This window comes from Chamaea fasciata, unplaced genomic scaffold (genome assembly GCF_029207755.1).
Source record: "Chamaea fasciata isolate MVZ Bird 193981 ecotype frontalis unplaced genomic scaffold, bChaFas1.0.hap1 SCAF_17, whole genome shotgun sequence".
Taxonomy (NCBI): domain Eukaryota; kingdom Metazoa; phylum Chordata; class Aves; order Passeriformes; family Sylviidae; genus Chamaea; species Chamaea fasciata.
Genome location: NW_027094102.1, coordinates 5496152 through 5781522, shown reverse-complemented (window position 1 = coordinate 5781522; position 285371 = coordinate 5496152). Strand labels below are relative to the sequence as shown.

The 285371-nt window shown below is 44.8% G+C and overlaps 8 protein-coding genes across 12 annotated transcripts; 3 read left to right on the top strand and 5 right to left on the bottom strand.

Annotated features, from left to right (window-relative positions):
• Positions 1-82173: 82173 nt before the first annotated feature.
• On the top strand, positions 82174-86343 carry BHLHE23 (basic helix-loop-helix family member e23). Its single transcript, XM_066198848.1, has one exon. The coding sequence runs from the start codon at positions 82174-82176 to the stop codon at positions 82846-82848; it is 675 nt and encodes a 224-aa protein (XP_066054945.1). The 3' UTR covers positions 82849-86343.
• A 36790-nt stretch (positions 86344-123133) lies between these two features.
• SLC17A9 (solute carrier family 17 member 9) lies at positions 123134-143146 on the bottom strand. The gene is made up of 13 exons (XM_066198941.1): positions 143015-143146; positions 134500-134697; positions 133397-133536; positions 132661-132760; positions 131574-131704; positions 130671-130767; positions 129701-129797; positions 127143-127230; positions 126803-126837; positions 126137-126252; positions 125667-125722; positions 125121-125150; positions 123134-125013 (listed from the first exon to the last, which is right to left on the bottom strand). Exons 1-13 carry the CDS (start codon positions 143107-143109, stop codon positions 124850-124852), a joined length of 1347 nt encoding a protein of 448 aa, XP_066055038.1. The 5' UTR covers positions 143110-143146; the 3' UTR covers positions 123134-124849.
• A 3002-nt stretch (positions 143147-146148) lies between these two features.
• On the bottom strand, positions 146149-153648 carry GID8 (GID complex subunit 8 homolog). Of its 2 annotated transcripts, none has more exons than XM_066198818.1 (5): positions 153596-153648; positions 152293-152423; positions 150906-151102; positions 150209-150406; positions 146149-149869 (listed from the first exon to the last, which is right to left on the bottom strand). In XM_066198818.1, the coding sequence occupies exons 2-5, from the start codon at positions 152408-152410 to the stop codon at positions 149696-149698; spliced, it is 687 nt and encodes a 228-aa protein (XP_066054915.1). In that variant the 5' UTR covers positions 152411-152423; positions 153596-153648; the 3' UTR covers positions 146149-149695. The 2 variants fall into 2 exon arrangements, with proteins under 2 accessions (XP_066054915.1, XP_066054916.1); XM_066198819.1 differs by lacking the exon at positions 153596-153648 and adding an exon at positions 153067-153276.
• Positions 153649-156802: 3154 nt separating this feature from the next.
• Positions 156803-205251, top strand: DIDO1 (death inducer-obliterator 1). 3 transcript variants are annotated; one of them, XM_066198820.1, is made up of 17 exons: positions 156803-156892; positions 169188-169377; positions 170946-171050; positions 171362-172268; positions 172587-172905; positions 174856-175068; positions 175569-175794; positions 187959-188406; positions 189348-189507; positions 189925-190041; positions 190259-190363; positions 190815-190950; positions 191088-191634; positions 192447-192600; positions 193598-193687; positions 194331-194526; positions 200151-205251. In XM_066198820.1, exons 2-17 carry the CDS (start codon positions 169293-169295, stop codon positions 203525-203527), a joined length of 7185 nt encoding a protein of 2394 aa, XP_066054917.1. In that variant the 5' UTR covers positions 156803-156892; positions 169188-169292; the 3' UTR covers positions 203528-205251. The 3 variants fall into 3 exon arrangements, with proteins under 3 accessions (XP_066054917.1, XP_066054919.1, XP_066054918.1); XM_066198821.1 differs by lacking the exon at positions 156803-156892 and adding an exon at positions 157347-157486; XM_066198822.1 differs by lacking the exon at positions 200151-205251 and having other exon boundaries at positions 194331-196597.
• A 1988-nt stretch (positions 205252-207239) lies between these two features.
• Positions 207240-213044, top strand: TCFL5 (transcription factor like 5). Its single transcript, XM_066198971.1, is given in 7 exon segments — positions 207240-208194; positions 208876-209062; positions 209631-209790; positions 210495-210735; positions 211154-211295; positions 211933-212020; positions 212023-213044. Coding segments are annotated over 7 exon segments (1581 nt in total). The 5' UTR covers positions 207240-207460; the 3' UTR covers positions 212052-213044.
• On the bottom strand, positions 213038-246043 carry COL9A3 (collagen type IX alpha 3 chain). The gene is made up of 32 exons (XM_066198972.1): positions 245963-246043; positions 244747-244824; positions 240408-240443; positions 239757-239828; positions 239439-239492; positions 235667-235702; positions 235044-235067; positions 234499-234552; positions 234273-234326; positions 233532-233573; positions 231998-232054; positions 230658-230711; positions 230146-230199; positions 229967-230020; positions 229167-229220; positions 228240-228293; positions 227759-227812; positions 227418-227471; positions 226799-226852; positions 226026-226070; positions 225052-225105; positions 224636-224689; positions 222495-222548; positions 221517-221588; positions 218507-218542; positions 217166-217210; positions 216906-216938; positions 216377-216523; positions 215982-216036; positions 215109-215291; positions 214760-214837; positions 213038-214050 (listed from the first exon to the last, which is right to left on the bottom strand). The coding sequence occupies exons 1-32, from the start codon at positions 246026-246028 to the stop codon at positions 213875-213877; spliced, it is 2037 nt and encodes a 678-aa protein (XP_066055069.1). The 5' UTR covers positions 246029-246043; the 3' UTR covers positions 213038-213874.
• Positions 246044-247949: 1906 nt separating this feature from the next.
• Positions 247950-258464, bottom strand: OGFR (opioid growth factor receptor). 2 transcript variants are annotated; one of them, XM_066198757.1, is made up of 9 exons: positions 258191-258464; positions 256735-256788; positions 254854-254898; positions 254016-254078; positions 253633-253717; positions 253202-253280; positions 252684-252750; positions 252233-252381; positions 247950-251426 (listed from the first exon to the last, which is right to left on the bottom strand). In XM_066198757.1, the coding sequence occupies exons 1-9, from the start codon at positions 258392-258394 to the stop codon at positions 250046-250048; spliced, it is 2127 nt and encodes a 708-aa protein (XP_066054854.1). In that variant the 5' UTR covers positions 258395-258464; the 3' UTR covers positions 247950-250045. The 2 variants fall into 2 exon arrangements, with proteins under 2 accessions (XP_066054854.1, XP_066054855.1); XM_066198758.1 differs by lacking the exon at positions 256735-256788.
• An 804-nt stretch (positions 258465-259268) lies between these two features.
• Positions 259269-264135, bottom strand: MRGBP (MRG domain binding protein). The gene is made up of 5 exons (XM_066198970.1): positions 263919-264135; positions 262832-262953; positions 262201-262282; positions 261615-261692; positions 259269-260595 (listed from the first exon to the last, which is right to left on the bottom strand). Exons 1-5 carry the CDS (start codon positions 264133-264135, stop codon positions 260405-260407), a joined length of 690 nt encoding a protein of 229 aa, XP_066055067.1. The 3' UTR covers positions 259269-260404.
• Positions 264136-285371: the final 21236 nt, after the last annotated feature.

Below are 285371 nucleotides of genomic sequence, written 5' to 3'. Positions count from 1 at the left end.
TTGAAAGATGCTGCTTTATCTACTCAGTGTGTTTTAAAGGGAGAGCCACTGCTTTGGCTAAAAGCATTGTCAGCTGTGAGGCTCAGTGATTCAGCCCAAAGCCATTAACGTCCCCTTTGAGAGGCTGCACCAGGTAAAAATCCTGGAATTTCAGAGCTCTGAACAGCTGGCCAGGAAGGGCCACACCTCTGGACTGTGGAAACTTCTGGCCGTAAATGGCACAGGAGCCTCAATCCACTAGACTTCCATGTTGGTCCTCTTGAAAATTGCAGCTATTGTGTTTAAATTAATTATGCTATTTTCTGTTGGAATTGCAGAGTGCTGTGTGGTACTCTAGCCCAGCCCCAGAGCACATGAGGTGACTGGAGGCCCTGCTCTGAGCTTTTAGAAAGGCTGTAATCAGCATGGAAAGGAAAGACCAACTGTTGTTTGAAAATGTTAGCGCTAAAGGTCTCCTTTAAGTTGGTGTCTTTAGGAAAGCCTGTTTCTCTTACATAAATCAATGAACAAAAATGCTGCTTTTCTGCTTTTATTCTTTCCCTGCTGTGGGGATCTGTGCCTTTTGGAGGCTTTCAGAGGCGGGTTTGAGCCTGCCCTCCTACTCAGACCCCTTCCTCCCTCCATCCGAACCATTTCTCCAGCTTCCCCTTCTCGTGGATGCCACAATCCTTCCCCAAGCTCTGCTGCTGACCATCTCTCTCCCACCTCCTCCTCATTCCCACTTCATCCACACCCTGAGACACCCCACCAGTGAAAGATGTGGAATAGAGCCAAGCCAACCCCATGGGGAAAATAAATGGAGGTTGATCAATAACCTCTCTGTAAAAAAAGTGAGATGATGGGAAGTCCCTGTGCCTGAGCACACATTGTGTGGCCACCCCAGTGCTTGAGACTGTCACCACTGGTGTGACCCCAGCTTTATGTTTGTCCATTGAACTGTAACTGCCTTCAACACCACAGACAGACAGACAGACAGACAGACAGACAGCAGAGCAGACTGATGCTGCAGCTGCCCTAGAGGGTGTTCTCTCCATGCTGACTCCAGGGATTACAGCCTAAAAACCTCAGTCACAATCATGTTTATGGTAGGGCTTGGAGCTGGGTGAGCAAAGGTCTGTGAAGCGATGGGGTTACAGGTGTGTTTTCCTCTGCTTGTCCTTATTCTCTGAGTTCCAAAGCCAGGGGTTGGGTAGGGTCCATCAATGTTTTTTCCGATGTAGCAGAACTCTGTAAGTCCATCCCCCTGAAACATCCATCCCTTTCACTTTCCAGAGTGCACACAGATGCAGAGCATCCCCACCTCAGGGTCCACATCAGTGTTTGGGCTGAGCAAACCTCATTCATTTAGGAGGGTGTTGAGTGTTTATTTTTCTTTTTGACAATAGAAACCCTCTCCTCATGGGATTCATCTTCGAGAGCTCTTTTGTGTGGCTGTTGCCTCCCAGAGCTGCCGTCACGTTTTCCCTGTGCATGTGGGCCTGGTGGTGACCCCCATTCCCAGCCACACCTGGGCTTGCTGATGAGGTTCAGAATGCCTTAAAATAGGTTAATTTGTAGGAAAGTGACAGAAATAAATTGCTGGCACTTTTGTGTGCTGATAAGTTTAACCTTTTTTTTTCCCCCCGAGCAGTTAAATTGCCAATCATCCGGAAACACACTGGAGTTCACCCATTACATAAAGGAAGCTGTTAGTCTCATTTAAAACAATATTGACCTTTTTCCTGTCCTTTCCATTTTGACTAAATTACAGGGTACATTTTTTGAAATGTGGCTTTTGTCTGACTTTAACCAGGTGACCCTGATTTTCCCTCCATTTTTTTTTCTCACTTACAGCTTTCAACCTTTCCTTTCTATTTCTAACACAGTTCTTAGTTTAGCCACTGAAATTTTTAAATCCAGAGATATTAAAAAAAAACAGAGTTTGCATGATACATGTATTTTCCAGTTACAAAGAACTACTCCTGGAAACCAAGAAAGTTGAGCTAGTGCACCCTGAAATGCCTGGTGTGGGAGTAGCAGGGACCACTATGAAAATGATTACAAAGTGTGTCTGTTCCTCCAAAGTCAGATCAGTGAGTGTGTGTGAGCTTCTCTGTCTCACTCCAAATTAATTGCAGATGCACCATTACCAATAGATTGTCTTCTGAGAGCAAAAACATTCCTGCTAGCAACAAACTGGGGTTTTTTCCCTTGTTTTTCTCTTTAAATCAGGCTATGAGCACATGTGGCTCCTCGTAAAAACTGACATAACTCGTTCTGAGAGGGTTTTTTTCCTGCACAGAAACATGTTGTAGTTCATTTGGGGCCTTGGGCTGAGCCTCCCGATGGCGTCTTCTGAGGACATGGGAGCGAATACCAGAATACAAGAGTGTAGCTCAAATTGTTTTTCTTGTACCCCATCCCTCTGATAGCAGTGTGGCCTCACAGATATCTTCTGTTTCCTTCATTATTTCCTGAAGAAATCCAAAGAATTAAAGGCTCCCTGCTCCAACTTCCTTCCCAGTCAGTGCCCACTGGCCACTTGACATCAACAGCATTTCCATAGACAGAGCTGAAGCCTCAGCTGGGGTAAATCCCCGTATCTCCCTTGCTAGAGATGATGGAGGCTTACTTCCATCAGCTGAGGATCTGAACCATCCTCCTGTACATCCACGAATGTGCTTGTGGCATTTGTTTCTTGTATTAATTTTTCCTACATAAAGCCTAAAAATATTCCCATGTACGTTCTGCTGGCTCTCAGCTCACACGGAAATGTGTCTTGTAATACCAAACTGAAATTAATAGAGGCATTTTTGTAATTCAGACGTATGCTGGTTCTTTATATTATTTTTTCTGAATCACTGAGATGTGAGTTTTTTCCCCAGTTGCAGTTCCAGTGTTTTTTGCAGGAATCCTGACATGTAGGAAGCTTTAGGATTCCCTGGCAAGGAAGGGAAGCTTTTGTGCTTCCATTAAACTTAGAATATACAGGCCTCTCGTGTGGAGCATTTATCCCACGGGTTTGCTGCCACAACACTGAGAGGCCAAAGAGAACACATCTTCCAGATTTAACCCCATCTCTTCAATATTTGATTAATCTGAATCAGTGACATTGAAAATGGCTTGAAATATTTAATCATCCAAGAGACATTCAGAGACTAAAGTGCCTTTGAAATCGCCCTGCCAACAGAGAAAATAATTTCTTCAATTGCTTTCTGGTACAATGTTCAACCCATCTGGGAAAATATTTGGGTTGCATTGCTGGCATTTGATTGACTCTCCTGCCAACACCAAAATTTTAATGAGCTACAAAAGGACAAAATATTCCAACCACCATCTCTGTGTTTTGTGATGAGGCCTTGGGAGGAGGGGGAGATGCTCTGCACTCATTTGCAGGTGCGGCTGTGGCTGTGGTGCCTACGTGGGCTGCAGGCAAACAAGTTCCTGGGGTTAAGTAGAGTGTGCTCCTGCAGCCCAAACCCTCCTGCAGAGGACAGCAGCATTGCATCTTCCCTCTGGGCTGGCAGAGCTGTCAAGATACTGCCTTGCCAAAAGTTTGGGGATTTTATTTCATTCTAGTGATGCTGGTAGAACAATTTTTAATCTTTTGGTTCTCCTTTAGAGCGCAGGATCCAAAGATGCCTTTAGAAGCACACAATGCACTGATGTGCACACTGGACTTGCAGGAATGAAATCACCCTGCCTGCTGTACACAGCCTTGACACTGGTTTTACTCTGCATTGGTATGTGCCTCCGTGTAAAATTGCCCCGCACAATTATCCAATCTCATGGCAACTATTCAGTTTGCAAAGCAAAAATAATCATGTGATTACCCTGCAATTAGCTGATAGTTACTAATCAATTACATCTGCAGAGTTTGCCTTCCATTGAGGAGGTGTGTGGTGGTGGTTTATGGGTGACACTCTGTGCCTGCCCCGAGCACTTTCCCAGACTTCCAGCCTTGGTTTGCTCCATAGCTGAGCAGCTGCTGGGGCTGGAGGGAGGAAAATGGGACCGAACTCTCTGGGTTTAGTGGCAGGAGTCACACACCACAGCGTTGGCCAGATCTGGGTAGGGTGAGCACCACGTTATTCACACTGAATAGGTTGGCTGCAAAAATGTGTTTGAATGAAGCCTGAGTAAAGAAAGCAAACACATTCCCAAAACCTTTGGATATTCCCGTTGTCTTCCCCAGGCTTAGCACAGCCAGGGCTGCTTCATTCACTTCATCACCCTGCAGTAAAAATAAACACAAAGCAACGTACATCCCACAGTATTTATTTACCTTAATATTCCTGGAGGGATGAGCATTACAGCCTACACATGGGCAAAAAGGAAATTCTCATATGTCCTTTGGCAGTGCAGGTTTGCTCTTCCAGCGTGTGGCTGGAAACAAGGGATTGGAATACCTGTCACCTTCCCACCCAGCAACGCTGTCCAGGACTGGAATATTTGCAATTGGTGAAAAAAAAGAGGATTAGCAAATGCCTTTGCATGGCCACAAAAATCTGGCTGAGTCCTTCCTCTTCGGGCATGCACCCACACAAAACCCTCCCAGAACATCCCTGGCTGTAGCTGGAACAGTCATTCAGCCCATGGAAAAAGGGATGATTTTGCAATATAAGGAGCAGTGCTGGGAAAACTGAAGGGGGAAGTGAAGCTACTGGCAGGTTTGAAGAACAGTTTGATAAATATTTCTGCTGTGAAAGAAGGAAGTAAGACATGACAAGAATAGAGATGTGTCCGTAAGAAGTTAGACAGGAATTTAAGGGGAAGGCGGAAAAGCTTGAGCTTGATGCTGCTGGGGAAAAGCTTATTTTTGAGAGAGGAGGGAAAGAGTGAAAAAACTGTGAAAGAGAGAGAGGGATAAACCCTGAGGCCATAAATCAGGAAGAGCTATGCTCGAGGGAGCAAGGGGAAGGAGGCTTAAGGCCCTTTGGGCAGAAAGATGTGTAGTCGGGTGCAAAAACATGTCACCTGCCCAGCCAGTCGTGAAGCCTGGCACGACTGCACTGTGGTCCCACTGCCCTGATCCTGGGTGGCTGCTGCCAGCTCCAAGGACCACGGTCTAGCTGGGACAAGCTGGGAAGTGGGGCTGGATGCATGCACACCTGCACACTGCGGGCAGAACCCATCCTCCTCGCCAGCGCACCTCTCCCTCCCTCTCCATCACCCTAACCTCCTAATAAGAAAGATCCCGACAACACCATTAAAATGTCTTGCGTCGATTGCAGGTCCATTGTTCTCTAAAAGCTAATCCAGGCTCGTGTAAACACAATGGCCCCTTTTCCCCCAGCCTGACGTTTCATTTACACAAGAGCTCGAGCCGCCGCACCGGCGCAGCCGTCAAGCATTGATTGTGCTATTCAGCAGGATGGCTCAATAATTACAGCCCCGGATCTCCAAACCCCACCAAAGAGCAGGCTTACCACCGCTAGCCTTTGTTGCTAATTGTCCTTCAGGATACTTGAGATGAATTACTGTGGCTTACATTTTCCTGGTTTTCCTTTCCTTTTCTATTGGGTTAATATAAAGAGAAATCTTTCCACTTAGCGGGGCTGGACGGATCAGACAAGTGTAGCATTGACTGTTGACAGCACTTCATAAGAAAACCCACTGACTGCAAACTGTCTCATTGATATGTTCAACTTGACACACAGGATTGATTTTTGATTGTTTTACAAAGCTCTCCTGTGCATGTTTTCATTATCAAGGCTGGGCAGTTTTCATACCAACACTTGGAAAATCTTAGAGCTATTAATATAACTTGACATCATCTATACTGCATCTAAGTGTAACAAGTAACCCGACAAATTAAGCTTCTTTCACCAAAGCTCTCCAACCTGGACTGCAGCCCTGATTATTCTTTTCAGTTTGTTTTGTATGAGGGTGCATGAAACAGCAGCAACATTATTTCAGTTCAAAGTTTTTAATCCTACTTCTTGTGAAGACAGAATTAGGGCTGGAAGTTTTAAATTCAAGACAGTGAAGTGCAATCAGCACTGAATCCGTGCTTATTCCCAGCAACTTCACTGGGGACTGGATCAGCCTCCATGCAGACTGTGCTGGGCTGCAGCTCAGGAGGTGATGGCACACCCAGGGAAAGGACATGGTCAAACATTCCCCACACACATGGATTGGTGCCTGTCCTTCATTTATTAACTCTGGGGTCCCTAGCCATCCCTGCCCCGTGTCCCCAGACTCTGATCCACCCTTCCCCTTTCTCTTTCCCATCTTTCTCTGACTATGCTACTTCCTTTCAAGCCTCCCTGATCCTCCAGAAACCCCAGAAAGGAGCTGGGATGTTTCTTTCTGTTTCCCAGTCACTGCACCCCTGCTGATGGGAGTCTTTGTACAGCAGTGGCCTGGAGCCAATCCCCAACACCCCTGAAATTTGGGAGGAACTTCCCTCCCTCCTAGCAGAGATTGAAGCCGGGGTCATGTTGGAGTACCGTGATGCTGGGGATAGCAGGCCCACATAGGGAAGAAGCTCCTTCTGCCAGTCCTGTTTAGCAGTTACCCTTCAGAGAAAACCTGCCTGCACTGCCTTTGCCTTTTTTTAAATGCCATATGTAAAAAAGAGGCATGCACCTGTCTAAGCTGAGTTTTAGAAGCAGGAGCCCACAGTCCATATGCAGAATGCTGCTGGTTTTTCTCCCGTGTCCGTGTTATCCGTGTGTGCAGCCGGCGGGATCACACACTCGGAAGGTCAGCAGCACTCGCTGGCCAGGCAGCCTAGATTTCACAAGATTGTCCTTTTTTATTCTCCAGACAGAGGAAAAAAAAACCTCATTGTCCATCACTGCCCCCTCCCCTTCTTTTCCCCAGCAAGTGAGCATTTACTATTCCTCAGTGCTGCACATCGTTTCTCTGAGCCCGCAGTGCGATTACCTCAGTTTCCATCAGCTTGGTAGGGGCTGGGAATTTCCACTCCTGAACAAATGCCCATCTTGGTTTTCTTTTTATAAAAAAGCGAAGACCTAAATACTGCGTAAGCACTTTCCTGTGGCTGTGCACCCTCTTCATAACCCTTCCACTTGAACAAAGTGATTGTCTGAACTGAAATCGTTTCACTGAGATGATTAAATTAGTTCCTACATGTTGGAGATGTACAGAGGTCTTGACATTTATATTTGGGTATTAGAGTCTGACATTCAAATGTATTCCTGTTTGAAAACAGTGTAATTTAAAAAGTAGCATAAAATCCATTAATATAATAGAGAGAGATGGCGATGCTTTAATTTGTGTGGGGCTGTGCAAAATGATCATTTCCAGGGGCTGCAGCAAGGGCAGAGCTGTGCTGGCTGGGCTGGTGCAGGCAGCGGGGATGTGCTCCCCCAGGGCTCCCCAGACACACCAAGACCCCAAATATTACACCCATGGAATTCAGGATAAAATCAACCACGGGCTGTGATGCCTGTAACCACAGTGGGGTTGTTTTGACAGGATACAATCTGCTCTTTCTTCCTTGAAGCACACCTGTGGCTGGGATGTCAAATCAACAATGGGTTGTATCTCCAAAAGTGCAAAACAAGCAACTAATCCTGTCCTCAGGGGTCCCAGCAAGTGGAAAGTGATAACACCTATGCAGGCACTTTATCCCAAATTCATCCATCACCCCGATAAACAGAAACTGACCTGACATGAAGTTCTGTATTGTGTGATGGGGATGTTTAGGCTGTGGCTTGCCATTATTTAGGAACCAAAATTACACAGTTTTTAAGTCTTTGGCCCAAATGTACACTTATTTAACAAATTTATTAAAGACTCCAAATCCCAGTTGTTTATCATTTCTTGTATACCCAAGCAGAGTCTCTTTTACCTGGAAAAAAAAAATTAATACAAGCAGCATTGCCACGTTTCAATGTTATTTAGAATGAGTGAATGCAAATGGCATTATTCAATTTGCAGAAGCAGTTTCGTTCATGAGGTGACATTAACATCTGGTACCTAAAGGAAACATTCTTCACCAACTAAAAAAAAAAAAAAGTCTGATTGATAAAGTCCTGACAGCAAATCCCCCACTACGCCAGCAGCAAAGCAGCCCAGCAGTTTCATTCTTTCTGATCAAAACAAAACTCTGTGTTGGGATAATCATGGTTTTTTTCCCAGGATATTCCTCATATGCGGGGGGCGGGGGGGAAGAGAACTTAAAGGTCTGAGCTGGAGCGTGAGTACAGAAATGAGCGTGGCTGCGATTTTGTCTCATGTGCCTGCACATATTTATTATTCTCATCTGCAATATTGATGACCACGGACTGCTCTGGCTGCACATGCGTCTTCCTGCCCGTCCCCTGACTTGCGCAGCTGAAAAATGCTGGGATTTTTTTTTTTTATTATTGCTGTTTTCTCTTTCAGCAAGGAGCAAAATACCCCATGTTAATGCCAGTTTCTTTTCCTAAGTGAAAAAGAAAAAGGACAAAAATAATAAAAGCAGTATAGGAATCAGGGCAGGCCAGTGCCTTCAACAGCAGCCAGGGCTGAGGGTCATTGTTCTGGCGGTTGGGAGCAAGTCAGGAGAAGGGGAATATGTCCTAATTTCAGGATTTTATTATGCAGGAGCACCCTCATTTTAAAGCAACAGGATAAAACCATGTTCAGGATCAAGATCAGGCTTCAAAATCCTGAAAATTGCTCACACAGCTCGGATGGCAGGTATCTCTATTTTGGAAAAAAACAACTCATTAATGGGTAAAAATGAGCACAATTAGTGTGAATATACATTTGTATACACGAGTGCATGTATAAATACATAATACACCTTATTTACTATGCACACGCTGGGGTGTGTGTGTGTGAGTGTGTGTATGTATGATAAGAATAATGAGATATAGCAAAAATGAGGGGAAAATTATTCTGATCTTTTGTAACCCAACTCAGCTGGGTGAATTATCATTTTGAGCAGTCTGAAAACAGAAAACTAAGCATAGTAGATCATAGGGAGGCATATTTATAAAAAAAAAATTAAAGAATAAAATGCACAGAGACAGAATGCCATGTTTTGTTATGTCATTCCCTGCCTGCCTTTCTTCATGAGAGAGATTTCAAATTAAATTCAAAGACTCTACTTTTAAATAAACAATGAAAATTGAAAATAAGCTTCCTTGTTAAAATATATATCTGTATTTCCATTTCCTCCTTTTTTTTTTATAGTAATGCAGTACTCAGAAATTATACCAAAAAAAGAAAAATAAATATATAAAAGGAGGGCATTCGGTATTAGGATTCCAAACGGGATAGTACATCTTTAATGATACATATGATAATTAAAGAATACAATAAACACAATTAACATATGTTTTAAACAGTTTATTAGTGAAGCTTACCATAAAATCAGAATATATAGAGCTCCAGGGTTTGTTGGGATAACAGCTTCTAATCCTTAGAGTCATAAAATCCCTGGCTTGGAAGAAATGGGCATCTTTAAAATGATTGAATCAGCAGGCCTCGAGTGAAAACACACAAATTAGCAAACTCCAGCAGTTGGGCACCGCGCGAGGCTGCGACGCGCGGAGGTGAAGTCACCGCTGCCACTGCCCCGGCTGCTCTGATGGAGCTCAGCGGGGATGCGGGGATGCGGTGGACATCCAGGAGATAATGACTTTAACTCCTTCCAGACCAGGGATACCCAAAAAAAAAAAAAAAAAACCACCCCGAAAATAATAATGATAATAAATATCAAGAAATTCGCCTTTATTTTACAAGTAGCTGCCACGGGGAGAAAGGGAGGATGAATAAGTGATGGGGATAAAGGAGATCGCGGGCTCGCAAGGCGCAGGGGGGTGCTGGGTTTGGGCTGCCCTCCCTTCCCTCGCTCCCTCCCAGCTCTCAGCGTTCCTGCAAGGCAGAGCACAGGGTGACAACGGGGACAGAGGGTGGGTGGCCCCCACCCAGGGGGTGCGGGAGAGCTGTGACCCAGGGGAGTCACTGCAGGAACTGCTGGGAGTTTAAAACTTGAATAATTCATTTCCCCCAGTCTGGACAGGGCTCTGGCCACTCTCACACAGCAGACAAACAACACTCCTGGCAGCGACACTTTTTATCTCCTGTTCCTGCCTTTTTTATCCCTTCCAATGTCCATATTCGCCCTTTATGTCTTCTTTTCTTTCCTTCTGACTTCAGTTGGGTTGTTTTGGTTTTGTTGGGGGTTTTCTTCGTGCTAATGATTATCATATAAGCTCTTTACCTCAGTCTCCCTACTGTCGAGATAATTTCTTCCCTCCTTTGTTATTTGTTTGTTTGTTTGGAGGGGGCGAGGATGAGTTTAATCCTGCAGTTGGGAAATTTCAGGTTTCTTTCGAGCAGCAGGGAAGGCTCTGGATGAGAATCAGTGTAGGCTGAAACGAATGAAGCTCTGCAGAACTGGTTTTTTTGAAGAAAAAGGGGCAAATTGTCAAATTTATAATGACTCCTCATGAGTTGCGATGACTCCCCAGCTCTGCAGCAAAGGAGAATAGCAGTCAAGCAATGTTTGAACACATTCTTATGGGGAAATTGGAATGTTTGGATCCTGAAATTAGATCTGAAGACAGCCAAACATCATTAAAAGGGAGTTTCACTCAAATGAAGGCATTTCACATTTGCCCAGCTCCTGGTCTTATCTGCACCAGCTTTCCCAGCTGCATGGCAGAACTGGTGGGCACAGTGCTGCTCTGCATCAGAGAGCTGCCTGCTAATTTGGGTGGGAATGCTGAAAACCCATGGCAGGCATGGGGACAGCACATTGCTTTACATTTATCCCATGCCTGGGATTCAAGCAGATATTATTTTCCAAAACTTCTGCCGGGACCTCAAGTCCAGGAGGTGAAAGCACTGTTGTAGTAATTCCAATGCACCATGTAAGCCACAATTTGCCCCAGATATTTGTCTATTTGTCTGGTTTTGCCCCGTATCAGTCTAAAGACAAAAGGAACAAGCTGGAGGAGAAATGAAGGTCCAAAAAGATGAAGTGACTTTGCCAAGGTCAAACAGCAGGACGGTGGCAAAGGCAGGAATATAAACATGAATTATATTGTCACTCTGCTGGGGAAAAAGGTTGAAATGCAGCTCATTTTTTTGCTGTAGTTTAGACCCAGCTTGACGTATTTGACCTCTATTCAGCTGGCCAAGGTCCAGGGAAACAAATATGAAAAATAGGATTTTCTGTCTACTCTGGGGAAAGATATGAAAGTAAACTAAAGTGTCATGGGTTAACTCCACAGCACTGGAGTTTAAGCAAACCAAGGGCTGAGTCAAGGTCTGGTTAATTGGAGTTTCTATTGACTTCACTGGTTTTGAGTTATATTGAAAGGGATAAAGAAATTTGGCCCAGGGACTGGGGAGGAGGGGAGGGAAGGCAGCAGCAGCCATTTGTTGTTGTGGTGTTTCCCCACTGCCACTCCTGCGCTGATCACTGGTGGTGCTCCACACACACCAGACTCAGAGCACTGACAGGAGGTCCAGGCCCATACCCGAGGTTTAGCTCCATCTTCAGTTTACAGCAGAGGAATTCAGCATCCAGAGGAGCAATCACAGCAGACTGACAGGGAAGAGCAGAGAAAAAGCCCCTTGGGGTTTGGCTCAGCCTGTAAAACCCTCACTGGGTTTTACACCCTTGCCGGGAGGAAGGTTGTGCAAACCTCCAGCCCTGCCTCCTGCTCCTTCTGGGGAGGAGTTCATCACCTGGCAGGTGTAAGGATGTGTGCAACCCTCTGATCAAGGGCCGTAAAACTACTGGCCCACGAGTGTTGCATGATCTGTGTGCCAGACATGACTGGAGTGGAGCTGGTGGCGCTGGAGGGACCTGGCTCTGCTCCCCTGGGCCACTTGGCCACCCACATTCCCCGTCGTGGGCACTGGGGTAACACTGCCACACTCAGCCCCAGAACCTCCTCCAGGAACAGGCAGGGCAATGAATCTGGATCAAAATCAGATATAGAATTCAGTGTTGGCTGCCTCTCTCTGCTCTTGCCATTACAGAGAAAGCCATGACATTTTGTAAACCTTGAGAATTTAAGGGAAATATTTTAAATAAGGATGCGTGCACTGCTCTCTTTATCATCCAGGTGTAAGCACTAACCCACTTTATTTTTCTCAACCACGTGGTACAAGCATTTTTGCATTTTGAATGTAAGGTCAATTTAGCATATGCAGAATATTTTCCTGTTCACTCTCCATTAGCATTTTATATTTATTAGTGAGAAACTCAGAAATAGTGGATAGTGAATTCAGCTAAAAACCAATTCTTCACTGAATATTTAACTAAGACATGACTTTAAACTGTGTTAGTTATTTTTATAGGTATTCTAAAAATAATACCATAGGGTTTATTACCTAACCCATATCACACAGAATTTGACATTTGGATGTTGAGGGCTCATATGTATGTTAAAACAGTGAGAAAATATGCACAGAAAAATTTCAAGGCTTCTGTAAAATAAAAATAAAACCCCCAGAAATTTATTATGTGCCCCAACTGCACTGCAAATTGAAAAATTGACAGTGGTGGGCAGCCTGTACACCAACATTTATCAGCTTGGATCCTCTGCACAGACTCTTAGGATGCTCCATCACAGATTAATGTCTCTCAGCAAAGAACCTGCTATAAAAAAACAAGGCATGCGAGCTGATAAAATTAATGAAACAAATCATTGTTGTAAAGCATTTGGTGAGGTGTGAATTTGAAAACTAGTTTCCTAATATTTGTGAAATAAACAGAAATTAATATCCATTAATAGTATCATAATGATCTTAACTGAGAATGCTGAACTGTTGCCTGTTTTGTTCTTTTCAACTGCAGCATCTCGCTGCAACTGTTTTAGTGGCTGGGGAATAATCTGCTTGTGTATTCTGTAATGACACAAGAAATAAAACACAATAGGAGGAATAAAATCTGAATTCCCTTCTCAGCAAAGAGTAATTCCACAATCCATATATTTTTGGTAGCTTTCCTATATAAGGTACAGAGCTTTATTTCCTAGACCCATTTTCACTGTCACCTCGAGTCAGGCTCACAGGAGGAATTCTGCTTCATGCAGAAAACTTTACCCCAAATCTTACAATGGCATTGAGTGATCCTAAATTTCCTAAAGCCTTGGAGGGTGAGGGAGCTGCCATGGTGGCCTCCCCATGGGACAGTCCCTTCTCATGGCCTTTCCCACCAGGGATGGTGGGTTTCAGATCTTCGTATCTCTGTGCAGTGCTACCTTTCAAGCCAAGTAAAATGTGAAAAATGCAACATTTTCCATGAAAAATGGCTTATTTGTAGTACTGCAGATATCACAGTAGCTTGCTGGTGAAACTAGGCACTGTGTGGACTAAAGTCAAAGTATCAGTACCTCACATAGTGAAACCATGTAAAGAAAAAAAAGGATTTAATCTCTTAATCAGAGGAGCACTATGGCACAGGTTCACATCCCGATGGTTTTTACATTGCCATTTACCAGAGGCAAACAACGTGCTGCCAGGTGGTGCCAGTGGGTGAAGAGATGAGGGGATTCAGACACCCAGGAGACAGGACAGGCCCAGTCCATCGCTTTCTCAGTGCCAACATCACAGAGCAGAAGCTTTATCACGAGGAAGCCTCAGCAGCAAGATGGGAGAGTTTCAGCTTTGGCTTCCATGCTCTCCTCTGCAGTTTGCTTGGTCCCACGTTAGTGTTTGCACGCCTGCCCACACAGGGAGGGAACATATGTTTTGGATGGGATCCTCTCTTAGAAAATGTGTTTTTGAAGCAAAAACAAATGTTAAACATTCTCTTAGCTAATACCTCCTTTTAAAAGCCTTTCCTCATCTATCTCATGCAGACATGAGTTAGTGTCTGTCCACCACAACACCATTGATGGTTGTGCAAAGTGTCCACTGGGTCCACTCCAGAGGGTCTGGAACTTATGGGGATAACTGACTTTTCACCCCATCGGCTCAGCAACCTCGTTAATTTGGCCTCAGTCAAAATATTTCATCCAACCTGGGAAAAAAAAAACCCAACATGTTTTATCTCAATATTTCTCAAGCACTTCTATTACTGCTACCAAGATTTTTAGACGTCGTTTTGAGATAAAAACCCCTGAAACATTTCGTTTTGGAAGTGTGGAAGTGAAACTTTTTTTAGCCCCTCTTCCAGCCTGCCACGTTGCCATATTTACCACGGTGCTAACAGTTGTCAGAGATTATCTGGCTGAGTCACAGCTTTTATGGGCTCCACTCTGGTCCTAGAGACGCGAAGCAGCTCCTCTGCAGCCCAAGGTTTATGTTGGCATAAGCGAGATCAGAACTCGCCCTTCTGTTTACCATTTAGCTGAATCACCCCATCACAGACCAACTGTCATCTGTCACTCCATACTTTTAATGGTACATTGCACTGATGTTGTCTATTTTTTCCCCTTCCCTGTCACTCTGGTATGTGCTAATCTCTCCTTCCAGGCTTCTGTTGGATCTCTTAATGATGGTGCCACTGCAATTTAGGTTTTTTTAAATAATAAAAAAAAAAAAGGCAAGAGAGACTTTGGGGAGCTGGAGGCAGATTTGCCCTGTAACTCAGCCTGCAGACTAAACAGACCTTGGGCTTTTGGAAGTGCCTCCCAGGATGTGTTTTATCCATCCAGTCCCAGGCACGGCATTATCTGGAGAGCAGAGGACGTGCCCCCCCTCCACCACCAGAGCACGGCCGCAGCTCCCCGACGAAGTTCATCGCAGAGAATTAATTAATTTTAAAATTGCAATCTCTTCTTCTTGCCAGGGCCTCTCTGCAGCTCTGTGTTCCTACAGCCAACGGACCAGAAATCTTTTCCAAGTGCTTGGCTTCCTTGGGGCCCTGGTGGTGACAGAGTCTGGCTGCAGATTAACCCGTGTTGGTGACAAGGGACGCACGTGGCCCCAGCAGGCGCCTGGCGCAGTCTCGCGCTGCATCTCCACATGGGGAACTGCAACATGAATCACGGATCCTCTTGGTGTTGTGACAAACAAAACTGGGAGAGAAACGCCTTGCAAAAGGCAGTTTGGCTGTGGGAGGAACTGCCCACCCCGGGCAATAAAAAATATTTCCGTGGATTAAGTTTATTCCCCGTATTTTTTTTCCCCCAGAGGTGGGTGGGGGTGTGGAGGGGATTAAAGCTACAATAATATTATGAGTGTTTTCCATTTGTATATGATTAGGTTGGTCAGCTAAGAATTTTAGCCTGTTACTGTTATTGTTTTTGCAAACACCTAGAAAAAGATTCTGAGATTTTCTCGTGGCCTTTCCAAAATTACCCGTATGTATGCAGAACAAGCAGTAACACCGAGCAGTGAATTTAGTGTGAAGTAACATTGCAGGCAGTGCTTGTGAATATGAACCCTTTTGGGGGTCCCCACGTTTTTGTGTGGGCAAAGGTTTTTCTCCCTGCAAAATTCAAGTTAACAATTCACCATTCTAGGGAGTCCAAGTGCAAATTGTTTCACTGTTTTGATTGCTGAATGTCTGCGACATGGAGTGTGCAGAACTTGTGGAGGTCCATCTGGTAAGAGAAATAATACTGTGTCATTGCAAAATATGTGGCTGGGCGTGCATGTATTTCTCTGTGCTCCTTCTTTGTCATCATTCTTCGGTTTAATTTAAATACATGTTTCACTTCTCTCCATATTTCAGGTTTATTGCAGAGTATGAAAATCAGGAAGCTTTTTGTTCACTTCATACATCTCTTCCAACAAAGCCAGACATCTGAACCCAGCACAGACTCCAGAGTGATTATTGTTACACATGATCTATGGAGCAGATAAATTACAGCTTGATTTTTATAAGGTATATTGAGCCTGCAGGCTTCAGCAGAAACAAAAACAAAACAAAACTCAAAACCTTGGTTTAACTAGTAATTTGAGGAAATATGACAAACCTGACATGGAAGTCACAGAGCAAATAAATATACACATCCATCATTTTGTAAAATAATGCTTTCACTAGAGAGACCTCTGCTTGCTGCAGTCTGCAGTGTAAAATTTCTTCATGGTTTACTGGCCTCAGATCCTGCTACACAGAGAATCAAGTTAGCTGTAGTTGAAAGAAACAATTCTGTGTAAGAAAAACACTGTTGTGCAGTAAAATAGTGCACATATCAATCATGTGAGTGAAAACTAAGTTTGTTTTAGGATACATTATAATAGTCTTGGAATTATTAGAGGTGTTTTTTCTTTGCTTGCTAAAATGATTGGAGACCCTTTGCCTTTATTGTGAAATAATCTAGTTCCTAGAAATGAAATCACCCGGGGGTTATTGCAGGTAGAAAATCCTACTTCATACAAAATACAACAAAAGGCAGTTTCAGAGTCATCTTCTGAGCACAATAGTTTTGTTGGTGCATGGAAAGGAATAACACACACAATTCTCCCTTCAGGAACTGGCTTTTGGTACCAGCTCTTTTTTTATAGCTTGCCATTAGAGTGAAGGTTTTGTGCAAAACTAAAGAACACCATCAGTGCCCTTTGCATGAGATCTGCCTCTCAAACTGTCCCCTCCCTGCAGATTCAGGAACTGCAGTTATCCCTGAGTTGGAGTTCACAACACAGCAAAATGTTCCTGCTCAAAGAGGAGGCTGTAGTTTGGGCACTGATGGGGATGTCGCCTTTGACACCTGGGGGAGGGTTTTACTCAGAGTTTAGGGGTTAAATCCAACAATTTATGTCAAACTGCTTCTGGATAAAGCACAAAACCGAGCCAAAATACTCCATTCCTGAGCAAGTGTCTCCATCAAAGCCACAACTATTTTCATGCTCCATTCCTGCTCCAGCATGTCCTTAGGGTTTTCTCCATTTCCACGAATGCTTCTTGAAGAGGCAGGGTGGAGAGGAGCCGTGTCACCACCACACATAACCATGCAAAATGCAAAACACCCTCAGTCCTGAGGAGGAGATGCTGCCCCACGCAAAGATGTGGGTGTGGGGCCTCCCAGACAGCAAAAGACCTGGATCTCCAGGCTCTGTGCCCTGTCTCCACTTTCAGAGAAATTCCAGTGCCTGGAAGAGAGTGGAAGAGCCTTTGTGTGCAAGTTCCCAACGGGTCAGATGTACAAACCACAGACTGAGCAGCTTGGCCACACCAGAACTGCTGTAAATCTGAGGATACACAGAATTACTACTGTGGGTATCAGAGAGCTCTAACACCAAAGCTGGAGTGCCAAAAAGGGACGATCAATAGATCCAACAATTCTTCCAGGAGATCAGGAAGATCTGACCCATGGAGCCTGGCTGGGAAGTCTGCAGGAAAGTGTCTAAACTGGACCAGGAATCTGCATCTTCCACCCTTAACCACAAGATTGTCCTACATGCACGGCAAAGACAGTGGTCAGAAAAATAAGCCTAAGCTTGACCTCTACAGCAGCTGTTTTAGTTTGATCTTGTAGGTTTTGGTATCTAGGTATGCCCCTGTCTTGGTCTGATCCTGCAGCTCTTGGCCAGGCAAACCTTACTTGGATCATAGTTTATATGAAGGGCCCATCATCTACTTCACTGTGCCCTCCAAGCTGCATCCTGCAGTTCAAAAGCCAAGTGCACGTTCACTACTCTTAGCATTGCAAAGCCAAAACGACTGGTTTGTGCTTCATCCATAAAATTGCCACCTAAATATTCATTCTGGAATCATTACTCCAGGTGTTTGTCAAGGAAGATGTACAAAGCAGCCAGAACATGTTTAGCATTTCATGCACCAGGCTGAGCTGCAGGAGTGACAGGTTGAAAAATCTTGTTTAGTCTCATAGACTGAAACAGTTTAATATAGAAGTCACTGGTGGACTATAAATATGGAAAGCCAGTGTGCCACATTTTTATAGAATCCCCATTCTGCATGTCTTTTAAACATATTGAAACTTCAGAGAAGCTGTAGAAGTTCAACTCCCCGATATTTGCTTTGAACAACTGCAGTTCTTCAATGGAGGAACCTTCAGAAGCTCAAATGCCTGCACAAAATACACTTTATTTGAATGTGCACTTAGATTAACTGATCCCACAAAAGCCAACTCTGTTCATTTAGGCCAGGAATTACCCAATTTGCTCACATAATCTCAGAAATCACATGCTCATCTTTTCTTAAATATCAGACCTGTGGTGTGATTTACATGGTATGTGATCTTTTTTACTTAACCTCAAAGATATTAATCTTTATTAAAGGGGATGAGTGGCAAAGAGGGGGAAGAGAAGCTGGTGACAGATACTCTGACAGCGAGGAAAAGTCATTTATAAAGTGAACATCAGTAAACATTAGGAGTGACATATTGATATCAGCAGCCAGGAAATGGCTGGCCGAGCTAGGATGAGGTATTGCACCTTAAATTGTGGCAACCATATTTTTTTCCCAAGGTTGATCTTTTATATTTTTTAAAGGGAAATTTACTATTATGCCTCTTCCTTCCCCTATGGTAAAATGCCAGAAATTTGACTGAGATTTACCTAAAGTGACAGCGATGCCCCATTTTGTCCAAGAAAGATGATTGTTAAATGTCACATCTATCTACTCTCATGTGGATCACTTCTTTGACATGTTCATGTCTCAGCTTCCCAGCAGTTTGCAGCATGTTTCCTGGTGCTCTGAGGCAGTCTGAAAGCTTTGTGGTGAAAACCTGAGCTGGCCAAAGGCAGTTCATTAAAATAAATAAACAATGTGGTTGGGATTCGCTGCTCTCCATTCCAATGGTGTCAGGCCAGAAAAAGGCATAAAAAGCCCTCACACAACCAGACCAAGAGCGTATGCTTCTGGTCAGGCTGCCAGAAGGCCATGCTGGTGGGATGCTCTTGCCGTCTCAGCTGAAGTAGAACCACAGCAAAAAGGAAATATTGGTGTTTAAATACAGAAAATAACCTCATAGCATTCACTCTTCTGTTTATTTTTTAGGAAATCTGACAAAACGGCACACTCTGAAGCAGGGCAGAGTGTGGATTTTCTCACTTTGCTGTGGGACCCCACTTTGCTGAATTCCTGGAGGAGAGATGCAAAACCCAGCTGGATGTGAGGGAGCCATCAGCACAAGCTCCTGAGGTGGGGAGCCCATTTAAATCTGCTTTGCTGAGCCTCAGAAGTGACCCAAGCAAAGCAAAATGGAAAGGAGGCAGAAAGGCTTTTTGCACAAAATGTAACAGTAATCGTGAATAATTAATGGTTTCTACCTTCTTTGCCATTTTAGCTTGTCTTTCTTAGTACTTATTGCCTTCCAGCCCAGAAATGTGTCTGTAGATTAATTCATGCATGTTTTGCAGCAGCAAGTCAACAATTAAGGTGTGTGCTGGAGATGCAACCTCCCACCAGACCCAGCCTGATTCAGCAGCCTCCCAGCCAGAGCCAGGGAATGCTCTCACACAGATCCAAGCTCTGGGAGCCTCTCAGCAAGGCCAAGAGCTCTTTTCCCCATCCTCTTCTACAAATTTCTACCAGTGCTGTCCAAATACAGAAGTTAATAATCACAGAAAGGGATTATGATCTGAATGCAAGGACGTAAGGATGTGTCATGAGAAGGACACACCTTTGGTTTGTTCCAGCACCAGAGGTTCACAGATTGCCATATATTTATGAATTTTGAGGTTCAAATACTACAGTCATGAAATATAGTGAGAATATTTAGTCCTGGCTTATCCTGTTGACTGCCCTGTGCTATCAGTGCAGTCATACCCTCAGTCAAGGGTGTTTCGTCAGCCAGCCTAAGGGAGGTTTTGTAAAATTCCAAGTTTTTTTTCTCTCAGTCATTCCCTTTGATGCCCAGCTGCCAGCTCCCATGTGGGCACTCACCCCAGACACAGTTTAACACCCAGAAAACCTGCAGGAGCAGCAAAACCAGCTCAAAATGCATCCTATGTAATAAGCAGTGGTTTTTTGGAGGTTTTTTTTTTAGTGTATGCTGGAAGATTAAAGCCATTCCAAATGAAAGTAGAGTGTGTAACAGGGCACAAGATTTCTAAATAGGTGGCACATGTCAGCAGGCATTACAAGAGTGTCTTTAGGTGAGCCTTTGATATTGACTGCTGAGTACTTCAGTCAGAGAGATGCGACCAAGCGAGAGTTTCACTGCCTTGATTTGTTTTCCAGCTAAAATAAATCTGAGTAGAATAGACTTAAATTACCTGTGATTTTTCTGTCTTTAAAAGGACACATAAAAGCTCACGAGATCACTGCGTTCCCTGGGAAAAAAAAAAAAAAAAAAAAAAAAGGAATGGGAAAAAGAAACCAGGAAAACCATGAAAGATTCATTTTAATGGAATCCAGGTTTAGCTGTTTCATATTTAATAATGTTTAATATTTCATTTACTACTGGGGACTCACCTTTTTCAGAAGAATGTAAGATTCAAGGCACTATTCTGCATTAAGATTTTATGTCTGACTGTAGCAATATTATAAGGGTTGGCATTGGAGCTGCTCAAACCTTATGCAGAAAGCCTGGAAGCAACAAGGTTTCTTTCTTTTTTCCTACAGCCAAAATAGGAGCTGAAGCCCCAGAAAGTGGTGGGGTAGAGCAGTGAATCCTAGCAACAGGCGGGGAAAGAACTGTACGTTTCTTCACGTCCTCCAAGTGTTGGTGCCTTCTGGTGCATCATTGACAGGAAGAGACAGAGACCATGGAAAGGCCCTCCTTGCTGATGCATCAAGAAGGGGCACATTTTTTCCAGTGGGATGGGTGAGTTGTTGCAGTATGGGGGGAAAAACAAGCAAAGCAACACCCCACAGTCCATCCTGTTGTTGGTGTTGCACTTTCCTTCATCACAAGGCACTGCCTTTTGGTGCAGGGCTTTTTTTCAATTTTCTGTGCTCTTAGTCTTTTTTTAAGCCCTTCTCAGTGATAATGTGGGCTTTTCTTTTTATGTGAATTATGAAAATTTGCACTCAAAAGTGTGAGCATAGGGTTCTGCCAGAAAAATCCATCATTCTGTGGCCTGCAATGAAATCATGGGTGATAAAAGCTACCACCCATGTTCAGCAGAAAGGGAACTGAAACCAGAGCACTTTTCCTGGAAGAAGAGGCTCCTGTTAAATATGCAGCAGTCTTGTCTTGCCAATATTAAACTAGCTTTTCTTCCTAGAGAGCCTATCAATACAGTTTGACCTCTCTCTGTGGATGTTCTTCAGAGCCTGAAGCACTCAGATAATCTGAAACAGTTCCCCAGTGCCATCCTGGGAAGGTGGGTTTCAATCAAAAAAAAAAAAAGGTCATGGAGGCTGGGACAAAGAGCAAGATGGGATTCCAAACTCCTTGGTCCCAGCACTGTGCTCAGAAAGGCACCGTTTCCCAGCTGATGCCAGTTTGTCAGGGCTTGCCACAGTTTTGCCCTTGGGAGAAGCTTGCAGACTCTTAGGAGCTTTGCCTGGATGTAAACTGTGGGAAGAAGGGCGTGGAGAAGAGCTGGGGTTGTGTAACATGGCCTTTTCCTCCTGTTAAAAGAATAAATTTGTGGAAAGTAGCACTAGTGGGTTGTTGCCTTGGACTGGACCAGCTGCTGCAAAGATGAAGCACAGTCCCAGACAGAAGGTGGAAGATAAGGATTTGGCTCCCAGCTCTCACCAAAGCTGAAGAAGGGTCCTATAAGCTCTTGTGCCTTTTGGGACAAGTTCAAAATTCATCCTCATCCTGGAGCAGCTCCCTTCAAAATTTTCTAAAAGGATTTCCTGCCAGGAGAGAGGAAGTTTTTTTATTATTATTAGGGGTTGTTTTGCTCCCAGTTTCAGTCTCAGACCTCATTGAAGGGCTCTGGCATTTGCATAACTTCCCACGGAAACTGAATCAATGTTTGACATCATGGAACAGAATCTCAGGCGTGATTTAGCATTAGTAAGCCACCAGTCATCAGCACACTGTCATTCCCCTATAGCTGACATCTTAATAGAGTCAGCCTCATGCACACACATGTTCAGCAGCAGCAGATTCTTCTGCTCTGGCCATGCAGGAGCTTTTCTTTTAACATGGGCTCGCACATATGAACATCCAAAAGACACTGGTCCAATATGATCAATTTTCAGGGCTCCAAATGCATTTTCCCTTTAGGTAAGAAGGCAATTTTAAATCCTCTTAAATAATTGAAGATACTCCTGATACAATCAAAAGTCAAGCTCCCCAAGATGAAAATGTCTGGATGATGAATAAGTTAATGGAACTAAAATCCCAGTTGTGGCTGATTAGGGGACCAGGAGAGTTTATCAGAGATGGGAATGTACAAGTCCAGTCACAGCCTGACCTTGTAACGAATGAGAGCTGAAAAGCAATTAATTGAGAAATTATCAGGGAAAAGTGAAGTTGTATGGTTGGTTAGCTAAAGCAATATGTCAATGGGCCAGGGATTGATTTGCCTGGAATACCTCAAGGTCTCTGTTCTGATGATTCAGGACTTGAAGGAACTGGCCTGAGCCAAGCAATAAAAATAAAACAGGGTCAGGAGAGGGAGTCATCAGTCAGCACTGTGGATCATGTATTATTTAGCTGGTAGTTAAGGGAAATTATCAAAGAAGAGCAGACTTTAAACCCAAGTTTTTTTTCCCCATAGGAGGGGAAATGAAGGGAGGGAAACGAAAATGTCCGATTGTACCAACGCTCACTGTCCTCAGCTCAAACACTGAGCTTGGGAGAGGGAACAAGAGGTGACAGGGCTGAGCGTTCAGTTCTGACAGAGGGCATCATTTATTGCTGAGATATTTCCTTCCCTCCTGCTGCCAACAGACTGCACAGGACCTCTGCTCCAACCTCCACCAGGCACCAGGATCTGTCCCAGGCCATCAAACTAACAGTGAACTTCTGCCCACTTGAACCTTGATTATATCAGCTCATCCACACATCAGCTTCCTACATCCTACACATTTGGGAAAGTCTTGGTGGGACCACAACTTGTGCATGTTGATCTGAGCTGCAAAACGTGTCTGCAAACACAGTTCTGCTCCTTCAAAGATGAATATAAAACACCCTGAATCAGACTGTAGTACCCTGTAGCTCAGGAGAGCAGCAAAGCAAATGAAAACAGCAAAACAAATGATATATAAAGGCTTCTAGAAAGATCAGTGGGTTGGGTGAGAATAACTGTGTCTTGCCTTGTGACAATTTACTAAATAACGCTAAACTCTGTCTCTCCCTTGCGGAAGAAAGAAGAAAACTCCCACAGAACCAGCCAGTACGTGTTTTGTGGCAGGATCAGGGCCTCAGACACCACAAACTGTTCCTTTTCGGGATCAAGATCCTGAGATACTGCAGAAAAATTTTTGTTGGAAGACTGCAGCTGGCTTTCCCATCAAGACAAATGCTTCAAGTTCCATTTTTTTTATGGAAGGGCTTTCTAAATACTTCAGATTTGATATTGGGTCTTTTTTGTCATGTCCTCCACTAATCAAAATTAAAACAAAGCTATGATTTTAGCTTGTTATATTTCAATACGTAATGAATACAGGAAACTCCAATATTTCACTGCAAATAGCCATTGCTGATGTAAAAATAGGTTTCTAGAAGGAAATTCCAACAGCAACTGTGAGATAAAAGGAACAGCTTTATCCCACTGCCGATGGACATATCTGAGCACATTTCTGGGACTCACAGCATGTCACGTGTAATGCATTTTCCATTTGTCCTGACCTGAGAGCTTTGCATTCAAGGAGCAGATCTCCCAAGAGAATTCACCAGGAGGAATAATAACCAATGCACGAGCTTGGGCTGCTGGGCCAGCAGATCCATCCTGCAGTTGTCAGTGTGCTGAAATTCAGGGTGGCACAAATTTAGCCTCCTTTGGTTCATGACCAGAAGGACACAGCAGTATTTCCCCAGTCTATTTCATTGAAATGAAAAAGAAAGAATTCTTTTCAGGGATTGCATCATTCCCCTCCTCTGAGGCCAAGCTGCTGCACAATCTCAGCAAAGCATCTGGGAGTTCAGGAGGTGGTGGTGGAGGTGCTGGAATATCCCTGCACTAATCACCTATTACCACCTTATGATAATTATCAAAGCTGATTCCAAACAAATCCTCTTTGGAGCAGATCCTTGGCTGACCCTCTGCTCTGCAAAGTGCACAAGGTGCTACTCGTGCAAACAGAGCTACTCCCAGTAAAACCAGTGGAATTCCAAATGTGACCTCCGCTTGCATGGAGCAGTTAGCTGGGTATTATCACCGGGATGGAATAAAGGCATACTGTTCTGCTAGGAACCCGAAGATCTTTTATGCAGCATCCTGCTCCACAAAAGGTGTGCTGGACTGCACTCTGATCTCTCATAGCTAGAGGAAATTCAGAGATTTGGCCTCTTTTATATTCTTTATTTTTTCAATGGCACTCAAAGTCTTTCAGGATAAAGGCTGTGATGCTTTAAGATTGTCACAACGTGGAAGGGCAGGAAAATGCCCAGTCTGGAGTCTGACACAGTTTCCATTATAAATTAAATGAAGAAAGCCCAGCAAAGCTATGAAGCAGTTCACACCAGCAGTACTTTTGTGTAGTAGTACTGGTATGAACTTTCGTGTGCCTGAGCCCACCCAGGAGGGGGGAGATGGTCAGGTACTGCTGGCCCACATCCAGGACTCCAACGGAGTGTGATGTGTTCCCAGCTCTCCCATACATTTCCTACATAGGTTCAGCCAAACCATTCAGCTCCTTTTTTTCCTCCATGTCCTGTTAAATGTGGAATCATCCTATTTTCATTCCTAACCTCTGTCAAAGCCCTGATGGTGGGTGGATCACAGTCCCAGGCACACTGCAGGGGGGTGTCTGGGAGCTCTGGTGTATCTGCAACCCCCCCATACTTGCAACAGCAAATAAATTTATGTTTGTGATTCTCTGGGGAGAAGGAAGTCATTCAAGCAGTTAGGTCCAGACTTTGGAAATATTGAATACTGGCCTCAAAAAGAGCTTGGTATGACAAGCTTAGTTACATCTCTACATCCCCCATTTGGGTTGGTTGCTGTTGTTGCAAAGGGTTAACAGACACTGCAAAACATTTCTAGAATGAAGTGCTAAGATTTAGTGTACTGAATTAATTCTTAAATTAGAACAGGGGATTTGCACATGATTTCTAAGGGAAATTATCTTCTGGGTAAAATTAATACAGGAGATGTTTCAACATCTGGGATGGCATTATTATGAGCAATGATTACCCAGACTGCCAAAAGAAAGATCACAGCAAACTCTTTCTTTTCCCAACCAAAGTAAGCTCCTCACCCTGAAGGGAGGAGAATATTTGCAGAGCCTTGGCTTATTTGGAAATGCACAAGAGGATTCTACATGAGAAAAAGGCTGCGTGCTTTGCTGATGGATGGTTGGGAAACAGAACTGCAGACTGGGAAGGTTCTCTCTGCAGGTGGGCTCTGGGCACCCGGCTGCCTCCCTCCCCTCTGTGGTCCTCGTCAAAAATAGATGCCTAACGCAGTGGTACAGCTGTCCAGGTGCTAAATGTTGGGAGGTTAAAGAGGAAACCCGCCGGCAGATGTGACCTGGAAAAGCTCCAAAAGGGAGGTTGGTCCTTCCGCTCCTCACCCACAGACCACCAAAGTCATCCAAATACCTCATCCTCCTTCAGCCTTTAGAGGGACAGCTTTTCCCTGGCGAAATTTTAAATAGGCCAGAGAGTGAAGCCAAAGCAAGACCTCCATCAAAACAATCACACCCCAGGAGGAGCTCATAAATATTTATTTTCCTTCGGTGTATTTCATTTTGTCAGGAAAAGAGGAGGGCGCTTGAGTGGGAAAAGGAGACCAGTGGCACAGTGCTCCTTTCACAGGGAAAAACACCAATGTTTAATTTAAAAGGGCATAAATATGAGAGAAATGCCTCTTTACTCTCGTGTTAGTAGCTGGCTATTAAATTACATCACAAGTGCTACGTGTGGGACCAGGCGAGTGCATGGTTATTTCTGTCTCCTAAAAGAGAGTGCAAGTCTCAGCGTAATTACTCTGGATCCAAGTGTAATTACCAACTGATCTGCGGGAACATACACAGCAGTGACATCCATCCCAGGCAGCATTAGAGCCTGATGATAACACAGCATCATTAACACGGCTTAGCACTTCCCTCCGTGGCTGCAGGCCATGGTTTTCCCCGGAAAGGGCTGGCCGGGATCGCTCAGGAGTCACCTGAGATGCTGCCCCCGCCTGTGCAGGGGCTGGCAGCAAATCAGTGCAGACAACGGCAAACATGATACCCTAATCACGGGAAATTAGGCTGGGAGGCAGGGGGGTTTTTTCCAGGATGGATCCCCTTGTTTTGGTATTTCTGCAACCTGCCCCCTTTTTCCCCCCAAAGCCTGTGATAAGAGGGAGGGTGCTGAGTCCCCCTGGGGTCACCACTTTTTTTTTGGCTTTCTTCTGTTTTGTTCTGCTTTACTGTGACAGCATCGGGTTCAGATTTTGGAATATTTTCTCTGGAGTTCACACCTCATCTGTCTTCTTTTGGAAGACAGTGGGTATGAGGATTTTCTTTGCTTTATTCTTTATCTTCTTTTATATTTTTTTTCCCCAAGGCTGAAAGCATCACAGTAAACAACCTATTAATTCTGATGGTCTTGGAAGCTTTCTCTACACCTCCAAGAAGGTCAGAGAAATTATTCAGAAAGAGAAAAGGAGAGGAAAAAAATCCTCCTTTCTTTTCATAATTGCCTGTTTTGTTACCACACCATTTAGTGCTATGGTGTTGCAAAGACAATGCAACAATAGACCAGTGTAGAAATGAAGATGCACTAAAGAAAAATAAAGTGGATTTATTTTTTCAGGTTGGTGTTTTCAGGTACCTTTAGTTGTGTCCATTCTAGCTCATAAACAGAAACAAATGAAAAGATGATAAAACATAAATTGACATAACTTCCTGTTAGAAGTACAGAACCTAAGGTTATACAAATAAGCAAGAAAGCATCTTCCTGCTCCTGTGGGTTGCAATGTATTTGCTCCCAGCTCAGGGTCAGTGATGGTAAAGTGAGATTGACAGGGTAACTAACCCCTGCAGGAGGTTTTCCATTTTGGTCAGTCCTGCTAAGCCATGCTTGCTGCTTTGAATGAGCTCGGTTGCACAGAGAGATCTTATTTTTATCCTGATTCTGCTTATGTGTTGGTTTTATCTGAGCAGCTCGGCAGATGTCAGTGAGACACATTTTGTTTTGAGTTACATCAGCGTAAATCACAACTGATCCAGTGAACTCGGAGATATCCTCTTTGCAGTGAGAGCTGTGACATGAAGAGTTTGGCGCCACGGTATTGTGACAGCTTAAAGCCCCTCCATGAGGAAACAAAGTCAGGCTCAGCACTGTCCTGGAACACATTACAAAGCATGTTTGTTATTGCACAGAAGACAGCATTTGCCTTGGCTGTGAACAAGAAACCCAGATCTGTAACAGCTAAGATTTCATCTCTACCATTTATCCAATGAGCTTCCCAATCCTCTTGCACAGATACCCTGCTGCTAACATAGCAGTCAAGATCAGAGCACTTAATCAATCACTCACTGAGGACAAATATGCGTAATCTAAATTAGAACAAACCCAGGCATATTTTATATGACAGCCGTACAGATTTTTAAGAAAAAGCATTGGCAAGAAAATTGCATGAGAACAAAATTGTTTTGTGTTTATGCTTAAAGTGGTAGATTTCCTAAAAGCTTCTGTGGCATTAGGTAGCCTTGAATATACAAGGGCAAAATTCTGCCTTCACTGCTTTCAATTCTGAATTTTCATCAATAAACCAGGGATGCATTTGGTCCCCCTGGCTCTGAAGCAGAAATCCTGCTGCAGACCTCAGTATGATGTAGAGTCCTTCTTAAAAACCTTTCATATTTTATGATCGCTGTCGATTCTCTTATGATCAGCATTGGTTCAGGCTTTCATGAATCAAAAATCAGCTCGTGGTACGCATCTTAGAGCAACCTATTTGTCTGCAGGTAGCAAAGGAAAGTGGTACTTTGAAGAATAAACCCCTCTGCCTTCAGAACGAAGCTCAGGCTGCACAGGAGGCTGGAGCAACTTACAGCTTCTATTCAGGCTCCTCTCTGGGCATGCTGGGTGACCTTGTGTTCTCCCATTTTCCTCTGGGGGAGATATTATTTATCCCTGATAATAAAACACAGGATTCTTCAACTGCGACTCATGGTTTAATCTATTGTGTCAACTTACACAAGCTCCCTTGGAAAAAAAGAAAGATCAGAGGCAATAAAAGGAGTACAAAAATGAAGCATCTTTAACTGAAGCCACACAACTTTCATCTGAGGTCAGGCCCACGCTGCCCTGACTCTGCAGGGTGGGATCTCCAGAGAGGAGCATCCCAGAGATGGCCTTTGAGAGTAGGTGGCAGCTCTGGCACAGCCCACAGTGCCCATCAGGCTTGGAAAGCCTTCAGCTTTGGGTACAAACACAACAAGCAGCAGGAAGGCTGAGCCCAGCCTCTAACAGGGCAGTCAGCACTGCGTCCTGAAAGGAGGAATTCTTTAAAATATGCTGGAAGTATCTGGGCAAACATCCCTTCTCCGTGCACCTCTGCAGATTGGGCTCTAAAGAGTCGCTCTGTTGAGGTTCTGTCTCGGCTTCTCCAGAAGGAGCAAACAGTCCCACAGAATTTCACACATCACCAAACATCCCATGGAGACTGAATTTCAGTTTATTGCCGAATCTCGGGACATTTAAATATCCATTTCCTGCGTGGAAGCAGGCCTGATCCAGAGTGTAGCACTCATTTGCTCTCCTCTGGCTTGGTTTTGGAGGGACCTGTGAGATTTTCCAGAGACAACTGTCAAATTCTTCTCCCGGTCAGCTTGCTGAGGTGGGGCATTACCATCAGCACTGTTGGTACGGGCAGGTTTCATCAAATTTGTTAGGGAGATGTTGGTAAAAGCAATGACTTAATATTGCAATTAAAAGCAATGCTGAATACCTGTTCCCAGAAAAGTCTGGCAAAAGCAATACAGAGGATTTTGGAAAACTTTATCTTGGGTGTCCAAGTAGGGATTTGTATGCTCACTTGCTTGATTTCGTACCCAGAGGTCAATTATGGATTTTACTTGGATCTCTGCTTCACAGATCAGATCTGAATCTTCTTTCTGCTTAAGGACAAGACAGAGACTCTGCAGGTACCAGTGACCTGGAAGCAGGATTCCCACTTTCCACCATCCATGCAATTTCCAGAAATCACTTTGCATGGCATTTTGAACTTAGATGCTCAGTTAATTCCCCCACAGATCCCCATCAGAGTGCCTCACTGCATGGCCTGACTTTTTGTTTTTAACTTAACTTTATTTTTTTTTTAACTTCTCAAGTTTTGACTCCGTCACTTGTCTGTGAGGCTGCTGTGTGAAGGTGCATGAGGATGGACTGGAGCATCTAAACGGAGGCCCCCAAACAGGAGCATTTTTCCCTTAATCTTCCCCCACCACTGGGAATAATAATTCCTCACAGAGCTGTTGCACAGCTTGATTCATTAAGGCTTATGAAGTGCCTTTAGCTCCAGCACTGAAAGGCTCTGCGCAAGTTATTTTGGACTGCTCAGGTGTTAGGAGGAGAGGCATTGCAGAAGGAATACAAATAAATCAAGAGAAACTGCCCCTTCCTCCCATGCATCCCCTGCCCCGCACTGTTCTCCATCACTGTTGGTGTCAAACAGTTAATTTACAAGCCCAGCACTTTACAAAGCCCCTGGAGCACCAATTGTCCCTTTCTCATGCAACATCAGCTCCTCAGAACAGCCAGCTGAGTCTCCGGGGTCAGCCTGCTCCTGCCCTTCCCAAGGCAACTTCAGCCTCTCTCCGGAACCGCCTGGCTATTTATTTTTGGACGAGTCAGATCCAGCACCCCCTCCCCCGCAGCAGGATGCACTGGAATAAGCCCGGGGTGCAGGTGGCTGCTCTGAAATGTGCCATGTGCTTGGGCCAGGAGGGAACATTGGGATGGGGAAGGTGACCCAGATACCCCACCCAGCCCACCACCCACGAGGGCAACCCCACACAGCGCAGGGAGCGCTCAGCCCGGCAGGACAAACCGGGGGAGCCACGGGCAAAGGAACAGGCTGGTGGCTGGGGAAGGTGAAGGCGGTGGATCTTTCACATGGCTTTTCTTCCCCCTCCCTCTCTCCCTCTCTCCCTCTCTCCTTCACTCGGTCTCCCTCCCCTCCTCCAGTCTGTTGCACGGGAGCTGCCGGCCATGCTGTTCCAGTTCAGGGGCTCCTGCAACAGAAAAGATCAGCTGTTGGAGAACCCATGGAAAGCCCTGGGGGAGAGCCATGGCCGCAAGGTAATCAGCAGGCAAAGTTATTACCATTATGCTGCTAATTAATTCCCAGCTCATTACGTTTCCTGTGGCTAATTTGTACTCGCCGCTGATTTGATTAAACTCATCTCTATGCTAATAAATGTGTTTTCCATTTGTTTTAGCGACTGTAGGAAGAGAGCCCGGTATTTACATATTTTGACGTTTATCAAATAAAACGCGGCGCCTGAATTAATTCTGCTCTGATTTATAAGTCGAGGGGGGAGGAAGGGGAGCGAGGGGATGCTGAGGGTCAGGCGTGCAGCGCGTGTGTGCTTGGCTGAGCGAGCCGGGGGGGCTGTGCTGCTCCTCACTTTTCATCCTCCCCGGCCCCATCCTGCCCAGGGATGCTCCTGCAAGGCGGCCTCCACCTGCTCAGCTGCCCCCCTGGCATTAATTTCCCCTTCCCAGCTGAGTGTTGGGATGTGGGGCTTTGATTTGTAGGTACACCTCACGGTTCAGAGGCACCTCGTCAGGTGAGTTTCCCTTTGTCTTTCAGAAATTGCTCTAAATGAAGATTAGGTGTACACTGCAGCACCTCATTACAAGCAGTGACTGTGTTTCCCAGTCCTGTTCGTCAGGACTCGCTACAGTAATATCAGACAGCTTGAATTTCTAATCAGGGAGAGGAACAGACGCCTTGCCATGCACACAGATTTGTTTTAGGGATGTGTCCTACCCTCTCTACCTCAGTGACTTGCAGGGCAGAAAGCTGCCCTCCAATATCTGCCTTTTAAACCCAAGACTAACTCTTTAGGGCAGATCTTCAGCAAGTGAAACTCTGCTCAAAACACTCCTCCTGTTTTCCTGTAGTTAACTGCTGCAGTATCAGTCTCCTCTTCATTTGGGGTAAATCCTAACAGAAAAACACACTGAGAGTGTAAATCAGTGGGATTTGTGCTCTAACATCACGAAGGGTTTGTGAAATCCAGCCTTTCCTTTTCCCAGGAAAACTGGCAATGGTCAGCAAGCACATCCCCTCTCTCTCCATGTGTGTTCATATGTGACATCTTCTGTTGGTGCACAGACATCTGTGTAGCACGGGATGGAGGCCAGAGCCTCGCAGGAAGCGTGGACTGGGGAGGGCTGAGATGGGAGCAAGGCAGGGAAAGGTTCCTCCTCTGGGACTGGAAAAGGCACAGTGGCTCAACAGGGATGCCTGGCAATCCAGGGAGATCTAACCCATCCCAGTCTTGCTCGGTTTTGTCTGGAAAATTGGCTCAGCCCAAGAGGAATTTGTTTTCCCTCTGCATGCTCACTTCGGGCTGGATTCTCTGGTTCCTCTCCCAGGTTCTCACAGGTCACACCAGTGGCTCCGGGCCGTCCACAGCTTTCTTTCACACTCCCAGTAAAAGTTTCCCAGTAAGGAGGGGCCCCAACGACGCCACTTCTCTGGCAGTGAGACACCTTCCACCGCCGCTGCTTCACCCCAGGCCATCTGAAACAGCTCCATTGCTTAAGTAACAATTAACAGCCCTGTCTTTTGGGAGTGCTTCTGGAGCGCTGCGCGTCCCCTGCGCCGCAGCCTGCGCGCTCCCGCCGTGCAACCCGACCCGCGGGCGTCCCCCAGCTCCTGCCCACCCCTCATCCCGCCGCCTGCCAGGGTGGTGATGGGCTGCACCGTGCTGCCAGCCCACCCCGGCTCAGCCGGAGCCCTGCTGATGCCTCCTCTCCTCTGGCCGCACGGACACTCCCGTGATGCTGCTCAGGATGCACAGGATGGAGGCGTCCCACCGGCAATGCAGCACAGTTCCCTCACAGATCCAAGGGATCTGCCAGAGCGTGGCAGGAGGTCCCCGGGCTGTTTTTAAAGCAGGGTCCTCAAAGAGGAGCTGGCAGAGCCCTTGCTCCGTGCTCAGCTCTGGGCGTGCACCCACCGGGGCTGCCCGACCTGGAGCCCCGGCAGCTCTGCAGCATTGTCTCAGCATCTCTAGAACAACCAGCTAAGCCGTGCGGCCGTGGATTACTGGACGTTTCTCTCCCTACAAAACCTTTTAAGCCTTTGCAAAAGCGGGAAGTATTATGGACAAAAAACCCGCCTTGTTTCGCGTTAACAGCCTTTGCTTTTCCTGGCGAAGGTGGGACAATAGCCACACGCTGCATGGTATCAGTGTCACAAAGAACAGAACCAAAAGGCTTCAGCTCAGGACAAATAAAAGTAACATTGATTCCTTTTTATTTTTCCCTTTTTTTTTTTTTTTTTTTTTTTTCCAGCTGGTATCAATACATTAAACAACCACGCTGGAAAAGTGAAATTGATTCAAGGCCTTCAGTGCTCCCTGCCAAAAAAGCCTCCTGCAAGGATCTATTCTGTATTGAATTACAGTCTGGAAAAGTTCAATAGGTTATTGTACAAACAGAGAGCAAAAGCCCATCAACAATGGAGCCAAAGTGATTGTGCAGCTCCTTTGTGCTTGCCAGCCCCGCGCCCCTCACGAGCTCGGATGTTAAATCAGTTTAATTAAAATGGTGGGCTTCAAATGCCTCGCATTTTTTTAATGCATATCCCTGTAAAGACATGTAGGCTGAGGTTTAAAGCTGCCTGCCTGCACTGACAGCCCCTCCATCCCTTTCTTGGTCCTAAACTGCAGCGGATTTTTACAGCTGCTGAGCACTTTGGACAGATGCTGGGGCTGAGTAGGATTATCAGTCCCATCTGGAGCGGCTCTGGCTTTGAGCAGCACCCTCTGCCTCAGCCCCAAGCCGTGGTGTGTTCCCCTTTGCAGGCTGGGGCTGTGCTTTGGGCTCCCTCCGTGTGCAGGACTTGATTCTGGGACCCTCCAGCTCCAATGCTCCTCCGCCCAGAGGGACAGGGTGCTCCCCAGAAAGCAGCAGGGTGAGGTCCCTGATGCTGCAGCAGGTCTGTCACAGGTCTCACCACAGGGTCTCCTCCTCCAGGGAGGCGGGAGACACTCATGAGCTACATCAGGATTTCTAAATCCCCCTCTCCATCTCTAATTAAGATTCAAATTGAGTATAGAAATCATGTGTAAGTAAGATGCTAATTATTAAAGTCATTGATCTCCCAGACAATAAAGCAGCCTCGCTTCTCTGGCCCTGCCCATGTTTTGAGGCAGCTCTGAGCCCTCACCATCATAAATACCCAGGATATCTGGCATCCACATTGGAGAAGTGTGAAAATGATTAATTTTGTGGAGAGGTGAAGTCTCCATCTTGCTCTGAACAAAACCTCTACTCCAGCCCCAGAAAACCCTGGCAGCATGTCTGGCTCTCTTGATAGCTCAGCTCCCTGTCATGACCATTAAACTTTCATCCCCCACCTCACTGGACATCTGCTTATGCCCTTGTCCATCCTGCACCAGTGCATTTATTTTCTCATTGGAGTAAGTGGGATTTACTACTCAGTGTATTTAATGGGATTTACTGCTCAGTGCATTTAATGGCTTCTTGTTCCCAAACTGGACAACTTTCATGGTTGAATATCCTATCTAAGAGTTACTGGGGTTGGGGAAAGGTGCTCTTAGTTTGAAAAAAAAAGAAAGAAAGAATGGCTGGAAAATTACAGAGAGGGAAAATTCTATGGAAAGCAGAGCACAACCAGTATGGGGCCAGGCTGGAAAGCGGGGGGCAAAGCCACAGGGCTGGGAGGATGAAGGTGGCCAGTGCTTTAGTGGCCACAGGAAGGACAGACTCACAAAAAAGAAAAGGCTTGGGCTGCAGAAGAGAGGAATGCTAGCCTGGAAACAGAGTGCAGCACCACACTGCACCAAAACGCTGGAATTAACATCAAAGCAGTCCTGGAGCAAATGAGATTACGGTATGCATGTTAATGAGGCAGCAGCACTAATCAGCCAGGATGCCTCGCTGGGAGGGCTGCAGTGCCAACTTGTGATTTTTGTTGTCAGGCTGGACCCAGCTTCCATTTGGAGTGAAGATTTTGTTTGGTTTTAAAAGTATCAGTATTTTTGTGGGGTTTCAGGCAATCTCAGATTTGATTTGATTTCTTCAAGTAGATGTCTGGCCCTTCAGGGTACAGAGAAGAACTTGGAAATGGGATTGAAGTGGTCCCCAGGGCCAAACTGAAAACCACTCCAGAGCCAAGGAGCAGATGAAAGTTGCCCAAAATGCATTTTACTCTGCTTTAAAACATCATTATTTTTAAGCCAATCTCACCAGTTTGCAGGGTCGAGTGCACAGCTTTGCACACAAAAGGCAGTGTATTTTTGTGCCAGGCTTTCCTGAGGAACATGAAGCCACTCAAGATGTGAGGGGTCCAGTTCTGCTCACATCTGCAGTGGGTTTTTTCCCAGTGCCACAATGCTGATGTTACAGTTATACTTCCCCATTAAGCTCCAAAACTGGAGCTTTTTAATGTCAAGAGCCCTCAAAAAGGCACTTGCTTGGGATTATGTGGCTTCAGGCAAAAAGCTGTAAAAGGGGCAGCTCCTCACAAGGGGGGCTTAGCTGGGCTGGGGAAAAGGATGGCAGGAAAGTGGGAGTAAGGAGGGAATCCTGAGGAAGGAAGGAAAGAAAGAATTGAGATAAGGAAAGGCAGATAAGCTGCTCACAAGCATTAAAAGGGCAGGACCCAGAGCAGAGGACAGGCATGAACCCTGTCTCTGCTTGAAACCTGGGGTGCTCCCAGAGGCCAAGGAAACAGATTCATCCTAGTCAGGGAAGCTTTGGAGCAGGGTCAGGAAAGGGGAAGGCCTTCTGGGGCTTCTCATCTGTCTCTGTGGCAAAATAACCCCTTGGGAGCCAGAGGAACATAGAGAAACAGCCACATCAGGGCATGGGATTGCTGCAGTGTGTGCTGCAGAGCTGCAAACTGCTCCGAGGACCAGCCACAGCCTTCTCAAGGTCCATCTCAAGCCCTTTTTATGGAAAATGTCGTTCTGATAAACTCCTTCTACAAGGAAACCACTCTTGTTTTGATCTGTTTTTCAAACAGCCTTTCTTCTTGATTGGAGAAATTGGCTTAAATGAGTCTCTCTCCCCTTTCCTAAGCAAGGCTGCAATTCACTTCTGCTTCCTTCTCTTTTCACTGATAATCTCGTTTGCTGAAATTGTGAATAAAACAGAATTTGAGACATTTGAGTGTTTACAGAGCAGAACAACATGTTTTATGTCTGAGTTTGCCCTGCAAACGTGTCTCTTCTGCAGGTGGCTCTGAGCAAGGCACAACGGGGGCTGCCAGAAGAGCTGATCCTCAGTTCCCAGCTCTGAGAAAACATTTCTTTTTGCCTGCTGGAGAGCAATGATGTGCCTCAGCTCACAAAATCTTTCCCGCCTCGTTGCAGAGGTGCTGAAGGAATGGGGTCCCAGAGCTGCCTCTCCCCAGTACACAGATGTGGGCAGAGCAGTGGAGGAATGGGGGAGTAACCAAAGGGGCCTGGGAGGGTGCAGATGTACCTCCCTTCTGCCACAGATTGCCATGGCTGGGAAAAGAAGCTGTTCAGTAGCGCTTTCCATGCCAGGGAGATCATTAGCAAATTAATCATTTACTAATTAAACGGCATGATACCCATGTAAAGGGAGCGTGATTACCCTCTTCTATAAGTCAGGAAACTAAACGGCGTTTCTGATTTTAGACTAAATTTGCCCTTCTGGCAACCCCACAGTTTTCTCCATGGCCGAAGAAGGTTCTTTAGAGCACCCAGCTCTGCACCCTGACATGCACCTTGTCAGGACCAGCACTGCCTGGTGGCTGTTTCCTGTTGGAAACTGATGGAGGCTTGGCTGGTTTCATTCCACGGCCTTTCCATGTAGAGTGGATGCTGGAGGGTGAAAGGATCCGAGCAAGGAAATGGGGCTGCATCCTTGCTGGGCATCCCACAGGCTTGTTGAGTGCATACACACCCTTCACCACCCCTCTAGATGAAGATGAAAATCATCCAGAGTCAGGAGAAGTGACCATAATGACACTCAAAGTCTGATCTGCTTCTTTTCACTCTTCTGATTTTATTTGGATCATGTGTGTGAAATTAACCCCCTGCTTTATCCAAAATGAGGGCCCCTGGCAACAGGCTTAATCTGCAGCATTTGAGTACACATTTATTTAAAAAGTGAGGAGTGAAATTGGGAAGGCAGAGCAGTGGCAGTGCTGTTCATGAAACCCACAGAAGGACCTTTCTCATTGTGTACTGGAAGCCAGTTTGAAATGCAGAAAGAAAATTTATAATTTAGATGTCAAATTATTGCATTGCAGTGATGTTTGTCCTTGCTAAGATCTCTCCTGCCATCCCTACCACAGTGCCTTCCACTGAGGTGCTCACATATAGCAGAAACTCCCCAGAAATAAAGCCAAAATTTTCCTCCTCTCTTCACAATCTCGAGGGGTCCAGCTCACAGCGCTGACGCAGTGTGGCAGCCCAAGCCCTGTGCACCTCCACGGAGCTGTCACAGGTATTTACTTTTGCTAAGTGCAGCTCATTATTACTGCCTCCCCTGGAGCTGTAGTGCAATGGAAACTCATTCCCCACGGCCTTGCCCAGGAACTTTCAGAACAATGTATTTTGCAGTTTTCTTTACTTTGAGTCCGGTTTCCTCCACTCAATCAATTGTGGGTGTCACGCAGTGAAGTGTCCTGCCTGCTGCAGAGAGAAAAGCTGGACTTTGCTGGGTGGGTGTTTGCTTTGTGTTGTATACACAGAATAAAAATTAATTCAGGGGCAGCTAGGAGAAAATAAAAAAGCCCACTGAGGTTAGGAGCACAGAGATATAATGATCTGAAAACTAAAGCCTTGCTGACTCTAGCAAAGTAAGCAACATCTAAGGAGGCTCATTTCCCCATCATAACTCAATACAAATAAAGGGAATAAGGTAGATGGAAATGGAGTAAATTATTTCACTGCCTAGAGCGACAGATGAGCAAAACCAACTGGGCTGGCTTCTCCAGGCTTTCAACACTTCTGCATGCCTTGAAAGACACCACATTCAGCCACCTGCTATTGAACTTCATGGTGGCCAAACATCCAAAGGTTACAGCAGCTGGGCATCCCAGTATGGTTTCCCAGCTTGATTTCCTCAGCAGGATTTTGCAGGGATAAGGTAGCACAGGGGTGATGTCCAAGAGCCTCCTCATCCATTCATTGCCCCTGGGAAAATGAGGAAGCTTTATCCTTTGGGCACAGAAGCAAAATGCAATTTGTGTTGCTCAGAAGGGATTGGATTCGGGCTGTTGTTCCTTTCAGAGGCTCCTGCCCATGCCCAGTGCCTGTGCACACCCAGGTCAAGCCCCATTTTCCTAAGTCATAGCACATCTCTAATGCAAACACAAAGTGAAAGGATGCTGGAAAGCCACTGGCCTTTATGGTTTATTAAGCTCCTTGTGCAGGCATAATTTCAGACTTGGATGTTGTTTAGACTGGACCGTGTCACCTCTGTGTTACACCTCACAAAGCCCTGCAAGACACCACCCTGCCTGTAAAGGGATGGGAGAAGCACATGGAAAATCCCACTTTTGTTACTGAAAGACTCTGTGATTGTATTTTTTTTTTAATAACAGTCACATTTCTAAACAGCTCTTTATTAAACCGTCCAAACATATCATCTGCACTGGAGGATGTAAGGGCTGACACCAGACAAAACCATCAGGTTGCTCTGAGAAAATGCACTGGCTTGTCTTGACAATTTAGGACTCTGTGGATTACCCTGTTCATATTTGCTGTTGATTTTAAGACTGAAATTTGCAGTATGAAAACAGACATGTCCAAGAAAGCATTGCTCAGCTTAAACTTAAAAGGACAGAGATGCAAGATTACAGCAGAGAGATGCAGCTCCTGGCTCCCAGCCCTTTCTTAGGAACCAGCTTTCACTTTGCCTTGGGCTTTTGGTCTATCAGCATCTAATGAAAGATGACAGTGCAGGCTCCCTTAGGGGCTAACGTGGGCAATTTCAGCTCTGGCATTTTAATTTATCTGTAACCAGCAGTTTTCAAAAGGGTAGAGCTAAAAAAGAACTTGGCTTGGTCACACACACACAGACAAAAAAAAAAGGGGGTGTTGTGACATAAAATGCATGAGGAGGTTTGCTCGGGTTTAACTCCTTGGGCTCCCGCAAGACAGGGGCTGGAGCCTGGGGACACGGCTGTGTCCCCGGGCACTGTGGCTGCTTGCTGTTAACCCTATCCACCAGGAAACTGCTTTTCCTTTAGGTGAGGAGAACTCCTCCCTGGTTTATGGATGTTGGTTTTAATGCCGGGCACATCTACTATATTCCTGACAGTTAAGGTCTCGACTTTTCCCGTTTATTAATCCCCAAAGTTGCATTCAGGCACTATAATGGCAAAAGGTTAGGTTAGGATCAGCAGCAGCCATAAATCCAGGATTAAAGGCTGTGGGTTCGTCTCCCAGTCACCCCGCGGTGCCCGGGCGCTGCTGCGGGGGTCAGAGCCCGCCGTGGGCATGAGCACTCGCACACTCAGTTCATGTGTGCAGCCGGAGCGGAGAGGAGGAGCTCAGCCCCCCAGCCTGCCCTTCCCATGGCATTTTTCCTGCCGTGTTTCCAGAGCTCCCACGTGGCCGGCTGTGCAGAGCTCAGGGTTATCGTGGCAAGCTCGGTGCTGACGCAGCCGGGGCTGCGGAGCGGCTGCTGAGTGCGCCTGGCACGGCTTCACATCCGACCCTCATCAGGAGCTTTTGACTCCACCATTTATTTGTTCCCTGGCATGCTCCACACGCCCTCCAGGCAGCTGGCGAACCTCCGGGCTCCCGGTGCCATCAGCAAGGTCTGGAAGGATGGATCCAACCCAGCCCCCGCCTGACCTGCGCTAGGGCTGAAAAAAAAAAAAACCAAAAAACCAAAAACTTCTTCGGGATCAAACGGGTTAATTCTTTTATTTAATTAATTATTTGCTTTACTTCTTTCCAGGGAAGAATTTCACTTTGCCTTTTTTTTTTTTTCTTTTTTTTTTTTTTTTCTTTTTTTTCTTTTTTTCCTCCCTGCTGCCTCCAGAGGACCAGGCGATTCCAGGCACAGCTCTAGCAGATGGTTTTGGTGGTGGAAAGCACAAGGGGATCGCTCCCAGGAGCTGCTCAGGCAGTTAAGTCAAAAATGAACTGATGCGTGCAGCGTGCCACAGCCACAGCCTGGACAGCTCCCTGTGCTCTGCACAGGCAGCCTGTGCTGGCCCCGTTTATACTTCCAGCTTGCTCTGTGCGTGATCCAAAAGCTGCTGGAGCTGGGGAGCAGCCCTTTCCTGAGCTCCCTGAGGCAGCTGGAGTCAAAGCAGAGTGTGTGAACCCCAGTTCAGCCACCCCCTTTGTGATCCTGCCCACTGCTCCCTGACATCCCAGCACGTGCTGGGCAATGCAAACCTCGCCACGCCAGGGACCAGGAGATTATTTCTTTCTAATGTTTACATATTCTAATGTAAAACTCGCATTCACCTTATGCCCATGGCAAATATTGCCAAAGTTGTGGAATCAGGAAAGGAAATCTGTATTTTGTCAATATTAGCCCGATAAATAAAATTTGAGAACTAAATGCATTCTGTGCTTAGCAAATGAAAATTAATTTCTGATACATGAGAATTGGCTTTCTTAACAATATTTCCCTTGTTTTAGTGAGATAATCTTGAGCTATACTAGGAAATACAAACATTTTTCAGAAGAACTCTAATAATTTATAGGGAAGCACATCTGAATTAGCTCTAGCATTGCCCTGAGCTTTCCTACAGTCCATAGGTCTGGATCTCAGCTGTGCTCGTGGATCTGCTCCCTCTCTCTGATTAAACCCTCTCCCAGAAAGAGTTAAACACAAGAAACCAGAAATGATCCATAAATTAGGTCTGGCTATAGGTTCAAAATCATAAGTTATGGCCTATTGACCTCATACTCTGAGGGGAAATCAGAAGCATTTTTCTAAAGAGCCACCACTGGAGGAAGGGAGGTTTAATATATGGCACAGCAGAGCCCTGCTGCAAATAAATACAGCACTGCATAATTGCAGGGAAAATCAATAAATACCATGGTGGTTAAAATAAAGATATACATATTGAGGGTCCGGGTTTGTGGGGGTGAATGGTTGTTTCCCCAGAAGAAGAAGATTATTTTTTCTTTCCTGCATTAAAGCCTCTAAAAACAACAAAGGCAACAGCTCCTGTGCTGCCCCTTTTGCAAGGAGCAAGTTTGAGCTATTGTTTCCCTCGGTGCAGCTCCGTGGAGTCATCATTATTACCATAATTAATAAGTGCAGTTTGCTCATTTGAAAAATTCTAGCAACATTTGCTGCTCAGGCGTCGCGTCAGCGCCAGACACAAAAAATCGCTGTGACAACTCTTCTGCAAGTTCGGGTTTTATTGACGAGCACCACAAGGAGACGAAGCCCAGAGCAAGTCCCTTTTCACTTTAATATTTAAACCTCTTTTAAGAGGACGTCAATATTAACTCCCGTAATTGATGCTGACAGGTAACTGCCTGGCCATGAAAAAGGCAAGCGATAAAATTCAAAAAAAAACCCTGAATAATAACAACCAGGACTTGCTGGTCAGTGAAGGACACTGGGATGAAGGGACGAGGTCTCCTGCATCCCTGATGCAGCAGAGGAGACCTGGTAATTCACCCAGGAATGAACGGGACCCTTTGGGCTCAGCTGATTTTGTTTCCCCAGGTAAATCCCTGGATCTCTTGGATGAGAAACCCATCCTTGCTCAGCCTCCAGACCAGCCAATGCTTTTAATAAATAAATGCCAACTGTAGCTAGTTAACCTCAGGATTTCCAGCATTAAAGAGATTTCCCACAGGAGCCAGAGAGCACTAGAGAAATGGAAAAATGCAAAGTTCATGGGGAAAAGGACACAGCCCTTTGCAAATCCCCAGTGTGAGGGGGAAATACCCAGAAAGTGCCATGAGACAAGCTCCAAAAACAGTTATTTACTGGACATAGCTTCTTGATTTTCATTGATCTTATTCTTAGAAATGAGTACACTTTTTTTCTGTTTAAAATTTGTGTTAAAAGTAGTTAGAATTTGGACCAATGTGAAACCAAGTTTTAATGTAAAGTGCTTGATGACCTGAGTATTGTCTTTGCTCCATGTGCAATCCAACCAGAAGGAATGACAAAGTAGATCAATCTCTTCATTTATTTAAATGGAGATATCATTTTGCTGGTTTTCAGTTCTACAAATATGCAGATCACAGCATAAACCCAAAACTAGAGTGATAATGTTTTTATTAAAGCTGATAAAAGTATTTTCAATTTTGAATTTTTCTTAACTTTCTGAAATTGAAGGGAGGGAAAGCACTAAAATATCTTGTACACATTAAAAAAGAATGTTCACTACAGGGAAAAATATTTCATTAATACAAAATTGGGATATCTAAAATGAGAGGTTTAATTAAAAAAATTATTGGTGACAATATTGTCTGCATAGACAGAAATTGTCTGAATAAACCCAAGGCACTCCAGTTAAGCTGTTTTAAGTACTTCCACTCTCACATTCATTCTTAAACTAAAGCCAGAAAAATTCTTTCCCAGCACCCTTCTCACAGCAAACATCTCCTGCTCCACAGATATTTACCCAGGATGTCCCAGCCAGCCCTTTTCTGTATATCCTTGATGGGTTTTCTCTGTGTTTTGGGGTACTCCAGGCAGTTTTTCCTGCTTGCAGAGGAAGATGCACAGCAGAAGATTTGGGATTAAAGAGACAATAAAATGTCCCAACCACTGCCGTGCAGCAGAGAACAGGACATGGATTTAGTGCTAAGAACAGAACACAGGAGAGCTTTGTATCAATTAAAGCTGAGCAAAACCCACCAAGTGCTGGAGAAAATATAGTGGGGGGAAATCACTGTGGTGTTCCGAGTCTAAAAACAAAAATCAATGTTCCTATTGTTCCCTGCAAGGGTCTCACAAGAAGGGAAGAGCTGTGCCCAAGACTCTGGCCAGCTGCAAAATAAATGATTGGCAGTTAGATCCTTATCAAAAATGGGACTGGGAAGCTTTTGTTTAAAAGGCCCACTTGAAGCAAAGCTCTTCTGGCTGATGATCTGAAAGTGCTACTATTGTACATATATAGTATTTAAAAGAGAGATGACCATGGACATGAGCTAGCTGGCAGCAAATAAGTGTGCTTTAAATAATCATATTGATTTCTACGACAAGTGATATGAAGTTAAAGCTGTATTTGTGTGCAGATATAGGTGTGTGCACACATGTGTGTTAGCAGTTTCACGCCAAGGAAAGATGCTGCTGGTGAAAATTTGGTGAAAATGCCTCAGCTTCCTCTTAGAGTTTTGGGGTTTTTTCCATCCTGGCATCACAAATAAAATCTCCTCTGTATTGTACACTGCTGCTCTGTACAGTAATGCCTTTGTTACCACTATGGCTTTTACTTCAGCATCTGACTACAGTAATTGTTTTATACATTAACTATACTCCCTGATGGTTGCCCTATTATCTTTTTATTTTTTTCCCCCAAAATGGTGCCTGCAAATATTAGCAGCTTGATTACTCCTTTTATTACCAATTTCAACACTGTGTCAGGGTTGATTTGGGAAGTGGGGCAGTAGTGTTGGTGACGGTGGGGTTGGTTTTCTGTGGTGCTTTGGTGCTTCACAGCAGCTCCGAAGCCTTGAGGAGATCCGGATTCAATCTGAGTTGACAATCCATAGGGTGGAGACTCTTAGCTGCAGAGAAGCATTTGCATCCAGCTGCCATCAGGGGCCAAGGCCGGGCAAAAGAGATTTGTCAAAAATAAGTGTGGAAATGATGGATTAGGAAAGGGAGAGGGATGCACCAAACCACTGTGAGGCAGCACCAGGGCTCCTGTAAGCACCCTGTGTGTGTGAGTGTGCACAGGAAATAACAAGGGAGCTCAGGAAGGTGGCACCAAATTTGAGATGTCTGTGCACCAGTACCTTTTAGACATGAGCCATTTCCAGTGGGGAGTGGAAGGGATCAGGCCCTGGCAGGGGCAGGCGAGGTTTCTGCGGCACAAAGCTCTCCCCTGCCTTTGCGCATGCGTCGCCTCTGTCATCAAAAGGAAAATCAGAGCCTGATGCCAGTTATTAAATATCTTCATTATAAGGGCATTCCTTCCAGCTGACTTTCAATTTTGTTTTATCTAGGGGCCCTGTGTTAATAACTGCGTGCTAAGGACAAGTGTTCTTAAAAAACACTGACTATTGAAATCCTTATAAATAATATGCAGCTTCCTGCTTCTGATTGATAGATATATTGTACAGCCGAGCCACCATAAAGGCAATAAATACATGTACTGCTAAGGGTCATGAGTCTCAAAATTAAATCGAATGCAGAAATTGAGTCTTGACAGAATCTGAAGGGATAATGTCTTAGCTTCTCCAATTACGCAGTTCAACATTTGGATAAATCATATGAAAGTAAGTATTTAGCCCCATTTTTCATAATCACTATTAATGAGAACAAAATGGGAGCTGAGGGCAGAGGGAGAGAGTTCTGACAAGATAAATAGCATATGGGGTGTGTTGTCAGCCACAGAAAATCAAGGCTGTTTAAACCCCCTAAACAGCAGGAAGGAAAAATGCAGGGGGAGGGAAAAAAAAAAAGTAGGAAGAATAGTGGTCATGTGTTATTATCAGCAACAGTCTCTGTGTCAGGACTTTTGAGATCTGCCTTCTCAAACAGCACTTAGGGCACAGAAGTATCATCTAGAGCTCCCCAGGATGGTGTGAATGACTGATATCCAGAGCACACCATTTAAATATTGCCTGTTTGCACTCCGCAAGCAGCGCTTAAAACATCACTTAAAAATTCATTTAAAAACCCACAGATTTTTCCCCCTGACTGGGTCCTGTGGGTGCAGGACAGGTGGCTGTGTACGCCTTCAGTGGCCACCTCTTTGTGTCAGGGCAATGAAACCAGGAGAAATAGCTTTGCTTGCACAAGGTTTTCTCCAGCTTTCATGCCAGGACACGCACAGGATGTGCAGGGCTTAAAGCAAGGAGGGAAAGGTATAAATTCCATAGTCATTTTCTATCATCTTGTCTGTCTTTCCTGCTTTTCAAGTTGAAATCACTTTAAGCATCTGCGGCAAAATTATTCTTAGAGAGTCTCTCATTAAATTAGATGTCTCTGAATTGAATTCATTTCCACTCCATTTTGTCAGCTGCTAACGCAGCAAGAGCCAGATCCTGCTCAAATTGGCTTTGAGGTTTAGTCCCTCTTTTTTTTAGGGGGGTGAGGTTGGGGTTTCACACTTGTGCTGAGTTTTTTTCCCCATCCTGAATTCCTGCCCTGCATTTTGGATTCTCAGAGAGCATCCACTGCTCTTGCTCAGATGCTGCCTGTGGCTGAACCCTGATGTTACAAATCCTAATGACTCACTAGGAACCAAATTATATCCAAATATTCCTACAATACAAAGCACGAGGCCACTTTTTGTCACCGAATTAGAGCTACAATATCCCCACAAAAGTCCCCAGCAGTCTGTGCTCTGAGCCACACATCTGCATTCTGTGCTGCTCCTAAAATGGGAATTATGCTCTAAACCTCTGCTTTCAGCCATAAATATCCCAGCAATCCAGGGGCAAAGGGACTGTTTCGATATCTCATGCAACGTTAGCAGCTCACAGATTAAACACGCGGGGCCTGGGGGATTATCTCCTTGAATCAATATAAGGCAGGGAAGCAAACAAACAGCTGGCCGGGTTCCCCAAAATAAAAGCGTTTGATTGTGGCGAGCTTCAAAGCAACTGGTTGACACGAAATAGGTTGGGTGCCCTCCCCTGCTGTGCCCGAGGAGCAGAGGGTAGCAGGGAAATAAATAAACATCCAAAAATTACTGGTTGCTCCTCCCCCCGCCGACAAATCACCTCCCAAAGAAAAGCAGGGAAGCAAGGAAACGCGCCCCAGAACATATGGCGGAATCAAGCGCAGGATCCCCGTAGGTTTGGGTTGTACAAGTAAATATTAATCTGGGGGGGATACTGGGGGCTGAGATCAAAAGAGCTGCTCCCGTTTCTATAGGGGAAAAGCAGCGCTTTGATGTCACGGCGTCTTCCCTGCGCCACCTAATGAACTGAAATTGTGACACAGTGACATCCTGCGAGGTTTGAAAGCACTTAGCACAATGACACGTCTTTGGGGCTTGCTGCTCTCTTTTTTTCCAGCAGCCTCCCGTGCCAGGGGGAAGGGATCTGCCGGTGAGGGTGGAATAGAGGTGGAGGAGGCAGAGGGAGCTTTGGGGAGTGAGAGGTGAGCGCTTCTCCCTCAGCTGCACACGGGCAGAGCTGGAGGGGTTCACTGCAGGTCACACCTGGCCGGCAAGGTTGGGGTAGGGATGCAAACAGAGGGAAGCAGCTCGGCAGGCTGTGCTCAAGGCAGAGGGTGAGAGAGCCCAAAGCTCCCCACCATCCAGGGATGGCGGGACCAGAGTCATCCTCACCCCACACTTTGTTCCCTCTGCAGCCAGCTGGAGCCACAGCATCCTCAGGGGATGGTGGACGTGAAAAGAGTTTCAGGAAAATGCAGAGTCAGAGGAAGGATGAGCTCCTTGCCTGGGTCCCATGGAGGCAGAACCTCCTCTTGGTCACTTCAGGCCAAGAAAACACCTAGCAGGTAGAAAAAACAATCCCACACAGGCTTTCAGCCTGGGCTTGGTCAAACAAAGGCCCCGAATATTTCACCCAGGCTCCCAGAGAAAACCACTAGAACAAAACCATGTGCCCCCATCCCAAGGGGGGCAAGGGAGAGCAGGGAATACCCTGCATGGGATGGGCACAGCTGCCCAGACCCCTGTTCTGGATGGCATGTGCTCCTAGGGAGGAAACCAGACAGGATGAAAATAAAATAAATCCTGATAAACTGTGCAGCAAAACTCCCGGGGCAGGCAGAGAGGGAGGAAGGATGTGAAAGTGGGAAGAAGAGATGGCTCTGCTAAGGATGATTTTGTGTGGATCTCTTCCATCAGGAGGTGGTTGCCATGCCGTTGCTTGTGGAGTGTGGGGTGCTTTATTGATTTATTCAGCATCTCTTTATCCAACCTGTGGCTCCTGGCAAGGACACGGATCCCAGTATACCCTGGGCAACACCACCAGTCAGAGCTGCACACAGGGCTCAGCCAGCACAGGGTTAACTCCAGTTAATCCCAGGGATTTACTCCAGATTAACCCGGGGGTATTGAGAGCAGCATTTGGCCCTGTGTAAAAGGGTCGGGCCAGGATTTCAAGTGCAGAGGAAACCCCACAGCATCACCTGCCCAGACAGTCACAGAGCTGGGTAAGAGATCGCTGAGGCAAGTTAGGAAATGTAATAGAGCAAGAGAGAGCTGCTGAACCAGGCAGGGAAATGAAACTTAATTCAGTCGTCTGGTTTACTTATTTCATAGCCAGGAAATCCATCTATTCCTTGGACTTGTTTGTGCTGTGAAGGTTCTGTGTTGCCACAATGCAAGGAAGTGGTTAGAGAGAATCAAAAGGGTGATGCTGAGCTGCAACCTGCCTTAAAACGCTGCACCCACGAAGGGAGAATAAAACCAGGAATTAGGGAAAAGAGCTCCATGGCTTTTCTGAAGCCCAAGTGTGGTGTGATCACTCCTCACCAAGATGCTGGGATTAGGGAGGCATCAATGGGAATGACAACTTGATGGGTTTTAGCAAAGCATCATGACACTGTGACACCACCTTTCCAAAAAATGCCATATTTGGGTGTGTGCACATGGAAATCCATGTACAGAGACATCCACAGGCACAGCAGGGGAGCCTGTAATGACTCTGGGTGTCATTGGAACAGCGTGAGCATGGCGCTGAGCTGTCCCAGGGAGGGGGACAGAAATGCACCTGTGTGATTTCATCATTTCAGGGGTACTGAGAGGAGTTTGCAATAGGGGTCAAAGCATCCTGAGACCTCCCTGAACCACGGGGAAAAGGCAGGAGGGCTCCCAGCACACATCCACCCCTGCGGGAAACAGATTCTGCAGCAAGGGAAAGGATCAATCACATGTAGTTTCTTTTATAGGAAAAACTGCACAGAGCAGACTGGGGATGGATGCAGCTCCCATGTGCTGCATGTAGAAATACTCAATAATAATTATTATGATAATAATAATAACAACAGTGATAATACAGTGGGGAAAGGCTCATCTTGAGCAAATTATTGCAGCTTTGGTGTAGCCTTGGGGTGGGTGGCTCCACACAAGGCCAGGTCGTGGTGCTGTGGTGGCCAGGGCAGGGTGTCAGCACCCATGGGCAGCCCCAGGGGCCACCCATCACCCTCCTGCACCACTGTGGGGGGAAAACACCAAGATGGGAAGTGATAAATAACCTGTGTCTCGTGGAGGGATGTTTCTAACTGTAAATTAGAGCTTCACCAGCCTCCAGCAAGATGCCCCTTCCACAGCATGGCAGCTCTGATCTAGGATAGGTTTCCCTTCAGAAATGCCATTCCCCAAATCCCACTCAGACTCAGCTAAGCTGCATTTTTTTTTCCCAAATCAGCCCTATGCAGATTCCACCCTCTCCACTGGTTAACTCTTTCAGCACCAGCACACACTAAATAACATTAAGGGCTTCAGGGACTTTGTGGCTGTGAGAATCCTAAAATTTTAAGACATGACACAGCACCTTGGCAAGACTGTCTGGCAGTTTGATTTTAAAAAATGTCACAGAGGTCTGGATGCCTTATCAGCCGTTTTCCTCATCTTTTTGATATCGCAAGACTTCTTTGCATTAAAGAAGTGCTGTTTGTAGAGCATTAAGGGTGTTGTACCAGTCTGCATTAAGAATGTAGATGTTTACTGCAACTTCCCTCAGCTCATAGCCGTATTTCACTAATAAAGTGTGAGTTCACCAAAATCCAATTTACCCAGGAATATCTTTGAGTAACTCACAGTAATTTTATATTTGATTTGTACTGACAGCCATTTCTTTAGCTGGGCAGAGGGAAAGAGAAGGGGGACACTAATCCTTCTGTGAGCTTCCCATGATAGATACATCCGTGCCTAAATCAAGGCAGTGATGCTTGAGCTAAAAGTTCAAACTCAGGATGGAAGAGGAAGTTCAAAAACTATGAGAAGCAAGTTGCATCATCAGATCCTGCCAAGTCGGTGACTCAGGGTGGTTTTAGAAATCTTGAGCACAAATTAAGCATCCTGCTAGAGACATGAGTCCTGAATGGGAATCCTGGTCATAACCCCTGTTTTGCTGCATGGATAACACAGGAAAATACATCAGCCAGCCCCAAATGATGATCCTTCCACTGCCATGACCACGGTGTGCAGAGACACGGGGCTGATCCTGACGCGGGACAGAGCAATCCCTGCCCTGGCATGGCAGAGTGGGCCGTGCTGCAATGGAGTTGGCAGGAACCGGCTGGGCGATTCCTGGGCAGGGCAGCTGGGATGGGATGCTGGGTGCTGGGAAGGGGTGCAACTCTGGCATTAAAACAGGGTGTGCTGCACTCTGCCTGCATCCATCCCATCCCATCCCATTCCATCCCATCCCATACCATCCCATCTCTGTCTCTATCTCGTATCCATCCCACACCTATCCCATCCCTATCCTCCCCTCGTCCCATTCCTATCCCACACCCATCCCATTCCTACCCCGCATCCGTCCCATCCCTATGCCATCTCTATCCCGGCCCATCCCGTCCCCATCCCAACCCCCCGCCCCGATCCCATCCTATCCTGATCCCGATCCTATCCCGATCCCGATCCCGATCCCGATCCCGATCCCGTCCCGATCCCGATCCCGATCCCGATCCCGTCCCGATCCCGATCCCGATCCCGTCCCGATCCCGATCCCGATCCCGCCTCCGCCGCCCCGGGCAGGCCCGTGCAGGTGCTGCCCCCTGCCGGCGCCGAGCGCCCCTGCAGCCGCCGCGGTTGCCGCGGTAACGGCGCGGGCTGAGCGGCGGCTCGGGGGAACCGGGGGGATCGGGGGGGACAGAGGGGGACAGGGGCGGACCGGGGGGACCGGAGGGTTCCACCCCGGCTCCATGGGGCCGTCCCGCCGCCGGGGCTGGAGCACAGCCACCGGGGCAATCCCGAGGGGGCAGCGCCATCCTCGTCCCCGGTCCCGCTCCGCGTTACTCGGGAAGCGGCCGGGGCACGGAGCAGATTTCCATTCTGTGTTGGGTATTACCTTAACACCGGGCCGGGCCGGGGGCAATGCCGGCGGGCATGGAAATATCCCCGCTTCCGAACATCCCCTCTTCCAAACATGCCCTGCTTCCAAATATCCCCGCTCCCAACATCACCGCCTCCAAATTTCTTTGCTTCCAAATGCCATCACCGCTCCCACGTGCTCTACTCGCAGCTGCTGCTCTCCCCCTTCCCTCGAGCGGTTTTTCCAAGCCCAACAAATGCCCAGCCTGGGATTCCCCCTCCTGCCATGTCCCGGTCCTCACGGCGCGTTGGGAGGGCGGCGGGAATTGGCCCGTGGGCTCCGGCCGGTGCTGGTCCGTGCCCTCGCCCAAAGCGGGGTGCCCGCCACGGGCAGCCCCCCTCCCCTCCCCTCTCCTCCCCTCCCCTCCCCTCCCTGCTGCCTGATTAGGATTCGGGCCGCATGCAGGCGGAGGAGGGCTGAGCATCCCGGCGAGCGCCCGCCCCGAATCGCGGCCCGTGGCTGCGCTGCTGCGACCATCTGGATGGGGAACAACGGGCCGAGCACTGCCAGCATCTCTCCGCCAGCACAGCAGGGGGATGCAGAAACGCCGGGAAGAAGGAAGGAGGTTGGGATGCGTGGGATGGGAGCGGTGGTTCTAGTGAGGCCAAAGCCCCCACCCCCCAAATGCAGGTTCCTGCCCGGAGAAGGTTCCCTGCTCCCAACTCTCGCTGCACAGAAGCATCACGGTTTGTGAGGATTTCCTCCCCCCACAAATTAGTATCTTCCAGCTGTTTCCTTCCACATAAAATCTCTTCTATTTCTTCTCTTATTGCTTTATATAAACAAACATGAGAGCGGCTCGTTCTAAATAAAGTTATTTGTCTAAGTAAATTAATATATCATATTCTCTCCTGAAATATAGAGAGCTATTTGTCTCCAGAGAAATCATGTTGAGTGACATAGTATAACCCTATTCATTTGCATATGCAGATATGTCTAATTATTCAGCTTGCAATTAAAGGCTTGTGTGTCAGCAAATGAGACTAATTAGAATCATAGAATCATGGAATCGTTTAGGTTGGAAAAGCCCTCTAAGATCATCGAGTCCAACCATTCCCCCAGCAATGCCAAGCCCATCACTAAAGCATGGCCCCAAGTGCTACGTCGACAGGGCTTTTAAGCCCCCCCCCCCAGGGCTGGAGACTTCACCACTGCCCTGGGCAGCCTGTTCCAGGGCTGGACAACCCTTCCAGTGAAGCAATTTTCCTTCATAACCAATCTAAACCTACCCTTGTGCAACCTGAGGCCATTTTGTCTCATCCCATTGCTTCTCCCCTGGGAAAAGAGACCAACCCTCACCTGGCTACCACCTCCCTGAGGTAGTTGTAGAGAGCAAAAAGGTCTGACGTACAAGGAAGAGGAGGGGTAGCATGAAAGGAATGGTTAAATGATGCACTGTCCTCAGGATTTTTAGTGGCCCTGTCCCAGTTTCCCAGTTGCCTGGAGGAAGGCAGCGAGGCGCCTTCCACATGTATCAGAGTCACTTCTACACTGTGCAGAATGGTTGAAGGATGTGTCACATCTCCACAGTGTGACAACGGGGCCCTCCACCACATCAGCCCTGCTGCCTGCAGGACCTCTGCCCCTCCCTCTCATAATTGTTACTCATCCTGCTCAAAGTCAGCAGATGTGGATAAATCCTGGAAGGGTTTGAGTTAGAAACAAAACTATTTGTATCTGGAAACTGCTGAAACAAGACGTTTTGGGCTTTTCTTCAAAAATTCTGGCTAGATTTGTTAGATTATGGTTGGGAAGCAGTCCTCAAGTTGTTCATCAGATTGTTAATCACAGAATGATAAGAATAACATTTATCATGGTCACTCAGGGCAATGTTTTCACAGTATTTCACAAAGTTTTGCACTTTGCAAACCAAAATAAATGCATTTTCAGGTAACAAGTTCATTTTCAAAACTCTATTAGTTCTGGTGGAGCCACAGACAATTTTTCGTGGGTATAACACAGAGTTAAATGATCATATTTAAGCAAAGTAAAAATGATCACATTTTGATAATTTTCAAACCAATACATCAGGTGGACATTTCAGCCAGGTTTCACAATACAGGAACACAAACTGCACATCTTCCCATTTCTGATGACTGCCTTCCAATGACAGGAACTATTCTCTGGATGTGCCTTGTTTTAATTTGAAAATAAAATGGTAAAATGGAATTTAAAATGAAAGGAAGGGAAATGAAAGTATCATCAGTGCAAAACGGTGGCTTGTTCTGTTGTTTTTCTTTTGGTGAAAGGAAAAGGAGAAGAAAGAAAATTAATTTCTAGTTAATCCAAACAGCTTGGAAATTGTTATATTTATCTGTTGGGTGAGAAGAAAAACAGTGAAGGAAAAAAAATCTCTGTCCAGAAGCACCTTGCTGCAAACGTGTTTTATAATCATCATTCTGCCTTTTTTATCTGTTCTGACATTTCAAAGGTGAAAAAGCACCAGCACAAAATTGTAGGAGCACTTTATGGCTCCACAGATCTGGGTGTGAGACGTCAGGCTCTTCAGCTTTTCAAGAGACCCAAGATCCCTCTTGGGACCCCAAAGAAGAGCTGCATTTTCACAGAAACCCAAACTCATTTGCTCTTTCCGTGATGCTCACGGCATCTTTCAGAGTCTGGTGGCTCTGAGCACTTGGGAGCTTGGAATGTCCTCTTTGTTCTGTTCCTGCATTGCCCAGTTTTGTGGGACGTCATCCATCGCTAGGGCTCTTAATGCTTGTACATCAAAATCTGGCCTTTTCCCTCTTTAGCACATCACCTGCAAATTGAAATGATCAGGCCACAAACGGGGCTATTGGTCCCAACCTGGCTCCTGTTGCCTCCTGCACTGTGCATCTGCCTGGAGCACAGGGGGCTTAAATAATTTTTAGCATTTAGGGATCAGTGACAGGAGTAAATAAGCATTGTATAACCATCCCCAAAAAGCACAACAAAATAATAACGGAGAAATGAGGTTAAGTGAAACCATTTCAATAATGTTATAGGCCTGCTTTCAATCAATGAACGCTGGGAAATTCGATGTCTTCAGAGGCTGTGATTTCATTTGAGCTCCCTCCACTGCTGAACTCCTCCTCACAAAGCAATGAGTTAAAGACTTAGCAGCAGATTCATAATACATCAAAAATGTACTTTTTGTGTTTAATATTCACGGGAATGGTTGACTTTGCTGGGTTTGGTTATCTAGAGGAATAATAGTTTTCAGTGTCATTGAAGCATAGGATATAATTCCATTATCTTCTTTTTCTTTTTTTTTCCTTTTTTTTTTTGATAAAATAATCTGGAAGAAGTAGAGCAAAATGAGAGAAGAAATTATTCTACATACACTGTTAATTATGTATCCATCACATAAAATAGCAATAATAGCATAATAATTTTTCATTAAATAGAGCACAGGAATATTTGCGATCTCATACTGTCAAGTAAGAAATGGCTTTAAAAAACCCCCACTTATTCTATTTCAATAATGTTAACTAATTTTGGAGCAATTAACGCTAAATTTAGGTGCCTACTAAGTAGAAATTTGACAATTTGATGATTTGTGCTTTGCTCTATACACATTAAGCCCAAATTCAGTCCGTTTAACTTCACAGGCTTAAAAGTTAGGCACCTGCTCTAAATTAGGCACCTGGACCAGCAATATGGGACAGGGACCTTGGACCTGGGCTTTGCCACCAACCTGCTCTGTTTTCCAGCCCCCATAGGGCTGCAGAACAATTGCATCAGCATATTTTAAATGAATATGATTGAAGGAGGTGCCACCCTATTCTCCCTGCAGGGAACATCTGTTGAGCATTGATCTTAATTTCAGGTGGTTCGGGGTGGAAATGAACTGACTCCAAGAAATTGGCAGTATTTCATCTGGAATGCAAAGCTCCTGGTGCCTGGTGAGGTGTTTAGAGAGCAAGTTCAGAGAGCAGCATGCTGGAACATTTCCTTTAGTCTGCTTTTCCTGTTTCTGTGGAATACAATTGTTGATGATGCTCTCAGTTACAAAACCTGGCTGATAAACTGGGTAACTCCGAGGCACCTCAGTTTTTATCCTGTGTGAGTTTATCCCAAGTGTCTGTCAAGGAATGCCATGCTCCATGTAATGGGAAAATCCCTTTGCAGGCACTGAGGGTTTTCTCAGTCAAACAAAACCCAGCAGTGTGTTGGGTTTCAGCGAAGCGGACCCATCCTGCAAAGCACAGGACAAGGCTTGGTCCTTGCAGAGGTCCAGCATTAGAAAGGGAAATGATTGCTGGTGGGAAACACAGACCATTTGATATAAAGAGCATGAGAAGAAGGAAAGAAGCTGCTGCTGCTACTGCTGCAGCTTTAAATTAAAATGCTGCATCAGCCAGTCCCTGAGGACTTGATAGAAATCTAATTAGTCAGACAATCTGGCACCAAATGTCCTAATTTCCCCAATCCATGTGGGATTTGTGTATTCTCTTATTCACTGCAGTTCTAAATTTCAACCTGAGCCTTTCTAACCCCTCTCTTTTTTCAGCGCAGACATGGGACTCCAGAGAAGGTGATCCCTATCAAAACCTAATTGTTTTTCATAAACCTTTAATTAATTAGACCCAGGCTCATGAAAGACACTTAAAATATTAACAGTTTGTTTAGAGACAAGTGCTGGATGAGGTTTGCTGCAGCCTGGTATTTCAGCGAGAAACCCAAATGTAATTAATGTGGGTGGGCACGGGCTCCATGTGGGGTCCCAAACTGGGAGTCCAAACACAAAACACCCCGGGAGCAGCACAAGGAGCTGAGCTGGGCCATGGCCAGCAGGATGGAGGCAAAGTGGACCCTCTGCAGCCAAGGGTTCAGGGCAGGAGCAGCCCTGCAGTGGTGGATTTTAAGAAAAGCTCTGGAAAGGCACCAGAGTCCCCCCAGGGTGGCTGTAGAGGGCACAGTAAGGACAGCAGGCTCGGGAGGCAATTAACCCCGTCCTGGGGGACCACCAGCTCCTGGAGCAAGGTGCTGAGTGCCTCTGAATCCCCCTGGCACCTTTGGAGAGTGAGGATCGTGGCTCACACAGGATTAAGCCATTCGGGAGTAACAGATTTGATTTTTTTTTTCTATTTTTTTTTTCTCCAGAGCGGCTATGACCTGTCATGTCAAAGCTTTTTATTAAAGTCTCTTAATCCCCAGATTATCACCACAATAGTTTCACAGGCCCATTCCAGATAAGGCAGGCCCCATTGTGGAGATGCACATTGGAGGAGTTTTAATCTGCAAATTATTGGCATGCAAGACCATGAGGGGCTGCTTTGCTGCGTTGCCCGTTGCGTCAAGGGGAATTGAATATTTATAAAGACGACTTCAAATGGGCCATGCACTGTATTCCTCCCACATATGTGCAATCCTCATGTGGCAGAGGGGCCCTGCTGAAAGAGAAAAAACCTGCCGTGCCACCACGGCACACACATGGAAGCTGTGCAGGCTGCGTGGAGAGAGGGTGAGCAGGGCCAGGGGGAAGGGGCTGGTCCCCTCCTCCAAACACCCCATTTCAGCCACACTGGAGGCATGATTTGATTTTTAAGAGGGCAATAATGGAAGGGGAAAGGCAGAGTTGATGATGGAATCTCCATTTCTTTCTTGAGTACCAGGGGAGGACAGCAAACAGATAAAGTCTCTGACAGGGATCCTTCGCTGACACAAAATATGCCATGTGGAGAGAAGGCTTATGCTGTATACAAAACTAATTAGCAGTTACCTTCTAGATTAAAGAACAACTCAAGCATCTGTTTCCCTGAAGCATTTTTAAAAAAAGACATGGCCCTCTTTAAAATAGCCTGACAGATTTTAAAATGTCACCGTTTGGGTCTGGGGGCTCCCAGAGGAGTTGCTGGGGAGCCCAGGAGGGACCATCCCCCCTGTGAGGCATTCCCAGGCTGTCAGGGAGCTTCGGGGCAAAGCAGCAGGTCCCTTTCTTTTCCCTGGAGGTGTTTGTACAAACACCTTGCTGCATCTCACTGCGAGAGGCACCAAACAAAACATTAACATGGAAATTCTGTATAAACAGGAATCAATTGGGAGCACCACAAGCCTGAGTGTGGTGGGCTCAGTAAAAAGGAGAGCAAAGTCCCTGGCACTGAGCTGAACCTCTCCAGCTGCATGAGGGAGGCCGGTTTATACATACAGACATATCTACATATCTGCAATCTGCAAGATGAGCAGCACCTTCAGGTCTCCCAGCAAAGCTGCTCCTGCACAAGGTCAAATCCTGGCTACCACTCATAAAGACCCTCCTGAGACCCCAGCTCCGGGTCAGGCTGCAGCATCCATCAGGCAGCTCAGCCTCAGCCCTCAGCAGCAACCTGAGAGCCTCTCTGTCAGCAGATGGGGTGAGGATAGCCCAGGACAGGGCCTGGCTCTCTGTGCTTTATCTCCTGGTGCTCGCCAGGCAAGGATGTCACCGGTCACAGATCTGCAGACTTGGACTCAGCCCTGGCTCTGCCACAGCCTTCCCTTACGACCTTGGACCAGCTGCTTAGGTTTCCTCCATACCTGTTTCCCATCTGTTAGAAAATGACTGGGTATATTAAAGGGTTCCTGGGAAGATAAGTAAACTCTGAGGCCATTATTAGCTATTACACTGACAGGGCCCAAATGTTCCTATTTTCTGTAACAGCTCAAGAACTTAAGCAGGCACTAAAAGGCTCTGGGAAAATAAAGCTTTGCATTTCTGGGGTGCTCTCTCAAAGGAGGGTGGTGTGTCTCCCTCCAGAGCCAGCTCTCCATGCATTTTATGAAATTGCAATGCCCTTATTTTCCCTGACGGCCTTAGTTCCAGCCTGTGAAATGGCCTTTGGGTTGTGGAAGCCTTCCAAGGTGCTCAGTACTACCTGCAATGCCTTTATTAATCATAATGTGCAGGTGCCAGAGCCTCCAAAGGGAAGGAGAAGGGAGAGGCTGGGTAATTGATCTCTACACAAACCTAGCCGGAGCTGTTGCATTAGTCCAAAAAATTTGCTTTCTGGTTCCCAAAGTTCTTGGGAGTATAAAACAGGAGAGAAAGTTGTCTGTGAATCATCTGTCATCTCTTTTGGCTACAACCTTTTCATGACTCGTGGAAAAAAAATTATAAATAAAGTGTGGGGGTGGGGGAAGTGACTAATTGAGTGCAGTAATTAAACTCGGATCCCAGAAAAGCTGAGCATGATTTCTTCAGCCATCAGCACCCTGAGTGAGGGGTGGGAATGCCTCCAGGATTTGGCAGGACTTGGCTACTGTGGAGCAGCAGTGTAAAGAGCAGCAGCATCTGGCAGGGTGCAACAGGGGGTTTTCATGTGATGCAGCCAATGCAAAATGCTGGGCTTGGACATGCTCAGGCCTGGGCAGTGGAGCTGATGCAGGGAATTGGCTCCTCTTGTTGTCATGTTTGGAGGAAGCCAAAACAAAGGAGGGTTTAGTGCTGCAAGGAAATGAAAGGTGAGGAGTAACCCCAGCAGGGAAAGTCAGAGCACCTTGTGCTCACCTGGGCCACCAAACTTACAGACAAGGCCACCAGACGTGTGAATGCACCAAATTAAACTGGTACCCAGCCTGGAAAACTTCCACTCCAGCCAGAAATATTGGCAGGATGAAATGCCAGCATCAGTATTTCCCATGTGCCAAGCAGAGCCATTTGTCTCCAGTGGTTCCATCAGTAAAGGCGGCCGAAGACACACTGAGCACATTCCCTTTCAGAAATGTCCCCAAACTTGGTGACATTTGGAATCACACGAGGCAGCTGCACTGTGAGATAAAGTTAAATGATGTATTCAGTCACGGCTCAGTTCCGAAGGTTGCATCTTTCACGGGAGCCTGGCACCCAAACCCGTGCTGTGTTCTTTAAATGAGGAATTACTCTTCCTCCTGGTTCACACATAGTGATGAATACACTGGAAAGATGGCTGGATTTCTGCATGCTTTCTTTTCCTGACACATGGATCCCCCTGCCAACGCCACAGACCTAATTAGTGCTCCCTTATTTCTGTTCACCGGCGGAGAAGCATGTGGCACCTTTCCACAAGCCCAGAAAAGCTCTCTCGGCACAGACATGCACCATATTGCAATGGGTGGGATAGAAACTTGGTGGAACTGGCACTTCCACTGAGGTTTAATGTCATGGCAGCCAAAACAAGAGGGGCCAGCTTCCCAAACACAGCCTGGCACAGGAAGAGGGATGCAGTTCTGCAGTTCTGAATTTCCCATCCCTTACCCACCATGTCCCTGTCCCCTAAGAGCCACACGCTCTGCTTCTGGGTCAGTTGTTGAAACTGGATTTGTGTATTGTCCCGAAAAAAAAAAAAATCCAAGATCAGGGCTCGGTCATAAATGCAGATGTGATTTGTGCAGTTTAATATAATACAGCAAATGCAAGAACTGGCGGGAAGAAATGGCAGGGATAGGATGAACCCTGGAGGCACAGCTCTGAGAAATGAGAATTAGGAAACCCTTTAAACGAAACAGAAAGAGGGCAGAGGCATATCTGCCTTCAGTTCTCCTCCAAACAGAAAAAGGCACATCCCCTCCCAAACCTGGCCAGCCCTGCAGGTCAGAAATATTGTGTGAATATGCACTCGAGGTTATTGTTCTTCCCATGCTGGGGAGAGTTATTTGGAGTCTCCTGCTGGTGTTAAATTAAATTACCCATATAAATAGCACCGGAGGTGACGGACAATAAATCCCACTGCTTTGCAAGCAGGCTGCTGCAGTGGGCTGAAAGGTAGAGCTATTGTAACGTGCCCTAAAAGGCACCTATTTAAGTTACATCTCATCAGACTTCACCTGGTGTAAGTTACTTTACAGCCCTCCCCCTGCACTGATATCCGGCTCCTGCTGTACAAGAGCCAAGCCTTCCAAATGCCTAAGGAGTGAGGAGCAAAGTGCCTTAATTATTCTCACAGTGTTATTTCTGGCTTTCCACTCATTTTGCTAAAAATCTATTTGAGTGTTTCTACACTTAAATTTCTAATTATTATTATTTTAAAATAGTGCTTTTTATATATATATATATATATATAAGGCCTGCTTAAAAATTTCTCCTTTTTTTTTTGCCTTAAATATCCATCTTACTTTGCAAGGTTACTCCCTACTGCTCCTTTTCAAGATTAAAACAAGAAGTTAAAACAAGTGAGAGAATGAATTTTCCCCAGGGAAGCTAACAAAATTCATATCCCAGCAAGCAGCATCTCAGGGAGCAGTGATGCCAGACAGGTACAGGTGATGTAAAATGCTTGAAATTAGGAATATATGTAGTGTTCAAGAAACAACAACAGCAAAAGCTTTGGCAGTTTTGTGTTTAACAGGAGTATGGGTGTCATTACTGGATTGGTACCCAACAAATAAAAGCATAGATAGGATGAGAGGAAAATTGCAGGCTTATTTTTTTAAAAAACAGAATCTCTCCAAGCCAAATTAACCCCTGATGTAAACCCATCTACTGGTGCTACTGGGCAACCAGAGATAACCTGGCTCCTTTTCTTTGTTTTCCGCTTATTTTAGAGGAGTCAGCCTATTTTTATGCTGCTGGCCAAGAGAGAGAGTGAGAGGACTGATAGTCAATTCAAGGCTGTAAAGTGCTGCATTGCTGTGAAGTATTTAATTTAGATCCTTTTTGTGTTTCTGGGGATGTTGCCTGAGCTGTCTACAAGAAAAAAAGGTGAGGTGCAGCTCAGAAATTGCAGCAATGTAAAAATTTAGGAGAGTTAAAAAAAAAAGGACAAGAAAATGAAACAACAACAAAAACCTATCAGAGAGTGTGAAATTCACCTGGATCCCTCCTAAGGGGTTTGCACATTTGTGTGATTAGAGTCATATTTATAGGAAAATCTTGTCACTTCTCCTCACACTCGGCAGGGCTGAAAAACACATCACTGCTGCTCTTAGGTTTTGGAAGAAGCTGCTGGAAACAGGTGAATCTGTGCACAGGGAGCAAAGCCTGTGCTCCAGGAGGACCCTACCCACCTAAAGGGTCCTGAATAATGTGCAAGAGCAGGATTTCCTCCTGGTAACCTGTCAGAAACACAGGCTGTGATTAAAATTAACAAACAAGCAAAGAAAGGCTCCATTGAAACCTCACAATCTCAATGAAAGGACCTTGCTCAGTTGTCAACTTAAACATCTCCATGATCTCCAAAAGATTTATTGTAATTACTGTCATTTATTGTAATTATTGTATATTATTAAAATAGTGTAATTATAATTGCTGCAACCAGTGACATCCCAAGCTCTTTGTGTGCTGCCCAAGGAACACGTGGTCACAGGAATAAACAGGAGAGTGAAAGGAAGAACCAGAGGGAGTGGAAGAAGAGATAAAGAGGCAAAACAAAAGAGAAGAACCCAAGCCTGTGCTGCCAATCTTTCTGCTCATCTAAAGTGATATTTGATTCCTGAGCATATCATAACACAGCATTGATAGATCTATTTCTCTTGCAGGGCTGTCCAGTTTTATATATTTCAAGTTGCCAGTGTTGCACTGTGAAACCTCTCCCAGCCCATTTTCCCCAGGAGGAGCTCCTCAGGCAGAAATGAGGATATTTCTTTTTCTGGTTGTCACAGGGATGTGTTGGGCACCTAATATATATACATCTTAAAAAAAAAAGGCGTGCAGAAAGCAGCCAGAGCCCTGAACCAAAGATAAAAGCCTAAACAAATGCACTGAAGTGTGAGGTTAAATGGAGAGGGAAAAGCCATTAGGGACAGGAGAGCTTTGGAAAAGTGTAGAAATAATTCTTAAGGAGTGAGGGGTGGTGAAATATCTGAAAGACAGAGAAGTCATAAAAACATGGAGAGTTATTGTTGGAGCTCAAGACAATACAAAGAACTTCCCCCAGTGAGAACTGACTCTGGCAGAGATCTCTGGTCTGAAGTAGGATGGTATTTCTGACTGTAAACTCCTTTCATGGCCTGGCTGCCTGAACACAAACAGAAGCAACGTTGTCACCACAAAAATAATAAAACAGCAATCGTTTTGTTGGCTTGTCACATATTACAGCTAATTATTTAATTACTCCAATTTAAAATTTTACTAGATTTAGCATCAAAGCATAAAAATCTAGTGATTGCAGTGTCAGAAAGGAATAATATAATTAACGTATTTAGTAGTAACATATTAAACTGTTGATTGCACTGCATTAATCAGCAGAGATGATATGATCCATGGGAGCTCTATGGAACACAGGCCTGTGTGGGACTGGGCTGTCTTCCTTGCACCCCCATGGGGTGGGAGGTGCTGGTTGGAGGAGATTTTGGATTTTGAAAGGGAGGACACAGGCAGGCCCATTCCTGCTGCAAGGCTCTGTGCAGGCAATGGAGATGAGCTGGTGGCATCACCACACAGGCTGAGAACCCTGCTCCTTCCCCACAGCCAGGACCAAGGCAAAGGTGTCAAATATGGGGACACAGCAGACTGTGAAGGCTCTTTTCCCCAGGGATGTGCTGGAGGTGCCCTGAAGCTGCTCAGTTTTGCCCAGACCTGAGCCCAGCTTCACACTGTTCCTGCCACACAGACACATGGCTCAGATTGAAGCATTTCAATGGACCAAGGTCTGATTCCCAGGGTGATCCACAACACACCAAATTCAGAAGCAGATGGGGTGTCCTCTTGAGGCAAAGAATTTGTTTTTATAGTCACCTGCAGAACTGGTCACCCAGCAATTAGAAGCAGAGGAATTGTTTCTGCCTGACATGACCTAATGACTTTTCTTTTTCCCTCCATGGCTCCAGAGCCAGGCAGCCAACAGAGGGAGCAGGAATTCCTGAGCAGCACAATGCTCCTGGGCTCTGCCATCCCCGTGTCTGTGTGACTGCTGATCATGCTGGCACACAAACCAGGAGGCAGCAAAAGGTGCCAGCCTTGAGGAATAACGTGCTCTGAACTCCCTTCTCCTGCAACAGGACATGGAACAGCTCAACTCCTCAGAGGACCCTACTCCAAGCATGAGCAGTGATCTGAAAATAGGAAAATGAAGAAAGGCGCCAGTAAAGACAAGGCCAGTCTGGAAGGAAGGATGTGAAATAGCAAGAGAGGATAAGGGTTTACATTTTTGAGCTTATCTCTCTCCTACAAAATACTTCCCTGCTCAAAAAGGGGAAAGATAGTAAGTGAAGGAGATATCAGATGAAATATACAGACAAGACCAGATATGCATGTCTAATAATTACAAATGGCACCAATTCATTTTTTCCAATTAATTTCTGTCTGAAAAGAAAAACTCTGCATTCCCTTTTCTCCCTCAGCAAACACAGGGTTATGCTTGCCTTTCTTGGGAGATAAGTCACATTCTCCAGCACCACAGAAATCCATGCCCACTGAAGAAATCCCCCCTGCACCCATCCAGGTTGCAGACCCACTTTTCTCCCCATGCACTTTGCTCTCCAGCCACCCCTGGGACAGATAAATAAGTGTTTTTCTGTATAAAAAGTGTTTTTCTGTGGAGCTGGCTCTTTACCCCAGCTGAAAATGCCATTATCCTATATTTTTATATAAAACCTATAGATCTGTGTTTATATTCCCATCACAGTCAGGTTTGAACTTCCCAATGTGCTGCTTCTTAGGGCCAAGGTGTGTTGCTGAACAAAGTTTTCAGGGTTTCACAGCAGCAAGTGAAAGGTGCACGTGGGCAGCCGAAGGGCACATCAGGCTGATACAAACTGCCAAATTCCAGACTGCCCCAGCTGCCTGTGACTTCTCATCCACACAGAAATGAGGCATTGTTGCAAGACGAGCACAAACTGTATTTTTCAAATTAAAAGAAATAATTTACTTAGGGTAGGTGGTTTTTTTTTTCCTCTCCAAATAACAGAATTCGAATATATTATTTGAAAAATTACATTTTCTTTTTCCACCTCACTGCGTCCAATGATTGTGGTGTGATTATTAAACACTTCATAAATAATAATGTGACATTTTTAGATTGTGTGTCTGATTAAGCAGCCATTCTTCTCTCCCTGACTGTGGTCCTGGACAGCTGAGATTGCTGCAGACGCTGCAATCTTTGTGGCTCCTTCCCTGGGGATCAGGGATCAGAAGTCACCCCATAACCCAATTAAATCTGAGAGAATATGAGCTGATCACTTCGGGCCAGCTCCAAAACTCACAGCAATCCATGGGGCATCTTGGCATGATCCTCTGTAAGCAGCAGCTCTGACCCATGAACACAGCTCGATGCATTCTCCAGGGGGGATGCTTCACATAATGAGTCACTTTCTCTGCAGTGGGCAAGAATTTTACTCAATTAGGGTTTGGTATTAAGAAGCCTTCTCTAAGAGCAGGCAGTTCCAAATGAAGACAGAACTAAATCCAGGGAACTGAAATATAAGAGAAGACAAGTGTTATCTGCAAGCAAATAAGTGAACTTGAGAGATAAATACTCTCTCAATGAGGGATCAGAGTCCTTTGAGGATCGACGTGTTGCCTCTTCAAAAAGTTTACTGCCCCTTTTAAACAGTAAACAAAAATATTAGTAAAATTATCTATTAAATAAAAAGCCAGAATCCAGTGGCATTTATCCCCTGGTTATTCCAGTGCCAAGGATGCAGGTGTGCCTCTCAGAGCTGCCACACAGAGCAGCCCAGATGTCAGTGAAAGGGACCATCTCCTCACCCACATTCTCCCTTGCCTAGTATGGCATTTGGGCGAGTTAATCCCAGTCAGAAAACCCAAATGCTTCCTCTTTTTTCCTGAGCACAATCACCATTTCAGAAAAATGACCAAAGAAAGCATCCCCTCTCCATAAACCCTCCCAACCATCTGTCTGGATATTACTGACCTTTCACACTGTGCAGGCAGGAGGTGGAAAGGACGGGATAAGGAGTGTGATGGGGGGAGGGGGGGGGAGAGGTGTGGAAAAATGTCTTTGCTGTAACAATGACTTATTGCATTTGGATAATCTCTCTTCTTGTCCCGCTGCTAACATGGTAATCTCTCCCCACCTCCTGCATGTCAATAATGCAATAACCTGCTCCCCGCCTGCATCAATAACACAACAGCCGCTCGCCGCTTTCAGCAGCACTGATGAATTCTAGAATTGCAACAGCTCAGATGGTCCATGCGAGCTCGTCCCTGCCTCCCACCCTCATTACATTTTAATTTCACTTTAAAGACAGTTGCTATCAGCATTGTTTGGCTACAGCTTCTGTAAAACAAGCTCAGGCTGCGTGTGAACTGGGGAGGCTCCTTGGCTCGGCACAGGTGTCGGGGTGTTTTCTATCAGTGTGGTTTCTTTGTATGTTCTCCATTGAAAAATTTAGGCAAGATTTGCCAAAGGCTTAACTGGCCAACAGCTCAATGTATTCTCAGAAGAAGCTGCCCTAAACTCAGCACTTCTGAGAATCTGTTACTTATGCTCAGTGTGGCAGGTCAGATGCTCAGCTCACTGTCCCCATTGCAACCTCCAAATCTGTGCCAGTTACACTGACACCAGTCCACCAGCTATTGATTAAGCAGTGTTGGTTTAAAGCATAAACACACACAAGTGCTCTCCCCAGACATGTTAAGTAAATCGTGGTTTAAAAAAAAATTGATCTGATAACAACAGCTAAAAAATAGTTTAAGCCAATGTGACAGGATGGAAAAACTATCTGAAAGCATAATCAAGCATGCTTAATATCAGAGAGCATATGGCAAAAAGATCTGGTAAGAGAATCCTTAATACTACAGTGGGCTTCACACACTGATTAATATCACCTCCTCTGTACAGTCTAGCATGGATAGATTCAAACAGAAGCTGATAATTTTCAGAAATGCCGCTCCTCATGATGATGGAAGATGAGATTCGGTGAGTTACGTTGAGAATTATTGGCAAAGGTTAGGTGATTTCCCACTGGTGCTAGAGGGAAAACATTGCTTGCAAATTACCAGCATTTGTCAGTACTAATATCACATCCCCCAGCCACCTCAACTGTCAACATTAATAGGTGTCTTTACTGCAAAAAGGGGTGACAATAGTCAGGCTTGATCAGACCTTGCAATGAGAAGAGGAGCACGATATGGAGAATAAAGACATGGAAATGTGCTTGCAGTGGCTCCTGCCTCAGCTCCCGACATCCCACCTGTCGCTGTGTGGGTGGCACTGCTCACCACGCTCTGCCAATTATCACATTTGCTTCTCTGCTCGCTCTCTTCCCAGCTCTCCCTCATTTGCTGGGCAGATTTCACTGCGCCTCTTCCATCCTCTCTCTTTCCAATGACTGCTCGGCTTTCACCTAGCTGTCATTAGCCCAGTGTTTCTGTTCCCAAGGAGTAAATGCAAGATGCTTTTCCGAGAAAAAGAATGCAAGATGCGACGCTTTCTGAAAGGTTTCCTGGTGCCTAGGTAATGGCAGGCTTTGATTATTCTCCTGCCAGTCCCCTGTAGAGCCCTTGGGCACAGAGCATCCTGGATCCCATGGCAAGGAAGACACAGCTCCTCAGGGGGGAGGTGAGGGACAGGGGTCCTTACCAGGCTTCTGTTACCCACCCTCCCTCCCACCTGGGCACAGCAGCAACCCTGTCTATCCCTTGCAGTATCTTACCCCCTATTTAAACCTTGAAAGCTTCCCGGAGTCCTGGGAAGGCAAGGTTTGGATGACTAGGGAAGAGCCTAACACACTGCTGTACTTACCTGGCCTGTGAGTGCAGAGCTCCTCACATAAAACCAATACAGGCAGAGGTCTACACTCCTGGCAGGGTACTAATCATCACTGGTGCTCAGCAATTAATTAGTGTTGTGCTGAAGAGTTGCTAAGTAGTTTCCCTCCCTGTTTTCCCTCTGTACATGTCGTGGGAAAGGACCTGACAGCACTTGGAATTCAGCTCTGGTGACCTGTCTTTTTTTCAAGGAGGCAAAATAAGCTGTGGCTTCACTCCGTACATCTTCATCTTCCAGGCTGCTCAGCCCATGCAGCTGGGGACGGGGAGCAGCTTTGTCCCTGACTTAATGCACAGGCTGATGTGCAGTTTGGTGCCCCAGCCAAGGGCGGCACATAAAGCACAGACATCTGCTCTGCTGAGCCTTTCAGCACCAGAGGTAGCATTAATTTAGCTCAGCCACAACCAGAGATAAAAAATCATTTCCATTGGACTCCTCCTTCTGTCAAACCGAATAAAATGTAGTTCACTTCCTCACCTCGCCTGGCCCCGCGGTGATTAGCATTAGCAAAGGCAATCAGCCCGTGGCCACATCTCCACTCTGCATTAATGCAAAACGGGGGGAGGGCCTCGGCCACTATCAGCACAGAAAGAGAGCCTCACCTTCTAGTATGGTCGTTCCTCACAGGGCTGCCAGTGATAAAAGAAGCTGTCAAAGCAGACAGCCAGCCCAGCCCGGGCAGAGATGGGAGAATGCTGGTGGCTTCTCAGGGAAAGAGAAAGGAAAGCGCTCAGTAAACGCTGCACAAATCCGCAGGAGTTACCAGTCATGGAGTAACGAGGTGCTCCTTGTCACATAGAATCATAGAATTATAGACTGGCCTGGGCTGGAAGGAATCTTGAACAACATCTTGTTCCAACCCCTGCCATGGGAAGGGACAGCTTCCCGTACCCCAGGCTGCTCCAAGTCCTGTCCAACCTGGCTTTGAATACCTCCACAACTTCCCTGGACAACCTTTTCCAGCCTCTGCTCAGACAACTCTGAATGCAGGTGCAAATGCTGATTCTCCCAAAACCCTGCATCTGAAGGCCCAAACAACCACCAACAACAAAACTGCTTCTGTCTGAGGAAGGTTTGGTTCTTGGATTGTAAAAACCCCAGATGGCATCCCTGAGCAGTTAAAATATAAAGGGTGTCAGGTTTAATGCTAAATATCTCATTGTAACCCTGCCTGTGATCCCGGGGCTCTGCAGCACACACCACCCACACAAGCACACATCCAGATATTGTAAAAATTAATAGTCGAGTCTTTTACAGCCTCATTCACCCTCTGTAAAATGGGTGAGGGGACACAAGGTTGGCTGCCCTTGGGACTGGACTGTCAGTGTCCCCATGCAGCAGTTTGGCTTGAAAAACTGCCCACAGAATCTCAACCCACACTTAGAAGAGGTTTTTTTTCCTTAAAACTACTTTCTGTGATCCAAGGAGTTGTTGTTTTAAGGCAGTTGAATTCATTATTCTTCTCAGATAACATTAAATGCTCAAGAGCATTTTTTTTCATTTCTTTCCCTACACTCTCCTCTTTGGCAAATAGGACTCTCACGTCCCTTCTGATCACTAATAACATGGGCTTTCATACCCTCCTGGAACAAGTGAAATTTCTTTGACGTCTTAACTTTGCACAAATAGATTTTAATGAGGGAATATCACCTTGCCTTGAGCTAACTCTCTTCCTTTGCTCTTCCAAGGCTTTTGTAGTCATTTCCTTACAACTTAGAGAACATTAAAGTTCAGCACAGTGTTTGAACACTTCCTACCATTTCCCCAGAACTTTGTTTATTCTCTTCAGACTGTCACAGGAGGGACACACTTCCAAAGATGTGGTGCAAACCAGGCAAAGGAAGAACATTTTCTGCAAGCTTCCATCATCCTGACATGGTCTCTCGTGTCACCTTGGGGAGCTGAGGCGCTTCCCTTTGGGTGACACCCAGGGTGATGCTGATAATATAAATCAGGCTCTGAGGTCATGGTGCTCCAAAGGGCTGAGGAGCCAGACAGCTGCCATGCTGTCATCTACAGGAAGGTTCCCAGCCCAGAGAGACACCAGGGGATGGACTTTGGTCAGCAGAGTTTGTCCTCTGGGGTGGAGCAGAGTGTCCCTGTGAAATGTAGCACAGCACTGAGACCCTGGGCACAGGCTCACTGAACCCATGAGTGGGATTCAGCTGTCCCCCTGCAAACTCTTCCCTTTGCTGATAATTTGCTGTAATTAAGCCATATGTAAGACTCTTCCACTCTGTCAGAAGCAGAGACCTTCTGCTGCCCATATGCCAGAAAGATAAATGAAGGGCAAAACTCCCGTGAAGAAGGCTAACTTTTTGCTCCTTGAATAAAGAATAGTAAAGACCCTTCTGTAAACGTGTCTGCTGGTGCCCAGATGTTTTGATAAACGAGCAAGATCCACAGTGAGACACGAGGAGTCCCCAAGAAAGGCAAGAAATAGCTGGGGACCACAGGCTCTGTGTTTCCAGCTGCCCTACAGATGTAGGATTGAGGTTTTACCAGCATCAGGCCCTACCCCTGGCACAGGTCACTGCTGCTAGGGCTGGCTCTGTCCCCAGGTTTACACCTCTGAGTAAGGGCAGAGCAGCTGAGGGAAGCTGGAGACAGCCACACCCTTCTCAGAGGTGCCCACTGGGAGGACAAGAGGCAGTGGGCACAAACTGAAGCGCAGGAAATTCTGTTTAAATGTATGGAAAAACATTTTCCTGTGGGGGTGAAGAACAGGAACCCGTTGCTCAGAGGGGTTGCAGAGGTTCCAAATGGATGTGGACATGGTCCTGAGGTGGCCCAAGGGGGGCTGGACTAGATGATGTCCAGAAGTCTCTGGCACCTCAACCATTCTGTGAATCTGCTACAGAGTATGGAGGAAGGAGCCTGAATTTTGAGCTCTTCGAGCTGTCAAAACTGAAATTATTCCAGTTTCTTAAAATGCCAGAGAAAGGGGAGTTCTCATCTTATAGACAATTTATTTCTGCAGATTTTCCAGACAGAAGAGATGAGTGTCTGCTGTTGTTTACCTCGCTGTACTTCAACAAGTGCAACAACAAAAATCCAAATAAGCTCAAACCTTTCATGGAATCTACAGCAAATTGTTAGCTGATGTGGGTTTTTTAAATTGTAAATATATAAATAAGAGCAAGAATCTAGAGTTTGGTGAAACAGAAACAGAAAGCTGATTCAGCAGAACAAGGCGTAGTCATAAAAGATTTATTACGCTTTATCAGCAATATCCACAGTCTTTCTGTGATTAGAGTTGCATTGTGTGTAATTATCTTATAGAAATTCTGCTCTTTGATGTGCTTTATCCACCATGCTGAAATACACTTCAATTCTAGTGGGTTTTCATGGTTGACTGGAATTTACATTAATTCCTTTGGGTCTGCAGGGCCAGCCTGCTCTGTCACTAGCAAACTCTTCATAAATATTCATATTTTTATATCTATATATGTGTGTACATATATATACATCCATATATACCTATTATATGTAATTTTTTAAAGTGACGGACCTAGAAACTCTGTTCCAAAAAAAAGTACTGGAAAATAAAGAGTCTTGCTTTCCCAGGAGTGATCCTTGATTAGTATTTCACAGGCCAGCCTTCCCTCCCTTTTACCACAAATTAGAGAGTGATTGAAATGTTTACAGCAATTTGCAAACAGAGGTTACACTCTGCTTTTAATTTAAAATGTCCAAGTAAATTGAGGAAATAATTTCACCTCAGTTCATTAAGCTTGATTTTTCTCAATCAGAAAAATGTGCTTCTTTCTTTTTTTTTTTTTTTTTTTTTTTAGTTTGCTTTTTAAAGTTCCCTGATTTCTTCCATACCCCCTATGCCCATCAATGGCTGCTATCAGCCTGGAAAACTACAGGTGTTTGCAGGCCAACCTGTGTAAGATGCAAATGCTTCCAACTACCTTGGCTGTGCACCTGATTGTGCTTTTGTGGAGTTCAGCATGGGGGAAGTAATCACCTTCAATGGGAGCAGAATCAATTTTCTGAATAATCACTTCCTCCTTGGGAGATGCTCAGAACCATGAAGGAAGAGAAAAAGACTGGAGAGCAACGAGTGACAGAAGTTTAAAGGGTTTGGCGGGGGGTGGTGTTTATAAGCAAAATTCATTTTGTTCCCATGTTTGATAACTAAATGGAGGTTAAATCATCACTCTGATTAATTATGTCCAGATAATGCTCAGAATTGTAGATCTGTGCCATTTCAAGCAGCAGATACAGCTGAAGTGAATGTAGGAGTCATAATTCTGTCTCTTTTATGTGAAGCTCACCTCTGTCACCCCTCTCCAGGTGCTCTACTGTGGGTATGATTTGGTTTTCAATTGGGTAGCAGAGGTAGAAAATGCACAGACCCAATGAGCAGAATCCATCATTACAAACTGAAGGGACAAACCACTGGTGGGCCTGATCACCTCCCAGATCCAGAGGAGTCACAAGAACCCAGGAGCAGAAACCAAACTTTGTCATCAAAGTCATCAAAGGCCAGAGCTTGTTTCTGCCTTTTCCTCACTCATTCCCTTCAGCAGGACCAGAGCTGCATCCCCCTGTACCCCTTGGCCAGGCTTCCAGTCCTGGTGTGGGATTCTCCATGTCCAGTGTAATTTCAGCACCTTCCAGGGCTGCAGCTGGGGAGAATATTCCACAGTCAAACCTCAACAGCAGGAACATTTCCCCAATCCTTTACTCTCAGATGCAGAGGGTACTTCCTCATCTGCCCATGGATTTCTAAGGTGTACATTGAATTAATTTGGATTCCAGGTCAGTTCAAGGAGGGAAGAATGCCCTCCATGACCCACTCAGCCTGATCCTCACTTCTTTCCATCCTCCCCCGGGTTCATTAGGTTCTTCTTTCCAGCTCTTCCTATGACAGGTTTATTGAATGACACTAAATCATCAACAGCCAGTTAATTAGTTGTTGTTAATAGTGTTGTTCACCAGATCTTGACTTGTTTGTCAACAAACAAGTTGACAGTGTGGGGGGGAATTATAAATCCCATTCCCTAACCATGCATCCATGTTGCTTGCTAAGAGGTTGATAACTTGGGAAGGCTGACCTGGAACAGAGACTGGGCAGAGCTAGAGAATAAAGTAGATATTTATTGAAAGGCCCTTAGGGTACCCCTTGGGCAGCACAAGAGCCTGACCCAGGGTTACACCCAAGATGGAATTAAAATGGTCACAAAAAATGCACAACTAGTCACGAGGTCTTACGCTTTTATAAGTTTTGGTCTATTTGCATATTGGGGTTTCATTCTCCAATTACAGCTTCAGATTGTGAGGTCTCATCTTTCTTGTTCCTCCCTTCAGTCCGCCGTCATTTGTGCTTTTGGGCCTGAAAGTTGTCCTTGGTCTTCAGCAAGAAAAGGATTTGTTTTGTCTACCTGCTCTGTGAGGAGAGCTGCCTGACACTGAATGTGAGGCTCAGAACTGCACCCCTAGGCAGCACAGAATCTGAAAAACATGAAAGCTTAGACTTAAGCCATCAAGGTGAGCTGTGAGGGATGAAAAAAACAGGTTCCTCAGTCCTCTTTGTATTTTTCAGTCGGAATGACAGTGGGCTGGGGAAGGCTGGACATCACCGTGCAGGCAGACCTGGGCAGAGCAGAGCTGTGCCAAAGGAGAGAGGGAGCGACGAGATCAATGCATCAGAGTAAGAACTGAAACAAGTTGAGAGCTCTATGCCTGTTAGCTCCTCACAGCCAAATAATCTGCCACGGAAAGGGGAGAATATCAGAGCGGCTGCAAAGGAACACAGAGTGGTTTAATAATATCAGAAACTCTTTTGAAGGCAGCTGTGTAGCTTAGAGCAGGTGGGCGCAGCTCGACGGGGAGGCCTGTCTCTAGGTAGGGACTTTGTTAAGGAGAAGAAAAGGGGGGGAGGGAGAGATATAAATTCTGTTGTCAAGTAACATCACGCTTTAATTTCATGCCACATTATGACAATCTGGTCTGTGAGGCACTCCCAGTGTGTGGCTGCAGAGCTGCTGTATTACAGCTGATAGGCCCGGGAGACCTGCAGCCCTCAGCTAATTGTAAACCCGATTAAATAGCAGTGTGAAGAAGTTTGATTAATTCAATCTATCTCCATGCATCAAGGCCAGAGTCAGACGTGGCACGAGCCCCAAATCTTCGGAGTATCAAGGTCTTTGTTCTTCATGCTTAAAATAAAATTAAAAAATAATAATATTTAAAATGAAGCAGAAGAAATGGATGAAATTACAACATCAAGAAATGATGAAACATAAGTGACAACTCTGCTTTTCTTCCTAGAAAATCTCCAACCTTTCTGCCTTTAACAAATAACACCAAAAAAGCATTTCAATTAGCATCTTTATGTGCTAACCCAGATAAATTACCATACTAATAAACTTCTGATAGACTTTCAGGGGCTGCTTAACCAAGGGCTTCTGATCCTGCTGAATTCATGGTCTCTTGGGCAGGATGGATTTGGACCTGATTAATTTTAGTTGTTTCAATAGGAGAGAAACTGGCAATTGCTCTCTTCTAGGTTCATGTGAGACAGAGAAAAAAAAGAGGGTGTAAGAGGGACTGCTCCTGCCATCCCAGCTGGCCTGGCTGGCCTTTGGGACACCACAGCAGCCACTGCACTCAACCACAGAGCAATAAATTCAATTCAATTATTGCACACAATTCCTAAACGCTTATGATACTGCCTTCCACCTCCTGAAATTCTGTGAGAATGTGCTGGCAAACTGCGCATCCAGCTTCTGAAGTCATCTGTTTGAAGAGCAGTTTTGACCAAGAAAAGTGTGAATATTCCTAGGGAACATTTTGACTTTGCCTGTTTCTATTTGGAGACAACTGCAGCTGCACATGCTGGAAGTATTTGGGCCTTTCTCCCCTCTAGGCAGGGTCTTCACTGGTTTCCAAGGAACTGAGGGATTTTTCCATGCTTGATTTGCAGAGAAAAGAGATCTCACAAGTCAGGTTGCTCTTAGTGGTCTCTTTTCATCTGTCACTAAAAAAAGTAATACAGGAAATGGTTTAAGAGCGATGAGACTCATTTCTGTGTCTCAATAAGGGATCTGCACACGTGTGTGTGTGTAACTCTCCCTCCCCTCAGTCACAGCCCACTGCGTGTGCACTCACCTGGTACCTCCTGCATCCCATATTAATGGGATGACTTGCAATGGCACCAGGAACAGAGCCACACAAAGAGCAATATTAGATTATTTCTGTTATTCATCAGTATCACGGTTGGACAGAAACCTCTTAAATCTGCCTAAAGTGGCTTCCTATGGAGGCTGGTGCTACCACCAAAAAAATAACATATTGTACGTACAGGTACAGCTTCCCTGCTACCCACAGGCTGCTTTTTGTGTGTGATTATAAAATACCTGCATGACCCTCCTAAACTGAATGTCATTTGATGGCAGAAGCCGAGCAACTGTACCACTCAGGAGCCTCAAATGTTTCAGAAGCCTTCTCCCTCCTCTTCCTTTTCTCCCCCACCAGAAAACAGGGAGGACTTCCCAGGCCCCACCACACTCCTGGAATGCATTCTCTCAAAAAGCCCACTGCACCTCGAATTATTATTCCATGGTGAGAAAAGCAGTGAACAGTAGAAAATGACAGTTTACCCAAATGGAGGTGAAAATGCACTTTCTCCGGTACTTAAAAGAAATAACAGCTTTCAGCAAAGATCTAAATCCTAGCAACAAGCACTACATAAATGCAAAAAGGTCATCTCTTTGTTAGAGAAAGGTTACTTTGCTGAACACATACTTAAAAAAAATAATCTGCTAAAGGAAGTTAAGCTTGGTAACATTTCTGTTGTATTTGCACATGGAGAGAACAGATCTGTGCACTCCCTTTCAGGGCAGGAAAGTGAAGGACGGTTGATTATAATGAACAATTTTCTTCTTTGAGAGGTGCAAGGAAAAGAATCTGAGATATGTTTCAAATGGCTACTTAAAAAGAAAATTTGGTCTCTGCTGAGTAAAGCACTGGATGTCAGCTGTGAATTCACCTGGATGGCAGCAAAGACGGATTTTACCTACCCTGCTAGAAATGGCCAGAACGATGAGTGCTTCTGCACCCCTGGTGCTGTCATGCAACTTTTTCCTTGTCCCCTCTCCTTCTTGGCTGAAATAATGCTTGGGGTAAAATTTTGGTTGCAGCAAAGGACACAGCAAACCCTCATTTGCCTTGAAAGGAGAGAGGAGACCCCAAAGTTTGGGAGATGGGAAGCTTTAAGCCAAGAATCCCCTGTTTGAACAGACAAACAGGCAAGGGGTGTGGAGAGAAACAAAGGCACAGAGGGCTGATCTGTGCAAATCCTAATTAAGCAGGAGAGTACATAAGAATATGTTTAATTTTCCTCCTAGTCAATAAAGTAAGAGGCTCTGCAAGCCAGATTGGGTAAGCTGCTGTTCAGAAAGAATCACCCCGAGAAACAGGGAAGAATAAGATGATGAAGCCAAATATTGAGGGGAGAAAGGAGAGGAAAGCATAGCAGAAAGTCTATCAGAAATGCCCAGAAAGCCTTGGTCCGCAAAGGACATCAGTGAGGATACAAGCTATGAGCTGCATGAAACAAGGACTCCAAAACACTTGAGTTCAATTCAGAAGGATGCTGGTGGGGAAAAATCTCCACTGTGTTTATTACCCTGGTCTATGTCCATTAATGCTTGTGCGGTTCAGTACAACACCCTCTTCCCTGGACCAAGCTCCATCTCCAAGATAACAAGTTGTAGTGTGTTCAGAAATTACCACGTCTAAACAGATATATAAAACCTGGGCTTTTTTTTCTAGGTCTCTTCTTGTCTTTGGGTGAAACTCTGCCCTCTTGATGTCAGTTGGAAAGTGCTGTTGACTTTACTGGGAGCAAGGATTATATTGTCTTCTGGGGAAATACAAACAGTTGCCTTCAGAGCCATTAACAGAAGGAGGAGAGAAATCTCTGGTCAATAATAAGCTAAGCCTAGGAAAATAGAAATGCAGTTCTCTGTCACCTTGGAAAGATCAACATCATTTGTCATGTGGTGTTTATTCAGCAGAACAACAACTGCATTTGTGCTTTTGAAGGGAAATGAAAGGCGAAAGAAGCAGGAGGGGGAATGGGGGAGATCTGAGCACAGGAATGTACTGCCACTCCAGCCTGCTATCATTAAACCACATCAGAACTTCATAATCATGGTGTTTAATTAAACAACAGAGGCATGGGTTTATGCATTAATAATGAGGCCTAGCACTTTAGCATGTCAGGCTAAATACAGTTTTAAATTAATAATGTAGCACCGCAGCATTAGTGAGAAAATGAAATCTTATTAACAACTTAATAAAGTCCCTTATTTGCTAAAGTTCCAGCTCTCAGGGAACAGTATTACAGCAAAGCATTTGCATCCCTTAAGGGGGCAGATGGGAGGAGGTGCTGCTTTCTCACACCCTCCGTAATTCCATTATATATAGCTCCCATAGTCACTAAATATTGCCTGGTGTCTGCCAAATGATGCCTTATGGTGCTTCTAAAGCTGGGTGTGACATGCTGGGTAATCTGCAGACGCTCTTTTTAGACACCCTGGAAGGACATTGCCTCCCTTTTTTCTGGCACTGCACTGGAGAGCCAGCAGGGGATGGATGGAGCACTGCCCACCAGATCAGCCCTCTGCAATCTTTTGTGGATGGTCCTCTCAGGGCCCGGGGCTGTAAACACTGCACTGTGAAAGGCAAGGGACTGAAGCACAGAAAGCGGCTGAGAGCATGAGGAATGGCAGAAAGCAATGATTTCCAGGCTTCCAGGGTTTGAAGCCATCAAGTGATCCCTCACAACAGCCTCTCTAAGCATTCTTGGACCACTGCTCAGTTTAGGGTGTTTTGTTTTCAGGACAGACTGACAGTGTGCATGGTGAGGTACTCCAACTCTGCTGATAGGAGCCACTATTTTAGCTACAGAAGCTCCAGCAATTTATTACCAGGGTTTCACAAGCTTTTAGCTTCTTGATTCCCACTGATTCACAGACCTGGGCCACCACAGGCACACAGTGAATCGGGAAAAGACTAAAGACTGGAGCCCCCTCTGCTCAGCCCTACGGCAGAATCTGAAGCCCAGGGCCAGGTTTCCACTTGTCAACGTGCTTGACACAAATTTACCTACCAAATTCCCTTAAATCCAGAGAAACAGCTGACTATCTCTGCCATCCAAGTGCTGGGTCCCTCTCCACAGGCTTGAAAGTTCCATCTGAGCTGAGCAAACAAAGAACAGGCTGCAGGACCATCATGAAATGACTAATGTGGGGACAAGATCCAAAGTCAATGGGCTGACTTGAAATGGGCTGAGCATCAAGGCCATGGAGAACTGGCAGCAGCAAAGCCACAACCAGCCACAGCCACAAAATTCAAGAGAGATCATTAAAAAAGATTAATAGAGACAGGAGCAGACAAGGTATATCCAGCTATGAGTCTGTCAAAGAAGGATCTCTTTGGGATGTAAAACACTGATCAAACATCTTGTGCAGCTTGAAAATGATTGAATTAGGATGGAAATCAGCCAGCAACACTACTGACTGTTGAAAATCCTGCCTTTGGTTGTGCTCATGAGACCATAGAGCTATTTCCTCTTCCTTCCCCTTCTGTCTGCATTCCCTAATTTTGCTCAGAATTTGTTGGACAATGTACCAACATAAGTAACCTTTTGGAGTGCTGGAAGAGCACATTTAAGATCTGGGTAAGATCCTAACAATTCCCCTTCTCATGGCTACAACTCCCTAGAAAATGAACAGTCTTCCATATTCCATGCCTCCAAATTTAATTTGCATTTTCCATTATCCCATATCTTGCTACAGAAGAAAAAAATACTGATCTTGCAAGAAGCTGAATATGAGATTCTCATTGTGCCCTTTTTTTTGCCTCTGTTAGTGCCCAGTTTGATGGAATGAGGAGGAAGTTGGGGCAGAATCATCAGCGGAGGTCCAAGAGGGGAGCATATTTCCTTGCAAAGCCTGTGTGCACTGGGAGCCCTGACCTGCCTGCAGAGCCTGCCTGTCCATTCACCTCCTCCTGCAGACACCCAGGGAACGTGGGTTCCACGTGGAAACCACAGAGTTCCTGGGAAGTAGCAGTTTGTGCACTCCTTGTGCAAATGAAACATCTAGGACATAAAAATCACCTTGGTGTGCCTTGTCTTCCATCTCCTCTGCTAAATAATAAATAGAAGCCTAATGGAACTGAGCATGACTGCAGGATGCAGCGAAGGCAGAGCAGACCTGCGTGTTCCCCTTACTTCATCATCAGTGAGTAAATGGGTCACTGGTGAATGGGATCTAAGTAAATCATCATCCCTTTTTTATTCTGTGTTTATCCTCAACCCACTGCAATGAGATATGGCTGAAAATCACACACCCCTGCTAAAAACACTAAATAGAAACATTACAAATTATCTCATCAAACCGCCTTATGTTTCTACTCTGAGCTCAAGAAAACTTCAGGAAATAAAGTTTTTTCATTCTAGAAGTCCTTCATTTGGTTTTTAATTGTGCAGGAGGATGTCTTGGGATCTGGTATTTTTCTCTCCCCCCCCCCCCTTTTTAAATTTTCTATTTATTAATATTTAATCTCTGCACTGTGCAGAAGAAAATCATTTCTGCAATAACATCAGAATGAGAGGGTTAGAAATCAATAGCCAAGCTCTCACAAGACACATTCAATCCCTTCTTAATCCATTTTCGACTGCTCCCTTGTCTTATTAGAACAGCCAAGTTTTCCCTCACTCGTTAGGTTGGGTTATTCACATTTCAGGAGGGAACTGAAAGCTCCCAGAGAAGCACAAACCTCTGGGAAAGCAGGAAAGACAACAAAGCAATTTTGTTTGAGCCAGAAGCCTGGACATCATCCTGTACCCAAAATCCCATTTTAAAAATCCTAATTGAAAACCTGTCCCCATTTCCCTGGATCGTGGCACATCCTGCAACCCCTGCCAGCCCTGACCCACTGGAACTTCTTTCCCTTTTATTTTTCCTTCAGGGCCATCTGTCACACCCAGTTCTCTCAAGCACCTCAAGCATCACCTCCTCTTCTCACGGGTCAGTTCTGCAGAAGTGTAAGAGCCAAACAAACACAATCAGTGGGAGAAGCCAGAAAGTCAGTGAGCAGGAGAATCCCCTTCACCTTCCTTAGTGCCTCTAAGGTTTAAGGATATGACAACATGGGTTTGTTAAATGGGCTTGAGCACAGACACCAAAACCCGTGACTGCCAGTCTGGCCATGCTCCACCTTGACCAAGCCGCACCATCACTATACAGAATTATTCAGCTCTGAAAAGCCAGCCCACCCCTTCCTTCTGCCTCCTGCTGCTTCCATCAACACTTTCTTCTTAGCAAACCAAGGACCTTCCCATTGGGATCATGCAGCCCCTGTGCTTCCCCCTGGCACTCAGTTTTATTTCATTGAAGGAAAGCAACACCTTTGCTTGGACTCCAAGGGAATAGCTGGGGTCCCTTTCACTGCCTTCTCTTCAGTAGTTGCACGTTCTGGGATGAAGTTCTGCATAAGAGAATTCAAGTTTTCCCTGAAAACACCTGCTTACCCCTCTCTGTGCAGGGCTCAGTATCTGTACATCCTTTCCCTCAGCAGAAGCAGTAATGAAGGGCTGTTCAGTTTTTAGAGGGTGTAGCCAGAGCTAAGGATCGTCCGTGCATTTCTAGCTGCCATAAAGAACTTGGTCCTAGTGCTAAAGGGCCGGTGGTCTCAGGAGACCGGGTAGGATGATCAGGAGAAGGAGATTGGGGCTTGGGAGCAGCAAGAACATCCAGCTTAAACATCCTGTATCCTATCTGCAAGACTGAAGCAGAGCCAGATGGGAAGGAGAGAATGATGTCCCCTTGTTCTCCTCGGGGGCAGGGGCTGGCCCCGCGCCCCGGCAGCACATCCGAGGCCGGTGGGGTGTGCCTGTCGCTGCTGGGCTCTGCCAACCCTCCTGCGGCACCGCCGCTGCCTCCGAGCCCGGCTGATGCAAGAGGAGACTTTGCCAGCAGAGGGAACTGCAGACCGGATAATCGCTCCTTCCCCGCTGAAACACTCGCCAAAACCCGCAGCTACGCTGAGTCTCTCCTCTCCTCCCTGGAAGAGAGATGTTTCAGATTCCTCTGCCGCTGCTCTTGACCAGCTTGCTGCTGGTTGGTTTGGTTGTTGAGAGCTTTCTGTCTAAGGGGACCGCTAAAGAAATCCATTCAAACAAGAAACCAATTGAAAACGCTCTGTTTACTGTATTAAAAAAAAATAATAATACTAATCCCGCAAATCCCTATAGCTATCTTCTTGCTGCCATCTAGTGAAGGGGAAAAAGTATGACTTGAGTGACATAAGCAGAGCAAAACCTATCCCAGAGGCTTGTACTTGTTAAACAAACTCTAACTTTGAATAAACTGCTTCAAAACAACCTTTAAAGTTGCATGAGGATTTCCCTTTTGGAAGTGTCCTTCATAAAATGCCCCCCTGGGTGCTCGAATGAACGACTGCTGGTGAAAGCCTGACTTTGTCATCACTTTGTCTCAAGAACAATCCAATGGTGATCATTTTATTGTACTGAAACTCTTCATGCTGCTCTTAAAAGCTGTAGGAATTGTGATGGTCTTTGCAGGACCAGGCAGTAATGGAAGCTTTAACTGCCTTTTGTATTACCATGAGCACATAATTACTGCAGGAGGATCACAAGCACAGGCTCTGCACACCCACCGAATTTCTCAAGCAAGGTTTTATAAGCAGAATCAAACTCTCTGTTAGGACCTGAGTGCAGGAGTCTCATATCCAGAGTGCTGTGCCTTAGCCATAAGATCTTCCTTCCCCTAGATAAAAATGGTGTGTTCCTGCATGCCTCAGGAATTTTTGGGAGGAAAGCCTCAGCTGTGTGACAGACAAGTGATAAACAAAGAGTCAGCAGAAACACAAGCACAGCAGCTCCAGTTCCTGTTGCACTCCTGTCGTGCTTCCATGACCTCTGGCTATTCCAGACCTGTGTTTTCGGCACACACCTGCCAGAGTGAGCTCTGCCTGCTTTCCCCACCTTGAGTTTTTATCTCTACCCACCAACCATTTCCAAACAGCCAGACCCAGCACAGCATTGCCACTGTTTGTGCTTTTGCTACACAGCTGTTCTTGCTGGTTTCCTGCTGTTACACACAGGGGATGAAGTATTCACCCACCACTTCCAGCAGCTCCGGGGAGCTTCCAGCAGACTAACTCCGCTCTTCTCACCACCTTTTGGACTCAGCAGAAAATGATCCCATCCCACATTTTGATGCTTGAACACCACCTTTCAGCCTCCTTGTGTTTGCCTGGATATAAGATCCGTACCCTGACGTGCTTGCAGCGGTGAGCAGGGCTGTATTTAACTCTACCATAGCGCGGGTGTGGGACTGCAACCAGAGAACCCGCTCACGGCTCTGATTGTGCCCCTTGGGGGTCACTTGGGAGTTTGCAGCGCTTTGCCCACCTCTGGCTCGGTGCCGAGGAGCCGGGTGGGTGCCGGGGGCGGTGGGTGCCCGCTCCCCTCCGGTGGTCGCTAGATGTCAGCACGGGACCGCCAGCCCGGCCCCGGGGACGCGACAGACCCCGGCCCGACAGACCCGCACCGCTCCCGAGAGGGGCAGACCCCATCCCCATCCCAACAAACCCCCACCGCTCCCGGCAGGGACGGAGCCCATCCCCATCCCCATAAACCCGCACCGCTCCCGGGAGGGACCGACCCCATCCCCATCCCGACAAACCCGCACTGTCCTGGCAGGGACAGACCCCGGCCCGACAGACCCGCAGCACTCCTGGGAGGGACAGAGATTTTATTTTTTGCCATGGACTTCCACATGAGTCACTCCTTTCTGCTATTTCTGTTTTGTCCTTTTTTTTTTTTTTTTTTTTTTCCTTGTTCGTTTATGGGTGAGTTTTTTGGTTGGTTTGGTTTTGGTTGTTTTGTTTTGTTTTTGTTCTAGCCCAGCATATCAAAATCCAAATTCCCGTGTCTCAGTTTTCAGTGGGAAACCAGGTTGAGTATTTTCAGATGCTGGTTAACAGCGAGAATTGGAGGCAGAAGTCCAAAGCAAATTCTTCCATGTGCACTTTTTGGTAGCACATTAAACCTGAATGGATTTCAGATTCATACGGGCTCCAAATGATTTCTCTCAGCTGTGTGTTTTAGAATTACATATAAAGCATCAAATCCTCCCTCTCTGTTCTCCTGTAGCTGGTGCACCTCCCAAGCTACCCTCCAGTGTTGAAATAACCCTGGAAGAACTAATCTGTTTAATAAACCATGGGAGAGCCTGTGTGAGAAGTATTTGCTTCTAATTTTCAGTCCACTTAGATGCACATGACATTTTTAGAAAGCTGGCAGTACTTGCAGCATGTCTTTACAACCAGAATTCCTGAAGGTTTATAACACCACTGGTCCTTCTCATAGCAGGATCTTAACACATTACCAAAAAAGTAAATAATTTCTAGCAGGGGACAATCCTGCTTTTAACTTTTAATTTCCTCTATATCTTTCTAATGGGAATTACTTATGCCTGTGATGATATTCTGGTATCTCCTTCCATTTGTCTGTCACGATTTGGAGTGTAGAACTGGCTCCAGAGATGAGAAGAAGTCATGCTGTGCTCACTTGCACTTGAAAGTCACAGTGGATGTATAGAGTGTCACCATGAATATATAGAGTGATCTGTCCCAGGAGTAGCTAAGTGGTTCAATTCTCATAAAACAATTAAGTTACTAAAATCAGTAATTGGTCTTCATGGTTGGATAAGCCTGATAAGGGGAGCAAAAGGAAGATGTGACCATATTGTAACATTCAAACACTGGAGGTGAGGTAAGAGAACATCAGTGAAAAGTATGATGGACAAGCCTGCTGCACACTCTGATGCCAGGCCTGGATAGAGCCAGTTTTAAGTGCTCCAGTCCTCCCAAAAGCAGAAACACAACCTCCCAGATGTGCAGCCACAGAGCAGGGGAAGACGCTCGTTCAGGCAGCAGCTCTGCAAGCACAGCTGAGGTGAATGTGTCACTGCTCATCCCGGCTCTCCTGGCTCTGATGTGGAGAAGGAAGGGAGACAAGCTCGTCATTTCACGTTAGCACACGGCACACAGGGAGGTGATGGGAAGAGGACAAGCCAACTACACTTTGGAGAGGACCTGAGAAAAACAAAGCACATTCTGGAAAAAGCCTCCTGTCACCGTAACACCCAGGCTATTTACTACAACAGATAATCTGCCAGGTGCATCTGCAGCAACTGGTTGCATCTGCCTGCAGGCAGTATCCACCTGCTCACATCGATGTGTCACTGCACAGGATTCAGGATTCCTCCCATCCTTTCCAAGCAGATGGTTGAGGGGCCTGAACCAGGCACATGTCCAGGTTGGGGGGCCTGGATCAGGCACATTTCCATGGAGAAAGTCTGGAATGCCCTTATGCTACCTGTAAAACAAACCTCAGTAATATGAAGCAGTCTCCAAACTCTTTCTGTTGCAATTAAAATTTAGGCCCTTGTTTTCATCTTGATGCAGAATATGGGACTAAACATCCTGATTGTCCTTCTCCATGCAGCTCTACCTTTGCCAGTGTTTGCTTCAGATCCTTCTTGAGGTTCCTCCATGGACCAGACAGCACCAGTCAATGATGATTCCCCCCACCCTGCAGGCCATGGTGTGGTTTGTTTCCTGTCCCAGTGTCATGCTCTGTTGCTGGTACCCACAGCTGGGCAGGACACAGAATCCTTTCAGAGAAGGGCCACCACGGATCTGACCTTTTCCTGGCACATGGAAGGCAGGAGCACTGTGAGTCCCTGAAGAAAACGGGAATAGATGGGGCCTGTGCCTTGGAAATCTCCCTGCACAACAGGTGTCTCCTCTGCCAATGCCACCTAAACCACCACGACTGGGTCTCAAGTACTCTGTGTGCCCTGGTGCTTCCCTGCGCTTCCAGCATCCAGGGACAGTTAAACAGAGTCTGACCCTGCTTGTGGGAAGGGAAGGGAAGGGAAGGGAAGGGAAGGGAAGGGAAGGGAAGGGAAGGGAAGGGAAGGGAAGGGAAGGGAAGGGAAGGGAAGGGAAGGGAAGGGAAGGGAAGGGAAGGGAAGGGAAGGGAAGGGAAGGGAAGGGAAGGGAAGGGAAGGGAAGGGAAGGGAAGGGAAGGGAAGGGAAGGGAAGGGAAGGGAAGGGAAGGGAAGGACGCTGCCCTGCGATTGGCGGCGGGTGTCCCCGCGGTCCCTGTCAGCGATATAAGTGCGGCGGGGCCGTTCTGCGCTCACTGCCCGCCCCCAGCCCGGGCGCAGCGCCGAGCGGAGCGGAGCGGCGGGGCCGCCTCCTCCTCCTCCTCAGCGCCCAGGCAGCGGCGGCCGAGCGGGATTCCCGGCGATGGCTGAGCTCAAGTCGCTGGGCAGCGAGGCGTACCTGACTCTGGCCCCGGGCTACGGACCCTCGGCTTTCGCCTACGGGGCCGTGCGCGGGGGCGCCGAGGGCCCGCGGGGCTCATTCGCGGGGGGCGGCGGGGCGGACTTCCACGCCGGGGCAATGGGCAAGTCGGCGGAGAGCAGCGGCGAGCAGAGCGGCGACGAGGAGGACGGCTTCGAGGCGGGCGTGAAGGGCGGCTCCGGCTTCGAGCGAGAGGGGAAGCTGAAGGGGGGAGCCCTGGGCAAGAAGCCCAAGGAGCAGCGCTCGCTGCGCCTCAGCATCAACGCGCGGGAGCGGCGGCGGATGCACGACCTGAACGACGCGCTGGACGGGCTGCGCTCCGTCATCCCCTACGCCCACAGCCCCTCGGTGCGGAAACTCTCCAAAATCGCCACGCTGCTCCTGGCCAAGAACTACATCCTCATGCAGGCGCAGGCCCTGGAGGAGATGCGGCGGCTGGTGGCCTACCTGAACCAGGGCCAGGCGCTGAGCGCCCCGCTGCCCGCCACCCTCAACCCCTTCGGACAGTCGCCCGTGTACCCCTTCGGCGGCGCGGCCGTGCCCGGCTGCCCCGAGAAATGCACTGCCTTCACAGGAGCCGCCTCCGCCCTCTGCAAACACTGTAACGACAAGCCTTGACTTCTGCCTTCTTCGGGCTTTTCCTTTCTTTTTTTCTTTTTTTTTTTTTTTTTTTCTTTTTTTTTTTTTCTTTTTTCTTTTTTTGTTGGTTGGTTTGGGGTTTTTTTTCTGTGCACTTTTCTTTCCACTGCCATCAGCCCTGGCTTCCTTCCATCAGTTAAGTCCGGGTTTTCTTTTTTGTTCTTCTCTTAAATACCCCCCTTCCCCATTTGGAAATGTTTGGCAGTTCACGTGGACCCCCAAAACACCCACTTTCTACTTTATTTAGTTCTCCCCTCACATGCAACTTCATCCGTAGAGTTATTTCCTTCCCAGCCTGTCAGTGGATTGTGAGCGTAATGTTGCTTTTCGCTTGCTCTGAGCTACAAAGTTTTTGAGCAGTTTTGAAACAGAACTGTAGAAAAACAGAGAGGGAGAGAGATCTGGAAACGGAAACCTCAGTGAATTTGCTTTGGCATGATCGACCTGTGTTAAAAATAGAGTAAAAGGAGGGAGGGGAAGCAAAATCCAGCTGCAAACTATGCAATGTTTCAGAGTTATGGGCTGAGGGGGTTCTGTGTAGCCAGCTGGGGTTGGACTGCACCCGCAAATCCAAATGGAAATCATTTGGTCAGAGCTCACTGGAGGGGGGAAGTCCAGTACTCTTGCTAAAACAATTGATGCTTCGAAGTAAGATTGTTTTTTTTTTTTTCTCTCTTAAAAAAAAATTAACCCGTTCTTGGACTGAGAGGAACCTGTGATTGTATGCTAATGCTTGCTGTTTGCCTGTTTCTCAGCTTAGTTAAGTTTTCCAGATGATTTTCCAAAGTCGTTGCTCATCATGATAAACAAAGCAAAAGGTGACTTAACATATTTATATGTATTTATAATAAATAAAAGACATGAATAACCACTTTCTCTGTCCTACATGTCTCTAAAATCAGCTGGCAGTCCCTGAAAACCCCTGGTGGAGTCAGGTAAAGCAGAAATGGATGCATCAGGAGTAGCTGTGTGAACTTAGGGGAATGATCAGGACACTTGGAAAAAGCTTGTGGATATTCAGCTCCTTATCAGTAGGGATTTGCACTTTTTCTCCAGTTCCTCCTGAATCATGAGTATACAAAAAAACCCGTTGCTTATGTCTGACTCTGAGTTAAGCAGGCAGTGGTTTAGGTTGTGTATTCTGACAATTGCTGGGGAATGCTGTGCCCTGAAAGTGATGTTTGACTGGGGTTATTGTAGCAGCGAGCTTAGCTCCGAGCACACCCGTGGCAAACATGGCAGGGAAGGAAATCGCTTAAAGACTCTGCTTATCCCTTTGGCTTGGTTTTCTGTTCCATCTCCAGCTCGACCCTAGATCTACATCTGGTGTTTGGGCCACTTAATGTCATGACTGAACTAATGATCTCCTGCCAATATTGACTGTGTTTGTTCAAGTTACAAAGTGTGTCTCTCGCTGGCTGAGTTTTCGGTGTGGCTTGTGTTGGTTTACTTTGGTTTTCTGGTTTATGTTGTTCAATGCTTTGGTGCCTTGTATGCTTCACTAGTCATTATATAATAATAATAATAATAATAATAATAATAATAATAATAATAATAATAGAGATGCATTCAGTGCTTTCTGTTCGGGTTGGAAATACCCACCCAATGTCAGAGCAACCACGTAAACTGGTACAGTCGCAGCCTCAGGGGCTCGAGCTGTCCGTGGCCATTTGTGTTAGGAGTGGGGTGTAACTATTTAGGGTTATTAAACCAATTTCCATGCCTGTCGCTAGTGTTATGCTAATTTGAAAAGGACTGCCATCCCTCTGAAGCGCTTGTCCATGGCACTTAATTTTAATTAATACATTTCCAAAAGACTTTTTGTGTTTGGAAAACGAAGTGTGTGATTAAGCCTTATTCATAAAGACATATGTTTAAAACTGGTTCCTGCTCATTTCCATTTTTATATCTTCATTTGTTTCCTGTAATTAAAAAAAAAAAAAAAGAAAAAAACCGAGTAGTTTTACAGAACAGTTTATCTTTTTTTTTCCGTAAAAGAAAATTTTGAAAATGCTCTTAAAGCATGTCTGATGAAGCGAAAGCCAACCAAAGCCCCTACTGAAGCAAAAATTACTGGAAACTGCAGATCAGCAAAGGTCACTTAAAATTTTGCAGAGTGAGTTGTTGCTAGGAAATATTTGGGGAAAAAAATAGGCCAGTTTAACAGAGAATCACAATTTTTAAGTAGATGTATATTACTTCTGGTTAAAATTAGAGAAGATTGAGAGTATTTAAATGGAGATTAGCTTAACTGTTCATTTTTCACCAAAACTAAAATAGTTGGAGAATAAAATATTTAACACCTCAATATTTAATCTGAATTTGGTTTAGTTAAAGACTTAAGGCTAAAAATAATGGAATTTGTAATTGCTTCTTTGTCAAATAATTATGGCCCAAAAAAGAACTCTTAATAATTTCAGAGCCTAAAAACTCTTCACAGTCTGACACAAGCTATTTTTGGAATGATGGGGTTTCGTTCAATGACTGTTTTAAATCTTGTCCTTTCATTTACATCAGTAAAAACTTGCTCATACTATCATACCTACCTAGAATCCTAAAATTCTACCTTATGAGAGTCCTTGAAATATTCAGAAGGTTCTTCAAGAGCCTACTTGGAATTAAATGATCTCAGGAGGCTAAGTAAGGAATTTCAAATACAGAAGAAAAACCTTCATTAAAAAAAATTAAAAGGAGGAATAGCCAATTTGACTATTTAAGTGCTGTTAAAAGGCCAGGTATTAAAAACAAGTGCCGAATTTATCAAAGAAATACTAAAGGCAATTAACCTTACAGTACAACTGTTTCAATTCAGAAGGAAATAGAAGATGAATCATAACTTGTCCTGCAAAAAAACAATATTAAACTCAAACAAAGTTCACCAACTTCTCAGTCAATCTGGAAGTTCAGTCCTGTGAGCTGCTTCTGTCCACCCTGGACATGCAGGGTTTTAGCTGATGCTGAGGTAAAGCCTGTTCCGAGCCCTTTGCATTCCCCGCGACAGGAAGGCATCTGCTCCAAGGTGATTTACACTGTGCTGAGCTGCTGCTAAAACTGCTACCAAGTGAATGCCTAATACTCCTCAAAGATTATTTTGTTGGGAGGGGATAAATGAGCAGCTGACCATTGCATTTGTGTATGTGCAGCATCAGTGCTAACCTTGCAGATGTGCGTGGTTATCCTGAGGATGAAGTCCTGTACTTGTCATTTGTTTTTCCCCTTCTCTGGCATATTTTGTGTACCATGTAAGGTTTTAAGTGTCTGTTTCCATTTGGTGTTTCAGAGAATATGAAGGGAGGACTCGAAAAAAATTGAAGATCTTTTTGTTTTTTCCTGCTCAAATGTCCTTGTTATGATGCCTGCTCTTTTATTTTTTTCCCAGGAAGGATTTATTGTGTATGTTCGGATGAACTGAAATACAAATCATGTGTTCTAATGTACTTATTATCCTGATTTGTTCATACTTGGAAGAAAACATAGTGCCAACTTTTAATTAAATATAATATATTGTTTTCTAACCTCACTTAGTTTTTCTTTGAACTCCAAGACCGAGCAGCAACAAATGTTAGAAAGAGGAAATGCTGCTTTGCCATCAGTTGCAGGTTTTAACTTGCATAATTCTTGTCACTAACCAAAATGAAGGTTTTACTAACCGATATATATAATGTCACTAACAGGGGCTTGGAAATTGCTGTCAACTGGCACTGCGTCAGCCCAGGTTCAACATTAGCGGTCTTGAGCCTGCAAGGTAAAATGTTCTTTAACCAAATACAGGGAAGCAACAGGTTTGAAGATGGAGGGCCCAGAAGGCAGCTGTCTACCTCAGGCACCAGCAAAAAGTTAAATGAGTTGGAGCTCCTGGAAGGAAGTGTGAGAATCATGAAGTTTTCCTTGTCCTTTGATCCATATCACTGAGTCTGTGGCATTTTCTCACAGTACCTGAGTATTGCTGCACGCTCAGCTTGTTTCCAAGACTTTAGCAAGTGATTGTTTACTGTTCTCCGATCGCTTTCTGGCATTGTTCTTTACATATACATTTCTATCATGTCCACTTTACAAGAGCATTCGACATTTTTCAGGGTGAAATGAACGCAGGGCCCAACCCTGATGCTGTTTTGCAAATTTTAAGCGTTGGTGATGTTGGTGACAGCAAGACGGGGCTTGGCGCTCCGGGGCACAGTGGTGGTTTCTGACCCAACAAGCCACCTCTAAGAGGCTTCAGATGCTCAGAAAAATGTGTACAAGCTTTATACCTTTATTATATCAGCCTCGCAGCATGCATAAAGCGTAGGACATGGTGGATAAACCCCTCAATTAAAAAACTTTTGTGGCTTTTCAGCCTGAACCTGCTCATCGGCAGCGAGAGTCGTGGCACATCCCGCCAGGCTGAGTCCTCACACTCAGCAAGTTTCCAGCCCAGTCTGCCACAGCTGGAATTATTTAGTTTACACTTTAGGAGAATAAAAAACAGGCATTCTATGTTTCACTTCCACAGCATTGTGTTCATCAAGTGTGCTCCTTGGCTGGACTTCTGAAAACAAGGGGTTGGACACTGCAGCGTTCCCGAGATTTGTTTTATCTGTGCCATGTGATGTTCCTCGCTATGTGAGTTATCAGCAGAGAAATCATTGCTTTGATCTGAATCAGTGAAAATGCTTCTAAAGAATGCTAAAATACACCCACCAATATTTTCAAAACTGCTTTTATATTGTTCTCTGTCACTTGATAGAATTTTGATTGGTATTGCGAAGTAGAAAAGTTGGGGAGGGGGGTTGTTTTCAATTATCCTGATTAAGGCTAGAAAAGACTCTTGATTACAGTAATTTTAATAATGTAAATTTGTTTGTGATATGTCTTTAGTATTTAATCCCCTTTGGCATTCCATTCAAACGGAGATGAAAATTTCAGGGATTTATAACATTCAAATCAGTCACTCCATGAATGTTTCTCAGGCGTTTTTTCTCTTACCTGAAATAAAAGAATACCTAAATGGGTATGTAACATATTTTGTGATCAGATTAGAAATACATTTACATGTGGTTTTTGTGGGAAAATAGCTTAATATCCAGCATTTTCTCTTTACAATAAAGTATATGTACTGAAGAGAAAACGGAACCAATTATCAAAACCAATAATATAGTTGAGATCTGTGCCATTTTTTCAGATGTTTTGAAGTAGGATTTTCACCAAGGACTTTATATAATCTTTTCATAATCAAAATTCACATTAATTCTTTTAGCCATTACCCCAAATTCTTATTTCTATTTGTATTTATGAATACATACAAGTTTTAAATTATCCATTTAATGTTTTAAGTAGTCTTAGTTTCAGTTCACAATAGTAAAATTTGAGTGAATGTTTATGCCTGAAATACTGAGCAGTTTTAAGTATAAGAACCCTTGCATATCTTTAAGGCCAAATAGATTAATCTTAAGTATTAGCATTACAATAAACTAATGTATAGAGATATTTAATCAAGTTAATTCGGGGTGAAAATAAAAGGGTTTATTTTTTTTGCTGTGCTTAAGGCAGTGAAATTTGCAGAACAAAGACTTGCAGAAGATAAACCACAAGTGCTTAAGGTCTTACAACACAGTGGAGGGGAGCATGCTGCTTTTCAAACTCCTTTCCCTGGTGAAGCAGCTCAAATATAGCCATATTTAAATTATTTAACGGCTTATCTTAATTTTTAAGTTTTCCAATTCATCAGTGATTCCTGTTCATTAAAATCTGCTCTGTTAATGCCATTTGTATTTGCTTAGTTCCTCTTCCCCTGACGCTAACATTGATGTGTTTGTGTGTATCGATACGGAATTGTACTACGAATATAATCCAACCTTCCTTGGCTACCAATGGAGGAAAAAAAAAAAAAAACCAACCCTATCTGCTCTTTTGCCTTAAGTATTTCAAAGGGAAAAAACATGGCTGAGCAAAAAAACATCACCCCAGTTTTTCCTCCAAGCCCACTTTTGTCTAAAGTAATGAGGCCATAGTCAGTTGGCTCCGAGGAGGGTTGTGATTTAGTGTGACGTACAGTGAATCATTGCAGATCCATTCGGACTGCATTCGTTATTTTAATGAGACACGGGCAAATCTGTTTTTTGGCCGCAAACCTTAAGATGCAAGCATAATGTGAAATGGTTGTTGATTGCCACAAGGCAACTGACATTATGGATTTTTATCGCCATCATTATGCACTTTAAAACTCCCCACATCCCAGGATATTTAGCCCCTTCCCTTTCTTCCCGCGGATGACAAGGAAGCCACAATGCTTGACATTTAAAAGCGAAAAGCTCATCTATTTAATTTCTGGGCTTATTAACAACCTTACGTTGCATCCTCTGGTCTGCACTTCTTTTTTTTTTTTTCTCCTTTATTTTTTTTTTTTTTTTTAATTCACGCTTTCCCAGAGAAGGAGGAGGAGGAAAACCCCCACTGCAGCGCGGTCACCCAAAAAAGGTCACATTCAGTTGGGCGACAGCAGCACTAGGTCCCCACCAGCCTCTGCTTGATGTAGTACAAGAAATGACAATGAGGCGGGCATATCTGTGCCCCAGCAGTAATCACAGTAATGGTGTTCATAAGGATTTACCAGTGCTGAACTTTTCCAGAGTCTGGAGTAATGCTTCTTCCTCTGTGCTACCAGTAAGGGATTTATTGAGCTTGTGTTTGCCTTCAAGCAAAGGGCACCCATTTGATTGTTGAAGAAAACACTTTCAAAATTAGGTTGTGCTGGGTGTGTGTGGGCATGTTTGTCAGTGTAAAATGCATAAGTCGATGCGTATGTGTAGTGTCTTCATGTGTGCATGCATGAATGAGTGTTCCTATAATTTATTTACCTTCTGTGTCTTTTTTCTGTCATTTTTTGGTTGCTTCACCGGCATGGTTTTATTATGTTTTCATGAAACTTTGTACAACATCTTTTGGCTATAGCACGGGAAGTGCCATTGCATGAAAACCACTGGTCTCCTGAAAAATTGCTTTGGCCTGTTCAAGCCAACAAACTCATGAATAATATTTTTCATCCTTTTGTTTTATCCTTAATAAAAAGAAGTGATGTTTTGGGACAGAACAGGGTGTCAGTTTCCCCTTGTGCCACCGGCAGCTTTGCAGTGAGAATGACAGAGAACCAGCATACCTTTGCTTTCCCTGGTTTCCAAATGCATCCGTCCTATTTTTATTGATCTGCTGAAAGTAAATCTCACGTCTTGCGCTCTTCACACAGATGTCATGAAGAAATCCTTATGCCTTCCATTTGAGAATTGCATTACCTTAAGTATTTTTTATCTCCTGGCAGCTTCAGTGTAAAGCAAACTCCCCAGCTGACAGCCATAGTGGGTGCACTCAGTGTTTACAGCAGAACTGAGGCTGTAGGGGGAAAAGATGAAAATCTCTCGCAAAATGTTAAAATGGCTGCTGACTTGGAGGCCTCTGGCTCAGTTTTACATCCTTTCCAGTGTCCAAGGAAATACAATTTTACTTCTAACAAGTTTTGTCCCCTCGGCGTTTTCCCTCTCGTGCCTCAGTCGGTTTCCTGGAAGATTTGAGGACAGAAAACATTTTAGTTACAGGAGCTCTATTACTCCTAACAGTCGCTGTTGCAATTGGATGTGGCACTGAATAGAATAATCTTGGTGCTTGGAGATTGCACAACACAGGAGAGCTCATTCCTGTCTGACTCCTCTTTCAGGTGCTTACTTGTGGCAGTCCACAAAAGCCCTTTTTGGGGGGTAAGCAACAGACAAAGAGCACCATTTCTCTGCTGTTTGTCTCCTGCGTAGGTTCTTGGGGTCAGTCTTACATTTTATTTCACCAAAAGCAAACCCAAAATTCCCTGTCAGGCAAGAACTTTTCCTTTTCTGTTTGTTTTCAACTGTTTGTTGAAGTTCTCGTCCCTGCAAATTCTCTCCCCTGTAAATGCTTCTGCCTTTGGTGGGGTTCTGATCCAGCCTGCAGACAGACTTGTTCCTATATAAATACATGATAAATTAATTTTTTACCACATTGAGCGTGCGTGCCTGTAGATATTGACTTTGTTTTGATTTTTAGAGTTAAATCCAATTTGGATTGGATCATTTCAGTGAAATTCTGTTGCTTTCGACTTCCTTCTCCAGTTGCCTTGCCCTGAGGCACAGAAAAGATCAAGGCATGTGCCCGTGGACACACAGTGACTGGAGTGAGTGGCTCACTAGATTTGAATTTAGATGATCTGAGCTTCCTGCTTCCCTAGATAAGCCACACATTGCTCTGCCTCCCCGGCAGCATCCGCGCTGACATTTTCTCTCTCTCCCTCCTCACGCTCGGGGTCCCTGGGAAGATCAGCCCTCTGTTGTGGCAGCGGTGTCACCCTCCTGGTTCCTTCTGGAGCAGTGACAGCCAATTGGAAAGGAGGTGTAGCTACATCTTGGCTATTTTCTAGCAGTCTCCTGCTGCTACAATAGCCCGAGGCGACTTGAACCTACCCTGGGGACCAGCCAGTCCCCAGCTGCTCCGGAGTGGAGAAGCAGAAAGGTGGCTTCAAGCCATCTTTGTTCTCCAATCGTCGCCTTGTGCTGAGCCCGGGCAAGTCATGGGGGAGAATCTGGGCCAGAGTTTACGAAATGCTTTGCTACAGAAACTTGCCCTCGCTGCCAAACGCATCTTTGCGGCTCTGAGCTCCCGTGCGCTGCCCTTCTCTTCCTGCCCTGCAAAGATTCCAGCCAGGATCCCGGCTCTGTGAAAGCACCGCTCTGTAACGTGAAGCGTCATCATCCTTTGCTGCTTTCCCTGTGTCTCTGTCACGGCTTGAGCCACGGGCTCAGCCCCAGAGAGAGCCCTGTACAAAGCTGGTAACCCCAGAAGGAAGCAGGGCTGGTACACAGCGGGAGGAGGAGCTGCTATCACTGGCTGAGCAACTCCTTGGTTTTGTTTTTGCAAGGGAAACGGGCACTTCCAAGAGGGATTTTTTTTTTATTCGTGTAGTCACATCCCTGCTTAGCCTCTGGTTCTGAACCAGTCCCGATGCACGCCTGTAATTCCCCTCCCAGCCTGACACCCAGATTTTGGTTCTCATGCCATGGAGTTAATCCATTTCTGGCACTTCTTTTTGCACCAGTATCACTCTCCGAGCTTCAGAGAATCTTCAAATGAAACAAGTGCCAGTGTCACAAAAATCACTTATTCTGATCAGTATCATTTGGGCAGATTCTGATACTTTCTACTCCCTGGCCCTTGCTGTGTTTTCCTGTGTAACACCTCAACACACACACACAGAGTTTCAGAGTGTTCTGAAACACTCTTAATGGCTGGGTCTAGTTGTCTGGAATAAAAGAACTATTTTCATCTACCCAATGGCATTAATGGAACTGACACAAGGAGTGCTCCAGTTAAAAGGAGGCAAGACAGGTGACCTAGCCAAGGCATGGAAAAAATTTTATCCAGCCCAGACAGAAAGGTGTGTTTCTGCTTGTTTGCACTGGAGTGTCATTCCCATCAGGTCCTGAGAAGCACTCATTTTTTCACTTTAATATAATCTAAAAACTTCTGAAAGCTCTAAGGGGCTGTAAGCTGGGGTTTTGTTGGGACTCGGCCAGCACAAAGTGGCTCATCCTGGCAGTGATGTGAGGGGTATCTGCTCAGGCAGGAATGCCCCAGAACCAGTCCCATCATGGCCAAGGCTGATATTTATTTCGTCACAAATATTCTGATGATTCTCTAATGACTTTCAGTCGATTTGCTGCACTGACCTATGATTCATTCACCACATTATCCCAGCTGCTGGCCTGAAACACTCTCTTTGAGTTAGAACTGAAGTTTATTCTGATCTCAGTTTCCATTGAGATGTAGTTTTACCCCGAGTTTGGGGTTTCATTTGGTCCTGCCGTTAAAATTCAGGAGCAGTATACCTCAAATTTGGAGCCAGGGGTGGTGAAGTTTAAGCCAAATATGAAAAGAGCTCCAACACAGTGGACATTAATTTTGAGGTAAAACCATTAATAATTTGGGGTGGATTGGAGAAGCTCTTTTCATGTAAACTTGGTCATCACAATTCAGAAATCTTGATTTCTAGTGTCTGTCTAAACAGTCATGTACAGAGCAGACATAGTGTCTTCATTCATTCAGGAGCTGAAAAGTGGAAATTACATGTCTTTCCTCTTCATTTTCTCTGGGAAAATCTTTTAACTAATTTATGGAGTAGTTAATCTGGCTTCGCACGTGTGTGGGTAAATGAGCATGTCATGTGTCTTCGTGTGCAGGAGAAAAAATTATTTCCTGATGGCAAGATAATGGAAACATATTGGGGGTGAGAGAAGGGTTTCATTAGAAAAGCACAGCTTCACAAGTACGATCCTTGCATATGAATCATGACTCATCTGCTCCAGAATGAAAAAAAAAAGAAAAAAAAGGAGAAAAAAAAAATCACTGGGAGTCAGATTATTGTACCTAACTCAACATCTAAAAGTCAGACAACTAATTAAGCCTGGGCTGTCTCCATCCTGAGGAATAATAGATAACAGCTTCCCAAGGGTAATTCATGTCACTGTAGAATAGGTGGACAAGTCGCCTTCTGGGGATGCTTATCTCTTGGCATTGACTGCAGAAGCTGAACAGATAGCTCAGAATAGATGCCTGGTTTTCAGGGACAGGAACACAGTGAGAGGAGCCCCTGCCTTACAGCCTAGTGCTAGAATTAGGACTTGAAATGAAAGCTTAAAAGGTCGTGGTTTCCTAGCAGTTAGAATAATCTGTCCCCAATAAGGAGCAGCCCATCAGCAGCCAGAATAACCCAGGGCAACGTGAAATTAAAAGCAGTTTTCATTAAGGCTTCCAAGGGAAAGTGTTTGTATCTGTGGGAGGCAAGTCTGGTCACTAAATAATATGGGATGATAACAATGAAACAGATTAATGAATAGGGGCACATGGAGTGAATTACGCTGACAAATCTCAGAGTTAAACTCTGAAGGTTGAAGGCTGTGGACAGTGTTTGCCTCTGGGACTTGGTGAGTTCACCCAGGCCAGACCCTCTCCCAGAGGCCCAGCAGAAAGATCTATTAGAGAGAGTCACAGAGTCCTAGAATAGTTTAGGTTGGAAAAGCCCTCTAAGACCGTCATCCAACCATTAGCCCAGCACTGCCAAGCCCACCACTAAGCCCTGTGCACAAGTAGCATGTTTTAAAATCCCTCCAGGGGTGGTGACTCCACCACTGCCCTGGGCAGCCCCTGCCAGGGCTTGACAACCCTTTCTGTGAGGAAGTTTTTCCTAACATCCAATCTAAACCTCCCCTGGCACAACTTGAGGCCGTTTTCTCTTGTCTTATCACTTGTTACTTGGGAGAAGAGACTGACCCCCAGGCAAACTGAATTTATCACAAGATATTTGAGGGAGGTTAAATTTGTACTTCTCTGTTGCCCAGGAGCTGTGAGCTGAACATGGTTGATGTTATTTGCTGTAAGAAGATGATGCTCAGACACACTGCAAAAATCAACCAGAATGAACGGAGTGAAAAGTCCCAATTCCACAGCTATAAACTGGGAAAAAAGCAGTGCACATCCAAGATGGCATTTTGCACCTGAGAACACAGCAAACAGCAATGCATTTCTGAAATGCATAGTATGGCACTGCACTGTGCACTTCCCTCTGACTAATGCCATGTGAAAGTGGCCTGATGCAGTGTGTTATTTGTCCTGATGTATTCTGGAGCTTCTGTGAACAAATGTTAAGGAGGCTGTGAAGCTGTCATGCTTTGTAAAGGCTCCTCAAAGGTTGCAGATTTAGTAGCTAGAACTCTAAAATGCAATCGTGTTTTTAGAGCTTTTCTTTTCCCTGGGTGGAGCCTTCACAGACACCCAGAAGGTTTTTTTAATTGATGTCCATAACTCTTCCTTGGTTAGAGCAGGGCAGCAGAGAGGGCACTGAACTGCAGTTGCACTGTGATTTACTGCCAAGGTTTGACAACGATATTCCATACATATCCACTGGAAAACGCTCTTAATTTTCCCTCAAACACAGCAAGTCTGCCATCTGAGATATCCACAAATTCTGAAATTCAGTGATGGAGCGAGGGCGGAGAGAGTCATCGCGTTTAACCCGTGACTGCCCCATTTTTCATCCTTACAAGGACATTAAACACAGTGAAACGAGTCCTGCTGGAAGCCTGTGCCTCCCTGAAGTGGGCAAACGATAGGTTAAGGGAAAGCAAATGAAAGGTAAGATTAATAGCATTTATCATGGCAGATAGACTAGCAGTTTGCTAATTAAAGATGTTAGAACATAGAAGCAGCCAAGGATCAGTGGCTTTTAATGAGGATGTTGTAGGGTGATTTAGGTCTAATTTTCTGCTTAATAAGGCTGGTTTAAAAAGTAATTTTGTTGGGATGTGACTCTCCTAAACCTGTTCATTATCAGTGATGGGACTTCACTTCAACACTCCAGGAAATGTTGTGTTTAATTAATATTGTGTCGGCAAGTGGATATGCTGACAGATGAGAAAAAAATTGATGAAGAACTTTCAAGGACATTGACTTCATTACGCAGCTTCATTATAGCCCGAATAACTGGCTAAATATGTCACTGGAAAGATAATGTGCCACTTTTAACTCTTTTCTCTGTGTTGTTCATGTAAGTAAGCAGAGGATTTCTTTCAAAATAGCCACTGTTGAAAAAAAAAAACTATCAAGGGATCAGATCTGCATTTTCTCATTGCTCCATTCTCTTTATGAGATTTCTAACTGATGGTGGAGATGTAAAGCAAAATACTGTGTGTTATTTACATCAATTCATCAACCATTTTGCTTGGGCAGCATATGATGTTAGCAAGTGACATTCTTCACCATTGGGTAATTTTCCGCAGCGCCCCTGAGACAGGAGTAGAAATTAATTTACAAGATTTTTATTTCTCTGCACAAAACAGCATCCTGAGGTATAGCAATGGATTGATCAGTGCCTATATATACACAAATTGGGTACTGGGGTGGGATCTCAAAAGAATCTTTTCACCTCGGAATTGTTGCACAACAATCTTTATTCCCCACCAAGGAACACGACTTTGAGCTCTGATTAGTGGGTGGTATATTTGTATCCTGAACTGGCAGCCAATGCCTCTGCAGCATCCTTTAACTCTTTGTTGATTTTCTTTGCAGAAAGAAAAATATCACCTTTCCCTTGGTTAAGGTTAAGCTGTGAGAAAATCACCCTATGAAACAATTAAAATAAAAAAGACACTCCATTACTTTAACTAAATTTTGGCCACTGTAGTAGTTCACAGTAGTTTGCAGACCACCCTCCATCACATCACTGAATTTTCAACCAGAAAAGAAAGCAAAAATAATCTGTTTCAGACTAAATTATGTGACCTGAGTGTGACCTCAGGGACTTTGGGTTGGGGTCCTCTGATCTGTTTTATGAGACTTTTTGCAGCAAGGAAAGAAAGTTTCAAGTCTGATCTCTTAAACAGGAGTTGGGAGAGAAAAAGGAAAGTCATGAGCACAGGGTCTGGAGCGGTGTTTAGCTGGGGGTTACACATCCCAGGAAAAACATCCTAAAGGTCTCTTACAATCTTCCTACTGAAAAACAGGTCCAGCAGCAAACCACTGACTTTTCCTGGGTTTCAGTTGCCTCTTCTTTGAGAAATAAGACTGTTAAAGAAGAAAAGGGAAAAATAACCAAAGATCAACCTTTGAGGCTGAAAGCAAAAGAAGAAAAACTGTTTTCAATCTTAGTCATTAGGGCTATTAGCCAAGAGAAGAGGCCCAGGCAGGGGAAGGAGAAGAGACGCTGACTGCAGGCGACAGCTGGACTTTATCGGATGCGTCAGCTCTCTTTAACACCTCCATTTGGTGGCTGCTGTCACCTTCACATGAGGGTTTTTGCAGGATGGGATTCAGGAAAGCGTTCTGCCATGTCAGCCCTGTTACACAGCAGGAGCTTTGTCCCCATCCCAGGATTTGCCTTTCCCCTTTCCCATCGCTGCGGGACACCCGCGCTCCGGACCGTGTCTGTGTCCTTGTGCCAGGGGTGCCACTGGGCCCTCCCCAGCACCTCAGAGCTCTGCCCACGTGCCAGCACCTATTTATAATGACTCATTATTTTCTTACCCTCGCTTAATAGAAAGGCAACACTCCGCCCAACTGCTCCGTGAAAGGGGAGCCGACAGCGTGCTGTCATCACCGCAGAGCTGAACCCGCTCCAGCACCTTCTGCCTGCAGACACCCAGTGACACATCCTGGGGCTGGAAAAGAGGAGAGGACCAACCAAAGCCACCATCCTCTCCCCGGGATGACTCTGTTGGTACCTGCAGAATGGCCTCCCTAATGGGTAATTGCAGGATTAGAACCTCGGGGTTTAAATATCACAGGGGGACATCTGCCAGTGGAGCAGAGCGCTGCCACGATGCTCTGAGACAGCCTGTGGGAGAGAAGATGCCTGAGGGATGGAACACTGGCTGAGCCTGTTAAATGTGCATTTGGTTGGATGTGTGGCATCCTGAGTATAATTCCACTCACGTGGAATTTTTTTCCTTGGTTTTTCAATGGTTGGACAGCCAGAAATATCACAAAGACTTAATTTAAAGTAACATCTTTCCTTATCTTGGTCCATTGAGGGATGTGCCTTACCTGTTTATCTGCATTTAATTGCATTTGTTATCTATTAGAGCCAAAAATCTGCCTCCTTCCACTTCCGGCTGCCTGATGCCTGCTGCAGTCAGAAAGAAGCACAGATTTTCTTGGAAACAAATTATTTACAGCAGGGCATGTCATTCCCAGACTGGCACAGCTAAGAAGTGAGTGCAGAAGTTTTTCAGAGCCCATTAAGCTCAACATGGGTTGAGATCCACTGGAAACCTTAGCTATGTGGGCATGCATGAGGCTAAAGCTGTTTAAAATTGGGATAAATGAAGTGTGATGTGGGAATTGATTGAAACTTTTGCTTGGGACAGGAAGACCCAAATGTCTGGATGCTCCACAGTGGGCACCATGTTCCAGTTTGGATGTAAGATTCCCATGTCAGGGACTCCTGGCTTCTGTCTGACAGACAGAAAACTCAGGATTTTATTCTGTTTGGCTTTTCTACTTCCTGAGCTCGGCGCTTAATTGTTCCCTGGCCAAGGGGGCTAATTATTTCCTATGCAGGGCAATTAAAACACATTGGATGTGATCAGGTTTGCATCACTGACAATGAGGTGACACAGAATGCAGCCCTGGACAGAGAAAAGACACATTCCTGTTCGCCTTCTGATCTTGCTGCAAATGGAGCTGGATCCCCAGGGTGTGGGGCAGGTTCAGACTGAGCTCAGACAACTGGAGGACGAGGCAGCCACATTTTTGGGGATGAGCTGCTCAGTTCATCCCTTCTCCTGCCCTGGGTTTGGCAGGAGGGAGCTTGGTTTAGTTACTGAAATTGAGAGTTCAGCTGTGGGGCAGAGATTGAGAAACCCCAACTGCTCTGCTGGGCACTTACTGTCCTGCTCACAGTGTCTGGGTCATCCCCAGCACCCTGGTGGGCTGGTGTCACTGTGCCATCACACAGGGAGGAGCTGACACACCCAGGGACAGTGGGGAGATCAGTGGCAGGGTAGTCGTGCCTTGGGAAGGCTGACTTGAAACAGAGACTGGACAGAGCTAGAGAGTAAAGCAGATATTTATTGAAAGGTCCTTAAGGATACACCTTGGGCAGCACAAGAGCCTGACCCAGGGCTACACCCAAGGTGGAATTAAAATGGTCACAAAATGGACAACTGGTCATGAGGTCTCGCAGTTTTCTAAGTTTTGGTCCATTTGCATATTGGGGTTTAATTGTCCAGTTACAGCTTCCGGTTATGAAGTCCCATCCTTCTTGTTTTCTCTCTTCAGTCCACCAGTTTTTGGTTTTGGCCCTGAAAACTTGTAACCATTGTCCTTGGTCTTCAGCAGGAAAAAGATTTGTTTTGTTTCCCTACTCTGTGAACAGAGCTGGCTGGCACTTAATATGAGGCTCAGAACTGCACCCCTAGGCAGCCCAGAATGTGAGAAACACGAAAGTTAAAACTTAAGGCATCAGTAGGACATCACCTCCTGAGTTTTGGATCATGTAGGTAGGAAAATTTGGCAGCAAAGGGTTGTAGAAACCCAGGTGTGTCAGCAGCACATGCACTGGGTCTCAGGAGGAGCCTTTTGCTCTCTCGTGTGGCTCCTGGATTATCTCAGCTGAGCATTCACCTTCGGGGCTGGAGCAGAGAGTCCTTCAGCACACACTGTATAAATATTCAGATGAAATTTTGAAACCAAAGTGCCATTAGAAATTTGGCTCTTTGCAGTCTGCTGTATAATCCATTACAACGCACAATTATGTAATTGTCAGTTATCCAAGAGTTTAATATTTTGCAGCGTGCCAAAATCAAAAGTGTGTTCTTATTAACATCCCAAATGTACTTAAGTGTTTAGTAAATACTGGAAGATACATTTCTTGCCCTAGAGAACATGCAGTCTGAAAAATTAATATTGATTCTAGACAAATCAATGTTTGCTTACTAAAATCACGTGCTGAATTCTTTATAAGCACCTACCCAGCTGCAGGGATGTTGCAAGCTCTGTCTCCCTCTGATGCCATAAACACAGCCTGAGTCTGTATTCAAGGCTTCACCTCACCATGCAGCTTTAAAATTGTGGCAGTAATGTTATTTAACAACATCTCCCGTCAGGAAGAGAGAAGGTAAAAAAATTCAGACTTTTTTCTGCAGATCCCCAGTGGGTTTCTTTTAGGCAAGACCCATGTACATTAATACAAATCATATTTTATGTTACTCACAGGACATAGAGATAATCAGAAAGCTATCTTCATAAACAGAGGGTTATTCATAATCCCTCACATGGCATTTCAATTATCAGTCTGATGACGATGTGACATTATGGATGAGGTTGTGATTAAATTTTCTTGTGTAATGACCCTAAGTAAATCTTTGCAATTTTCATTTTGCAGAGATTTAATATAGATTGGTGGCCTGTTGTTTGGCCCCTGTTTAATCCAAAATCGCTCATTAAATTGGGACCAGTAAACATCTGATGATTGCATTTCATGGACTCAGCTATGAATTTAACATATTAAATCTACATTCCAGATGGATATAAGCATCTGTTCTCATTATGGTTATTGGTGTTAATCTGAAACCCTGACCTGTTTCCCCTAACATTACTCATATTAAATTCCATCCCAAATTCTAACATATATTGGCATGAAGGCAGGAGATAACTAAAATACCTTCACGTGCACATAATCCAGTGAAAGATGAACAGCAGAAATTAGGGGACAAACGACACAAACTTCTTGCTCTCAGAAGGTGGCTTTCACTGCTGCATGATGCAAAACAACTGCTTTTGTTCTCCAGCACTGAAAAAAAATTCTGCTGTATCCAGTAGTCAATTCTATTTGACCATGTACTTGCTAATCACCGGGCTTGATCTGTATCCTTTACAGAGCAGCACAGCCCTAATTTGCAAATCTGATTTGTCACTAAATCTCGTCAGAGTTTCACCCGGCATCTTGCAGGCACTTGCCTGGCAGTAGCCAGGCTCCTCTGCTCCAGAAACACTCAGCTCAAAGTCAAATTAATCGGTGACTTCCAAAGACCATTAGGAAGAAGATATGTGTTCCGGGGCTGCTGAGAGCTTCTCCACACTGCATGATTCATGTTTATTGCAGCTGGGGCATTTATTTATTAGATTGCTCAGTGTAATGGGAAATTTAAAATGACACACATTGTATTACAGGGAGGCTTAGCAAAATATTATCTCCCTGTTATTGTAAATCAAACAATTCTCAATGTCAGCACGGATCACCTTTTCTCAGCAGAAGTTTCTTCAGGAGGTTTGTGCAGTTCCTTGGATATACTTTGCTTTTTTTTTTTTTTTTCTTTAATTTCAGGAAACATGCCCTCTTCCCAAGCTGATGTGTGAGACAGGCTGCACAGCTCAGTGTTGGGTTGGGATCCTGGCTGTAATCCCGGGTTTACCTGGGACTTCACACCCAAACCCTGTGCCTAAAGGATCAGAAAATTCAGCCCCATGGTATAAAGATTAGTCAGAAGCCTAGATATAGTTTTTGCCTTGAAAAGGAGAAAAAGAGTCAATATTTTAAAAGAGGAGAAGTCGATTTTTTTTACCAATGTACCAAAAGGCACAAATCCCTCCCAACACCTCATTAGTTTATTCCCTGGGGTTTTCCTGGCTTGTTAGGGCAGGAGGAATCCATTCTCTGGGGTGGTGGGAGAGGGAAAAACAGCCAAGGAAACTGCAAGGACCAGGAAAATCTGTCTGAATTCTAGTAAAGCTGGGCTGGAGCCAAAAATCTGAGTTAAGCCCTCACTGGGGTTTGCCCTCCTGCAGCACCACACAGACCATGAGTGGCCATAGCAGGAAAAAGCCTTAGGGGAGGGCTTTGGGGGATTTTAAGTATCAGATATTCACCTGCCGTATAGGAACATCACCCCTGAAGGACACAGTGTTGGAAAAAGTACCAAAGCTGTGGTTATTTGTTGAGAAGTGAGAGGCAGCATTTCCTGATGGCTGCACTGGGCCATCACTTGTCTGTAAAATTTCTCTGTGATTTTAACAGGCTGAAAAGTGCAGAAACATGAAGTCCTCTATATGGACTGAGGTTTGTACATAAAGGAAAAGGGGATTTAAGTATCTACTCTGTATTAGAAAGTGCATCATCTCCACACAGAAAACTGGCATAGCCTCAGGTACCCGTTTTCTAATGGGAAAAAAAAAATCCGATCTCTGAAATTCTGGCTCAAAGACCACAGAACAGAACGGGGTGGGGGGAAAGAACTGCAGTGTCCAGTGGGTGAAAATACCCACCAAGGTGTGTATTCACTATCACCAGTGCTTGTAACAGAAGGACAAAAAAAAAAAAACCCATGCCTGTCATTAGTAATTAAGGCTGCATCACTCAGGGCAGAGCGCTGTGTGTGTGCAATGAGGCTAATTAGCATCACAGTGCTGTCTGACTTCGGGAGTTTGGTGCAGGCAGCACAGCAGAGGGGCTCACCAGCGAGGCTGGATGCATTTCAGCCCAAACATTTCAGTCTAGTTTGACCTGGGCCCCCTGCCCTGATGGTGAGTTCAGAGGTGGCCAAAATGTTGGTGCCGCTCACCAGCAGTTGCTGGTGTTGGGATGGCAGCAGTGGGTGCCCGAGTGCAGAGTGAGGAGGTGCTGCCCCAAATGATCGACACAAAGCCATTCTTGTCCATAAAATGTGCTTTTTATATCCAGGTGTTATTGTACCAGGTTTTTGCCACGTTGGTCTCAAGATGAAAGGGCAGCAGAAGTTTGGGTGTGTGCGCACCACCAGGAGCCACCAGCTCAGCAGCTTGGGGAGTGGGAAGAGGCCAAGGAAAGGGGTCCTGCAGGAGCTTCTCTGGCAGAGAGGATTACAGCAAGTGCTGTTTTTTCGGGTCATTCTAATGGAAGATGTTCCTGCCCATGGCAGGGGACTGGAACCACTTGAACTCTGAGGTTCACTTCCAACCTGAGCCATTCCATGATTCTATGGTGTGGTTCTATTTGCTGGTGCTTACAGCCCACAGGAGCGGACACACAGAGTGGTAAATAACCAGCAAGAGATTTCCACAGCCCAACTGTGGAACAAGTGGACCTAGAGAAAACCAGAATTAAAAATATCCTCCCTAAGAACTTATTCACACCATTTTAAGCAGATCAAGAAGCTCTCTGTGCCAGTGAAGGCACTCCTAAAATTCTCCCCAGCCTCCAGAATGAGGATTTTTAAGAGGGGATAATGCTGAACGCCGATTTCTGGGGAAAACTGTGATGTAGCTCCCAGCTACAACAGACCAAAGATTTTAATTGCTTGTTAACTACTATTGTGGCACACGAGTTAGCAGAGCTGGAGCCGTCTGACATAAATCACATGTCCCAGCCCAATAAATCTCCTCTCCAAGTGACAGCTTTGCAGACAGCAGCGAACGAGAGCGGCCGGTGCCCAGACCTGTGCGTACAACTGCCGCCTGAAACCGGTGACAGATCTGTTGAGACCAAAACACTTGGCACCCTGCTAATGTCTGTCATTATGGTGATTGATACAGCCCCTCTATCACACTCTGCAGTTGTCTACATTTCCAAAGCTTTATTAAATTGCGGCGTCTCCCAACTGTTATCCGGCATCGGTAGGAGGGAATGACCAAGAGCAGTCAGGGACAAGTTGAGATTTTTCAGCTCTGAAGAGTTGGGGAGGTGAAAGGGGTGAAAAGCAGAGGGTTTGCTGACTTTTCTCTAAAAAATACTGAGGACAGGGCTACCTTTATGCATAAGGACAGGAGCTGACACTGTCCCCACGCTGAGCAGTGGGAGGGTTGCTGCTGATAAAAGAAACAGGTTATTCTACCACTTAAAGCCTGGCAGGACCAAGGGACTTGCTGCTGCCTTCAACGTGTAATAATTATCAAGGTTGAAGGATTTATTTTGCGAGCCCTGGTGCTCTCGGGGCTGGGGTTATCTTAATGACTCTGCTGCAAGTGTTCCCCTTGACCTACCTTCAGAGCCAGCCGCAGGAACAGGTGCCATTAGAATATATTCCGCCCCACTGAAAGTCCTGTCTTCGTGGAGACTTTCGGAGGAAGAATATACAGATATATTGTTTCTATAAATCCCCTGATATTAGCTTTTATCGGTAGTAATAAATGTCCATATTAATTAACTTAATGGTTTTAACTGCAGTAATGACTTTGTATTAAACTAGTGTGCTTTCATGTTCCACATAAAAGCTGCAATATTAAAACTCATCTACAGTATTTTTTTTTTTTCAACTTCTATTGTGCTGAAAAAAAAGCAAACCCATTGCTGGAATATTCCAGCCACCAAGGCCAGCAGATGAATCAACCTTGGGATATAAAAATTATATCCATTTTTAAATGGAAGTATATTCAAATTCAGAAGATTTTTGAGCAAGCCACAGATACAATACAAAAACAGGAAAATCACTTTTCCCTTTTTTTTTCTCTGTATTTTGCTAATGAACGAGTGAATCTGGTACTCAGCCTTTCGTCTGTTGCTGTGAACATTCTGTGTATTCCCATAAATATTTGAGGAAAAATTTGTTGGTTTTAGCAATAATTTTGAAATACGTGTCAGTGCCAGAGCCAAAGCCAGAGGAGGTGTTGGCTACCAGTAAGGGAGCAGGAAATACTGTGTGTGGTGAGAGTAGCAAGAGAATATCAGAGAAATGTCTTCAAAACTTCCTTTGCATTCTCCAGGCTGAAATTTCTTTACATTATATGTGAACTCATGCAACTGGAAAGGTGGAAAATGGTGATTATCTGCAGCCAGGGCAGCGGTGCACGACAGAAAAGCTTCTCTCCATAAATTGACATCTGTGAACAGTTTTTCCTGGTTCTACCAGGACTGTGTCTGAGCCAATTTAGTCACTGGTTTTCTGTGGATTTAAACCAGCACGACTGTCTTCACCATCTGTCTGAACTGGCCCCATTTTATAACTGACTGCTACCAGAGTTTTTCCCAGCTCTAAAATGCTTGGGCAGATGTGTTTGTTCACAGCTCCTAAACCCTCTGAGAAAGCCCATGACCCCTCCTGACATCCCACCACCACTTACACGATGCCTTTCAAGCCATCCTTTACCTGCAGCTGAAATTGCAGATAAAACCTCTAAATCAGAGTATCTGAACACACAGAAAGTGCTGCTTTCCAAAGGTAGTTTATCTCTTGCATTCCATTGGGGAGGTAAAGAGGGGGTGCACTAGAGGGAGGGGTCCACACATGGAACCCAACATCCACCCAAAAGGACTTCCTTCATGTCTGAGTTGCACTGGAGGACAACTGAGGCTGTGTATAACAGGATTGGATTTGCACTCTAACCGCAATGGATCTTTGCAAATCAAATATTTCTCCCTAAATTCTGCATTGCTTTCTAATAAAAGCCCATCGCTTTTTATTTGCGGACACAAGCTGGTTAAAACAGAAGTGGAAGCCAAGCCCTCAGCTAGGGCACAGTGAAAGCTTTCTAGCCTGGTCCATAATCTCAAATTCTAAAAAGTGCAAATTAATCTCTAAATTCACCAAGAAAAAATTGCTGGATTGTAATGGCCCTTACAAGCAACAGGGTGAATTAAGAAGCAGCTCCCAACCCTTTGCATGGCCACCAAAAATCAGATCCCATTCCTCCTGCTCCCGCCACTGAGCCAAGCTGCTCTCTGTGTCAGGGACTTCCTCTTGGAATTTAGGCTCAGTAAGTCTTTATCACTGTGTGTGGGGAAAGTACTTGCCGATGAGCTCATGGTGCAGCAAGGAATGAGGATTTCTTGGCTGGTTGTGACGGGTTTGAGGTTTCTGAGCAGCTTCAAGTGAACCCCAGAGCATCTTCCTGAGAAAAAGATGAGGCAACATTCCTGATGACTTCTTTAGGCCTTTGTACTTTGTGATCCCAGGAACTGCAGCTGTGGTTGCTGTCTTTGGCAAATCTAAGCCGTGGTGGGGCTCTGCAGCCTGGGGCAGTGGGGCTGTGTTGGGGGACGTGCCAGAGCCTCGCCTGATGGCTCCCTCTGGGAGTGCTGGTTATCCTGCAAGCTTTATGTAAATATTTTTAAGTGGCACATCTGTCTGAATTACCACCGTGCCCTCCTGGATTGCTAATTGTAGGTTTTAATTCAGCTCTGACGACCAGTTTACATAAATTAGGGAGCTGGCAGTAAGCAAGCTTTGAGGAGATGGGATATGGATTTAGTGAGGACTGATTTTTTTTTTCTCTCTCTGAAATGCTTCTCCTCACAATCTAGTGCCTCTTCCCTTAGCTTGAATCATTCTGGGTGAAAAACAGAGCAATTCAGCTCTGCTTTTGGGAGGGAGACAGAACTGTTTTGTCCTCACCCCAGCGCTGGTGTGCCCAGCTCACACCACTGGTCTAATTGACTTTAATTGGCTATAGAAAAAGAAAAGGATTTGGCATTTAATTTGTGTGCCATACCCCTCTGGCAGGAGTAAGAGCCAGTGCAGCTTGGCATGGCTGTGCTGGCTCACCCAGGGGAGGCTCTGCTGACACGAGCACGGCGTGGTGACCCCCAGGCTGGATCCAGGATATGCCAACAACAGGTTGTTGTTATGTGATCAGTACAACTGTAGCCTTGGGATGGCTGACCTGAAAAAGAGACTGGACAGAGCTAGAGAATAAAGCAGTTATTTATTGAAAGGCATTTAGGATACACCTTGGGCAGGACAAGAGCCTGGCCAGCGCTACACCCAACGTGGACTAAAAGTGGTCACAAAATGGCTGACTGGTCATTAAGTCTTATATTTTATAAGTTTTGGTCCATTTGCATATTGAGGTTTAATTGTCCAGTTACGGCTTCAGGTTGTGAGGTCCCGTCCTTCTTGTTCATTTCTTCAGCCACCGTTGTTTGTGCTGTTGGGCCTGAAGTTGTCCTTGGTCTTCAGCAGGAAAAGGATTTGTTTTGTCTCCCTACTCTGTGAAGAGAGCTCACTAACACTTAATATGAGGCTCAGATCTACACCCCTAGGCAGCACAAAATCTGAAAAACATGAACACTAAAACTTAAGGTATTACAAGTTTTCCAGCCCTTCCTCAGCTGCAAGAGCCCCAGGGCTGGTGTGCCCAAGCCAGCTCTGGCAGTCAAATAACGCCCAGCAAAGTGGTTTAACACCCATCCCCTCTGCCAAAGGACTGGGACTGTCCACAAAGGCTTTAAACTCAACATTTGTTCTCCTGGCTGTCACCAAGGCTGGCTGCATTAACACTCCCTCATGCACGTTCTTGATATGGCAAACCTGAAATTCAAGAATTTTTGCACCCATTTCCAGCAGTCATCAAGGTAGACATGCCTAAATTAATTCATTTAATGTGAGGAGAGGCTGCTGCCTGCTTGGAAGCAGAAATTGGCTCAACAGAGGGGTTGGAGAGGAATCTGGAAATATCCCTCCTCTAAGCCAAAATCTTAAATGCTTTGTAGCCAGAGTTCACCAGGGAAGATCAACAACCTGGGATTTGTGCGTTGCCTGCCCCTGTGAGGTACCACACCCCTGGGGTGGATGAAAACTGTGCTTTTTCATAGCCTTGTTCACAAGGAAAATACCTAAGGCCTTATATTAAATGACAGCTGAGCTCATATATCTTGTGGGAAAATGGCCTTATAATATAAATTAAAACTCAAAATACAAGCAATGATTAGAGTACATGGTTGAAGAGAAGCCACCTGATCATGTGTCTACCAGCACCAGAGCCCACAGAAAGCTCATGGCCTGTAATTTCACATTGAGTTCCCAGTTTGCATCTCAGGGAGTTTAAACTTCAATCAGAGATTAATCAAGCAGGTCAGTATTCACTTTCTCCAAACTCTGACCTTAGGACTGTGATGTTTTCAGCTGATATGCTTATCCACGTCATTCCCTATCTCCAGCCCGAAATTAATCTGGTCAAGAGTCATTTTCCAGCTGTCACATCCTCCTGTTCTTCCAAGCAATCATGCATTTAACACCACGACCACTGACACAACTGATGCAGCCCTTTTACCATCAGGACACAGAGGATTTGTCCCAAGGCCTGTCAAATGTCCCTTGCATGGATAGAAGCTGTCCTACAACTGTGGACAGGAAAGTCAGAGTCTCCTTTGGCCGCTTGTGTTTGCAAGCAAAGTATTGTTGCCTTCAAGCTGCAGCAAACATGTATTGTCTGCTGGGGGAAAATGCAGTGTTTTCCAATAAGTATGTGTATTCTGCAAGTGAATCAGAGAGGGTTTTTTATTATTGTCTGCCTCTTGCATTCTTGAATCTCTCCTTTCTTCAGGCGTTTAACAGCTTTAACCCAAGGCTTACAGAAATAGCCCCAGTAGAGATTCCTCCTTCTCAGTCAGGATGGATGTGCAGTCACCCAACCACACACCGTGCCAGACCATGGTGCTGCACCTGTAAAATGAAGTCATCTCCCACCACCAGCACTGCAATAACCACTGCCTGCTTAGAACCAGCTTTGCAAGAGAAAAAGAGAAAGCAATGAACAAAACCCATCTCTTTTATGAGTGGTTCTTTAGAAAAGTCAATGGTCAGGCAGGATGGGCTCAGAAATAGATTCAGATTTAAGGGAGGAAAGAATATAAGGAGAACAGGCTGGAAATATCCTGCCACAGTCAACCTGTTGAGACACACACATGCTTGAACTGAAATGATCTAGTTGACTAAAATAGTTGCTGCAAATGTATTTTGTGCTGTGACTTTGTTTCATCTCAAGTAGACACCTCAGATCTTCTAGATGGCTGGAGAATAAGAATATAGCACCTCCTTAAAAAATATAAACCCAGAAAAGCAAAACTATATAAAAATGTGGAATTCAGAGATCTGGTCACTCCCTCTGTCCTGTCTGAGATGAGACTGCAGCTCCTCAAGGCACCAAGTGATGCCTGTGTGCATTCTTTTTGCTTCTGTAAGATGCCTCCCACGTGTTGGACCTTCTGGTCTAGTGAGAACATCCTGATCCCCATCCTCGCTGCCATTCCACTTCCTCACATTCCAGACTGAGCCTTAAAACACAATGTTGTCTCCAATCCAAGGAGCCAAACCCAGCTCTGATGCCATGGATCTGAACAGGACTGCAGCCAGGTGAATTTTTGACCCTTTCTTCTCAACACATACACCAAGAACAGTGAATTTCCTCCACTCTGGTGACAATTCAGCTGCATCCAGGTTGGTCCAGAGTTCATTAAATCTGGCAGAAATCTTCCCATCGCTCCAACAGACCTGGAGCCAGCCTGCTGCCATGTGTGTTGCAAGCGGGTGCCACTCATGCTGAACCAGGATCGTGGTACATCTCTGCATCCAGACTTTCCAGAACAAAAGCTTGAGGGTTTCTTTTTTCCTCTGTCTGGCTGATACTTTTTATGGAATCACCCAAGGGCCAGGTTGTAGTTCTGTAATTGTACAGGGCTGTCATCCTCATAAATATTAAACACCACTTCCAAGTGAAACTGCAGCTCCTTTTATTGCACAAAGCGATGGATATCCCAGCTGAAACCACTCTGCCTCCTTGCTGGTGCCTGCTGAAAAGTGACTGTGGTTCAAAATATTTATCGATGCTTTGTTGTATTGGGAGAATGCTCAGTGACAGATGGACACTCTCTTTAAAACCTCAACGTATGCAAATCTCCATACAAAAGAGCCCAGGATGTTTTTAATATCGCACACTTGCCTCAGGACATGTTTTTAAATCCCCACTTACCAAGGGGCCTGGCTTTTTATCAGTCAAACGCCTTAAGCACTATGTCAATGTGGACATCTGGCCGCGTGTTTAAAAAATTTTTTATTTGCTAAAATATTTAGTGATGTGACAGGGGTTTTAGCTTGGGACATCAGGTCTAATGGCATATGTTTCAACCCAACTGCTCAGAGAGGAGAAATTAACAAGGTAGCTTTCAGGGCAGTTTACCTTTTAGTGTTTAGTAAGCCAAAAAAAAAAAAAAAAGGGAAGGGAGAAGACCAGAATCAGGCATAATTTGAGGATATAAAGAATTGGGGTTTAATGTACTGAAATATATCCTTGGGATTATTCTGGTTCCCCCCCATCACTTCTACGCACAAGAGAAATTTTCCTAAGGATGTGTGTGAGTTTCAAGAGCTTCTTCCTCCTTTTGGAAGGTTGAGGTTGGCCAAAGAGTTTGGCTTCAGCTGTTCCCACTAGGGAGCCTGAGCAGCTGATAAAGGGTTTGGAACTGGTGGGAATGGGTGGGAGATGATTAGCAAGGAGTAGATGAATGAAAAATAACAGACAGAAAGGTGTCATGAGTCCTTCAGGTTTCTTTCCACCCTTTCACACTTAGCACTCAGCAGCGACAATTCCCACCCAACACCACCTGGTGAGCAAGTCTCCAAAGTTCTCTCAGGGTTTGGTGCTCCATCAGGGCCCAGGCCATGAAAAAGAATTGTGATCCCAGCAGTACCAACCCTCAGCCTTGCTTTCCTCCCAACTATTCCTAGCAAGCACTTCTTAAAGGACTTTTTCAAGCTGGGAAGGGACCAGAAAATGTTGAACAAAAGCAGCCCCGGGCAGTTGGTGATACCAGGGCTGTTCGCTGGAACTCATCCGGAGTGGTGAGGGATAACACAACACCCCAGCCTGGTGCCAGAAGCCCTTTTGCTTCCAGAACAGCCACCTTTTGTCTTTAAAAATTAGATATGCAAAGGTGATTCCCAGCCTACAGATGTGCCATGGTGTGTTTGTTAAAAGCAGGAGCCTCAGCTAATTGTTGCTCACCTGCTGGAGCTGATCTGCTCTCAATTAACACCCCCATTATTAGAAAGTCACCACATGTCAGTTGAAACACCAGGCATGTTTGCCTTCTGCATGGGCAACCAGGCAGCCTGAATTGCTTAGAGAAACCCAGGCTTCCCCACCTCAGTGCTGATGCTAAATCCAAGGAAGGTCATTTATCCAGTCTGTAGCTGTCATTTCACAAGGGTTTGGTGTGACACTGCTGCTCGTGAAGGAAGAGTCACGTTGCTCACATCACTGCTGTCACATTTGAGTATTGAGGAACTGCTTCATTGGAGGGCAAAAGTTTCCTTTCCCTTCATTCAGGGAGAAAAATCAAGCAGAAGAACCAAGGCAGTGTCTGACCCTTTGTCTTGTATCTCTGTGTTACCTGCATTTTATGTCACTGCAATATTCATGTTTACATTTGATTAACTAAGACCTCCTGGGTTGAACGGTGTTCCTTGCAGCTGCAGGTATGTCAGTGTGCACAGTTTCAGGTCAATATGTTTGAATAAATGAGGCCACTTTCTCTTCACAAAAAAAAAAATAAAAAATAAAAAATAAAAAAAAAATAAAAAAAAAATCTGGCTTTTGTACTGGCTGGCAAAGGTTGCAACACTCCTTTTCTCTGGGAAAATGAATGAGAGAATGAATTTGGCAGAAGAGCTGCAGATCACAATGCAGCGTCATGGTGGAGGGCTAATGAACAGTGAAATCCGTGTATTTCAGCTCATTTATGCAGAAAAGGCCACACTGTGTAGGAGCCAATCTCCATCCACATTGGTGTCCTGTCTCCAGCTGTGGCCAGAGCTCTGCCAAAGGTCCCACAGCCCCCAAAATGTTGATGTGACCGAGTCTGGTGATGGGAAGCCAGTGCGAAATCTGAACACAGCACCACCAGAAATAGGTTTGAATCCTGGAGCACAAGGCTCTTGTTTTTCCAAAGAAGAAAATGGCTACTTTTTCCAAAGCGCTGTTTATTGTGACTTACGAGAGGAAAAGGCTGATTTAAATGGAGTTCATTAAAAATGTTTTTACCTGGGAGTTGCCCAGATGTTACTGCGGAGTCTGAAAGGTCTGATGGGAGATACCTGTGCCCTTCTCTGACCCTTGTTGTGATGGTGGAAAAGAGAGGATTTCCCTGCAGGGATGAACCAGCAGGTGACAATTGTCTGGAGAGCCACTCCTCCTCCATGAGGTCCCTGTGGTCCTCCAGCCACCTCCTGGCTTTCGTGCCTACCACTGAGGGCTCCCCAGTTTCTACATCTGCTCTTCCCTCAGAGGGAGAGATTTTGGCTTCACCCCATCCCTCTTCTGGAAAGAGACAAAATGTCATGGTGAGATCCAAGGCATATCAAAAGAGTGAGACACCGTGGTAGGCACCAAGCACTGTGATAGATTTGCTGCTTATTTTCCAAATGAGAAGGTGATATCATTCATTCTCCTAGAGCTAAAGCATTTTAGCAAACCCCTAAATTACTTCCTTTTTTTTGTTTAATAAAAAGTTCTTTTTCTCCAGCATACATTACTTTCTTTGTGTCATGTGCTTGTCTTTGCTGCATTCCTCCTGAGAGCAGTTGGTCACTCTAGTTCTATGAAGTATTAATACCCCACCAGTGATATTTATGTACCCAGATCTCTCTCTCTTTTTTTTTTTTTTTTTAATTTTTTTTTTACCTTTAGATGTTCAACAGCATGAATATTCTTATTTTTTATTTAAAACTAATTTGGAGTTCTCGCTCTCTAAGGGGTTTCTAATCACCAAAAAGTGCCCGAGGCTAAAACTGATTGACAGGAAAATGTTGTGGCTTCTGAAAAGTAAATTGTCTATTGACAGAGCAGTATACAAAGGAAAATGCTAAATGCTTATTATTTATGAGCTATTAGGGGAAATGTTATTAGCATCTGTTTCCCACATGGGCGAAAACACCTGTCAGACATCAGGAAACTATAAAATGATGCTCAGTTAATAGTTACTTTGTTTAAAAAGTCATTAAAATTGAATGTCAGCTAAAACTTAGGAAAACATTATTCTTCAAAAGACTTTTAATCTTGCTGTTCAAAAAAACAAAAAAAGCCAAAAAAAAAAAAAAGGGAAAGAAAAAGACCTTGCCACATTTTAATTTCTGGGAGCAGAAAGGAAGAAGATGTTTGATTTGAAAGTGATGAGGCAACTTGTGGTACACAACAAACAAGGCATGAAAAAAAGAAAAAAAAAACAAAGGAAGAAAGGGCCAGGTTGGGTCCCTCCTGGAGCTGTGGAGCAGCAGAGGGAGAGCAGGGCAAGGTCAGGTGTTTACAGGGGCTTTCAGTTCATTTTGGGGCTGTTTGGATTTCACCTAAACCTGTAAATGGGGAGGTCTTCCTTACAATGAGAGACTCACACAACTAGACCAGATTGCTCCCAGAATTTCACAGACAGAGAACAGGTTTAGGATATTGGGAAGAAATTCTTCCCTGTGTTGGTGGTGAGGCCCTGGCACAGGGTGCCCAGAGCAGCTGTGGCTGCCCCTGGATCCCTGGAAGTGTCCAAGACCAGGTTGGATGGAGCTTGGAGCAGCCTGGGACAGTGGAAGGTGTCCCTGCCCATGGCAAGGGGTGGCACTGGATGAGCTTTAAGGTCCCTCCCAAGCAAACCCTTCTGTGGTTCTGTGATCATCAACCCCAAATCCCGCCACAAACCAGGACCAGGCTCTGCTCTGCACAGGGTGGGTCACATCCAGGCTGGGCTTTCTTGCTGCGTCTGTGAATAAAAGGGAAAGTTGTGGCCAAGATTTCTCACAGAGATCACCCACACTCCTGTCCTCCATCTTCAGTCCATCTGAACAGGGGTTTGACTCGATTTTGATGAATTTTCCACAGGCAGGATTTGCAAAGAGCTTCAGTTTGTTTACGTAAGAGTCATTTTCCTCCGAAAAGCTCATAAATGATTTTCCAAGCAGCCATATTCAGGAGGCAAACCCGTTCTCCATATTTTATACATAGCTGAGCACAGCAGCAGCACTTTAACAGCAATCCTGGTAAAACCAAAGGCTTTTTTAACTCACAATGTGATGGCACCTTCCCTTCCAGCTTGGTCACAACTTTAGTACAGGTAGTAAGACAAAATCCAGGGGATGTAGAGCCTAAAAGGTGAAAATATGTCTAAAGTGTGCTGTTCTTAGTGTCTGAGAAAGTGTAAGAGCAAAATGTACACACAGAAGCCTTCGTGGAGAACAGAAACATGGATCATCTTCCCAAAATTGCACCAAATCCCTCCTGCTGAAAAGGAAATAAATCATTTCTGTCTGTACAATTGACATTCCTCTCTAGACAGGAATTTCAAACCTGGAACTTTGGGAAATATTAAAAGAAAATTAGATGGTTTTTGTAACAATCTCTCACCCTGAAGTCACTCTTGTTTTTTCCTCACACTGAATGGGATCTTACTGATCCAAGACACAAGGACAAACCCAGCGTGACACCAGTAAAAGTGCCAAAGAAATATAATATAAAATACAGCTTGTCCATTTAAATTATTTAATGTTATTAACATTAATTACCATACTTGGATACCCTGAGTGATTCACACATTTTCCCTCCCCCCAGCCCTCTCCTCCCAAGCCGAACTCTGGATTTCGACATCCGCTTGTTTTCTCCACGGATTTCCTTCGAGCAGCAGAAGGGATTTGGCAGATGGCATCTCACCATCCCAGTCCACTGTGCTCCAAACTGTACTTCCTCTGCATCTCCTTGTTTTGCTCCACAGCCACCAGGGCTCAGCTTGGTGCCTCCCTGTGTGTCCCCGTTTCCAGCTACGACATCCACGAGGGCACTGGGGGGGCTGGAAGGGTTTGGTCCATGCCAAGACCCAGGGTGGGCTCAGTTAGTGCTGGTGGGTCTCAAGAACTCTCAGATCTCTCTGCATCCCTCTCTGATGAGGCTAAAGAGGTGCTGGAGGAGCTCAGTGCTGTAGTGCGAGCAGAGGGTTGTATTTCAGTGTGAAGAGGAGCATAAATTATCTTCACCTGGTGGAACTACTGGCTTTTATGACTCATTTTTATCACAGTTTCTTCTGCAGCCCATAAATTGAGACAACGTTTGGTCTCCTTGTTGGAAATAGTTTGAGGGACAGAGGGATCAGCTCCTGGAGGGATTGGCCATCCCCAGGCACACCGGGAATGTAACAGCAAGGTGAAGGATACCTCACTCAACACCTTCTGCCAATGGCCATGTGGGGAGGCAGAAGACGCTCTCAGTTCATTATTAAATTCATTACTGGGACAGCTTAAAGTCACAATGACACTGCTGACATTTCAGGGACTTTCCAACCAGCTTCGTTACCTGGGAGAGGCAAATGAGTTTCCCAAAAACTGTGTTGGCCTGATCCAGATGCCAGGTGCCTTCATGAGGATGTGGGGCTGTCTCTTGCCCTCCCCACCCTCTCCCCCAGCAGCAGTGACTGCCTCCACCTTGCCTGATCCCCCCAGGCAGAGCCCTCCTGGGTGGGGACTTCAATATGGGCTGGAGCTGCCTTTGATGTGCCATTTTCTCTTTGAAATGCAATGTCTCACTCATCTAATCCTCATCACATTTGGGAAGCTTCTCTTCAGTCTTTCAGAGCGGGATGTCAGGGGAGTAGAGTTTATTTTTGAAGGGGGCCAGTTTGAAGTTTTTTTTGTTTTAAAAACGTAAATGCATTTTGATCACAGTGTAAAGTAACCCTTTTGGTGGGTGAGCCTGGTTGGGTTGAGATTCTATTGTTTTGTGGGGTTTCAAGGGTTTTTGCTTGGGATTGTAAATAGCTCTCCGGCACTTTGGATTTGTTTTCCTAAACTTTCCCCTGATGCTCATTGTGTAGTCCACGTCTTTCAAACCTCTCCATTGCTTTTCCCACCATATGTGTGGGACCATTCCAGAGAGAGCTGTGCTTAGAGAGAACAGAAACCAACACTGTGACCACTTCAGTCCCAGGGAGTAAATCCTAATCAGTGGAATGTGCAAAAACTAAAATCTGGTGTGATTTGTTCCATTCAGCTCACGGAAATGATCCTCTCCAACTCCCGTGCGTGTCTGAGGAGTGGCAGGAACTTTCTCCCCGAGGAGCCAGCACGAAGGACGGGAGCTTTGCTGTCCTGTGCCAAAATCCCCCATCCCTGAACTTTCCCTCAGTTGAACACAAATGCAGCTGCTGGGTAAAACACGGTGCAGAGCAGCTTCCAGTGACACCCTGGGTGCCAGGTTGGGGGTTTTTTTTGATCCAGCTTTCCTCACAGACCCTACAAACACAGCAGCTTCTCCTTGCCCGTCCTGGCTCCAGGACCCACGGGCACAGCAGCACCAGGGATTTAACTTTGAAACGACTTGCACTCAGCCTGGTTTTCCCCACACTAACCTTTCCTCCTCCCAGCCTTGAAAGTTAGAAACATCTTTTGTATTCCAGAGGCCAAAGGGCCAAACTTGCCTTTAATTAAAATGCATATTCTTTAATTAAAAGCCCCATAACACATGAAGGGCATTCATTGAAATACGATGTGTGACATAGTCATTACCCTGCTGTTAATTACTAATTAATGAAGCTATTTCAATTAATAGCTTCCCCACTGTCACTCTGGCTTTGACAGGGCTCCGTGCTGAGAAGCTGTAGTGGAATCACAGGCGATCGTAACTCCTGGAACAGCACCAAAAGGCATCAGCTGAATATTCATGTCGGACGACGTTAACACTTTTCAATTAAACATAATAAAGTAAAAGCTCCGTCAAAAGTGTATATCAAACATGCCTCAGCCTTTCCCTCTCCCCCTCTGCTCTTCCAGCTTGTCAAAAATAACTAGAGAAAAGTAGGAGGGGAAAAAAAAAAAAAAAAAAAAGTGGTTTTTTTTTTCTTTCCTCTCGACACTTCAGGCTGGAGCATCGTTTATCACGCGAGCGGTGCTGCTGCTCGGGAGACGATTTACAACGAGCCTGGATGAGCGCTTGGGCTCACAGGCGGCTCTTTCCTCTCCCAGGCTGAGCTTTGCATTGCACTCCTGTTTCCTCACTCTTTCCTACAGCAAAACTGCAGTGGGAAGCAAGGAGAGGCCCCCAGGTGCCTCCCCAGCTCTGTACAAATATTTGGGAGCAGAGGAACAACAAGTTTCACTGCCGTGGGTAAAGGAATCACATCCCGAGGGCAGTTTGATTACAGAGCTGTGTCTCCAAGGGGGCTGCTGGTCAGGGCTGTTGCAAGGAGCAGCCTGAAAAAAAAAGCTGTTTTGCAGTTGATGATAAGTTATATCAGACCCGAAAACTGCAGAGCGGAGCAGAGCTCTCTTGGGCGCCATCTGGTTGAAGTTTTACCACTCAAAACACTTGGAAAATGAATCCAAGAGAAATTCCCGAGGACTATTTCCAGATTGAACCCCAAATGTTTTGTTTGAAGAGCTGGGTTTTTTCAGGCAGATCTTGGGGAGGAATCTTTTAGAGGGACAGCATTATTTGCAGACAGCAATTGGGAATTGGGAGAAAAGGAAGACATTGTCCAGCTGTCCCTGTTTAGGTACTCAGAGGTGCAGAGAAGTCTCATATTCTGCTTTTGTTGCAGAAAGGAAAAAAAGATGATGACTTGGTGTGGGATACTTCTACCACGGGGACAGGGAAGGGAGATTTCTTTTCTTTTTTCCTGCAGGAATCACAATAAACATGAGGAACCACAAAAAGATGTTTCAATCTGTGTCTCAACTTGGAGTTTCTGTCTGAAGCTGAGCAAGACAACGCTCCTTGCATTGCCTGTTGGCAATGCACTGCTGAGGCATGAGCTAACACTCATCATGTGAGGGAGCTAATAAATAAATCATGTGGTTTGCACTTATTCTTTGTGTCAGATCATGTTTCTGCATCTCAGTGTCCCAAATAGAGCAGTGGCACACCGGGCAGTGTCCTTACTGCTGAGTGCTGAGCATCAGCCGGAAAAATTATTCCTGGTGGCTCTGGAAAAAATGAAAATCCATTTATTCTGTTTGCTGCTTGTTTCAAATTCTTGCTTTGCTCACTCCAGGTTATCTACCAGGGGTGGTGTCTCCTGTCCAAACGTGCCTGAAGGTCCTGGGTAGACAAACATCATCCCTGGAAGCCAGACTAAAGCAGGGAGATAAGGAGCGGTAAGATGTACTCTCCACAGGGATTTTCCTACCCACATCACTGTCCCAGCCTCCTGGCCAGATCTTTGCTTCTTCAGGAGTTAAAATCCCCCATTCCCCTCTCCTGCTCAGAGTGCTGGTGTCCACCTCAGGCAGGTGGAGCCCTGTCCTTCCTCCCATGCCGATCCTTCAGGTGCACACAGCTTTTCCCACCCCTTGTACTGAGCCAGGCAGTGGCCCTGCTTCTTTCCCCAAGCTCACAGACATGTGGATGATTGTCTCTGACACTTCATGGTTTCCTGCTCTGGTCCTCCTAGGCTGAGTCTGGAAGCAAAAAACAAACCAGCTCTTGAATCCAAGGATTTCAGACTCAGAAGAGTGTGGCTGTGACACCCAGTGCTTCCACAGCTTGGAGGGCAGCATGAAAATGAAGATCCTTTCCTTCAGTGTTTTCCTTCACTCTGCCTCACAGCACCTGATTCTTTTTATTGCATTCTTCTTTTCCTTTGACCATCAGCAGACCAAGCCCTGCCAAACCTGCAAGGGCAGTCCAGCTGATCCATCCAAGCACCACTGAGGAGACACCATTGTTTGTCAGGCTGCTTGACATCTAAAGGCTGGTCTCAGAGGTCTCAATTAGGGCTTGGGTCTGACTCGCCTCCACCTCTCCTGGGAAGAGGCTCTGCCTCTTCTGCTCAATTATAAACAGTGTCTCCTGCACGTGCAAGAGACATCAGGAGGGAGGGGGCTTTGGCTCTGCTTTAGTTGTTACCTCTGAAGCATAATTCAGAGTTCTGCACTGCTGTAAGACTTCACAGATCGCTCTTATAATGTAATAGGCCCTTGATCTGCTGTGTTTGTGCAGAGCACAGAGGCCAAATTCATTAATTGGACAGAGCACCATTCTGTTTGGATGCTGTGCCCCTCTCTCAGAGGGTGCTCAGTGTCTGGTTTTATTCTTTATTATTAGCAAAGTAATAGATAATCATCTTTCATATATTTACATTAGAAATCCTGTTGTTTCAAAAGATACCAAAGCTCAAACACCAGTGCTGAGAGCTTCTTCTCTCTGTCTCCTACCATTCCCAATGCTCCTTCTTGCCTGAAAAAGAGAAAAAAACTGTTTTGGGCTATGTTGAGAGAAGTATTGGCTGAGATCGGAGCTGCTTCCCTGGAAATATTAATCCACCAAACACGGATGAATCTCCTGGAATAATCCTCTCTAATGCACGTTCAGGAAATCAATTCACTGCTTTATTCTTTAATCCAGAAATCTCCAAGGAGGAGGAGGAGGGAGAGGATGAACAGAAGAGGATAAAAAATTGGCACTGCACTTAAGGAAAAGAGAGAAAAACGTGTCTTTGGTGAGAGCAGCGACATGTTCTTACAGGTAAGCAGTAAAGATTCACCTGCAAACACCGAAGCCCTGGGAACTGCCAAAATATGTAATTTCTTACTCATGCTCTAGTATTTTAGCTCTGCATTAAACCTGCCAGAAAAGGATGGGTGCTAAAGCAAGATTTCAATGTTGTACTCCCAGCTGACTCCAGGCACAAAATCCCCAAAGAAGAGGCAGCACTCTGAAAGGGTTTGTCGTGCTCCTGGATCCAAACCCTGTGTCCAGGTGCAGAGCAGCCTGTGTTCCACCAGCTCTGGCTCTCCTGGAAGGACAGCCCAGGGCTGTGCAAACATTTCTCAGGTCACCACTTTGTTGCAGTGTGTGTCCTACTTAGAGGCTCCAGTAAAATGAGATTGCAAGGACGGGAGTTTACGCTGAGCTCTCGCTGGTCCAGGTGGCTCCTGCAGTGGGAACTGCAGCCTCCAGCCCTTCCCAAAGCACGATTGTGACCCAGATGGGCTGAAATAAAATGAAATAAGAGATCTCAGTAAATTACTCATCTGAAGACCTCCTCTCTGAGATCTGATTATGCTCCTGCTGATAATACTTCTTGTTCAGAGAGTTTATTGTGCTAAATAACCAGTGACTGACCAGTGTGTGGGATGCGCAATAAGAGGACACATCCTCCCTCCCATGAGCCTGCGGACACGTGGGGGCCTTGTCTGCTCCCCAAAACCTGCCAAGTGGCTTTGTGGAATGGGGCAGGGGAATGGAGGAGCTGGAGGGAGGATGCTGGAGGAGGCAGAGAAGATCTGCAGGCTCTGAGGAGTAGGTTGGCTCAGCAGCAAAACCACACAAATGTGACTGAAACCGGGAAATTCGTGACACCAGGTTTGTGGGCAAGTTTGGGGCAAAATTAAAGCAAAATATAGAAAGGCTCCTGTGCCCAGCCAGGGTCCATAGCAGCTCTGAGCATCTGAAGGATGAGACTCATGGAGCATCAACCCCACCTGTAGCTCACACACGGGAGAAGCTGTAAATGAGTGGGTTTTTCTGAAACTTGGTAGGAGGGGGGCAAAAAAAAATCTGACATGAAAGGAATTTAACAGCTGCAATGAGCCTAGATGGTTGCACAGGAAAATCCCCTGTCACCCACAAACAGTTTGCCTTTAATGAGAATGCAGGACATGCACGAGTAGGTTGCTAATTCTTTGTGTAAAATCCTCCTGGTAATCGCTACATGTGTTCGATTCCATTGTCTTCCATGGAAGTGAGATTGCAATCTTTTTTTCTATTGGAGCTGAAATGAAAAACAATTTTTTAGAGAATAGTGAATGTCAAAGTTGCAGAAGGCCATGCCCAGCATTGTGTTTGGAGATGCAAGAGCAAGTTACCCACATTTTGGGAGTTGTAAAGAGCAAAGGAAAGCAATTGGGGAAGGGATTCAAGGGATCAGCCAAAGCTTTTCTGGCAGCTACTTCCTCAGTCAAATCATTACTTTTTCTTAATCCTTTGCAAAAATCTGGTGATTTGGGAACAAAATTTTACAGTTCAGTCCTGCTTTAGAAGGCCAAATCCAATTACTGGATAATGGGACTTTGGCCTCCCAGGAGCAGAGACACTTTGGAAGATGTGGATTTATATGGGGGTTTCATCTCATTCCATTATTGGATTAAAACCTACCCCATGCTTAATCCTGCACCAGGAACTGTGTAAGCAGGAGCTGCACCAGTCTGGAAACCAGCTAGAGCATAAAACCTCTGGCACTGCCCAGAAACACCCCCAGGAACTGCACTGCAGGAGGATCAATATTTTGGAGGTGTTGGTAGAAGATAAAAGATCTTTTTTCAACTCAAGTTGTAGTTGTAGGAACTAAGACTCTTCTTCATGAGTTTTTCCGGCACTAGTGACAGTTACAAACCAAACCAGAAAAATTGTTTTGAAGAGAGAAACCAAACAGAGAAGAAAGGGGAGAGCACTTGAAGCTGATGGTGGGAGCTTGATGCCCTGGCCTGCAACTCCCTTCCATTGCCCCCCCATCTCCCCATTTTTAATTACAAGCAGCCAAACTGTAAAGACCTTAATGGACATCTTAATTATTGCATTAAAGTTTGAAATGGAAAATTCCTCATTACCTGCCGTGCAGTAGGTCACGGCTGCAATAAACGGTGATATTTTGCCTGTTACAGGACTGGGTGCCCTTTGAGAGCTGCTGTCTTTGGGGCATGTCCCGGCCCTGGGGAGTTGCCAGGTGGATGTTAGATCAGGTCTCTGCTGTGAGAGCATCTGCTCGTGTTTTCCAGGTTAAACGATCAGCAAGGACTGCTCTTTGCTATCCCTTATCTCCTCCAAGTACTGTATCTTTCCTCCTGTGTTCTGCTTTCCATCTGCTTGAATGTGTTTATTGATTTAGTGTTATGCAAACTGCAATAAAACAGGATCCTTCTAACGATCTCCAGCCAGCTATGGAATATATCCCAAACAATTTAAATACAAACCAACCCCCCCTCCCAGCAGCAATACAAGGTACCTGTCGCTGATCAGCTTTTAAGGCCCTTTTGCACTGTGCCTGTCCCTGCTTGCTCAGGGCAGGCTGGAAAGCTGAAATCCAACCTGAGACACTGGCAATTTAAGGAATGTGGAAGAAAAAGAAAGACTTAGGAAAGGGGGAAAAAAAGAGAGAAAAAAAATATATATTAAAAAAAAAGATAAAAATACCAAAGCCTTCTATTCTCTCAGGCTCTGCACAGTTGGAGAAGAACAGGGCAGGCTTTAAGGTGGGTGGCTTCTTGGAGCTAAAAAGCTTTTAAAATTACCTAAAAGGTCAAAAGAGCTCAAATGGGCATGTCAGAGCTTGATAGCTCTGTAAGGGGAGCAAAAGGACAGGGAAAGTTGAAGATAACTTGGACTCTGCTAAATTATCCGCAGCGTAAATTTCATGCCACCAAGTTTTCCCTCAGCTTCTTTTCTGAACACACTGATGAGAAAATTAGAGGAGTCTACAGTACTTAAGGGATATTCTCTCGATAACATGACCCTACGGATGAGGTGTTAAAATTCATTGAATGGCTATTTCTCCTTTTAAAGTGTCCAAAACTTTTCCTCCCTACAATAACTGTGAAATTGCCCTGCGAGGGGTGAAATTGAACGCTGTGACAGCAAATCCTGGGGCTCCCAAAGGCAGTTCCAGCCACGAGAGCCACCAGCCAGGGCTGCTCATGGGCAGGGCCAGGCTCTGCCAGCTGTGCCAGCTGTGCCAGCCAAACCATCCGCACCAGCCACGCTACCCGTGCCAGCTGTGCCAGGGCCGGGCTCAGCGCTCTCGCCGGCCAGGAGAGATCTGCCACATCCCAGATCTCACAGCTCCCTCTGTTGGCATCTGCTCGAACCTATCAGAGAGGATATACAAAGGTGGAAATGTATTTTTTACTTTTTCCTTAGCACGATCGCGGTGTGGAAGGTGATCCACCTGCGGGGTGTGTCCCAGCCAACGTTTGTGTCATTACTCTTAACAAGCGATATTGGATCATGTCTGCTGATGCTTTACTGGCCACACCTTTGCTGAAGGCAGCTTTTCATTCATTTTTCCCTAATCAGTGAGAAGACGTAGCTGGATGAACTCCGAGTCTGATGTACATGTGAGGATGTTGTGAAAATCTGCCAGCCCAGATACTCGCCCGGCACAGCCTCCCCCGGGAGTTAATCACATCAAATATACTCCTCTGTCCCCCACTGATCACACAAATTAACACCTCTGCGGTCAAAGGAAAAACACGGTGTGCAAATGATTCGCTGCCTTTATTTTTTTATTTTTAGGTGATTCACTGCCTTTTTTTTTTTTTTTTTTTTTTTTTTTTTGAGGTCCTTCCATAGCAAAAACTCGCAGGCCACAAGCTTTGGCTTAAACAAATAACAGTACAGATATGCAAAACTGTTTCAATACTTCACTGAAGAGGTCTGATGATAATGAAACATAAGCCTCCAGTGTAGGTCAAACATTCAACTTATTAGCCAGTTGCAGAGACAGATAACTTGGACAGCTCACTGGAAAGTTAGCTGGACTCACAGGGAAGGCACAGCCGACCACTCTCCTTTGAAGATCAGTTTCCATTTCCCAGCCGGCAGATCCCAGGGGTGGCCAAGCAGCCTGACTCAAACGTGAGTGATTGAAACTCATCAACTCCTCCACAAGAAATGGTGCAACCAGCAAAGAGACCCAGAACTGACTCCTTGTGCTCCTGGCCTGCAGCGCTGAAGGGCCAGGGAAGATATTCTAAAATCCCACAAAACCCATGGGTTTTTTGGTTTTGGTTTGGTTTTTTTTTTTCTGTCACTATAGAAAAGGGGCCACGTAAGCAATCTGCTCAGACTGGACAAAGGACAAGCTGACAGAGATGGCTGCACAGCCTCGGGCCTCTTTGGCAAGCCTGGCCGTGTTTGTTGTTACTGGGTTTTCTTCCCAATTTACCCACTGATTTAAGAGTTCCCAGCAGCCTTCCTGGCTCCTGGCTCTGCAGCACCCCAATACAGAGTGGTACCTATGGGAGCAAACAGCCTTTTAGAGAAAAAAAAGCACAGAAGGAATAAAATAAAATACTCTCTTATCCCTCTGCCCCCAGTCAGGCCTCACTGATTCTTTATTCTCTTGGGAGGACATCAGGCAGTTGCATCCTTATACCTAACTCTGCCCAGTAAGTGCCTCGGCTCAGCTTAGTGATGCCCATTAGTGTCTCTGCAATTAAAGGGCTGTCAGCATTTTCACTACAAACCAGGCTATTCAGAAACCTTACGTGGCTCCAACAGGTCTTCCGAGAAGAAATTTGGCCAAAAAAAAAGAGGTGAGGAAGAGGATAATAGGATTTTTTTTTTTCCCCTGAACCTATGGCTTTCCGGCACTGAAGGTTCTTGGGAACCTTGCTCCTCAGCCTGAGTTTTCTGGTAAGCACTAGAGAAACCCAAGAGATCCTTTCAGGCTGCAGTCAAGGGATTAGAGGAGAAACAATGAATTGCTTTAATATGAAATTCACCTTTAAAACTGATCCTACAGACCCAAACACTGGAGGCTGGTAGATCCTCTCCTTCGAGAAACAGTGTTGGATTCGGTGGGAGTACCACTCCAAACAAGCATGCAGAATCAGGCCTCAAGTACATAAAAAATAGGATTTGGTGCTTAAATTTTAAAATATTTATAAATAACTTTAAGACATTCAGGCTCAGAGGTATCTACAGCCAAGTATTTCTCTCTATCAGGGAACCACAGGGATCCACATGCCTATGGATGCCCAATGCAGAAATTTGATTTATGCTTAACATAGAAACAAAACCTGCCCATGCCAAGCTCTTTGGAAAGTCTCCCTCAGCCCTGTGAGAGCACATGGAGGACACATTTAATCATGCAGAAAGCATTTGGGAGTTGTAGATCCACAGCACAGAGTGTGACTGGTTCTTCCCGTACATTCACAGCATTTGACAAAACAGCTCCAGAGGGATTCCTCTGCTGCTGCTGCACTGCAAGGTCAGCCCAGCTAAGCCTGACCCCGGGGGACAGCTCAGCTCTGCTCTCATGGTGGAGCTGCTCCACCTGGACTCAGGGCTGGGGTGAAGCCACCAGGGAGAGAAGGGAGACCTTGGGCCCTTGGGCAAAGCCAGGCTTGGCTTGGAGCCCTCTCCCAGCTCTGTGACAGCAGTACTAACACAGCTCCTGGGCCCAGGGCACACATCCAGCCACACATCCCCTGAAGGGAAGCCTGGAATTCACCTCACAGCCCTGGAAACCCGGCTGGGACCTGCTGCAGGACGAAGGCACACATGGGGGTTAAGGGCAGAGGTACTCGTTGGCATGTTCCTGTCATACCTCACAGGACACCTGGTGGCAGAGCAGCCCCAGAGCCAGGTGGTCCCAGGACAGCAGAGCATGGCAGCCCCACTGCCCCATGGAGAAGCAGCTCCCCTCAAGAGGGCATGGAACCACAGCAGCCTTGGGAGACAGGCCAGGTCAGCTGCTTTGGCCACGAGATTTGTCCACAAGACACAGACTAGGACAAACTGGTCCCACTGACCATATCCTCACTGGAGATGTTGAGCTGGATGGCTCTGCAAGCCACCAGCTACAGCCCTGAGCAAAAAAATGAACCCTAAATTTCTTTTGTCCCATGGGTTTCATCCAGACCCATTATGTACTTGGTTTCAGCATATTTCTTCCTGTTAAAACCCCTAAAAAAATGGTAAAATGTTCTTTGGCACTTGTGCAAGAATAACTCATAGATGTGACACTCCCCTGTCCTTCAGCTGCTTCTTGGGCTCGTCTCTAAAGATCCACATACACAGAGTCTGTGTCCACCCTCTGGGCCTCTCCAAACAGGAGGAATGTGCAGAGCCCAATGCTGTTCACAGCAGCCACCAGGTTGAAAACAGAAATCCAGGAGCCAGTGGTCTCGATCAGGTATCCAGCCAGGTACACACAAATGACACCTGCAGGGAAGGGAGAAGAGAAACACGTGCAAAGGCCTTGGGCTGGATCCTGCCCTCACAGGGAGAGGGCTCCCCAGGAAAGGATGAGCTGCAGGACAGTACTTTACCTAGGAGGGCTCCACCTGTATTTGCAACCCCTGCAAAGAAAAGGTGTGAAAAGCAATTGTGAAAACCCACAGACACGAGAGGTTTCATCACAGCTCCCACCGACCCCTGGTCCGTATGTTGGGCAAAATGCCTTTCTGATCATGGAATCACTGACTGGTTTGAGCAGGGATGGACCTTAAAGTTCATCTCATTCCATCCTCCTGCCATGGGCAGGGACACCTTCCACCTGCTCCAAGCCCCATCCAACCTGGCCTTGGACACTCCCAGGGATGGGGCAGCCACAGCTTCTCTGGACAACTGACAGAGACCACTGACACAGCCCCAACCCATCCCTGGGTGCAGCAGAGCACCTCACAGGTATCAAAAAGGCACCTTGGTGGTGTGACCTGCCCCCAGCACTGGCAGGTTTATGCAGAAGGAAGCTGAGCCTGCGCACACAGAGCAGACACTGTCCAGAGCTGCTCCTGCTCAAACTTTGATGCTGGTGACCATGTCCCCCCAAAAGATGCCGCCTCTCCATCACAGAAACCCCACAGAACCCTTACCAAAGAGCAAGCCAGCACACGAGGGGGCCAGGTCCTGCACGTTTACTGAAATGCCACTGGTGAGAAACAGAGGGGGAAAAATAAACGGCTGTTTGAGTGGAACATGACTGCTTTTCCATCATTTACACAGTTTGCTTTGACAAACACAAGGAAAGGTCCTGGACAAGAAACGGCACTGGCAGGAGAAGGGAGATGCTGAGAATAAAGCAGGTGAGTATCAGAGGGAAAACAATTCAACTCAAAGTGCTCAGAGGGGCCACAATGCAATTCCCCTCCTGCTCCATCTCTCTCCAAGTCCTTCCATGCTAGAGGTTTGCTGGACTACTTCCAACCCACAGGGTCCCAAACACAATGCTCAGGCAAGTGCCAGTTCTTGTTCTCACAGTCAGGACACAGGCAGCCTCCTCTGAGACCCCAAAATGCCCAGTGTGCAGGGGAGCTGAGGCCACTGTCCCCATGGCTCTCCTTACCTGTGGTTGAAGGTCTGCAGTCCAACAGAGGCTGAGGCAAACACTATTGCTTTGCAGAAACTGGAGGTCTGGCCCAGGCACAAAGCAAAAATGCTTGAGACACCAGAGCCAATGACCTGGAAAAAAATGGGAAAATTAAACACCACAGCATGTTTTCTGTAAGGAAGAAAGCAACTGCTGCCATGAACAAACTGTTCCCTTTTCCAATGGCATGAGTTTGTGTGCATCCTGTGCTCCTCTTTTTTTTTTTTTTGTCCCCAATGTTCTTCTGTGTCAGGGGTCTGTCCAGAGGGATGTGATGCCGCAGATCAGAAGATACACTGTGTTCTCACCCAGCATTTCTACTCCTGTTCACCCTTGTATTGCTATTCCCTCAGTACCAAAGAGGTCGTTTGGAATGACCAGAAACAGGTTGTGAAAGAAAAACCCTTCAGAGCACTCACTGCGCTCAATGCTACCATTAATCCAGGCTCTGCTCCTCAGCCAGGGTTTTCCTCTGGATTTCCTTTCACACATCCTGACCACCAGTTAATGTGCAAAGCCAGAAAAATCTTTCCTGTTTCCATCTATAACCCCCAACCCAGCTGCCTATGAGGTCTAGTCTGCCACATAATCAGAGTTTAACTGGTAACTCAGGTATCCCTCCCACAGCTTCAGCTCTCTTACCTGCATGAACTTACGAATGGTGATGGTTCTGTACCCTGGAGAAGAAAGGGACACGTGGAGTTAGCACAGTTCACTTTGCTGCCCATCCAGGAAACTACAGCATCAGTAGATTTCAGATGCCCAGATCTCATCTCCAGGTGGATACTATGAATGAGGTCAAAGGGACCCCCAAACACGAGGATGGGATTTGGACACTGGAGAATTTATTCTGCTTTTGTATCAGAACCTCACATTGTCTATTTACTGGGTGTTCTCCCTGCCAAAAAACCCACCTCCTCCCACCCAGGTCCTCTCCCTGGGATCACATAAGGTCTGAGGAAAAGCCATAAAGAGCTCTCACCTTGACTAATTAAATGGTCAGACAGAAATCCACTGAACAAGCTCGTTGGAATTGCAACCAGCCAGGGAACGACATTAAACACCCAACCCTGAAAAGAAGTGAAAACCAAGAGAGATTTGTTGTCAAAGCTGAATATGTTTGCAAATACTTTGACAGTCTGTGGTACCTGTAGAAAGGAGAAACAAATGAAGCACTCAGGACTTGTTGCAGCCCCTCTATCCCCCTTGGAGAGCCAGCTCTCAGCTGCACCATGCCCCACTCCAAGCTCTGTGAGGGAGCACGAGCATCACAGGGCTGTAGCATTCATAGATTTGTTGTCTTTCCTTCTTCCCCAGCAACACTGCATCCAAGGGAGAGACGGAAAACTCTGGGAAAGAGGGATTAAACGTGGCAAAGTTTACTGCTCAGCAAGATGATGTGGTGGGGAGCCACAGAGCCCTGGGAAGCTCAGTGTGGGTCCTCAGCAAAGCTGCTGGCAAATTTTCCAGCAGCTTCCAGCTCATTAGCAGCATTACTCTGTGAAGCTGAGGGAGCAGAGCTGGATTTTCTGATGGCAGGATTAGGTGACATTATGGGTAGCAACATCCTTCGGCCTCTTTTCAATTAAGTGAGCTGCAGCTGTAATCACAGACGATTAGTGGTCAGCTGGATTACAGCTGCTCAGGGGCACTTTGGTGCCCAGATCCCACAGGAGCTGAAATCAGTGTGGGCTGGGCTGGATTTCATCTCAGCTGGTTGAACCTACTCATCCGTCCAGCCATCCATCACCCCCAGCATCTCCCCTTTGCTCAGAGCTCACCACTCTGTGAAGGCATCTCCCCTTCCTGTCTGGCCTCAAGATGTGTGGGAGGGCTGAATAATCTTGTTTTTCAATAATCCTGTTAAAGCTGCTCCTGGAAATCACACCAGGGTCCATCTGCATCTTTCCATGCCTTTGAAATTTGGGTCCTGGTCATTTTTGACAATGTTAGCTCATGGGCTTCATGGGGTGGTCCTTCTGCTGTCTGTTAACAGAGGCTGGGGCAGCTCAGCACAATCCCAGCCTTGTCTCACGCACAGTGTAGGAATGCCTTTCCACACCCCAGCAGATGTTTCCATAAGGGAAGGTTTAAGACTCACCCCAAAACCTTTAAAGGAAAGAACTCTAGAAGTTTCTTGGCTCTCCTGACAGTAATTGGCTCAGTGCCAAGACATAAACACTGGTAGGTCAATTTGCCTGTTCCTCAAAAAAGTAGCTATTCTCTATTGGGCTGTTTGCCCAAAATAACCCCACCTAAATCTTCCAATACTTAAGGGAGAGCACGAGGCTTCTCAGTGCATTCTCGAGGTGTTGTAGCAGGTGTGTAGGACCTGTCCCTACAGTGTGCTCAGCTTTGTTCTTTGTTTTCATACTATTTTCTTCTTTTACTATAAAACTTTTTTGCTTTTCTAAGACATCCTTGACCATACTGTCTCGCTAAAATCTTTAAGCCATTTTCTGTGAGGTGCTGGGCACCTTCAGAGGTATTGAACCCTCGCAGAGCTATTTCCAGCTGGCTCTTTGAGAAATTCAATACCACAGCCCTGAGCCAAAGCCTCCATCACCTTCACTCAGGTGCTGCCCAGCTCACCTGCAGCAGGGGATTGTGGCCAGCAGGTGACATGAGATCCCCACATCAGGGATTACCATCCATCCTTTAAAATCAAGCAGCCTCAGCCTCTGTTTTAAACTGCATGAAGCGATTATCAGCTGCAGGAGCACTCTACAGAGCATCTTACATAAGGGCACCGTGATATAATGCTTAACAGATGGTAAATTACTGCTGCACAAGCACATTACTCGAGGTGCACAGATCTTGTCACAACAATATGTTTGCTGGTTTAACACATGATTTTAATATAAATATCGAGTATGCCATAAAGAGCTTTATGTGTGTAATATGAAAAGGCATTTGTAAGCAGCTCTGGAAATTGTAAACACCTAACAGAGCCATTGTGAACAAGACTGAGTTTCTGAGAACAAGATGAAAATACCAGCTCTCAGCCCAGATGAGCATTGCCTGGATTTCTGAAAAATGGGAGTATCATCTGTGCTGAGGAGAGGGAAGCTCCTGTAGTATTTTTAAAGTACATGTTATTAATGGCAATTATCATTTCCATAGGCAGGTCTGAGCTGTACAATGCTAGCCCAGTTAAAAACCCTGTAAAAAAAAAAACTAGGAGCGAATTGTGGTCATTTGCAACAGCATAATGTCATGAGCTTTGAGCTAGTTGAAAATTATCTTTTCCTCAGAAGAAAAGCAGTCTAAAACCCAGTACAACCTTCTCTTCCCTGCAACCTTCAGCATCTCTAAACAAGCAACTAGAAACCAGCCTCTGCAACCTGGAGATACCTCCAAAAGTATGTGCAGGAGTGCCACAGCTCCTGATCCCGCAGGGAAACCTCCCACCTCCTCCTGTCTCCCAGCCTGCTCTCACCAAACCCTCTCCATCATCTTCCTCCCTCTCCAACCCCTTTTGGCAGGAAGCCAGCACGGCCTCCTTTGAACGGCAACGCCTCTGCTTCGGAGCCAACCCACCTTCGAGTCGGGAAAAGTTTCCTTAAAGAAAGTTGGCAGCCAGGAGAGGAGAGTGAAGAACGTGCTGGCCGTGGAGAGCTGAGCGATGATGACAGCCCTGAAAATACACAGCTGAGAGGAAACAATCAGCAGTGACAGGTCATGCCGGGTGGGAAACGGGCACTGAGATTTCAGTTCCTGAGAAATCCCTGAGATTTTTGTCACGGGTAACTACTCCTTTTGGCTTCCTGAGATTTTGGTCACAGATAACCACTCCTTTCAGCTTTCTCCTTGCAGCTGGTTCCTTGGCTGCCCCACCGCACAGCCCCGGGGCCAGGCGAGGTTAATTGAAGTGCTAATTATGCCACTGCCTTTCCCACCGGTCCCTTCCAGCCCTGCAAGAGCTCTCCTGCTCTGAGAGGTGTTCTTTAGGGTTTTCTAGGGATTTGTTATCAGCCCCATTGTTATTCAAGGCAGGAATGGGTTTGCTGCCCTGCAGCCCCATCATCCTCCTCCTCCCCGCCTTAAAACAGCCCTTGGGAACAGGCTTGGATGAGCTTCAGTGCCCACGGCAGCATCCCAAAGGAAAAATGGTCATTAAAAGGATGTTTGCCAGCAGTGAGAACACAGCCCGTGCCACCCAGTGCCCCTGAGCAGCGCTTCTTAGGAGCCCATTACAATCAGCGTTTCTAACAAGACCCGTGGAAAATATCACTCCAGAGGAGCACAGGACTCATCCAGGGGGAACAGCCTGGGAACAAGAAAGATTTGCCAGCGACATTCGAGACTGACAGTCCTCTGGACAGAACATAAACCACCTTTGCCAAGCTTACCTTTTCAGTTCCTTGTCTATACAGAAGGAATTAGAAATCTGGTTCTCCTTCTCAAATATATAAATAAGTGGACAAAAGCCACAGAGGCAGAAGAAATAAGCCCAGAGAGGAGAAAACGGAGGATGTTCCCAGCCTGGCCAATGCATGCAGCTGCCTACCAGATTGATGCCTTCCTAAACAGCTGCTTCCAGGGAACTTTGGTCTGCTTGGGTATCGAGAGGCCTCTCATTAAATAGTTAATGGGGATAGTGAGTTCTGCAGGGAAGAAAACATCCAAAGGAAAGCTGTGGTCAGTAATTACCTGTGCAGCTGGAGACAGCCCTGGGACACTGCTGTACAACACTTTTAATCTCCTTCTAACCCTTGTTTTTTTGGCTCTACCAGCATTGAACGCTCATGAAAACACCTTGTTGCACTGACCAAAATTTTTCCACAGCCCTCCCCACCCAGCCATGTGTTAGATCTTTTATAATTAAACAGAAGTCCCTTGGCAGGGACCAGGTTTGGATTCTGTGCAGCACCAGGCACACACCCAGCTCCCAGTGAGCTGGAATCCTACATACCACACTCACCCTAATAATGCTGGAGCCAGGTGTAATGGTTTGTCCATATGTGGCATTACTCCTAGGCAGTTATTTGGGAAGAGATATTTGTGGATTAACTGGTTTTTAAAAGCTCTGTGTGTAGATGCTCTTAGTTTGGAGTAAGTATCTTGCCCTGCTTTAGCTTAATCCACTTTGAAGATCATGCTCTGTTTTGTGTTTTCACTGGTGCTTAAAGAGTACTGAGGAGCCAGATCAGGCTCTTAGCAATGATATAATCCAGCATGGGACTTGAAATAGGAAGTCAAGCATTGCAAGAGCTCAAATCCTCGTTTTTGGGTTGGGGATCTTAGATAAGACACTGAGTGTATTATGGAACACATCTGAGCAAAAGACCTTTGTGTAAAACCAGGCATGAACTTGGAAACACACAGGACTTGCAGAGAATAATGGAGAGGAATCCCTTAGTTCCCAGATCCTCGGGAGCACTGCCAGCCCCAGGGATGCAGCTGGACTCACCTTTCTCACTCAGGAGGTATTTGCAGGTGCAATAGACCCAGAGCAAAGTGAGCAAACCAGAGAAGTAGAAAACACTTTCCCAGCCATACCAGTCCAGGAGGAGAGATCCTGCACCACCAATCAGCAGCGTTCTGCAAGGGAAAGCACCCAGATTTACTGGCCTGGCTGAGAGCTCAGGCTGAGCACACTGATGGGAGAGTCTCCCTGGGGTCAGTGCTGCTGTCACCGAACCACAGAATCCTAAAATGATTCGGGTTAAAACTCATCTTGTTCTACCCCCTGCCATGGGCAGGGACACCTTCCACTATCCCAGGCTGCTCCAAGCCCCATCCAACCTGGCCTTGGACACTTCCAGGGATGGGGCAGCCACAGCTTCTCTGGGCACCCTGTGCCAGGGCCCCACCACCCTCACAGGGAAGAATTTCTCAGTCTCTGCATGTGTGGGTGCTGCCACCAGTCCCACCATGGCTCTGCAATGCCTGTTCCTGGGGTGGCATCTTGCTTGGGCCAGTTCCTTACTGACAGGAGAAATCCCAAAGGGACCTCACCCTCACCTGCCCCACACTGAAAAATGGTCACTGAGGAAAGAAAAGGAGGTTGCTGGTGTGCAATATTCCAGAGAATGTGTAAAGCAGCAAAAGAAATGAGAACACCAGAAAACGAAGTGATTTAACACAGTGATATTTCTATTTGGCTTTTAAGTAACCTTTCCATTTAGACAGGAAATTGTGATGGAGATCAGCAGAGATGGAGAAGTTCTATTCTTCCCATCTATCAGAGAGGACAGGTGACCAGTGTCAGCCTGACCCTTGCTTTTCCTACTGAATTGAGCTGTTTCCCATAGTCATTAAATATTGCAAACAGTCTTCAAAGACTGGTTTGAAAAGAAAGAGAAAACAATACATAAATCCTTGGCAGGCAGGACAGCAACTGCCTGAGGCTTCCTCAGCTGCAGCAGGAGTCCTTGAGGACCCATGAATCCACATGTACTTTGGGCTGTGAGTTTTGCCTCCAACTATTTAATGGCATTTCATCACACAGGATGTCCAGAGGCTGTCACTCAGTGCTCAGAGGCCTTTGAACTCACCCAAACTGTGATCCAGTCCCCACGGTGCTGTAGGTGAAGGCTCGCTCGCTCTCCCGGACCCGCTGGGACAGCAGGCTGGCCAGGGATGGGAAGTACACCCCTGAGGGAAACAGGATCAAGGCAGGGAGCAGTAAGGCAAAACAAAAGCAAATTTAAAAGATCCAGAGTGGGTTAAACACTGAGACAAGAGCAACAAAACTTTTGGTGAATTCAAAACAGGGATATAAAATAAACGGAGTGGATCTGTTGCTATCAAAGGTTTGGTTGTGCCTTTTCCGTACTCCTGTTTCATCATCACTACTGCTACTGTAAATCCATCAGTGCCAATGCACTTCCCAGTGCTGCAGATTGGCACAAGGGAAGGAAAATCACCCCAAATTATCCAAAAGTTTTGGCAAGGGCCAATTTTCTCTGAGTGTTTTGAAGGAGTTTTAAAATGTGGAAAACCAAACACCACCAGAGATAGTTTCCGAAGCCAGCAGCCCCTGCCTGGCAGAGAGATTTCTACAGGGGATTGACTTGTCAGTGACTTTCTCTAGAAATGTCACTGGTTTTTTCCCATGGAAGTTCTGGATGTGGAGGCAGTTTTGAGGCAGAGAATTGCTCAGACATCCACGGGAAGGGTTCATGCACTGCAAACCATGGGACTTGCATCTCAGTGTGCTACACAAGAGCCTCTGTACAAGAAGTCCCTGAACAGACAGACACAGGGACACACTCAGGACAGGGGTCTCACCTTGCAGCAGCCCCATGAGGAACCTGGAGGATGTCATAAAAACCAGATGGGCTGAAGTGATGTGGGTGAGCAGCGGGGTGAGGACTGTGAGGAACCCCCAGGCCGATGCTGAAAGGAGGAGAACTTTCTCACCTCCTATTCTGGAAGACAGAAAACACATTATCAAAGACAGCAGGGCAAAAGGGCAAAGTCCTCCAGTCCAGACTCAAGTGCCCTTCCCAGTTTAGCCTGTTTTTTAAGAGCAACCTTTCAGTCAAACCTGTTCTTCTCTTTGCCCTTGGGGAGTAGCTCTGACCTATTCCCTTCCCACCTCCTGCCAGCACTGCTCATCCAACTCCAGCACTCACTGATCCCAGAGATCTCACAGCACTGAGCCACTCAAATATCTGATGGTGGTGGAGGGGAAACCCAACTGCTGCCACCCTTCTGCTTTTCCTAACCAGTGATGGTGTTTTCCATTTGCTCTTTTACATCATCAGCTCTGCCTTTTTACCATTCAGGTTTCTCTGGGTGTTTTCTTGCAAACTCTTAAGGGCCCTAATTAAATAGCACAGTGCACTGCACGGATAATGCATCCCTTCCAGGCAAGTGCTCCTCACAAAAGACTTCATAGGAAAGCTCTCTCACTAAGAATAGATTGGCTGGGGAAAGGGACTCAAGCAGGTAACGATTCAGATCCTCTCTTATAGCCAGCTGGGGAAATTGTTTGGTTTTTAATTCATATGACACAATGGAGACAGTTTTTCTAAACACGATGGAAATTGTGTATGGGGACTTGACTGAGAAAAGAGTGCAAGAGAATATAGGGCAGAAACGCTGGAAGTGCCGAACTGAAAACAAAGATCACCTGTGCAGATCAAATCAAAAAAGCTGTACTCGCAGAATCCTAGGATCACTTCTAGGGATGAGACATCCACAGCTTCTATCTGGACAGTCTGAACCACCCACATCCCTTCTCAGCCAGAGCTTCTCCCCACGGACACGCTTTTACACCCCATCGCTGTGAAACTCAGCACTGCCACTGCTCAGACTGGAACTGAGGGGGTCAAAACCCAGCCAAATGTCATTAGAACAAGAAAACGTGAGAGAATAAATTCCAGTACTGATCACTGATGTGTCCTCCAACGATCTGTGTCAAGCAGTATCCCCAGAAGAAGCTGCTGAGCACGACGCCAAACTGCTTCTTGTCCCAGTCGAAGTCGGAGCTGAGGGCCACGGCACAGATGGGCACGGTGACACGGGCACAGTACAGCAGGCACGTCCCCAGCAGCAGCATCGCCGTCCACACACGGGACTCGGGCCTGCAGGGATGGACAGGAAGGTGGGGAAAGGGCAGACGGGGGTGCTGGGCATGGTGGGGCTGTGCACAGTGAGGATTTAGGGGTTGGGGTGGCTTTGTGAGCCGAGTGTGTCTGGATAAAATGAAGGTCAGCACAACTGCCCCAGGGCACAGCGGTTCTGACACAGAGTGTATTGCATCTGCTGGCTTTTAGGAACGACGCCAACTTCATCCCAAACATTATTTTGATGCTGTAAGTTTTAGTTTTCATGTTTTTCAGATTCTGTGCTGCCTAGGGGTGCAGTTCTGAGCCTCATATTAAGTGTTAGTGAGCTCTCTTCACAGAGTAGAGACAAAACAAATCCTTTTCCTGCTGAAGACCAAGGACAACTTCAGGCCCAAAAGCACAAACAACAGTGGACTGAAGGGGTGAAAAAGAAGGATGGGACCTCACAACCTGGAGCTGTAATTGGACAATTAAACCCCAATATGCAAAGGGACCAAAAGTATAAAAATGTAAGACCTCATGACCAGTTGTCCATTTTGTGACCATTCTAAGTCCACCTTGGGTGTAGCCCTGGTCAGGCCATGTCCTGCCTAAGGTGTATCCTAGAGACCTTTCAATAAATACCCACTTTATTTCCTAGCTCTGTCCAGTCTCTGTTCCAGGTCAGCCTTCCCAAGGCATCAATTTGACCCCAGCAGCCAAAGTCTGTGCATCGGCTGCAAGGTGGAACAGGCTGCTTGGACATCGGTGGCAGTGGATGGAGGGAAAGGCAGGCAGGAACCTGGTTTGTTTGCTTTTTTTCGCCCCCAAACAAGAAACTGTTCTTTAAAAGATAAGGATAACAAGGGAAAGGTCAGGGCATGAGGTTGGAAGCACCTGCATGAGACACACCTCTTGGAAGCAGACATTAGTTATTTGGCAATTCTACCCACTCCTCAGGGGAGGTAGTCTGTGTATTACCCTTCCGGAAAAGGAGGGATATGCAGGAACTCTAAAGAGAGACAAGACTTGATGGGCCTGAAGAGCTCAGAGAGAGAAGCAAAATAATGAAGCCTGGAGAGATAAGAAATTTTAGGTAATAAGAGCCAGAATATGTTAACAGAGTATATATTTCTGGTGTGTGAATTTTCAGCCTCAAGTAAAGGGCTAGTACAGGCTGGAGGTAAGTGAGAAGCAAGTCAGTGATGGCTTCTGGTGCAAACAAACACATTTTGCTGCAAATATCAGGTCCAGATGTAGGTAAATTCCTCTGCCTTCCCTCAGCCAAGCCACTTTGGGTCCCCTCCTTTGCCAGTGAATTACAGAGTTAAAAGCTGAGTAAGGACACCCACTATTGGTACTATTTGCATTTGATTATTTCTATGCCCAGAGGCCAGAGCGCAAAGCACTGAGCTAACAGACTCTCTCTGCTCCAGAGGAATTCACTGTACCAGGGCAGCAACCTCTGGGCTTTCCACCCTGCTAAACATACCCGTGTGGGAAACAACCGGGTCACCTTTTATATCCAACAGAGAGTTGATTTCTGTGTACTGGAATTATGACCAATGTGGGTTAATCCCACACAGCACAAACCCATTTATAAAGGTGTAAATGGGCCGTCACAGGGAGGGAGGTGGAGGAACAATGAAAAGCAGAACTCTGCGGGCAGGTGAACCTGCTGGAGGTGGATTTATTGCTGTTTCCTGACAAGGCAGATAAGCAGCTCAGTGCTAACCTCTGGCAGGAGGAACTGGAAGTGTTTCAGTCGGTGTTCAGAAGGTTGGAACCGTTGTTACTGTGCACCGCACGACTGCACAAAGTAGCACAGAAACTGGCAAACCTCACTTCGCTGGGGGAATGAGTATCAGGGGCTGGCCTCAGTCATTTCAACCAGCTGGGAAACGCTCGCAGAGCCCCTCAGGGGCTTACCCTGAGAGGAAATTACCTTCAATCATATCTCCATTTGCTGCAAAACCAAAGGTGGGCTGGCTTTTAATCACCAGCCCCAGCCAGTTCCAGGAAGAGAGGCTCCACTGACTCCAGCTTGCTACAGAAAAGCACAGGGAAATCAAAGGCTCCAGGACACTGCATGTCTGGGTCAGAGAAACCCCAGCAGGATGATATGGGTAGGAGTTTTTGGGTATAGATCCCCCACCAAAGGCAGAGGGCAGGTGGGGATAACCAGCCATGGAAAACCTTCTGGAGATCCCTCAGGGATGGGATGCTTCCAGGTACAACTGCTGCCTGCCCTGCCCAACTGTTGCCAGCCCTGGTCCCTAATCTCTGTTATCTCCAACAGCACAGCACTGATATAAATTTGAGCTACTGAACCTGCAACAATCGAGGTGACAGAGTAAAACACAGCAGCCAGTGATGTGTGGAGGTATTTTCTACCTAATTTGGCCACCAAGATAGTTTCCTAAACTGTACTCTTCCCCTAGAGCAAAGGGAGACCTTTATGAGTTTTCACCAGAGTGGGGCTGAGCTCTGTCTCTCCAGTCATTCTGGTGTGTTCAGAATAACCTGCAGTTATCCTGACAAGCACAGCAGCATTTTAATACCAGATCAACAGTTCTTCCTTTTTCCTAAGCCCTGTATGGCTCTGCAAGGTGTAAGAGGGAGAGAAAAAGATCTGAGCATCTCAAGGAGTCTTTACTCCGTTTCTCTCTCGAGAAGCCTCTTCTCCATCTGATGTTCTCACAAAACTCCAGGGATATACTTTTTCTCTTGACTTTTACTCCAATGCACTAAATAAATCTCTGGCTGTATGACACACTCTCAATGTTCTCTTTGACTACTACTCCATTCTATATTTTCTTCCTTCATGTTTAATGACATCAGTAGAGATTATGCTCACAACAAGTAGAGAATATAACCATGGCCTCAGACTGTGTGCTGCCACAGGCAGCACATCCAGCTAGGAAAATCCACCCAAAGAGTATGAATGTCAAATGTAATCAGTAGCTGCTCACACCCACCTGGAAGCATGGCAGGAATGATATCCCTGCAAGGACAATGACGTGCTTGCATCACAGGAAAGAGCTTTGTAAATGCATTTTCTCCTAATTATAGTTATCACAGAGGCTGCAGATGACTCAACATTCTGCTCAGTGCAAAACAACAACAGCAGAGGTTACACAGGAGGAACTTGGACTAGCACAAAGACAGGAATTAAAACCCTCCTTTCAAAACTAAGGAATAGTGACAAATCAAACAAAAGTTTTTGTGGGTGACATCAGCCACTGGAGAAGTGAAACTTCCCCAGTGTTAACAGATTAAATCTAATGAATCCCCTGATGAGGGAGGGAGACAATGTGGGGCAGATAACCAGCCTAAGTCAGAGCACAGGAAATCACAGCCACTGCTGTCACTGGTGCCACCACGCCTGATTCACCTGCCAGACCAAGCATCTCCCACCAAGCATCGCTGGGCCAGTCCTGGCTATGTGTGATAGACTCTTCTGTGAGAGGGGCCAGGCCCCCACACCACTGGCAGGGAATCACTGGAGCTTCTCTGGAGCCACCTAACTGATGTAATTCGGTGCTGTGTGGTGACACTGGCTCCTCAGTGCCCAGCCTGTGCCCTCCTGACCTGCAATTCCCTTCTCCCCACAAGAGACAGGCACTGCAGGTGTGTCCCCTCCTGCACATCACTGACACCCTCTTCACTGAGCAAAGCAGCCACGCAGCTATGAACACTTCCTATTTCACAAACCTCCAACCACCACCCAGACTATAATTAGCCCAAGCCCTAATAACTCTTCCTGGGTGGCTTTTTGAGCAGCCCTGTCTGATGTCTCCTCGGTTCTCCTCCTCCAAATGCAGCCTTGGGCACTGGGTGGAAATGGCTTTGCTTCGAAGCATCCACTGATTCCCCAGAGACCCAGCTGCCACCAACCAAATGGATCCTCCACTCAGGGCACAGTGGTTAGGATGGATTTTCAAGGATGCCTGAGATCCCCAAAGGGGCAAAAGCAAGCTGAGCTGTCTGGCAGTGCAGGCAGAGCCAGCAGCACAGGGTATCTTTATTTGCAGTGTGTTTTCCTGCTGGAGGAATTTCTCCAGTAGATGCCACAGAGCAAATATTTATTCAACTTTTATTTCTCTTGACTCGCCTCCCTCCTTTCCCCCAGTCTGCAGGGCTTTGGCAGACACTGCAGGACACTGTTGAGATGGACTCTCTGGAGTTCAGCCTGTCAATTACATCCCAGTTTGGCCCTCTCCAAGGCACCAGTCTGCACCCCCAGGTATTTTCAGGTGGTAAGAGAGCTGTGTTAGACAGCAAGACTACAAACAGCCTGTCCCAGCAACAGCTCTTGGCCAGAAGCCATCTGTGATATCTGTGGGTGTTTTCCATAACTGGAAGAAGAACTGGGAGCTGCAGCTCCTGATCTGCACAGGATGGGCACAGGGACCATCAGCAGAGCACAACGCCCACCTCCCAGAGAGGGCATCTCTACCTCAGTTCCCCTCTCTAAAAAGAGATTAGGAACAGCTCTGTGGGAGGTGCCTGGAGAGCACCCCAGTGCAGTCACCCCCAGTGCCCCCAGCACTCCCCAGCCCCTGCCAGAACCCCAGGGCAGGATGGGGATGAGCCCACACGGTGGTACCCAGCTCCCAGCCACTCCAGCAGCTCCAAACCCAGGACACCCAGCAGCACAAGCATGAGGCCACCTCCCGGGGGAATGTCCGGAGCATCTCCCTGTGCTTGGTCACCTCTCAGCCATGGTGTGTCAACACTTCCCTCCTCAGCACCCATTCCCAGGCCCATGGGATCATCTCCCTCCAAAAACTCTTTTCCAGCTTACCTGCCTATAGCTTTAATTTACATTAACCTCCACCACAAGCAGGACTGACTGACGTGGCACCAACACAGCAGCCGTGCAGACACTCCTGTGCCAGGAGATAATACCCAGGCTGTTATTTTTAACCCTGTTTGACAGTCCTTTCACCTCTCACTCTTTGTTTTTCTCAACAATTTCTCCTTCAAAATCTAACATGCTTGTCAAGAGAGAGGCTTGGAGTAATTCCCCCTGCCCTCCTCAAGCAGATTTTGTCATGCTGTAGACCAGCTCCAAGCTAACGATTTGTCACTGTCAAAAGTAGCTCTGGGGTTTAGAGGAGAGTGGATTTTTTTTTTTCCCAATCCAGCTAGCAGCCAACAAGAGCAGCACAGAGGACACAGGGCTTTTTTTCCCGGGAAAGCTGCTGGCTTCCTGTCTGCCTCCTGTGCTCAAGCTCCCTCCACAGAGCCACAGATGGCAACAAAGTGGTGTTCAGCAAACGAGCTCTGGGTTTATTCCCTCTCTTCGTTTCTTGCTTTCGGCAAAAGCAAAGATGAAATTAGATTTCAGCAGCTCATATAAGCTGGAAGTAGTTGTTGAGTCCAGGTGGAGGTGGTAAGAAAACATAATAATAAAGCAGAGGCGTGCTTTGCACACTGATCTGAGGGCATACATGGATCAGCCAGGAATGAAATGTGTGCCCTGCTTACGTTTTCCACGTGAAAAAAGTTATCAGCAAGGTCACTATAAAACCCCGGGTGGGGAACTTGTAAAACAAAAATCCCAACCACTAAAAAAACCCCAAACACTTAAAGCTGCATCATCATGTTGAAAGATGGCACAGAACTCAGAAAAAACAACTGACTGTTGTCTCTGGGCAAAGATCAGGTGACTGGAGACCAGCCTGTGTCGGGGGTAGGACTCCTTTTATCTCTGGAGCTTAAAGAAACTGGTATAATCACCCCTTGTCTTCACGGGTAGCCAGAGGCTGGGAGATGCAGAGTGGCTTCAGGAGTCATTTGCTTCCCAGGACACAGTGACTTTTTCATGCTGCATTTCTCTCCTGGAGGCACCATCCAAAATGTGAGCCCCACGTCCACTGCTGGATCTGCTTGTGGCTTTGTGTGCAACCTTCAACAACTGATTTCTCTTTTCACTGCTGTGGTCTTCCCTCAGTTAAACCAGACACATTTAAACACATCCACTGCCCGAGTGGTCCTGCTTTGGCATGTTAGGATCAACATTAAGAAATGCTCTCTACCTGTCCAGATGTGCTACATAAGCATGAGGGCTTTTTCAAGTCCCCAACAGTAATCCCCAAATGCTGTTCTTGGAAGAGGTGTGTGACAATGGAGCCATTGGAAGTCTGCAGAAAAGTTTGGGAAAGGTAGGCAGGAGAAAACACAAGGCAAGAAGGGTGGAAGAGGAAGGAAAAGCCAGATGAAAAAAGGGGAGGACAAAGGAAGAAGCAGCATGAACAAAGATGGAAGAATAAACCTGCCAAGATAATTGTTTATCTCTCCTTGCACTGACAGATCTTGGAAGGCTGCCTGGCATGTCTTTTGTTGGAGCATGAAAGGAGAACCCATGTCATTTCTCCCGCTTGATAACACCTTGCCTCCATGGCAATAACTCACTGCTTGGAAACTACGAAAGTTATTTATTTGCATATACTGTTCACAATTTGTCTACCAAATTCATTTCACCCAATGAGGTACTTGACACAACTTGACAAACCTGCTCGAATGATCTGGTGGCTCGCTCCCCCTTATTCACCCTTCACCTGCCCCGTTTACTTTAGGCCATAAAACCTCCATAAAACCTCCCCAGAAAAGGGCTGTGACCACGTGTGTGTCTACACTAAACAGTGGGGACATGATCTCAGCTTCTGTGAACTACAGCAATATAGATAACGATCTGAAGTGCCTTAGGGTTATCCTGCTGCTCCTTCCCATTAACAGGATTCTCTCCATTATTAGCAGTACTTAGCATGGTCAGAATCGCTTAAAATGTCTGTCTCGATCAACAGGCTCTCTTCATCCCTTTTGTTTTGGAAAATGCTATCTATGTTTTGCATTTTTCTGAGAGATTTGAGAAACAGGAGGGCTTGTTCTGGTCAAATAGTTTTTTCGTTGTTTTGTTTGTTTGTTTGGTTTTTTTGTTTGTTTTGTTTTGTTTTGTTTTTCCCTAGAGGAGAAACCTATAAACTAAAGTTTTGCCTCATGAAAATCTGTTGCGGAGTGCCACCACTCCCACTTCGCAAAGACTTAGGGAAAAGTTAGCAAGGGGGAGACAGAGAGAAGGAATTTTCTGGAGTGCTTTAGGGGGAAAGAATCCTCAAATGTTAAGCGCCTCTGTGCCAAAGGTCTTCTCCTCCGTTACTTTTAAGATAAGCGTGGATCTGATGAGACTTCCCAATCTCTGAGGACAGGAAAAGCCTCCCTCGGGACGGCAGTTTAAAGCCGGCTATCAGCCTGCTGCCACTGCAGAGGGCAATGGATGAGAAACACCAACTTATCCAGCGGCTGATTGCTGCTGGAAGGGGCAATCCCTCCCCTCGGCCTCGTGTTCCTGTGCATTGACACAGGTGCCACCTGTCCCGTGGCGGTCCCGCTGCTCTCCTGCCAGGGCGAGCTCCCCACAGTGTGCCCTCAAGGCGAGGGGAAGAGGGGATTCCCAGTCCTGGCCACCACGGTGGCAGCCGCACATCAGTCATCTGAAACCGAGCCAAATTTCTAAAGCACAGGGAGTCCAGGGGCCTCTGACCACGAATTCCAGGTGCCCCGCTAGTATTTTGGAATCATCATCTCACCCCCACCTGAGATGGGAGAAGGGGCTGGTCCTGAGGTCTTGGTGTCGGATGATTTTCCCAGGGTGGCAGAGGAGCAGCACCGCCCCAGGTGTCCCAGTCTGCTCCAAACATTGGATCACCCTGCCTTTGCCCCTACTGTGAAAAGTGGTCACTTGCCGTTTAACTGTATTTTAAGTATTTTAGTGACTTTACATCAAGAGCAGTTCAGGCTGTCTAGCTGCTGCCCAGCTCCAATTCCAGACATTATCGTAATGAATGACTATCGCCAGTACAAACATCCCCACTGGAACACTTTGATAAGACGAAGAACCTCGCAGCGGTTTTGTGTTTAATTCACTGATTACAGGCCAGAAATAAGCTCAACCGTTGGGTTTTTTCCCTCCTGTTTGTCACAGTAATTCCCTATCTTCTCCCTTCCTTCTACCGTCTCTGCTGGAGTCCGGAGGAGTGAGACAGCGGGAACCCCCCGGGGCGCTGGGACCGTGTCCCTCCCGCAGGGCAGCAACGGGGACATGGATAGGAGAGTCCTGGCCCGACGGGGAACACCAAGCACCTCCGAAATCGCCTCTCGGGAGCGGAGCGGGCCGCCCGAGCCCTCCATCCAGAAGCCGCATCCCTCCCAAGAGCTGTGGGCGGCCGGGACCGAGGATGCGGGGACAGCCGGGGCCGGGAGGGCAGCGGCCGGGGAAGATGCGGGGAGTCCCCGGAGAGCACCGCAAGGAGCGGAGCGGCTTTCCCGGGAGCGGGTCCAGCCTTACCTGGACCAGTAGGGCTCGGCGCCGCCATCCCGCCTCATGCCGTCGCGGGGGCCGCCGCCCAGGGGCACATTCCTGCCGCCGCCCCCCGCGGCCATGCGGGCAGGGCAGCGCCTTCCTCCTCCCCGGCTCACATCGCGGCGGCCGCCGGCTCCCTCCCCCGCCGGGCCGCGGCCACGTGTCAGCGCCTCCCGCCGCCCCCGCCCGCCGTGCCGGGAAGTCCCGCCCGGTGCCGGTCCCGGTTTGCGTCCCCGTGCAGCCTCGAACCCGCGGAGCTCCCGAGGGGCAGGTGCCGGATCGCCCCCTCCGGCACCGGCGAACCGCGGGGTTCTGCTCGCTCGCTCTGCTCCGGTAATTACTGACACCTCCATCGCCCACAGGCAGGGAAAGAGCGGACGGAGCAGGGTCTGTCCTCCCGCTCGCATACCTGGGTAGGGAATCGCTCCCTGCTCCCGCGGCTCTCACGGGTTTGCCGGCAGAAAAGTCTGTGCTTCTGCTTTTTAAGGATTAGAAGCGAGTATGACATTCGCTTCCGAAGATAAATAGGGATAAGTGTTGTTACAGCTTGATTTATGTCTGTTGGATAGAGGTGCTGCCCGGCTGTATCTGAAAGAGATAATCAAACTCCTTTATGGAAATAAATAATTTAAATGATGCTTATCTCAGTCCGCAACAAATGGACTCGTGACTCACTTAAAGATCATGACCGAGCAGGCTGAAGAGCCTTGTTGAGGCATCGTTCAGGTGATGCTGTGGCCGATTGCAGCCTGGAAGCAGGAACGACAAAACTTCAGGTGTGCAAAGGATGGAGGAGCTCCCGCACAGCCTGAGCAAGGTCGTGTATGGCCCCTGGGAAAGGCACCGGAGCTGCTGGGCTGCACCAAAACGCGCAGGTGCAGGGCAGACACCTCCTGTCTGCTATTCCTGCAGCCAGAAACCTCTAAATCCTTGGTGGAATTACGCCTTTAGCAGACTAATATTTAGGTAACTCAAATATCCTTCTCCCAACGTGAATCCCTTGGCAGGTCCCCGATGAACAGTTTGCTACACAAATCAGGAGGCATAACACTACTACGGTGCTGAACCTTTTGAGAGTGAAATAGCAAAAAGGTTCCTTACACACCAAAGACAGCTTCAGGAGAAGGAGGTTACTGAAAAAGCAAGAACCATCAAGTCATACTTTATCCTTTGCTTTGGTATTTCTTTCTCTGATAAAAAAGAGATCTTCCCCAGAAGGCCCGTGGCATAGTCAGGCACAGTCACACAGACCTGCTGCACACAGAGAACACAAACGAGCTTTGATGCAAGTAGAGACGGAGGGGAACCACATGTAGTAACCACCTTAGCTTTCATTTAGTCGTAGGCTTTCCTCCCTTTATTTGGGCAGGAAATGAAACTCTAAGTATTGTTATTCACTCTGCTACTGTCCCCTTTTCCAGAAGAGGGAGCCAAGTCATGGCAAATTGCAGCCAAAAATGTAAACCATTGTTTGTGTATTTGGGGTTTTTAAAGTTCTGTGTATGTTTGGAGTTCAGTGAACTCGAGGCAGAAAAGGAGATGAGCTCTGATATAACTACAGAGGTGAAATCCATGTAATAAGCCCAGAAAAGAACTGAAGAGGCCTTGGGCATGGTGGAGTCACCACAGATCCAGAAAATGTATGAACTCATAGCCAGGTATGAGGGATCCTGTGTTCAGTCTCACCGCTGAGGGGTGCAAACAGTTTCAACGCTGACACTGCAACAAGGAATCCCCTTTTCAGTGAGTTAGTAGTCGATTTGGAAATCAAGCACAAGTTTTCGTTATTTTCGTACTCTTTGGTTCCTCTCCTTGTCCTGCTCAGTGTCACCTCTTCAATTAGGAGCTTGACTAATCCACCTCTCAGATAAGAAGCTACTTTCACTGTCCAATCCAGCTGGAGTTGAAAGTGTTTGAGTGCAACATCCATCACATTCACAAAAATAAGTTTAAAGAGGAAATACACAGACATTGTTCCCTTTACTGCTGTATGATTTTCTATAAGCAAACCTCCCACCAAGCTGATTAAATGACAAATGGAATCAGCTCAGAGGACAGGTGCTGACTAAAGAAAATAATCTTACACAAGAACACAATCTCCTCTCATTTTTCCTGTGTTCAGCTTAATCTGTCAAAAGATTAAACGAAACAAAAGATTATTGGGTTAATATTTGACCTGACATTTACTATCCCTGTAGTTTATCCATACAATGGTTGAATTATTTGAAGATTTTATGAAGTTAAGCACAGATTAGGATCAAGTCCAGAAAGGGTGTGAAAGGAGGAATAGGCTCCTACATTCCATGAAGGATAATTGATGTTTCCTGGAAGGACAATGACTGCAGCTTGAGAGCTCCCTAACACAGAGCAGTTTCAATGCAATTTCTCCACACAATAAAGAAAACACACATGGGTTTCTACTGTTCATCCAACTTGGCAAAATTACTAGGCAGCAATACACTGAAAAAAAGCAAATTATCAGAGAATTTGGCAAATTGAGCCTGCTTGTAAATAAACAGCAATTCCATGCAGCAATTCATCCAGATGAGATAAGGTAGCAGGATATTGTTGGAATCCTCATGTAACTATTGTTGGAATCATGCTGTAATCCTCACGAAGAGCATGACAGAACATACAGGGCTTTCTGGTCTGAGGTGCCTGAAAGCATCAACACGCAGCCCACCAGTGGTTTAACCAACTTTGTGCTTAACTGATCAGGTGAAGGCAGAAGGGGAGCAGAAAGGAATAAAAATACCTTGAAGCACCTCGAGGTGCCCATGGAGAAGTACAAATCGTTTTGAGGGTGCTGTTGATGATCTTTGTGTTGTGTCTGTGCTCAGTTGAGCCCACCAAGCACCGAGCAGGGCTGGGGACACCATCTCACACAAAAGCTACAAACCCCCCCTCTCCCTTTTTGTTAAGGCCAGCAGAGCACAAACAATTCCTGACACGATGTCGCTTCTGGAGGGAAGAGAGAGCTACAGTGCAGGTCAGAACCTGTAGCCTCAAGGCAGATTTAGGGCAAATAGGACTCCATATCCTGTTCTGTTCTGGCTCTCAAGGATGCTCTCAGCCGTGGCTGACAGCAGCAGCCCCAGTTCCCGTGAAGACACAACACACAGGGATCCAACTCCATTTAATGAGCTTTGTAACCCACTTGGACACAAGGTGATTTGAAATAAGTCGAACAACACTCAGCTAGTCAAGGATTTCTTTAAGTAATGCCTTTAAGCTTATACTCAAGCATACAAAGCATAAATTTTACAAATTAAAAACAATAAAATCACCCTGGAATAATGTTGTGGCTTTTCCTGTATTTACAAAGAGTGGAAAGGAGGCAGAATTCTTTTCAATTTTTCTTTTAATGTGGGTGGAAGAAACTGAAAGTGTTTCAATGAAATCATCTTGAAGAGAGACGTACTTCACCTGGCTTAAAGTGTATGTTTGCCTCTTCAAAAGTCTTGAGAGGAAATGCTTTACTCAAAATTCTGCTGTTAACTTTCTGTGCAGCAGCCTCTGCTTTTTCAGCTATATAAAATTCAACAGTTCAGTATTTCACAAAGGACCACCCCAACTTCATCTTCAGGGAAGTCTGTGAACCCCCACCCTTCCAAAATCCCTCCTTTGTACAACAGAAGCAGCCACAGCTCAGCTTAGATTTGACAGGCAGAAACAAAACATGGGAACAGCGAAGATAGTTACAGGGAGGTGATGGCTTTGGGGAAAGGAGACAGAGTTGTAGCCTAATCAAAACACACTTGCTATGCAGCCTTTCTGCAGAACTATAAGACAGGATATTTTACAATCCAGCTTCTCCACATCCATAGCATGAATGAAAAAAATCTTATTTGCTTTCACCAAAGGCAAGGCTGAGGGAGGATGAGTGCACCACCTCTAAAGACCAGATCTGTCTGCCAACGCTGGGTTTGGAACAAATATTCTTACAAAAGTTATTTTCATATTGTTCTAAATTCAGTGGAACAAAATATGTATTTTTACACTAAAGCAAACTGATCAAAGTGGCATTTAATAGTATTTGTTAAAGTGGTTATCTAACAAAAATGGGTTAACAAAAGCCCATTCATTAGTAGTCACCAAATAAGACACTTCTCATGCATATGACAAAAATTCATTTGTGTACTGAGACATCTGTTTACTGTGTACAATATTTCCATAAATTATAATATGTTTCACAGCCCCTACAGTTCAAGAATATTTCAAACAGATTATATATTATATTTGTATATGCAAACTATTTTATATACACTAATATAAAGATCCTTAGAAGTACCAATATCACTACCTTTATGCTTTCTCTAAAATGCATAGCTTTCGAGTATCTTCTTGCAGTTACCAAAAACTTTACAGATTAAAGCTGCTTATCAATGTGGCATGTTCATAAAAACAAAGTGTAATAGTTCTAGACTAATTTTATATTAAACCTCTTAAAAAACGTGTTTATTTTTTAATGGAAAAAAACAACAAGCTAGTGGAAATTCAAGTAATCTATGCTCAATCATTGCCCAAATACTCTATGGAATTAAGGTAGCGTTCTAGGAGGACAGTGAACTTCTCACCCAGGGCTGTAATACTGCATTTCTCATGGAGAAAAATGCTCATCATGCCACAAAACCGCACCACTTTCCACTTCACCTGGGAGAAGCTTTACAGGAGATTCAACAACACAAGTGTCAGAACACAGAGGAAAAGCTGATCAGTTCTACATGAAGAAATTAGAGCTATTCCAGTTTTGTTTCTGCAGTTTGTTATTAAACAAAGTTACATTAACCATACAGTTTCTCACAAACTAAAAGTTATACATGGTTTTCAGACATCAACTGACTTCAAAAAGAAAAAAAAAAATTTAAAAAAACCCCCAAAACAACCAAACCCACAACTGTTAAAAGTCTGGTGTTAGAATAACCAGGTGAAGGAAAGCCAGACTGCTGCTGTAGCTGGGGAGGGCTACAGACAGCTTGTTTGTTATGTATAAACTTGAAGACCTCACTACCACAAATGCCTCAAAGTGGAGAACAGAATGATAAGTAAGAAATGGGAACAAATGGTTTTGTTACATCCATCATCTCGCTTAACCTTGGTGCTCTGCATCTCTCACAGCTGCATAACAAACAATGGCTTCCCCCCAAAAAAACAGCTACACAAGTAAACAGTGTTCACAGCAATGCAATCAGTAACAGGTTCTGTTAGTTCCCCTTAGCCAGGTGTGTCTGCAAAGCTTTATACAGTTTAATGCTTTAAGTATTCCAGTAAAATTAAGTGAAAACTAAGTTTCATTCTACAGGGTAATACCTACCATACAAGACTAGGTTATGTACAGTATGGGACTGGTGTGACAACTGCCAGAGTCTCATGATGTTAAACTGTTTCACTCATCAGCTTGCTCTGTGCTTGGCAAAACTTGATCTATAGAGCTAAAAATCTAGAGATAGATTTGGCAAAATTAATGCTTCCGACCACTGGATATAAACCAGTGTGCAGCACTGCAATCACTCAACCAGAATATCCCATACCCAGAAGATTACAATTTGTTGACTTGAAAGTCTGGACTTCACATTAAAACTATAGTTCTAACTGGAGTGAGGACAGTCAGTAAACAAATACAGATGAGGATGAACTGCATCTCTTCAGAAAGGTATGGAAGAAGTGAGAAAATGCAAATTTCTGGTTTTAGACAGCCCTGCTTTGCTTAGCTCAAGGCATAAAAACAGCCCATGTAGCTCTAAAACTACAATTCTTATTCAGCAAGCGTGAAGGCAGATCCTACACAAGATGAAGCATCAGAGGCTTCAACAAGCATCTCTCCCCACCACTTGATTTCCTAACACAAGTCTTTCACCTTACAGACACCCAGTGGCCTTCAAAGCTGTAGCAGCCACCTGGAATTGCTGCAAATTTAACATAGGGGGGAAAAGGCCCCTGTTAAAAAAACCCTCAAATGCCTCAGGCCATTTTGGTCATATGTGAATATTAAGAAAAAAAACCCTATTTCCATCAATACTCCTCCTGAAAAGATGGGTCACTGATCCATTATGAACATAGCTCTCACCATATAAAGCACCAAGAAGTCAGAAACAAGGAAGAAGAAAAAAAAACCAAAACAAAAGTCCTTAAATTATGATTTACAAGTTTGTACACTATTTCCTAAGCAAAAGTTTGACCTTACTGCAAAGTTTATAGATGAAAACTTGACCAGTTACTTTTAAGGGGAATGTATATCTGGCTATAACTTAAAGGTAGAAAATATTCACTGTTCTATATACACATTTCAAACAGGAGACAGTTAAACTGAACAGTTGCCAATATAGCTCCATATTAACTCACTGGCCACTAAACTAGGCATCAGCAGCCAATTAGAAAGCTTGAGTTCTGTACTTTTAAAAATGCTCTTTTTCCTGTCCTGTTTAATTGTTTTTTTTTTTTAAAAATGTATTATAGTGCATAGCCTAAGTCAGACTTCCAAAGAGATACAGCGCCTTTCAATGCAGTTTTTGCAGCATTTAAAAGGGACTTTTCTCCCTTCAAATTAGATGTTCATTGAAAAATCTGAATTGAGTGCTGTACTGTAGTAAAAATATTTCAGTCACAGACTGATATAAATGTATACTGTGCAGTACTAAGATTTTCTGATGTCCATCTGCACACATTTTACTTGGGCTCTTCAATCGTCCCCTTGCTGAGGTCTGTCATTTTGGGGTATTTCACTTTCTTCTGGTCCAGCTCATTCTGAGCCCACAGTAGTAGTTTCAGTAATTTTGCCAACTTGGGAGTTGATTCACGATTTTCATAGTCTAGAACAGCTTGATTAACCTCACTCCATACCTGGAAAAGAAAAACTGGAGTTCAGTGACAGTTTTCATATGATTAACACTGCTAAAGACACCCAGACACTGGGAAGATCACACCTAGTGTGCTAATTCCTCAGAAATGGCCAGGACAAAGCTCCACAGACTACAAGCCTGAGAAAGCAAGGAAGAGAGCCAAGTAGTTGAATATATTTGGAATATATTAACACCATTTTTTTTAAACCTTGCTCAAGAAACACTTCTGTTCTTTTGCGTATCACCATATAAAGTTTTTTCTAAGCATCTCAAAAATATTTAGATTTTATTTTCATAACATACACATAAAAGACATCAGTTTCCTTTGAGGAAGGACTACCTTCTGTCGCTGCATCATGTTCAGCAAGTCTCCAAATGGTGATTCTTCGGGATTATCAAAGGCAAGCAGAGCCAGCGTGCGCTCCATTTCTGTCAGGCATTCCCTGCTCTCCTCCCCTTGTTCTGCTAATTGGGTCTGAGCAAATTCCAGAGCTGCCTCTGTCTCACGCTGCCGAATCAGTTCAATCAAGTGCTGTTGCTACACACGAAAGACACAGCAATATTAGCCCCACAAATTAACAAATCTCCACTATTTCAAGGCTGGAAGATTCAGACACTGGTGTGTAATTTGAGACAAACACTAATCTGTAATTTGACAGTTTGAGGTCAGTTCTTCTCAATGTGTGAGACAAGGAGCAGCAACTTGGCTGCAAAATCTACTGAAGAAAGGAACTTGGTGCTTTTGAGTAACAGGGTTTGAGAAGATGGGTTACCAAAGGAATTGAGACCAACAGCAACTGGAAGCTAGTAACTCACAGGCCACTGCTGCTGTTACAAAGTTTTCATGTTAATAACTGTATATAGTGGCTCCTGTACCATGCCACAGTTTCCCATTGCTATTAAAAAAATGCCAAGAACACCCAATTGCATCCATGTTCAGTCAAAAACCTCCTAACATAACCTTAATTTCTTCACTACTTTTCCCATTCTCTCAGCAAACTCAAAGACAAAAATAAAAGTTTGCCACCTGTCCTCACCTGCAAATGAAAGTAGAGATATCTGTTGGTATCCAGCAGCTCTGGATGGAGGCTGTTTATCAATGCAATGGCTTCCTGGATCTGTCCTTTCAAGATCATCTCACGGATTTTTATTCTTTCATCCAGAGTCTCTAAATCCACACTGGGTTCAATTCCAGACTCCATCCGAAATTTCTCTGCTGCTTCTTTAAAGCCCTCTGAAATAGGAACATTTTACCCATAGAATGGATTGTATGAAACACTTCAGAAAAAAACCTATCAGCTTAAATGAAAATATTTGAGCGTTGCTTGTGCAATTTGGGAAGTTTAAAGATTAACCCAAAATTGCGAAAAATTCTTCTCTATATAAGAAGTCATTTATCCAACAGGCATCTAAGAGTAAATGCTTAATTCATTCTGAACTCTTGTACACTCACTCTCCAGGGAAGCAACTCATAGACCAATACCTCTTAACATGGAAGGCTGTTTTAAACTTAAATAAAGCACTGTAAGCACATTGCAAAATGAGATTGTGAAAGTCACATTTTCAAGTGGGTGGTTTTGCTTCGCCCTCCAGCCCCAGATCTGTTTACACAGATCCAGCAGCTTTTCTGAGAAGAAAACAGACAAGAAGAAATAATTTTGCTTTCCTGTGTAGTATTTAACATTATAACAGCTCTTTTAAATCCCAGGTCTTGCGTTCATAGACACACAAGTGATATACACCACCCACTAAGATGCTCTTGCTTCAACCCAGAGGCCTCACCTAGGCTCAGTGTAAACAGGGGTGTAGATAGAAACAAACACCTCCGCCCTAGCACAGCTTCCTGCGATGGCATGCACCTAATTACTATTCAATAAGAGCAACATTGCTATTCAGCAACAATTCCTGAGGGGTTTGGGTTGTTCCAAGTATAAAGCCAGGCCGTGTGCTGAAAGGGTTAATATTGTGGTCTCAAATTATTTTGACTATAGTGCCCTTTCAGAGTTTATCTTTCGGCCCAGCTAAAAACTTGCTTCTGATAGTTGTTCTTGCAGCTTTCAGACTGTTATTTAACAACAGCAACTTATCTTGAGCTGTTTCAATGGCACAAAAAAGGACATCATGGAGAAGCAGGTCATGTTTACAGCATTGCAGAAAACACTTTGTTTTCTTTATCACTTAGCAGAAGAGTTCAGGCTCATAAATGTCATCTGAATTCCATGAGAACTGCTCAGTCTCTTGATTCTTTGTCGGTCTGCAGCTAAGAGAACACCAGAGCAGTTGGGCTTTGCTAAGAGAAGCCAACAGCAATCATAAAATTCTCACAGCCCTTAATGCCACTCCATCCAGTTCCATATTCTATCCCAAACTGATAAAGGATGTGACACACAATAAGAGCCTCCAGGCACTACCACCCGTTTTTACCTGTGACAAGGTAGTTCATGATAAGGCGGTTCATGTCTGCTCTCTGGATATGTAAGTTATTGAGCTTCTCCATCCATTCATCTTTCGTGATTTCATCAGGTTTTTCTGCATAACTCATCCTGGACTCCCAACTACAAAAGAAAAGCATCTCATTTAACGTGATTCAAGAAGAAAGAAGTTTAATGGGTGTAAGAATTGTGGTACTGCCATGTTTAGAGCTTTCTATGAGCTCTTTTAAATTAATAATCCAAAAATTGACCCTTTTATCTTAAAACCAAAGTTTTGTATTTTTTTCCTCCTCGTTCCTGCAGTCTTCCATATCTATTTGCCAGGCTCTAAAGCTGCTTTCAGAAATCTCAGAATAAAAAATTCAAATACCATCTTCTTGTACTTACTCTTAAATCCACTCCATATAAATCTTGCATAGAATTTACACAGGACGTGCAGCATCACAGTGTGAAACCAGCCAATGAGAGCTTGACAGCCAGCCAGAAAGACTGTGACAAACACTTACAGCAATGCCTATGTAAACAATACCTGCTGTAAGTCTTCACCAAAACTTCGGACAGCTCCCTATATAGCACAGCTACAAAACTGGCCATGATGCATTACCCAGCGTTCAACTCAAAGCTTTACACCAGCACAGCTTCGCTGTGCCCAAAAGTTCTCCTGTCAGCGTTACTAAAACGTTATCTCCACTATTCTCCTAGACAATATTTTTGTTGGGATTGGCAGGCAAAGCATTTTACCAAAGCCGCGTTTAATGACTTCTACCTCCAAGCCACGACCACGGGGGCAGCGAAGGGGAGGACAGGCGGCCACAACAACAGCAACAGGCACGGCCGGCCCTGTCAGACAACACGAGCGGCAGCGCGACTCCTCACAGCGAGCCGCTTCCAACAGGTTCTCCCTTCTCCAACCCGCGGCCGGAGCCGCCCCGCACCCGCCAACTCCGACAGCGGGAGCACGACCCGCCCGGGCCCCGATCGCTCCCGGGCCCGCGTTCCGCCGCCCGCAACGGCGCTGGGCGAACGGGGCTCCCGCGCTGATGCTGCGGCCCGGCCCGGCCCGGCTCGCTGCGGACCCGGCTTCCCCCGCCGCCCCGGCCCGGCCCGGCCCAGCCCTGCGCAGGCCACAGGGGCGCTGGGCCACGGGAGCGCTGGGCCCCGCTCGCCAGAGGCCCGGCACCTCCGCAGCAGCCGCGGCGGGCGAGCGGCGGCCGGGCCGGCGGGTCCGGGTCAGGGTGAGGGCCCCGCTCCCGCCGTGCCCCGAGGCCGGCGCGGCCCCCCCGCCGCCATCTTACCGCGCGCGCCCGGGGCCGCTCCGACGCACGAACGCGGGGCCTCCGCCGCCTCCGCCGGGCCGCAGGCGCGCGGGTCTCGCGAGAGCGGCGCTGGCGGCCAATCAGCGCGCGGGGAGCGGCCGAGAACACGCGGCGGCGGAGCGGAGCCGGGGCAGCGCGGTGGCCGCCATGGCGGGCGCCGGGCGCTGAGGGACGCGCCCGCCTTCTCCTCCTCCTGCCCTGCGCGCCCGCTCCGCGCTCGGCTCACGGCACTGAGCGCCGGCCCCGCCGCCAGCAGCTGAGGCAGAGGCCGATCCGGGCCGTGCTCGGCGCGGGGAGCGCAGGAACGGCCGTGTGAGGCGGCGGCGGCCGCTCGTGCTGGACACAGCGGGGTCGGTGCGAGCAGCGGTTGTGGGGAGCGGCCGCGGGAGCTGCGGCCCCTCCGTCTGCCAGGGAAACGGGCAGGGCACAGCCTGCGGTATCCGTGTGCAGCCCCGGCAGTTTCCACATGCAATGATCGGCTGCGCTGGGAACTGCCCTGGCTGAGGGCTGATGCTCTCTGTCAAAACGCGCAGTGGCTGCTGAGGCGTTGATGAAGCCACCCCGGCGTTTGTGAGTCACTGCAGAAAAAGCAGGAACACAATGTTGCCAAAATAGGTTCTTGTACTCAGTGAACAAGAAGCCAATCCACACAGAGAGTCGAGGTATTTGATTTATTTACAGTTCTGCGCAGAAACGAGTGCTGGGTGGCAAATCCGAAGAGCCAGCACATCAACTATCAAAATTTCTTACTATTTATACATGTTAGCAAATGAATTAGTGTTCATTGGCTACAAGTTGATTAATCCACGTGCTCAGTCTTTTCTTTTGGATCCATCAGTGGTCACGATCTGCCCCTGCCCTAATTACCTTTAACCCAGTTGGAGCTGATTTCAGAGCAATTGCTGAATTGGCTTTATTAGTGTCTGCCTTATCTCGGAGTTCTGTCAGATGGCCTTGTGGCCCCTGAATTCTGCATTCTTTGTGTCCTCTGTCGTTGGTACATCCTTCTTACTAAGCTTTATTAACTTCCCCAAAACTTCAAAGAACATCCTCCCTTCAGAAAATTTTACATATTCCACATTTTGCAACAAAACCTCTATTTGTACATTTAAGGGGAGAACAGGCTTAAAATGTACACTTATCTCTGTGAAATGCTGCAAACGATACTCCTCAGGGAAATGTCATTTCACTCACACAGATGGGGAGTGTAGATACATTTGCGCACTTTTCACTCTTGATTTTTTAACTGCAATAAAGTCCGGGCTCCAAAACTCACTTTCATTACAATTGTGCTTACGTTGAAACAGAGAAAGCCTACAATGTAATAAATAATTTATTAGGACCATAGACTATTCTAAGTTGGAAGAGTAACACAAAAACAATTCTTAAGTCCTGATTCTATGCGGAACATCATGGCCAGCTGCATTTCATCAGGAGCCACAGTGGTTGGGAAAGGAAGAATAGCTTCAAACTGATAGAGGGCAGGGACACCTTCCACTGGACAAGGTTGCTCCAAGCCCAGTCCAACCTGGCCTGGAACACTGGAACCTTGATCCATGCCTTTTTTTCTCCCCCACTAATGCTCTGAGTGCAATGAAAATTCTGCATGTTTGGGGAATTGAGCAGTATCTTGAGTAATTACATGATATGTATTTTATACTCTAGGAAGATCCAAAGCTGTGCAACAACACAGGGGGAAAGTTTCACTGTGTTTCACTGCAGGATTCCTTATGGCAGGCATCTCCTGTTCACTACTGCTGTGCAATTCCTTGTTTTGCCTGTTCCCTCTCTGTTGGTGTGTAATTCCTGGGTTTGAGCACTTCCTAGATGCTAAATGTATCCATTAAAAGCATGTTATTAGCTTTTCCCAGAGCATAAATCACAGTGCAGCTTGATTTACCAAACCCTAAGGTATTTCCCCTCCATGTGATTTCATTTATTGAAGCTCTGTGGCTGCAGAACAAAATCTGAATTCCTGCTTGCCCGTAATTGTGGTGTTGTGTACTTTTTCACAGGAATCTGTTTTGTTTTTTTACCTCTTGGTGTTCCTGGCTGAAGTATTAAAACTGCCCAGTTTTACAGCTGGAGAAAGAGCCAGACTAAGCTTAACAATAGGTTTTCCAAAATTATCCCAAGCTTTTGCCACCAGAAGTCTCATGAATAGACTCATGAAAGATGTAAGCAAATTACTTGACAGAATCTTGTAATTCTGTAGAATTATTCCTAGGTAGGGTTTGTTTTGGGGTTTTTTTTTGTGTGTTTGGTTTTTTTTCCTCATGTTTTCATTCCTTAATCTCAGTAAACACTGTATCTATCTGGAATCCACCTGGAACCTGTGTTATCCACCCATGAGGAAAAATATGCAGGATCAGGGTAATCAAGGAGCCAAACCTCACACCTCCTGCTATCTAAAGGCTCTTCAGGTGCCCTGGTCAGGATGGTGTTGGGGGTGTTCTGTACCCCTTGGGATCCCTCAGTGACTGTCAGGTGTGGATGTTTCTAGGTGCCAGTGTCCCAAAAAGCGACAGGAGGAATCCAACACCTAAATGGAAGTTAACTCTCTGTAGCTGTTTGTAGCAGCTTGGATCCTGCAGTGGTTTTTGAGTAGCTTAACCATTGAGGATGTTTCCTGTGGAGGCTCCATGTGTTGGATGTGCAGATCCAGAAAACATTCCGCTCTCAGCACTGAGTAAGTTGGAGCCAGAGCAAGGCATTACAGCAGCAATTGCCAAACAGCGCAAGTACAACAGAAAAACCCACCAAGTCCCAGTGGAACGCGCACAGGTGGGGAGCACAGCTGCTGTGAGCAGGTGGCAGTGCAGCAGCAGCCTGGCTGCTCTGCCGTGTTCCTCCGGTGCCCGTCCACCCTCAGAAATCATGGCTAAAGCTGCTGTTCCGGGGATCAGCTCCGTTTGCGAGCGGAGAAACGGGAACGAGCCTGAGGGAGCCCCGAGGGACGCGGGGAGTGAGCGCAGAAGGGGCACAGGCACCGCGCTGCGGGAGGAGGAACCGCCACGGCGCGGAGAGCTCCATGTGAGGCACGGCCGCCATGAGGCCGAGGGGCGGGGCCGCCGCTCTCCCGCCCGGCGCCCGCCGGGTCCTCCGGGAGCCGCGCGCCAGGGGCGGCGCTCTGGCCTCGCGCCGCCATCTCGATGTCGACGGTGACGGGGGCGGGGCGACCCCGCCCAGCGCTGCCGCGGAGCGAGGAGGAAATGGCGGCGCGGCGCGGCTGAGACCCTTGGCGGCCGCGGCGAGAGCCCCCCTTCCCTGCTCGCGGTGAGTGCGGGAGGCGGCTGGGGGAGCACCGGGGCGGGGGGAGAGTGGGAGCGGGGCCGCCGCTGCGGCAGGGAGGTCGCGGGAAGGGCGGCCCGGCCGCCTTTGCGCTCGCTATAAAATGGAGGCGGGCAGGCGGCTGGAGCGGCTGGGGAGCGGGGGGGGGGGTCCCCGGGCACAGCGGGGCGCGGGTACGGCCCGGCCCGGAGAAGGCGGCGGCGGCGGCGGCTCCGTGCGCGGGCCCCGGAGGAAGCCTTTGGCTCACAGCGCAGCGGGGCCGGAGCGGAACGGCCGCTCCTCGGGCGGAGCGGGCTGAAGGCGCCTCCTCCATCTTGGGGGGAAGGAGAGGCGAGGAGAGGCCGAGCGCACTCGGAGCCCGGCGCCGTCACGGCCAAGCTGACGCCGGGAGCTGCTTCGTGACCGGCACCACCGACTGCACCCAGCGGGCCCCGCCGGGGGGGTGGGGCGGGGCAGCGTCCTGGGGGACCCCGAGACCCAGCCGAGCCCAACCGAAATCCTTCGGCGGGTGCGACTGGAACTTCCCCGCCTTGGAGAGATGTTGATTTTCTCCGGGCGAAGGAGGGGAGCTCCTTGTTGGTGAGTTAAACACGAGCAGTTGAACTTTATCATGTTCTCCTGACTGTTTTGTAGGGAGAAAAAAACCGAATATTTAGACAGTAGGAATTGTTGGCCGGTTTTAAATATTTAATACGTTCCTTTGCCAGTCCCCTGTCCCTGGCACTGATGTACTTAAATGGTACTAAAGTACTTAAGTGCTGTCTCTTGGAGGGGATGATAATTTGGGGCTGTTTGTTTGGCTTGCAAAAACCATTATTTCGTGGCGACCAAATTTTGTTTGGTGCAGTTAAATAGTTTATACCTCCAAGCAACAGCTTATGTTTTAGTTATGGTAAGGAAAATCTTACTATCTCAGCTTGTCGTTTTTAACTTGGAAAGAATGCTACAATCTCGCAATGTGTTATAAAATGAATGTGTATTATGCTTGCCCCGCAGTTTTTTTATCGCCAGTAATTTGAAACAGTGTAACGGGCTCTTTTTCTTTCATGGGCTTCCATGGGTTTTCCTTCCAGGAGCTTCCGAGAGGAAAAAAAAAAAAAAAAAAAAAAAAAAAAAAAAAAAAAAAAAAAAAAGCTGATTCCTTTTATTTAACTCAGAAGAATATATATAGTATTCCTAAGTTCCTTGGGATTTTTGTTTGGTTGTTTTGTCCCTGGATGATGAGAGTTCAGATTTTTTTCAGACATAGCTCTTTTGAATATTTAGCAATCACAATCGTGTTTAACTAAATTCTTTAGCAGGTGATACTAAACTATATTTTGCCTTATTTTGTGATAACTTTTCCCAATGTTGGTTTTTTTTGTGTTTTTTCCTCACTTTTCTTTTAAACGGTAATTTGAATCAGTTTAGCTTTAACAGTCTTGATGCTACTTCTGCAAACAAAATTTGCCAGCTGTTAAACAGTTTGATTGCTGGTCAATGAAAAATGATGTGTAGTTACTGTCCAAGTGTACCATGTACTGTGTCAATTGTAGTAGATATTCTGGGTTGTGCTCCACTTTTATGTGTGCCAGCTGCTTGTTATCGTTCCTTGACATTTAGAACTTTCTATAGGAATAAATTTAGAAGTAAGCTCAAAATAGCTCTTCGGTTAGGCCTTAAATTTTTTTTTTCTCTTGACAGTTCCAGAAACATGTCACACATAAAGGTGTTTTAATGCACTGGGGTGAAAGACTAAAGGGTCAGGTTGGCCTTCAGCCTCCATTGAGACTGCTTGATTCCAATGATTAGAAAATTTAATAATTGGTATTTTCAAGACCAGCATTTAAATAATTTTTTACAAAGTTTTTGTGTTGTTTCTTTCTTTAAGGGATATTTTCTCTTGTTATGCAAATGAAGATTTTGCTCTGTTGCAAATGTATGTACAGTGCAAAAATACCTGCAGTTTTTGAGACTGTTGAAGTATGAAATAACAATATAAACTAATATCTATTCACATGGTGCTTCAGAGAGTGTTTTTGTATAATTAAAAGATGGATTTTGAATTAGAAAAGCAAATAGTACCAAACCCCTGAAACTCCTTAAAGCAATGCAAATAGAATCAAATCTAGGTTAGTAGATAAAATTGAATAAATATTTTTTCAGTGTCTAGTGGACTCCTAAAAGCCAGTGTTTGTTTTGCTTAATCCAGCTTCACTACAAAGATTTTTCTGGCAGTTGATCACATTATTTGTTTCTTGTTTGAGGTAGTAATTGTCTTTATAGCTGTAACTTAATGACTGCGGGATTTTAATTCTGTACAGCCTGAAACTTTAAGCTGGAGGTATTAGTGGGAAGAGGAAGAGCAAGGATTAAGGGGGTTGAGCTGAGAGTTACAAAACATAAGTGACAGAAGTAGGAGCAGGGCCTGGAGTGGGCAGGAGTGACATTGGGTGGCTTTAGTTGACAGAACTGGTGTCTCTGCACCAGTTTTATTCCCTGGTGCACTTTCTGCCTTGTGTCTCTTGTGCCACAAGCAGCAGGGCAGTGGTAGGAGGTATAAGGAGAGGATTTTAATTCAAGTAAGATTTCCCCAGTTTATGCAAGAGCTGGTCCCTGTTCGTCTGTGCAGTCTCAGCTCTCGCTTAACGCTTGGAGGATTCACTGCTGGGCGGTTTTTATCTAAGGCAGCTTCTGAAATAAGCAGGTATTTGACAGGTGTTATTGATGGTTGTCTCAAGGGCACTGAGAGATTTTGAGGTTAAAGAGCTTAAATTTCCAGTTAGGCAGCTCAAACACAGACATTAAATGAGCATTATGTGTCTTCTCCAAGTAAATTCTAATCAAAACTGCAAACTCAACTGTGTTTACTGTATCATTAATACCATAATCAGTGTGCTTCAATTACTGTGTTTCACCAAATTTGGGAGAAACTCATTTCTGTTTACTTCATTTTAATGAAGCTGTTTTGATGAAATAGGAATAAAAATGATACCTAGTTTCAGAGGTTATATTTAGGTCACTTTCCAAGCGAAATGAGAGGAAAAAATTGTATAACCACGTGATTTTGTTTCTTTCACCAGCTGTACTGTTAAGGTCAGAAATCATAGATTATTTAAAAATAAACACGCTGCGGGATTGTTAAAAGTTAAACTTCAAGATTCTCTGGTTTAGCTGTTGGGTTTACAGCTGAATGTTCTTAATGGCCCTGATAAAGAACTAATTTCCCTGATGTCCCGGTGGAGGAATGCCACAGGGTGTGAATTGCCTTCCCAAAGTAATGTTTCCTGGGCAGTTGCTAAAGAGATGAAGTTCAGTAGCGGATATGGAACATTAAGCAAATAAATAGCATGTATTTGCAAAATATTTTCGCTCAAGATTATGTAAAAGGAGTGCTAAAGATACTGTGTATTGAGCGATACCCCGACAGTGTTTGTAATTGATACATCTGTTGACTAAACTTTTAACCATGACTTGACTAAAATTGGCTTTTGCTGGAGCCTCTAGAAGGTTTCTTGCAAAGAGATGATCATGCCTGAGCTTGTAATCTAAACATTGGACCACCTAAAGTTGTGTTTATTGTTTCTTAATCTGTATAAAAGGGGAAAAGAAATCAGCAGAGCCCTCTGCACTGCTTTGATTCTGCTCACGGCTTTCCTTAATGGGCAAAATCTGGTTTTATCTGATTTTTGCTCATGCGGTTCCGACCCTGAAAGCAGAAGTAAACCTGACCCAAAACCTCCGTTTTTTGGGGGCTAAATTTTCATTGTTAGGACGAGTGTGGGATTATCTTACTCAGAAGAATGTGAGTAAAGGCTTCAGAATATGTTGTAGGAGTAGTGAAATGCCAAATGTCAGTCTTTTACTAAGTCAGTATCTGCCTAGGCTCCCCATGGAGCTCCGACTAGAAAATAAAAATGACATCTCTGTAATGTTTTTCTTCCCTCTTAAAATTAATGTTTTCATAAACGCAGAAAGCACTGCAGTCAATATGAATTTTGTTTCCCAAGCACAGTTACGGGTTTGCAGCTTGGAGGATGTGCACGGAGTAAGTGCCTTGTGTTAGGGGTTACTGAAGTTTGTCAGTGCTGTTGTCGCAGTTCTGTCCCCAGCTGCTGACACAGAGCTGTGCTGGCAAAGCCTCTCCTGCCTACACACCTCCCTTAGAATCTCTTCGGCAATGTAACTTCTTCTTCCAAGGAATTTGATTGAACTTTCCAAGTCTTTTCCCCCCCTGAGATGAAGGTTTTGGGTGCAGCTGCAGTGAGAGCCCAGTGCACAGGGTGGTGCTCGGCTGCCCCACCCTGCAAACAGCACAGACAGGTAAAAGTACAGCTTTGCAGCTCTCATTGCACCAACGTGAGGCACTTATGCCAGCACAGCTCTGCTGATTAGGGCTTGTAGCCCTTAACGTTCCTGACTTGTGCAATTGTGACAGGCAACATCTGTAGTACAGATAGGATCTGTTACTAAATTAAATCTTCGTGTTTGCCACGTATCTGATGGGCCTGCTGCTAAAGTGCCTCGAGTATTTCTATGAGAAATTGCTGTTTAGCTGAATTCAACAGGGAGAACTTCAGTCTGGCTCAAAGAAGCTCTTCTGCTACTTGCCCAGAATAAAATGCCTGTCATGCCTGGTGCTGTTCTCATTCTGTGCATGACCTACCCAGCAGTCCATCCCTTCTTCCCTTGACTACTCGGGTTCTGTGTGCTTCAATCTGAAAAGTAAGAGGGTTTTAACCTGAAAGACATCCCAATAAACTTCAGAGTGTGCGTGTTTTGCTTTGCATAAAGCAGGGAGCTGCTCTGTGTTTTTGCTTGGTGCAGTTCTGTTGTCCTGTGGAGTCACTCGTTGTCTGTGCTCTGCCACTGCTGCTGGGCCCGGTCTGTGTGTGCTGCTAATCTGATAATCTGCTGCTGTGCACACACATTAAATTCTCACTTCCAGGAGCTGCCACATTCCCTGCAGACACGCAGGACTGCTGTCCTGTGTGAGCACAGGTTTCCATCCTGTGAGGCACTGGCCTTTCTGTGAGGCTTATGTAAGGTAAGTGAGCAGCCTGACAGGAACCATGGAAAGCCTGGTGGTGTTTTAGTTTCAGACACAGCAGAGAGGGTTTATAATGTGTGACTAAAGACATTTGAATTTGGAAAGGTTAATGTCTTTATTATTGCAAGTACTGAGACCAAGTGCGTGTATCTTGTTATTCAGGGAAGCTGTTTCTTCTTGGAATTAATCAATTTCCTTGTATTTTAAAGGTTTGCTCTAAACTTCATTTTAAAGTTAAACTCTTCACTGTTTTCTGCTTTTAGAAAGTACTGATCTTGTGAAATTTATAAATGTATTAAGTCTCACTTTTAATGAAGGAAAAATCTGGAAGGAGATTGAAAATTTCAAAAAGGTAGTTAATGTTTGTTTACATTTTAAATCTCATTAGTTGGTCGGTGTCAGCCCTGTGTGTTGGTACGTGGTGTCATGTGAATGTGCACTTAATGGGCCCTCCTGTACCAAGGCAGGACGAGTGTTCATACCATGAACGTCTGAAAGAATTTTTCAGTGCCAAACATAAGAAGGTGGAAAGTCTGCAGGCCACAAAGCTTCATTGAAATGTCCCCAGTGTCCCAGACAAAGAGAGGTGGTAGCATGGGTGCTACCGAGTAATTCAGTACCTCAGGGTCCTACAGTACCTTCAAGGGTTTCTTGAAAAAACATCAGGGAGATTGAGGAGGGGGGTCTCAACAGATGTGTAGAAACCCCTGGATTAATTTTTTCCTCACCTGCTCCCTCTGGTCATCTCCCTGCATTGGTGTGCTCAGGTGTCCTCCTGTGGTGTGGGTACCACAAACACCCTTTCTTTCCACCACCTTCAAAGGTTGCAGATTCTTCATCCTCTGGTTCAACCATTTCTGTCTTGGGACAGCCTGATCTCCCAAACCAGTCGGTTCTTTTCCATTACTTTTGGCAGGAACTGAAAAGTGAGGCTTTTACAAGGGCTAGAACCTCTCTGTAATGGGAGATGGAGAAGCAGCAGGTCTGAGTGGACTGAGGTGTGGCGTGAGACTGGATGGTATTAACACCCTGCTCTGTGTATCAGAGACTGAAATACTGTCCTGATACTAAAAGCTACCTTAAAAAAAGATCTTGGTGATATTTTGTCTTAATTTGGCTGTAAAAAAACCTGTTCCTACTGGCCTAGAATAATTACTGCTTCCTGTGGTGTTAAAGAAGAGCGCAGGGTTAAATCAGGTTGGGTTGTTTCTCAGGAGCATGGCTGTGACTGCTCAGTCTACATCTTGCAAATGTAAAAGCTTGTTAATTTTTTTTTTTAATGGGAATAATACGTTGACTCTAGAATAGGAAGAAATGAACGGCCACTTTAAAGTTGTTAGTATTGTGGGTAGAGGAGGTGGTGGCTTTGTTTGTAATCTTGGAATTAATTTGGTTTGTTTAATGATAGCTGGCAAAGCACTTAGAGATAAGTGTTACAGGTTTTGTAGTGTTGCTTCTCCTTGGGTTTATTCTTTCAGGTCTAACTATAAGCATTGAGATACCGTGATGTTGTGCAAACTTGATTTTTAACATGATATTTCAATTGTAAACTTCTGGCATGAAATTTTTGTATTTACCTGGAATGTCTGGGCTTTTGACCTTGAGCTGCAGTTTGGCTATAGCAGTCAAGCAGTGATACAGTAACTTACTGGGGTGCAGAGAGGAATAGGGACCACAGTTTTCTTGTCTCACAATATCCAGACTTAAGCTTTAGGACTGTGACCTCTCACTTTTCAGCTCTCATTGCCTCTCTTTGCCAAAAAGTCCCTTTCACAACTGTTTGGAAGAAGTTTCTCTTCCATCATAAGATACTTAAATTAGTGAGCAGTGGATATGTTTTACACGGAAATAAGACTGGCTTTGCTGTGGAGTCTCATTTTTGCTTTCCATGCCAGTAGAGCATCTGTCCTTGCATCTTTCATGGTTGAGCAGGTGGAGGGAACATCTCCAGAGCCAGGGCAGAACCTGTTCCTGCTGTTCTTGGGGGTCACTGAGTTGCACTTTTGTCCCTGGTCTCACTGGAACTGCTTGTTCCTGTACGAAGTAGAGATGCCCTCCTGCCATCCGTAGGGCTGCTTTAGTAGAGCTTGTTGATGTAAAGGATTAATTTTGCTGCTGTGTAACAGAAAGTGCAGGTTTCTCAGCTGTCATCTTTGCCAAAAAAGGGATGCAGAATAATTTTCAATGGAATCAATCTTCTGAGTAGGAATGCATCAGCTAAGCCATGCCAACATTTATTTGCATCAGAAATTAAATCCTTGTATGAGTTCTGATACGATTTTGTTTTTCCTCATGTGGTTATATTTGCTGATTAGGAATTTTTAACACTTAAAGGAGGCTATCACAGGCCAAGCCCAGTAACTCTTCTACAGGGAATAAAATGAGAAGATACTGTAATTTGGGATGGAAATCGCTGTTACATAATTCTGGAAAGGATGTTTTCTGCCCTGTTGGTAGCATTCTGCAGTTTCTTTGATATTTAAGAAACCTGACTGGGATATCATTGTTTCAACCAAGTACTTTGGATATCAGGCTAATTCTGAAGAAACCCATAGAAAAATATATCTAAAACTCAGGTACAAGTCATTCTGACTGAAGCTAGTATCTTGCATACTGGTGCAGACTGGATTTGTATTAGGACATGGACATGAAATTGGTCACTTAAGGATGATCCCTGCTTTGAAAACCTAGCTGGTGTAAAATCATGCTTTGAATTTCTTTTTTGTCTTCTCACCAACCCTCACGTTCATAACTTTATCCTGGCTTCATCCTGTCCTTGGAGTATGGCCATTGCATTTCCATAATGTATCTAAAACAATAACTTGAGTTTCAGTATAAAGTCTTCCAAAATCTAAAATATTTAATGTTGACTCTCACAAGTCTTAAATAGGAGGGAATCTTCCTTCCATGGGTGTTTGTGTCAGGGTGAATACACGTGTGATCTTTCAAAGTCACAGCCGTTCCTGTAGAGTTCTCAATGGCAGCAGCAGATAAGAGAATGAACAGGTGTCAGGTATTCATCGTTTGGACTGAAGTGCCAGGGCTGCTGTAATCCCTAATGAGGCACCAGTTTTGGTGGGGATTACAGCAAATTGGCTCAGTGTGGAAGAGAGCTGACATCCAAGATCAGCGAGTAAGATGCAGCATATTTTACTATCGAGATGTGAGAACGAGGGAGTAAAGATCACTGGTCTTTCATACATTTTCTTCAAACACTGAATAAAATCCCCGTTAAGCTAAATCTTAAGAATTTATCCTGAATACTGACAGACCTTTTTGTACTCGAGTCCTCAGATACAGAAGAAATGAAGTTACTTTTTTTGGGGATGGGTTTAGTTCATGTTAAAGGTTTTATTACTCGGCTTCCCTGCAAGATGATTTTTTTAGAGTGAAGTATTCCCAGTTACCTGAAGCAGGGAATTCTTGATGCCGTTAAAACACTCTGCTCCAGTAAAAACAAAACCTTGATGCCGTCAGAGGACCCACTGAGCTTTTATTTCCTCTTCAGAGAAATGAGGAAAAAAATAGAAGTGGAAATCCCGATCCGAATGAATATTTGTCATAATTTACGGAATCGTCCTTTATCTAGGAATTCAAACGAAAAAAGGTGGGCAAATGTTGGTGTTCTTGGAAAGCTTTGCTCTGTGACCTCAGATAAAGATGTTACGTTGGGCATCCTGAAAAGGGCTTAATGAAGTCAGCAACAGCAGATCAGGTGTCCTCACAGCCCATCCTGCCGTGAATATCTCAGCTCTGTGTCACTGGCAGAGATAATCTCTCCTTTCTCACCTGTGATTTCTGAGTGCTGCCTCACAATGGAAGGCGGTAGATAAGAGTGTGCTTCCAGTGAGGTGGTGTTTGAATGTGAAAGGGAAGATTACAAGTGGGTTTTTTGTTAGGTTAGTGAAGGTGTTAGATTTTTAGGTTTTAGATTTTAGATTAGATTTTTAATGTGTGTTGTGAGGTGTTGCAGTAGCAGGGTTTGTAATTTGAGACTCTTCTTTCAGTCTCTGATTAAATTATCTGTTGAGTCTGCTCTGGAATATCTTCAGCCTGTTTATTGAAAACCCAAGGGTTTGCAGTAGCTGGAGGATCCACAGGGCTACTGAATGTGAGTGTTGGGCTCTCTGCTCTTCAGAGTGACAGTCCTGTGATTGCGGGTTTGTTAGGGCTTGGGAATAGTTGACCAAATTGCAGTTAAAAGCGTGTGACAGTTCTGTGATTATTCTAGGGTACAATCCCTCCGTGCTCCCATTGCTTCTGGAATTTAAGTCCAGAATGGAATTAAGTGCCTGCCTTGTTTTGAAAAAACTGAAACATTTAACCTGAAAACTAATGGGAGAGGAAAAAGCTAAATAAATGTTTTTTTGATTGGGTCTTTTTCTTGAGACACTGTGCATCAGCTTTATGCTCCACTTCCAGTTAAGTGACTGTTCTGTTTCATTGGAATGCTCATGCTACTGCAGCAACTCCTGATTTGTATTTCTAAAATCATTTATAGTTTGTCTACAAACCTTAGACATTTTCCCACTGGGGACTGCTTCTCACAGAAGTTGTAAACCTCAGCAGGAACCCGGCCTTTTGAATATCTATTAGTTTGCCTTTTAACCCATCATTTATAGAGATTCTTGCCTCAGTTTTTTCAGAGGAACGAAATATCCTTTCTAATATTCTTCAGAATATTATGTATAGTTACCTGACATAGAAAGACAGGGTGTTGCTGGTGGGAATTGTCTCCTAGGGGAAATGCAATAATTTTCAGTTTCCAGCTGGAGCTTCCATTTTCAGAAATGTGATTAATATATTGTGTTAGGAGAAATAAGTGAAGTTATCACGGATGTTCAGCTCTTTTACAAGGTTGCCATTTTGCTGCTTCTGTTGACATTTTTGTCAGTGTCTCAGCTGCAATTGAACACTGAACTTGAGAACAAATAGAACAAAATGAACAAAAAGTCCCACTGAATCTAGAAGAGAGAGGTATTTGAAGATTCCAACGTTGCCATATGTTGTAGTAAATATTTTTGCAGGCAGTTTGTAGAACATTTGCTTAGAAGTGCAAAGTATAATTGTGAGTTAAGGCTTCGTTCTTTTGTATTTTGATAATACTTGATTTTTCAGCTTCTTTTTAGGCAATTAGGTTTAGCTTCTACTAAGATACAATTCTGCAAGAGCTGGTTCATGTAAAGTAAGTTTGAAGCTTCCTCTATTTTTCATGAAAAACATTTTGAACCACATGGGAAAGGAAAAAGTGATACTAAATAATAGTAAGAAACAACCAGGCATTTTACAGCAAACACATGAGGTCTGTAACTTTAGTGTTTTAAGTGCACTGTATATTTATATCCCTCAAATTTGGAATTATTTTTAAATTGGAGTTCTGTAATTTTTTTTTTTTCTGTAGGTAATGGAGATAATATGGGTAATAGCAATAACAAATATCTACTAGAGCAAAAAGAAGAATGGTTCTGGCATAGAACCTTTGTTTTCAGGTATTACAGATGTTAATGCTGTTCTCTGTTCAGTCAGAGCTGCAGCTGAGCCACTGGGTGGGCAGTGAGTGACTCTGGAAAATGCACTTTGTGTTCAACCAGTTGTGTCTCCTAAGAGATGATGCTGGTTTTGGGTTTGGAATGTTGTGGGGGCTCAAACAGGATTTGAAGAGCAGGTTGCACACAGGGCCGGGTGCAGCACTGTGACCAGAGCCCTTCTCCAGGGTCGCTACCCAAGCAGAAGGAACTTTCTGTGTGTGCTAAAGGCTTAAGTTGTTTTGTAGTTCAGTGGAGTTAAACAGGAAGTGATGAGCGGACTTTCCTCTCCCTTTGAGCATACAATTAAAAATTGCGTGATGTGTGATCAGTTGCAGATTCTGAACAGGGGGATTGAAAGGTTATTACAGAACTGCACAGTGGAAGGAGGCACTTTAAACTCAGTGACAGACTCCCAGGATCTAATCCCTGATTCAGACAGTGGAGCAAAATACCTGTTAGAGCAGGTATTCAGTGCCATGAGATACAGCACCAGGGTCTTTATAATCAGCGTGTTCTGTTCTCTTTTGCTGTTTACTTTTTCTGCCTGTTGGAGTGATAGTGGTTGGCTGGAGGCAAAGAATGATGTAATCCCCTATAGAAAAGGCACAGGGGGAAGAAGAAATACTGGTGTGAGTCTAGCCCTACACTCCATTTAGTACAATCAGTATTTTTTTTTACTAATTCTGCTCTGCCACAGACATGCAAATCATGAGATTTACAGTTCATGAAATAATGTGATCCACTGATGAAAATTGCATTTGGGGAGGGTTTTGTCTTTTCCCTGTTCCTTATTTTTTGGGATGATGACATTGGAGAACACCTGGAGATGATGATTGCTTCGGGAGTAAAAAGTGGTTTTTGAAGAGCACAGATGCTATGGGAGTTGGGGCTTCAGAGATTTTTAAAAAATTTAAAAAAAAAAGTATTGTTTAAAAATCAGTGTTAGACTAATGTATTGGTGTGTCTATGAGGGATTATCTAACCTGTTTTAAAATTTGTATGAAGCCTTAAGAATTTTTTTATTCCTTTCAGGGAATTATTATTGCTTTAGTTGCATCCTGCACCTGCTGTGGCAACTCCCCTGCATCTTTAATTGCAGGATGCTGACACGCAGGGTCGTGTTCAGTTTTGTTCTTCTGTCTTCACTAATTTATGTCATAGTCCAGTTCACCTGGTCCAGCTGATCCTCCTTTACCTCCCAAATTCTTTTCCAGTGTTCCTGTAGTCTGCTAGGCTGTGTTAGGTTAATGCAGGCCTTGCCTCCAGATGATCAGACTCAGATGCTCAAAGCTGCAGTGTCTCCTGGATTGCAGTTTTGTATAAATCAGTAAATATGCCCTGTTGTAAGCTGAGCCTTGCTAATGGAGTTAAAGCATTTCTGTGTTTTCGTTGACAGTCTGCACTTAGTAAATACCACTCTCAGAATGCTTTTCAATACTGCACACAGACTAAAGTCTGGAAATCTTAATTGAATCTAAATGAATTAATGAGTGCGCAATCATCTGTATTTCTTTCGAAGGTCTTGGCTGTTGGTAACTGGGGGGGATGGTATTGCTTAATTTTGACTTTTTTTTCCAGTTCTAGTGTTTTTCTGAAAGTGCAAAACTAATGGAATTTGCTTTATAGTGTAATAGAAGCTAAACAATTCCAAATTCAGTTAAACAGCAGTAAGATAAGTTAATAAATATATCCATGCCTTATTTTGTCCTTTTTATTTTCCCAGGAGCCAGCAGGAAAAAGAGGATTGATAGCATTTGGACCTGCTGACAACTCAGAGATTCAGTGTGGCACTTGTGAGTCAGGAAATTCAGCATGTGCTGGCTGGAGGATGCTGAATGACTCTGATCCTGTGCTGCCCTCCTCTGGCTCAGCTCTTCAAACAGAAACCATTCGAGCCTCTGATGCTGTGTCAGGTACAGAGGACATGGGAGAGCCTTCTTAATTATTTCCCTTTTAGCTGAAATTTAGATCTCAGAGTTTGGGTAACCTTTGCTTGTAGGTTGGAACATTTCTTCATGTTCCATATTAAACAAAGATTAAGCTTTAACTGTTTTGACTTGCTCCCTTAATTATATTGTAACCTTCTTGCTACAAGTATAATTTTAGTGCTATTAAAAAAAAAAAAGTTAAAAATTTATCATTAGTGGTTTTTTAATGGGGGAACTTAAAAGGGATTTCATATTGGATTGAGACAGCTTGAGCTTTTCACCTGTGTACTGCAGGCTTCAGTTTCACTTTTTATTCTGTCTGTAATGTTAAAACTAATCAGTTACTGTTTAGTGCTCTGACGTCTGTTGCTTCTCCAGTGACATTTATAGTATTCACAGTTAGAACTGAAGTGTTAATTTTTTCAACATATCTGCGTAGATTTTTGTGTTTCCATAGCGTTGCCCCTTAACATTTCTGTTCCAGCAGTGTTAAATGTAACACTGAAAGCAGAAGATTTTGCAGAGGAGGGATTGTGTTAAGACAGAACAGTAATGGAAGTGGTGCAGTATATGAAATAAGGAGGCATTTATTCCCAGGGAACACTGGAAAACTGGAAAAAGCTTGCTGAAGGATGTCTTTGAAAACTTGCAGCTGTTAAAAACATCTGATTCTTCAGTGCTGCTACTTAGGAATTCTTCTCATGTTTCCTTTTGGCTTACCTTTGCAATTCTTCAGCCATGGATACACATGCCCAGAAACATCCTTGGGGAGAGTTGGGGTGTGTTCTTTGTTTTCAAATAACTTCTGTTTAGCCTGTTCTTTGAGGTGCAGTTACTACTGCACGTTCAGTTCCTGGAGAGGAGTGCAGTGACTGCAGAGCAGTGTCTGTGCCCTTTGGAGCAGTTCCAGGGCATGCAGCTAATTGGAAATAGATTAACTTAATACTTGTTCAGACCTGGTTATTCCTGAATCTATCAAAATACAAGTGCTACATTTATTTCTGTCATTTGCTTCTGCTTTTTCAAATAATAGAGTCTTCTAGTAAGCTGGAAAACACTTTTGAGAAAACAGAGATCTGGTTGTCAGCATAGATTGAGGTTTTTTTTGTAGCTGAGTGTGTGACAGTTGGAGGTTCTTGGCTGACTCGGGGAGGGGTTTGGGTCATTCTGGTACATCATGTAGGCTGAAAATATTTTTGTAAATAATCATGTCAAGGACCAGTCTTTCTTACATTTCATTCCATGCAGAAGTGAGTGGAACTGCTCTAGAGTTTTTCCCCAGAGAAATCCCAGGGAGTACATTCATACCACGAAGGAGTTTTTTGTTTGGGTTTTTTTTTTTTTTTTGAGAAACACCAGAAATCCTAAGGCTGCTCAGTCAAATGTCAATAATGTATCCAAACCCACATGTTTAACTTAATACTTTGAAGGAACATTTGTGGCTTGAAATACAAGTGCTTGTTACAGTTAATACTGAGATCAGAGTGTTTACTAATTACTTGGGCTACGTAGATTTTTTGAATGAGAGTTTTGGACGTTTTGTTTCTCTTCAGCATTTCAGAGTGAGGACAGTGTTGTCTTTACTATGGAACAAGCTGGAAACACAGTGCCATTAGATTCTGAACCTAATACTGACAACATGGAAAACAGTTCTCCTGGTAAGAGTTCTTCCTTTTGCAATTGAAAGTGTGCTTATTTGTTCTTCATGTATGTATGTGTGGAAATTATTTTAAATAACTCAAGAGTTTGTAACAGTAGCAGCTGTATTATGTTGTCACAGTGATCAGTGATGTATTTAATTGTTACTGCTGTTGTATTACGGGCTCAAGAAAATATTTTACGTGTTTCGAGGCTCATCATATGAAGTAGAGATACATAGATGTCACAAAGAAAGTACCATGTTGAAAAAATGTTTTAAAAAAGCACATCATCCATCACCACCACTTTTTAACTCTTCCCTTGTTTTTAGCATCAGTGTTGGATGACAAAAGTGAGCAAAGTAATGAGGAGGAGCAAAAGTCTGTCAAGCCAACAAGTAAAGAGTTCAGGAAAACCTGGGGGTTTCGGAGGACCACGATTGCCAAGAGAGAGGGTGCAGGGGATGCTGATGTGGACTCTGGAGAGCAGCAGCCTCAGCAGCAGCAACAAGGCATCAACCTGAGGAGGAGTGGGCGGCAGCCGAAGCGCACCGAGAGGGTGGAAGAGTTCCTGACCACGGTGAGGCGCCGGGGCAGGAGGAGCGTTCCCACCACCCTGGAGGACTCCAGTGAAGCAGCCTCGGGCCCGGCCACGGATGCGGAAACGGCTTCTGAAGACAGTGTGGAGAGCACTCCAGATACAAAACCTGTCACTCGGAGGATTTGCACCAGGAGTTGTAAAGAGCAGAAAAGCCCTAAAAGCAGACCCACAAAAGAGGAAGAAGATGAAGAGGAGGAGGAGGAGGAAGAGGAAGATGCTACTTCTGATAGTGACAGCGATGGGTTAACACTAAAGGAACTGCAGAACCGGCTAAGAAAGAAACGTGTTGAGCAGAAACCTCAGCTGGTGTTGAAGGATGTGCAGAACCACCTGAGGAAGAGGAATTCAGAACAAGAGCCTGCCAAAACAGGTGAAGTCACACCAGAAAAACAGGATGAGGCTGAGCTGCCTGTCAAACAGGAGCCTGAGACTGCAGACAGCACTGAGATCGCGAGTCAGGTGGTTGTGTCTGAGGAGGACACTGAAGATCTTGAGGCTCAGAAGGAGGGGAAGCCTGCCCTTGGTGGAAAGGGGGCCTCAGATGAGGAACCTGAAGAGCAGCCCAAAAGCAAACCTGAGTCCGAGATCTACGACCCAAATGCCCTGTACTGTATTTGTCGTCAGCCCCATAACAACAGGTAGGCAAAGGGCTCAGCTACAGACACAGTGTAAAGACTTGGAATTTTTCTGGGATGAAAATTTAAGTCAGTTTCTAGTGCTTTCTTTTTGATTGAGCTTCTAAGTTTGTTGCATTTTGGCAGGGCGTTTTTAACAAATACTTAAAAGAGGATAAACAAATATAGGAATAACCAGTGAGGCAGAACTGTGCACTGGTGCTTTATCGGGGTGCTTAAGTTGTTTTGCTTGAAATATTCATTGAAGGTTACTTGTCTCTTAATTTCACAGTGTTTTACTGTTCCTGGGTGTTTTTTTTTGTTTTTTTTTTTTTTTTTCAGGTTTATGATTTGTTGTGATAGATGTGAGGAATGGTTTCATGGTGACTGCGTGGGTATTTCTGAGGCTCGAGGGCGATTGTTGGAGAGGAATGGTGAGGACTATATCTGTCCAAACTGCACCATTCTCCAGGGACAGGATGAGCCTGTTTCAGAACTAGACCAGCAGGAAGCTAAAGTGGAGCAAGGAAATGCGGATGGCACAGAATTCACAAGCATAGGAACAATTGAACAAAAATCAGTTGAGGACCAAGGAATCAAGGGTAGGATTGAAAAAGCTGCAAATCCAAGTGGAAAGAAAAAACTAAAGATATTTCAACCTGTAAGTATTTAAATTGTTTCTTATTTTTTATATTTTACTGGGTACATGGAGACAATGACTTGTATGGCTATGAATCTGACTTGATTTTAAAGCTGCACATGAGCTGAACAGCCCACTGAACACTGCTGGTTAGCCGAAGTTTATCCATACCTGTGTCAGTACAGGAATTAAAACTTAGTCTCAAATGAGGGATTTAAAATTTAGTATAGGTGTAGGAAATAGTTTGTGCTATTCTGCCCTTTCTAAGTAATGTTTTGGAAGTCAAACAATGAGGCTTTTTTAAAAATGAAGATATTATAATTCTGAACTGGTTTATACTCTTTGAAATAATCACAAACATTTTGGACATTTTCAGTGGTAGTGAAACTTCTGTTTAACATTGAGAAGTCTCGTTGGAGTTAATTCCAGCTGTACTTCCAGTTGGCCTTTGAAATTCTGATTTTTGTCCTGATGCTGCTTTAGGTTTTCAGCAAATAGAGAATTTCTTTATACTACCTTTTTAAATCTAAAATTTATATTTTGAACTCTTTCAAAGTCTGAAAGAAGCTTAAGTTTTGTAATACTAAGTTCTATGCCCAGTTGGAATGGCATAAAGGCTTCTTCAGCTTAATGTACATGAATTAAAAAAAGCAAGTGCTGCAGTTGTCCTTGTTCTGCCTAAGGTACTGCAGTAGTGCCAATGTCTTGGACATTTCCCTTTACATTTCAGAACTGTCCATGGGAACACAATGAGATTAATGTATAGATAGAACAGTTTGAGCTGAATATGTAAATATTTACTGTGTTAAGATAAATGTGTGGAAAACAGTATTCTCAAAACTATTTTCAAATGCATTTGTACTTCTTTGTACACAGAAAGGTTTTTAAGAGTCCAGTGCTGTTGGTGTTGGCTCTGCTACTGAATATCACCAAGTGCTCTTTATCTTTACTTCTCAGTTAAGTGTGTACATGATGAGAAAATTCCCAAATCCAGGTTTTATCAGGCTGCTGCAGATAAAGCTGTGTACTGACTTCTGATTACCGAGAAGTCAGTTGCACTATGCAAATAATTCTTATTTAACTGGAAATATTCCTGAAAAACTTTTTTTTGGTAATTACAAATGGGAAGAGGTTGTTTAGAACTACAGTAGTTGTGAGTGGTTTGTATCATTTTTAGGAGTAATTCAGAAGAGAGACTTAAAAGCATAATACCCAGCGGTGATATGTTGGAGCCTGAGGAGCTTTCAAGTATTTCTAGTCTTCAGCTTAATGCACTCTGTTTTCGAGGAATGTGCTATTTTCTGAATCATAACATTGGAAGAGGAAATGGTTCATATGTAACACCTTGATATAAATGGAGAGTGATTTTTAATTAGAGGAAAAATTCAGATTGCAGAGGCAAACCTATAAATGTGTAAGGAGTAGGAGGCTATGTGAAAGTTGTGTATAAGAAGGGTTTTTTTTATGTAAGTTGGAGACTTCTAAAATTAAAATACGTAAAACCTCTAGAGCAAGAATAACCTGTACAGCTGAATATCTGAGTGCTTCCTCTTACACATGTGCATGGCTGAGGATGGGAGCTGATGGGATGATTTAGAGCCCTTACTGTTGAGAACCCAGCTGTGCATTATTAAAGACATTTCTCACACAATGTAGAGGATCAGTAAAAAGCATTTGTGTACTTAAGGGATTTGAAGATTTAGGAAACCAGCCTCCTTTATCTCAGGGCTAGCAGACCAACCACTTGAAAATGCAGCCCATCCTGAAAAAAAAGTGTTAAAGGAGTGAAATTCTTACCCTTGTATGGGTTGTTTCTGTTGTGTCCTGAAGAGTTGTTCTCATGCTGGCAGTTGTGCAGGTCAGAGCTGCAGTCTGCACATGAGCTGTGTAAGCATTTCTCCACGTTAGAGGCTGTTCCTGCTGTTTCCTCTTTGAAGCCTGACCTCAGTCCATTTCTCTCCCTATTTGAAGGTAATTGAAGCTCCTGGTGCTTCCAAGTGCATCGGCCCTGGCTGTTTCAACGTGGCCCAGCCTGACTCTGTATACTGCAGCAGTGATTGCATCCTCAAACACGCTGCAGCCACCATGAAGATCTTGAGTTCTGGCAAAGATGCAAAACCAAAACCTAAAGAGAAGATCAAACCAAAATCTGAAAAGCCTGGCATACCAAAACCTCAGCAGCAGGTAAGCCTGTGTTCATGATCCAGAGCAGTTCCCCTGGAGCACTGTGCATTATTTCTGTGCTCTCCTTTTTCACTCAAAACTGCCAAGTCCTGCATTGAAGAGGAGCTTTCTGTTACTTTCTTTGTTGTTATTCTCTTGCCTTTTTCTGTGGTAAGGACAACAAAATGTTTTCCTGTAGTTTTCTAAAAATCTCAGTAATTGCCTCTAGATGGAGATAGTTCCTTGCAAGAGTCGTCTAGGTGGCAACAACTTTAATAAAAGTACTATTTTAAGTCATTACATCTTTTTAATTATACTTTAAGTCAAATTAGTTTTGCCTTCTTAAACTAAACTTCAAGTTATTGGGGTTTGGAGTGATTAAGTAATTTCAAATGGTGGACTATAAAAGTAAGGAGTTTACTGTAAAAGAAGCCTGTGTACGCGTGTGTAACACTCTGCTTGTTTGTAAAATGCAATATATTTGACTATTATTAGTAATCAAGCTACTTTTAATGATCCAGGTGGGCATCAAACCAGTTTCAAACCAAAAGAGACAGTTCCCTGAGAAAAGAGAGGTGAATGTGAAGAAGACTGTTGTGAGCACGGCCAAGACTGAGGCGAACAGCCAAGCTCCTGCTCGAGAGCCAGCGGCAGAACCCGTCACACCGTCCTGGGCCAGCGATCATAATTACAATGCTGTAAAGCCTGAAAGGACTGCTGCCATTTCACCCGCACTGTTGTTCAAATGTATGTATGGCTTAGGGATATTCCTGAATAATCATATTTTCTTTGAATGCCCATCCATTCTTGGCTCTGCAAAACTAGGGAGTTTAGGATTCAGGGGTTTTTTCTTACTATGGCACCAAGCTACTTTTCTTCACCTTCAAAGATTCACACACAGATACACACAAATGAGAGACACTTTTAGGAGTTCCATTTGTATCCTATGACAGTTGTATGATTAAGAGCCTCTTGATCTACCCAGCTGATTTCTGGATGAAAACTACATGGTTAAGCTTGAAATCTTTCCCATAAAGACAGTGTCTGTTTCTAATCTAGAAGGTAAGTATTGATACATTTGTGATAAGTTTTACAAAAAGGTTGTGCAGTGTGCACTGTGAATCAGCAATTGCCTGTACTAATTTCAGTTGTATTTTTGTAATTTAGATTTGGCACCTGTCTCTCAGGTCTTGCATTTTCAGTGCCTGGTGCCAAGAGTGAAATCTTCAACGTGGTATCCAATGATACTTGACACCTCTGCAAACGGCTTTTAATTGTCAAGTATATTCCTGCTGCTTTTCTTCCTTACATGAAATAACTTAAAGACCATCCTTTATTTTTATGTTGGGGGGAGACAGAACTCTTTATTACCTTTGTTTTCTTTTTTTTCCCCTTTCTCTGTTCATATTCTACACATTATCCACACACACAAGAGCACATTTCAACTGGACGTTGGGCAGAGATACTGCCTTGCCTATTTTTGCAGGTTTGAGTAGCATCCTTGTAGCTCATGTAAAGGTAAGTAAATACTGCTTTGAAGCCTGAACAAGTCTTTCTGCTTATGACATTTTTTGATTGACTCCATCTAAATAATTATATAATGCAATTAATGCAACTTGAGATGAAATCTGACATTTCAGTTACAAGCCACGTGACCTCATATTTACTCCTTTGAAGAGTAATGAATTCAGCAATTCTGTTCTGACAGCTTTTGTAACCACACTTCAGCCAGTTTACATTTTATTTCGATAAGTAAACCTAATTATTGAACACTTACATGTAAAGTAACTGACAACTTTATAAATAATATTTTATATGAGACTTTCTAGTTAGAATTTTTAAACACCGAGGGAAGGAGCACCAGCTACCTTAAATTGCTGTTGATGAACATAGCACATACTGGGTATATTTTAATGGTCTTTACCCACATCAAGTTAAATGGTTGTGATTTTTCTCTGTGTTTACTCCATATTAGGCCCTTTACCTTTTGTACATTAAACTCCCATAAGGTATATATTTTAATTAACTTATATTAAGATTATTTAAAGATAATTAACTTTTTGTCAGGAACAGTAGTGTTTTAAACATAACTAAAATTAGTGGAAAGGCATAAATGAAACTGTAAGGGATTATTTTATGTCAGATTTTTCTGACTGTGACAGTTAGAGGTGTCCATAGAACCATTTCATTTAAAAATACCCTTATTCCTGTAGGATTTGGTTTTTTCCTAGGAGACAAGAATACTGGTTTTGAGGCAGAAAGTTTGAGGATTTTTTTTAGGGAGTTTGCTCTCAAGATTTTACCACACTGTAGGTTTTACAGATTTAACCACTTCTTGTAGATAACTGGCTTCCTGCAGCTAAATAGTTGAATTGATTCCAAAAGATTGTAAATACCAGACTTTAGCAACAAATAGGTAACAGCCTAGTTCGTGTGATGAAGAACTCATATCAAATGCAAGGAAGAACTTCAGATGGTTTTTTTTAAGGTAAGTTGCACTGATATGTGGGAACTCTGCCATTTCCTAAATGCCTAGATAAATTTTTTGTGTATTTGTGAAAAAATGTGTCCTGCTTTTCAGTGGATAGGTCTGAGCTGTAATCTTCCTGAGAAGCTGCCAATGCACCATCTGCAAAAATACTCTACCAGATTTTATTTAAGAAAACCCTATATGCTGTTCAAAACCTAAAAGTTACAGCATTAGAGAAATTCATGAGTCGTCTGACTTCACTTCAGATACCTAACAGTGAGAAGTCTCTAAGTCTGAGCTAGTCTGTCAAGGAAAACATGTTTATTGGACCAAACATAATCTGCTTTAGATGCAGATTTTAAAACCAAGGAACTCCCAGTTCATAAATGTGCATTTATGAACATTGATTATGAAGGACTTGTAGTCCAGAAGAGGCAAAGGACTTCCAAATGCAGTATTTCAGAATGCTGCCCATGTTCTTCCAGAGCTTCCAGCCATGTTCACCAAATCCTTGTTTCCAGCCTCAGCGCAGGAGGCCTTTTAGGAATTATGAGGACTTAACCTGCTTAACAGAATCACTCTCTAGTATTCTTTACATCAGACAGTTTATCATTTCAAATGTAGATTTATTTTATGTATTTACTCTGTACTTGTGAGTTACAAGATTTTGTTATTACATGAGATGTTGTTTTGTTAAGTAGTACCAAGAAAATCATGTCACTTTTAAAGATGTCCGGGTGGTAGGAGCATATCGTGTATTTGTATCTAAGCCTACCATCAGGGCCCTTCTCCCAACCTGTTCTGCATTTGTTAAAAAAGGGATATTTGGTGCTACTACTGTGCAGTTACATAGAACAGTGATATTTTTTTTCCTTGTTACCCCATTAGTTTGTGTTTGTTCTCTTCCTAACTTTCCTGTCTTTTGGGGATATGAGTTAGGACTGTACTTGGAAGTGACTTTGTACACCAGAATCTGGTGCCTGAAAAAATGACACTGTCTTCCATCTTTCTGTGCCCAGTGAAAATAATTATTTTGATTAATTTAAAAACTAGAGTGGGAAATTCCTTGATTTGATAAATGAATATTAAGTACAGGTACTTCTAAAGTTTCAGACAACATTTGAAGTACACATACAAAAGGAAATTAGGTCTGAGTCACATTCCCTTTCAGAAGACTTGCTTTTACTTTTGTTAGGAAAATTGGTATTAATTTAATATGCAGTGCTCAGCTTTTATATTGCATTTCAGAAGTCATCCTGGCTTCCAAATTCACACAAGTATGTGGATTGTTGAGATTTATGAACATTGTTCGGAGATCCATGTTACAACAGCGAGACTTGTAAGAGACTTTCTATATTTTTGCTATTAATTGTCAAGCAGAAGTCAGCAGCAAATGCAGTTTTAAAATAGGAAATGAATCCCAAAGGAGGGGAAAGAGGGTAAGCGTTTGCAGTATCCCAGTTTTTAAACTGCCCAGTCCTAAGTATGCTAAGTAGGTATTCATTAGTGCTTCAAAGTTTTGAAGTTCACCTGATTTATTTGACTTAAATACACGAAGCAATAATTTACTCAATTCAGGTGTTAAAACGGCTTCAATATCTTGCCTGCCTTTACTGAGGAGAGCAACTAAGCATACAGGAGAGTGAGGAGGGTTTATTAGATAAAAGCTCAAAAGGAAGCATTAAATTACTGTTCTTGCGGGGTAATGTCTGAGTAAAAAGCACTTGTCACACCAAATCACTAAACTTGTGTTTCCATTAACTGCAGATACAGTGTGAATTTATAGCAAATTGTGGTCATACCTTATTTGGTGTTATGATACCAGTATTTCACTAAAGTTCTTAATGAGTGGGGTTTGGAAGGGGGAGTGTTTCCTTCAGAGAAAATGTCAATGTTTGTGGTCCTGCTCCTGCTTCCCAGCAGGGAATCACAAAGAGACAACGCTGCCATCTCCTGGAAGTGGGAGCCCTGGCTCTGGTGATACCGATTTCCTTGTTACTTCTTTTCAGTTTTTTTCATCTCTTCTACAGCTGAGCTTTTGCACACTCAAGAGCAATTCACAAAGGGAATGGATGCGCTTGTGTAGTTAAAGATCTTGGGCTGTTTGTTCCTGTACACCTCTAACAAAATAAGGAGACTTTGAGAATGGAACACGGGGATAGTGGGATACACCACCAGCAGAAACTGCTGTGTGTATCAAAATGGCAGGATTATAGCATACATAATTTATGTGTGCATTTTCTTGTGACTTTTTTTTTTTTCTTTATGTAATAACAGCATGAAGGCAGGAAAGAAAGAAACCACTCTGCAGAGAGCAGGGAGAATACAGAGAGCACTAAAGACAGAATTTATGGCTCAGGAAGTAATAGCAGTGTAGGGAGTTGTAAGTACTGATATGAAGAGTAAAAGATAAGGTCTTGTTTACCCACAGGCTGGTGCCAATTTAATGCTGCTTTTCAGGCAGTATTGTACCAGCTGAAGTTGTGACTGTTGAGTGCAGTGGATGTGGGTATACTGCTATTGGTTTAGCCTAACTTTAAATATATTTTACTTAAACTTTGCTTCTTAAGCTATAGGTATATTTGCCTGTAAGGACTGGTTGTAGGTAAACTGGATTCCTTTGGGTGTGAGTGCTTTTCTACAGGAAAAACTAGGTTGTGCCAGGTTCTATACTGTTATAACTGAACTACTGCTGGCATATGAATTGACTCCTGGAAAGCCAAGGTGTCTTGCTTAATGCTGTATTCTGCAATGTAGGCCCATCCTGAGAGGCAGTAAGTATCAAATAGTACCAGGGAAATGAAAGGAATTACAGATTTTGGTACTGGCCACTTTCTGGGACACCTGGCTGCCATGTATGTAGGTCTGGCCCAAACATTTGAACTAGAGTAGTTTTCAGAAAGCCTACTGACAGACCAGTAATGATCAGCATACCCAAGATGAGTCTGCCAGAACTGAGAAATTCACCTTGGACACCTGGCTTTGGAAGGGTTGTACAGGAATATAACCTGGCAGCTCCAGTGCTGAACTCCTGTCGTGAGACTGGCAGGGGCTGTGCTGGCCTGAGGCTTGAACAACACCTGAGCCCTGCCTGTGGAGGGAAGCAGACCATAGTGGTGCTGAAGCCAACGTTCCCAGCCAGTTAAAAGGAGCAGTGGGATCCTTGGGGAGCCATTTTCATCTCCTGCCTGTGAACCACTGGAGCTCCCCTTCTCTGCTCTGCAAGGTATGTCACACGTGCCCTGTGGCTGGCAGCCACGTGAAGATTTTTGCCACCTCTTAAGTTAGGAAGGCTGGTCCCTGCTCCTGGCATTGCCTCAAACACCCAGCAGGCCTGAGGCACTTGGAGACAGCAGGCCAGCACTCCTGCCATCAGGGTGCTTGGATTCAGTGTGAGAACCATTGCTCAGGGGAAGGGTTGGGGGGGCACAAACCTGGTACAGCTTCCAGAGCCACTGTGCTCATGAGGGTGGTTTGTCTCATCAACACTGAAAGAGATGAAGGTTTGATTAAAAACACTCACCACCCTCTTGCTGTTTTGCTTTCTTTTACTAATTTTACTTCAGTTGTTTGAACTTGCTCACTTGACTGCAGAGCCAGTGAAAAAGTTCTTTGCTAGTCCCCAAATAAAAGGGATTTTTTTTTTGAGGTGATCACTTGCACTTTGAGTCAAGTTCGTTGCTGATTCACTGTGTCTGATCTGTGCTGAACTTGGAACCCGAAGATGGCCTGTCCCTGCAAGGAGTGATGATGCCAGTCCATGAACTGTCTGGAAAATAAGAAGCCTTTTTTTGCATCAGATAGTGCCTCTCTCCCTCAGGAGGGGGGTAGAAGTAAAGATGCAGTTGTCCAATGTAGATCAGACAGATCACTACAGTATCATGTAGATTACAATAAAGCTTGTGTGTCAAAGCTACAGATGTGCATCAGCACAGAGCTACAGGTTGGCTTGAATACAGATCACTGCAGAAAAGGTAGGCCTTGGTCTCTGAGTCTCCTGAATTAACTTCAGAGACAGGTTTACTTTGTGTGCCTGAATGTAGAGGCTTGGCACACAGACAGCTTAACTGCAGTGCAGATCAGGACTGATGGAGGCTTCCAAAGAGCAGCAGTGGGGCAGGTAGCACATTCCAGACACTAGTGTTCAATAAAGTTTGATTTGGTCTTGAAAGTGGAAGGAGATGGGGCAGTAACAGTGAAAACTAACACTGAAACCGATGTAAGAGCAGCTCAACACATCTGAATTGGAGCTAGCACTGTTATCCTTGAGGGAGGTGACAAAAAGCCCTGCAGAAGCAGGTGTGAGGAGGGAGCAGGCGAACAGGCTCGGAGCTGCAGCGGTCCCAGAGCTCTGCATCTGCACAGCCGCGGGCACTGGTGCTCGGTACCACCAGAGGGGGCTTGGGGGCACCCAGCGGCGCTGAGCAGTGCCCGAGGCACAGATGTCAGGCGGCCCCAGCACGGCACTGGGCACAGCTGCCTTGGAACTGGTAAGTAGCTTCCCGTTGTGGAGTGCTTCAGGACTGACAGCTAAAGCACCTGCTCACCCGTGTCTTTTACTCAGCTTTTTCAGTTCCAAAAGGTTTCACCTCGGAAGAATGCGTGGATTAGATTCGGTAGTGGCCACCGCGTTGGGGCAGGGGGGGTTGGTTCTGCTCTGTTCGGGTTATTCCTGTCACAAGTCACACAGGAGGGGGTCATGGCACAGCTGTGTCAGACAACTCCTCTTGGGACATGGACTGAATAGCAGTGGGAAACTGCTGAACCATGCCGGTTCAGAGGTTGAGAAATCCTACCTGTCTTCTGCTTCAACAATTTTCCAGAGGGGAGATGAAGTTAAATCCTCAGCTGCTGGCAAAGAGGGGTGAGATGTTTCCCTCGTAGGCCAGAAGCCTGTGCTGCCCTGTGTGCCAGAGCAGGCTGCCCTCACCTTGCCCCTGCTCAGAGTGGAGAAGCTGCAGCGCGCTGGGACGACGGCGCAGGGACGGCCACGGAGCCACCTGCGGCTGGGACAGCGCGACTTCGGGGCTGAGGTCACTGCCCGGGTCCTGTGTGACACCCAAAACACTGGCAGGGCAGGTCCTGCACAGGTGACTGGCTCTGCTGGGCTGTGCACTCCTGTGTTCCTCTCAGCTGCTGTAAGGGCCCGTGCTGGTGCCTCTGGAGATCAGCTCTCATTACAGTATGGAATTGCTCACTGCCCAGCCTTTACACTGGCTCTGTAAATACTTTCTAGCAGGTATTAATGGGTTTATCACAACTGCAGTGCTGCAGCACTCTGGATTTTATTCCCTCTAAAGGCATAAAGATCTGCTTTAAACAGTAGTAAAAGTGATCCAGTTTCAAACAAGTGGATCACAAGTGGCTGTTTTCTGCTTAGGTTGCATTATTAATTTTGTGGGATTTTACAGATTTATTGTTAAAGGAAAATGTTAATTGCCACCTATCTTACTGTTGGTGCCACAGAAATTCATATACCATGCATAAGACTGTAAATTACAGGGTTTTGGTTTTTTGCCTAAAACTCTGTTGTAGTGAGAGAGAAGTCTGAAAAGGAGCAGTAGAACCCAGAGAGGCTTGGGCTGCCTCTGTGCTGGGCAGTGTCTCCTCTCAAGTGCTGGGTTCCTGACATCCTACTCCCTTGGGCCTGCGCTCCCACTGCAGAAAGTTTTGTGCAAGCTGGACACCACACAGCCATCGGCTCCTCTCACACCGCCTGGAGGGATTTCATCCCGGGGAAGGAAAGTAGAGAAATGTAGATGGAAGGGAACATGGGGGAAACATTAAGATATTAGACACCAGAGATAATCATGCTGTGTATGCCAAAGTCTTATTTCTGTAGGGAAAATTACAGTACTGTACATGGCTGCAAGATGTATTGCACAGAAGTGTTTTAATGTCCTCTGCGAGGAGCTATGATGCTTCTTCTAATTTAGAAAACCACTCAAAAAACGGCTTTACTGGAGTCATTGCAGAATGGGCTCTTCAGGTGTAACAGCCTGTGGTTTATCTCCACAGCATTTAAAAGTTTTAATGTCAGTTAGAGCCAGAAATTAAAGTGCTTTTGAAGAGCTGTGATTTGAATAATTTTAAAACTACAGAGAAAAGGAATAGCATGTTTATTCTGGTATTTAAAATTTGTAAAAAGTAGGTAATAGCTTCAGCAAAAGAGCCCATCACAAATGAGATAATTTATATAGAAATTGGGATTAGCTTTTGAAGTGGCTTTTAAATGCTATTAATCCAAAGAAGGACTGGATGGAGCGGGAAAGGACCAGAATAGACTTAAATGCTATACAGAAATATTCTTTGAAGATTGGAGAAGAAACAACGTTGTTTTGGATAATGTACGTGCTGGTGGTGTAAAACCCAACCTCTGGGTGTTGGTGAGGGACTGGGATACAAGTACAGCCTGCAAATCCTTCCTGCAAAGTTAACAGCTCTACACTGTGGAAATGCTGCTTAAATTGGTCCTTCACAATGGCCTGGCAGTGCTGAGACACCGTGTTGAGAGGTTCACAAGTACCTGGAACCGTCTGGCTCACCTGTCCCAGCAGATACTGTGGCAGTTTTTCCTGCTCTGCATGCAGAAGCCTCGTTCACGGCTGTGTGTTGTGATGTCAAGTGTAACTGCACGGGGAATTTCCTCAGGGGAGGGGTTCTGTGTCTTGTAACACCTGGTGGGAGACATGCTAGTTCTGTCTGTAGTGAGCACACCAAGTAATGCTGTTTCTTAAGCCGGGGAGGAATGAAGGGTTTTCTGCCAGAGGATTTGTTGGATTTCACCCTGGGAATGTGTTGGCTCATTAGTTGCAGCTGCACCTTGGTCTCTAGCCCATGCCTCCCTCCAGTCAGTAAGGATCCTGCTCCTGTCCTGACAAGTGGCCCACGGGACAAAATGGGGCAATTAGGAATTACTGTTATTTTAAGTTGTGTTTCTGACATCAAGCCAGAGAGGTTCACCTGCGTGTTAAAAGTGCTGAATAGAAGAACCACCAAATGCTTTATTCTAAACTGCCAGTGGTGAAACTCCATGTTAATCTTTCAAGTGGGATAGGCTGATGTTCAGTGCTTGTCTCATCCTTTTATTTTCAATTTGGCTTAGGGCATTTAATATAGGTCCACCAATGAGCTACTGATGTAAAGGACCAAACCCACCCTGGTATAAAACAGTGGCCAGTGTTTGCAGTAGCACTGGCTGTGCCTTTTCCTCATGCTGCCTATAGACTGCATGGCCAAGCACTTGGAAATCATGGGCTGAGGGAGTACCTTGTCCATGATCTGTCTCATCCATTTGCTGGGAAGCTCTGGCATCTGTTCAGAAGTAAAACTCCATATGTGTTGGCATACTGCTCTCAGAAAAGAGTACATATTGCTGTTAGTAAACATACACCTGCCATGTTCCTGTACCTGTCAGGAGGGGCTGTCAGCTTTGGGGTGTGCTCATGTTGTGGTTGGATCAATAGGAGAGTGAGCACTGCTCCTTTCCTACCCTCCACTGGGTGCTCCTGGGCATAGGATCTAAGACTCGTGTAGTGCACAGTGAGTTGCTTCAGCTGAATTATGGGGCAGCACGTTGACACTGAAACCCAAAACCTGATGGGACAAAAATTCTGATTTCTCATTGTCAAAAGAGGGTAAGAGGGGCTTTTTTAGATTAGTTTCATGTACAGCCATCACAGGTTGGTTGTTTGTACAGAGGATCTAAGTATTCTGGATTCTTTATCAAAACCTGCACATGCTTGATTACCAGTGTCAGTTTAACAGGACCTTGGTAGTTCTGGAGAACTGAAAGAGTCACTTATGGCTGAGTTAGCACATAGAGAATCTGGACCATCCATGTCTGATCAACAAGTCTTGCTCAGGAGACACTTGAAATTGGTATGAAATAGCATTGTAGCTTGAAACTGTCAGGTGTGCGTGATACTTGGGGGCTATTTGTGTGTTTTCTTTTGGCTAACGAAGCATAAAATTACACACCTTTAAAATAGTCATGGTGTCAGCTGGCAGGTAAAAGGATGCCTCTGTGTGTCCTTGGACTTCACAGACTGCTGACCTTCAGCCCCAGAATGTCAATCTATCTATGTACTAGTAGCTTTTATTTATTTATTAATTTACAAATCTATGTTCTTGCTGTGATATAACAGAAAGGTGTTTGGTGTGGATATAGTTCTTATATATACATAATATTTGACAGACATAAAACAATCTTGGTTCTGCTATTTTTGGTTCTGTTTTTGCTAACTACTTTGAACTAATCATTAAATAGAGGTTAGAGGATTAAGAATAAATTTACAGTCATACTTCTGCTGTAACCACAAAGAACTAAATTATTGAATTTTGCTGTCACCACTTTACAAGCTAAGCTGTTCTGTCCTGCCTTGCAGTGGCAGGTCACAGAGTGTGCTGCTGTCCTACCTGCCTGAAAAAGTACCGTCCTTGTAGAAGATCAAATAAACCAGGAGAAAGAGTGGGAGTAATTCCTGTGGTGTTATCAGTGCACGTGTTTTGGATATTTGCCGTCTCTCTGTTCAAGACTGGTTCAACTCCAAATAGGTTGGCTGGTTACCTTTCGGGTTCTGGGGACCCTGCTTGACCAAATCAACCATATCAGCAATAGTTCCTCATCCCCTTCCTCCCTCCTGGAATTGCCAGCATCCTCTTGACAACTGGAATAGTGTTAGGGGAGACATAGGCAGAGACACTGTGGGTCACATGGGAGATGTCCCTTGCTCAGTCAGACCGGAGTCAAGGTCAGTCTAGGGAAAACTCTGGGAGTAGTGTGAGGGTAATAATTGCGTTATATTTAGAAATGATGTAATGGACTTTGGCAGCGGGTTTTGTTTTACACTTCAAGTAGTTAAATCCGGCTCAGAAAAAATCCTCGGCTGTAAAATACTTTTAGGGAGAAAACTGGGGACAAAGATACAGTCTTTTGCTCTTCTGGCTTCTTGTGTTCCAGCAGGAGCATACACCCTTGCACTTCACCTTGCAAAAGGTCAATTCCCGTGGTGTTTCTTGGCCCATCTCCCACCGGTGTCCACGGAAGCTGCCAGCACTGAGGGCCAGTCACGGAGGGGGTGAGGAGGGCATTGCTGGAAGTGCATGCTGCTTCCAAGGAAGTGCTGGTCTCCACTAGGCATGCAGAAACTTGCAAGGCCATTTCTTCATGAAATAAGGGAGTATCATTTGTCCCTTACAAATTCCAAATCTCCCACAACTTGAGGGGTGATTACATTGGGAATTTATGCTGACATGTGGAGTGTTTTGAACCAGACCACCCCAGGAAGGCTTGGTCCTTATCAAGTCCATCTCAGGACAGTTTTGGCCTTTTCCAGTGATTTCTGCTTTCATCAGAGCAGACCTAGAAGGACCAGCTGGTCCTTGGTAGAGTTACTGGAGCTCCTGGATGTTTCCTAGGAAGTGTCCTGCACATGGCACCTAAGGCGTATAGGCTGATGTATCTACAAACCTTCAATAAGGTTTGAAGTAACTGTTTTAGGAGATGTTGTTTGGTAGTTTCCCTCAGAACCCATCCTCATTTGAGCTCTCAGGATCCATGTGCTGGTGTTTGCCCACTGTAACTTTGAGGTAAATGATGTTCTGTTGGAGGGGCATGTGTGTGGTTGGGGTTTGGCTTTTTTTTGCTGGGTTGAATTGTTCCTGTCAGTGCCAGAAGGTGCTACAGATGAAATGCAATTTAAAAATATATATTTGCGTTTAAAATCCTGTGCAAGTGTATCTTTTACAGGTGTGAAAACTGGAGCTTTTACTTAGACTTTGTAAATTTTCTTGTATATGATGTGTGTCAGTTATTGTAAGATTAGAATTTTAAGTGGGAAACTGAATATTAGGGATGGAATAGTTTGAGAATGGTGAGAATCAGATGGCTACAGCCTGAGCAGCAGTGTTAATGTTTAAATATTATTTAAATCTAGACTTATCTAGGAACCGAGTAGGTTTATTAAACTTCAGTAATACTCAACTTAGGGTAATATTAGTAGAATTTCAAATTCATGGGCTTTGTTGTCAGGTCAACCTCTGTATTCAATTGGTTCTGTTAAGTGCTATGAGACTTTTTCTGTTTAAATTAAGAGTGTCGATTGTATTGCATTATTTTCATTTTTTTATATGTGTAAGTATTTGGGTTGATTTTGAAGCTTAACCATGAAATCCCACTCAGGAATCTTTGAAGGTGGTGCCTTTTTCCTCCCCAGTTTTTCTTATGCACAAAATTTTCAACAAACAAGTCAACCATGGCATGATTTAAAAAAATCACTTTAACAAGGCAAGTGAGAATAGCTTAAACTGCTTGCCTGGTAGTTATTCACTGGAGATGGTATTTCACAGACTTTCCTTTATAGATTGGTATTTGGTTTTCATGAATATGAAGTTATAAAGTTAAGCCTTTAATACTGTATTTTCCTCTTTGTTTTAACAGCTCAAAGGGAAGAGAAAAGGAACGAAGATCGAGCAGAGTCCACATCAGCACCGAAGAAGGCTGTGGTATCTATCACAGAGAAACAGTCCTCTTCTCTCACCAAAAATCTGCCTTCCAAAAAGTCCCCATCCTACTCCAACACGTCACTAACTAAACCACCACTGAAACCTGCTGGAAGTTTCAAAGGTGTCATTCCCAAGAAACCTTGGCCTTCATCAGGCAGTGTTCCTTCCAAACAGTCACCTCTCTCTCATGGCTCATCAGTTGCCAAGAAAGCACCTCTGTCTTCCAGTCTGAGTGGAGGACTCAAGAAGCCTTCACTGTCTTCCATGTCAGCTGCAGCTGGAAGTAGTCAAGCAAAAGCCTCAGCCAGTCCTGCCCAGTCACAGCCCAACTCTCAGATTCGCCAGAATATTCGGCGATCCCTGAAAGAAATTTTGTGGAAGAGGTGGGAATTCAAAACACTTTGTATAGGAAGCTACATGTAGAGGTAGCATGCAGAGTCTAGTTTGTCTTGATAAGGATTTTTGAGGGATTGAATTTGTGCAACAAATCACTGCAAGTGCAATCAGCATCTCAGGTTTATATTTGAAATAAAAATTCCTGATAGAAAATAAACATGCATATGATAAAGGCTTTATAAAAAGAAACCCTGCTATTCCATTTATATTGAGACAATTACAGTTGAAGGTTTAAATCACAGCATAGAAGCTTTTATAATGTAGGTGCTCTAAGTTTTAATGTCTAGAGATGGTAGTGTTGGAGATGTAGAGTTGTAGGGAACATAGTACAGGAAACGCCATAGTGAAAGGTCTCCCTGAAGGAGAGGTTCCCTCCTGTCCCAACATGAAAATCAACAAGATTTATTAACAAGAAGTTAATTAACAAGAAGTTCTTGTTAACAGGCAACTATCACTTAGGACAGGAAAAAAAATAACAAACACACACAAAAAAAGCAGATTTTCCCACAATAATTATTAAAGATAATGCCAACCATAAAGACTTGCCATAGAGCACTGCCCTGTGGTATTGTCTCTGAAAAGGAAATCCTGGTCACAGTGGGGAGTCAAGGACTGAAACTCAGGCACTTGGGCTCCCTGTGTCACTCCTGGCAAAGAAGGTCGTGGTGGCAGTGCCACGAGCAGGAGTAAAGGCTCACGTGTTCTCCCAAAGCCGTGTCATCCATGGCCATCTGTGGGCAGTAATTGAAGTTTGCCAGAATTCAAGGTCCTGAGGTAGACTTTGGCTTTGAGGTTTCATTTAAAGGAGTCTCGAGCTCTTCCTGGGTGAGGAGCAGCCGAGGTCCCCTCTGAAAAATTTATTTTTTGTGGCTGTACCTGACCACTCACCCCTGACCTAATCACACATTCCTGTTCTTGTTTGCAACAGAGTCAATGACAGCGATGACCTGGTCATGACAGAGAGTGAAGTAGGGAAAGTGGCACTCAACATTGAGAAGGAGATGTTTAATTTGTTCCAAGTGACAGACAACAGATACAAGAGCAAATACCGTAGCATCATGTTCAATCTCAAGGACCCCAAAAACCAGGTTTGGAATTTTTTTAAACAGTAAACTTGTATAGAAATGTGCTTTTAGGCTTGAATGGTGTGTCAGACTCTATTCTCAACATGAGGAGTTGCAAAACGGAGACTTATGAATCAAATGATAAAATGTTATTATAAAGTCATTCAAGCATTTTTAATAATATTTTTATCTAAGTAGGAGTTCAAAGCCTGCTTTAGTTGGAGATTGGTATTTATACAGTTTGAGCATTTGGTGTGATATACTTGGGGTTTATTTCATCCCTGATTTGTGGTTGCTGCACCTTTCCAAGTTTGCTTATAAGTAGGTGATATTTTTAATAGAGAATTAAGAAACTGGAGCAGGTTTTGCCTGTGCTGCACTGATAATGTCAGTTAATTGAGAGGTTCCCTTCAGCATGGCAAAACTCTCTTCTGTTTTCAGGGACTTTTCCATCGTGTCCTTCGTGAAGAAATCTCCCTGTCAAAACTGGTGAGAATGAAGCCAGAAGAACTTCTCTCTAAAGAACTGTCTGTGTGGAAAGAGAAACCAGCGAAGGCAGTAAGTAACATAATTTTTCCCTGTCCTTAAGTACAAATTAAGAGCAAGTTTTCTAATCTTTACCATCCCTTATGTGTTAATGCACCATTTTCTTCCTAATGAAATACTAATAACACTCAGTTTCAATACACTTTTTTCCTATCACATACTAAATGATAGCAAAGTACAGAGTAAAATAAATATGTGGAGCTTTTACCAACACTTTTGTTTCTTTCAGATGGAGTCAAGAAGCAAATCTCACGAGATCAAGAAAACGGCTGTAAAACGGGAGCATGTGCCTGCTGTCAATATGGAGGATTCTCCACCAGTATCTGACTCTGATGTGAGTACTGGGGCTGCTCCTTCGGCATGAGGATGTGAAGGGGGAGAAATGGCAGTTAGGGCTTCGAATTTGTCATCAGAAATGCAGATGGTTCCACTGAACTGTGGGGATATCATTGCCCACAGGGTGTGCTGTGAGCATTCCTCAAGTGTGAAGGACTGCAACAGCCAGTGATAGGTATATTTTGCAGGCACTTCAAAAATGCTGTATATTTTTCAGCTTTTGATGTCAATTTACTGAAAAATCTTTTCTTTCTGAACATGAGTTCTACTAAAAGCCGCGTGGCTTGAAATGAGGATGTGTGTCATGATAACTTCATCTAACATGATATTCTATAAGCAAGAACTTTTATGTATTTTTTTTAAAGAACTGAATTAAAAGTTTTCAAAGTATTTTTTATTGTGGAAGTTAATGGTCAACTGTAATATTTTTTGTGTTTATTCACTTGTAGGAACAGCAGGAGTCAACCCGAACTGCACCCAATTTGAACAGTGCTCCTTCTCTAGATGTTTTTAGCAGCATGTTGAAGGATACAACAAGTCAGCATCGAGCCCATCTTTTTGACCTGAACTGTAAAATCTGTACAGGTATTTATTGACAAGGCTGACCTTGGGCAAAGTAAAAGGACTGTTACTTAAGAGTGTTGTTTATTTGTGTTTTTTTGTAGTAGTTTCTCCAAAGTACTGTTAAATACTAATCAGAAGTGCTTGATATGAATCTACAGGTCAGATTTCAGCATCAGAAGATGAAATACCAGCTAAGAAGGTGAAGTCAGGGGCTTCTGCTAAGAAGGTGGAGTCAAAATCAAAGCCAGAAGTGCAGGCCAAGTATGAAAGTCCTGCAGCAGTCCCAGCAGCAGAGCCTGACAAAGAGCCTGTCACTGATGATGCAATGGAAATTGATGTTGAACCGGCAGCAGAAACAGTTTCCCAGCCAACCACAGAAAGAACTTACATTCCTACAAGCCAGAGCCAGAACAGCACAGACTCTGCTGTGTCTGAAGAGGTCTCTGCTCTCCCTGCCTCCTGTGCTGGCCCTGTTGTCACAACTGTAACTGTTTCTGGCAGAGACCCCAGGACAGCCATGAGCAGCACCTCTGTGACTGTGACACCAGCCCTGCGTCCTGGGCCTGCAGCTGACAAAGCCTCCACGGGGGAAACCAAACAGGAAACTTCCAAGCCAGTTATGACTGTCCCCAAATCAATATTAACCAAACCCTCTTCCTCTCCAGATCCCAGATACCTGGCAGTTCATCAGTCACCCAACATCAAGTGCGTATCCTCAGCAGCTGCTGCATCCCTTCTGTGGCTCTCTGCAGATTCCCATCTGTCCCATATCCTGCTCCCTTTCCCTCAACCAAAGGGCTTGTTGAGGTTTAAATTTCAAGGAGCCTAATGCACATATTTAAAATGTCATCTCTCCTTATGTGCTTTTTCTAGCTTGGTAAAGTTTTCAGAGCATCAGTGTGTGTTGACAACAAAGATTCTACAGTGTTCAGCAGAGAAATAAAACTTGAAGGTGTCATGCAGACTTAGAAGTCTGACTGTACTTTAATATCTAGAAAGACAGTGCATGGGAGAGATGGCTTAGAGGCATATCCAGATTTTTATGCTGTATTAAAATACCGTTGCATCTAAATACGAATTAAAATTAACCAATTGGTCAGCTTGAAAGGAAGTGGATTTCTTTCACATTCTGACTATACACAATAGCAAAAATAAATATTGCTGAGTATATCCTTTTGCAATTGCAGTTGAAATAGTTTTATTCATAGCAAGTTCTTTTACTTCAGAATCTTTCAGAAGGATATTGTTTATTTAATTAGTGAGAAGTCTAAAATTGGTTTTATAAAAGTCATACCTTTTGGCATCTCTTTGCATGTCTGCAGCTACAAGTTTATTTTCTGTTACTCCTTGCTTTTTTAACTAATGCCAAGTTAATGGAAAACATTAACAAAGCATCTAGTTAAAATTTTGTTACTTATTCAAAAGGAACTATCGGATCAATAGGAGGAGGGAAGAAAAGTTAAAGGGCCCATCCTCCTTGGCATTCTGTAACCTTTCTGTTTGGATTTGTTTTGCAGTGCTTCAGAGCCTCGCTCACCTCAGGACAGCGACACCTCCCTCTTTCTCTCTCGTCTCAACACCATTTGGAAAGGATTTATTAACATGCAAAGTGTGGCCAAATTTGTCACTAAAGCGTATCCAGTCTCCGGGTGCTTTGATTATCTTAGTGAGGTGTGTGTGTGTTTGGAATGGGTCTGTGCTGCAGTTCCTGGTGCTAGAAAGGGACCTGCTGAGGGCACTGTGTGTTTGTAGAGTTACATTAGAACTGTACCAGTGGTGAATGACATCTTTGTAGTAATAGGAAAAGTAGCTCCAGAAAAAAACCTCGGGCTTTTAAAAATTCCTCACAAATCTGTGAAGAATTCTAATGTCTTTCAACATGTTTGTACATATGTTTGGATCTAACATGGAATAATGGCTTTACATCAGCTTCTTTGTTTAGGAGCCAGTATTTTAAAGTGTGTGCCTTGTTCTGTTCAAACTAGACGGGTCACTCATGTGAACTCTTAGAAAATTTTGTTCAGCTGTTTATGAAAAGTATCATCCTTGTTACTAATTTTCAAGTAAAACCAGTTGGATGATACTGTCCCGAGAAGGGTGTACATTCAAAAAACGAGAGAGTAGAAAGGTTTTTCTTTCTCTTTTTTTTTCCCTCAAGGGCATTTTAGGTGGCTTAGGAATTTTCAAACACAAGTGTATGGTTTAGGGCATAGTAGGATTGCTTGTTCTTCTGAGTATTGCTTTTGCTGAAATGAATTTCACTGTCCCTGTGACAGGAAATTCACCAGAATTCAAGTGGCTTGGGGTCACTGGAAATGTGGAGAAAAGCTGTTTTTCAGATAGCAGTTTCCCTATAAAAGCTACTATATATGTATATGATATTTTCCCTAGAAATGCCAGTAATGGACATACAGAACTATTTGATGTGTTGCTGCTCTCCATGTTTGGGCTGTGTATCTGTTCCATGTATCTTGTTGGCCTTTGGGTCACGTGCCATAATTAAACACCTCCAAATTTAGGAGTAGCCTGGCTGAATTTAAAAACCTATACACAAAATCTACTAAAATTTAACTGTCCTCTGGGCTGCTGGGATGGGGCAACCTGCACTGCCTTTTTTGGTTTTTGTTTTTGGTTTTTCTCACACTACCATGTAATACTTCTTGTTTAGGATTTACCTGACACAATTCATATTGGTGGGAGGATCTCACCGAAGACAGTCTGGGATTATGTTGGCAAACTCAAATCTTCGCTTTCTAAGGTATTCACTTCAAATCCTTTGCAAAATCCAGGAGAAATAGAGAGCAATGTAAAATGACAACTTTTTATAATATAGAGTAGTAAACAGCAAATACTGACATAGCTCACACATGGAAAACTACATAAACCACTTCTTTGACATTGATTTATTTTAGTAATGTGTTTATTAAGCTGTAAATCTTGATCTCTCTTTCATTTTCTCTTTGCACAGTAATTAAATCTTCATGCTATTTAGTAACTGAAATATTCAAGATTGAAATTCAAATTTTGAAGAAAAGGAACTTACCATTTAATGTATTTAATATATTTTTGTATTAAAACTATTTCAGAGGTGAAAAAATGATAGACATTATAGAGAAAAACATGAAACGAAGGATTTTCCGTTTCTTTGTCATTGGAGCCTCAGGCTGTTCAGTTTGATGTCAGATACACAAGTAATTTGTGTTTCTGAAAATGACAAACCTAATTCTATTTTTATGTTGGAAATTGAACAGCAGTAGTCTCTTAAAACTAGAGTGTTGCTCTGAAGGCAGAGTTGGAGTGATAAATGTGCAGTTTATTTTTACCTCTGGAATTTGCCCTTTACCATTTCATTTGCTGGTATGTTGCAGGTTGAATTTTTCCACTTTGCTTTTGTATTCCAGGAATTGTGTTTGATTCGTTTCCATCCTGCAACAGAAGAAGAAGAAGTTGCCTATATCTCTCTCTACTCCTATTTTAGCAGTCGTGGTCGTTTTGGTGTTGTAGCTAATAACAACAGACATGTCAAGGATCTCTACCTGATCCCCCTGAGTTCTAAGGACCCAATTCCTTCCAAACTCTTGCCCTTTGAGGGACCAGGTAAGCACAAAACAGGGGAGGTTCAATGCTAGGAAAAATCACAAGACAAAAGGCAATCTGAGACAAGTTGTTGAATATTTAATGTAATCATTAGGGGTTTTTTATGTAAAACAAATTTTAAAGTACTTAATTAGGGAAAAACTGAAAATCAGATTCCACTAAGATAAGATAAAACTAATATAAAGTCCAAACTTTAGTCTTTCCAACAAGATGCTCATATGTCTTAGGAGAGTGAGTTTACATGTAAAATCAAGGATGTGGAACAGCCACTATATTAAAAAAAGCTAAACAAAACCACAAAAAACTCCTGCCCTATTATTAGCAACTCCAAAATTCACAAATTCTAGACCTTTACAAGCCATTCACCATCACTTCATTCAAGCAGGAAACGTATCCCACACAGGAGTCAAGAAGTCAGAGTGAAAACAAAGGTAACATTTCTGGTGCTTCCACTGCATTGTCACTGTCCGTGCTGAATTAATCCGTACATGCAGTGTGGTGTTTGAAATGTTCTGTTCTACTTGGATCAAACTCTAGTCAAATCACTGATTTCAGAAAATCAGTCCTTTGGGGTTAGGGTTAGCATCTTCTATCTTTAGACAGAATTACCTGTAGTAGCGCTGGGTGAGTTTTCCCCACGTTGAAGGTGGTGACAGAAGAACTGAGAATGAATTCAACTGTGGAACACCCTTCTACAAAATTTGGAGTCACCTTCATCTAAGGAAAAGGAGATGCATATGCTTAGTTTCCAAAGAAGGATGTAGGTTTCATAGCGCATCCCAGGTTGAGAAGCTGAAGAGCTGCAGGCTGCAGTGAAGGCAGCACTCCATTGTCGTGGCCGTGGCTGGCACTGCACGGTAGGTATGGAACAACCAGCAAGGAGCTCACTTTTCTGGGAGGCTGACTGAGCTCCACCCCTCAGATACAAGTGTAGCACAAAACACAATAAAACATTCTCAGAGCTTTAATGCAGGAGCAACAGTGTCTGGGACAGTTTTTCAACAAATGGAACATCATGAGTTAAGTGCTGTCCCTTCCTCCATGAGGTGGCCGAGGGCACTTGCTCTGCATCCCCAGACAAGGTTTTTCTCATACACTTCAAATCTCTTTTATCTGTCCTCGAACAGTGCACAGGCTATTGTTTTTAGGCAATAGCTAAAAAGGCAGGATTATTGCTGTCTGAGTTACTATATAACTAGAATTGTTGAATCTCAGCACTTCATAGTCTGTGATTCAGTGAATTTTTGAAAGCTAGGCAAAACTGTAATCTCATTTCATAGAAGAGAAAACACCAAATACAGAACACCTTGGCACAGGGATGTAGGCAAAGAATCTGAACTCGTGGTCTGGCTTTTCCAGGCAGAAGTAAAGAAATGCCATCCTTTTTTAGCAGTAGCACAAGGATGGGATCGGCCATTGAATCTGCTGTAAATGTCTGCTGGTCTGATAAATTACTCAGTTTACCTAATTGTTGCCTCTTGCATTCCTGTGGAAATACCAGCTTTCTGTTTTACACTTCTCTTACTTCTCCATTATGGGTTTCATTTCAAATGAAACTCTTTTCCTTGGATTGAAGGTTGGCAAATATAGCCAAACTTTACTAGCAGTAAGAGATATTTTTAATGTCAGACTGGTTTTGCTGAGTTTCAAGTGCAAAAGTGTTTCAAAACTGGAAGGAGTTGCTCAGAAAAAGTTCAGGTCTCATCTGCAGGTATTCATGGAGGCAGATTTTATAGGTCAGGTTTTCAAATTGATGTACGTGGTTGTAGGCCAAGTAGATTAAAGGTTAGCAGAAACAGGGTTCCAAGGGCAGGCAGGCCATGAGATGGAACAGTTTCACTGGAAGATTCACTAAACGTTCTGCCATCAGTTAACACTTGTTGGAAACTCCAGTGGCAGCCTTTATATCAGCTGTGCAAGTTGTGTTGTGTTTTAGAAACGGGTGAAAAGAATCAGGTAAGCTGTTCCTCTTGTTTTGTGTATGTCTGAAAACCACAGCATGTAACCCACACCTTTTTTTATGACATCTGATGGAATTTACTGTGTTTTTCTTTCTTTCACGATCAATAAAAATATTTTGTGGAACGTGGTCATTGTCTCCTTAAATTTAATTGTGTGCCTTCCAGTAGAGTCTAGCAAGGCCTGGAAAAGCATTGCCTTTAGATGGTCTATCATATTTAGATAAATATGAGCTGAGGGGGGAGGAGGGAGAGGACAAAAACCCTGCCACTCCAGAAATCCTAGTTAGAAGATATTCCAGCTGTATCAACCAGTTCCATCAGGCACATATGGATTAGGGATTTCTCCTGTTTTCTGATGGATTGAATTTGGAACACAACTGAGGACTGCGCTAGTACCTAGAAGATCTGCAGAAAACTTTGACATGGGCAGCTTAAAAACCAAGGAAAATGGAGGATTATCCTGATTTATACTTAATTCAGATATTTATTACCAGATTTTGTGTCGTGAGCTCTTCTGCACTGTCCTTTTGCAGTGATTTATGGTATGTGAATTCATTTCTCTGTTTCACATACACACTTACCACTTCCAGTTGTAAAAAGTAGTATAATCAGACTTAATTACTAATAGAAAGTGATTTATTGAGGGATTTAGTGGTGATGGGAATGTAACAACTATCTTACGTAGCTGCATTTTAATAAAACAGGCATATATCAGCAAAGATTTTACAAATGCTGATACATCTTTTGGTAGTTTTTGATAGGGACTGTGAGTTTTCATAAAATACGAAGGCATGCAATTTCCTCATGCTGTTTGGAATGCTCTTGAAAAAACAAATGCACCAAAATTTTATCTGAACTGTGAATGGCGTTTGATGTGTTCAGCTGAGCAGATTTCATTAGGAAAAGCAGCAGCAGTAGAGGAACGTGGCATTTACAAACCTGAGTTTCTGTGCCAGTCAGTTCCACTTGGCAAAGGACTCAGAACGTGGAGCAGTGTCACAGTGCTGACAGTGCTCTGTAGCCCTGGATTGAGGGGGCACAAATCTGATGACAATTGTCAATTGCTCTCATGATTAATTGGGATAAATATTTAAATGGAATTGATAAGATACAGATAAAATCCTGTGTTGGTCTCTGCAGTTTAAAATTCACCACAGGTGTGCTTAGTCCAATCCCATGGGTCTGTCAGGGATGGGCAGATGTGTGTTGAACAGTGCAGGTCAGCTTTTACCAGCTGCTGCTGACAGGGAAAGATGGAGCCAATATACACACAAATATGGTAAATTTGATCTAATGAAAAAATATTTAAGGCTAAGGAAAACAAGTATTAATTCAATACTAGTGTTTAGTATATCCTGTTTTAATGGCTTCAGTTACAGGAAGTAACTCAATAAAACCAGACTGGGGATTTCAAATGCATAATAGGATAATAACTGTTATAAATAATTTAGCACTGAAAACTACTAACTGCCAGCACAGCTTGCAGCACTTTTAAAACGTGTGTTTGTGAAAGGCAGTCATTGAGCAGTAGTGGCAGACTGCAGTCAACATTTCGTTGTTCCTAAAATTAGGCACTTAACCTATTTATGGATATTGAGATAGAATGGGGCTGTGGCCTTTGAGAGCTGCTGTGACCATGTGTGTTCATTGAAGGAATCATGTAGTACTTGATCTCTCTGAACGGAATGAGTGTAGAAGTCAGCTTAGGCAAAATTTCTAATATTTGTGTAAAATTCCAGTATTAAAATGTAACATTTTAATGGATTGATGCCATGATGACTAAAATCTAAACACAATAATTAATAACTAATGCTATTAACTTGCTGCTGGAATTTTTTTGCCTTGAAAGTGTATTAAATTTTTACCCTGTTTTAATTAGTGACTTGATCTCTGTTTCTTACAGGGATTCAAACCTGATTTCTCAGTAACTGCAGTTTATTAGATACTCTGATGAATTTTTGACACCTGTTTATTTCAGTTATTCAGTGTTTGAAATTCATTGTGACTAATTGCATAAATCACAACTCTGCATGAAATTTGGTAACCAAAACATTTAACAACAGCAGAATAGCAAATGCCTACTGGCAGTTTCTGGGTGAACTCCTGTTTGTGAGATGCTGTGCACTCACTGGTCAACACCCACCAACTGGGGAGTTGTTATTCATTAACATAAATTTAGGAAAACAGCTGATGTGTTTTCCTCTCTAGATGGTAAATTTAGGAGTCACAGTAAAACTTCTGAGTTGTTTCACCAGATTAATGTATGGGATGTGGTTTGCTAATGGGATGTATCTGCTGCTGTGGGGTTTGGGGCCTGTGTTGGTATCAAAAGGTTTTTGGTGCTAACAATTAGATATTTAAAATTGTTGCTTAATGAGAAGGTGGTTTAATAAGAACAAGGAACATATATATAAAAATCTCCTACTTACAGGATCTTGAATAGAAGGGTCAACATAGGTCAGAGCTCTCATGTTGCTATTTATCCACAGTGAATATTATCTTTCATTTTGCAGTACTATCTTTTATTTCACAGGCTATTTTTTGTTTCTCTGTTACTGCTTCCTTGCTGAATGGAAATCATAACTAATGGCACATATGGGGAAGGACAGTGGCCCTTAAAGGAGGGCCTTTTAAAGGCCATTTAGTCCAGAAGTTAAAAGATTTTCTACATTTGCCACCACTGTATGTTAGAGGATTTAGTCTCTGCCCTTCATTCTAGGCATGTTTATCTGCCAGTGGAACTGTGCACGTAAGAGGGAGAAATAGAGTAGTAGGAGAGAGGCCTTACAGACCTTTGCATTTTTCCTCTTTATCTGAAACTTTCTTATCATTTCTGGATATACTTCTCCTTCAAGTCTGAAGCTCTTCACAAAGGAGCAGTTCTGCTTATTGTGTTTTTTACTGACTTACCAAGGCCTGATACCCACCCTGCGTCAGTCCAAGGCCATCTCTGCCCCTCACCAGGTGCTGGCCCAGCCAAACGCCTCTCCTGGGCTTGTTTAGGACATCCGCAGTTTCCCTGCTTCTCTCGCTTCTTAAAATAGTGTCTGGCTGGAAAAAAAACCACAACAAACTGGCAGTAATTGCGAGCTTTAACACTGTTTCCAAACACTGTTTGATGTGATCTTTTTTTGCCATTATTGGTGTTTAACTTGGAGACAGACAAAATATTTATAGATTGGTGTCAATGTGGACTTTTAGCACCGATTATATGACACATGGCAATGTTTAGCCCAGGTTTTCCCACTTTTCAGTGTCTCTGTGCATATTTGCAAACTGAATGTAAACATTTGATTTTTCAGGAGGAGAGGTGGGGGTAGTTGAACAGTAGAAACAATGTAAAGATACAAAAATAACAGCTTGCTTGGGTTTGAACTTTTGCAGAAACACTTTAAGAAAGATGCCTGGTGCTGCAATCCTTTATTAAAAATATTGAGGAAGGAATTTAAACTTTTAAACTTCTGTATAAATATACATAAAAAGTAAGAAATACAAATGCATATGCCTATGGACTAATGAAAATTGCTAATAGGTCTGATGGAATTTAGAAAACTGTTACCTTTATGACTTTTGTACCTGCCACTTTGTTAAGTAATAGGTTTCTACTGAAAGCATCATTAAAAATCAGATTTTTACATATACAGTCTTTCTGTTCTCTTTCAGGTCTTGAGTCATCTCGGCCAAATTTAATCCTTGGGTTGGTTATCTGTCAGAAGGGGAAACGTCCTGCCACTGAGACAGAAAAAATGGAGGAGAAGCGAAGCAGAATTCAAGCACATGAGGAAGCTGAACCATCGCTGTTCTCTAAAGGGCCTCCGGCTTCACAAGAGAAGAAAACACCAAAATACACACTTTATTCAGGAGACTCCACCATGAGTACAACACCACCTGGATCTCCTCCTCCTCCTCCTCCACCTCCACCCCCACTTCCCGTTCCAGACACCTCAGCAGTGACACCTTCAGTATTAAAAATACTGTCATCTATTAAAAGTGGCCCCACAACTACTGTGACCCCACCGATTTCAACAACCGCTCCTGCAAGCAGCACCGCCACGCACTCGGCATCCTCAAAAACCTCCACACCTCTTGAGCACATCCTGCAGACCCTCTTTGGGAAAAAGAAAACTTTTGAACCTCTTGCCAAGGATTCTGGAACTGTTCAGTCTTCCAGTCAGGAAAGTCAAGCTGCAGCAGATAGCGGGATGTCAGCGGTTCCTCTGTTAGACCCCATTGTGCAGCAGTTTGGGCAGATGTCCAAGGACAAAGCCATAGAAGAGGAGGAGGATGACAGACCTTATGATCCTGAGGAAGAATATGGTCCAGAGAAAGCCTTTGAAATGCAGACTGGTGAAAGTGACAAACGGTACAGTGTGGAAAAGCCATCCACTACAGCAGAACTAGAGGATGAGGCCTATGATCCAGAGGATGAAACTATCTTGGAAGAAGCAAAAGTTACTGTTGATGATTTACCCAACAAAATGTACACAGACAGTAAAAGCAGTTCTTCAGAAACACCTGCTTCATTTGTGTCTGATTTATCTGCATCCTCTTCCTTAGTAGAACAGCAAAAAATGTTGGAAGAACTAAACAAACAAATAGAAGAACAGAAAAGGCAGCTTGAGGAACAAGAAGAAGCCCTCAGACAACAAAGAGCAGCTGTTGGTGTTTCCATGGCTCACTTTTCAGTGTCTGATGCCTTAATGTCACCTCCACCAGCAAAAGCTTCCCTAATAAAGCCTGAATTATTCCATCAGGACCAGCAAGCTACTCAAAAAGTAGATTTACCTTCATCTTTAAATCAGCAAGCACAAGTTTTAAACCAGGGCTGTGACCCAAGGCAGAACAGAGATCCTCGACAGGCTCGAAGGATGGCGACAGAGAATGACAGTGCTGATTCTCGAATAAAGCCGCAGGTAGTACAGAATGAGATATCCACAAGAGAAGTCGCTCCAGCAAGTTTTCCAAATGCTTTGCAGGCTTCACTTGGTAAGGAAGATAATGCTTTAATTTCCACTACTCAGCCTGGTTTTACTGCTGATAATTGGGTTTCAAGTGAGCAGACATCTACAGTGCCCCAGAAAGAGACATCCAACACCAAATTTGAACACACAATTCAAGTTACTTTGGAAAACTTGAGTCAAGCAGCTTCTGGAGATCCTTCTGCTTCCAAACCTGTACGTAAAGTGCTGCTTCCAACACCTCCAAGTACATCTTTTCAGCCTAATTTGTGCACATCAAATGACAGCCCGTCTTTGCAAGATATGCATCAAATGTCATGGTCAAATGAGTCAAAGGAAGCAATGGGAAGGGATTCCTTTTCAAATACAATGTTTCCTCAGCAGGATAAGGCAGCTGGACACTTTGAATCAGAGATGGGTCTTTCATCAGTGCAATATGATGAACAAAGAAATCCTCAGTCTCATCAGTTTGTAGAACAAACTGAATCCGTACCAGTTCAGGGTGAAGGTGGACCTCCCCCACAGCACTTTGAGGAAAACCGAGCGTTTTCTATGTCTGGGCAGAAAGGGGGACCTCCAATGATGCTCAGTGCACCTGGAGCACCTCATGGACCTAATTTTAGAGGGCCAGCACCACAGTTCTCTGAAGAGCATGGTTTTCCAAATAATGATGGGCAAAGAGGACCTCAGTCTGGAAGATTTGGAGGTCAAAAGGGTCCCATTCCTTCTTTATTTTCTGCACAGCATGGACCACCTCTTTTTGGTGATAATAGGGGCCCTGCCCCTTCTTATCATGGTGGTCCAAGAGGAATGTCACCATCTCATTTTGAAGATCATAGGGAACCTCACATGGAACAAATGGAATTCTCAGATTCCCAGTATGATGAAATGATGGGGCCTCCAGGGCAGTTCGAAGGACCAGATTCCCCTCAGTTTATGGGAAACAGAGGACCTTCAGCTTTTCCTTTTGGTGGTCAAAGACGACCTCCACCAGGTCAGTTTAAAGGACAGAGAGGAGGCCCTCAGTTTGGAGGGCCAAGAGGTCCAGCCCCAGGTCATTTTGGGGGACCAAGAGGGCCTCACCCAAATCAATTTGACGGGCAGAGAGGTCCAGCTCCAAATCATATGCCTGGTCCAAGGGGACTTTTGCCACAGCCATATGAAGAACGGAGAGGGAGCCCACCACCCAGATTTTCCAACCAGAGAGGTCCAGGACCACATCAGTTTGGAGGACCAAGAGGAGGCACACCTCCAATGTATCCAGAAGAAGATGAACCTCCTTCTAGATTTCATTACCAGGGTCAGTCACCACAAGGTATGAAACCACCACCAAGACCACTCCTGGACCTTCCAAGCCATCCACCAACTCACAGAAAAGATATGTGGGAGGAAGGTGGACCGTCTGCATCTCTTTCCAATATGTCTGGACAAGGACCTGAGTCCGAAGGACAGTGGCCCACATCTGACTTCCGAGAAGGCAAAAATCCTGACTATAGAGGCCAGGCATTTGAAGGGAGACAGAGAGAGAGATATGAGGGAGGAAATAAGGATAAGGGTTTGGATCAGCCAGAGCCTCAACAAGCAGATAATCGCCAAGGTCGAGGCTTTGAGGAAAGACGAAGGGATCGAGAACACGGCAGACCTTGGGAAAGAGACCGTGGCAGAAACTGGAACAGAGACAGGGACTGGGAGAGACACAGAGACAAGGAATGGGATAAAAATAGAGATAGGAGCCAAAACAAAGATAGAGACAAGGATTCGGAGCGGGGTAAGGACTGGGAAAGAAGCAGAGACCGAGATAGGACAAGAAACAGAGAGAGGGACTCTTACAGAAGACGTGATAGAGAGCGATCGAGAAGCAGAGATAGGGATCGCGACAGAGAGAAGGACAGGGACCGGGATCGAAGCCGGGAAAAGGAAAGGGATCGAGACAGGGATCGAGATCGTGACAGGGAAAGAGGGAAAGATCGCAAAGATAGGAGTAAGAGTAAGGAAATTGGTAAAGAGACAAAGCCAGAAGCACCGAAGGAAACTCAGAAACCGGTGGAAACTGAAGCTTCATCTTCCAGCAATCAGTCATAGAACTGTGACTGATACTTCCCACAAATAATACACCTTTGCAACACAGCAAGGACTGCACATCTGTAAATGCTGTACATATTCTCACCTTTTAAAAAATTCTGTTGTAAAACTAGCCTTACCCGGTGTACTGACAAATTAGCAATTTTTGAACAACTGTGAATGAAAATAATCAGATAGGTGAAAAGCAAGAACATATTGGACTTTCACTTGCTGCATTTTGTGCATAATGTTTTTCTTATAAAGATTCACTATGTTACCTGTACTGAAATTTTGTTTTTTCTACTTGCATCTTTATCTTAAAGTTTCCATTTACATTACAGAAATGGAAAAAGTCTAAGAAGAGCATATTGCTTTTTGAGATTATAAAGTTATGTTTTCCAGTAACTTGAATTGTAATTTTATAGGAGAATTTAATCCAGACCTGAGGAGCCATACCTTTACATCTCATTTATGTGATATTTTGGTGTCAAAATTGTTCCTACAGCACACACTAAAAATGTTGGTGTCATGTTTCTTTTACAATGGAAGGGTCATGTGTTTAGGAAAAAGCTGCAAAAGAACAGTGATAATAATTACTTGTGACTGATGGAGGATTTGAAAATGGAATGTTATAAGCTTAAAGTGCACTATCTTCGTTTTATATATACATTTTGGGTCTGGAATCCATCCGTTAAGTGTACAGCAAAGAAACATGTCATACTTAGTTATTTTTCATGAGGTTTTAAATCTCCCATGTTTACAAACCTGTCATTAAAGAAAATACAAGAGTAGCACCTTTATAACCAGCAAAACTTATAAAAGCATCAGACATTTATTTCAAAAAGTGGTAAACCAAAGGAAGGAAGAGAATTTGGTTAAATAGACCACTAAATCTGTTACTTCAGTTGAACTGATTTAGTGGAACATTTTTTGGTTTTGTTTAGGTTTTGCAGAATTTTTCCACAGATTTAAGAAATGTCCCAATTTGGTTGAACTTTTCATTATAGAAATGCTCTTTCATTCTAAAAGGGCTCTTGAAAAATAAAAGATACTGTTCTTTTGTTAAGCCCTACATAGGCTGGCAGTGTATATAAAACTCTCCACTGAAAAAGATACAGCTGCATTAAAGTTTAAATTATGGTGGTACATCATGTTGTGATTGAAGAGGGACATTTCTCATTGTGAGATACATCACATTGCTACTTCCCATGTAGTCCTCAAGCATGTAATTCTAAAGCGTGAAATAAAACCCCACTAGTTATTTGAATGTGTAAATTAACCGCTGGGTAAATATTTTGGTATTTTGCTAAAATAGATTTGGAAATTTAAAATCTGATTCCTGTAAATGTTTTGCATCTTGAGGACTATATTACAGGTAGGGTGTGTGTCACCACAGTCACATTGGTACATCCTTGAGGTCCTTGTACGTCCAGGATTTGCTGGCTGAAATGATCATCTGTGTCCTGAACCCGAGGGAAAACGGTAACACGCAAAGAAATCATATTAAATGCGAACATCAACTACGGTGTAAGATTTTTTTTTTCTTAATGAGATGTTTCTAATTTAAAGACATACATAAAAGTATGCAAAATGTGTGTTTGTTTAGGTTTACTTGATAGAAATTTCTGTAAATTGTATTTTATATGGCAAAATATATCACTGTACATTAAAATATGGGACTTCACAGGTTTTTGTTACTGTAAGTAGAATAAACACCTACAGAGAGCTGTTGTCCATTTCTTAAATGTGTATGTGTATATTATTTTTTACATTTTGCTATTTCTCAACAAACCACGAGAGACTGATGGCACATGGGTTTTGTTTCCTCACAGTTTAATGACAGACGTTTTGCAGGATGTCACAGCCAGCCAGTGTTTGATTGTGGGCCCTTTAAAAAAATCACAGCAAAAATCTGTGCTAATGATTTTTTTCTCAGTTTTAAGGCATCCCCTAATTTATTTTGAAGGGGGTTTTTTTTGTTGTTTTGGGGGGGGTTTTTGTTTTGTTTTTTTTTTTTATTTGTTTGGGTTTTTTAAAATTTGAATGAGTGCTTGGAATTTGAAGATTTTTACATCAAAAAATCTGAAGAAAAGAAAAAGTATTAATTCAGGTCACACCATTTATGAATTTCTTGGCTTCACATTTTTATGAAATAGGTATGTGGCTTTTCATCTTCTAGGAAATTCTCCTTTAGTAGTTTGAGGAATCTGTTTATGCTTTAGGATCGCTAAATCCATCCTCCCAGAGATTAACTGGCAAAAAAATCAACAGCACAGGCTCCAGTGACCTTGTTAAACCCCAGCTTTATGTAGTTAACAATCAGCTGGAGTTGGAATTTGCAGCAGGGTTCCTGTATTCTCCACAGCAGCAGGCGGTAAGAGCCAGGCTGAAACCAACATAACAATTTAACTCAATTTACAGAAACTAAAAATGGTAATGAATGATTGTCCTGCATTGCAAGAAAGACAATTCTCTGGCTTTGTCCAAACTTTTGATTAACATGAAAGAACTCACCATTTTGAGCTTTTGTCTATATTTGTACTAAGCTAAGTTAACATTCCAAAGAGTATTTTGATAAATTCTTTTTTTCTGTAAAAACCCCTGTAAAGTCTAGAACAATATAAGCAGAAATATTGTTATGTCTATAAAAGATTGTACTATTCCAACAGTGAGCATTGTAAAGGGGACTGTGGAGGAAGATTAAAGAAGCAGGAAATTGTGTATTGAGTCCAGTGTGCACAAAACTGCTTTTAAAATTTCTGGGTTTTTGTCGAGAGGAAAGTCAGCAGTGAGACTGTCGGACGGTTCCATGGCAATGTCGGTGCACACTGCCTTGGGACCTTTTTTCCTCTCAGTTTTCCCATCTGTACCTCGGGGCGGCATAGGCCGGGGAGCCAGCGCTGCCCCGGTCGGGCTCTCCCCGCGGGGTTCGGGGCTGAGGCGGCCCCAGGGCCCCTCGTGGGGAACGACAAGCGATTCCCGTGAATCCAGGTGGTTTTTCCCGTTAATCCAGCTGGCTTTGTTGCCTTTTCCTTCTGGCACAAGTGTCCCTGGTTTGCCTCCCCCGTGCCGCTGGCGATGCTGTCGGTGCAGCTGGGGCAGTCCCCTCAGCGCAGCCGAGCCCTGCCCGTTGCTCTCTACGAGCTTTCCGCTAGGGACAAAGCCAACTAACAGAGTTCATAGGCGAAGCAGCCAGTAGGTTTAATTAGTTTAAACTCGGCATAACTGCGTGTACTCAGCCACGCCTGTAAACACACACTGCAGCCACACGTTCTCTTGCCCCGTCCCCTCACAGCACCGCCGATCCCGGCCCCGCCCGGGTCGATTTCAGCCCTGAGGGGGCGGGCGGGGGCGGGGCCGGCCGGGCCTCAGGGGGCGGGGGGCGCGCGGCCCCGCGCGCGGGCGGCGGTTACGCGCGGCCGTTGGCGGCGGCGCGCGGCGCGCTCGGGCGGCGCTGGGCCGGGCTGAGGGGCCGCGCGTCCCCTCCCGCCGCCGCCCCGGCTCCCCACGGCTGCCCCCGGCCGCGGGGGCCCCGCTCCCGCCCGCCCGCCCGCCCGCCCGGCCTGCCCCGCCTGCCCCGCCGCCGTCCGGGCGCTGTCTCGGGGGGTGCCAGGCCGCAGTGCCCCCGGCTTCCCCGCCGAGGCCGGGGCGGGGACAGGTGAAGGCAGTTTGTCGTGAGCAGCTGTGCTGGAGGGGGAGGGAGGGTCTCACCCGGGGAGGGGGGAGACATGGTCAGGGTGTCAGGTACCCCGCCAGCGGCAGCTTGGTCCCCACTCTGTTCCCTCGCCAATCAGTGTTAAGTGCAATTATTTTCTGCCTTTGGGGTGGTTTTTTTGTTTGTTTGGGGTTTTTTTGTTTTTGTTTTTTTTTTAATGGATAGTACTGACAATTGTTGAAGGTTCTATGGTTTTCCTTTGAGAGGGACATTGGTAACTGATAAGGTTTGCTGTAGCTATGTCAGGATCAGCCCCCGAGGAGCCTCAGACCATTCCTCAGAGCCCAGCTAGTGTTCCTGACCCCGCTCCCGTTGCTGTCGGACCTGGAGGCTCAAGTGACAGTTCCTTTGGTGAGCAAACCCTTGGCTTCGCCACCCCCGAGGCCAGCCTGGTGGAGATGATGGACATTGAGTACACCCAGCTGCAGCAGATACTTTGCTCACACACGGAGGCGCAGAGTAGCGAAGGTGAAGTGGAAGCCAAGCTCAGCGCTTTCTCCTCGCCTGCCTCCCCTGCAGCCCCGCCTCTGCAGCAGCCCTCCCCCAGCACCAGTCAGGACAGGGGCTCGTCCGACAGCTCTGGGAACCAGTCGGTCTGCCCAGTGACCTGTCAGTCTGGGTTGCCCTGTGACAGCTACTGGCCGAGTTCTAACCCACACCTGGGCTACGCTGACTTGCAGGAGCTCAGGATGATGTTACTTAGCGAGTCCAACCTCCCTGGGAACCAAAGAGAGAAAGCGCCCAGCAGTAGTAGCTCTGTAGAAGTCTCGGGATGCAGTGTAGCAAAAGCTAAACAGGGTGAAAATTTCTTGGGGGAGAATAAGGAAAACGTATTTGTTGAAAATTCGGCACTGGCACCAGAGGTTAGATCTAAACCTGCAGTCAGAGCTCGGTTGGAAGACAGATTCAACAGCAGCCCGACAGAAAACCCCAGATGTCAAGAACCCCAAGAATCTGGAGTAACTCTTAACAAGTGTGTTGCAATTACTTTTAGTTTATGTTGTTAAACTATGTATCATGTAGTTCAAAAGTGATTTGCTAAGTGAAGCCTAAGAATAGTGCTTGTTTTAATGTATGAGAAGGATGGGTTGGGCTTTGTTAAACTGTGCCATCAAACGTGGCTGCGACTCCAGTGAGCTCAGCTTAAACCCCTCTGTTTATTGCATAAATGGTACCGCATGGAGTTCCAAAATTATTAATTTACAACTTTATTCTTGATAACATGTACTGTAAATAAAGGCGAGAGAACATTACCTAGTCTTAATATGCAGCTTGCTAAAAGCAAAGCAGATTTTTGATCAGCGTAATAATAATAATAGATTTGGGTTATAATGTGGAGGCCTGACTATGGGGGGAAACCTAGAGCAAAAATATTGTTTTACAACCTAACCCTGTACCTATCTTAGTGTGCTGACAAAATGTTTTATTGAGGTGTGAAGCACCTTGTTACTGCACTGAATAAAATACCTCCTTGACTGATTTTTCTTTTATTTGGCCTCTGAAGTGGGCAATAACTGTGATTTCTATTTGCAGTAAATGAAAGTGGTTTCTTGGTGATAGTTTCTAGAATATTTGTAGCTGTACTTTATTTCTGCACTCATTTCCAAGCAGTCAGCCTGGTATGTTTTCTGTGTTTGTTTGTTTTTGTTTGAAGTTTAGTGACATTGATGCACCAGCCCTCAGAAGCGGTGGGTGTTCCTCTTCACCAGCAAGGGAACAGGTCTGCTGCACCAGGGAAAAACAAGGCTGCACCTGCCACACATTCCTTACCATTTACTTACCCGTTCTTTACCATGAATGCATGTTCTGCAGCTGGAAGTGCTAATCCTTCCCAAGCACAGGTAACTCTCCTCTGCCAAGTTCCAATGCTGATAGTGTTTACTCCCTGGATGTGGTAGAATTCTGAAGGTTTGTGGTAGTCTGTGGCTGGCTGGGTTTGAATAGGGATGATCAGAGTGATCTGTAATACGATTTATCAATCTTTAAGACAATCAAGTCTCTTTTGTGGCATTTGTAATTATGTGTGTCCCAGTAATGAGCAGTAGGCCATCAGATTTCTTTTTTTTTTTCTAGAGTTTATCAGTTTATCATCAGTCTCATCTGTGCAAGACAAGAAGGAGACCATTTTCTGTAGTTCCTTTCTTTCCAATTCATTTTGATGATAAAGGCATTTCCCCCTCCACAACTTGCAGTAACCTCTGAAGCAAAAGTGTTACCGTGACACTGAGAAATATCAGAGGTGTCCCCAAAACTCATCACTCTGTCAAAGCCTCGTGGTTGTGTGTATTTGGGATTTATTCTGCCTGAAGAAGTAATTTAAGAAGCTAACAGAGAGATATCAAAATTTTGTTTTGTCTATTTTGTTTTAATGTATATTGTCCTGAAGGAATTTCCTTTTTGTTTTCACAGACCTGTGGAACATCTTGCACTATTTTGGAAGCTGCCAAACATCAAGACCTTGGGATACCCAAGACATTCTCTTTTCTCTATCAGGAAGTTGAATCCACAAAACAGACAGTAGGTGCTATAAATAAAGCTTTGCCTGAGGAAGTTTGGATTAAAGTTGGAGGTAAACCGTTTATCTTCTTTTCACTTCATTTTCTCTTGGTCTTCAAATCTAATTTTTTTTTTCTGAATATGTGTCGTTTCTGGAATTAATATGATTTTAATGAATGTGGGAGGTGATGTTTTTATATCAGAGATGCTCAATGGGCAACATGGGGCTAGATTTCTCCAAGAAAGTTCACCACCTATGAGTAACTATACTTTCAAAATTGTTTAGCACTTCTGGCTTGAAATGAGGAGACTTGAGGTTACAAAGTACCTTTGAAAATCTGGGCCTTGGGTCAGCAGCTGGTTTCTTTTGAATCATAGAACCATAAAGGTTGGGAAAGACCTCCGAGATCACTGAGTGCAGCCTTTGACCAAACCCCATGGCAGAGGGGTACATTTTGACCCCAAAGCTGATCCAGCAGACCCAGTCAGTATCAAATTGTAGAACATTTTAAGGGCTGCCTCAAGTGCTCACCCAGGGCAGGCACAATCTCAGTGGGATCTCTGAGAAAACAGAAGCTGTGTGGATTTTGGAATAGCAAACGGTGCCTTAGGTCTTCTGCAGGTCTTGCTCTAAGAATCAATGTAGGCTGGCAGTAAAGCTTCCAAGATTGCTCCCCATAAATAAAGCACCAAAAAAACTTTCCATGATCACTATTTTCAGTTTAGTGGGAGAGTAATAAAAAGGTAATTCTTTTCATCTTTTATTTTTCCAACAAGACACCTTATGCAAGCAAGCCATAAACAGAAGTTGCAGCCGAATAAATCTGTTGGATCCAAACATGGATCGCAAACCTCTCGGTGAGATCCGGAACACCTGGGACAACAACCAGAGCACTGCAGCTGCCCAGGGCCCCTGGCAGTCAGCACAGTCCAGCTCCAGTGTGCAGGTACAAAGTGGCTCCCAGGATGGAAGCGCCCAGAGAAGGGAAAGGCACAACCGCCTGGAGAGAGACAGGAGGTAATTCTGGGAGCAGGGGCCATCAAACACCTCTTGAAGCCTAAAATAGTGGTACTACAATACTCTGATTATCCAGGGGAAATGGAAACTTGACGTATTTTGTGTTAGCTCCAAGAAAAAGCAGTGCAGGAGGTGAGGGTTTGGTGTTTGTTAGAGGAAATAGAAAAATCTCCGTTTCATTGTGGTTGTCTTTGCGTTTTTACTCTGTAAACAAACAAAATGAGATTTCAAAACATTTCACCCATTCTGTAAAGATAAGGTGACTTGTGTGTAACAAAACTAATACACAAAGCTTGTAGCAAACACAAAGCAGTCCCCAGAGTCCCTGGCTGGTAGCACATATGAGTAGTCTTCCTGTTTTCTGTATTTTTCCCTTCCCTCTGGCCCGTGGTTGATGATTTTGGGTGTTTGCCTGCAGGCGCAGGATCCGGGTTTGTTGTGACGAGCTCAATCTCCTCGTTCCCTTCTGCACAGTTGACACTGACAAGGCAACAACTTTGCAGTGGACGACTGCATTCCTCAAGTACATTCAGGAAAGGCACGGCGACTCCCTGAAGCAGGTTTGAAATCTCATTTCATTTTCGGTCTTGGTAAAAATGGGAAATGTTTTGAAGCTGTCATAAAGTATAACTGAGGTGCAAAGTTTCTGCTTGATGCTGTTTGTGAAGGACCCACCATATCCTTGAACCTTATTTTTTATTTCTTTCAGCTGTTTGAGTTCACTAGTGAGAAATGACAGGCTCTCCTCAGTCATTGTTTCCAAATCAGATTTTAAAATATTTTTCTTTAGTTACCCAATTCCTGAGCATGATCCTATTTGGGCAACAATATAAAATTAAGGTTGTCTTCAATCATTCCTCCCCTCCTTCATTTTCTCTGTTTTCTCCCTCTTTCACACTTTCACAGGTTTCTAGTTAGGTCAGGGGGGGATCACAGCTACATGTCCACACTGTATTGAGTGGGTGGGCAGAGTTAAAGGGTTACATGCCCTCAGCAGTAGTTGCAGCTCCAGAGTAATTGTGGTTCTGCCAAGAATTTTAGGAGGGTGTGTGTTGGAAAACCCGCTGGTCTCGATATAGGTATGGCCCCTCTTCCTTCCTAATGAAGGCACTAATGAAACAAAAGCATCCATCTCAAGTGAACATCTACATGAAATATAACATTTATCTTTTGTATTTTTTTTAATTTTTTTTTTAGGAATTTGAGAATGTGTTCTGTGGTAAAACAGGCAGGAGATTAAAAATTGGAAGACCAGACTCGTGTGTAATGTGTCCAGCACAGGAAAACTGCACGGCTATGGAGACCAAATAGCCTGACCTGCCCACCCTGAATTGTGTGACAGTAGTCCAAACTGTGCTTTTTTCTTTGCATTTACATGCTGAATAGGAATTTGAAAGTGTAACTTGTAAATATATATATATAAATAGAAATTTAAAGGAAACATTCTTTATTGCAAATGGAAATGGAAGTTAACTACCAGCAATGGAAATCAGTTCAAGGGACTTTGGGGCCAGAAGCTGTAAGAAAATGTCACGACTAAGTATTTTAATCCTTTAGTTATACAAAATCCACTTGTCATTCTGCTTCGGGGTCTGTTCAGTCATTTGCTTTTACTTTCTTTTTAAAAGACAATGCAGTACAGATTGGGAGAGATATAGAACATCCATCTGCCTGTTGCTTTAATGCCTAGATACAAATTCATGCTTCCAGTGTGAAAAGAAACTTAAGTTGCCATATAATGCCCATTTTTCCATTTCAAATGTAAATATGGTATTGGTTATTTGGATAAGTGCATAGTTTCTAAACTGTGTGTATTATGAATTTTGCATTTGCATACATATTTAACATAATTAGCTCCAAAGAGTACTGCTATGGTGTTGGCATTTTTAAATTTAGTATTATTTTTAATATCTGCCATACAACTGTCCAACAGGTTCTTGTGTTGTTACTGTAGACCAAAAGTGGCATATTTTAAACAGTAGATATTTAAATGCACAAACTATTTTTATATTTAAAGATAAATATGATGCTTTGTTCATAGGCTTTAGCATTTAGGACAGAAATAGAACTGTGTGTGAGCTGAGAGTGGTTTTATTAATTTTTTTTTAAAATAGATGATGGTAGCAAGTTTTAATGTATAAAAAGTTCTACCAAAATTAATACTGTTTTAAATCACGGATAAGAACAATTGTGCAGCAATTTATGTCCAAACAATCCTAGTAAAACCAGTTCTGGAAAAGGGAGTTTAGCCAAGTTAATTTGATTTGCACAATGACACTTACAACATCACAAAGAAAAGGTTAAAAAAAAATCTCCTTTTATTTTTACAACAGTTCATACAGGTGGTTTTGGCTGGACTTTAAAAAGCATCCTTTGTTAGGTGGGGTTCCATCACAATTACTGTGCAAACAGCTGAAAGTAGAGGTCATGAAAATTCTGTTACTTCATTTCCTTCGTTATCATATGGAAATATAGAAAAATTCTTCCCTGGAAATTAAAATATTTACATTACTCCTTTTGCAGAATTTGCTTGCAAGAGGTTTACTGTTTACTAGTCTTGGCAAATATTTGAGGTGCAATCTGAAAACTTCTAACTGGCAGCACAGACTAACAATGGTCATTCCTTTGGCCAGAAGATTCAGATGTTAAAATACAGGAAATTGAAATGCCTGGTCTCCACTGATGGAAGAGGCAGCTTGGTGCCTGAGTGCCTTAACAACATGTCTGAGTGCACAAACCTGCAGGACTGAAGTCAGTGGGAGCAGCACCAAGGAATTCATTGGACAAGGCTCAAACTTTCTTAGCAAAAAGTTGTGATCTTTAGTACATGGGGGGTGATGGTAAAAAGGAGCAATGCTTCCTCTCGTAGGTCTCTTGAGCAAAGGGAGGAAGGAGAGGTGAGGTTGTTTAGCAGTAAAAAATTCTGGAAAATAACTGGGGGGAGGAAAAGATAGTCATAAAGCATCTTTTAATTAAAAGTTTTCATCTGATGCTTTCTTTTTCATAGAACTGTGTCAAAGTCTCCACTTAATAGGATAGAAGGAGCATCTGTCCTTTTAGCACTAGAAGGATTCTGTTTTCTTACAATGCACTGTTTATTTAAATATTCAGTCACTTCTTCACTTCTTGTACAGTTGGTTTATGATTTTTTGGAAGTTGATGCTGCAACAGCTCCCATGCAGGCCGACGTGTCACATATTCCTGGAGTTCCCTGAGCCCCAACAGTCCCAGGAGTCCCAGGATCCCCTGGCAGCCCGGGTTCACCCTGAGCACCATCACGGCCGTTCTTTGTAATTCCAGGCACACCAGGTGGTCCTAAACAAGAGAGGGGAAAAGATACATGAAATGTTTCCATCTCTTCTTTTTTAATATCTGTCTATCGGTGTTGCTTTTAGACATCTTAATATACTTTGAGTGTCTGTACATCACACTTGTTATGGCCTGTTGAGTACAAGGTGTTTTCAATAAATTTACCCTGAATCTGGAGGATGTGCTTCGGATTTTTTTATCCCTAATTTGGTCAAGGGATGTTTTGGCTGTGTGAGCTCACAGTTTATTAACATGGATTAATGCAATTATTTTATGGAAGATTCTGAGACAACAGGGTATAAATATTATAGAATTTCATGGTACAAATTTTGTGGCAGAATTCAAGATAACATGGTTGTAAATATTTTTGCTTTATGAAATTCTGTGAATGGAGAGCCTGCTTGTAGTGCCTGCAGTTTATTCGTTGTACAGGTGTAATCCCAATTAGAAAAGCTGCTTTAACAGGTGAGTAAAATAAAGAATATTCTTCCAAGTTTCTAATAGATATTAATTAATTAATTTCCATCAATTAATCTTGAATCTTTTAATAAAGGAATCATCAGGAAGCAGGCACCATCCTTTCCCACGATCTGGAGAGCCTCAGAGTTGTCACCTTTAAATTAGTGATGACAATGTATTGCCATCAACATGCAGAGCTGTCCCTCCTCAGCCCTCCCTTCAGTGAAGGAGCATTAAACCCCTTCCCCACGCTTACCCTGCAGCCCTTGGTCACCATCCGGCCCATCGATGCCTTGGCCAACAGGTCCTTTATCTCCCTTCTCACCAGCCTCACCTTGAATCACAAACACAATTCCCACAGTGAGCTGAGCTCTGCAGCTGGAGCCACCAGCAGGGAGGGGAGAGAACAAGAGAAGCTACAAATCCTCTGGACGTGACAGAGATCTCTGCTTACGTGGCACCCCTCAAGATGCAGCACTCCACCTGGATCCCCACCCAGGAGTTCTGATCTCCCCAGTGCTGAACCCAGTGCAAATTCACCAATCATTTCAGTGGGAATAAAAGAGAAGAAATTTTTTTGTCTGTTTGTTTCAGTCTTAACTTGCCTCTGGGTCCAGGATCACCGAGCTCTCCTGTTGGCCCTCTGTATCCAGGGGGGCCACGAGGACCAGGATGCCCAACACTTCCCGTGGTCCCAGGGGGACCCGGGGGCCCGGCTGGGCCAGGCCGTCCCGTCATCCCAGGAGCCAAAGGCTTCCTCAGGTTAGCAGCCAGCTGTGCAATTTGCTCTGAAAAACACAATCAAACACTGCATCTCCAAAATTTCCACTCTTTCTTTGGGCAGAACTTCCTGCCACTGCTCCTGGCTGAAGGAAACATTGAATCTGTCCTTTCAGCTTACCTGAAGATTTTTTTTATTTATTTTTTTTTTTACATTTCCTCAGATGGAGATTCTAATCATAAATCTGCAGAGTTGATTATTCCTGTCTCTAAAACCTCTTTAAAAGATGTCAAATATTCTAACAAATGACACTTAAAACAAGTTTCCTGAAGCAAACTTTCAGAGTTTAACCTTATCCCAAACAGGGAATGTAACCTCCAAAAGCAAAACAGTCACTTTGAAGAAAGAAGGACACTCCCTGAGGACCTGCTCCAAGGAAAAGAGGTGCACTGAGGAGAGTGAAGTTCAGAATGACACAGGTTAGGGCAGGAGGTCTCACACAACACACAACAAAGTGCCAAAGCTGCTTTCAGTGCATTTTGACCATTGCCATGATGAATCATTTAAAAATACTAATTTTAGAACACCAGAAGACATCCCCAACAAGGTGACCTCCTGAATAATTTCCTTACACTAAGGGGTCAATGTATTTTTTTTTCCATATGAAGACAGAAAATTAACAAATCTCAGAATCCATTTTATGTTCAGGATCTACTAAGCTGGTAATTAAAGTCAGTTTTCTCTCAGTAATACTCACCATTTATTATTTCCCCACAGAGTTCTCTGATATGTTGTTCACTGGCCTCTTTGCCCTGCAGTTAACAGAAGAATTTATCCTTGTAGAAACCTCCTTATCAATACCCAGCCCTGGCAGAAGCTGCAGGACACAAAACACATTTTCAGGAGCTCAGGAAGCAGCACAGAGTCCTGCATGGAGAGCAGAGGGTTCTTTCCCCTCTTCAAAAGGTGGCAGCTTCCCTTCAGAACTCTGCTGTACAAATGGCAGAGATTAATTTTAATGTTAGGCCAGATATTTAATCTGGGGTTTAATCTGGGTTTGGCCTTATTTTCTGGATACATCCAATCCCCACAATCCATTTTTATTCATTTCACAGGCTCCCTGACTGTGCTGCAGAGGCAGCAGATACTTACAGGGGGTCCAGGTTTTCCTGTGATGCCAGGGACACCCCTCTCCCCCTGGTGCCCCATGGGTCCTGGATGTCCTGGGATCCCTGGAGCTCCAGCTGTCCCGTTAGGTCCTTGGACACCTTTTGGACCAAGTTCTCCTCTTTTTCCTGGCTGCAGTGAAGAAGAAAAAAAGACCAAAAGCACTTAAAATGGAAGTCATGGTCCATTCTTTTCTATTGGGAGTTAGTTAAGGCTTTCTTCAGGTGTCCTGAACTGACCTGGATGATCAGATACATTTCTTGCATCCTAGAGGTGTTTTTGCAAACATAGATCATGATAAGAGGAATCCTTGCTGCAGCAAAATTATCAGATTTCGATAGTTTAAATGTCACAAGCTCCCGTTTTTCTCACAGATTTTATAGCATGATTGTGAGGAAAGCCTGCTTCCAGGGAATTACACCAGAGCAGAGTTTATTTTATAGCTATAAATACGCAATGGTCAAGGTTACTCCTAAATCCTTTGGGGCATGAGCCCCCAGTGTGTGACACTTACCTCTCCTTTTTGGCCAGGGGGTCCAAAGGGACCCTGTAAGAAAGAAAAGGGAAATAAGAAAGAATGATTCATGCAGAAAAAGCATATCTGAAGCCAAATCTCCCAAGTTGCTGTGACGGGTGCAAGGCTTGGGTTGCCTTCTTTTCACAGCAGGGTTGGAGACCTTGGGTGATTTATTCTGACTGACCGCAGTGATCCATGGCTTTCTGGACTCATCTTTTATTTGAGAAGTCAGCTCTACTGAATTTAAGGACACCTACCAGCTCTCCTTTGTCACCTGGGAGGCCATCTGCTCCAGCAAAGCCCTGAGAGAGAGAGACCAGAGTTAACAGTGCCCCTGCTGCTGGCAGCAAGGATCACCCTGAGGCTGGATAACCTGAGGGAGGTGGGGGCTCTCAGCAGCCACAGCTGCCACAGCAGGAGGAAGCTCTCTCTTCCCAAAGCTGATCTCCACAGCGGCTGCTCCCCTGCTGATGAGGGCACGTGTGGCACAAGGCAGCTGGCAGGAGGACTGGGTGCCCTTTGCACCAAGCTGGGACCCGGACGAAAGGCTGAATTCACACAGGTGAGAACCGTGATGGGTTGGCCATGAAGGACATCCGCAGGCTGGCATTGGCATTCCTCAAGAAGGGAACCTAAATTTCATGTCTGTCTCACAGAAAACATGGGTTTGTGGCCACAGGCAAATGTTGAGTGTCCCTCATGGCCTCCTGAGCAGAATAGCTTCATCCCACCCTCAAACTGCAGTGATCTCTTGGTGAGGAACATCCCTCTCCACTCCTGGGGACAGGAATGCAAGAGTGGCTGAAGCTCTGGTGGCATCCACTGTCCAGGCCGGGTCAAGGAACATCCCTTTACTGCTCACCTCCAGCCAGCAGCAGCCTGAGCGTGGCAAATCCCTGCAATCCCTGCCCAAGGCACAGCTGGCTCAGCACAGAGCTCTAGTATTAGAGCAGATAATGAGCATTGTCAGGGTGACTCCACAGCTTTCCAGAGGAAGTTATCCCAAGACAAACAGAGATCAGGTTGGTCTTTCCCCTTAGCAGCAAAACAGAGACCACATTGGCACTGGTAAACCAAACCAGCAAGACTTGCTAGGAAAGCCTTGCTTTCTGCAAGGACACAGTCATGCATTAATGAAAGCCATATATTTGATGAAAACTGGCCCAAAAGCTCAGTGCTGAGATTAAACCAAGCGTGGAAGTTGAGCAGCAAAAAGTATAAGATTAAACTAGTTCATCAGTGTGCCAAGCTTGGAGGTTAGGGTGAAATATCCTTCATGAGGCACATGAAGTTGAGGAAAAGCTGCACTTCTAAACTTCACTCGGGAGGAATTTGATGTGAGGAGCTCCTGCACAGATCCCTGTGGCCACAAAACACACAGCAAGGGCCTGGTGTTTGTATCACAGCATTTTCATGAGCCTCCATTAGAACAGAGAACATCTGTGCCAATGCAGGGGAAATGGGATCAAAGAGGGTTTTGGTTTCTGCTGCAGAATATTTTCATTTGTGGAAGAGAAATCTGTTTGTGCTGTCAAAGGCGGTGCCTGAGGTTTGGTTTAAATGCCTCTGCTGACAATGACATGAAAGTTATCACTTACCTGGTTCCCCTTGGGACCAGGAGCACCAACAGGACCCTGAAAATAAGTAAGAGAAGGAAGGAAAATGAGCTCAAACTGTTCCTTCCCTGTGAATTCCTGGTGTGGTCAGACACTCGCTCAGCAAGGGGTCAGAATCAGTCTCTCAGCTGCCAAGCAAGAGGGTACAAATCTCATTGACACTTCCTAGAAATATGAAGGGATTTAAGCACCCCTGCTAGCTCTGTGACACTCTCCACAGTCCCTGGTTTGTGTTGTGGGACAATTTCTCAGCCTGTGATGTCAGGAGGAGCTTGGATTTACTCGTGGTATAAAACAGACAAGAATATTTTCATACCACAAGGGCAAAAAGCCAAGATGTTTTTTCAAGGCCTTAGGAGGCTGTCAGTTTTCCTAGGATTTAGAATTAGGTGCTCCTGATTTAAAGATTCATGGAACAACATGGCCATAGGAATAAAATATATTTAGATATTGAACTGATTATCACCCCAGGAATAATCCAGGCAATTTGAGAAATCCTTCCATCTTTATCTACCTGACATTCACAGAGAGGACATGAGACATTTTCAGCCCTGTTTATGATTTTTCTGCTCCATAGAGCAGAGCCAAGAAGGATTTCGGGAGAACCTCAGATTTTTTTTTTCCTCTACTGCAAAATCTACATGTGAAGTTCAGCCGTTTTACCCTTCAAGAAGGATTTCTACAGCACACTCATCAATCTGGCATCTGCAAACTGATCTTGTTTTTATTAACTGGATCTAGAGAGGGCTCAGCAGAACAGAATCTTCGAGGAGGACAAACACACACAAGGACATTTCATTTTGCTCAATTCGAGAGCTAAGTTAAAAAGAGGGGGGATTTCTATTAATAAAAATAACTCAGAAAAACAGAGAATGGAATGTAGAAATGAAAGAGTGGCTACAACTGTTTATAACACTCATTTTATGTTTGCTGATGGCAAAAGCATTATATTCCTTTCTGAACACTTTCATCTAAATTTTATATCTCTGACTTCACAGGGTCTCAAGGCTCCATGAAAGTTTAAGGCAATAAAACACAGTTCAGTCACCAAAGACCAAGCCCTGCAAGGAACATTCCCTTAAAGACAAGCTTAGCCCGGAGGATTTGCATTCAAAACTCGAATTCACTGCAGTGGTAATTCCTAACAGCAGGAAGGAGGAGTTCAGGACTGCCAGCCCCATGTCTTCACACGTTTCATCTGACCAGTTAAACAACACTCATGGTTTTGGCCAAGCATTTAGTGCTCCAGGAGGGAGGGAGGCAATGCACCAGGTGGCTGCTGGCATCCAGAATCCTCAGGAATTTAATCATAATAAAAATCCTTAGGAAAAATATTTGCCTGTTGCTGCCTCAGCAACAACAGCCAAACCCTTCCCCTCCCCATATCCCACTCCAGGAGATGGTTGATGTATTTTATCTCAAAGCCATTTTGTATCTTACAGTCAAATGCACTCAACCACTCATATTTTTCATGCCAGCAAACACATTTACTGAAATGCTGGTTTATATTCCTGATCACAGTCAGCCCAAGGACTGTGAAAAGCCTGTGAGTACTCAGTTAGCTCGGGCATGAGGGGATTTTTCTTTTTTCACAGAGAAGTCTCAATTGATTTCAGGAGAGTTTGATGAGTTGGCTGCAGCTGGGGTGGGGTAATTGCATGGATGCTGTGTGCAGTTCTCCTCTTTATCCACATCAGGAGCCGCAGTAAAGCCAGCCCAGGGCAGGTCTCTGGGTCCTTTGTGTGTCCCCAGCAGCACAGGCTGCTTGTTCAGGCTATAAAAACACAACCTGAGGGTTTTGGGTCAACCCAGCACCACCACCATGGTCACCACTAAACCATGTCCTCAAGGGCCACATCCACACCTTGTTTGAACACTTGCAGGGATGGTGACTCCACCACTTCCATGGGCAGCCTGTTCCAATGCTTTACAACCCTTTCTGGGAAAAAAAAAAAATTCCTAATATCTAATCTAAACCTCCCCTGGTGAAGCTTGAAGCCGTTTCCTCTCATTCTGAGCAACCAACAATCACATCTTAGAGTAACTACACTGAACTTCAGAGCCAGAAATAAAACCTAGATTATTTTTTATTGCTTTAAGCACAACGTTTTCCCTCCCTCTGCTTGGAGCAGCTCCCTGGGCGCTTCATGCAGGGGCCTCTTCCCCTCTGGATGTACATTTTTCACCACAGCAAAGCCCTGAATGCAGTCAAGAGCCCCACAGCTCCACAATAACGCTCCTGTTTCACACTTCCAGCTCACAGCCACTCCAAAAGGTTTTTTTAAACCTGCCTGGAGCCAGCACAGAAGGGCCATTGTGGGACCCCTGTGGTGCTGCTGCAGTTGCTTACACAGAAAGCAACTTAAAGCTTTTTTTTCTTTTTTTTTTTTTTTTTTTTTCAAAAAACCTTTCACCTTAAAGCTGGGGAGGAGTGAGCTGGTGAACACATGGCTCCTGTTCTCCTGCAAGCTCCCAACAAATGCTGTTCACTTTGCCCTGATGGCTTCTCTCAAATGAGAAAGAACTCAAATAAAAAGTCACATTTATTGTGAGGTGGGATGCCCAGAAGTTTTGCTGTTCAGAAAGAAAAGTCACTGATAAAACTGTAATTAAAAAAAACCAACCAAACCCAGGGAGTCTAATCGAGCATCTGAGTAACAAAAATCCATGGATCAGCTCTCTTGTGCTCCTGGGGAGCGAGGCATTGGTGGAATCCGTGTGAGGAACAGGGAAAAATCCCAAATACTCTGTATTCTGGCTAGGACAGGGCCTGGAAGTTGCTTTTAAACAACCCACCCTGTCTGAAAACAGCGGGAGTTTCTGAAGTGAACCAGAAACCAGGAACAGAGGGGAAGGATGCACGAGTGTGACTTGGGCAGCCTCAGGGAGGGCCTGGGACACCCAACACACATCAGCTACACCAGGTTTGGGCCCCCATGATGCTCTAAATTCCCATCCAAACAGGAATTAGCCACAGGTGTCTTGTCCTTACCCTGTCTCCTGTCTCTCCACGGATCCCAGTCGGGCCAGGAAGGCCAGGCTCACCACTGGCACCTTTGGGCCCCTGTTGGGAAAACAACAAAATCCAAGCTACAGCTCACAGTGCCAGAAACCCTGCACCCTTCAACACCCTGCAAGTTCAGCAGACTCCATAACATGTTCAGAAAGGTTATTTTTGGATGATCTCTCTCCCTTTTCCCCCAGGACCTGGGTACCACTTGCTGGTACAGCTCATTCCGGCTTCTCTCCTGGTCCACAGCCAAGGTCAGGCACGTGCCAAGGTGCTCCAACCTTTGGCTTGGGTCTTCCATTAATAAACCTCTTAAAATTAATAAACCTTCAATATCTGTGATCCCACCCATTGATGCTCCCCTCAGGCAGTGCCAGTGGGGAGTGGAGAGAAAAGGTCCCACACCCCTGGGGAAGGGAAGGAGAAATATTGGAGACCCCAGTGCAGTAAAAGGGAGGAGGAGTTGACTGAAGAAATACAGACAGAGGGTGGACCAGATCAAGGAGAAATTGAAGCTTCTTTACAATGATCAGAGTCAAAAAAAACCATAAAACAATTTGGGTTGGAAGGGACCTTAAAGCTCAGCGTGTTCCACGCCCTGCCACAGGCTGGGCCACCTTCCACCAGAGCAGGCTGGCCAGGAGCCCATCCAAGCCGGCCTTGGACTTCCAGGGATGGGGCAGCCACAGCTTCTCTGGGCACCCTGTGCCAGGGAACAGGCTCAGAACTCACCCTCTCCCTTTGCAAACAAACACTACACAGGAATTGCTCCAGCAGGCAGCTTATCTGGCCTCGTGCTCTTCCTGCCATGGTAAGGAAGGCGTCACACTGGCTCTGGCAGATGGAAGGACATTGCTTCCTTTCCCTCACCGCCGTCACCCAACTGCCGGGCCAGGGGTTTGCAGTGACACTGACCTGCCAAAACACCATGCCCATCATCACCCCTCTCACCCCACTGACCTGGAAACCTCGGACACCACGGGCTCCCGTGGGGCCTTGGAGGCCCAGTGGTCCCTGCAAAGAGAGAGATCAGCTTTGGTGAGGAGGAAATCTAGGGCCAGGTAAGCCAGTGGTGCCATTAAACTGGCAGAGTCTACACTTCTGTGCTGCAGCACTTTGCCCCTTGGTGTTTGGTGTCGGCTGAGCTTTGTTAATTGCACTGTTATTAACAGAAAGGCTTGTTTGGATAATCGGTGCTTGAGAACATACCACGCTCGTGAGTAGTAGAGATCAGGGGCAGCAGAAAGTGGCAGCATGAGAGAGCATGGACAAACATCCATCAGAGGGGTCTGCTATCCCAGTATTCTGCTTTTAACTGATTGCAAGGAACTGCTGCAAAACATGTGCTGCAGGCCCCTGGAAATGATAAATGGCAATTGCATCCATTGGCTTGGACATCCTTGGTTCCGGCAATGGACAAAAAGGCAGCAGTTTATGCTGTCAGGGCAGAGGCTTTTAAGAGCTCACCAGACAGGAGAGGAACATTACCATTAGGAGTCTCTATTGCTTTCTCCTGAGAAAAATCACATATCCAATAAAGAACTTGGATTTAAAAAACCAACCAACCAACCAAACCCTAAGTAATTTAGGCATTTAAATCTCATTTTGTAAACTGTCTTCTTGAAAGAGATGCCTTCAGCCAGCTTCTGTCGTGAGGCAGGGCTGCCGCTTTGGCTCCTTTCAGTGCCATCCCTGCTGGGTGGAGCATTCAGGGACACAAGTAAACCTCAAACTGGTCACTGACATAAAGCAGCATCATCCTCAGAAAGCTGAACAACTGCTCAGGTATTTTTGTGGTTACTGGTTTCCACTTTGTTTTCTGCTTGTAATTCAGTAAAGAACTTTGAAATTTATAAAATACAAAGGTTTAGGAAAGTTGAGTTAAATTACATCAAAAATGACTCTGCTGAGCTGCTGGTGGGAGCTGGAGGGACCTGACAGGTTCTGAGAAACCCTTGGTACTCAGAGCTAAAAAAATCCCAAATTGTTTTGAGCCAAACAGCCTTAACACTGGAAAAATCTTGCACTTCTCTTGGAACAGCCCAGTCTTAACTGATAAATTATGATTCTAATAAAACAAATCAGGAATGAGAAGCCCAGGTTGGACGTAACCATGGGTTCAGCTGCAACTGCACCCCTGTCAAACCTCTGCACCAACACAATTAGCTCCACTGCTTTTGCTCTTTGGCTGTAATAATGTGGTACCTTTTGCGAGGCCAGCCACTTTGATGAAAAATTGCAGACATAAAAGCAAACATTATTAATACAGTTTATTTCTAAAGCTGATTTCCCTCTCCTTGGAAGTTTAAGCAGCAGCTGCTCACAAACAATAAATCATGCAGTTCAATTTCTTCCAAGTGGCACGTACCAGCAATCATATTAGACTTGCTGTAGGCTCCTGGATTTCAAAATGAGATTAGGTTGGAGGGAAAAAAAAAAGAAAAAGAAAAAAACCCCAACAAAGCCACTAGGAGATCGGATCCAACCCCAACAGCAGCACTAGCTGGGGAGTGACAAGATGAAAAAGGTACCCCAGCATTTTTAGTGGTGGGATCAAAATCATGGTTTTACCCTCCTGATATGATTTGTTACCATCTCTGCTACTGAGCAGGGACACAGCAGGGAGCTGTGCAGTTATTCCCAGTTTTGTTGAATCCCCCTCCACTGCTCCAAGGAAAGGCATGCAGGACTGGGGAGGATTTCAGGTGTCATGTGCTGGTGGCAAACACTGCCACAGCTTCCCAGGAGCTCTGCATCACTAACGCCTCACTTCAGCACGGCCAGAACCTTCTTATTCCTGTGTAACGAGGGGCCTTGCTCACTGTCCAGTCTCTCCTGCCAGGCTGTGGCAGCTCCACAAACCTCCTGGGCAGCTGCAGTTTGCTCTGCCAAGTGAAATGGGAGGGCTCACTTGGCATTTGCACAGAGCTGTCAGTGAGAACAGGATCTGACCTAGCTCGGGGGAGGAATTTCTCTGCTGCCAAAGCTCCCCAGAGACACCACTGAGAGAGAAAGTGGCCTTTTACTGCAGCCAGAGAGTGACCCCCCCACACAAACCCTGTTTGGGCACCTCTCCGGTTTACAGCCAGCTCTGTACTTACAGTTGCTCCTCTGGGTCCTGGCAGTCCTCTCTCACCAGGAATGCCAACATCACCCTGGCAGGGACACCAAAGTCAGCCGGGATATTTAGGAGCCACAAATCCACCCTTCCCACCCCACTGGGACATATTCCTGGATCCCAGGCTGTTCAGTCCCAAACTCCTGCCCTACTGGCCCATCTGCCAGCCCACAGCTGGTGGGTTTTGCCCAGCACCCTGCCCAGCCAGCTCAGTGCTCCCTGGGGAGCTCCACACCAGTGAGGAATGCCTGGAGTGCTCAGTCCCATGGGATTGCAGCTGCTGCATCACTGGAAGCTTTATTTATGCAAGGAAGCAGCAGGTGAGCTTCAGCTCCCCAGTTTGGTTTAAAACTCACCAGAAGTGAGTTTCCATGCTAAATGGAAATGTGGGACACTTACAGGGATGCCTGGCTCGCCAGAGGGACCTGCCTCTCCCATCTCTCCAGGGCTGCCCTGCAGAGCACAAAGCAAACACTCAATTAGAGCATCACTTCAGGGAGTCATTTCTGTCCTACCTGAAGCAACAAGAGGAGGAGGAGGGAGTTAAAACATGGAGCAGGAAAATAAAATAAAATAACATAAAAAAATAAAATAACATAAAATAAAATAAAAAACATAACATAATAAAGTAAAATAAAATAATAAATAAATAAATAAAATATAAAATATAATAAAATAATAAAACTTTTACAGTTTTAGGGCAAAACTCACAGCACCAGAGGTGAGCTGCACACTCTCTCCTGGCACCAGTGACCAGGTAGGGCTGCCAGCTCCAGAGCAGTGTCCCCATGTCCTGTGTGTGACAGGGATGCCAGGACATCCCATCACATTCACCCCTGCACCACCTGCCTGCAGCGTGCTCTCCTCCCTGAGGATTAGCAGCAATAATGATGCAGAGGGAAAAATTCATAAAGGAGAGGGACAGGGAAAAAAAAAAAAAAGACACCTCTCAGAACAGCTTTGTGCTGGACTGCTTTGTCTGCCTGAGGTTTTCTTTAATCTCACAGGTAGGTGTCAATCTAAAGCTCCATGGAAGTTTTTCTCCTGAGGTGAGGGAAAATCTGCAGAAGGCAAGATGAGCTCATTCTGCTCCTGCTGGTGCTCAGCCTTTTGATACCCAAAGATCAAGCCTCCTCCTGGGACTCTGACAAAAGGATGAGGTTTACTAAGCCACTAATGACTCTCCTGTGTATCTGCTGTCTCTTCACTGAACCAGGTGCCAGCCCAGTTATTTTACCCAATTCCTGCTCTACAGCCCCCGCTGAAATAAGAAACCATCACTTTGGGGTAAGTCCTCCCAGTCCCCCAAAGCTAAAAAGTCTTGCTGTGACCAGTTTTCCCACCAGACCCCATCATCAGAGAGATTCACTTACTGGTTCACCCTTTGAGCCTTTAATACCTGCTCTTCCAGGCAGACCCTGAAAAAAAATGATATTAAACAATGTTAGAAGAAGTGAAGTTATTAATTTAGTTATTCTGGTCTGATTTGACACACAAGGAGTGACCTTTGCTTGAAGCAACGGAGGGTTTAAACTTCTGCAGGTTTCACTGGAAAATTATGACTTCAATGTCTCTCTTCCTGCCCTTGCAGCTCCATGGACACTAGTCCTTGGCATGAGAGCAAAGAGCAGGAATATACAAATAGACCAGCAGCAGCAACATTTTTCATAACAGAAACCTTTCTCCAGAGGTGTTCAAAATATTCTGTAAATGCAGGCAGAAAGGAATACTTTGTCCCTTTTAAATTGTTGGAAGTCTGGAGAGATGAAACGTTTTGCCAAGAAGCACTGGAGTAAGGCAGGGACAGAGCTCAGGATATTATATCCCAGATCTTACCTTCCTCCATAAGGGATGCACATCAGTGGGATATGAAAGAGAAAATCCCTCTCGAATTTAGATTTTAAAGAGTCAGAGAAGCCAACAGCCAGGGAATTACTGTGTGGTGCTGCTCCAGGAGTTCTCCAGTCCTGTCTGGCACACTCCTTCCCTGTCTGCATGGTGGGAAAAGTGCATTTCCTCTTGGCTTAACTAGAGCTCCGTGTGCAACAACCCACAGGATGACCCTCCCCTGTCCCCGGGAAGGGTCTCTGCAGGCACCCTGAGCTGCTGGAAGCCCCAGAGGTGGCAGGGCCTGCTCCATACTCACAGGAAGTCCATTAGGCCCCTTCTCTCCAGGAGCACCCACGGGAGCTGCGTCACCCTGTGGATAAGGAGAGGTTAGTAGGGAAATGGGAAATGGCCTGGCACAGGTAGGGGACACATTCCCAAACAGGCATTTGTACTTTCCTCCCTCCCTGTATGCACAGGACCAAGAGCTGTTGTGTCTAGAGGAGTGAGCACCACTGGACAGGAGCTCCCAGGTGTTTCCCAACCTTCCCTGGCAGCGTATGTTCAATATTCCTGCAGGAGCACTGCTCAAGATCCAAGCAGCCAGCACCTGACAGCACTTTGTCTCCAGGCTGTTAAAATCAACTCTGTCAACAGCTCAGACAAGGCATCTCTGAAGGCCTGGAGTCAGCCAGCAGGAACCACTAAATCCAGGGACACAGCTGAGCTTACAGCATATGTGCACCTTCCTTCTTTAGGGAATTCCCTTGGCATTAACCAACAGGAGAATCTCCCTCTCCTTCACTAGTGACAATATTAGAAAACTTTTGAGAAGGAAAACTTTCCAGACAAGCTTCTTGAGGAGCATGAGTAGCTTTGCAGCACTCCCAGCAGTCTCAGGAACCTTCCCTGCAGTGTTTAAACAGGACTTTACAAACCTTCTCACCATCGAGTCCAGGAGCTCCATCCCGCCCATCCTTGCCAGGCATCCCCTGCAATCATGGACAGAACACCTTTAGCTCAGGAGGAGGCTCTGTGGTTTGCAAAATACATTCCCATCAAAGAAGCTTTTGGCAACAAGTCCAGCTCCAGCTGTACTGGGAGATTTTCATTAACGGCAGTACAACCATGGCTTAGTCCAGCTGGGTTCACCAGAGACCCACAGAGCAGAAGCCTGACAGCAAAGATGGCAAGCAGCAGCTTTTTTCCTATCGTGTTTTATCTCCTCATCTGCCAGCAAGACAAACAGCAGGACCTGCATCCTGCTCAGTTGACTTACAGGTTCTCCTATGAGTCCACGAGCCCCTGGGTTTCCTTTAGGTCCAGGTTTACCCTGGAAAACAACAATAAATCCTGGGTTAACCATTGCAAACCTGAAGAACAGTCAACAAAGACAAGACTCAGATTCTTCAGGGACATTTCATTTCATTTCAGCTGGGTCCCCTCTGTCCACATAAGTATGGAGGTTGTTTTGGGACACTCTAGGAAACCAGCCCAGTGCTGGATACAACAGCTGGGAAAATTCTTGATCGTTTCAAGGGATGGGGATGTAAGATCTGCTCCCTGTGCTCCAGGTTATAGCAGCACTTGGACACCTTATTGCTCAGGCATCTTTAGCAAGAGTTAAACATCCCATTTTTGAGATGATGCTTCCATCCCTTTCAAGCAAATGAAGGGGGCACAAATCAAAATAAACCCAGGGAACAGTCTTTGGACTATCACATCCCAGACTGGAGCAGAGGGTGTTTGACTGCACTTACAGTGTCACCTTTGGGTCCCCGAAATCCCTGAGGTCCTTTGCTCCCTTGGTCTCCCTGTGACAGAGGAGGAAAAGCCATTAAGCATCTCCATCACACAGTGGCAGAGATTGTTGTTTTGAGGGTGAAATGAGGAGGTTTTTGTGCTGTTTGCTGGTGTCAGCAGAGGTGTGAGCACACACAGTCCCCCCAGAGCTCAGCCACACTTTCCCAGTTACACTCTAACTCCTGACACCCTCTCTGCAGCAGGGACTCTGCCAGCAATCCCTCAGGGCAGAGACCATCTTGCCCTTCATTTAATGAAGAAATTTCTTTAAGCAGAAACAGAGTGGGAGAAAAGCTTTCATATTTACTGTCTGGATCCTGCTGGGTGTAATGAAAGGTTTGGTGAGAAAGCACCTCATTTTAATTTAGTCTGGGTGAATTTCTTCTATAACTGCAAGACTTGGGAGGGGTCCCCAGAGGGTGGTGCTGCAGAAGGGAGCTCTGCAGAAGGATGGGAATTGAATCCTCCATACACAGCTATTTCTGCTTGGAGCAAAAATCCTTGAGAGCTGTGGGCACCTGGGAACAGACCAGGCTCAAGGGATGTAAGCTCACGCCAGGGCTGATTCTTCCTGCAAAAGCAATGGATATTCCCTTCTCCAGTGCTTGCCCACAGCTGCTGGTGCTCAAGGAAGGGCAGCACAGAGAGAAATGGAAATGTGGTGAACTTATTCTGGTGTGAGGCGCGGCAAAGGGAGAAGAGACATCATGACGTCTGGGTCAGGTAAAATAACATTGCTCCAAGTGGAGGGAAAGGGCAAGGGGAAGAATCTGATGGAGATGGTCAGCACAGCCTCCTGCTCACTGGCAGCAGAGCTCAGGAAGGAGGAATAAACCAGGCTGTGGCTGTGGAAGGCAGGGCCACGGAGAGACTGGGATACATACAGCTTTCCCTGGAGGTCCTGGGATTCCTGGTGGGCCTCTGAATCCAATGTCACCCTGCAGAGAACAGACATCATTGTGATGCTGGGCTTGGCAGAGGGTGAAGTAACAGAATCCCCACCTTGTACCACAGCCTGAGAAAACACAAAAGCCCTGGAAAGACACCCTGTATCTCTTGCTGGTTTGCAGGACAGACATGCAAAAAACCCCACTCTGAACAACGGGATTTTACTCTGGATCTCCCCACCTTTGTACCTCAGATACACTGATACCATTCATGGCCTTGCTATCTTGCTAAGGCTCTTACTCCTGAATAAATGCATGACTTCATCCAATTCAAAACCATTCAGCCTCTGGGCTGCTGGTCAAGGGACTGTGACAAGAGTCCAAACCCTCAATGAGCTGGAGATAAACCCTGTTCTCACTGAGGAGTCTTTTTGTGTCCTGACAACCTCTGTCCATCAAAGGTGATTCTTTGGCTTTTTCTAGTAAAGAGACAGAACAGAAAGTGAAATGTTCATGAAAAGTTTCTCTCTTGGTTTTTTTGGGTGTTTTTTTGGGTGTTTTTTTGGAAGGTTCCATAACATTGTCAGTCTTGCACTCTGACCCTGCCAGTCCCTCGGGTGTGTGGATTCTCCTGGCTCAGGGAGGTTGCTCTGATGGAGGGGCTGCAGGGAACAGCCACACTTTGTGCCTGTACAAGTTTCCCAGTGGAATTCAGCAAGGACAAGTGCCACTGGCACCTCTCAAAAGACAAACTGGTGGTGGAGAGGAAAAGAAAAAAATCAGAAGCTTTTTCTTACTCTGTCGCCAGCTGGACCCATTGGACCAGGGAGGCCTCTTAGTCCTCTTGGGCCCTAATTAAGGAAACAAATGAGCTCGAACTCAATCACAGTTTGTGCAAGCGAGGTGACTGATGGCTCCACTGAGCCCCACAGTGCACAGGCCATGGGGAGGGTGGGAAGGGAGGATCTGGGGTTACCTGCAGGCCGACACTGCCGGGAGCTCCTGGGGGGCCGGGAGGGCCAGGGTTACCCTGGAGGAGAAAAATCAGTCAGAGAGCAGGAGGGACAGCAGGAGCCCGCAAACACAGCCAGGAACATCCCTGTCTTGTTTCTTCTTGAGCTCCCTCTCTCCCTCCCAGATTTCTCTTCACTACTTTATAGACAATTTTTTCTATGTGCAAGAACATCCAGATCAGTCAGGAATTTATCCAAGCGATTGATTCAGGGCTTTTCCTGAGCTGACATCCCTGCATGGCAAAGGACAGCTGTCAACTCAAACTGATCTTTACATGATGATCCTTGGAAAGATGAATTTTCTTGGTCCTACTGGGAGAGCAGTGGAACCCAATGCACTTCAGCCAAAGTATCTGCTCCTTGTTCAGTCAACAGCCTCATTCCTCCCTATATCCTTGAAAAAACCACTTATTTCTTTTCAAAGGTGTTTTTAAAGAGAAAATTCCTCCCCCACTACTTTAAAGTTGAAATTTACCTTCTCTCCTTGTTTTCCTACTTCACCAGGCTCCCCTTTGTGACCAGTGTGTCCCTAGAAATAAGAGTTAGGATTATTCATGTCCCAATAGAGTCCTATTTGAAAATTAATTTTGGTGAGACAGCTGTGAAACCTAAACCCCCACATCCCAAATGACTCCCAGGGAAAACAGTCTGTAGGCGTGCTGTGAATGGAGATCCCTCCTGGGGGAGGTTATCCAGGTACCAGTGTCAGAATTGAAGTATTTCCAGGAAATACCCAGATTTGGTTTTCCAGAGCGACTTGCACTGGACTAAGCTCATGGTCTGGATGCAACTCTCAAATACAGATCAGGGACCAGAATTCAGTTCCCATCACCCCAGAAAATGGGGATGAGTCACTCCTGAGAACCCCATTCTGCATTTCTAACCTCCCTTTTTAAAGTCATCTTTAATGTCTTCATCATCAAGCTTGCAAAGAAATCCATGTCCCACCGAAAGCTTTTATGTATGCTCTGATTCACTTTGTGTCTTGGCTCTTTTCCTGTGATTGTGGGGGAGACCCAGGCTAATTTCAGCCATGGCAGATGTTATTCCTCACCACAACAAAGCTCCTGTGCACCATTTGCATCATAATTGGAGAGTTTCACAGGGTTTCATGAGCCATGAATTTTGAGCAGTTATACCCTAAACATTTTGTATTTGTGATGATATTTATGACTCAGTGCAGAGACCAAACAGACCTGAGAAAGGTCACTTCAGGAGGAACTGAGAGCATTTCCCAGGAGTTCTCCCACTCACTGCCAACTTCTAAATCCTGCTAAAAGAACTTGAGTCACTTTTTACTTTGTCTCACTGCTGGAGTCCATAACTGCAAAGACTTCATGTGAACCATAGAGGGGAGACAGGAGGAGATGTTCAACTCCTGAGGGTTGAAACCTTGAATTTACATACCAGAGCCCAGCAACTAAAGAGAAATCTGCCTGGTGCTACACTGGCTATAAAAACAACAATCAAATTGTATTACATTAATTATGTAAGTTAGGTTTGGCAGTTTAGGAACTGGTGAGGTTTTTCCAGCTCTCTCCTTCTGCTGGAAAGGCAGCACCTGGTTCTTGAGGCAGCCCTGAACTGCTGCCCCTGTTTGTTCCTGTCCATCAGCTCTGCCCCACTGGGCTTGCAGGAGGGTTTTAATCCATACCAAGGGTTAATTTCATCAGTAGGAATAAATGCAGATGCATGGCTGGTTTGGGAGGCGTGGACCCTATATACAGAGACTGCATATACAATTTAATGCCAGGGGTTCATAGGGGTGTTTATTTTGGGAGACAAATCCTGGTGTTGCAGGTGATGGTTCCTTACCTTGAAGCCTGGCATTCCTGGGGGGCCTGGGGGACCTGGTGGGCACAGAGCTGGGCACTGCAGGGAACAGAAACACTTTGGTTTAACAGGCACACAGCACATCCAGGGAGGCTGGTTTCATCCATTAGGTGAAAAAGTCATGTGGGTTTTGGCTCTAAATTCACTAAATCTAAATGGCATCACAGCATCAAGGAGTGGCCAACATTTCCCGATGGAATGGGGTCCTAGAGGTCCTGGTGATCCACAAAATAATGGTTTATGGATGACCTGCTCCACTTTGAACATGGACTGTGAGACTTTCTGAAGGCTGACAGTGTCCACAGTCCAAAAGGCTGAAGAACACGAGTTTCCCAGTGAAGTTGGATCAGTTTCTTTAAATCATTAGGACCATATTTAATCCTCTGCGTTAACTGACCCCTATTGATTTCCTTTAGCAAACAAGGACAGGCATCAGAGTTAACTGAAGGGCACCAATAACAACCCAATACCTATAAGCTGATATCTGCAGATGTCCAGGGGTGGGAGAGCCCCTGGTGGGAACTCCAGCTTGACTGGGAACAGATCAGAACACGCATGGAAATTTAATGAGGAAAAGGCCATTCTCTTGAAACTTGACAAATAGCTCTTAATTTGTTTTATTGGGGTTTCTTCCCCTTTCAATACAACTTCAGGCAGCACCTCTGTAGACTAAAAATTTTAATTTTCTAGTATATTCCACAGGGTAACTTAAATTAAACCTGTAGAAATAGCTTCATTTGCTATTAACTCCCATGTGATGTGCCATAAGGCAGCCTAAACTGACTCGGAGCTTTTTTTGGGCCACGCCAATTAGAAAACCGGAGAAGCTGTCACAACAACAGCTGTGAAATCTGCAAATGTCACTTCCATCCTTCACGGACTTAACACTCCTTTCGCTCCCCTGAAAGAAAGGGATCAAGGCTTTCTCCTAAGGAAGGAAACCTAAACAAAGCATATGTCCATAGGGGCCCAGTGCCACCATCCCTGGAAATAAACAGTGCTGCACACACTGCCTTTCCTGCTGCAAAGCAGGCCTGGAAGCATGAAAAACTGCTGTCTTTTACCAAATGCTGAAGTTGTTTAGCACATGAAGAACGCATGCAAAATGTGCTTTTTGGGAAGCAAGAAGCAAGGACAAAATCAAAAACTGGTTTGGGTTGGAAGGGACCTTAAAGCTCATCCCATTCCACCTCCCTGCCATGGGCAGGGACACCTTCCACTATCCCAGGCTGCTCCAAGCCCTGTCCAACCTGGCCTTGGACACTTCCAGGGATGGGGCAGCCACAGCTTCTCTGGGCAACCTGTTCCAGCGCACATCTGCCTCCTTGCAAAAACATCTCGGTCAAGGAAACACACACCCCACTCTTGGACACCCTGGTAAGGTGGTTTAAACCCACACCTGCAGGTCTAAAGAGTGCACGTTAAGTGGTCTGACACTCCCCCAGCTGCGCCAACCAAAAGTCACATCAGGGATCAAACCAAAGCGTATTTTCCTGCTGCATAAAGAAAAACCTACCTGAAGGTCCCCACCGCCATCAGGAAGGGCTCCTGGAAGACCCTGCAATTCAGGGAATGGTGACTTTGAAACACAAGACAAACACCAGGAGGGAACACAATTTCTAGGAGAATTTTTGCAGCCCCAGCTCAGCTGGATCAGCACGAGGCACAAACTCAGCCTAAAGTGCTGCCCCTGAACCTGGAGTGTCACGAGCTGCACCAGCCCTCAAAACCAGACACATCAGGGGTGTGCCCATCCCCTGGGGATTCCCAGCTGGGCTCGGGGAGAGCTTGGGGCCTCAGGTGGTGAAGGCAGCAATTAGAGCAGAGCAGCTGAGCCTGGCTTCCCCCCGCCTTGGGAAAGACCTCCCCATCCCACTATTCAACACTCCAGAGAGGCCACAGCAAACCCAGAGCAGGGACTCGATTGCAAGCCCCACTTGCTGGCCCTAAAAGAACAGCTCCTGATCCAAGCAAGCACAAAAACCTTCCTTGAGAGAACAACAAGCCCACCCCATGCCCTGTGTGCCATCAAGGTGGGGTTCCTTGGGCCCCTCCTCACACAGAGCACAAATAACGAACAGGAGATCACCAAAACATCCAAGAGCAGCCAGGGAAAAGTCTCTGCTCTCCCCAGGGCACGGTGTTTATGCCCTGCTGAATGCTCATGGCAGTGGCAGCAAATAAAAAGTGCAGCAAGAAGAAAAGTCCGGACTCCCCCCAGGAATTTTCTCACATTTGTTTGCAAGTCTCAACTTACTGGAGGCCCAGGTGGTCCAGGAGGCCCTGGGAATCCTGGCAGACCAAAAGGTCCCTAAAAGGAGAGAAAAACAATGAGAATTCCCTTTCAATGTAAATGCAAAGGGATGTGAGGGGTGGCTACCAAAATATCACTTCAAAGAGAGGTAAGAGACAAAAATTAAACTCATTCGTCTGTGGTTGTGGCACATTCAGTAGGTGAGGATTAAATGGCAGGAGAAACTCACAGAAGGGCCCCGAAATCCATGTCCTCCTGGCAGCCCACTGGGTCCTGGAGGCCCCTGTTGAACAGAGAGAAGAGCTTTTACCTCTGTGGTGACCTTGACACCCCAAAGCCCAGGGGTACCCAGCAGCTGGGCTGTCCCCATTTGCCCAGTCCCCCCGAGGAGCTCCATCCTGCACCAGACCAGCAGCTTCCCAAGGCACATCTTGCTTTTTTACTCCACATTCCCCTGGAATTCACTGCCAGTCTGCATCCCTCGGGCACAGGGCAGCTCCCAGGGACCCAGCAAACAAAAGCTGCCCCAGAATTGGTCACTTCCACTGTTTACAAGGCTGCTGTGCCTTGAATTTACTCCAGAGCCAGTTTCCCCAGGGTAGGGACAAGGATTAAAAGCCCACAAGGTCAATGATCTGCAGGACTGCACATCCCTCTGCACAGCACAGAAGAAGGACCTGAGGCCTGGGGTGGGTTTGCAACACTCAGGGTATCCAATAAAGTCAGAATCTTAATTTACAACTTTTTTTTGAAAAAAATATCCTTGTTACTTACTGGAGGTCCTGGTAGTCCTTTGCCCTGGAAATAACATTTGAAACAGTAAAAGATCACTCAGAAACTGAACATACAGGAAGAAAAGAAAACCTTGGAAATGCTGATAATTTTTTTTTGTTTGTTTTAAGTTTCCTTATCACTCCCTTGCCCCTAATGGTTATAATTTGCAATCAGAGCAGAGGCTTGATGAATCCTTTTGTTGCCTCTAATAATTTGTATTCCCTTTCCATCTCCATTACTTTTGAGATGTGTGTAAGAAAAGAGATGTGTGGTGACACAAGAGCGGGACATGGAGAGGAAGACAACACTCCAGTTTATCTATTTCTCCTTTTTCTTTTCCTTTTAATTTTGATTAGACATTAGATAATGTCTAATAACTGTGGTAGCATTTGATATGTCAGTCTGTACCCCAAGCTGGTTTGCTTTTAGAGCACCTCGGGGAATAAAACCAGGTCTGTGTTACCAGAACAGGTCATGCATACGTATTTAAACATTTCAAACAATATAATCACTCATTCAGGCTTTGATCCTTTTGTTTGGGATACAAAGCTTCCCATCCTCTCTTGGTGACGGTTTTAATATTCCACACTTTGATCACATGTGCTGTTCTGGGAGGTACTTACAGCTGGTCCAGGTGGCCCAGCAGGTCCCAGTGCACCCTATGGGAATAAAACAGGATGAAAATTAGCAGGGATAAAAGGGAACCCTCCATATGGGGATTCACCAAGGCCTGCTTTCCTTGATACCAGCGTTTGCTTGGAAACTCCAGCAGCGTCTTGCAGAAACAGGAGACAACTGGAGATGCTCACAGTGAATTCACACTGAATTTTGCCCTTATATTCACAAATAAGGACAAAAAACTTAGGGATAATTATTCTGAAAGTCCCTGCTGGCCTCAGATGAATATCTAAATACCCTCCATGAATATCTAAATGCTCATAACTTGAATTCTATCTACTTGAAATATTCTCATTCATAATACATTCGTATCGTAGATCCAGTGACTAAGTTTTCTAAAACTATTAACAAAATTTGGATTTGTTCTCTTGAATTTTATTAATTCATTCATTTTCCTTTCAAGCAAAGCCAAAGATTTGGCAGCCTCTGCTTCTTCACTTGCTTCATTGGCAAATCCCCCGTGTCTCCTTTTCCCAGTTTGCATTCCTACTCTCAGGCTTGACTGGAGCTTGGTGAGTTCCTGCCTCAGACTAGAATTAAGTCACTCTTGAAGCTGTGAAGTTCCTGCTTGACTGAAGATAAGAACACAGAGAGATCTCCTTCACCCCTTTCCTGCATTGCAAAGCTGCCAACTGGCCAGCAGGCTGGAAAATTCATTACGGGTGATAATTCCGAAACAGAATTCCAGCATGGGTTGGGTTGGAAGGGACCTTAAAGATCATCCGTGGACAGGGACACCTTCCAGGGGACCAGGGACAGAGCAGGGACATCTCCTTGCGCAGGGACAAAGCTTCCATAGCCTCTCCCCAGCCCAAACATCCCCAAAGTGCTGCACAGAAACATCTCGAGGACGATGTCCTGAGCTGGAATTAAATGGTGTCAGCCCCTGGGACCAGGAGAACAAGGTGGATGGGCAGCCCTGGAGAATATCCCAGCACACACAGCTCCCACAGTGACCCCAGGGATGACACCTGCCCTCCCCTCATGTTCTGTGGGCCAGAGGAGGTTAGAAATCTTTTCCCTTGTTAAGCTCAAGGAGGAAGACACAGAGGACCCAAGGCCTTGTTAAGAGTGGTCTGGTGAGCAGAGGAACAAGACCAACAAAAGTCAGCTGTGCTCTGAATGTCAGCTCATTCATTTCTCCTGCTGCAGGCTACTCTGCCTCCAGTCACTTTTATCTTCAGGCTACAAATCCCTACAGCTGCTGATGGCTGTAAGGAACGAGCTGGGCTCTCCTCCTGAAAGGAAAACACTGAATTCCTGGCACCTCCTGACTTGCACCCCAATTCTGAAAGCAGCTGCATCGCCCCTTTCTGCTTGGTCCAACAGGTCAGGAAGTTGGCAGAGCACCCAAAATGCCAAACACTGGCCCTTTACACTCCCTAATTTTGATACCTTGGAGGGTGTAAGATGCAGAATGCAACAATGAACATTGCTGGTAAGGTAAGGGATTGTGAAGTCCCTGAATGAGCTGATGCTACTGCATTGAGGCAAAGGAGAGACTCTAATTTACATCTCAATTTTAATAACATTTTCTGACTCGACTCATTCTCCTGGTAACAATGTTCTTTCTCTTTTGATTAGAAAACACTATCACCATAATTTTTCACTTTGTAGTAATTTACTCTGTGAATAGACAACTATGGAGCGTGGAAAATACTTGATTATTACAACATTCATAAATAGAAGTGAATAATTATGTTTTCCTTATTGCTTTCATTGGAAAGCAACAAACTTCAGAATGGCCTTTGAGAACTTTCCAGTCAAGGACACCAGTATCTAGCATGGAGGTCAGGACCCAGCTCTACCCCAGCTAAAAAAGGGCTTTAAAACTGAAAAAACAAGTAGACTTGATCTAATCAGTTTTTAAGCAGAAGCAGGAGAAAAGTTAATGGATGCTGAGAGCAGCAAGAGATGTTTAAGATAAGAAATCCTTTTGGAAAAGTTTGTCAATAAAGTTTTACTGAAAACTGGCTTCCATGAGCCCACTTCCCTGTGCTACACAGTTTTGCTCTCAGACACTCCAGTTCAAAAAATGAAACTTATTTAGGAGAAATCAGAGTGTTAAGCACGAATTCCAACCCACAGCAATAAGTAAACAGCTTATTTCAGCGAGTCCTGCAAGACTGAAATATGTTCTAAAAACAGGGAGGAAAAAAGCAAGTCGGCTAACAATGCTGCCCATTAAGAGTGCTAAAGCTTTTAGAGGTCTTCCCTTTTCCCAGGTTTTTATCAGACCAATTAAAACAATTTCCCAGATGGACCACTGACCTTGAAAAGCTCCCATAAACGACGAGGGGTCCCAGGTCTGCCCCAGGCTGCCAGACTGAGTTACAGGATAAGGGAGAGCACAGCAAACCCGAGCCTGCAGCCAGGGCAGCTCTGTCTGGGGGCTCCTGCCCAGCAGCTGGAGAGGAAGTTCTGATGCCCAGAAATTATCTGCTCAATTACCCTGCAAGGCAGGAGCTGTGTGCTAACGTGGGCATGGGCAAGCACTGCCACCCAGCCCGAAACAGGGCACAGAACAGCTCACAGCCTTCCACGGGTGGTCCCGAGCTTTCCTGCTGTAAAAATCAGGGATCTGTTCCCAGATGCTGCTGGACTCTTGCCACAGAATGTCTGAGATTGGCCAGGATTTTGCAGGCCTGGATCTCTGGGGAGGAAAATGGGCACAAGGGACAGAAAAGGAGTGAGGTCTAGGGTGGTGGTGATGGGCAGAGGCTTGGAGCTGTGACCAGGATGTTTGGAGCTGTGACCAGGGTATTTGGGTCCTGCCACTCAACTTCCCCAATGGCCACACAAACTTTGGTGTCACATGGGAAAGGAAGAAGAGCACAGCACGAATACATGTCTGTGCCACTCATCCCCTTAAATAACTCATAGATTTTTCAGATTTGAGTAAGTTCTTGGGGCAGCGAGTGGATTAATTGGGATATACTGAACAAGTTACAAAACTCCAGCCCATCACTGCAGCCCTGAGTCCAAGAGGCCAGCAAGCCAGCTGTGGACACAAGCCTTATATTCCCATCTGGGAGACAGGATAACAGCCATGCTGGATCACAATTTGTGCTGAGTGGCTCATTAATGATTATTTCTTAATGTCACAGGGAGGCCTAAGAGTGGGAGATAACTGTGGATGATCTGAAGGACATCTGTACCGTCTCTGACAGTTGTTTCTCTGTCCCTGTGGTGCCCCTCAGCAGGGCTGGGATATGCAGGAAGCAGAAAAAACTCTTATTTCTTGCTAGGCTGGTTGGGGAACACTATAGCAGCTAATAATGCAACCATATGGACAATTCCAGAAATAATAAAAGGCAAAAGTTCAAACAATTAATACACAGTAGCATTAATTATAAACAACACAGATCTGCCAACTCAGACTGCAAATAAAGGCCAAAATAACTTTACTTTGATAAACTTCACAGTTGAGTCTGTCGACTGCTTCAAGAAACTTTTTGGATACTTGAAATATCCCCAGTACACCCACCACTGAGACAACCCAAGCAGGTTCAGAGCCATGTGAAAGAAAGGTGGATTTCATGCCCTGCCTAATGAAAAGCCACCTGGGGCTGCATTTCAAGGATTCAAGTATTCTGCAAGGGTTTACATCAGAATCAACACTTGAATCTCACCAATTTACAGCAGAATGTGACAATCATCCCTACAATCGGTGACAATGACTATTTAAAGAGACTTAGGATCTAATGAGGTACTCACACGGTCTCCTGGAGGCCCATTTGGGCCAGGTGGGCCATCAGTTCCTGTTAAACCCTGTAAAAAAAAAAAAAAAAACCAAAAGATCAAGAGAGTGTCATCCTGTCAGCAACACAGCTCAAAATTGTTCTCATATTCCTTAATTCAGCCTAGAGTTGTTTTTCCTTCGATTTCCCCTGACATGCAAGACACAGATGCAGGTCCAGGACTCACATTCCTTCCCCAGCAGGCACAGAGAAGATTGATTGAGACAAATCAGGAAAACACTCCTGCCTGTGTGAAAGGTTTAAAGGATGTAAGAGAAGATGACAAAATACTCACATCCACTCCAGGAAGGCCAGGCAATCCAGCTTCACCTGCAGCTCCAGGCTTCCCTGGTGCACCTTTTGGCCCCTGCATGAGGTAAGCAGTCAATTATTATAACAAAATAACAAGAGAAACGTGGCAAGGACGCAAGGATGGAAGCTCATTTGTTGATGTGTTAACTTTACACCGTGCAACATGGGAGAATCCCATGAGGAGAGGTGAATCTTGCTGTGAATTCATTTCCAAATCCTAAATTTCAGTGCTTTGGCTCATTCCCACCTGCTCACAAGCTGTCCTTAGCAGGGGGTAGGAAGTCAATGGCCAAAGCAAAGGGCTCTGCCACCTGGTACAGACTGAGGGGCTGGAGTAGACTCAGAGCAGTGCCAAAAATAACCACGTGATGTGGCTTGGTGCCAGGACACCTGTCATTGTACAGGTGATGCACAAGCTTCATCTCACTTATTTCATTCATTAATTTAACTTCCATTCTGTTTCACTGACAGCGATGAAGCAGGAGAACGTGTTAGTCCCCTGGGGTGGTGCTGAGCATCCCACTCCTGGGAATTCTGTGGCAGATGAAGAGGAAGGTGAGGCTGTAAGCGCCAGCTCGTGCCCTGTGTCCTCTCAACAGGATGGAAAAGGCAATGCCAAGCAGGAAATACTTACTGGTGGGCCTGGCAAACCAGGAGGGCCTGGCTCTCCCTAGAGGAAAGAGAAAAGTGTTAGTGCTGAACCTCTCTTTGTTGACTTTTGCCAGCAATGGTGTTCCCAGATGCACTCAAACCTCTCCTCATGCCCACTCCAAGATTTACCTCACTCACTCTCACGAGCTGATGCTCTAAACCCTGCTACCCCCTAAGCAGGATGAGCCTGGAGAGCCTTTCCCAACACCTACAGTGGCAGATTTGGGGAAATCCATGTCCCCAGAGCCTCCCAGAGGGAACCAGTGCTCCTGAACAGTGCCCCCAGAACTTCTAACTTCTTCCAGATATGGTTTTTATATTTTGTAATAATTTTTAAAATATATTTTAAAATTTGATGGAATTTATCAATTCTATGGGGCAGAGGGGAAGCTGGATGGATGTCATGGCTTCCAAACACCTTCCTGGTGGAACAGAGGGATACAGGGATAAACTCCAGCTTTCCAAGGCACAGTTTGAAGCTGTGGTACTGCCAGGACCCGGGGATTACGACAAAGTGAAGAATGAACAAACTGTCTACAATGATTTTCTTCATATGACTGAACTTGGACAGGAAAAGCAAACAAGCACAGCCCCCAACTGATTTCCACCTAATCCAATTGCACAGTCTGGGTTAAACACAATTTTCATACAATATTTCAAAAGCACTCTATTATTTTTTCCTATTCTAATAAAATGAAACTTTTAAGAACAGCATTGAAGGTGCTTGTGAGACAATATTTCGTAAGTCTTTAATCACTTCTTCCAGCTCAGCCAGTTGTAAAGCCATTCATAAGCGTGTGTGTGTGGACTCCATATAGTAATTTGTATTTTATTGTTCGGCCCCAGAAGAAGCAAACATTTGTGAACAGCAGGAACTTGGTTTCCAACTCTTCCCACAGGAAAAAACACTTTGTGTCCCAGTCCAGAGGGTACCCTGGCCTCCTGGCTTTAGGATAAGTGCACTGACTATTGTGAGAGGTACTGTGGGAGAGCAGAGGGGAAGGAACAAGTTGGTACCCTGGAAGAGGAAAATCTCTGTGGAAGAAGGGTGGATATTAACAGCAAGGCTGCAAATAACACCATCCCACCACGGGCCTGGTAGCGAGGAGCCAGGAGGCGTTCGCAGAGCTGTGGAATTTACAGCATGTTTCTATATTTACTGGGAAGGCTGCGGGCAAACCTCTCCAGCCTGGAGCTGCTCAGGATTTATGCCCTGCACCACTGACCCACCAGAGGGTCCCTGAACAGAGGCATCTTTATGCCCTGACTTGCTGAAGCAACTCCTTCAGTATCCTTTGCCCACAGCTTTTCCATAAATAGTTATCACTATCACGGCTGGGGAGGGTTCTCTGCCAAGGAAATGAAAGGAGCAGTTCTTTCAAAATGAAAAGGCAGCTGGAAATGGCAGCAGGGGTGGTTTGCTGCCTCCTCCTGCACCTGGGATTGCCAGCCCCTTGCATATTTCCTTGCCTCTGTGGTGGGAATCTGCACAGGGAGGTGACAGCACCAGCAGAGGCTGCTGGGCACCATCCTGAACCTTGGTCCTGCCACGGTGGACCCCTGCAGGACTCCGCAGGAGCACCACAACTTCGGAGAGCTGAACCAAAAGCCCAGTCAGTGCTTGTACCCCCAGTGCCAGATCACTGGGAGTTAGAGGCAAGGGCTATCAGCAAAGGGAAATGCTCTCCTGGTGCTGTGTGAGAGAGAAGGAAGTTTACTCTTAGCAAGTCAAGTCAGGAGACAGAAAGCGGGGGGGAAGCTTGATTTTTGAAAAGTGACAATTGCTTATTAGCAATTTAGGGAATTACATCCCCAGAAATAATTCACAAGAACTTGTCACTAATTCTTTCCATCAAAACATGCTGTTTCTAGTCTTGGGAGAGAGATTTTGCTTGTTACTGAGTATGAAACAAGGAGCTTGTTAAAGGCTTTAATTATAAAATATTTCAGAGGGACTTAATGCTACAGCTCCCCCTGAAAGGCAGGGATGAAAGCAGGGCCTTCAAGAAACTGTGCTGATGGAGTTCATCCAAGCAGATATCCTGAATTATTCAGCTGCCTGCTCTGCACCTCTCACTGCCCTCAGCTGATGGTAAGAGACTGCTGAACACCTCAGCAGCACTCACCCAGCTCAAAGACATCCAGCAACACTTCCACACCACTTTCACCCAAAGTCACCTGTCAAGATGACCTGGCTGGAGTGGCTTACAGAGTTCAGGAATACAGTGCAGAAAATTTTCAATTGCAATTTAAAAAAAAAAAAAAAGTCTCAGCACCAAAAGAAAAATAAAATAATGGTTTCACTCTGCAGTGACATAATTGACACTCTGACTCAGGATCCACATGACCCTCCCCATGCAGCAGTAGGAAAACGTAGAACAGTGCTGAATTTTATATACCATCTGACAAAAAAAAAGGGCAGCTTGTGAGCAGGGAGGCTGTGTGACCCTGCTCAACACCAGCCACAGCCCAGCATCTCCTCCTGTGCAATTCCTGGAAGGACTCAATGTCCTGCTGAAGAGCTGGAGCCATCCTGGAGCTGCCCCTGGACAGTCAGACCATCTCACCTGAACAGGCACTGACATCCTCTATCCATTGGAGGGATGGGCTTCAAGTCTGTTCAAATAAGAGACTCTTTTTGTGTAGCCAAAACTCCAGACTGAGGTTGGGACTGCAGGTCTTTGCACCTTAAATACTTCACCCAGCCATTTGATTCATTAGGACTAAGTTCTTCACATTAATTAGATGTTATTTTGTTGATCCTGTCCCACAGGGAGCTTTCCAAAGCTTTTAGTTGTGGATAAAGGGGTGTAGGTCCACATGACTGACACATCCCCAGGCTCCTGTTTCCAAGAGCAATCAAAAGTGATGCTGGTGCTGTTCCAGATTAAAATATCCTGTAGAAAGCAGGAACTGAGTAACTACAAGGCTTCTTTCCCATTTCCTCTCTGCAGAAGTTGAAACTTGAAGTCTGGAGGGCTTCATCCTTCCCAAACTCTTCCTTTTGCTTCCACATGGAATCACAGCCAGCCTTTCCCAAAGTGTGCTGGCCACGGCCACATCCTGCTGCAAATGGGAACCAGTGTCCTTTGCCCTCTTCTGAGGTGTGCCCTGGAGCCTTTGGTGACACCACGAAAACCAGTGGAAGCTGCCGAGGTGCCAACTCTGAACATCTCACCCTACAAAACCAGAGGGAGATTCCCGGGGATACAAACTCCTTCAGCCAAAAGGACACTGGGAGGGAGCAGCTGGAAATCAATGAGGTTCTCTCTTCAGCCCAGCCTGGCTCAGGGAGCTGCAGGGAAAGCTCCCCACTGCAGGCACAAACACTCCTTGTTCACCATGTACCAGGGAACTCATACATTTATTTTTTTTTACCTCCTTATCCAAAAGAAAATGACCTGCATGGAATGAATGGATTTTTTCAAGCTTGCTTAAGGGCCCAATTCCAATAAATGTACTCCAGACGAGCCTTAAAAACCCCTGCACTATTCCACAAGCAGCTCAGAGGGACAAGGGCTGCTCAAACTGGAAATCGAAGCAGGAACCCAGACTTTTGCATTTGATGTGATCTTGCTGAAGCTCCATCAGATGCTCATTTTATCCAGTGCCAATTACAGGGCACAATTCAGTCCTTATCCAACAGATGCACAGAAGCAGTATTTTTAATTTCTATGGAAACGTTAATTAAAAGTAACAGAACAAGGTTTTTCTCCTCCATTAACTCCTGGGTTATGTAGCCTTCTCCCTCCGCAGGAGGTGCAAGGAGCTGCCTGCTGAAACAAAGGCTCTTCATTTCATTTGCCTTTTGGTCCACTACAAACTCCTGTCTGGCAACACAAGAGCCAGATCCTGACCCATCATGCGCCAAAGTGAGGGATAACCATGATGACAGTATTGAAATAAAACCAGACAAAAGCAGTGTCCAGAGCTGCATATTTGAGTCTCCTGTAGCCTCTCTAGAAACACAGATGCTCTGAAGCATCACAAAGATCTGTCTTTGAACAGCTGAACGTGCGCTGACCCCACACACATCACACCCCTGCACTCAACCTTGCCCCAAAAGAGAAATATTCTACTCTGCAAGCAGGGTCACAAACCCCGAGCTCTCCCTGGGGACAGGGGATTGATCCTGCAAAGAACCTGCTCAGCACCTGCCCTGGCTGCTCAGACTCCCGCAGAAGGAGCTCTCTGGTGAGGACAGTGATTTTCCAGGTCCATCCCCCCGAAGGATGTCCGGAGGCTGAGGATCTGGAGAACAAGAGCAGCTTCTCTGCCCCGCTGGCTCTGCCCCTGCCCCACCCCTGCCCCGTGTCACTCACATCAATGCCGTCCTTGCCAGATGGTCCAGGGGGTCCTGGTGGTCCAGGAGGGCCTTGTGGTCCAATTCTCGGAAGGGACTGGGGGAAAGTGAGAGACAAGAGCTTATTTTTCCATCAGAAGGGACACACGGGCTCGATCAGAAATCAATGGCCAAGTCCTACAGCTTAACCCCAAATCTGCACCCCCTGCCAGCCTCAGAGTTGCCCCAGAGCAGTTCAAGGCTCTTTGGAAAACCCTCCAGACTGAGCACACCCCCAGCTCCTTTTACTGGTGGCCTATACTGGGAATGCAAACTGGTCACTGGGCAGCCAAGGGGTTTCGTTGCACAGGAAATTGTTCTGACTACAGGCACATTTTGGGTTGGGCAGAGGAGGAAATGCAAAGTCCATGGAAAAGATGCCAAGTGCTTGGTAGAAATGATTAATTTGTAGCCCCAGTCTGTTGTGGTAATGGCAAAGCCAGGCAGACTCCAGTGAAGACAGGAGGGGAAAGTCTCCTCTTTGAGCAGGATGCCACTTGAAAATCTGGATTTTGGAAAGGTCTGAGGTAGGGGGAAGGAAAGAAAGGTCCAATAAATGACTTCTGTATGGAGAGGGCTCCAGAGAGCAACTTACTGTAGCTTCAGGGAACAAAGGTTTCATTGTAGAAGCAGCTCTGCTCACAGCAGAGTTCTGAATTCCCAAGCCAGGCTGAAAAAATTCCTCACTAACAATGAAAAACTCACTGAGGAGTCACTTCCCCAGACAATAATACTAATACCAGACAGGGAAGTTTAATTCAGCTTCATGTCTCAAGTGAGCAAGGGTTAAACACGCTGTAAGTGTAAAATTTGAAAATTGATTGAGGGAACGAGTAAGAAATTCTGATTCAGATAAAGACCCACATCAGATAAGATCAGATCAGTTTCACTGGAAATCTGTTATTTCATTGTAAAAGAAAACTGCATCAACAGATCTTCCCTTTCCAAGCCTTTCCCTCTCATAATTGCAGAGCTGAATGGGAAAACACCACCTCTGCAGAAAGATAAAGCAGCAGTTTTTACACCTACCCGCACAGGTACAAACCCAGGCACAAATTTGTCATAAACTTTAGACAAATTTGTCATAAACCTGCCCATTGCCACGTTCCACCCCACAGGTACAACACACAGAGACCACATTTTTTTTACTTTTACAGGTTTTTCCTTGAGCATGAGACAGAAATGAGGTTTCTCACCTGAGCCGATGCTGTGGCCAAGAGCTGACACAGGGAGAGGAGCCCAAGAGCAGAGAATCCAGCCATGGTGCCCAGGCTCTGCCTCTCTCCCCTTCCTCCCGGGCGGCCAAACCCTTTCTCCTCCGGGGTCCAGCAGATCCCTCCTCCTCCTCCCGGGTCTCAGCTTACAGAGCAGAGACTCCTCGCCTCCAGATAAACCTGTGGCTCCAGCTGGAGCCAGGCGAGAGGGGCCGAGCTTGGAGGAGAGGAGGTGGGAGAAGGAGGGGGAGCAGCAGGCAGGCAGAGCAGCTCTTATTCATGCCCTGCTGGGCAGCCCCAGCCTCCTGCTCCAGGAGCCGATGGAAGGGCTGGACTGGGAGACGGGACACAGGAGCAAAATTGGGATACTCCAGCTGCGAATACAAAGCTGTTCCTTAGGTCTCGCCCAGGATATTTCCCAAAGCCCATCACCACCTCTGTGCTGGACAGGTAAAAAGCAACAAAGGGTGAGTTTTCAGTGCCTGAGGCCACCTAACTCCAGCAGGGACATCAGGAAACCTGTAACAGGGCACGATCACTACAGAGAAATGCACTTACTGCTTAGTGAGGGGCTTTGATACAAGGAGGAAGGGAAAAGGAGGAACACTCTCAAAGCCACAAAGAAATATTTGAAATATTGCACGGAAGGAAGAGGACAGTTCCCTGCCTGGCGATCCCAAATGGCAACGGATTCATGAAGATGCATCTCCTCCAAGGAGCTTCACGATTCCCTTAACTGATTAAAGACAATTTCATCCAAAGCAGGGCTGGGAAGTGGAAAGGAACAGTGACCAGATTCCTCAGGGCTGAAAAGACACAGCTCATCTGGTTAGGAACTGAAATATCTGATTTTAGCTTAGCATCTTTACACCAGGAGGTTTGTAGGAGCACAGTGTCTGTCCAGCTCCCCAGCAGCCAGTATTCCTAGAGCTTTGGCAGAAGGGTAAAGGATTCAGATTTACCAATTTCCACAAAATTCTGTGGAACAGGCAGTTGGGGACAGAAAGGAAATGTGTGTCTCTAAGTCTTCTGACGGCTTCGGAGTAACTGGAATCTTTTATTAGACAGCCCAAACCCCAAAGAGGCAGAGCAGCTTTGAACAGCTTGTACCTCCTCCACACTGGAGCCAAGATGGCAGGAGAGAAGGCAAAGCAGACCCAAATTCCTCAGCCACACCTGTGTAGAGCAAGCCAGGGCTTGGGGGGCTGCAGCAGGTGGAGTTTGCCCATGACCAGCACAGGAGAAGCCCTGGGAGTGTTCACCTTCAAACCCACCCCACAGACCAAAAGGATTCCCAGTAACCCTCTTATCCCACGCCCACTGGCAGCACAGCTGAGGGGACACAATGACTCAGGGGAATTGTTACCACAATGACACCCCTGCTCTTGTGTCCTGGAGGAAAAAAACCCTGAACTGAAGCTCCCAGAGCCAGGCTGGGCAGCTGCCCTCCTCCTGGAGCCCCAGGGGATGCTCAAAGCAGAGTCCTGGTTTGCTCTGCACAGCACCACAACACCTGTGGGAGAAGAGCTACAAAAGCAACACAAAACATTCAGAAACATCCAGACACCCCATCCCTGGAAGTGTTCAGAGCCAGGCTGGATGGGGCTTTGAGCAACTTGGTCCAGTGGAAGGTGCCCCTGCCCCTGGCAGGGAGGTTGGACCAAGATAAACTCTGAGGCCCCTTCCAACCCAAACCACTCTGTGAGTCTATGATTTCCAAGCACATCATTAAACAAGCAGCATGGGGGGGGGGGGGGTGTCTTTTCCCCAAAAACATTCCCTGGGCACATTCTAGAGGTGGAGGAAGACTGGGCATCACCTCCACAGGGAAGAAGCAGCAGGTGTGTGCCATGGGCAGCCCAGCAGAGCACCCACTTGTTGGAGGGAACCAAGCAACAGCTCCAGGGGGGTGGGTAAATGCACAGTCATATCCTAACCTCAAAGATGAAATAATTTAAGTGGAAACTGATACGCCTTAAAGTCATGCTTTAATAGGGGAAATAAGATAACAGACTCTGTGATACAGCTCTGAGTGCTGGGAAACACCTTGTGAACTCACCACACACACCTACAGGCAAAACTAAACCTGGTAGGAGAGGGAAGGGGGTGGTTTGAGCACTCACTCCAGGCTGGGGCTCACAGTGAAATCCCATTAAACACAAAACCAAACCTCACCATAACAAGTAGAGGATCTATGCCCCAACTGAGCACATATTCACAATGAAAACTTCATTAAATAAGAAAATTACTATAAATCTGTACAAAAGCCACAATTAACAATTCTTAGGAATCTGTTAGGAAAGAATTCTCACTCAACATCTTCAAGTATTTATATCTGTAGTTAAGTGTATTCTTATTGGCTATTTAACTCCATCTGTTCTTAAGAAGTGTTTAAAAAACATTAAAGCCTTTTTTCAGCACGTGTGTGACCATGAACATCAGATGTTAAGCTTGCAGACTTTTATTCCCACACACATATGTGGCATGCTGGATCAGAACCTGCAGTCTGGGAAGGCAAATCACCCCTCAAATTCCTTGAAGGATAAAGCTTCTTAAGAGCTGTAGCAGAAAGGAAAAACATTGACATTGCACAAGCTGCTGCATCTGCTCTCTGGCCATCTCCTGCACAAACCACACAGCACCAAAGAACCTCAAAACCAACTCAAACAACCTGAGCAAACAGCAAGTCCAGACCTTCAGGCTGCTGGAAACAATTTCCTCTGCTTCATGAAACAGATCCTCTGTTGTAAATTTTAAGGAGTGAAGGTGCTAAACTGTTTTAATGCTCCTTCAGACTTGGTGGAATATTGTGTGGCAGAACAGCCGAGAGGGAGGTCAGGAACACTGAGGCAGGCAAAGAGCTGGCAAGGTCTAAAAGTAAATTCTTGAGGGCTGGAAATAACCGAACCAGACAAGCGTAGCCTCTCCAATTAACGTTTCAATTAACTGCCCCACAAAGCCCAGTGGTTTCCAGACATGCTGCACTGGAACATGCCCTGGCTGTCTGACATTAAAGGCAAAGCAACCCTGCCCTAAGTAGGGAATGGGTTGGATCTGACACATCAAACCTCAGGCCATGGGCCTGCAGGGAAGAGCTCCCCCCAGGCCACTGCAAATTACCAGCAAAGGCTGAAAAAAAATGCACTGGGAAATATTTCTGCTGTTTTGGCAACTGAGAGATGAGGGCCCCTGAAACAGTCATGGACACAAACATCTGTGGAAGACTATAAAGGGTCTAAAAGTGGTGGGAAAACCTGGGGAAGAGCAGTTCTAAACAGTTTTAGGTAAAACCTGGAGCTTCTTCTCTTAGAAACCAGTAGGCAATTTGTAGTTTCAACTCTAACAAGAACTACAAAGCAGCCTCTGTGGGGATAAAGAGAAATAATTACTGAGCACTTTGCACCTCAGAGAACAGTATTTCTACACAAAAGTTCATACTGGCCAGAAACACATTTTGGCTACAGTTTTTATCCCAGTCTAAAGCCAAACCTACTTTCCTTACAGGAGGAGAGGCATCTACACTGACATCATGTGAAATTCATATACTCATCTCTTTTAGAGAAACAGCACTTTTGCCAGGAACATCTCCTGGTAAGGTACAGCCTTTCACAATAATAAACAGAAGTTACACAGCAGTAGAAAGGCCTGGCAAAATAGCTCATGCTGTCTTATATTAAAAATCGTGTCTTTAATAAATATTTAAGTAATTCAAACAAGGAGACAGATCACTTTTCCTCTTCTCTTTCAGTAAGGACATAACCAGAATCAAAGCAAAGTGCAAAAATCCCCGTTGCTCCAAGATAGCCCTGCACATCAGATAAAACCCAGGAACAGGACACGGCCTGCCCGTGAAGATCAGTAAATGAAGATTTCCTCTTCAGGGTAACCAAGAGCAAGATCTCAGTGAGTTTACTAGAGATGATTTAAAAACCATGGAAGAGTGAAAGTGAGATAGGGGCCAGCTGCATCATCCCAAAGGAAGTTTATTCAGTTCTCCAAGCCACCAAAGCTGGCTCCCAGCAGACAGGGCAGTGCCTTCTCCTCTGGCTCAGGCGCTTGCTGCTCTCACTCTGCTGCTCCCTGCTCTCCACCAGCCTCGGCTGCATTCTCAGAGCCTTCACTTTCTTCTGGTGGGACCTCAGCACTGTTTTCTCCAGGACACGAGGGTGTCATGCTCTGCTCATGACTCTCTGGAGCTTCCTTCTTGTCTGTGTCTTCTGTCTGCCCTTTTTCACCTGCCTTTTCTGCCTTTTTCTGCTGTCCTACCCCATCTAGTTCACTTTTACCCCCCAGGAGTTTGCTGTTGCAGCAATGCTGATCACCCTGTGCTGAATCTCCATCTCCACTGGACTTCCAGCCATCCTTGATTGGAGCAGTGCAGCCAGTCCTGGGGAGCCTGGAAGCAGCTGGGGGTCCCACAGCTCCATCACCTGCATCACCACCACCGCCCCCCTTCTCACTCGGCACTTCCACACCTGCATTTTCCTCACTGACATTTTCTTTTCCAGCCTCACCGTTAGCAGCAGCAGGATTTGCCTTGGCAGCAGAGGCTGAGGGTCCCATGCTCAGGTTTATGGCCAAGTTGACTGGTTTGCTTCTCAATGTTCTTTTATCAACTTTCCTGCGTTTCACAGCTGCATCCGTGGCCTCCGGCGCCACCGGCTCTTTGGTGCTCGACTCATCTTCCTTCAGTGCTTCCTGATTCTCCTCTGCCTGGGAGACTGGGTCTGAGGACGGGACCTCTGCATCAATTGCACACTCTCCCAGATTATGGGAGATGTTTTCAATATCGGCAGAGTTTTTCAGTGATCCATCCCCTTTAGCATCTGCCAAATTTGCATTCAGTTTTCTCTTCTTGCTCTCCTTTGTGCAGTCATTCTCTGCTGTACCTTCAGCTTCACTTTTGAAATCCTTTTCCTCTAGCTGGGCAAACGAAGATTCTTTCTCGTCTTCATCATCTCCTACCTTCAAAACACATTTGCTTGTCTTTTCCTTTACATGTTCATCACTCTGCAACTGGCTGCTGCTCTGCTCAGGTTGCACCTCTGCAGCATCTCCAGCTTTCTGTTCCACCTCTGGAGACTGGTTCTGATCCTGGCCCACACAATCACCACACGGAGTGTCCTGTTTATCCTCAGGCCTTTGGAGCAGCTGTGGCTTGGCAGAGCGGGGTCTGTACTTCCGGAGCTTGTCACGGGGCCCCCACACGAAGCTGCTCTGAGGTTTGAAGTGTTGCCAAGCGTAGTGGACGAGTTCTCTCCTCTTCTCTTTGCTTCTGACAGTGAACAGAAAGTAATCCAAGGCACTTCTCTTGACATTTGGTAATGTCTCCTCAACAAGAGTTTCTGTGAGGAAAAACTTCACCAAGTGCACTTGATAGTCTTCATAGCCCATCTCCCCCAGGCACTTCAGGATGCGAGTAATCCTCAAATTGTTGTGGCTGAACCTGAAGGAAACAGATAAGCAAAACTGTCAAGGGAAAAGTCTTACAAGTCACTGTGAACCTCTGGGGTATCTGCAAAACGTTTTAGCATTTACTGACTGTGAGCCATTAAAGACTTTGACAATGCAATTGGGAGCACAGGTGGGCTTGCTTTTAAAGCACCCACTGCTGCTGTTTGCCTTCAGCAGCTCCTTCCTAACCCTCTCTGGGCTGATAGGATTTATCATCTCAGCTGCTTGGAAAGGTTTTGGCTTTCTGAATCAGCCACAAGTAGGTAAGAGCCACCATGCTGGGGCAGACACACAAATCCTGCCCCTGACAGAGACCCGACAGGGTAAGTCTGCAGTGTTGAGAATACAGCCATGAAAGGATGCAGCCAAAACCTCAGCATTTCAGCTAGACACAGCTGGTTTTTCCTTTTTTATAGCTGACAGGCTTCAAATTGTTTTTTCTTTTGTGATTATGCCCACTCCTTTCAAGAGGTTAACTTCACCAGGAAGGGTTGTTACTTACTCCACAAAACCTGCATTAATATAAAAAATGACTATTTGCAGAGCACTTTTGAAACAAGGACTCAAAGCATTTTACACACATTAAGGGTGCTTCATAAACAATCAGGGAAACCACATGGAAAGGCTTCTATTTTGTAGCTTAACAGAATAAAAGTTAAAAATACTTTCACTAGATAACATGTATCAACAGAAGTCTCCATTCCTCAATGGCTGAGGATTTCCTAGGCGTTGACTTTCTTTTCCCCTTCAAAGAAGTGCCTGGCTGCAGGAAATGCTGAGCAGCACCAACACACTCACCTGTTCAAGTTTTCAAATCGTTCACGCCAATTTTCTGCTCTCTCAAGTTCTCCAGTTTCCTCGTTGACCAGGTTGATTCCATAAAATCCCAGCATGAGCTTGTAAGCACGGATAAACCTGTCCATGACTTCCTTGGACTTCCTAAAGGCCTGAAAACAAGACACAGCAATTATTAAAAGGTGCAACCCCCTAATTACCTGCACCAGATTGTGGCACCTGAATTATAAACAAGGGTAGATTGTATCACTAAACATTTCATTTGCTGACACAAGACAGGCAAATCCCTCACTGTGAGCTCTGTGCACACTAAAAAACCCAAGGAAACAGCGGGGGAAAAAAAAATCTAGGCTTCAAATATAAGGTATTTAGGGGAAACCTTAACACCATTCAAATTTGTCAAAACCTTAACACCATTCATTTGTCAAAAAAGACAAAAACTTAAAATAAATACCTGGATTTCTTGACAGGTGAGAGGCCTGGCATGCCAGTTCATCCCATGTTCACGTAAAGGGAACAGCCTGAAGGGAAATAAATTTTCAGGCCAGATAAGCAAAGGTGACATCCAACCCAAGGTACCAAGCTTGTTAAAACTAAAAAAGATTCCAAAATTTGTGGTATCACAGGCATCTCTTGGAGAACTCCCATCCCTATGGACACAGAAGTAGTTTTCTAGCAAATCCCTCCCATAAAAAAGCATTGTCTACACCAGTAACAAAAGCTTTGCTGATGTGGATCTCTCTCCTTGCCTTAACTTTGTGTTCCAAGACCACAAAAGACTGAGATCTATTGCCACAGTTGCACTGGAAACGTGTGTTAAAGGGCTTCCAGTGCTTTTTTTCCTGAGGGATGCAACTCAGTTAACTAAAGTAACTCTGGGCCTTGTGTGAAGCTCAAATCAGGAACACAGATCCACCTGACACTTAAAAGAGGCACAACTAGAAAAGCATTGTGCTCATGCAGACAATTTACCACTGTATGTAGGAATGGTTTTCTTCCAGAGTTTCATACTTGTCTCCCCAAGATGAAAGCAGAGTTTCAATAAACACACCTGCAATGAAAAGGAAAAGGAAAAGGAAAAGGTCAGGCAAGAAGTGACACCAAATTAAAATTGAAGTTAGCCAGTCAGTCACTCCACACATCTCACTACCCAGGCCCAGATATTTGCACACAGGCATTAGCTTCTCCAACAAGACAACCAGTCAGAAAAATACTTAATTTTCTACCACCAGAGTATTAAGGAAAACAGAGCAAGAACATTTTAAAATGGACATTCTTGGTGGGTTTTTGTTTGGTTTGGGTGGTGGTTTTGGCTGGTTGTTTGGTTTAGTGTTTTATTGCCTCACATGGATGAAACCACCTGCAGCAAACGGCATCAAACAGCCAACACACAAGTTACTCACCGTGGGGCACAAAAGCAATCTCATTTTTATAAAAGCTTAAGTTCCACATCTCTTCTTCCTCCTCATTCCCTGGTTCTTTCAAATCCTGGAGATGAGAACAAGAAATGAACAAGCAGCAACCTTTTAAAAGGCAGTAATCACTCCAACACTTTTCCTTGCATTCCCTCATATTCCCTACACATTTCAAGCTAAATCCTCAAAATGTGCTTTGGAAGTAGCAGCTTGTTTCTGATGCACCCACACACGCACATCATCCCTTCCCCCTCACAAATGAATCCCTGGAAGGTGCTGAGCCTGTAAATGCACAGGCAAAAGGGTGCTCCCAAATCCAGGCAGTGTTCCTGAAGGCAGGAGTGGTGAGGAGGAGCCCCAGGAGCACATACTGGGTAACGGTTTCTGTATCTCTGCAGGTCTCTCGCCGCTGTCCAGTTGCGCCTCCCGCTGCACTGGAGAGAAGAGACAGAGCAGAGATTCACAATAAAATCACCTTCTGCAAAATACAATAAAATAATGCCCCGAATGAATTCAGCACCTCCCACAGGGGTTCCCCTGCATGTGCCCTACACTCTGAGCACTCCCAGCACCCCCAAAACCAACCAGGCTGGAGCTGTAGTCATTTCTCTGCATTCCTGAAGACAAATTTAAACCAAGAGAAGGTAACACCATCTCCTGTAACCAAAATACTTATTTTTCCTTCCCATCTTATTAATCAAGGTTTTTGTTTTATGTATATCTGTTATCCCACCTGGGTTTGCCAGTGGAAAAGACCAGAAGAAGCTAGAAATCCCAAAGATGAAAATGTCAACAATGAAAATTGTTTTTCCTTAATTCAAAGGTTTTAAAACAAGTTTGTCTCTGAGTTGCTACAGACCATAATGAAAATGTCAACAATGAAAATTGTTTTTCCTTAACTCAAAGGTTTTAAAACAAGTTTGTCTCTGAGTTGCTACAAACCATAATGAAGACAAAGGCTAGACTTTCAAATTGTAGAATTTAGGATGCAGAAATATCCCTTGAAGTCAAGATTCTCGTTCCCTGCAGACCTAGCTGAAATAAGTTTTCTTCGTTTTTGCTTTATGCTCAAGATCAGCCTTGCTGATTTAGACAGTGGACAGCAACAGAGCCACATGGTCACATTAGATATTTTATCGGACTTCTCTTCCAATCATAATCTTCATTATTACCCATCTTTCCATGTAGAAAAAAATATGTCAAGCCTACCTGAAAACCCCTCCAAGACAGCAGTGAGGAATTTGAGCTTTGATCCTGCAAATAAAAAGCATTTAGTTGGAACATTCTAAAACCAAACTTCACTAAGAAAATAAAAAATAGATACAAAATGAGAATACCCACAGCAGTGACTCACAGGGTGCCTAGTAGTTGCCAAGTGACAGATTTACCTAGTTACAGCTGAATTCACTGTATTTTATGCATAATTCAAATTGCTACAGAGAAAAACCTGTGGTGCCACATGAACAGGCACCAGGTTCTCATCACAGATGTGCTAAATTCATTCCAAGTGTCACACTTAGACAGAATTCACAAAGAACAGCTTCATTTTCTCCTCTGAACTTCATGGAAATAGAAGCTGCAACTATGACTTAGTTAAAAGTGCATTTTAATTGAAATATATACATATTTATTTCTACATTTGATTACCTCAATGATAAGGGATTTTGTTACACTTCACAGGCAACACAGACAGGTTTAATCTTGCTGAGTGCCAAACCATCTTACCCCAAACCATGACAGCATTTTACAGTGTTCTGTGAATTGAGAAGCACCAAAAGGAACAAGACTGCTCATGAATAAAGGGCACCCAAAGCACAGCACAGCCAGAGGGTTCAATGCCAGCTCACAGAGAGAACAGGGAAGCTGGGAAAGGGGGGTAAGATGGGCAGAGTCTTGCAAAACAAGCATTAAAAGAAATTTAGAAGAAAGAAGCAGCAAAAACTCCCCCAAGTTACTTCAAAATCTCATTTGGTGTTTCTTAACATCATACGCACAGAGAAAAACTAAACCACTTTCTAACAAACACTGATCACTAGTTCATTAATTATTAAGGCAGGAATTGGTCTACATTTGTAACACCTTGCTGTAATGAAGTCACCCATTCAGCTGCTCTGATGACAGTCACGTGGGATTAATGACAATTTTGTTTCCAATTACCAAATAATCCCAGAAACTCTTTACATTTAAGGTTCTACAGTGACATCCTTGAACACAGTCAGGTGGGACAGGAGAACAGCAGACTGGATCCCACTTAGAAAGAGAACTGGTTGGTTGAAGGATCAGTGCAGATACAGAGACAGATGCAATGCCATGGTGTAAGGGGCTGTAAAAGGCTTTCCAGAAGGAAGCCAGATCCAGAGAAAAAAATCTGGAGCAGAGCAATGCAGAGAACAACATGGGGAAGCAAAAAGAGCAAAATTCAGCTTGGCTCCTCCAAGTAGGTGTTGTTCCTGGGTCTCTACAAACTTCCAACTTAAGGCCTTTCTTTCCAGGTAAGAAACACAAACCAAACAGCAAGGCTGAAACTTCCCTGTAGAAATCAAACACCTTTTTTGTCTCACAGCAAAACTAAGTGGATTTCACACTCCAAACCTGCACCACACCAGGCAGAACGTGCATTGCTGTAGGAAGAGCAAGGGAAGCAGAGAATGTAGCCAGGAGAAGGTGACAGAAAGAGGATCTGGCTGAGAAATCAGCTGGAGAGCTGCTGTAACCAAAAGGGATGTGGATTGTGAAAAGGTACAGAAACAAGAAAGATAAAGAGTCCAGAAGAGTGACTGAAACCCTTTGTTGATGGAGATTTAGGAGAAGGCAGGACCATGGGGTTTGTTATTAAAACAGCAGATCATGAGCTCCAGCTGTTACAGCAGTCTCAGAGGGAACTTCTTAAAATGAACACAACCCCCAAAGTTTTCAGAGCTTGCTGGTAGAAGCTGAAGGCACTGAAATGCAAAACAGCTGGAAAGACACACCTGCAGGAACTTCAGGCCATGAGCACCCACAGAGACACAAGTGAAATGCAAAGATAGAAGCAGAATTTAAAGTTTGTTTTGAAAATGTGCAGTGAAAATAACAATAAAAAAATCTAACCTCAGTACCAAATAAAGACATTAGCTGCTTCAGGCAGAAAGAAAACCATCCAGGCTGAAGGGAGAAGAATGAGAATTAGTGTAAAATAAGCAGAAGTAGGAACAAGTTTGAGAAACTGATTTATGCCTTTTACAGCTGTCACCATCCAGAGTTGCTCTTAGGAAAAGAAGCTGAAGAACAAACACATTCAAACAGAATAATGGGAATGTTCTGGAGTTATTAGAGCTTGTGAACTCCTGCCATGTACAAAAGAAAAGTTGAGAGGGTGCACTCAGTGCAAAAAACTTCAAAGGAAATCTCTGCCTCTTCCCTTCAGAATCACAGCAACTCCACCCTAACTACCTTTGGCCCTTCCCAGATTTATGTGGACAGAGAATTTATTTTTCCTTCAAAAGTGGTTATTTCTATATTTTAATGCTTATAAAGCAAAAAAAAAAAAAAAAAAAAAAAAAAAAAAAAAAAGCTGCGTATTAAGCTCTTTTAAAAGTATATTAATTATCTGCCTATTTATACTCTAAAGGACGGGCTGCTGAAACGAAACTCGAAGTGAAGGAGAGGTTTCCCTTTCCCCGAAAGGGGAGGAGTTAAAGGACTGGAGTGCCTCGCCTGACATAGGAAGTACTAAAAAGCAAAAAGTTGTATTTACCACAGCAATTCTGGAGAAGAAATCACTGACACCCAATGTCGAACTGAAAACAGCTGATGCTATAAACAGAAACCTCAGATAAGACTAACAAAATTCATGTTATCAAATAAATATTATTTTAAGGCACCAGACACAAGTGCTCGTGTTTCGCAGCACCTTGCTCAACACTGCACACGTACCTCTAGTTTTAAAAATACACCATTTTTTGCTTTTCAAAGTTGCTCTACACACACTCCCTAAGAAATAAAACATGTCTACGAGAAATAAAGAGTTACAGCTCATTTTTAAAACCGAGCAGATGTTATGTAATGGATTTTTACTGATAGCACGAAAGAGCCTAGGGAAGGCCACCACACAAAGCTGAGGATACCAACCAAGAACTTAAAAAGAACATCATTGCCAGAATGCCAAATCCAGTAGCCAACAGCAGTGCTGAGCAGGCAGGTGCCACACACAACACAGAACCCGTATTTATGGGATAAAGCACCCACATCACAGGGAATGGTGCGGAAAAACAAACTAAAACCCAGCTCATGGCAACGTAATCTTGAGGAATCACGAAGTGACAGCATCCCTGTAAGCCCCGCTCCTCCAGGGGGTTCGCCTCCTCCAGACGAGCACACATTCCGTGCTGAGGGCGCCCCGAGGGCCGCGGTGCCTGCCCCGGCCCGGAGCTCGCCGCTCCACCGCCGAGCAGCGGCAGGACAGAACGGGCCACGAAGGGCCGGCAAGGGAAGGGCTGGAAGGGGTTCCCCCTCACGCCGTCCCGCCCCGCAGGCTCCGCTCCGTGGCCGTGCCACCCACACGCACCTGGCCGTGCCGGCAGCCCCGCGCCCGGCCCTGCCCCGCCTGCTGCCCCGCATCCTCCGGCTCCTCCGCCTCGCCTCCGCCGCCATCCTCCTCCTCCTCCTCGTCGTCCTCCTCCTCCCCCTCCCAGGTGGAGTCGTACTTCCAGAGGTTCGCCTCGTCCTCCGCCTCGTCCTCCTCCGCCCTGAAGGTGAAGCAGGCCGCCATGGGAGGGCGAAGGAAAAGGGAAAGCGAAAGGGACCGGGATGCGGCGGCGGGGCCGCCCGCCCGAGCGCACAAAGCCCGGGCACGTGTGGGGGGGACCGAGGGACGGAAGCACAGCCACGCCCCGCCCCCTTCCTGCGCCGCCGCCGCCCATTGGCCGCCGCCCGCGCGGGCCCTGCGCCCGCCCGCACCGCGCCCGAGGGATCCGGCATCGCCCGCGGCCCCCGGCAGAGCGGAGCGGACGGGCCTTGTACAGCAAAGGGGATAAAAGAACAGAATTCCCGGCCTTGTACAGCAAAGGGGATAAAAGAACAGAATTCCCGGCCTCGTACAGCAAAGGGGATAAAAGAACAGAATTCCCGGCCTCGTACAGCAAAGGGGATAAAAGAACAGAATTCCCGGCCTCGTACAGCAAAGGGGATAAAAGAACATCGTTCCCAAAGAGCCAACACTGAAAGCCAAAGGGGGCAGCGAACGGCTGCGCTGGGGGAAGTTAAAGAGTGTTTACATTTGCCGATAGCCATTTTCACATCCAAACCATTCCTAAAAAATGTGTGTTGCTGGATGACCGTGAAATCCCCACGTGGACTTTCCTTGCTACGAGGCTGGTGCTGACTGGTTGCACCCGTACACACTATTGTCAACATGTTTCTGCTTTAAGCTATATAAATATTTCATTGGTACAGCAACAATTTTAGATTAGAATCCCATGGATGAGAAGGATTTGTCCACAGGGATATGAGACTTGAGAGTTGCAAAATCTGCACTTTATGGCCAAAATCTATGTAGACCATGACAAAGTAACCAGCACTTTAAAGCTAAATTACTTTCAAAATAAGTTGGGCCAGATTTTAATCAAGTCACACAACAACTGCCATTTAGTAAAATAAAACCAAGTCTAATTTATTCTTTGTATAAAACAAGAGAAGCAAATTAGGCAGACAAGAACTTGGCTATGTACCTAGAATAGAACAAAAAAACGAAGACTCCTAGCGCCCAACCTTGAAGGCAATACTGAGAGATCAAGATGTAATTCCTCTTTTTATTAACTGATAGTTAATATGGTGAAACATTCAGTACCATTTTATCCTGCTTCGTTCACCTGCTTCATTTAAGCAGGTGTTTGTTGACTGCGATCCATCTTTTGACAACACAAAAATAACTTCATCAAATCCCAATGTTCTGGCATATAAAAGATAAGCCTTACAACGTCAGCAAGATTCTTCAGTTGTAGAACGAAACGAACATTTTGGAAAACCAGTTTCATTCACATCTACTAAAACTGCTTTAAAAAAATAATTAAGTACAAACCCCACTGTCATACACTACTGTATTACAAATGGATAAAGCAACACCTCCACGTTTATGCACAGCTCAGCTGATCCCTTAAAAAAACATGTCTCATCACCAGATACTTTATTTAGGACACTTATGAATTATTTGGCCTAGGGGCATTATAATTTTCACCGTACTTATGGTTGAAAAACGTTCCTTCAAAAAGGGTGAAATGAGGTTCCTCCAGCAAAGAGAGCAACACAACACTTCAAATGCAGTGGTTATCTGCATTTAAAAGAATTTTAGTTTTTACTGAACCAACAAACTGAGACATTTGATACAAATGGAAGGGAAATGGCCAAACATGACCCACCGATGGTCTGTAACACTCACAGACAGCAAAGGCAGAAGAGAAATCACCTCGGCCCTTGGTGGTGGCAGGCCCTGTGCCCCATGGGGCACTCCTTCCCCGAGCTGTGCTGACACAGAGCGTGTTGCTGGTTGGAAATACAGCCCTGGCACTGTCACCCCACCCTCCCCACCGCCAGCTCTGTCCCCAACGCCCCGGGAAGGCGGCTCCAGGAAACACCCCAGCAGAGACAAAGCCAACGCGCAGCTTCCTCAAATACTGGCTCAGGCATCTTTTGCTTCCTCCAAAAGTTTATGTCTGGAGCAACTGTGCTGCTCCTTTTTCCTGCTCCCTCCTCCCATCCCAGAGTCTGTGAGTGCTCCTCAGCTCTACGTCCTGCGTCGTTTGGCGGCGCTGGGGCTCGAGGGGTTGCTGTTGGCATTTAGAACCTTCTCGGTGACTCTGTTGCGCTTCCTCTTATCAGACCCTTCTTTGGAGCCAGGATCTGACGAAGTTTTCTCTTTCTCTTTGCTGCTTGGCTTTTCAGCTGTTTTTCCTAAACTTCCAGAGGGTGCAAAAACTGAAATAGGACCAAAGTAATGATTCCAGATCAGAGTCATACACATAGGCAAACAAGAGTGATATCAAACTTCTTTATATTCCATAAAAGTTCTCAAAACAATCGACTCTCAGCATACTTGTCCATCATTTAAGTCTTACTTTTCAGTTCTAAAGGAAAAATCTCTGCGAAAGGCACATCTTGCTTTTATTATTTGCTTTAAAGACAGGCATATATTTTGACAGGCTAAAAATCAAACTCATTAAGTGGAATTAAACAGCACTTAATATTAAAATAATTAAAATGAACACTTACAGAAACATAGGACCAATCTATGGAATTTATAATCAGCAGCAGTCATTACATTTGGTACCATAGATAATTTTAAAACTGAACACCCAAAATTTTAATATATTTTAAAATACATTTTAGATCTTTTATTACAGTCTTTAAACACCACTTACTCAGTGATATAAATATGATGAAATTATATAGTTAGCAGTTGGCTTGGTCTGTTAAGATAAATAGCAGGATCTCTACTGTTCACATTTGACTTGTTCTACAGCAAAGTGTTAGGAAAACAAGCCTTTTATTTAAAAGCAGCAAGATAATGAGAATAAAATAAAATAAACACTCTGCCCACCTTCCCATTTCAGCACGCAATTTTACAGTCTCTTTCGATTTATTTCCCCCATGGCTACAAAGTTCCCAACACAGAGCATTTAAGTTCAAAAAATCACTCAGCTTTCTTCCAGAGATCCTTCAGTCTCCCAGGGGTTTGTCAAGTACATATTAAAGCCAAAAATCTCCAAAGCTATACAACTTTGTACAGATGAATTAGGAGGAAAGATGAAATCTTTTCAATAAGCAGCTGCTTACTCTGTGCACTCTTAAATTAGTCAAGTTCTTAGCATGAGCACAGGCTAAGTCTGAGTACAAATCCCAAAGTACACTGCATTTGCATTTACATTTTAACATTAATTTCTCAATTACAGTTGGTTTTTAATCTCGTATTACACAGTAGAGAGTTACAAAATTACCTTCTTCAGGACCTGCATGCGTTTCCATCTCTTCTTTTAAAATTTCCTCTTTCACTTCTTCTTCCATCATTACTTTTCCTACAGAAAAGATTGTTAGCAACGGTTAGATGGTTTTAAAGAGCCACATGGATTTTTTCCAGATTAGCAGCCTCTGCATATCTGCATGTTTGCAAATATTCCATGCAACATTCAGCAGTAATTCAGTGTCAAGAAATTATTATTAACACAAGAAAGTGAAATGCTAAAAAGGCAAAACATATTGCAGTGTCTTATCTGTACCAGGATTTTACACTGAATTTTTAATGTAAAATTGAGTGTACCAAGTAATTGAGAAGCATTCCACTGAAGTTTAAAATATCCCAAGAAGTCCTTTGGCAGGTGCTTGAAGTTCCTAGTTCCTACTTTGGATAACACACATCAGCTAAATTTCAAAATCCAGCTCTCACTGCTCAACCTGAGATTTCTGTCAAACTCCTGCACATTTCTATTAGATTTGACAATACATGCTTTTTTGGGGGAGTTTTGTTAAAAGATTCTGAGATGAAATTAAAGCAACCAAGAACCAGAGACTGCAGTCACATCTCACCTTCTCTTACTTCTTGAATCATTTCGTCAGGAAGAGCAAAATTCTTCTCTATATTAGGGAATGGAAGAATCTCAGATTCATGCTTAGGAAGAAAAGAAGGATCTCTGTGAGTGACTGGTAAAGACTTTAATTTGAATTTTGACATGCAATCTCAAGTTCTATTTTACACGCAATTAAGAGCTAAATAATTTTTAACACGACACTTCAGATGTTAGAGAATCAGGAGGCTTCTGATATCAAACTGATTACTGAGGTCAGGACACCTGAGATCGTAACTCATGATCATTTGAGATCATTTTAGAACCCAAACATAGCAAATTCTTATGTCAACACACAGGCAATTTTCTCATTTGACGCTTATGTATGTATCTAAACATTTTCTCGATCAGCATTTAGGCAACTTTAATAAAAAAAGGTCAGAACATGGTATCAAAAAAACCCCCCAAAACCCTCACAAGCCACTGCAAGTTTTATTGTCTCCTACCTAATTTATTTTTATTCAGGGGAAACCCCGCCAACTCACTGGAATGACACATAAATCTAAGTACCATGAAAGGTACAACAGGCGCAGTGATTTTGGCCTGTCAAAACTCCATGAAACCATGTGGCAGCACCAAGCCTTTATACTCACAAGAGCCTGCATATCATACATGGTGCTCAGATGGTCCCAGATCACTTTGGATGAGATCTGCCGTCCGATATTCTGGCTGAATTTATCCCGGATGCAGATCATGTGGAAATGGCGATTCACACCTGGGGGAAGAAGCCAGTGCAATTAACGCTGCTAACAATTTTATTTATGATATTTAAAGATATAAAGAAATTTATTTATTTACTTATGAATTAAAAAAAAAGCCATGTTGTTACAAGGAACCCATACATTCCAGGAGAGACAACTGGCAGCTGGGCAGGCTGATCTTTCACCCTACACTGCAGGTGCTATTCCCTAGGGAGCTGAGGCGGCCCCTGTGGGTAATTCTAACACACAGACACAACTTTTAGAAGGGCTGGGTGAGAAACATGCCGAGGAAAGTGTAGGGAGTGCTGTGTCCAATTCTGGGCTCCTGAGTACAAGAGACACAGAGCTCCTGCGGCGGGTCCACTGAGGGCAACAGAGATGAGGGAACTGGAGCATCTCTGACAACGAACAGCGGAGGGAGCTGGGCCTGTTCAGTCTCCACAAGAGACGTCTAAGAGGAGAGCTCAACAATGTTTATGTATATCTAAAGAGGGGTGCCAAGAGGATGGATCCAGGTTCTGCTCGGTGGTGCAGAGCAGTAGGACACAAAGCAATGGGCACAAACTGATGCACAGGAAGCTCCACCTGAATACGAGGAAGAACTTCTTAAGTGCGAGCACGGGAACACACTGCCCGGAGGGTCGGTGGAGTCACCCTCCCTGGAGATATTCCAGAACGGCCTGGACACAATCCTGTGCTCTGGGATGACCCTAATGCCCACGCGGACGACCCCGCGGTCCCTGCGGCGTGACCCGCTCTGTGATGCTGTGGGAGCGCAGGGCAGCCGCTCACACGGCGGCTCGGCGGCCCGGCCGGGCCCGGGCTCCCTCCCTCCCTCCCACAGGCCCCGCCGCAGCCCCGCGGCCCCGGCCCGGCTGCAGAGCGGGCTCGGGGGCCGCTGGAGCCGCCCGGAGCCCCCGCCCGGCCCCGCTCCCAGGCCCGGTCCCCGCCGCTCCCGGAGGCCGCGGCCCGCGCTCACCTACGGGCTTGTGGCCCAGCATGGCGTGGAACAGGCACACCTCCACCTCCGGGCTCCACACCACCGCCGCCTCCTCCGCCGGCGCGCCGGCCTCCGGCCCGGCCGCCGCCGCCGCGGCCGCAACAGCGGCGGCCACCGCCGCGGCCGCCCCGGGCCCGGCCGCGGGCAGCGGCGGCTTCTCCACGGCGGCGGCCGAGCCGCCCTCCGCCTCGCTCATCCCCGCCGCGCCGCGCCCGCAGCGGCTCCTGCCGGCCGGGAGCCGGGCACAGCCGCGCCGGGGCCGGGCCTGGGGCGGGGGAGCCTCGGCGGGGCCCCGCAGGGTCCGCGGGTTCCTCCGGGCGCGGCCGGCTCCCCGCGCTCGCAGCGCCAGAGGCGGCAGCTGAGCTCCGGCACCCCGCCCTGAGCACCGGGCGAGGCCGCGGCACCGCCCGGGAACAGCCTCGCGGGCTTCTGGGAACAGCATGGGGAACATGTGCGGGAAGTCTTCCGCGCCTCTGGAAGTGCCTTTTGGGGCTCTGGGAAGGGCCTGACGGAGCCGGGTCATATTTCAGGGTCTCTTGAGCCACTCGTGGAGGCAGCCGAACGCTGCCGTCCCATGGGCGCCGCAGGGCTGTGCTCTGCGTGCTGAGATCCCCGGGGCTGGGCTGGGCTGGGCTGGGGGCACCGGGGGTCACGGCGGGGCTGAGGGCAGACTCTGCTGCCCGGGAGGCCTCGGGCACCCCGGTGCTCACCCTCTTGGTCTGTGAAGTCTTGGCCAGTTCAGCCTTTGCCATCGCGGCCTGTCCTTGTGTGGCCCAAGGGGCTGTCACGGTGGAAAGACGTCCCAAGCACTACAACCCCCCTGACTGCTTCTTGCCGCAACAGGATCGTTTTATATCAAATACCAACCTGGCATTGATGCTTAACAAATAAGTGTGCCTGGCTTGGTTACAAAATGCAGAACCTACCAGCTTTGCCCATCATTAAAGATGTTAAAAAAAAAAAAAAAGTTTGGGAAGAAAGCTAATGTATCATTCCCTCGGAGATAAGGGGGTTTTGCCTGGTTAGGTATAATTAGACACACAGGCATGAGATAGGACTGTTGTTGCTTAGGTGATAGGGTTTTCCAATTGCTCACTCCTCGCTTGAAGATTTAATCCATTTTGCGACATTAAAAGTATTTCAACAGCAAATAATGATCACATCATATGCAAGGAATGAGTGTTCTGAGTGAATAATGCAGTGGGGGCAAACACTCGCAAGCAGAGACATTATTTTGATGCAAATTATCCAAATAAAAAAGCAGAAGGGAAAGATGCAATTTTCTGAAATTGAACTTTCTGTACCTGTTCATATCCAAAGAGCTGACTCATATCATCGTTTTGGGCTTGATGTAATTAATACCCCAAAGAGGTTAATCTAGCATTACATAAACATTTGGAATGACTTAAACCCCAAACCTCACGTGTGAAGCCTTAGGAAGTTTGGTCGTGTGAATCCTGGATGTGGATGCCTGGATACAAATCCTCTTCTCCACCGGGGTTCAGTCTGGCCTCTTGGAATGGAAAGGATTCTGTGGCTCCAGTCTGGCTTACATGCTGTTCTCCAGGAACAGCTTTCTGTGAGAGCTCCAGAGAGACAAGAGATCTTGCTGGAATGATTTCTCTGCATCAAGACTACAGGAATCTCAGAAATGTTCCTTCAGCCTGCTGTCACCACTCTGTACTTGTGTCCTGGCTGTGCTGGACCTGCCTTCACACAGCTCAGGCTTCACACTGATTTCCTCGTTTTGAGCCAAAATTACCTATCAACAGGATTTTGCCAATCTCAGACACAAGTCCTCATGTTTTTGCAGTTAAGCCCAGCCCTAAATCTCAGCCCTATTTAATATCTCAGTGTTTATTTGATCTCTGCTGCTGCCTAGCTTTCAGCTGCTACTGAGAGAAAGGGTTATGATTTCCTGTAATGGCTGCACAGCAGGAGGAAATGAGTTCCTGAAAAACTAAATCCCTGTTTTCATACATGTTTCTGAGGCATAGAAAAATGAGGGGAGCAAGAAAAGCAAATAAATTTGAGTATAAAATTTTTTCCCCTGTAGAACAGTTTTCAAAGTTTTGCAGGGATAACTTATTTTTAAGCCTGTGTGAGACACTGAGTTTCAGCACTCTCATCTGTCACATTATGCTCTTACTTAAAGACATCAAGAGGGAATAACTATGTCAACTCAGACAGCAATTTTTATGTCACTAAGTTCTGATGGCTAAAAAAAGTAACATGTGAAACAGAATATGAAAAAAACTATGTCTACCTCTGGAAACACAATGGCATCTGAAAACAATTCAGTTCAGTAGAGTGATATTGATGCAACAGGAGCAGTATGTGCATAAACTGGCTGCTATTTTGTTTCAATCACAAATAATTATATTTCCCCATGTCTAAATTCCCTTGTCACGTTCAATGCCTCTAGGAAACATATGGGAGCCTATAATAATGCCATGTACAGCCTCCACCTGGATCTTGACCAGAGTTTAATTTTTCCCTCATTAAATCTGACTGTTTTGTTGGGTTTTTTTCAGTCACCAAACAGATTTTTCAGAAAAAAATTACACTTCTCTCATTCGACTTTAAATCCTACTTTTGGGTTTAAGCAGATATGGGCTGTGTAAGACGTGCATGATTTTATTCCTTTCTTTTTCTTCCTACTCTTTAGGCTGATTTCAGCCTTAAAAACCTGGCTGGTTGTTGTGTCACCTAAGGGTGTTGAGCCCTTGGCTGGATCAGTGTTTCCCCCAAGAAGATGACCAGTAATTTCCTGAGACTTTGCAACAACTGAGAAATCCGCCTGGCATTTGGCGTTTTCCCTGGAAGCGTTGGATTTCTGGGATAAGCAATATGGCTACAACTATTTCTGTCATTATTTTAGAACACCATGTGCTAGTGCCCTTAACAAAGCAAAAATTTCATTCCAAATCCTGTGATTTTTGGTGCGCCTCATGAACATTTGCAAAAGAGTATCATCTGCCTACTTTTGCATTAAACCCAGTCTTTTAAGCTTTGCTGGGGGAGTTTAGAACTTCTTAAAGATAGAATCGAACAGGGTTTTTCTTGCACAGGTAAGTATGCACAGAAGGACATTTTTCTGGAGCCTCTTCCTGCACCAAATTACTCTCAGATCCATAAATCCTCCTACAAAATAAGTAATCTCAGTGCCCTGGCACATTGCAGTATTTCTGAATAAAATATCCTTTGTGACCTACGAGGACCTCCTGAAGAGAAGCATCCTGATGTGGCTTGTAAGCTTTAGCTGTACTTTCAAAATCCATTTTTTTTTCAGTGTGAAATCTGTGGGAAGTTTTGCTCTAATAGAGCTTCCCAGGGAATTGTCCAAAACTTGTAGCTTGTTTATTTTGCATATCATTTTATAAATCAGTGAAAATAGCTTGATTCACAGATGGTTTTCTCCCTGTTAAACCTGTCAAGGAGGAAGAACCACAAAGATAAAGCTGTTTGTTGTTAGGATCTTATCACAAAGCCCTTTAGAGCAGCATTGCCTCTTCCTCTTCCAGTTAATACCTTTTTCTTTTGCTTAAAGGTATGTTTGATTATATTAAACGAAGGCATTGTTTAATATAATCAAATAATAAAGATCTGCCCTGCATGGCTTCTTACAAGTGCAAAATAGGGAATTTAAACCAAAATAAGGGTGAAGCAGAGAGGCTGAGGGCAGCAGCTGTCAGACAGGGGATCCACTCTGCTCAGACATATGTTCTCAAACTGAATTTTTCCCTTGTGACCAGTTGTGCTCGTTCTCCCAGCGGAGTGAGGCTTCATATTAGGTGGGCATCAGATGGCAAACCTTGGAGAAGGAGATGGAAACAGTGCAAATAATTATCTCTGAACATGCACAGGGGCGTTTGTTAGTTCTGCTGTTGCGTTTTAAAATATCCCGGCGCAGAGGGGATGGGAGAAGGAAAAGCCATCTTAATGATTTTTCAGTTTAATAAATCCATCATACCCCAGGCTTACAGAGAGGCATAAAGATGAACCCGTGGATTTATAGTAAGCAAGCTCAAGGTGAACATCAGGATCAATTCCTGAATCCTTGGCTAGCCCAAGCCAGCATCAGACAATGTTTTACTGAAGGTGATTTTTACTGATACTGCCGAAGTGTCAGCCAAACTAAAGTCCTGTTAGCCCAGCTGGTCAGAACAGATCCAGAGGGAATTCCCTTCCTTGTCATTTTCAGCACTGTGATTAGGCTTGCTCAGCTCATCCTTTTCTTCTCGGGGGCATTAAAAAAAATTATTTTTCAAACTACAGCTGCTAGTTTGTAAACTAACAAAGGGCCAGCGTGAGCAGAAAGAATCTTCAGAAGGGAAGCAGGGAAGCACTAACCCTGCCCAGCTGAGCCACACTCAGTGTTTGCTGTGGCGGAGGGTGGCAGCAGATTTTCATGAAGCATGTGTACTCCTTTAAACACACACAGAGCTATCCAGGGGTCTGGGAGGTCCTCTTAGGCCTCTTTTTTTTGGCATTTCATTTTTACTAAGGGTGTTCACAAGCACCTTTCAGCAGCATCATTCCTTAGGCTACGATGTGTGAGTGATGCCTGAAGTTTTTTGCTGGGATGGATCTGAAGCAGGGGCAAAAGGGGCAAACTGTAGCCACAGCCAGCCTGGCAATGCTGCTGACACAGAAAACAAAACAGAAAGTTGTGGAAAGTCTGCTTGAAATTTGGCTTGCAGTGATGATAAATCAGTAGAACCAGCCAGGCCTAAGCCACGTAACTTGTCAAGGAATGTCTGAATTTGTAGAAATAAATCTCCAGGGTCAGTAGGTCTCTGAAACAAGAGTCCACAGAGTTCTACTAACTGGATCTTTTTTTCTCAATGGTCATGGAAATAAATCCTGTCCCATCTCCTGTTTTGTTTTATAAACACTTCTGGTTTGATTCCAAATTTTCATTTGATTTACAGAGGCCAAACAGAGCTGTGTAATTCTGTCATTCCTCAAGGTGCGAAGTGTATAATTACTCACAGTGGGGAGTGCTTGATAAACCAGTACATCTCATGTTGGTGCTTTATCTGTTGAACCAAATTCCTCACTATCCATCACCTTGAAAAGAAATTGGATTCTCAGAAATCATCAGCGTATTTGCAGTGGTTCCATTGGTAGGAGATGCTCTTAACCTGGGTCACTTTGCCTTTAACCAGGCAAATGCAGCCCTGGATCAGGAGCAACTTTTCCTGGTGTTGCCTAAAATCTCTGAGTTTTGTCCTTCTCCATTTTCAATGACTCCACCACTACCTTTAATAGCACTTAACCAGACTGACTGAAAAAGGAAAAGTAGTTTTATGCCTAAGTGTGAATAAAAGGGGGAAAATCCATTGATGTCAGTGAAGGTAGAATTTCCTGTAAAATGTATTCTGTTTTCTATTTATTTGGTTGTTTAGGAGATAAGAGGAGACAGGGAGGAGAGGAGACAGGGAAAATTGGTTATTATTTTTCAGGACTGGGACTATTACTTTTTTTTTTTCCCCTGTAATTTACAGCACATATTGCAAAGCCAGTTATTCCTTCTAGAACAACACAGACAAATAAAAAAGCCAAAATAACTGTATCAGTAATTTAAAGTATTTGGGTTAGATCTGAAGTGTTTCCATCTTCTTAGCCAAAAAAATGTCAGTTTTTACCATGTGCCTGCCTAGGGTGTCTCAGGAGCAAAAAAACCCTCAAGTAAATAAATAGGTTTAAAGAAAGGCTGTAGACAACACTGTCATGACTGACATCACTATATAAAAATATGCTAAAAATAAATAAATAAATAAATAAATATCAATCTGTTCCTGTAAAAAAGGCACAGATACAGCTAACAATATCACCAAGGTAGAATGTGCAATTGTTTTAGTTATGGATTGATACACTTGGCTATTTCCTGGTTTCTGATTCAGCAGGCAGAGCTTTACTTCAGTGCATTGCAGCTTGTGTGGCAAAACTCAGGGATTTTATAAACTGTAGTGAGGTGCTATAATTTGATGTAAAAGCCAATGATGCCAATGAGGGACTACTTAAGAAGTTTAGCAAATTATGTATATTTTCTTGAGAGACTTAATTGCATAAACCTGCCCACTGGATCAGCAGTTCTCTACTGCATGCAGAATTCTAATTAGGACGTTCTGCACTGTTTCCTACTCAGAGCTGCACCTCGTTACACTCTGGAGCTGCAGGAATTTATAGTGGATTCACACAGGCTGACTTGGCCAATGTGCTCCGCTGCTTTGCTAAGACCAAGGTCTGCCTTTAAATTGCTGGTCCTGCTTTATCCCTTGTTTATTTTGCTCACTCCAAACTCCAACTTGGATTCCAATGGGAATGCAGCCTTTGCTGGGTCAGGTCTGTCAGCAATGTTACATATATATCATAAATCCCACCTGAGCACATATGTTCAAGTGTTCTGAGGACAGCTGTGACTCACAGACCTCTTTTTTCTTTTTCTGGAATGGAAGTAACTGAAAACTTGCACATTTAAATGGATTTTATCTCTTTGAATTTTGGGGATAATTTTTCCCCTTTGGCATAATGGATGTAAGTCTTAACACTTTCCATTTCTTCAACTGCATCAATTGCTTTGAATAAGGATCTCATTTTCACATGACTCCTATAGACCTGATGGACCTAAATTCAATGAAAATTACATAAAATTGAATAGAACAAACATAAGTGATAGCAAGGCAACACTATTACTATCATCAACTTTGCATCATCATGTTAGGGACAGAGCCTGGGAGCACATTCCACAGCTTTTCCGAGCAAGCTGTGGCTGAAAGCTTTTTGCAAAGAGACAGAGCTTCTCGTATTCAGGATTTCTCAATTGCCTCAGCCATTCATGCTGGTTTTCTGCTCCTTGAGACAGTATCAGAGGTAAAGTATTAAATGGAAGGCATTTTCTGAAAGGTAGGAAGGCCCTAATTTCTTTCATAATAGATAATTTCAGCATTTATCTATGTGAGACACGTAGAAAGAAAATACCCATTTGATTTTATCATGTGTGTTGGGGGTCATACTTTTAAAAACTCATAAGCTCTGTCTTCAAAGACTGGAACAGGGAGGTGAGGGATGAGGCTGACCATGCACACAGGGCTTTGCATCCCACCTCCACATCCTGGTGCTCCTGACTCATCCTCCAGTCCCTGCAGGAGAAATCAAGTATCTCTCACTCTTCTCCCATTCTTAAAACGATCTCTGATGAGATCTGAATTACTCACACTTTTTCATTACCCCAGAGAAAAGGAAATGCTGATACTGAAGGTGCCAATGTCTGTGGGGGTCTTTCTCCTGCCTTCCCAAGACTTCTGATCAGCCCTTAGGAATGGGGGTAGAGAAGCAGCATTTGCTCTTGCAGAGGTAATTTAAGAACATCCAAGCAATATCAGAGTTTTGTGATTCCCCGGCCTTTTCATGCCTGTGCTTTAGCACAGGAGATGCTGCTGCATGGTCCGAAGAAATTAACAAGGACAAAAATCCTCTTTTATTTTTTTTTTAATATCTCCACTAACAATATTTCCCATTTGTCAAGGAGTCTTGTTCTGGCTGGATGGGGCAGAGGCAAAGCTGACCCTTCCTTCACACAAAACCAGGACATTTGTTAACTACTATCCTCATTGAGGGATTGTTTTGTTAACTCCCATGTCTCTATGCATTTTGTATTTTAGGGACTAAATATATGTGAAGGAAAATTTAATGTCTAATTTATATTTGCCCAACTTACTATACCTCATTCCTAACTCCAAGTCTTTCAGAACACAGCTCTTTTTCAAGATTTCTTGGCTGCCATGAGATACCGAAACCTTAAAAATAAACATTTCTTTTTGCAGTAACTTCAGAGAGACTAAATTAGGCCAAAGATTCATTTGCAGACCTGCAACAGGAGTTATTCAAACACAAATATCTGAGTTTCAAATGCTTTTCTTTTTAAATCCCCCATTAGAAGCAGATGAAAGTTTGCTTGGAATCCAGGTACGTCTTGTCCTATAAAAGAGTTCAATGGACTTTAAGAAAATAATAAGTAAAAATCGCTTTTGCCTTAGCCATAGGAAATTTGGGGCTCAGGTGAACTGTAATCCGTCCTATTAACATTGAACACCAGAACCCCGAATTACTCCTCCAATGATAATAAAAATATACAAGGTTTAAAGGATGGCTTCATCCCCAGTGTTTCATTTCCCCTCCCTGGAAGCTATTACCTGAAGTGCTCTCTACTTTTGGAGAAGTTAAATATAATCACTACAAATTTTCATTTGAGTGACTGAGTGTTCACTAGAAAATATTTATAGCTGGGGTAAGTTTAGAACTTGCATCTACCATTGTTTTGTTTGATGCTTTTAAAGGAAGGGTTCTGTGACCTTACAAGAACCACCTGACCTTGGTCAGGGGGCAAAATGCCCCAGTTCTGTTGAGCGGGAAAACCTTCCACCAAATCTACTTTGACAAAGTTGAGTTTCTCAGAAATTCCCTTCTATAATGGGCTGTCTCACAATGTCTTTTTCCCCCTTATATCTGCTGGGCCTGCTGTTCTCCCTTTTGCTTCTTGATCTGAAGACCAAATGCTCAGTAACTGAAGTAGAAAAAGACCTAAAATAAGAGGTGGAAAAAAGAATGTTTGTGGCAATTTTTTTGTGCTGGGCCATTCACTGCCTCTGTTAAATGATGCCCTTTAAATGGTCTCATCACATTAATGTTTCTTTTTTGTGTGTGTGTTTTAGTTTTTTATGGCAAAGATTTTCATCCATGAAAGCAGTAGAAACCCAGATGTAGAGTTAGCCCTGGGCCTTGTGACTGCTGTCCTTGTACAGGTGCCAAATGTTCATCCTCAGAGCTGATTTTTTTGTTGTATTCTCATTTCAGAAGCTCTAGTCCTGCTCAGGACAACATTTCATTGCCATTGCCTTTCTGAGTATCCAGCTGGGATGATCCGTTTAATTTCTCTCCATTGCAAGGGAGTCTGGTTGGTTTCTGAATGGATTCCATTATCAAAGGGGGTTAAATGGGAATATTTCCACCCTTAGAAAACGACTTCATGTGTCAGGTGTGTAGCTGTTTGTGTACATATATGCAGAAGTGTAGTTCATCTTCAAGGGATTTAGGGAGAACTAATGAATTTTCTACTATATCCACAGTCTGATCTGGAAGAGGAATCCAAGACCACAATAAACTGCATTCACTTTGAATTCTTTTAGTTATTCTTCTTGGATCAACTTAGTGGAGTTGTTAAGAAAAGTAATCTTACCTCATTTCCCATTTCACCTTTTATTGCTGCAGTTCATATCTGTATATTACCTTATCTCTGTGCCCTGATGGGATTGTTGCTAATTCATTCAATTTCAGAGCATTTGCTATTTGCTCTCACTATGATCAAGGTGGGCTTATGCAAAATTGTGCTCTTCTAATCAGTTTTATTAGACAGGATTGCTGATTAAATGCCTTTATACTTGTCTTCCAGACCAATTTCTGAAATGAATTTTGACAACGGCTGTTTGAGGCTCCTGTTTCTAATACAGGGAATAATCAGGTTCATAATAGGAAGCTCTTTGACAAACGTATTTATAGAAAATGAAGATCACGAACTTACTGGAACAGTGAATACCCCATTTGTGCTGCTCCTTTTACTCTTCAGTTATGAGCAAACAGGACCTTAAACAATTTAAACATGATGAAGTTTTATTTCACTGGGCTAAATCTGCTGAGTTCAGTCACCAGAGCTACTCCTAATTATTTAATATGTCTTAATTAAATAAACTTCTTTTGTCACCAAACCGTGCATTTTAATTTTTGGTTTGAAAGAACAATTGCCAATTACATTATAAAAAATGACCAATCATGGAAGATAATGGAATTGTAAAACTTTGTGACCTATTATAACAAGAGGGCAGCTGAGGAAAACTTCTCATTTTACCTGCATTGTGAGTCCAAATTTTTTTCTCAATTTTCTATTCAATTCAGTCTTCTGCCCAGAGATACTACATTAAAATTGTTTCTCTCTTTATCTAGTTAATGAAAGGTTATAATTAAGATAAGTGGGATCAAGCATCAGATCTCAAATGGATGTTATTGGGTGGACGCAGCTGTATTTTTCCTGCTTTATAAGTCTTTTTAGTCTTAGCAACTGGAAACCTGAATCTTCTTCAGAATCATCATTAGTTTTTTGTGCCTTTGCATTCAGCCTCAGAATGAAAACTCTTTGTAATCCTCTGGGCTTGATGCAGTGGTTCCATAGACTCCAGAGCTATGGAGGATTTACAAATTCAGGTCATGTCAGGGGAGGGAGGCAACCAAAGAATAATACAGGACAATTACTGGGCTTCTTGGTGCACTCTGACAGCTCCTTCCTTTCAAATTCAATGTAACTTTACAAGTAATTAAACAGAGCTCTGGCTTCCTAAGGCAAAATGGTTTTATGAGTGGTCAAGCATCTTGTGGCGCCCAGCTGATGACACTGGTGTCCCTTCAGTGATATTATTGCAGAGCAAAGCAGTAACAAGTTCTAGCCTGAAGGTTTTGGTTCTCCAATCTTTTCACAGGTTCTCACTCCCCACTCCGGGTACCACGGGCTGTTAATCCAGACTCAAACTTCTCTTAGCATCAGAAAAGGTCTGATGTTAATCCTCGTGCTTTAAACCTGCCTCTGGGAAAAATCCTGGCACAGAGAGAACACTTAGAGAGCTGGAACGACTTGGAATAAAACTTTTTGAAGTGGCAAACAATTTATTTAAAGTGTTGGGTCTGTAGAGATAACAGTTTCAAAAGGTAATCTTAGTCTCTGTACAGATTTTTCTTAAACTTCACATAAAGCAGAACTGCACCTTTATCAGAAAAGAAGCAATTTTCTTGGAGGTTTAGCAGCAGCAGCAGCAGTAATGGTGCTTTTGCAGATTTTTTTTCTTTTTCAGTTAAAGTAGGAGTGGTGAATTTGTCCAACATTCCCGTGATATGTGCAGGGTTATGCCTTGAAACTGCAAGAGAGGTACTGCTGTCAACATTTCTGGTACATCCTGTGCTTCCCCACTCTCATGAAAACAAATTTTCTGGTTTTCCTTCTCACCATGCCACCCCAGACATCTGACTCCCAATGTATAATTTTTCCTACAAGGTTAATCCCACACATCCTTAAATGCAAGTCTGTGACTAAGTTCGTCAGAATTCTTGGTCTGGATGCTTTTGTGTTTCTCTGAGGGGCACAGCAAGATGAGAAGTGGCCAAGTCCAGCTGGAGGTGGGCTCCTGCCTGGTTTCTGCAGGAGGAGAACAGACTGTTCAGAAAAGCATTTAGCAGCTGTTTATTAGAGGCATAGACATGTGATTTTGGGGGTAGTAAAACTTGGCAAGAACTTTAATTTCAAAAGAGAAAACAACCCAAGCAAAGAAAGGCAAAAACCTGCCAGTCACTGATCTCCTTCTGCTTCTCCAGTGAGTTTAATCTTGTGTTTCATTCCATATTCACGTTGATATTCCAATTGCTGTGTGCAGCACCTGAATAAGAATCTAATCACACTGACAATTAATTTGCAAAGGAACCTATTGAAAAATGCTGCTAAGTGCAAGAAGTTTTGGAAATGTAATAGAGAAGCTCACCAGGTGCCCATTTTTTTAAGTCTGAGGGGCTCTAAAGTATTCTGACAAATTGAATCTGGGATGGAGCTGCTGTGCTGAATTTCAAGGCCCTCAGCAATGAGGAAAGCGATAAACTTTGTTTTCCTTCAGCCACAGGGGTAGGATACATTTACAAAACAGGATTAAACAGACTGAAAAGCCTTAGTCCAGTGTTTTTTCAGGAAGTAGGAAGCTGGATATAAGGATACATCCATGTGTAGCTGCAGCTCTGCTCCCCCAACAGCAAGGATGGTTCACCACATCTGCCCCTGACACAGGAGGCAGGGCTTGAATTCTTTCCTTGAATTCCTTTTGAAGTCAGCACTCACTGTCAGCTCTCCTAAAGGTTTCCTCATTATTTTTTGTCCTGTGTCCTTCTAACCCTGCTCAGCTACCCCACAAACGGAGGGTCTGGGATTCTCTTCTGGATTACCAGAACTTTTTCCCACCGTTGTACCATAACCCTGGAAATTTCTTTAGAAAACAAGCTTTCTTTTCTGTAAATCCCTTTGAACCAAGCAAGAGTACATTAGGAAGAAACTATAATGTCTACAATGGAAAATAAAGCTGGATGTAAGCTGAGGTCTTACCCCAAAGTGCAAGAAAGGCAAAGAATTAACTGAAGTTTATATTCTCTCCCGGTTTGTATGTGGGAAGTGTTCAGATACTGTGCTGATGAGGGGTGATATAAAATGGTTGCATAATATCAGAGTTTAAATAAAAGGCTGTGGAAAGCCAGTGCAAAGATGTGTGAGTTCTGAGGAAAATTAGAGTTACAATTAATCTGGATAATGCTGCAAAAGGATCTTCACTGAAGTCCAGTCACCAGGAGTTGAGACTCTCAGCAAAACTTTTCTTGCTCTTCACAAAACACCTTTGAGCAGACCGTGATTTTATATACTGTGAGCATCCACACAGCCAATTTTTGCAAGGATGATCCCTTAGGAGGAAGAGAATTAGAAAAATGCTTTAATTTCCTTTGCTGTTCAGCTGCAGTAGTTCATCAGGATGGACAGATGAACATTTCTGTTTTCGTGGGCAGACAAGCATTTGCCTTTGTCCTTTCTGCTGCTTAGAGAGCTGCTGAACATATTTTTAAGTAGAAAGTTGTGTAAAACAAGAACTGAGGTGTGTCTGCCTGAGAAGAAGCTGATGCAACGGATCTGAAGCTGCCATTCAGTGCAAAACTCAGAAACCAATTTTTTTTTTTTTTTTTTTTTTTTTTTTTTTTTTTTTTTTTTTTGCTAAAAGAGTGAAATAGCTCCTAGAAAAGCTGCCTCACAGTCATGGAAAACACAAACATTTATATTAGACAGAACAAGCTGGAAGGATAGGAAAATGCAAGTGGTAAATGATGATGGGTGTCCCAGATTTGGGGGCATTGCCAGAGGCTGGCTCAGGGTGGTACCACCACAACCAACACAACTGCCGTGGTGTGTGCTGTGAAATCCACGGAATCCCGTCATCCTTGGCAAAAGCTGCAGCTGCATCCTCTGTGTCACAGTCATCCCAGCTTCTGGGGCTTTGGACTGTGTCCCTCTACTTCTTCTCTGCAGGAGACAGAAAAGATGCTGCTTCTGCATTTATTGCTCTCTGTGCCAGGATCCTGGAGTGTCTGGAGTGCTGAAAACACTTCAATAGCGCCGAGTGAGCGGGAGCCGGCTGCTCCCCATTGTCCCAGCGTGCTGACAGCTCACTTCTGGAAACTTTCACTGTGGAGAGGCAGCAATTTGTCTGCAATTTCTGATGTTTAGTTCTTTTATTCAGCCTTAGAGGGGGATTCACAGTACTAAGTGGGCAGAGCAGCATTGCAGGCAGAAGCTCCCAGGTCCCCTCTCCATTGAGGCACTTGACTGGCAGCGTCCTCTCCGTCTTGGAAGCTGCATCTCCCTGCTTTCACCGGAGATTCCAGCAGATCATTTAAATCTGAATTTGTAAAAAAAGCACACCCTGGTGCATACACTGCCTTTAACAGTGGGAAGAGCCTGTAAAAAATGTCGGGACTGGCCGAAGCCATGACTGGGAACTCAAGCTGTGATTTGTGCTTGAGGCTGGGATAGAGTGGCTGGTCCTGAATCATGACTTCAGCAGTGCTCTGAGGTCAGTCCTGGTTTCCCAGCTCCTTTCTCAGGGTCTGGATCCTCTTCTGTGCTTCAAACTACTGTAAACTATAAATTTTGTGGTTTTACATTCCTGACAAGACAAAAGATTCTCCTTTAGCACAGTGTCTGATCCTTGGGCTTGTGAGAGGCCTCTTATTGTGTGTGATAAATTTAATCAATGTGATCTTTCTTCCACCTGCTGCATTGCTGCCTCTCCTGTCTCTGCTCTACTGCCACTAATATCTGGAGCAGATTTTCTAGAGAGAGCTGAAAATTCCCTCTTCCCCATATATTTTTCATCCTTTTGCTTTCCCCAGCCCCACAAAGTCCTCTCACAATGTTCCTGCCTTCTCTTTCGCCATTAACAGCAATGTTTTGTGACAAGAGCTATAGTTGCAGTCAGCATGGAAAATTTGCTGTTATTTTAAATAACCATCTGCTCTCCCCACAGTCTGCTACCTCACCCTTAATTTCTTTATTTTTTGGATGTTTATTTTGATTAGCTTTGTCACATGGTGCTATAAGGAAATTTTGCTTCACTTCACACGCTACTGCCATGTTGATACAGAAAACTGGCTTGCAACCAAAAAGATGCTATTTTTTTCCATTCCCTCTCCTTTTTTATTTTTTTTCCCCCAGAAAAAAAGTTTTATGTAACAAAGTGTTGTGTAAGGAGAAGTACAGCGGGGAGTACATCAGAACTCATGGATTTTATTTCATCTCCGTCACAAATCCACTGTGGCGCATTGGGCAAAGTCAGTACAATCCAAATTTTTATATTTGGATCAATGTGAGAGCTACTGAAATCTCTTCAGTGGATCCATAGTCACACATGTGTAGTGAGGATTAAACTCTAATCCAGAGCAAAAATGGAATCTTGGAAGAACCTTCTATACCAGGGAGGAGCTGATGCACTAAAGTAGGTCACCTTAGTTTATTTACATTAAAATTGCCGGCACACAGGTCTTGAATTTCAGAGTAATATTTAAATGTGGATGTTTGATATCTGTACTGTAAATGCTGTTTGTCCATTAGATAGGCACTGACCTCACTGCACAAGCAGCCACAAGTCTGGGTGGGAAATCTGCACATGTAGTGGAAATGACCCAAACCACAAGAAATCTCTCTTCGAGGAGCAGAAAATCACGAAGAAATTAATACTCATTCTTATAATGCAAATTTAACTGGTGTGGTTGAATGAAGAAATGCGATTTGGTTTCCTGTGAGAAACATTTTCAGAGGAAATATGGGTCCCACTGAGTCCTTTGCATACATTACAGTTCCTGCAGATCCATGGGGAACAGGGGGAAGTGTGGGAGTCCTGGAAGTGTTCACTTACACTCTGCTTTCCCACAGGACTTTTCTCAAAGTTGGCTTTGAGTGTATAAACCAACTCTGCTGGCCCTGGAGGTGAGACTGGAATCAAGGCACAATTACCTTAATGAGCCTTTTGGAGAATGTTAGTGCACAGCCTGGGTTTATTTATTCTCGTGTATCAGTGCAAACTGTGAGTAATTCTACCAGAAAAAATGAACAGAGAATGAGCTCCTGTGGTTCTGTCAGAGATTTCAGAGGTTCACCTAAGGTGCAACTGTTACGTTACAAAACACAAGGGATTCCTCCAAAAGCCTAAAAAAGACATCTGTGGCTGTTCTAACAGCACACGTGGCTTCCAGGGGTGTGTGTGAAGAGCGGCTCGTCTGAAATCGGAGCAGTTCAGTTTCTCCCGGAATTAATGCTGTAAAGATCTCAGTAGCTTTTTAGATACATTTCTACACATTTATCGTGCTTTTCCTGGGGCTAGGCTAACTCAAATACAATCCAGTTCCTGCAAACTGAACGCCAGCAGGGGTGGTTAGAAAATCTGTTCTGTTAGTGCCCAAAATTGCTATCAATGAAAACAGGAGCTGGAGTGTCCTCCTCAGGATGGATTTTCCTTTATCCTTCCCTTTGTCCTAATCTCCATTCAGTATTGGCTTCTGCCAGTATTTCTTCTACCTGCCCACTCTGTTAGTTTTTTCTGGAAATAAAACCCCAGACCAATAAACAAACTCAGCCAACAACAAACTTAAAAAAAGCCCAGAAAACCCTACCAAAAAGAAATGAATCAACGAACGAAACCACAACAAAACCCCAAGCAAACAAAAAGCTACAAACAACAAGAACAAGAAAAAACCCAAACAAGCAAGTCTACAAAGAACAAACAAAATCCCACAAATAAACAAACAAGCCAGAAAAACCACTCCAAACCAGAAAACAAAAACAAACCATGAAAAAAAAAAAAAGCCCAATAAACCAGAGTTGCTGCAGTGATGTGTTAATGCTTACTAATATCGGCCTGCAGAAAAGAAAATCTTCATTACTGGTGACAGCTAAATAAGCAATATTTATCTTATCTACAGAGTACAGCCATGGATTCACACAAGAAAGGCCCTTTTCCATAGCACGGCTCTTTCTCTGGGCTGCTGCTGACTACACTTCAGTCCTTATGGGATTTCATTGAGTTTATCTGGTGAATTAACACCACGAAGGACTGGAAAATGCATTATTTCCTACAGCACAGGATACCCGCTGCTGCTGCTGCTGGTACTCAGAGAAAAGCGGTGATGGATGAGCAGAGGAGGCTCCACTGTCCCAGCCAAGGGAAAACCACATAAATCTTGTAAATGCAGAGCCACAGACAGGGAAGCTGAAAACACTGGTCCAGAGGATGGATTGAGGTGTCCTGGGGAAAGTTTCCTGAGCTCGTTTGCAGAATGCTCTATTCTGATTACTGATAACCTGAGGCACCAACAGGCAACTCTCAAACAATCAGCAAGAGAGAAACTTTCGAAAAGCTTAAGTGACTTTGTTTTTTAAAGTGGAAGAGTAACAATGAAAGTGTTAATTGTCTTAAAAAAACCCCAAAAAAGTCATAAGTACTGAATCTGTTTTGCTCCAGCTACACTCAAAATGATCTTTTGCCTTCTCCTGTCACATAGATCTTTGTTCAATGTCCAGGTGTATTTCTTCTTTGTATGGCCATACTACTACTAGCCAGAAAATCCCGTAAGATAAATCCCATAAGAATCCTTTTGTATCAGTCATTTGTAGGTGTGTCTTACACAAACAGACCCTGTCCCGAGTGCTTATAGTCTGTAACTAGTGAAGGAAAAGGAGTGAACAAAGCCAGGTGTTACAGTGAGCCCCAGCTGCCCTTAGGTGTCCTAAAAATTAAGTCTGACTTTCAGTGGGTCAGAGATATTTCACATCTTACAGCTTTTAACTCATTTTCCACAGGAATTCTTCTGTGAACAAACTCTGAGTTTGTGTTCCCAATGATCAGTTTTTAATTTCATTTCATTTCATTTCATTTCAATGGTAGGAAGAGTTCCTGAAGGAACCGGTGTCTGACACACCTCTTGGCACAAGGCAGCCTGGCAAGGGGCTGGGTTTGTTAATGCTCTTCATAGAATCCCAGAATGGTTTGTGTTAGAAGAGACTTTAAAGTTCATCTTGTTCCAGTCTTCCTTTTCTCCTTGCTTCTCCAGGATCTGCCACAGGATTCTCCAACCTGGGAATGTCTCTCCAGCCTTGCCTTCAAACCTTTTCCCAGGACTGGCATTTTTCAGGCTTGGGATAGCTGGGCAGAGTGATCCACCAACCTCTCTCATCACCCCTGGGTCAGCCAAGGGGAGGCTGTTGAATGATGTGAATTAACCCCTTCATGCCGCCAAATGTCCTCTGCTTCAGAGAGCAGAACCCAGGAACCATCAATCACCGCAAAGTCACTCACGAACAGCACTGGCAACTCTCCCCAGACAGTGCATGGGAAGCTCTAAAAGCAAATTGCAGAGGTTGGGGCAATGCTGTTTAGTTCAGTGCTGTCCTGAGATGGCACCTGGGAACCAGGACTGGTCTCCACAACAGGAACACGCTAAGGACAGCCTCTAGAACCCGTGAGTTTAGTTTGCTACAGGAGAACTGGCAAGACTTGGAAGGTGAGCGCTGGGTGGAGTATGAAATCTCAGCACAGTGCAGAGCTGAACAAGGCACAGAGCAAAAAGCCAGGGGGCGGGGGGGGATTAGAGCACTGACTAACACAAACTGCACTATTCTAACTCAGAAAGGGTTTAACTGATTGATACCTGTCTTTAAAGCATTCCTACCAGATGGTGTCTTCTCCTAATTATGCCTAATTATATTTTGACCCTGAAAATTGTCAGGTCACACAGTCCTACCCAGATTACCTTTTAACCAGCTAAATCAGGAGTAACTGGAGGCATTGCCCCAATTTACTTGACAGCTGCGATGTGTCCCAAATTTCCAAAGTGTTTTCACAGCCTCCACTGGCTTCTGCAGTGCTTGTGGTGCTGGAGTGTTTTAAACTCAATTCAAAAGTGTTTACAGTCACAAATGGGACCTGTCCACAGTGGAAATGCAGCAGCCCCTTCCCTTCCCTTCCCTTCCCTTCCCTTCCCTTCCCTTCCCTTCCCTTCCCTTCCCTTCCCTTCCCTTCCCTTCCCTTCCCTTCCCTTCCCTTCCCTTCCCTTCCCTTCCCTTCCCTTCCCTTCCCTTCCCTTCCCTTCCCTTCCCTTCCCTTCCCTTCCCTTCCCTTCCCTTCCCTTCCCTTCCCTTCCCTTCCCTTCCCTTCCCTTCCCTTCCCTTCCCTTCCCTTCCCTTCCCTTCCCTTCCCTTCCCTTCCCTTCCCTTCCCTTCCCTTCCCTCAAACTTCCAACATCCCAATGCTTTCAGAAAGTTGGTGGCGCTGGGTTTTGCCAAAACACTACACAGAAATTATTATACATCTCTAATCAGTATTTACTTATTCATGAGATGGCGACTTAGGCACCTGTGATCCAGGAGAATTTGGGAAAATTTTTAAGATGTAAAAAAGTCAGCTCTCCCCACTGGAAATCCCCCATCCACTGAGTACCAGGAGAGTTTGGCCAAGCCTCCTGCTCTAGTGGTCACAGAGCAAAGGGCACAAGGGGCTGAGAGGCCAGTGTGACCGGTGTGACCAGTGTGACCAGTGTGACCCAGCTCTGAGAACTGGGAGCACCTGTCCTGGTTTGCAGTCTGCCCACACTAGGATTTGAAAAGTGGGTGGAAAAATCAAAGAAGACTCAGAGCTCTTGCCCTGTTTTCCCTCCTGGTTAACTATTTTGTTGTTACCTCATTTGTTTTGTGCTGTTTAGTGGGATGCTGACCAAGCTGCACAGGGAAACTGTCATTAATTATTAAGAAATTGTCTAATCCATCAGGACATCAGTACTGCTATAATGCTTCCCCTGAGGAGATCAAAAGAGCTTTGAGTAAAGAGTTGGAGGTGTTCCAGTGAGAACATGCAGCCCCAAAACCCAGCCTTACTTCTTAAGTTTGTTAAATGAAATTTCCAGATGTTTCCTTCCTTCTCAGCATTGCACACCAAAAAGGCACAACAGTCAGCTTTTAGAAAATGGAATTTGCTTTCTAAAGAAATATTGCTGAAGAGACTAAGAGACAGGATCCTGAGGGATGAAATGCTCCACGTCCTTTGGGCAACACCATGTTATTACATGAAATAATACAAAAGATCTGACCAAGGACTACTTCATAGTCATAGTAACACATTACAACTCTGTTGATCTTAAAGCTAGAATGGAATAAAATCTTCTTGTTTTACTTCCAGGTGCATCACAGACATGAAATATCACCCATTTACCTTGCTGTTGACCTATTTTTGTCTGACTGATACATGACTAGGAGGATAACCAGGATCAATGTGAAGAGAACAGGATTTTATTTACTCTATTGCAGTGTCTGAACTCAACTTTTAGGTGCTGAATTTTGTTCCTCGGGGCCATTAAACCAGAGCCAAGCATGCATCATGTGTCAGAGGTGTCAGAGATTGCCCACCCTGGTCTCCCTCAGAGAGGGCTTTGGGCAATTCCACTTCCCCTCTGCCAGTAATTCGCCACTGTGTGGCAAATGAAGATGAAAAAGTGCAGCGCAGGAGGTTCTGTAGCTGGGTGTGAATCAGCTCTAAATCTGTGTCTCTCAGTCCTTACATCTGATCCTTCTCACTGGCATTGACTTGATGGCTTGAAGCGGGGAAAAAACCTCAATAAATTATTATCTATGAATCACTCAAGTTTAAGAAGGGGTTTTCCTTAAATCTCCGGTTTCCAGCCTTTCTTCTCCCCTCCTCTGTTAAAGTCATGAATTAGGAGTGGAAGGCTCAGGAGCTGCTGTCTGGAGTGATAAGGACACCTCCTTTGAGCTGATTAAAAGGCTTCTTTCCTAACCATGAGAGCAAGGCTGTAAGCCTGCAACAGGGCTCTTCATCCCTAGATGTGACAGCTTCACTCTCCCTCTCTGCAGTTCCAGGTGCCTGTGATCCAGCTTTGAGCTCTTGATAGCCAGGACTTTTCAGGATGCTCTGCACCCTGCTGACAGCTACAGCTGCAGATGGCTTTTCCTCTTGAGTCCAGTACTGTACATCCCCTCTCTTCTTTAAAGGAGTGTGTGACAGGACTGCCAGCTAAGGCTGGTCAGAAACAGTTTTGGTGGAAAAAGATGGTTCTTCGGAACCTTTACAGGAGCAGAAAACAGTTTGTGTAAAGCTTCTGTCAGAGATTGGTGTTAAAGTTCTGTGCAATTAAATTCCTTGTTGAAATGAAAAAGCCTCTATGTCACCCTCACTGTCCCTTTAAAATCATTTAAGGCTGTTCTGAAGATCACAATCTCCCTCAGTGTTTAATTTATACTCCAGACTTTGAAGAAACACTGCTTGTATCATCATGGCATCAGCATTTGAATACATAAGTTTGCAAATAATACAGTAATCCTTGTCTACATGAAAGACTACTAATCCAGGGTGAGAAGTTTGAATGTGGCAAATATTATCCTGACACAAGAAAGCAGCTTTCCAAAGGAAAATAATTTCTGAATGGGTTTTGACTGCTCGGTGCTAAGAGTATGGGTTAAGTTTACCAATAATCAAATACACTGCAATTTCACTAATTGTTTGATTAGGGGCAATTCTCTAGACATTCTAATGTGTCAGGTTTTCAATAACAGAGCTGACAGATTGGTTTCTTATTTTCCTTTTGCTATAAATCATGGAGTGTGACTTGCTAGGAAACTGGAAGTATGGAAATGAGACACAATGAAATGCAGAACCATGCAGGGACTGGAGTGTTTACATTTCATTCTAGGCAATAAGGCAAAGGAAACTATCTGTGGGAGGGAGTCTGTGTGTGTGCAAATGGTTCCCTCAGAGGCAAAATCGAGCCTTGCACAATCAAATTGAGGCACAGTTATGTGGAACACAGAAATATACTTTTTTTTTTTTTTTTTGGTAAAGAAAAGTCAAAACCCCCCTGTTTGTTTCATTAATAACAAAGACGTGACAGCAAAGGGAGTGCAGGTAAAAGAGGTTGTATTTGGGAATGAAGGAAATGATGAGAACAGACCAGCTGTGTCATACCAGAGGGAATGGGCCTGGATTCCACATATTTCCAGCATGAGAACGTCCTCAAGGTTCTGAAGAGAGGTTTGTGCAAGTAGAAATGGCCACTACTGCCCTGGGATCAGGAGATCTCTCCCTGGCCTGGGGATAAAAAGGATGTAATGAGGTTCCCCATTCAGAGACAGGGAAGAGGTGAGGCTTTGAGTCCTTTGTCAGGAGATTGCCCCGGGGTGAGAGTTTGGGTCTCCTGTTCCAGGTAGATCCTCGTCTCTGCTTTTGTGAGCTCTGCTCCATA

What these genes read in the sequence shown, in the direction of transcription:
- MRGBP (XM_066198970.1), bottom strand. Translation starts at nt 264,135, where the DNA reads ATGAGCGAGGCGGAGGGCGGCTCGGCCGCCGCCGTGGAGAAGCCGCCG. An exon ending in GCTGGGCCACAAGCCCGTAG is followed by an intron (nt 262,954 to 263,918) that starts GTGAGCGCGGGC and finishes TTCTTCCCCCAG; the next exon opens with GTGTGAATCGCCATTTCCAC. An exon ending in GATTCAAGAAGTAAGAGAAG is followed by an intron (nt 261,693 to 262,200) that starts GTGAGATGTGAC and finishes TCTTTTCTGTAG; the next exon opens with GAAAAGTAATGATGGAAGAA.
- OGFR (XM_066198757.1), bottom strand. Translation starts at nt 258,394, where the DNA reads ATGGCGGCCTGCTTCACCTTCAGGGCGGAGGAGGACGAGGCGGAGGAC. An exon ending in GGGGCTGCCGGCACGGCCAG is followed by an intron (nt 256,789 to 258,190) that starts GTGCGTGTGGGT and finishes TTCTCCCTTCAG; the next exon opens with CCTGGATGGTTTTCTTTCTG. An exon ending in CGATTTGAAAACTTGAACAG is followed by an intron (nt 251,427 to 252,232) that starts GTGAGTGTGTTG and finishes TGTTTCCTTCAG; the next exon opens with GTTCAGCCACAACAATTTGA.
- GID8 (XM_066198818.1), bottom strand. Translation starts at nt 152,410, where the DNA reads ATGAGTTATGCAGAAAAACCTGATGAAATCACGAAAGATGAATGGATG. An exon ending in ATCTCTACTTTCATTTGCAG is followed by an intron (nt 150,407 to 150,905) that starts GTGAGGACAGGT and finishes TTTCGTGTGTAG; the next exon opens with CAACAGCACTTGATTGAACT. An exon ending in ACATGATGCAGCGACAGAAG is followed by an intron (nt 149,870 to 150,208) that starts GTAGTCCTTCCT and finishes TTTCTTTTCCAG; the next exon opens with GTATGGAGTGAGGTTAATCA.
- BHLHE23 (XM_066198848.1), top strand. Translation starts at nt 82,174, where the DNA reads ATGGCTGAGCTCAAGTCGCTGGGCAGCGAGGCGTACCTGACTCTGGCC.
- DIDO1 (XM_066198820.1), top strand. Translation starts at nt 169,293, where the DNA reads ATGCTGAATGACTCTGATCCTGTGCTGCCCTCCTCTGGCTCAGCTCTT. An exon ending in CACCAGTATCTGACTCTGAT is followed by an intron (nt 190,364 to 190,814) that starts GTGAGTACTGGG and finishes ATTCACTTGTAG; the next exon opens with GAACAGCAGGAGTCAACCCG. An exon ending in GCTTTGATTATCTTAGTGAG is followed by an intron (nt 192,601 to 193,597) that starts GTGTGTGTGTGT and finishes CTTCTTGTTTAG; the next exon opens with GATTTACCTGACACAATTCA.
- SLC17A9 (XM_066198941.1), bottom strand. Translation starts at nt 143,109, where the DNA reads ATGGCCGCGGGGGGCGGCGGCAGGAATGTGCCCCTGGGCGGCGGCCCC. An exon ending in GGGACTGGATCACAGTTTGG is followed by an intron (nt 131,705 to 132,660) that starts GTGAGTTCAAAG and finishes TTTCCCTTGCAG; the next exon opens with AACGCTGCTGATTGGTGGTG. An exon ending in CCATTCGTAAGTTCATGCAG is followed by an intron (nt 126,253 to 126,802) that starts GTAAGAGAGCTG and finishes ATTTTTTTCCAG; the next exon opens with GTCATTGGCTCTGGTGTCTC.
- COL9A3 (XM_066198972.1), bottom strand. Translation starts at nt 246,028, where the DNA reads ATGGCTGGATTCTCTGCTCTTGGGCTCCTCTCCCTGTGTCAGCTCTTG. An exon ending in AGGGGCCTAATGGACTTCCT is followed by an intron (nt 226,071 to 226,798) that starts GTGAGTATGGAG and finishes ATTTTTTTTCAG; the next exon opens with GGTCTGCCTGGAAGAGCAGG. An exon ending in CAGGACCCAGAGGAGCAACT is followed by an intron (nt 222,549 to 224,635) that starts GTAAGTACAGAG and finishes CTCTCTTTGCAG; the next exon opens with GGACCACTGGGCCTCCAAGG.